The 288,358-nt window shown below is 42.4% G+C and overlaps 2 protein-coding genes and 2 long non-coding RNA genes across 12 annotated transcripts; 2 read left to right on the top strand and 2 right to left on the bottom strand.

Annotated features, from left to right (window-relative positions):
- Nucleotides 1-41,763: 41,763 nt before the first annotated feature.
- Nucleotides 41,764-64,223, bottom strand: PRRC1 (proline rich coiled-coil 1). 6 transcript variants are annotated; one of them, XM_053297532.1, is made up of 9 exons: nucleotides 63,905-64,223; nucleotides 57,861-57,980; nucleotides 53,210-53,647; nucleotides 52,001-52,164; nucleotides 49,125-49,227; nucleotides 48,185-48,348; nucleotides 45,972-46,075; nucleotides 44,685-44,787; nucleotides 41,764-43,450 (listed from the first exon to the last, which is right to left on the bottom strand). In XM_053297532.1, the coding sequence occupies exons 2-9, from the start codon at nucleotides 57,958-57,960 to the stop codon at nucleotides 43,241-43,243; spliced, it is 1,386 nt and encodes a 461-aa protein (XP_053153507.1). In that variant the 5' UTR covers nucleotides 57,961-57,980; nucleotides 63,905-64,223; the 3' UTR covers nucleotides 41,764-43,240. The 6 variants fall into 6 exon arrangements, with proteins under 6 accessions (XP_053153507.1, XP_053153512.1, XP_053153508.1 ...); XM_053297537.1 differs by having other exon boundaries at nucleotides 53,210-53,530; XM_053297533.1 differs by lacking the exon at nucleotides 63,905-64,223 and adding an exon at nucleotides 63,593-63,689.
- A 4,663-nt stretch (nucleotides 64,224-68,886) lies between these two features.
- On the top strand, nucleotides 68,887-78,505 carry LOC128345508 (uncharacterized). Its single transcript, XR_008316500.1, has 2 exons — nucleotides 68,887-76,392; nucleotides 76,481-78,505. It is a non-coding gene; the product is annotated as an uncharacterized LOC128345508 (long non-coding RNA).
- A 1,386-nt stretch (nucleotides 78,506-79,891) lies between these two features.
- Nucleotides 79,892-98,861, top strand: LOC128346620 (uncharacterized). 2 transcript variants are annotated; one of them, XR_008317089.1, is made up of 4 exons: nucleotides 79,892-79,993; nucleotides 85,663-85,838; nucleotides 89,572-89,645; nucleotides 98,729-98,861. It is a non-coding gene; the product is annotated as an uncharacterized LOC128346620 (long non-coding RNA). The 2 variants fall into 2 exon arrangements; XR_008317090.1 differs by lacking the exons at nucleotides 79,892-79,993; nucleotides 98,729-98,861 and adding an exon at nucleotides 92,040-92,172 and having other exon boundaries at nucleotides 84,561-85,838.
- On the bottom strand, nucleotides 89,861-285,533 carry MEGF10 (multiple EGF like domains 10). 3 transcript variants are annotated; one of them, XM_053300098.1, is made up of 25 exons: nucleotides 284,826-285,530; nucleotides 217,648-217,782; nucleotides 213,492-213,593; nucleotides 212,247-212,347; nucleotides 203,778-203,870; nucleotides 176,869-177,115; nucleotides 175,164-175,284; nucleotides 172,193-172,329; nucleotides 166,879-167,091; nucleotides 157,623-157,797; nucleotides 153,586-153,706; nucleotides 149,986-150,149; nucleotides 143,946-144,048; nucleotides 122,175-122,321; nucleotides 114,019-114,153; nucleotides 112,146-112,274; nucleotides 107,293-107,421; nucleotides 106,269-106,397; nucleotides 101,097-101,225; nucleotides 98,623-98,859; nucleotides 97,203-97,330; nucleotides 96,943-97,066; nucleotides 96,563-96,607; nucleotides 94,330-94,536; nucleotides 89,861-92,301 (listed from the first exon to the last, which is right to left on the bottom strand). In XM_053300098.1, the coding sequence occupies exons 2-25, from the start codon at nucleotides 217,761-217,763 to the stop codon at nucleotides 92,093-92,095; spliced, it is 3,441 nt and encodes a 1,146-aa protein (XP_053156073.1). In that variant the 5' UTR covers nucleotides 217,764-217,782; nucleotides 284,826-285,530; the 3' UTR covers nucleotides 89,861-92,092. The 3 variants fall into 3 exon arrangements, with proteins under 3 accessions (XP_053156073.1, XP_053156074.1, XP_053156075.1); XM_053300099.1 differs by lacking the exon at nucleotides 101,097-101,225 and having other exon boundaries at nucleotides 284,826-285,533; XM_053300100.1 differs by lacking the exons at nucleotides 217,648-217,782; nucleotides 284,826-285,530 and adding an exon at nucleotides 216,644-216,774.
- Between the last annotated feature and the right edge of the window lie 2,825 nt (nucleotides 285,534-288,358).

The following is a 288,358-nucleotide window of genomic DNA, read 5'->3' as shown; positions in this document are numbered from 1 at the left end:
TGGTTATTGGTTTTTTTTTTTTAATTTAAAGTATGTCCCACCTTTATTAATGAAAATCATCACACATCTTATTAATTAAAAATGATCCTTCAGATGCTTCTTAAATGAATGACAATTAGCAAATATTGAATTAATTGATGACTGAATAGCAGTTAGTACAAAAAATAAAAATAAAATTTAACATAAGAAATACATATGCTTTAGGTAAGCCCGGGAAGCACCTGGGAAGTGGATTCTTTTATCGGGGCACCCAGAGAAGGGCCTCCAAAGGGCACCTAAGAGTCTGAATTTCCTGTTCTATATTGGGATGAATAGTAGCTGCGGCAGAGGAAAAGGATTAATGCTTCCCTCCACCCTCACTACGGTCTCCATCCTGATTCCCCCTCCCCTATTTAACAAACAACCCAAAACCAAGCACTATCAGCCAAACAACATGATTAAGAACATATCTAGTTTGACCCTTAAACCTTTATATCCAAAACTGAGCCACACTTACAGATTTAAAAATGTGGCACCCATGCTGCACAGCAAACCATTTGAATCCGAGCAATAGATGCACTCACTGCTTCTGAGGCACTGTAAAGCACGCCCACACTGCTTTGGATGGCAGGGCTAATGCTTGCCTACTAAAGCGTATGTAAATACAGTAGTGATGGTACTACTGCCATTGGGAATGATGGGAGTACTGTTGCTGCTTAGTAGGCACGCAGGAGCCCTGTCCATGGAAAGTGCGCAGGAGTGCTTTAAGTGCCTTAAAAACAGTGAGTGCACCTGTCACTTGGATTTGTGGCTCACTGCATCATATGGGTGTGGGACCCTTTTATTTACTCTAAGTCCTCTAGCACTGTACGGCCCAACAACAAGGCAGCCCCAGGAAAACGGACACAGACACCAGCTGGTTTTAGTCAGTCAATGATTCATGTTTATTATAGTCAGTTAAACAGCAAGCTAGCTCCTAATTCACACACACACACACACACACACACACACACACACACACTCTCACCATTCCCACTCCAAAGATGATCAGTCTTTGAAAGGGGTGTTGGAAGAAGCGTGGAGGCCTCACTCTGGGTGGTGATGCTTCTCAGGGATCTTCTGGTTTCCTGCCTGACTTTTAAAGGGATGTTTCTACTCCGGCTGGTACATCTGCAGTCCACTTCCATTTCCATGATCACAAGATGAACTCATCTTATCTTTTTGTTCTATTCCCAGTTCTTTCTCCTTTACAATATCTTTGGCAGTTCTCCCCGGTTTTCACCGATTCTTTAGGCCTTTGGCATCTTTCCCAACATTGTTCGTGTTCGAGAGAGAGTGGGGCTGAGGCACACTTGATGTTGCTCACTCATGCATTCTTCCGTACATACTGTTTGCAAGTACTACCTAAGTTTCTTAATTTGTCAAAATCACATGGCTCATAGGGTTACAGAAATGAGCTATTACAAATTAGTATATTGTTTCTTATCTCTAGATCATTATAAACTTGCGAGTTAGCCAAGTATTTTATGCATCACTACTAGGCTAGCACAATTCTACATGGGGGGACGGGCTGAATGTGTAAAATACTATCTATTTATTTGATTTAAGAGGATTACATTGCTTTATAAATCCTGACATTCCAAGTCAGTAAGCACATTGGCTGACGTCCAGACTAAGTTACTCAATATTACTACTCAGGAGTTTCTCTAAAAGACTATTTAATTTCAATAGGACTTCCATCGAGTAATTTGGCCAGGATGTCAGTCATTGTACTAGACTAGTATTTCAAGTTACTGGAGTATGTTGTATAGATAGAGAGAGAGAGACAGATGATAGATAGATAATGTTGTTTTTTAATGTGTTTTTAATAGCTGCTTGTTCTTATAGGCCATTCCAGTAGAAAAGCATTTCTGGATGATTCCTCTCCCATACACACACTGCGCTAAAAATGACAAGGCCTTAAGTGCATGAACTTCGCTGACAGATTTGTTTTATAAATTTGGATGTGCATCAAGAACTTATCTGATCCAGTTTGTTATTAAAATATCAAGGGGTGTTGTTTTTTAAGTTGTCCATGAGAAAAGCTTCTATAGGGGATAAGATAATACCCCAATGCACAAATCTTGTTCAGTGTACTGAAGAGAGAAATGAGAGACATATTATTTCTTTGGTGGACCATGCCTGGAATTTTGATTTAGTTCACATTCAAGAGCTGTTGTTTTAATCTGGAGATCAGTAAGGGGAGACTGCATAAATTCAATAAAACCAGCAACTCGGGTTTTATTTATTTTAAAAAAATCATCACCTCATTACTATTGGGACAAATATCAATGCTTTGTCTTGGAAATACATTCAATTCTATGTAGTTAAGTGATTTTAATATTGTTCTTCTATTTACATTTGTATGTTATATGTTACAAAAATTGGCATGTCTATACTAGGCAATTCCTCACTGTATCTTGGTACACTGAATTCAACCTGAGGGTCTACATTATAATACCCATAGTGGTCTTGTCCAGAATAGGTGGGAGTGTGGTCCCCATGCTGGGTTATATCATGCCAAATTATGTATAGTTAAACAAGAGCATATTAAGGTAAGAACTTACATATTTACATACCTGCAGTTGTGCACATTCAAAATAACACTTATTCTAAATCATACATATAAGCACATTGGCTGACATGATGCGGATGATTACTCAAAGTAGTCCCACTGAAATTAAAAGGACATTGCCTAACATACCAATGTGAATGCTCTCACCATGCAGTGAGTTTGCCACATGAAGTATTTTCCAACTTGGTATAAAAAGGATTTTTTAGTAGCAACAAATAATAGAGCTTCTCTGCAGTGATCTATCACAGCACCACACAGGGACAGGATTGTGGTATAGCATAAAATTATTTCTGTTAGGAGGTAAAAAGAAGGTAGTTCTTGGGAGAAATTGCTGATCAAATAGAGAAATGCACTGTTGTCCTGTGTTGCCAAATATTATCTCAGCTTCTTTTTAATATCCATATGAAGCCACAGGGAGAAATCTATCCAAGTTAGGGGTGTGCATGAACCTTGTGCTGCCACCTCGAACTGGGCTGGTTCAGCAGCTTGACTGTGAACCCAACTGGGGGTGGTTTGGTCTGTGATCAAACTGAACCAGGCCCATTTCAAGCAAACCGGTTCAGCAGTGAACAGGCAGCCAGGCGGGATTGGTGAGAGAAGTAGTAAGGTTCTTACTTGGCCAGTATGACTGATAGCACGCCCTCCCCCAAGCCCCAAGCACGTGCAATGCCTTCTTATCAAGCCAACCATATGACAGCACAGTTCTGGCCTCCGCGAATGCGTGGAGCTGTAACTAGCCATTTTTGCACCAGTCCTGGACCAAGACAACCACTCCTCTGCTGATGGTGTAACTTGGATTCTAACTTACACCATCAACAGAGGAGTGGTTGTCTTGGTCCTGGACTGGTGCAAAAATGGCTAGTTACAGTTCTGGCCACTGGGAAGGAGAAGGAGCCACTAACCAAATTGCCCTCAGCTGTGGAGTGCAAACAAAATCACAGAGCAGCTCAAATCACTAGTAGCAGTACTGGTAGGAAGTGTGGAAGAAAGGAAAGAAATTAGGGCTGCTATCAGCCCTCTGAGCTCTTAGCATTGCCAGCTAAGCTGTTCATTTCCCCTTATCTAGTCTCCTTTTATGGACTTTGCTAAGTATGTAAGAGGAGAGTAGGCAAGGGAAAATGAACAGCTTAGATGGCTTTTAAAAAGGAACTAGACAAATTCATGGAAAAATGTCATGATAGCTAAATAGAACCTCCATATCTCAAGCAGTATTCCTGTGAACTGTAGGTGCAAGATGCAAATGACATAGACATGTCACATACCTGCCAACATGTCCCTATTTTCCCATTCACCTGAATGGGAAAATAGGGACACGTTGGCAGGTATAATATCATCACCTATATGCTCTGCCTGTGAGCATCCAAAAGCATCTGGCTGCTATTCAAAATACAGATTGATCTGATCCAGCAAAGCAATTCTTAAGTTCGTACTTGGCTTTTAGTCCATGTACCAGAATGTATCAGCCTCCCTAATTTCATAGTGTTCTTGAGTTTCTCCTTGTTTCATATCTGAGCTCATTGGAGTATTTTCAGTATTCTATGCAGTGACTGGGAAATATTTGCCGGATCCCAGGGACTGGATTGTTGCAGGTATTTGGTTCATGGATTTGGTGTCTGTTACCTAGCTCTTTCATGTCTCTCTACAGTAGGAGTGGACATTAGGAACTCAGGCTCAGGAACTGCTGGTAGGCTTTTGAGCTTGCTTCTCCTTTCCTTACCTTGCAGGCAAACTGGATTGGCTGGCTGAGGCCATGGCAGCACCATTTTTAATCTCTCTCTCTGGTCATCTTTGAATGTAATGCAAAAAAAAAACACCCAAAATGGAGTTCAATGAACCCACAATTTCCACTCCCTCCTGTGTGCCTCCCAGACGAGCAAAATCTCAGTCTGGAAGACTGCAGAGAAGAGGAGGAACTGGCTGTGCCAGGCTTTCTTCAGGCATGAAGGGCAGCCCCAGCAGCCAATCAGAGAAGGAGAGAGGGAGGAGTTTCCTTCCCTCAACTCCGGTTTCAGCAAGTGCAGCCTTCAATTAGGCCTTCGGATGACATGCTGCCACCTTCAAACTTCAGGTAGGAGCAGTGAATCTGACTACAAACCAAAAGTCTAAACTGGAGTTTGGGGAGGGAAACTTTGGGTCATTTTTGAGATGGAACTATGGTTGCACACATTTGGGTGACCATGAAATCCAACCTGTGCCCTGTTCAGTTTTGCGTTACGTGTGAAGACAGCATCTGTCTCTGAGTGATCAGGGTTGCTTTCACTTTCTGCCCAACTCCTTCTCCCACAAAGAAGCCTCTCTTAAAATACTCATAGAATTCAGGGGTCTTGATGTTAAGATCCCTTAGCCTACCCACTCCTCCACAGCATGAAGTCCTCTATCCTTTCAGTGCTCTCCTTCATGCGTGTGAATGAATATACCAAGTTGCCCTTTCCCAAAATGCCTTACAAAACACTGTCTTAGGCAACCTCAGGGTCATGTGATGTAAGGCCAGCCTTTCATCAGAACTAATGCTGAAGGCTGCTGGAGCAACTTGCTTTGGCCAGTATAGTTGCCAAAGGGCACCAATAAGAGCAACAGCCTCAGCTCTTGCCACATATGGCAAGTTACCCATTTCTATCCAATACAATAGAGGTGACCAATCAGAGACAAAATTTGACATCTGGTCAATGCTCCCTACTTTAACAGGATTGCTACTGCTTATATTGCAGGGGAGGACAATCCAAGGCTCTCCAGCTATTGTTGGACTACAAGACCCATCATCCCTAACCACAATTTATTATATTTGGAGTGATGGTAGTTGTAGTCCCACAATAGCTGGAGAGCCTTGGATTGTCCTCCCCTGCAATATAAGCAGTAGCAATCCTGTTAAAGTAGGGAGCATTGACCAGATGTCAAATTTTGTTACATAAGGCCTATCCAGGGCAGCATCCTGTTTTACACAGTGGCTTACCAGATGCCTCTTAGATGCCCACAGGCAAGAGGTGAGGCATGCCTCTCTCTTGCTGTTGCTCCCCTGCAATTGGTATTTAGAGGCATCTTGCCTCTGAGGCTGGAGGTGGCCCATAGCCTCCAGACTAGTAGCCATTGATAGACCTGACCTCTGTGAATTTGTCTAAGCCCCTTTTAAAGCTATCCAAGCTAGTGGCCATCACCACATGCCATCGCAGAGAATTTCATAGGTTAATAATGTGCTGTGTGAAAAAGTACTTCCTTTTGTCAGCCCTAAATTCCTAGCCTTCAGTTTCCCTGGTTCTAGTGTTGTGAGAGAGATAATTTATCTCTGTCCACTATCTCTACTCCACACATAATTTTTTACACCTCTATCATGTCTCCCCATAGTCTCCTCTTTTCCAGACTAAAAAGCCCCAGATGATGATGATGATGAATTCGATTTCTATACCGCCATTCCAAAAATGGCTCAGGGTGGTTTACACAGAGAAATAATAAATAAATAAGATGGCTCCCTGTCCCCAAAGGGCTCACATTCTTTAAAAAATCCACAAGATACACACCAGCAACAGTCACTGGAGGTACTGTGCTGGGGGTGGATAGGGCCAGTTATTCTCCCCCTGCTAAATAAAGAGAATCACCACGGTAAAAGGTGCCTCTTTGCCCAGTTAGCAGGGGATGCCCAGTTACAGCAGATGCTGAATCCTTGCCTCATAAGGAAGGTACTTTAGGTCCCTGATCATCTTGGTTGCCTTGTTCTGCACCTTTTCCAGTTCTACAATGTCCTTATTAAGATATGGTGACCAGAACTGCACGCAGTGTTCCAAATGTGGCAGCACCATAGATTTGTATAAGGGCATTATAATATTAGCATTTTTATTTTCAACCCCCTTCCTAATGACTCCTAGCATGGAATTAGCCTTTTTCACAGCTGCGGCACACTGGCACTTTCAATGAGCTGTCCACCATGATCCCAAGATCTCTCACCTGGTCTGTCACTGACAGCTTAGATCTGATCAGCATATATGTGAAGTTGGGTTTTTTTGCCCCAATATGCATCACTTTGCACTTGCTTACATTGAACTGCATTTGCCATTAGGGGTGTGCACGGAACCGCGGAGTTGCGGTTCGGCACTGGGGTGGGGGGTTCCATTAAGGGCGGGGGGGCTTTACTTACCCCTCCCGCCCTTTCCAGTTTTTGCGCCGTAAGTACCATAAAAAATGCGGGCTGCAGGATCCCTCTCCGCCCGCTTCTATTCTCTTCGATGGCTCCGCGCTCGGGCGGGCAGCAAATGCCGCCACTGAAGCCCCCTCGAGAAGCCCCCTCGAAGCTCTTTCGGTACCTTAAATCTCGCCCGGACCGAGTCTGACCGCACTCGGGCGGGCGGCAGCGAGATGTCCTTCCGCCCGCCCGCTCCCTTCCCTGCCATCTGCAAAGTGCAGGAAGCCTTCTGCGCGCGTGCGCAGAAGGCTTCCTGCACTCAGCCTTCTGCGCGCGCACGCAGAAGGCTTCCTGCACTTTGCAGACAGCAGGGAAGGGAGCGGGCGGGCGGGCGTAAGGACATCTCGCTGCCGCCCGCCCGAGCGCGGTCAGACTCGGTCCGGGCGAGATTTAAGGTACCGAAAGAGCTTCGAGGGGGCTTCTCGAGGGGGCTTCAGTGGCGGCATTTGCTGCCCGCCCGAGCGCGGAGCCATCGAAGAGAATAGAAGCGGGCGGAGAGGGATCCTGCAGCCCGCATTGTAGCACAATCCCTCAGAAACATTTGAAACCTCCCCTGTGCAAGTCCTGCTGAAATTATAAATTACACTAAATGCATGCATTTTTTAATTAATAGAAGGCAAACTGGAAAGTTACAGGCTGTAAGGGGTTGTTTTATAGAGAGGCAGACCATTGACCTTCCTGCTCTCCTGTGACTGGCAGCTGCTTTTCAAGGTCTCAGGCAGTGGTGTAGTGATGCTGAGGGCACTCCTGGGGTGTGATCCAAGGCACCCCACTGCCACTGTCATCCCTCACCTTCACCTCACTGCTGTTTGCCTTTGCAGCCTCCCCCCATTCGCCTGCTACTCACACCCTGCTCATGTACCACCTGGCCAACCTTTGCTGCTGAGATGAGGTCTAATGAAGTCACTGCACGGCTGTGAGTATGCTGTCCAATCCTAGTGTGATAATGATGTCACTGGCAAGTGGGCAGCCAGCCGGCTGATCAGGGTCTCAAAAGCAGGCAGGCCCCATGGCCATGAAAGGGGTAGGGCATTGGAGGGTGCAGTCCCTACCCATTGACACCCTTTGTGTCACTGCATCTCCTGCATCCCCTATTGCTATGCATCTAGTATCAGGAAGAGGAATTGTATTTTGTACTAATTTTTTGCTTGTGTTTTAATTTGTTTTTTTAAAAAATCAGATTTGTTTTTATATTTTTTAGCTCAATGTTTTAATGTGTCTTTTTTATAATCTTGTTTTTAAATTTTACTGTGAGCCACCTTGGGATTTTCTTAATGAAAGGCGGCGTATAAATTTAACAATAAATAATTTTCTTAAAAAAAATAAAAATCCCAGCCCTGCATCAGAACTCAAGTACCCAGAATGTCTTGAAGTGTGGGCTAGAGTGGTGCCATATTACATATGTCTGCATTATGCATTTATTTCATGATTTATACCCCACATGTTAACCCTTTCAAAGCAGTTCACAAGAAGCAAAAAATAAAATATGAAAATCATGTTAAAACAACAGAATTCAACCAAAATCACAGCATTAAATTGGAAGGGGGGGAGGATCCAAACCTTCCTTTGCCTATCCACTTCCTTCTTACCTATAGGAAATAGCACCCTTTAAATGAGCATTTCCAGACAAGTGGTTATTCCATCTCAAAATGGAAGTGTTTATCTATGCTCTTTCCAGATGACATAGCCTCCTTTCGTGCCCAATCTTTGCAATTATAAATGGAGAGGTGAGGCAACGATATGCAATTATGCAACTCCACCTGCTGGCCATTTACTGGAAATCCATGATGAAAGTCAATGTACTTTTAAAGCAGTCTCAAAATACTCAACTTCCGTCATGGATTTTTGAAAAATGGCCAGCAGGTGGCGATGCATAGTGGTGCACTGCCATCTGACTTCGCCATTTGTAATCACAAAGATTGGGAGTGAAAGGGGGCTATGTTATCTGGAAAGAGTGTAGATAAACATTAACAGCTTCTGTTTTCATGTGGAATAACCCCTCATATGGAAATGCCCTGTGTGAAGATTTGGCCCACTGCTACTTATTTCTTAGCTCTTTCTTCAGTTCTGTGTAGGGATGTGCCCGAAAGTTCTTCGGCGCTGGTGGTTCTTTAAGGGCGGGGGAGGGTGCACTCACCCCTCCCGCCGCATTTCCCCTGCTGGTGCTCCATTATTTTCAATCCCCTCGAGGCAGCAGCATCCCTCCCTGCCGCCCCATTGCCCTCATTGGCCAGAAGTAGCCAGAAGTACCGATCGTGCATGTGCCCATTGTGTGCGCATGCACACCCATCTGCCATGCACGCACGTGCAGTTGGTACTTCCGGCCACTTCCGGCTGATGAGGGCAACTGGGCAGCAGGGACGAATGCTGCCACCCTGAGAGGATTGAAAATAACGGAGCGGCGGTGGGGGAATGCGGCGGGAGGAGTGAGTGCACCCTCCCACACCCTTAAAGAACCACCCCTGCCAGCGCCGAAATAGCAAAACGGCTCCCGGAACGGAAACATTTCAGAGGCCTTTATAATGGCCGCCAAAACGTTTCGGGCTCAAGCCTAGTTCTGTCACACCTTTTGGGCAGAATATAGGCCCTCCTGATTTTAAGCAAAGTGCTTCTTCAGAGCCCAATTTTGCTTCATTTGCCAGCCACCTTCTTTCCTTTTCTTCTAGCTTCCCTTTCATCTGGTTTCAGCTGATCAGTGCATTGCTTAATCTGCATTTGTCTTTCAGTCACTCTGCCCCTTAGCATCCCAGTGTTCTGAGACCTATTCCCAGTCCTCAGCTTGCCTCACAAAACTACTCCTTTCCTTAGCCAAACCAACAATTTCTCTGCTCACAGAAGCTGTACTGCAAGCGTTCTTACAGCTTGGTTTTCTAAGCAACCAGCATGTTCATAAATATTCAGTGACATCCTAATAGTTCCTGACTGGCTTCAATACCACAATTACAAGGCAACATGGATGGTAAAACTAGGACAAATAATTTCCTATACATGGTACCAATTTTCAAATTTTAAAAAAACCGTAGGAGAAAATGTTAAAATCTTATTTGTTCAGCCATCTGCAGTTCATTATACCTAAAAAGAAACTTTAAAAACTGAATGCATATCCAGTTCAAATTATTATATTAAAAGAGAGATGAAGTAGTACAAGAGTACTGTGCTTAACTGAAGCAAGATGCATTTTCCCCATCCTTTTTCTCATATATGTAAGTGCACTGAGCCATTCTTGAAGCACTTCGCTTGTATGCCTCCTCCATGAGAAACCCGATGTCTCATTCAGCATGCTCCTACATCAGGACTCCCACCAACTATATGTACTTGGCATCCCATCTGTCTTGGCAACCATGGTGTCATGGGCACCTTCCCTACCCGCTTCTTTCACTTCATCATTCAAAGCAGAAAAATCACTCTCCTTTGTTGACAATCCTAACAGCAATAAGAAGAAAAAGCACACTAAGAAAGCTGCCTAAGAAGAGTTTAAACATATTTAGATATTGTCGCATGCATGTCCCTGAGTGGCAAGAAGTTCCAAGGCAACACAACTTAGATTAGGGCTTCATTTGATCACTGGAGGCGTATGGAGTCCTTGTAATAATTTATAGGCTGAGCATCAGGTGGAAGTATGCACCATGTACACTCCTATAAGTCAAGAACAGATCACATTAGGTTCCCAGAGAGTGGTTCTTTGTTCCCAGGTACATCAGCGCTCACACCTCTCTCTCTCTCTCTCTCTCTCTCTCTCTCTCTCTCTCTCTCTCTCTCTCATTCCACTTTCTCCTTTCAGCATGTTTCTCTGGCCTTGTTCAGACATTGTAAAAACAGAACACTGCACACATGTACAGCCTCCCCAAGAGCACACTCTGCAGCTATGCCCCATGAACTGGTGGATAGATTCTTTTGATGTTGCAGAGAGGTGCCATGGTGTTTTGATTACAGGAAGCATAAGTCAAAAAGTACAGCATTTGTCTCTTCAGAAAAACACTGTAACTGTTAATAGCATGGGGTGAGGCTTCTGAGTTCATCATCATGGGTCATGGCTTCAGAGTGTGCTCTCAGGGACACTGTACACCAGCACAGTGGCTGTTATCCTGATCAATTTACTTGAGAGAGTCCCATTGAAATTAAAAGGACGTTAGCCTAATTTGTCCTTTTAATTCCAATGGGATTTCATTGAGCAAGTTTAGTCCAGATGTCGGTCAGCATCCTGTTTTTGTGACATTTGAACAGGGCTTCTTTCTCTCTCTCTCTCAGAAACACCCTTGGTTGGTGGGGAGAAATGCTGAGCTACTTTCTATGGCTCCTTCACCTTCCAGGGAAGTTTCTACTCAGGAGACATCCTGGACCTTTAGGGAATTAAAGCTCTTTTGTCAAATCCCAGATTCTGAACCAGCACTGCCTTCGGTCAAATAGTAAGCGGCCACTTACAGCAATATAAGTGCTGTACCACCCGTTTGTCTGGTGGCGACTCAGAGGCGGGCCTTCTCTGTAGCTGCTCCTGGGCTGTGGAAGGCACTCCTGGCAGAAATCTGTAATTTGAGTTCATTACTATCTTTCAGGAGAGCCCTTAAAACCTATCAGTTTGGCCTGGCCTTCCAGGGTTTTTAAACTACTGTAAACTGTTTTAAATTGTTTTAAATGGTTGCCCTGGTTTTCCAGGGTTTTTAGCTGTTTGAATGTTTAATTGATTTTATTCTGTTTTTATAGTTTTGATTTTAATTGTTAACTGGTTTTAATTGTTTTTATTCTGTTGTAAACCGCCCTGAGCCATTTTGGAAGGGCAGTATATAAATCAAATAAAGGAAGGAAGGAAGGAAGTTGAACATGAAAAGCATGAAAATTTTAAAATGTTGAGTTGGGCGGGAGAGATCTCCAGGCTGTAGCACCTTAAAAGGGGGAGCAACATATTCCACAGATCACTGGGACTGGCTGACAAGTCATTCATTCATTCATTCATTCATACATTTGATTTTTATACCGCCCTTCCAAAAAATGGCTCAGGGTGGTTTACACGGAAAAATAACAAACAAATAAGATGGAACCCTGTCCCCGAAGGGCTCACAATCTAAAAAGAAAAATAAGATAGACACCAGCAACAGTCACTGGAGACACTCTGCTGGGGGTAGACAGGGCCAGTTACTCTCCCCCGCTAAATAAAGAGAATCACCAGGTTAAAAGGTGCCTCTTTGCCAAGTTAAATTCAGAGATCTTTGAAGAGAGTGGATGGGAGGCTTCTTTAGGCTGCTGAGAAGTTAATTGGCACTCTTTGTCAGGTAGCTTTGGAAGTCCTACTTCCCTAAAAAACCACACAAAAAACCTGGACCAATTCTAGCAACCTTCACAGAACTGTAGCAGTCTTGCAAAAGCCCAGTAATTGCTGGCATCTCATTCTTCTACCTTGTGTTGATGAAATTGCCTTGAGGGTGTGATTGGTCTGCTGCCCCAGTTTGGGCAAATGTGGGGAATTTAGTTCAAAAGGGAAAACAGCTCCAATCAGCCTTCATTTGTGCAAGCGTATCAACTCAAAAAAATCTGCTTGAGAGAGAGGTTTTAATTAATAAAAAGGAGTTTATTGAAAAAAATAAAATTTACTAGGTGGACCTAACATATATATATAAGCAAACACACACACACGCAAATATGTTTAAAAATAGACTATTGTAAGACACATCTAGCTTAAAGTTCCAAATTAGGTGTAAATTCCCAGGCAGGCTAGAGAGGTACTTTAAGACAGAGGGGCAAGGTTTCAGAAATAAGAGAAAGGGATAGGTTCAGCCCTGAAGAAGCCGGGCAAGAGGCTATATCACCTGTCTTGAAGAGGGGAACACCAAGGTGGCCTGCTGGAGTTTCTTGTTGCAGTTCTGATGGGGTCCTGAGTGAGAGGCACTGAGATGTTTCGCATCTCATGGTCATGGAGTTGGAGATACTTATATCCCAAAATGTGCCTTGAGAGCACTTTTCTTTTGTTATACTTTGCTGAATAGGATAACCTATACTGGCTTCTTCGGAATACATGGTGTCTGATCATCCTGAGTAAGAATGTTTGTAAATTGCCTATTGTATTTAAGGCTGATTGTGAAGACAATTGGAGTATGAAGGTGCATCCAGAGCATCCAATGCTGGGAAGGGCTTCCTAGTAGGTCCATCAAGAGTTTCGATGGGCACCTCTTCAAAGCTACATCACTGACTCATCCCTATTGTACTGGAATCTGCTGTCTTATCTGCCTTCACTTCCTCGCCTGAGTGCTTTGTTCACAACAGGTGTTATCTCTCTTGCGAGAGGAAGAGGGGAGTTTAGATTTCATTCCAAGTCAGAAATGATCTTGAATGCCAGACACTTGCAAAGGCTAGTTCTGGAGTCTGCTTAGCCAGGGCCCCCTCACAGAAAGAGGGAGTGTGGATCTAATCCCTTTTCCAATTTATGGGGCTTGCAGCCAAATCTAGGGGCAACCAGTCTACTGCCAACTAAGCAACTTGCCCCCATGTATAACATCGACTGGGAGCTCACATTGCGGCACAGCTCTTGAGCATAGCAAAAGTGCAATCTCCGAGCCTTAGAGATGCAGGTGCAACGTCTTTTCTGCCTGTATTGCCTCTGCAAGTTCATGTCCAGTGGAGTTGTTCAGAGTTGTGAGGGAACTAGCATCTGCCCCTCCTCCTTTGAACCAGAATTTGGAGTCATCAGCTACCTGCTGCGATATGTTTAAAGAGTTTTTCACAGATAAAATCACTCGGATTCGGGCCAACTTAGATGGAGACTCCACAATTAATTTGATGTCTGAACTGGAGGTGTCCAACAACTCCTCTTTTGCAATTTGACTGGATCGGTTTCAGTTTGTGACTCCTGAGGATGTGGACAAGCTGCTTGGAGCGATGAGGCCTACCACTTGTTCTCTTGACCCTTGTCCAACATGGCTTGTTCTATCTAGCATGAAGGCTGTTGTAGGAGGCCTGGTGGAAATAATAAATGCTTCTCTGAGGGAGGGCAGGATGCCTCCTTGTCTTAAGGAGGCAATTATTAGACTTCTTCTAAAGAAGCCTGCATTAGATCCCTCAGAGTTGAGCAATTATAGGCCTGTCTCCAACCTCCCATGGCTGGGCAAGGTAATTGAGAGGGTGGTGGCCTCTCAGCTCGAGGCGGTCTTGGAGGAAACTGATTATCTAGGCCCATTTCAAACTGGCTTCCGGGCAGGATATGGGGTGGAGACTGCCTTGGTCGGCCTGATGGATGATCTCCAATTGGCAATTGACAGAGGAAGTGTGACTTTCTTGGTCCTTTTGGCTATCTCAGCAGCTTTCAATATTATCAACCATAGTATCCTTCTGGAACATCTGAGGGTGTTGGGGGTGGGAGGCACTGTTTTACAGTGGTTCCGCTCCTACCTCTCAGACAGATTCCAGATGGTGTCGATTGGAGATTGTTGCTCTTTGAAATCTGAGCTTAAGTATGGTGCCCTCAAGGCTCCATACGCTCTCCAATGCTTTTTAACATCTACATGAAATCGCTGGGAGAGATCATCAGGGGATTTGGAGCTAGGTGTTATCAGTACACTGATGATACCCAGATCTACTTCTCCAGGTCAACTTCTTCAGGAGCTGGCATATCCTCCCTAAATGCCTGCCTGGAAGCAGTAATGGGCTGGATGAGGGAGAATAAACTGAAGCTGAATCCAGATAAGACAGAGGTACTTATTGTGCGGGGTTAGAAATCCAGAGATGATTTTGATCTAACTGTTCTAGATGGGGTCACACTTCCCCAAAAGGAACGGGTTCGCAGTCTGGGAGTACTTCTAGATCCACACCTCTCCCTGGTTTCTCAGGTTGAGGCGGTGGTCGGGATGCTTTCTATCAGCTTCAGCTGATACGCCAGCTGCACTCATTTCTCGAGATCAATGACCTCAAAACTGTGGTACATCTGTTGGTAACCTCCAGACTTGACTTCTGTAATGTGCTCTACATGGGGCTGCCTTTGTGTGTAGTCCAGAAACTTTTGTTGGTTCAGAATGCGGCAGCCAGGTTGGTCTGTGGGTCATCTCGGAGAGACCACATTACTTCTTTGCTGATGGAGTTACAATGGCTGCCAATAGGTTTCTGGGCAAAATACAAAGTGCTAGTAATAACTTATAAAGCCCTAAATGGCTTAGGCCGTGGGTATTTAAGAGAGCGTCTTCTTCCCTATGAGCCCCACTGCCCACTGAGGTCATCTGAGGAGGTCCATCTCCAGTTACCGCCAACCCGTCTGATGGCTACACAGAGATGTCCCTTCTCAGTTGCTGCCCCGAGATAGTGGAATGCGCTCCCTACTAAGATACGATCCTCCCCATCTCTGGCATTTTAAAAAAAAACATTTGAAAACCCATCTTTTTAACCAAGCTTTCTCAGCCTTTTAAAATGTGTTGGTTTTAATTTTGTGATTGATTTTAAATTGTTGAATTATTTTAACTATTTATATGTGTTTTAATTGTTTTATGTTAACTGCCCAGAGACGAAAGTTTGGGCGATAGATAAATGTGATAAACAAACAAACCAGGGACACATCTGGGAGCGGGCAGAATAAGCTCAGCTGGTAACACCTGAAAAAACACTCTTTGTATTCTAGGTGCTCCTTATCTCACCTCTATTCTGATCCAGTCTTCTAAATTCTGTTTTCCATTTCCTGTGGTTAAGACCACACTTCTGTTCCTGACTCCATGGTAGATTCCCCTACAAAACTGGTCTTCCTGTGATTTTGCTCCCTGGTTGCTGCAGCATTCTCCCCATACTGAGGTCTAGTCAGACATGTTAATATCTAGCACAAGCTGGCCCAATTTGTGATCCATCAAGGAAAGTCAAACACCAATTATGTAGCCTAAAGCAGGCTTTTTGCTTTAGACTACATGGTTGGTGGGCTGTGGTTCATTTGGTTGGTCACAAGTTTTGCAGGCTGATCTAGAAATAGCCTTATAATTGCATATCAAAGAATTTTATTTTTACTTTTAAAATGACAGAATTGTGGACAATTTAGCTTTGATATATTTTGAGTATATAAAACATTAATGTTGCAAAGCAGCAAGAAACTTTTTCCAGAAAGTTAAGGCACCAAACTCTTTGTCACCAAACTCTTTATCAATGAAACATTTCAAATCACATGGATTCAATGACATTTTTAAATGAATACATTTCACAGCAGAAAATCCACTGTGGTTTTGCAGCATATGGAACTGTAGAAGTCAGAATGAGCCTCAGGAAAGCAAACCATTAACATGACTTTGATCATAATCCAAATGTTCTACTCTGGGCATACTATGACTAATATAGTACCAGTAACTATTACAACTGTTGACCTATGTTTAGCCTTGCTGCTATAGCTGAAATGTGTTGTTGTTTTTTAATGTATGTTTCTTCCATTCAACATCAGACCAAAAATGGTGGCTATAGAATTTTTATTTTTAAATTTTAGCAACAGGAGAAACTGATGAATGCAAAAGTCTTAGCTTGAGACATAGAATCTTTGGTTTATGCAATCTGTTTGATATTACTTAATATCAGAAAGAAATGACTGTTACTTTCCCAAAGTTATTAGCCTGTCATACAAATGTTTCCTGGAATAATAAAGAGTAAAATTTAACTGGTCTCCTGGTTATGTTATTCACTTTAATAAGAAACATGAATGTTGTATCAGTTATGGAAATATTTACTATAAATTTAATTTAGGAAATGTATTTCCCACTTCTTCCCTAAAATAATGTTTAAGGCAATTTACAAAAATTTAGATCAATGACACAAATACTATAAACTGACATCCTTTTCAATAGCTGCTCCTGAATTCTGGAATGCACTCCCCATGAGATACAAGAGCCACATCCACATTTATCCACTAACTGAGCAAAAAGGCACTTTTAGAAAGTACATTTAAAAGCTGTGATTCTCTTTATTTAGCAGGGGGAGAGCAACTGGCCCTGTCCATCCCCAGCACCGCATCCCTGTTTGTCTTATGTTTCTTTTTTAGATTGTGAGCCCTTTGGGGACAAGGAGCCATTTTTATGTATGTATGTATGTGTGTGTATTTATTTATTTATTTATGAACTGCTTTGAGAACTTTTTTGAAAAGTGGTAGATAAATATTTGTTGTATTAGTTGTACATAACACAAAAACAGCGGCTGTGTCACCTCTGGTTTTTCAAACTGTACATCTGAATGCAGGTAACCACAATTACAGCAAAAAATGGATTTCCCCCCAATTATTTCTATTTTTCATGGCCTCCACCTCTAGTTTGGCAGCGCCAGTGTTATGTCCAAACCCTGGCATAGCTGTTAGTCTTTTTCCAATTTGGAGTTGAGGGAGGAAGCTCCTCCCTGAATCTGGCTGCTATTGGCTGTGCGGGCTGTTCTTCATGAAAGAAGGAAGCCTGTATAGCCAGATCCCATGCCACTCTGCAATCTCACTGAGTGCAGAGAGGATGCTCTCCAGTACATCTGAATGTGGACGGGAGACTCGGGGGTGGGGGGTGTAGTACCCACGGTTCCATGTTAAGTCTGAAAGCAGCCAAGGTATGAATTCTTTGTCAGTCTCTAAAAGGTCCTTGAAAATTGATTGATTGATTGATTGATTGATTGATCAAAATTTTCTTATATAACACCTCCTCCAAAGGCTCTAAGTGGGGAACAACAACAATACCAAAAGCAATTATTATTATTATTATTATTAACAACAACACTTATTATTAATAAAGGGCAAATGCCTGGTGAAACAGGTGGATCTTAAGAATGGCCTTAAAAGCAGCCAGGGAGGGGGCTGAATGAATTGGGGGAGGAGAGAAGAGAGTTCCAAAGAAGAAGGGCGGCCACAGAGAAGGCCCTCCTATGGACTCAGGCACCACACACTACACCAGGGCCTGAGACACTAAGGAGGGCCAGCTGAGAAGAGCTCACAGGCTTGGATACAACTGACTGAGAGAGGTTATCCCAGAGATATACAGGTGCTAAGCCCATAAGGCTTTTGTAGATGAGAACCAGCACTTTGAATTGGACCCAGAAGTAAACAGGCAAGCAGTGCAGCAACCGTAAAAGAGGTGTGACACTATTAAATCTACAGCCACCCATGTGTATAGTTTTTTATGTTTGTGTTTTATATATTTTAAATCAGACTTGTTTCATATTTTTAGCTTAATATTTTTAATTGTTCACATCTTTATTGCATGTTTTTTAACTTTTGTAAACCACCTTGAGATTGTTTTTAATGAAAGGCGGTATATAAATTTAACAATCAATCAAGCAATCAATCAATAAGGAGGCGGGCTGCTGCATTCTGGACTAGTTGAAGCTTCTGAATCATTTTCAAAGGCAACCCTAGGTAGAGCGCATTGCAGTAATCCAGACGAGAGGCAACAAAGGCATGAGTTACCGTTGCCAGGGCCTTCTTTGAAAATGCACTTCTTTGCTCAAGCATTTGGCTGTATAGAATTATTTGTTTCAACTGTGAAATTTGTTTTAACTGTTTTTTTTTTACTGTTTTAAATTTTTAACATTATTTTAACCATCTGTACTCCACCTACAGACATGTATGGGGTGGTATAAAAATGTAGCCAATCAAGCAATCAAGGCTAATTCACTTATGCCTCCCTCTCCCATGCATATACGAAATTCAGGGAGGGGAAAGCAATGGGCCCTGCCTCCAGTGTGTCACAGCGACTGAAATGGGTGCCCATGGTGCACAAAATGCCCACAGACCTCTGCACAGTATGTGAGCCAGTATTGCTCACCTCCACACACCCAGGACTCCATGGCTGACCTAGCGTTTTCATCATGGCTGTTAGCTCTGGCTTTGCGATGTCTTCAAAATTGTAATGATAAAGGCTTACTAGTGATGAAGTATGTAAATTGCTAATAGTGGGTGGGATACAAACAGCTGTGTAGGCTCAAGAGGCCTTGTTGTTGTTGTTGTTGTTGTTGTTGTTGTTGTTCTTCTTCTTCTTCTTCTTCTTCTTCTTCTTCTTCTTCTTCTTCTTCCTATTCCTATTCCTATTCCTATTCCTCCTCCTCCTCCTCCTCCTTTGAACAGCAGCATACCTGCCAACATGTCCCTATTTTCCCATTCAGGTGAATGGGAAAATAGGGACCTGTTGGCAGGTATGCAGCTGAGCTGATTCCCATGTCATATCATAAACACTGTGATACAGTACAAGGTGCTTGTGATGGTGAGGAGTGTGCTGCTGGAATAAAGGAGGTCTAAATTTTCCTTGAAGCCACCTACAGTGAGGGAAATAAGTATTTGATCCCCTGCTGATTTTGTCCGTTTGCCCTCTGACATAGAAATGTCCAGGCTATAATTGGAATGGTAGGTTTATTGTAGCTGTGAGAGACAGAATAACAACAAACAAACCCTCAAAAGCCCAGTGCCCAAAAGTCAGCAATGGATTTGCATTGTAGTGAGGGAAATAAGTATTCGATCCCCTATCAACCAGCAAGATTTCAGGCTCCCAGGTGTCTTTTCACTATATGCAGGTAACGAGCTGAGATGAGGAACACCCTCTGTAAGGGAGTGCTCCTAATCCCAGCTTGTTACAGTACCTGTATAAAAGACACCTGTGCATAGAAGCAAGCAATCACTCAGCTTCCAAACTCACCACCATGCCCAAGACCAAAGAGCTGTCGAAGGATGTCAGGGACAAGGTTGTAGACCTGCACAAGGCTGGACTGGGCTACAAGACTATCGCCAAGCAGCTTGGTGAGAAGGTGACTACAGCTGGCACGATAACTCGCAAATGGAAGAAACACAAAATAACTGTCAATCTCCCTCGGTCTGGGGCTCCATGCAAGATCTCACCTCGTGGAGTTGCAATGATCATGAGAACGGTGACAAAGCAGCCCAGAACTACACGGGGGGAACTTGTCAATGATCTCAGGGCAGCTGGAACCATAGTCACCAAGAAAACAATTGGTAACACACTACGCCGTGAAGGACTGAAATCTTGCAGTGCCCGCAAGGTCCCCCTGCTCAAGGCAGCACATGTACAGGCCCGTCTGCAGTTTGCCAATGCACATCTGAATGATCCAGAGGAGAACTGGGCGAAAGTGTTGTGGTCAGATGAGACCAAAATTGAGCTCTTTGGCATCAACTCAACTCGCCGTGTGTGGAGGAGGAGGAATGCTGCCTATGAGCCCAAGAACACCATCCCCACCGTCAAACATGGAGGTGGACACATTATGCTTTGGGGGTGTTTTTCTGCTAAGGGGACAGGACACCTTCACCGCATCGAAGGGACGATGGACGGGACCATGTACCGTCAGATCTTGGGTGAGCACCTCCTTCCCTCAGCCAGGGCATTGAGAATGGGTCGTGGATGGGTATTCCAGCATGACAATGACCCAAAACACACAGCCAAGGCAACAAAGGAGTGGCTCAAGAAGAAGCAAATGAAGGTCCTGGAGTGGCCCAGCCAGTCTCCAGACCTTAATCCTATAGAAAATCTGTGGAGGGAGCTGAAGGTTCGGGTTATCAAACATCAGCCTCGAAACCTTTCTGACTTGGAGAGGATCTGCAAAGAGGAGTGGGACAACATCCCTCCCCTAGGTTGTGTGCAAACCTGGTGGCCAACTACAAGAAATGTCTGACCTCTGTGATTGCCAACAAGGGTTTTGCCACCAAGTACTAAGACATCTTTTGTGAAGGGATCGAATACTTATTTCCCTCACTACAATGCAAATCCATTTCTGACTTTTGGGTACTGGGCTTTTGAGGGTTTGTTTGTTGTTATTCTGTCTCTCACAGCTACAATAAACCTACCAATTATAGCCTGGTCATTTCTGTGTCAGAGGGCAAACGGACAAAATCAGCAGGGGATCAAATACTTATTTCCCTCACTGTAGTGGCGCAGTGGGGAAATGACTTGCCTGTTGAGCAAGGGGTTGCTGGTTTGAATCCCTGCTGGTATGTTTCCCGGATGATTCGAAACACTTCTATTGGGCAGCAGCGATATAGGAAGATGCTGAAAGGCATCATCTCATACTGCGTGGGAGGAGGCAATGGCAAACCCCTCCTGTATTCTACCAAAGAAAATGACATGGCTCTGTGGGCACCAGGAGTTCAACATCAACTCGACAGCACACCTGTACCTTTAAATTTTCCTTGGGCTCATGAACTAATTCCACAGTTCTTTGGATCCTGGTCAGTACTGTACTGTGGAACTGACCAGGAGAGCTAGTCTTGTGCTAACAAGCATGACATGTCCCTTTAGCTAAGCAGGGTCCACCCTGATTGCATGTGAATGGGAGACTAGAAGTGTGAGCACTGTAAGATATCCTCCTTAGGGGATGGAGCCACTCTGGGAAAAGCAGAAGGTTCCAAGTTCCCTCCCAGGCTTCTCCAAGATAGGGCTGAGAGAAACTCCTGCCTGCAACCTTGGAGAAGCCGCTGCCAGTCTGTGAAGACAATACTGAGCTAGATAGACCAATGCTCTGACTCAGTATATGGCAACTTCCTATGTTCCTGTGTACCCAGAGCACTTCCTGTATCTTTTTTCTTTCAAAATTTAAAATCCTGTTGACAAATAGGACACATCATATTGACACATGCCTGCCCACTTGGGCTGAAACAAATGTCTCTGGCCTTAGATATTTGATGTATTAAATAATTGAGAGGAAATGCATTTGATTCACACTAGATTTGATAGGCACACAATTGTTTGAGATGGGCCCAATGTTCCCTCTAATTTTTATCATCAGTGAGTAGAAAGAGTTTTGTTCTGAGCGGCAGCATCAAGGCAGTGTGCACACATAACAGTCACACACAGAGAGGAAGAATTAACGCATCACACAAAGCGCAGCATGCGGATTTCATATATATATATATATTATACATTTCATAATTTTTAATAAATTATATAATTTTTAGAATAATTTTAATAAACAGTTTCCAACGTTTTTGTTGGAAACAAAACACCTTGAGATGTTACAGTTTGGTGGTAAATAAATAATGCGAGTAGGCAGTGCTTCAGAGAAGTGCTTAGGGCCAAGTTAAGGACTTTAAATGTCAAAACCAGTGCCTGAGAGATCTTTGCACAACCTGCAGGCTTCTTTTAGTGCGCACAGAATCCGAACAATTTTCTAGGCTTCAAAATTATATATGTACATATAAAAATGTGAAAGGCTTAGAACCAAAGTAGTTTAAGAGAGACATAATTCCATGTGTTTAAGCTATTTCTACAGAACCCACACACAAGAGTACGCTGACAAACTTTGATCACATCCAAAACATTTACTTGCAGCAGGGGAGAGAAACAACAAAGCCCTTGCAGTCACTTGAGAGGAGCGGGGGGGTGGTGGCTTGCTGCCCACCATCCCACTGCACTGCATAGTGGAGGGCTTTCAGAGTTTAAAAAAGTGGGCAAAGCCCTCTGTGCCTGGCCAGGGAGGGAGGAAGGGAGGAGGAGGAGGAGGAGGATGTGGCAATGGCGCTGGCCCGGCCAGGGAGAGGAGGAAATGAGGTGCCAGGCAGTTTAGCAGCAGTGGCGGGTGCAGCAGAGACTGCACGCCCGCCAGAAACTGCTGTGCGGGGGCCTGGGGGTTTGTGTGTGCATGCACATACCTTAGAGGGAACAGTAGGCCCTACCCATCATGCATGATAGATTCTGCTCTTGGCATGCCTTTCCCTTTCTCCTAATCATGGGGGCGGGGGTATTCATTTGACTTGCCCCCTCACACAATTAAGGGAAGGGAGCAGGCACACCGAAAGGGGGATGGGGCATGCTCATGTACAGGCCTGACTGTGTGGTTAGCAGGCTGGCTCAGACACATAGGTGGCATTTGCACGTAACATGGAGCCACAGTTGAAGGGGACAGAGGTTCCACAAGCATTACATCTGAATGTGTGCAACTGAGGTCCCGTGTGACAACGTACCCAAAGTTACAATCTTCTGCCTCTGATCTCAACCATTGGATTGTAGTGAGTTTCTTTGCTGCTTGAGGTTTAACGCAGCCTGCATTTTGTCAAGTTCAGAACTTCAGGCTGTGTTCTCTGCAACTGGAGTTGAGGGAGGAAGCAGCTCCTTCAGCTGCAGCTGCGATTGGCTGTGAGGGCTGACCTTTATGGAAGAAGGAAGCCCACACAGCCAGTTTCCCCTCGTCTCTGCAGTCTCACTTATTACAGAGATGGAGCTCTTTGTTATGTCCGAATTTGGATGGGAGAGTGGTGGGGAGTGGGGAGAGGAACTGCAGGTCCATGGGACCCACAGTTCTTCATTACATACAAATGTGGGCATGGTCTGAACTGGCCAACTGTTGATCAGGGAATAGGTTGCAGAAGCTAGTAAACTGACTTGCTTGCTGAATAAGGAAGCACTGAATCTCCTAACATTGCCACCTTCTCCCTTTGTTTGAAAAGGCATTGGGCTTAGATGAAACACACCTACATGCAAATGGGCACAGAGCTTGACTACTACTGAACACAACAGCAAGCCTCCAGTAGTGTGTAAGCCGTGGGATGGTGAGTGCCCTGTTCCCCACAGTGGGCATCACTTCACCTGCCTGCTGCTAGTTGGCTACTGTGGCCCCTCCACCTCTCCATTGCCACCATTCTCTTCCCTGCTCTTTTGCTTCACAGGTCCAGTCCCTTGGACTGGAGTCTGCTGATGCCACCCACCTCACCTCTTGCTCCCTCTCCTAGGGTGCTTCTGCCTGCCTGCCTGCCTGCCTGCCCTCCAACCTTGCTCTTGCTGGAGCAGCAGCCATCTGGCTTCACCTGCCCAGGCTCTGTCTATCATCACTAATGGTAGCAATGACTGAGTCTTGCTCATCCAGCCATCTGTCACTTGCTGCTGGTTGTCTCCCCAACACTTCACTTCTTCTTCTTGTCTCCTCCTTTTCCAGTTCTGGGAAGGGAGCTTCTTAGGCATTTCAAAGAAAGGACTTCTCTGTGGGATTCTTGAATAGAGGGCACAATGAGGAGAAGTGCAGTGTTGGGGAGACAAGCAATGAGTGAGCAAGTGAGCCAGTCACTGCTTCTGGCAATGACAACCGTCAGAACCCAGGCAGGTAAAGCCAGATGCTCACTGCTCTAGAAACAGCAGTGGCAGTGGGCAGGCATGAAGAGTATGGAGTCCGGGTCTACCAGTTCACTTGAGCTGAGCTGACCAGCTGTAGACTTATCTTCTAGCATTGTTTTGGCCAAAGATGCACCTCACTCCACCCATCCACTGGCTGCTGGAGTGACAGAGACCACCAGGTCTATCCAGGGTCTCCCATGTGCAATAGGTAGACATGGCCTTCTGTGCCAGGGTAGCCTTGAGCATTTGTGTAAAGGTGGCCAGGTCTATCTGCCACTTTTCTTTCTCGATCTGGTAGCCTTGGTCTCAAGGAACCCATAGACCTGGCTGCAGGCTTGAAGGAGACCAGGTCTATCAGGCAGCTCACACATGCAGGTGGGCAAATAATGGACAGCTTGCCTTTCCTCAAGGACATTTCTGTTTTTCATGGGAATGAGGACATATGGTAGCCTTAAGGGAGCAGGACTGGCAATGCAAATGCTTAGGGAAGATGGTGGTGGCAACAGGCTCTGACCCAGGGGCTGACACTTTTCATCTTGTCTCAAGTAGTGAAATGGATTGAGCCACCACTGCTACTGAGAGCCAGATCACAGAAAGCTAAGAGTGCCAAACTCAGACTGGGGAGACCAGTGCTATGGAGCCATAACACTGCACATCAAGTGGACAAATATTTTGATTCTTGAATTACGCCATAACCAATGCAATCCAGTTCCATTAAAACCATTGCAAGGTCGTCATTTATTTCAGTACGTTGGCCGACATCCAGACTAAATTACTTGAATAGTACTACTCAGGTGGTAGTCTAAAGAACCATTTGATTCCAATAGGACTACTCAGGAGTAACTTAGTGTGGATGTCAGCCACTGTCTAGTGATGTTGACAAGCATTCATGTTTTTATAATGCAGATACATTGGTAGACAGAACAACATGTCAATCATCATAATCGGGTACTGTCTGACTTTCCCATGCGTAGCTTTTGATAACTAATGCATATACAATTGCTCTCTTTTCAACAAATATAATTACCTTTCTGTCAAAAATCTTTCAGATGAAAATTGAGTGGAGGCCAGTTAGTAATGAGGGAGCATCTTGTCAGGGAACAAATTGGCTGGCACGTGCCCCTTTATGAACAAGGCCAAAAGAAGTGGAACGGCAGCCTCCCCACTTGGAGTACTGTGTCCTGGTATAGGATTGAGAACCTCTTTCACAGGTGTATTTACTGTATCTAATTTTAAGTCCACCCCAGGCTAAAAACTCAGAGCTCTAAGACTATTTCCCCCCTCTTAAAATGGTCTGCCCTCAAACATTTTTTTCATTGTAGAGCTTATTGTGTTGCTGGTGCAAATTGGGTTGCTGGTGAACATTGACTGTTAAGCTCAGATTCTACACAGGTGTAGGTAACTTAACTGAATTATTTACAAGGCTTTATACAGCTCCCTGACAGGGTTCCTGATGGAGTCTTGCACAGGGTTGCTCTTAGTCCAAGAGTAGGAGAAAGTGTGAAAATTAAGTTGCCTTCATGGGCCAATACCAGGGGTGTAATTATAATAGGGCAAGGGGAGACAGTTGTCTCAGGGTCCACTGCCTTGGGCGGAGGGCCCAGAGGCAAGTCACATGACTGACTCCCCCAGCTGTGCACCCGCCCGGGCTTCTTTCAGTTATATCCATCCTCCGAAATTGATGTGAGTGTTCAGACCTGGAGCTACCAGAACAGCATGTCGTTCTCTAGTACCATTAACTGACTTGCATCGTCCACAATTTACAAAACCTTTAAAAAAATAATTTAGGAGGATGTTCTATTGTGGCACATAGGTTATATATCTATATATAAATTTTACTTCAGTGAGGGTGGGGGCATTTTAAAATCTTGTCTCTGGGCCCACTCCAACCTTGCTATGCCTCTGGCCAATAGACAGTTAATTCACTGTATCTGAATACAGCCCAGTAGTGAAATTGTTAGTGGGACTGTCCACATGTAAAGTGCCTGCCCCTCACCATGGAGTAATTTGGCATGCTTAGAACATATGGTTTCCAGGAAAGCTTGAACACTAATCTCTATCTTCGTAGAAATTCACAACTGCATTAAAAATGTTAAGAAGTAAAATACAGAGCATCATGGTGATTTCCTGTTTATTTCCACTCCTTCAGCAACTTACCATGGAAAAATGATAATCAATGCAGCTATTGGGCAGCTTCACATGAACAGCAGCAAAGGAGGTTGGCACAAACCACCAGTTCCCAGCAAGCAGGGAACATGCTCCAGCATGAGCTGGAAGTTCCACCCCTTTCGAGTTGTGTAACTCCAGTAATAGAAGTTTTTCAGTACTACTATTCCAATAGTTGTATTGGGAAAGTAGTAGTCTTTCAACCATTGGAAATGGCTGCAATATTACTGAATTGACCAATAATACAGTTGTCATATTTATGTTTCTATGTTAGCGTTTCACAGCTATTAAAGAAAGACTTCAGGGAAGGCAATTGGTGCTCAGCAATTGGAAGGAAATTGGAAAATTGCTTTCCAATTTCCAACTGCCCGGAGCCATTTTTGGAAGGGCAGTATATAAATCAAATAAATACATAAAGTTAAATTGGACTCTTACAAGGTCATTCCTGCTACAAACATTTATATACCGCTTTTCAACAAAAATGTTCTCAACATGGTTTACATAGAAAAAATTAAAAAGATGGTTTTGTGTCTACAAAGGGCTCACAGTCTAAAAATAAAGCAACCACCACCGCCGCTGGAGGGGTGCAGTGCTGGGGTTGGACAGGGATATTTGCTCTTTCCCTGCTAAATATGTGCCACCACTTTAAAAGGCGACTCTTTGCTCAGTTAGGAAGACTAACTGCTAATTGCTGTTGAAATGTATGAACTTTAAGTTGAGAGAGGTGTGTAGAATTATGCTAGCTTTGTGATAGTAGTGATGCATAAAGTACTTGGCTAACTTGCAAGTTTATAAAGATCCAGAAATAAGAAACAATATATTAATTTGTAACAGTGAAATACTTGGCTGAATCGCAAGCTTATAATGATCTAGAGATAAGAAACAATATACTAATTTGTAATAGCTCATTTCTGTAACCCTATGAGCCATGTGATCTTGACAAATTAAGAAACTTAGGTAGTGCTTACAAACAGTATGTATGGAGGAATGCATGAGTGAACAACATCAAGTGTGCCCCAGCCCCACTCTCTCTCGAACACGAACAATGTTGGGAAAGATGCCAAAGGCCTGAAGAATCGGTGAAAACCGGGGAGAACTGCCAAAGATATTGTAAAGGAGAAAGAACTGGGAATAGAACAAAGAGATAGGATGAGTACGTCTTGTGATCATGGAAATGGAAGTGGACTGCAGATGTACCAGCCGGAGTGGAAACATCCCTTTATAAGTCAGGCAGGAAACCAGAAGATCCCTGAGAAGCACCACCACCCAGAGTGAGGCCTCCACGCTTCTTCCAACACCCCTTCCAAAGACTGATCATCTTTGGAGTGGGAATGGTGAGTATGAGAGAGAGAGAGAGAGAGAGAGAGAGAGAGAGAGAGAGAGAGAGTGTGTGTGTGTGTGTGTGTGTGAGAGAGAGAGAGAGAGAGAGAGAGAGAGAGAGAGAGAGAGAGAGAGAGAGAGAGAGAGAATTAGGAGCTAGCTTGCTGTTTAACTGACTATAATAAACATGAATCATTGACTGACTAAAACCAGCTGGTGTCTGTGTCCGTTTCCTGGGGCTACCTTGTTGTTGGGCCGTGCAGTGCTAAAGGACTTAGAGTAAAATAAAGAGGTCCCACAGGTGGAAAAGACAGCAGAAAACTAATTAACAAGTCATTTGAATGTGTTTAAATCTGTTCAGGTAATGAACAAAGTTTTGACGCTTCTGTCAGTCACTGAGGAAAAAGAGTGATTGATTTGACAAGTCCAGAGTTTCTAGGGATTCTGCTACTTCAGTAGCGACAAATTCCAGCTTCCCAAGAGTCTCTATTATAAAATCCCTAAGGATCACACTAATCACAGTAGCTTGTCCTATGTGCAACATTCTTGTGAGAACAAAATGTGATAACAATGCTCAGCTGCCAACTGGTTTCCTTGTGAAATCACTTAAAAAAGAAAGAAAAAGCTGTCACATCTCAAACAGTGACAAATGGAAGCATTTTGAGGAAAACTTCATCTCCTCATATCCTGGCTAATTCCCTTATAGTCAAGTGTCCATCCTTGATCTTTATTTGCGATGTTGTCTTCCTCAATAAAATGTACTTCTATAAAACAAAATATTACAATACAGTGTAAATCTGAACTGGAGCAACTTCCCTTGCTGCCTTTCAAATGATTAGAAACTATATCAGTTCACATTGATGAATGTTTCCTAATGTGTGAAAGAAGTGTATTTTCTCTTTGCCCCCATGAAAAAATATCTATACCCTAAAATTGCTCTAAATGAGGAGCAAAACCACCTTGAAATGACAAATGATAATTCTGTCTAATGACTTATTTGCAACCATTTCAAAGCATTGCAGTGACACCATGCATTGCACACAGATAATAATTAAAATAATTTAATTTCTGTTGTGTAGGTTCAGGGGAACCCACTCTTGCCAAAGTCTTAGGAACAGGGTCCATGACAGAAATGGCTGGAGAAGATGGTAGGCTGAATGGTGTAGGGGGGAAATGGCAGTTCAGTCCCCAAATAGCAGAGCAAAACCAGTTTGGTGAGAAAGCAGCAAAGCAAGAGCTCTTGAGACAGTTCTTTAGTATTGATGAACTACAAGGGTTTATTTAAAGAAAAGGTTACAAATAAATGTGAAAAAGCCTGCAGCTTATTTCAGCTTTAGCTCATGGATGAACAGAGAGACCAAAACAAACAGCCATCTCTGGAGAATAAAAAATGGAGGCTAACACTGGAAGAACAAAGAGGGGAGGAGTCCAGCACTTTTATCCATGACCCTACCCCCCCGCCAGTGGTCACTATGAGACATTGCAGCTGAGAAATGATGCTGCCAGGGTCTTAGCTCCAACAAATGGGACTGGGATATCCCTGCTAACTGGTCACAGAGGCTCCTAAACATGGAGGCTCCCCTACATTTAGCTGTGGGAGAGGCTGTATATACAAAATGTGGGTATATCATATAAAGAGTAAAAGCCAGGGGAGGCCAAGGAAACATGTATGCTTTGACTCTCTTGATCAGGGAGGAATCCAATTGCTTAGGAAGGCAAGAAATGCAGTGTGAGTAACCCCATCCCTTTGGCTGAGGCCAAAGTGGTCCCAAGTCTTGTCTCGCTACATTTTTTCAGGTCTCTATAGTCCTTCTAATCCTGTCTCCTTCAGACATTTCTGGAGAAGCACAGCCGCCACCAAAACTAGGAACCATATAGTGACTTGATAATTTGAATAGCAGTTATGTAGGCTCATATGAACCACCAGCCAGATCTGAGAGAGCACTTGAGAAAGGATCCAAGAGTCCCTACAGGTACACATGGCAGAAGAAAATAGGAATAGTGGGCATGCTGTCTTTCAAGGGACTTTGCCCACCATTACTGATCTTCTCACAGAGGAATCCGTGACAAATTTCCAGGGGACACAGCTCTCTAAAGCATAGTTGGAAACCATTAGTTTACTGTAATATTAATTTCAGTCACTTGGTTAATTTACAGGTTACAAACTATACTGGCTTTAAAAAAATCTCTTATTTATTTATTTAGCACATTTATATACCGCCCCATTCAAAAAGGTCCCTGGGCGGTTCTTACCTAATAGCCTGCTCTGTTCTACTCCCTAGTACTATGTATTAATACTACAAACAAGCTCCACTTCTCCTACTCTAGAATATAAATAGTAAAAATAGTATATTTTTAAAAAATCAAACCTTGTATGATAGCATCCATATGTAGGACATTCCAGAAACTCTAAAATCACTCAATAATATTGCTGCTGTTATTTATATTGCTTATGTTACAGGTTTGAAATCAGCAGTAAAATAAATAGCAAATTGCACGTCTCTGTAAAATGATTAACCACCTAATCCTAATCATGTTTATGCAGAAACAAGCCCCACCAAATTCAATGGGATTTGCTCCCAGATAGGTGTGTATAGGATGTAGCCCTACTCTGTCAAAAATGGAAAGCGCTTTGATTCCCACCCCCACCAGCCCGAAAGATGTTTTAACAAGAAAAGTCATCTAAAGTAAGATCACTTCTGCAGTTTATATATTTTTGCCTACCACAATTAATTGCAATACCACTGCCCTCTTCTGGATGACAGGGCAGATGACACAGGCCTAATATAGTTCTGTACAATTGATGTTGGAATATTTTTTTAATCCAAGTTCCACAGTACGTACATGGGAATATATGTCAGATATTAGAAGGAGGATAAAACTTGTGGGAAGGAGTATCTCGGTTTCTGTAGATTCGTAAAAGAATGACTGGCTTTGTTTAAGGTATTTCCAAGGCTGTGGGAATGAACTGTATTTGGTGGATTTTCATAGGAGAGGAGAGCTGGTCTTGTGGTAGAAAGCATGACTTGTCCCCTTAGCTAAGCAGCATCTGCCCTGGTTGCATATGAATGGGATACTTGATGTGTAAGCACTGTAAGTTATTTCCCTTAGGGGATGGAGCTGCTATGAGAAGAGCAGAAGGTTCCGAGTTCCCTCCCTGGCATCTCCAAGATAGGGCTGAGAGAGATTCCTGCCTGCAACCTTGGAGAAGCTGCTGCCAGTCTGTGTAGACAATACTGAGCTAGAAGGACCAATGGTCTGCCTTGGTATATGGCAGCTTCCTATGTTCCTATAGCTTGGACAACTTAATTTGTTCTTACCAAACTAATATATAGGGTGGTAAACAATGTAGAGGGAGCATTTCTGAGGGGAAAATTGATTTCAGCTTGAATATAGTTAATGTGATTTAATGCACGCAAAGGGAAGCAAGTCAACTGTGTCAAAGGCCTGCCCCTGTCTCCATACTCCGTGTGAGACCCACAGCTGGGTTCTCAGCTGAGCTGTGCTTCAGAGCTGCGGTTGGAATTACTGAGCTCATTGCACGTAGTTCTTTGAAGAAGGGCTTTTTGTAAACTGGCACTTTCGTTTTATAGAGTGAAAAATTGACATTTTCCACTGTAAAACATTGTGTTAGATTTAGGTATCAGTATTTTAAAAACTGGAAATATGTTCCTGTAACTCCCATCACTTTGCTGCCCAGCACCTGAGGTTTGGAAAGCATTTTCAAAGGCATACTATACTCATTGTAAAAGAAGAGTTCCAGACTTGGATGCCAAATTACAAAATCCAGACAAAGTTTGCTTTTACATTTAAATAAAGAAGGAATGGTGTGGAATGGCACAAAAATTCAGCCCCCTTATGGTTGGAGCCAAAGAACTGTGAGTGAAAGGGAAACAATTGCGGGCCTGCACTGCAGCTCTTCCAGAAACGCTTGCACAAGACTTCACTCAGTGGGCTGGTTTGGATCATACTTTGTCAGCTGGTCCTGCCACACACCCTAAGGACATAGCTGTGCCATGAGTGAATGTGCATTAGGATGGGATGGGGCATGTGCCTTTCCCCATCCTTGTGCATTAGGATCCATTTCTCTTATTGCATGGGAGGGGGCCCCTTCATTGGGCGGTGGTGACGAGTAATGCTTTTTGTGACACAAGCACTTTCTGACCTCCTCAAGGGCTGCACTTGTCTTCAATCCTGTGCCAGCTGCTCTCTGGTAGAATCGACATGATCTGATGATGTCACCAAGCCAGTGTGGCCACACTGGCTTGGTGAGGCAGAGCTGCCCAATACTAGAGATAACAGGCCTGTACTCACTGGGATTGGGGCAGTTCTGCTGGTGATATTGATGTGAATTTGGTTCGTTCCTGGGTCTGCCTTTTAGCCAATCAAACAGACTCAGTGGGAATCATTTAGAGGCTATTTATTGCAACTGCAGTTAGCAAGGTATTCAACGGGCTGATTGCTCTACATTGAATACGAATTGGTTATAGCTGAGGTTCTCTTTTATACAATCAACAAAATGGGTGCTGACACCCTAGACATAGTATACGTGGCAATAAAATGGTGGACTAAGTATCTAGTACGCATGCAAATGATTCATTGTTCATCTGGTGATTACTCCTTATTTGGTTAAATCCTGTTTTCTTAACTGTCAGCAAAGAACAGTGAGAACCTTGTGAGAACCAAGTTTCTTGGATACAATTTAGTGGAGAGAGATAATGACGTTGATCATGAGAGGCCATGATGTCCCTGAGCTGGGCTGGGGTTACTTTAAGTTAGAATGAGGTATTCTGGGCAAACATGGAGTTTCTTTGGTTTTCTAAATACATCAATATCATCAGGCCATGTTGGCCCAGCCAGACAGGGGCCAGCACAGAATTGGGGCTGAGTGCAGCCACTGAGGTGGCTAGAAGCATTCATGTCTCAACAGGTATTGTGAATGGTGGTGCCCGATGCAGGGGTGCAAGAATCCCCCACTCTAGGGCAGGGAGGTGGTCGGCAGTCTTTGGATACCAGCAAACCCCCTCCCCCCAGCTCAGTGGTAGCTACTTCCCTGCATAGGATGAAAAACCAATGTACACTGCAAAAATGTACATGAGAAAACACAGTGATCTGTAGTCTGACAAAATTGCACCATCAGATTCCAATTAAGCAGCAAATGCAGTAAAAAGGCTGCTTCATTTGATGCTTCAACTGCAGAATCAGGCTGCAGAGGGTGGGTTATTCTAAACAAATGTTAATACATGTAAGAGAGAAATCTGAATCGATTAAAAAAATAATGAGTAGAAATCAGCAAAAATGTACAAACTACTGTATGTTTTAGATTAATGTAGATCAGCATGTGGAATGAGTCAATAAATGTCTAATACCCCTGCTAACTGGGCAAAGAGTCACCTTTTACCGTGGTGATTCTCTTTATTTAGCAGGGGGAGAGTAACTGGCCCTATCCACCCCCAGCACAGTACTTCCAGTGACTGTTGCTGGTGTGTGTCTTATGTTTCTTTTAAGAATGTGAGCCCTTTGGGGACAGGGAGCCATCTTATTTGTTTGTTATTTCTCTTTGTAAACCGCCCTGAGCCATTTTTGGAAGGGCGGTATAGAAATTGAATTATTAATAATAATAATAATAATAATAATAATAATAATCGCTATATGCTTAACATCCCAAAAGCCTCCATCTGGAAGAGCCATAACAGTTTCACACATTACATATTTTAAAATATCTAATGTTATTTCACATGTACATATAAAAATGTAATATGTTTCTTTATCAAGATACAGTATGTGGCTTAATATGGGTGCAACATATTGGGAGTCACAAGATTAGACGTGGTTCGTACTCCAATGTATATTCAGTGGTTTTCTTCCACATATTTTGTGACACAGCCCTCAGGGACATATTTTCAGGTGGCACAGAGAACTTCCTGAGGAAGGAGAGGTCATCAAAACTGCTGCTTCCCTGCTGCAGTTTGCTGGGAGACTGCTTTCTCACTGCACCACTGCATCCTTGCTCTGTATGCCAGTACTCTGTGAATATACAGCACATATATGTCGCCAGGATACATCTATAATATGTACCAAAATAATTTAACTCTAGACATATGGCCAAACAAAAATTTGGAGCCTGATCTTTTAATGAAGATTTGGAAGCATTGACCTGCATTGCTTTGTAAGGGGGTAAATGTGAAGGCTAGGAGTCATAATCATTGTATGAAAGTGAAATTTTATTTCCTGATCAGCATGGGGCTAAGCACACTGCTGAGCTCAACTTCTGAAGCATTCTCCGTGTGTGATTCTTTAGGAAGAATATTGAAAACATAACAAACAAATGTTGCTCTGTGACACACTCGAAATAGCTATGTCTGCACCAAAGATTTAATCATCTTTAGTAACTGCAGCAAACACAAAAGACCTCCTCCTGGGTGTGAAGAGCCAAGGCCGCAGGCAAAGATACCACACCACATGCCTGCTTTCCTGAATCTTATCCCTCCTGCTTGTTTCCCATCCTCAGGCTCAGGGGACATTGTAGAGCAGGGTTTCTTAACCTTGGGCCCCCAGATGTTGTTGGACTACAACTCCCATCATCCCCAGACATGGCCTTTGTGGCTGAAGATGATGGGAGTTGTAGTCCAACAACATCTGGGGGCCCAAGGTTAAGAAACCCTGTTGTAGAGGGTTCTTTTTTTGAGTCTGTTTTTTTTATATATATATAAATCAATTTTCCAGCCTGCACTCTTGCCATCTCCACCTACGTCTTTCCTGCTGGGTTTATTTCATTTATGACTGTTTGTAATGGAATTGTATCTTATAAATGGTGTGAGCCATTTCAGGGGCATTGGTCAAACACAGGAAACAAATCAAAGAAATAAAAAGTACCAAATATTAACATCACTTCTAAGACTGTAGGATTTGAGGTGGAGAGGAAAGGAAGGATATGAAATTTAAACTGGTGGGGATTGGTAAAGTTACTTTTTTAATCTAGACAGTTAAGTAAAGGTAAAGGTAAAGTGTGCTGTCAAGTCGATTTTGACTCCTGGCGCCCACAGAGCCCTGTGGTTTTCTTTGGTATAATACAGGAGAGGTTTACCATTGCCTCCTCCCGTGCAGTATGAGATTATGCCTTTCAGCATCTTCCTATATCGCTGCTGCCCGATATAGTACCAGCGGGGATTCAAACCGGCAACCTTCTGCTTGTTAGTCAAGCATTTCCCCACTGCACAACTTAAGGTGACTGACAATTAAGTACCTGACATTACAAAATGAAAGAAAGAAAAGTGGTTGTGAAGTTGGTACATATATGATTGGTTTGAGAAACATTTGCCTGTCTTTTGCTCGGATGTCTTGCTATCCACCTAGAATGGTTTCAAGAGCCCCAACACAAGGATTAATAAAATACAGGACAAACAATAATTGTTGCGAGGAGCGGGTAAGAAAGAATCCATAGCCAGGATAATCCTGAGTGGGATGAAGAACTCAGGACGATGGGGAGCGGTGTAGGGCTCCAGAAAGATGCGGAAGTAGTGCAGAGATGCGGGGTCCCAGTGAGAAGTGGTAGTGGCACCGAAATGCCTGCTTGGAATCTGCCTTTTCCCACTGCCACCAGCCCCCAAAGCATGGTTCCCACTCACCCCAGCAGGCCCACAGCTGTCGTCCAACCCAGCTGAGCTCCACGGCATGCTCTGCTTGGCTGCATGCAGTGGTGCTTCTGGCTGGGCTGCACTTCTCTCTAGTTTGCCCAGCGGGGATGCAGCCCAGCCAGAGCTGCCGTTGCGCACAGCCAAGCAGAGAGCGCTGTGGGGTCTGGCTGCATTGAAAGGCACCTGCTGGCCTGTTCTGGCAAGCGGGAGCTGCCAGGCTTTGGTCAAGAGCCACCCATGGAGCTTACATTCAGTTATACACAGTAGGTTCAGTTGGAAGCAAATACACTGATGCTATAACCAGGTATGACTTTCCACTATTACTAAGGAAGTTGTGAAAAAATGTGTGTGTGTGTTGTAATTTCCACTAGACACCTGGTTGTGTAGATTCATACCCCCATGGTTTTTGTTGCAAATTTAAAGCCCTATCCCTCGAAACAAACTAATAATGGAAGTGGCTAAATGTCAAATTTATGTCTAGCAGGAGAAAAGTGTTTTGTTTTGTAGAATGAGAAGAGCTAACACATATGACTAGGCATTTTAAAAAGCTTAAGAGATTAAGACTCACATGTTACAATTGCTAAAGATCAGCATAGCTATATTGACGTCAAAGCAGCAACATGATCTCAAAAAGTACTATGGAGGAGGACAGACTGGAATTTTTCAAATGCCATCTTAAACAGGACAGATAGTTTGCCCTTCTGGATAATTACACAAGCTGGCCAGCTAAACTCAGAACCATTATAGGAAAGGCAACAAAGGAACAGCACTTTGGGGAAGAACATGGTTAAGACTACTTAGAGGCTGCTATCAAAAAGCAGAGAACAAATCTAAATTAATGGCTGACATCCTAATACACCACTTGTGGAAGAACGCCTTACTAGAACAAAGCTGTTGCTGCAGCAGCCTGGAGTCTGCATTCTACGGCACATCTCACTTCTTTTAAAAGGAACGTTTCTGCTATTCACCATTGCACAGCTGTGCAAATCCATTTTCGGCGTAACTATGCCATATGCATGTGCTAGTGCAACTTTGCTCCTTGCACAAGCACTTTGTTAATGAGGATGTCAGCTACTAATTATTATAAGGCTTGAAGCAACATTTATAAAAGAAGCAGTTGGGAGCTTATTCCAAGGCTAATTCCTGCCTTGCAGGGCTTTAAGAAACACAAGCATGCTGTCTTTTCAGTGAGTACTTTGATAATTATGTGTGATGTTCCCATCCTATATCCACCAATTTTGTGTGCCTCCATTCTGGTTCACTAGGGAAAGAAGAGAGAGAAATTGCCAGATATTTCGTACTACTGATATTAGGATGATTTGGGGCCACTATGCTTCTTGTCCTGTGAAGGCTCCATTAAAGCTATTGTGGCAGCAATAATCTGATAGAACAAATCCCAAAACTTGGTTGTATATTGTTGCACAATTGATATTTGGTACAGTCAGAATGAAAGTGATAGTTGCATCATTACATAACTATGAAAAAAGTTGCCACAGATTTGTGCCAGTGTATCTACATCCTAACACAGGAACCACAGGAACCTATCTTCATGCCTGCTGTGAGTGTCAGGAGAATACCAGCTATCCCACATGTTTTATAGTAACTGCTTGGCTGATGTGATCTGCTTATAGCAATTTCTCTTATGTATTTGCAACAGGGAAGAGCTGTAGTTCATTGGCAGCATTCATGTATAAAGTCCCCAGCTTCTCCAATTAAAACAAAAAACGCAGACACACAAAAGCCTCCTATAGCTAGGAAAGCCCATTGCCTAAACACTTGGAGGCGAGTCTCACAATCAGTGAGACTCGCCGGGAGGGGGTTTGTGGGGAGAGTGGGCTGCAGACGATCATTCCTGCAGCCTTGGGCAGCCGGATCAGCTGCCCACACGACTGCTGGGTCCGTCACGGAGCCAACAGGGGCTGTAGGGATCGAGGGCTGTGTGGCCCCTGGAAGTTCAAGGATGCCCCACGGGGCATCCTGGAGAGACCCCTGAGCTCGGGAGGCTGTTTGGGGGTCTCCTCGTGTGTTGCAACGGCATGGAGCCACGCTGCAGCAATACATGATCAAATAAATGGGTTTAGCTGAGTGCTCGCTCTACTAACCTTGTTTAACAGGAGGAGTACTTTAGTGGGTTACCCGCTTTGGAACCACCGGGCTCGCTTGCAAGCCCAGTGGTTCCCACGAGGAATGGAAAGCGAGCTGCACTTCCTTAGCCCTCTTTCCAGTGATTGTGAGAATACCCTCTTGGTGTATAAGTACTCAACCTACACACTACTAAGAATAGATGAACTAACCATCTGACTTGGTATAAGGCTGTTGCATTTGTGAAGGACTGCATTGCACATATTTGAACACTGTTTTAAATGAGGAATCCTTTTGGCCCCACAAGTAATGCCCAAGGGGAAAGATAACACAAACCATAAATTTGGCTTAAGATGCATTACCATCCAGCTACAATATTAAAAATGGCTGCTTCTTGCCAAGAGAACAGATAAGACTGCTGCACTAGCAGATTGTTAAGGTTCCAAGTATAGCTCAGGGTGCTGTTATCAATACCCCATATAATCTGAGCCAAGTATAGATTAGTTGCTGTCAGTTGTCCTTGGAAAATGGAGCCATAGTTGCATTGTACAGCACATATTTTGCATGCAGATGGCCCCAGATTCAATTCAGAATGAAATGATCAACAGCTCATTTCTCAATTGCCAGGAGACTTGCATAGAGGAGGATACCTTAACAACTGCTTCCCAGAGACAGCTGCTGCCCTGTGGTGAGAGCCTGTGTAGCTGCTGTCTGCTGTTGTCAGCCCCCTAACGTGTGGGGCTGTGGCTGATGCCCTGTGGGTGAGTCTGTGCAGGATCGGGGCCAAAGGGAGTGAGTCAGCAGTTCTTGAGGACCAGCTACCCAGATTAGCCATCTTTCTGGGCTTATAAAAGGGCTGCTGCCTTGTGGTGGCTGGGTCACCACCAAAGGGGCGACAACAAAGGAGGTCACCTCTTTGGGGGAACCACTTCGTGGGGTGGGGTGGGGTGGGGTGGGGTGGGGTGGGGTGAGGGCCAGACAGTATTTTTGTTGCTTCTGTTGTTTTTTTAGGTCCTAGTTGTGGGGTAGCTATTCTGGTGGTGGTGGGAAATAGAAGAAGTAAAGTTGGCAGGTCAGCAAGTCATTACAGGGGAAGGGAAGTCAGAAATCTATTAGCTGTTTCCTTTTCTGGCTGTCCTGCCAGCTCTTTCATCTTGGGGAACAGTGCCAACCTCCCACGGACCCTCACCTTGTTCCTCTGTAATGCCAGTTCTGTCCAAAATAAGTCAGAAACCACTCATGATTTGATTCTGGATGAAGGGGCAGACCTGGTGTGTATTACAGAGACTTGGTCGGGGGAGGCTGGTGGCCCAGTCTGGTCCCAGCTTCTTCCTCCAGGGTATTCTGTTGAGGAGCGGGTGCGGGGACGTGGGTGGGGAGGTGGAGTAGCTGTGGTCTATAAGAATAACTTCTCCCTGACCAGGATCCCTGTGGAAGTGTCTGACTATATTGAATGTGTGTACCTAAGTTTGGGGACCAGGGGTAGACTGGGACTTCTCTTGGTGTACCAATTGCCCTGCTGCCCAATGGAGTTCCTAACTGAGCTGATGGACTTGGCCTCAGGTTTGGCGTTGGAGTCCCCCAGGCTTGTGGTGCTGGAGGACTTCAAGGTCCACTTTGGGACCAATTTGTCTGAGCAGCTCAGGACTTCATAGTGGCTATGACAACTGGGTCTCAGGACGGACACATATTGCAGGTCACACGCTTGATATGGTCTTTCACTCTGATCAGGATGTGTTCCGTGGGTGGGACTCCTGTGATTTCCCCATTGTCATGGACGGATCACCATCTGGTTAAGGTTGGACTCACAGTCACACCCCACCTTCGCAGGGGTGAGGGGCCCATTAGAATGGTCCACCTGAGAAGGTAATTGGATCCAATAGGGTTCCAAGAAGCCTTGGAGGGATTTAGTGTTGGCTCTGCCAGTGATCCTGTTGATGCCCTGGTGGAGAACTGGAATAGCAAGCTCACCAGGGCAGTAGACATGATCGCACCTAAGCATCCTCTCCGAGCTACTTCAAAATTTGCCCCTTGGTATACAGAAGAACTACTTGGGCTGAAGCAGCAAGGTAGACAACTGGAGTGCAAGTGGAGGAAGTCTTGACTCGAATCCGACAGATTACAATATAGAGCACATTTGAAGATCTATGCTCTGGCAATACGGGTGGCAAAGAAGCTATTCTTTTCAGCCCGTATTGTGTCCACAAGTTCACTTCCAGCGGAGTTGTTCAGGGTTGTGAGAGGGCTAGTAAGTGCCCCTCCTCCCTTTAATTGGAATTTGGAACCATCTATCAACCCAAATCTTTTCCTCCATGTCAACATCATCAGGAGAAGGCATAACCTCCCTAAATGCCTGCCCGGAAGCTAGATTGATTGATTGATTGATCGCCTGCCTGGTGGCAGTGATGGGCTGGATGAGAGGTAACAAGCTGAGGCTGAATCCAGATAAGGAGGAGGTACTTATTGTGTGGGATTGGAATTTAGGAGCTGATTTTGATCTGCTAGTTCTGGATGGGGTCACACTTCCCCAGAAGGAACAGGTACACAGTCTGGGGGTGCTTCTAGACACAAAACTTTCCCTGGTGTCCCAGATTGAGGCAATGGCCAGAGGTGCCTTTTATCAGCTTCAGCTGGTACTCCAGCTGTGTCCATTTCTTGAGATAAATGACCTCAGAACAGTAGTACATTTGTTGGACATCTCAGACTTGACTACTGCAATGAGCTCTATGTGGGGCTGCCTTTGTATGTAGTCCAGAAACTGCAATTGGTCCAAAATGTGGCAGACAGGTTGGTCTCGGAGACCATATCACTCCTATCTTAAAAGATACACTGGTTGCTGATAAGTTTCCAGGCAAAATACAAGGGTCTAGTTATAACTTATAAAGCCCTAAACAGCTCAGGCCCTGGGTATTTAAGAGATCATCTTCACTATGAACCACATCGCCCACTGAGACCATCTGGAGTGGGTCGCAGAGAACTTGTGTTTTGGGTGGTATACAAATATGTTAAATAAATAAACAAACAGCTGGGAACAATCACTCTCATAGATAGATAGATAGATAGATACACATACATTCATACATACACCAATGTGTTTTGAAAAGAATTTCTCTCAAGGAATGTTTTCTACTTGATTGCCTGAAAGAGTGGTCTTAGACAGTCAAGTAGAAACATTCCTTGAGATTCTTTTCAAAACGCATTGGAATAAATATAGTTTGTCAGCTGCTTTTGCACAGGTTCACTCCCTCCCATCTCCAGGTAGGGCTTGGAAAGGACCAGTCTGAAACCCTGAGAGCAGTGGGTCACATATTGCACAGAAATCCAGAGGGCTGGGAGAGGCACATGCACTACATGTGAGCCTCTCTAGTCTACGCTGCTTGCATGTGTGTCAAGTGTGTCATCACAGTTGTAACACTACTCCCATCATTCCCGCCAGGCACTGCAGCTTTGTTATGCTTTTCCAAAGGAAGCCTGCTTGATTCTGATCCTGCAGTCTTCACAAGACAGCTGAAGACCTTTTTAATCATTCAGGCATTTGGTAATTAACACATTGGGTCACCGTCATCTTGACTTCAGCCGATTTACTTTGTACTCATAGTTTTAAGCTGTTTCATATTACATCTACATTTTATTTTACTGAACTTTGACCACTGTGTTTATTGTTGTAGGGAAGAAAGGGAGTTAATAAAATCAACATATTTAACTGTAATTCTCTTGAGTGAACATTAAAGAACATTTTAAAAATGTGGAAGAGGCTACAAGAAGATGGGAAGGAAAAGTTCAAGAATCCACTTTCTCCTCCCACCTCCAACACCCCCAAAACCCAAAACAAAACACAGGACAACTTTTGATCTGGGGAAAAATATATATTCATACCAGGGTGCATCGGGAATCAGTTACAAAAATGCCTCTTTCCTCTAGTGTGAAAAGTAGAGACATTTTGAATGAAAGACATTCCTTTATTGTACCCATCTCTATGGTGCCTTTCTGATAGTTCCAGTTAGACTGCAATGTGATTGATTAGGTCTTAAGGATATTCTGCCTTGCAGATACTTCTATAAAAGGAGCCATTACCTGCTTTTGTAAATCCCTCACATATAGTATTTCCAATGCATGCTGAGAGAGAATGTGATGGTTTTTGTTTAGGAGGTTATAGGGAAATGCAAGGTTTTCTCTCTCCCCCGCATCAAATAAATAAACCTCTTTTGAGAACAATGAAGTTGTACACATGATCTCTTTTCTTGGAACCCAAGAATGCTGGCAGGGGGCAGACATTTACTCCTGCGCCCTCCCTCTCCCCGATTGCAGCTGAAGCCCTGCCCGCCATGCTGTGCTCACAGATGAGTGCCGCTGTGGCAAGTAGGGTAGCAGCATGGAGGCTGGGGGAAGGACATCTAGCCTCCAGAAAGCCCATAATGCACTGTGCTGCTTGTGTGGTGCATTGAAGGTATTGCATTGGTGCACTGAAGGTATCTAGAGGCCGGGGTGCTCCTTCGCCAGCCTCTGTGTTAGCTGCCAGATGACCGGGGAGTGATGTAAGAGGGTGCACACGCCTGAGGAAAATTTCTGGGCTACTTGGCACCAGGATTGGCCTTGATCCAGGCACTTCACATGAGCAGCCCTATCCCGCTATGGCTGTGCAAGCCTGGGTAAGGCTGCTCGTGTGAACAGCCATCTGTGGCCAAACTCATATACTTTTAAAAAACTATATTTTTAAATATCCAAAAAGGAAAGAGCCAATAAACTTCACAGGGGAAAAACACAAAGATTATAGGCCAATAAGGAGCAAGATCTATTTAATTCTGATTTACAAGATACGTCAAGAATGGAAAAATATATTACTTGGGAAAATGAAAGACTACACTGGATAGAAATATAAGAGACTAACTAGAATATTCCATATAAAAAGTGTCTTTGAAAGCATCTACAAAAGAGAAAGGCTAAGTAGTATAAATTGAGACGCTTGTGTTTAAGGCAGAAAGAGAGCTTTAAAAAAAGAGGCAAGGTTATCAAAATAGTTTTTTCTATAAGCAGTTTTACAAATATGGACAGATGGTGTTCAAACATAGAATAAAGGGAAGTATTTGCAATGAAGGAAAAACTGACAAGGTCTACACACTAAGCAGAAAACAGTAACACACAATAGGCATGGATCAGTTAGATTTTGGAAAAAAACATTTGCCATATTAATTTGCTGTCAATTTTCTCATGCCAGTGAGAGCCTGTAACAGTCCCTGAATCTATACAGCAAACATCCATTGATTTCATTGCATGGCCGAGATGTTTTCATGTATTTCTGATATCATCTACTGAAATCCCATTTCCCGCACCACCCCCATCAATTTAAAAGTGAATTCACCTACAATTATAGTCCAGATTTTTTAAAAAATTGTATGTTGCATCATATGCTTTAGATAGACGAAGCAGTTGACATCAAAACTCATTTACTTATGAGTAGTCACACTGAAACTAACTTTTTCCATTAATTTCAAAGGGATGACTCATGAGTAATTTGGTCTAGATGTCAGCCAGCATAGTATGTTTGTGACTTTTAATATGGATTTTGAACTATTCAATATAAGTTAATGCCCTGTATTTTGAGATGCATGCACAGGTAATAAGAATGTTTATAATGGAGTATGTCTATTTTATTGAAGAGATATGCATTCAGCTAATTTCTGGAATTTATCTTGAAAACAAATAACCATTAGACCATTTTAAATTATTTTTGTATATATCTTAACACACTGTTAAAGTGGGTGTCTGTCTGCAAAGATGAAATCCAGAAGAACTTTTACATTGGAAGCCCAGCTATGTCTCGCCTCCCATCCAGGCTAACATGCAACACCTAGACGCCATTACTCTGACCTCTGATTACTACAGCAATAATTAAACACTGATATGCCTATTAAACCAATTATTATGAGAGTCTGTCCAAAATCTATTTAGTGTTTGAAATAAAAATGCAACCCATTAAATACATTTTATGCTTTTTGATTCTGCTATAAATATGCCTCCTTATACTTTTAGAAGTTATGTGATTATAAAAAGTGACTTGAGAATTGATCATTTCAATTATCCAAAGGATGCCTTCACTTTTTAAAACAAAGTTACCGTTTATATGCAGTTACAAAAACTGAGGTGCCATCAGTAGAGGACCATCAATATAGTTGATGCATCAATGAAGATGCAATCATTGTGTTCATTCCCAGCCTAAAAGAATGAGTTGTCTTCAGTGTCCAGAGTTAGTTTCTTCTCAAATGGTCCTTGGTGGTAAACGCTGCTTGTACATTCCTGCAATAGCTTTGGCTGCACTGTAGATCATCTGTCGGCGTGACATGCCGGTAAATACAACATGCCAGTCTGTTCTGTTGACATGCAGTAAGTTCTTTTCAATCACTTCACCCACTGTCACTAACAAACCTGACCATCTTAGGTTATAATCCTGAGGAGTTAGACTTTGAGCCTGTAAAATAATTAAAGCAGTGTGAAGCAAAATAATATGCCAAGAAAACAGAAGCACCAATGCAACCTATTTAGAGTTCTATTACCTTGAATGGCTCATTTGTGCAGTGTTAGGAGTGGGGAGCCAATCTACCTGCACTGCTGCAGGCTCTCAGTGGATTCAACAAGACAGTCAAACAAGGGGTTTCTGATCTAACTAGAACTTCCAGCGCCTCAGTGGGCTATTTTGTGTTCCTGTGCAAATACCCTGGATTGACAGGGCTTTAATGCAAACCCACAGCAGTGTGGGCGAATCCATCAGGAGCTCCCACCCTCCTAGCATTGTGCAGGACGTGATCCACTATGTTAAAAAATATAATTTCTTACACATCCATTTTAAAAAGTTATTGTTTTGATACTATTTTTATTTTAAAATATTTTGATAGTTTTAACTATTTTGAAATTCTGGTATGATTAATATCAGAAGGTCCACATTTTATTGAATATAGTGGTTTCTTTTTCTTCTGGGTGTACTAAAATGTGCAAAATAAAATTCTATATATTTCCCCCCTGATATCTTGGCCTTCAAATATTGTGTGAAGATTTGCTACCAGCCTGCAAACAGACTTTATCCACATTTTTTAAAAAGTATGTAATGGAAGAAGGGTAACATCAGTCAGTGGGCGGGGGGGATTAGGAGTACAATAGAACCTCATTATTAGTGGGTTTGCATATCTGCGGTTGGGAAAAAGACACTCAACCTCAGCATACATGGAGGAAAAAGGGGAGGAGGGAACCACACGTTGACCTCATGTATCTGTGGGTCGAAGGTGGCCGGAAATGACCACAGAGGTCATTTCCAGCCACCATTTTGTTTGCTGGAGCCGCAAAATGGATCCCATCTTAAAACAAAAACCACTGGGTTTTGGCCAATTTTAGGGCATTCTATGGACACAGCGCTACTCGAGGGGGCGGGCAGCAAAGCACAGCATGGAACTCTCCCCCCCCACACACACGTTAAATTCAGTCAATTTTGGGCAATTGTAAAGTATTTTTGGCTGACTGGGAACCTAACCCCCGCAAATACATTGACTTTAATGCCTTGATATTCGTGGTTTCCATATCCACGGTACATCTGCGGAATGGAAACCCCATGAATATCGAGGTCCTCCTGAATTATAAAACTCCAAAGGTGGTCTTCTGGAGTTCTTGATTCTTAGCCCTTAGAAAATCCACTCCTTGAAGGTGAAACTTACCTGTTGAACATATTCCAGAGGCAATGGTGTTGCTTGGGTAAATGTCTCAAGATGAATGCCATGGATTGGATCCTCCACAATTAGGCAACCAATGTCAAACCACCTGCAGTGACAAAAGAGAAGCTAGCAAATCATACTGAAGTGTAATTCTAGGCATTAACTGACTAGACCAGGACAAACTGATAGCTTTGAAAGACAAAGCAAGGAACTCCATGGCTGAATTCCAAACTAATGACATTCCAGTGGAACTGTGTTTTACATTACATAAGAGGGGAGGGATAATTCTTGGCAACCACACACACACCCCTTCCCCTGCAGCTGCTTGTGCCTCCTGAAAACATGTCCCTGGGGGTCTCCCAAACCTCAGGGACATATTTTTAGTAAGCACAAGAGGTTGCAAAAGCAAGGGGAGGTCAGTGGAAACTGCTCCCCTCCACCCACCTTTTGCAACACAAATGCTCTTCTGCTGGCACATCATTAGACTGGATATCAGCCAGTATTCCTTGCAAACAATTTATAGTTTCCCAACATTATGCAATGAAAGACTAAGAAGGAAAAACTTGTGCCAACAAGGGGCCTAAAAGATACTCGCCCACATGATGAGCAAGGCAACACCAGTATTCTTGGTTGTCCAGTACTGTTGTGTAACTACTTAAAACAGTGCATCTGCACTTGCTCAGTGCTTCTTACACTGAAAACAATATAAGTACTACTGCACAAGTGTGCTGTTTTAAGTAGACACACAACTGTGCTCTTGCACAACACTGCTGGGGCTAGCTTCCACATGCACAGCAGTGCTGGCTGACTGGGAAGCCCACTGTTGTCTGTGCATCAGGTGTGCCATGGTCAGCAGGCACAAATTCAGGAAAAAGGCGGTAATTACATGTGTTGTTAGTACTATTGGCTCTTTAAACAACTTTGTCATAATTGCATTTTGGGTAATTTAGATTTCATTGTAGAACTGAACTTAAGATAAGATTGTATTATGAACTTTCAAACAATCCCAACAATAAATTCTAGTGTTTACACAGAAGTCTTATTATGTCATGGTGTTTAATTATGGGTTGTGCACACTGACAGGTTTTAAACACTAAACTGTTTCAGTTCAAGAGAATGAAAATCTATTGAAGCTAAACCATGAAGCAACTGTTGTAGGCAGACAACAACTCTCCCCCCACCCTCCACCATCTCCAGTGTAGAATGCTGAGAAGTAGCAGCTCTTTATAAATCTCAGGGATGCAATACAAAATGGACTGTGATTTTGAGGAAAAAATTAAAGTGTCTTACTTGTCAGGAAGCAGTTCTGCAATAAAATTTTCAACAGACACAGCAGGCTGTTTCTCATGTATCACTCCTGTTCTGCGCAAACTGTCAATCCTTTCTTGGGCTCCCTAAATGAAAACAAAAGAAGCCATTAGAAAGTATTAGACACAACACAGCACAGAAAGGATGGACTAATATATCTGTCTTCATTTAATATAAATCAGAAGCAAACCAAAGCCATCTGAAAACAAAATCAGTAACTTGAAATAAAAGGTTCTAACCAATGTTCTTAAAAGTTTACAGAAGGGTTACGGGACATTCTGCTGTCCTTTCAGTAGTCAACATCCAGACTAATATCACATGTGTCAATTAATGTTGTATGTGTGCAGCAAGGTATGAGCAAGTTTTGCCAATCTCTCTGTCCTCCTTCAATCATCTAGGAGTACAGTAGAGTACATCTATGCATCCTGAAAACATATTCCTCAGGGTTGCACGACAGCCTAGAGCAGGGATTCTCAACATTAGGTACCCAGATGTTATTGGACTTCAACTCCCATAATCCCCACTGGGGCTGGGGATTATGGGATCTGAAGTCCAGTAACATCTGAGGATTGAGAATCCCTGGCCTAGAGAGTCAACGTTGAGAATCCCTGGTCTAGGGTTGGAAGGCACAGCAGGTTGCAGAAGAAAAGGAAGATCAGTGAAAATGATCTCTTCCCTGTTGTGAAAAATTATTTGGTGTGCATGACGTTAGTATGGGATCAGCCAGGGTTTCTTTATATCATTAGCAACCAGGCTTCAGATTTGCACTGGTATTTTATTTTATTGTTCAGTTTTTAATACTGCCTTTCATAAGCCATTGCAAGCTGGTTAACAAAAGTTAAAATACAATAAAATGCCATAAAAATCACATTCACATTTAAAACTTTAAAAACAGTTAAACAAAAACCATATGATAAGAGAATAGGTTACTTCTGATGATGTTTTATTGCATCTATTAATATATTGCTGACTACTAACAGAGACTATGGATAGGTCATAGCTTCTGCAAGCTCCTGTTAAAGGTGGGGGGCATTTGGGGATGTTCAGGGGACCATAAGGCTTGTTCAAAAATGTTTTTTGGGGGGAGCCCATAATCCAACCCCGCTTCAGAAGCAATGCTCCGCAAGAGGGTTCTTCTCCTCCTGTCAATGAAGAGGGCACAGCCAATAACACTGGAATTCTATAAGAACAGCCCTGCTGGATCAGGCACCAGGCCCATCTAGTCCAGCATCCTATTTCACACAGTGGCCCACCACATGCCTCTGGGGAGCCCATAGGCAAGAGGTATGTGCATGACCTCTCTCCTGCTGTTGCTCCACTGCAACTGGTATTGAGAGGCATTGCGCCTCTGAGGCTGGAGGTGGCCCACAGCCACCAGACTAGTAGCCAATGATAGACCTGTCTACCATGAATCTGACTAAGCCTCTTTTAAAGCCATCCAAGCTGGTGGCCATCACCACATCCCATGGCAAAGAATTCCATAGATTAATTATGCACTGTTTGAAGAAGTACTTCCTTTTGTCGGTCCTAAATTTCCCAACCTTCTGTTTCATGGGGTGATTCTTTGTTCTAGTGTTGAGAGAGAGGGAGAAAAATTTCTCTGTCCACCCTCTCCACTCCATGCATAATTTTATACACCTCGATCATGTCTCCCCTAAGTTGCCTCTTTTCCAAGGTAAAGAGACCCAGATGCTGTAGCCTAGCTTCATAAAGAAGGTGCTCCAGGCTCCTGATCATTTTGGTTGCCCTCTTCTTCACCTTTCCTAGTTCTATAATATCCTTATCTCCTGAAGAAAGGAAGATAAGAGAAAGGTCTTGCATTCTGACAAGACCCTCCCAGTCCTACATTTCCCTTTCCTGCTTCCCTATTTTGTCCCTTCCTCAGCATTATAACACATGAGATTTCAGATATGACACATTTTTGTTCCAATTTTATAGAATGTTGTCATGCCACAAAAGAACATCTTCTCTAAAAGCTGCAGGAAGCTATGATGTTGAGGATCTAACCAAGATACAGTACACTTTCAGAAATGACTTTTTATATAACCTTAAGTAACCCTCGCTGATGTAGTGCACTGTAAATGGAAATTCCTTCTGCTCACAGAAAGACTTTCCGATGATAGTGCACCACACTATGTTCAGAAAACGTTCTAAGAAATCTTCTCCACCAGTCTTTCCAAATGAGAGCCACTCACTTTCAATCCAGCTGCATAGCCAACAGGCTGCGGTGCAATGTTGGACTGCCCAGCTTCTCCTGTAACTGTGGCCATTCCAAAAACTTCCTGAAATGCTTCTCTTATGGCAGCAACTTTGACATCTTTAGTAGAAGTGACTACGATGTCCAACTCTCCTCCGGATTCTATAAAACAACAAACACATTTAAACATAATACCAGAAATGCAGAGACACATTAGCTTTGAAAAAAAAATTGCTTTTTGCAGATAAGCTGGGATTCCTGCCCTTTACTTGGCAGAGCAATTTCCAAGAGAAGGAGAGTGATTACTTCATGTAATCATCACCAGCTTCATGTTGCAGATTGCCTCTATCAAAGTTACTCAGCAGCCATTTGAAAGGATACAGTGCAGCGTGCAATCCTCCACTTGGGTTTCCATATGAAAAAAGAGAACAGGTCTTCTATACAGCTTATTATACAAGGGAAAGAAAAGCTGCTGTACATCTCCTGTACATCTACTAAAGGTACAGGAGGCCTGTCCTCTTTTCCATATGGCAACCCTATCCTTCACTTCTCTGTGCTATGACGGAGAGGATCACTTTAGAGGAAAAGACTCCTGTTTGGCCCCTGAAAAAGGAGCAGCTCTTTCCACGAAGTGTAAACTGATGCTCAGCCCTCAATACCACTACCATCAAATTAGCCACTGTTCTGTCTTCTCTCATAAATTCAGTCTCCAACAGTATTACTACTGTTTGTATTGCTATGAAGGCTGCATCCAGGAAAGCTGCAAAATTGGGTTTTGTCCTGGCTTTGTAAGCAATGCCACCACAGAAGGAGCTGCTGAGACCCAGTCTTTTCAAACATAATACAATCTTCACCAAAAGAGGACTCCTATGAAGAGGTTACAACACAGTCCACATTTACAAATACAATGATAATTATTTCTGCTAGCCCTCACTTACTGATATATGGAGCCATGCCAGGATCCAGTGTTGTGATCATAGTCTCTACAGAGTGTTTGGTTTTATCAAGCACTGTCTTCACCATAGGATTTCCAGCTACACCCTGCAGCACAAATACACAAGTTGTGTTTATCTTGCTGTCACACTAAATGGTTGCATTTGTATATACAGGTGAAACTCGAAAAATTAGAATATCGTGCAAAAGTTTATTAATTTCAGTAATGCAAATTAAAAGGTGAAACTGATATATGAGACAGACGCATTACATGCAAAGCGAGATAAGTCAAGCCTTAATTTGTTATCATTGTGATGATCATGGCGTACAGCTCATGAGAACCCCAAATCCACAATCCCAGAAAATCAGAATATTACATGAAACCAATAAAACAAGGATTGTAAATAGAACAATATCGGACCTCTGAAAAGTATAAGCATGCATATGTATTCAGTACTTGGTTTGGGCCCCTTTTGCAGCAATTACTGCCTCAATGTGGCATGGCATGGATGCTATCAGCCTGTGGCACTGCTGAGGTGTTATGGAAGACCAGGATGCTTCAATAGCGGCCTTCAGCTCTTCTGCATTGTTTGGTCTCATGTCTCTCATCCTTCTCTTGGCAATGCCCCATAGATTCTCTATGGGGTTCAGGTCAGGCGAGTTTGCTGGCCAATCAAGCACAGTAATCCCATGGTCATTGAACCAGGTTTTGGTACTTTTGGCAGTGTGGGCAGGTGCCAAGTCCTGCTGGAAAATAAAGTCAGCATCCCCATACAGCTTGTCTGCGGAAGGAAGCATGAAGTGCTCCAAAATCTCCTGATAGACAGCTGCGTTGACCCTGGACTTAATGAAGCACAGTGGACCAACACCAGCAGATGACATGGCTCCCCAAATCAACAGACTGTGGAAACTTCACACTGGACTTAAAGCATCTTGCATTGTGTGCCTCTCCATTCTTCCTCCAGACTCTGGGTCCTTGGTTTCCAAATGAGATGCAAAAGTTGCTCTCATCAGAAAAGAGGACTTTGGACCACTGAGCAACAGACCGGTTCTTTTTTTCTTGAGCCCAGGTAAGACGCTTCTGACGTTGTTTGTTGTTCAGGAGCGGCTTGACAAGAGGAATACGACATTTGAAGCCCATGTCCAGGATCCGTCTGTGTGTGGTGGCTCTTGATGCACTAACTCAAGCCTCAGTCTACTCCTTGTGAAAGTCCCCAACACGTTTGAATGGCCTTTTCCTGACAATCCTCTCCAGGCTGCGGTCATCCCTGCTGCTTGTGCACCTTTTTCTTCCACACTTTTCCCTTCCACATAACTTTCTATTGATGTACTTTGATACAGCACTTTGGGAACATCCAACTTCTTTTGCAAATTACCTTTTGAGGCTTTCCCTCCTTATGGAGGGTGTCAATGATGGTTTTCTGCACAACTGTCAAGTCAGCAGTCTTTCCCATGATTGTGATTCCTAATGAACCAGACTGAGAGACCATTTAAAGGCTCAGGAACCCTTTGCAGGTGTTATGGATTGATTAGCTGATTGGAGTGGGACACCTGGAGCCTAGACTGTTGAACCTTTTCACAATGTTCTAATTTTCTGGGATTGTGGATTTGGGGTTCTCATGAGCTGTACGCCATGATCATCACAATGATAACAAATTAAGGCTTGACTTATCTCGCTTTGCATGTAATGCGTCTATCTCATATATCAGTTTCACCTTTTAATTTGCATTACTGAAATTAATGAACTTTTGCACGATATTCTAATTTTTCGAGTTTCACCTGTACTTTCACACACGCACCCACTCCAGTGGACTCCACATTTCATTTACCATGTAACTCCATTGATTTCCTATCACTCTTTGCGGCGGAAGATAACTAAATCATGAATAATTGTTCTAAGAATGTAAATAATCTCGCAGTGACATATTTATCTTGAGAAAGAAGAATATAATATAATTAGCTTTCCATGGACTGTTAAGTGAAAGCAAATACTCGGTACAGAAGCTTTTTACTCACTGAGAGCTTCTTGACTGCTGCACCATAATCAGAACACACAAATACCCACAACTAACTATTAAACATGTGGAAGGTAGCATCAAAGACATATTCTGTATTTGATTATTCTCTGGTCTCTCAACCCAACCTAATAGTTGGGAAGACAAAAATGGGATAGATCTATGTACATTCCCAAGAGTTGTATGGAAGAAAAGCAGGATACAAATGAATTGATTTGCATAATCAGTAAATAATCCACACCTTGCAAAAGCTTTCACTTCCAAATTCATACACTGACAGATGCAGGTGGTCTATGAAGTGCTAGCTGCAATAGGCTTGAAAAAAACCTAAAGTTAACTCCACCACGCACTTCTGCATCCAAAGAGGACAAAGAGTGATAAGAAAGGAGCTCTCCTATCCCAGCCCCCACTTTCAACAAGCCCCCCCATGTGACTTCTCCAATTGGGAGGTTGGAGGCGAACAAAAGCCATAGATCATGGTCCCAAGAATCGTGGATGATATCTTCTGTGTCCATTTCTAGCCATTCTTTCAGGTAATCTATCCATCCCTTCCTCCTCCTTCCTCTTGATCTTTTTCCTGCTAGCTTTCCTTCTAGCGTTGTGGTATTTGATATTTTACTCCTCTGAGGATATGTCCACAATAAGCCTAAATGAACCTTAGACGTTCCTTCAAATGTGGGAAAGGGTTGCAAACAATTGGTATTTGGAAGTCCTCTAGGAGGATGCAATTAGACAGGGAAGGGACCACAATTATCCTATGGACTTTACACTGTGCAAGCCTGTTCCAGTTGGATACCGAGACTACCTCACTTGTTTCAGCCTGTTTAATCAGACTTTGATATAATTGACCAGAAAGTGATCCTCACTTTGATAAAGCCCCATAGTCCTCCAGCAGACGCTTCATTCTGTATGCCAACTACTCTGGGATCATCACGTTCCTCTGGGAAAGTAATTGTAGAGCCACTTCCAATGCCAGGTGCTAATGATGGTGGCACAGGAGTCTGCTGCATCACAGAGGTTGACAAGACACCTGAAGACCAGCAGCAAACAAAAACATTGTCACTCCATTCCATATTTTAGAAATTACAATTCTCCACTTTTCCAGAAAACAGGGTGTGTTAAAACACTTATTAGTTAAATTGTGAATAGTAATCCATTTATACTGCAGTAGACTAACTGTAAGGGAAACTGGAAACTCAGTGAATAATGCCTGACTAATAATGTCTGAATAATATCAGACACTAGAAGATTAGGCGAGACAGATTTTCCAAAGTTGGGGAGTAGGGATTTAATGTCCTATGTAGTTCTTTTAGTCTCCCTGCGACTGGCCAGAGCAAAATGATGCAAGGCTGTATAATTCACATGACACAGAATCCAATTTTTCTTGGCACAAAACTTGTATTTATCAAAGTGCAGAGCATATATATCTTTGTATATTGTTTCTGCTCAAATAGGAAATAATGTTTTTAATATATATATATTTCTAGTACTGATATATAATTAAGGCAGCTTACAATGATTGTCCATCAATGTACAATAATATACTAAAATAAAAGTCACTAAAATGAAGGACAAGCCAAAAATCAAAAAGAACAGCAGCAGTAAAATAATAATAATAAGAGCATCCAGCAAAAGCCTGCTGAAACAAAATATCTGCTGTTGCCTGCCAGATCTCTGGTTTCATAAGTACTGGGGTTCAGGACTGAGTCTTGAGCTCACATATCACCTCCCCACCACCACCACCTGTGGAACCTCAATGTGAACTGGGACCTTTGCATGTAAATACCTTTAGGCCCCACAAACTCAATCTGCCCATTGCAACAAAGGAAGAGCAGACAACTGAAGCAGGGCCTACTGATATATGCACATGGGTATGGCGGCAAAGGAAACATAAGCTCAAGGTTTCTCCTGTACCTTACCACATGTAAAACTTGCATGCTGGGACCCTGTGCAAACTAGACCCTAGAAATGAATTAAATTTGGTAAAACGTAGAATTAATAATTAACCAGTATTTCTGGTAGAGGTTTGGCACTTAAAAAACAACAAGACAAAAAACAAATTACAACACTGTTACCTGTGACTGAAGGTGCAGAAAATGATGGCATCAGCGGTGTCTGTGGTGCTCGCCCGGCATGGCCTTTTGTAATGTCGTGGGTGGAAGCAATAGAAAATCCTGAAGTAGGGGGACCAGTTGGAGGTGTAGAAAGCATAGGGCCAGAAGCAGAACTTAGTGGAGGAGGGGGCAAGAAGTGAGAAGTGGAGCTACTGAGTGCTGACGTAATTGGAGGGGTGACAGACGGTAGAGTAGTTGTTCCAGGGGGTGCACCAGTTGAAGTCATTGCAGAAGGCACAAAAGCCAAAGACGCTGGAGAGGTCATCAGTGGAAAGGAGGATGCTGGTGGGGGTAAAGGTGAGGCGAATATTTGAGTAGGACCAGTATTCGTACTGGATGGAGGAATGTGGGGAGCAAAAGGTGGGGGAGCAGATATAGTCGGAGGAGGGAGGGGACGAGCTAAGGGGGGGGGAGAGAAGGCACGTTTTACTAGGTTGCAGTAAACTTTTAAACATCAGCAACAATGCATCTGAAGACTACATCTGAAATCTATAGCAGATTGGTAAATGACTCATTCCAATGATCACTTTGTGGTAAATGACTCACTCCAAGGATCACTTTGAGAAAGAAACAGATTGCTGAAAAAGTCAGAGGTTAACCACCACCTCTGACTTAATACTGGGTCAATTCACCAGGAACATGGCAAGCAAAACTGTACTACAAGTAGATGTTCATTAATGAGCTTTCAAGACTTGCTGCAAAAATTATTGCTGCAAAATATTTCCAAAATCTATAATTTAGACTATACAAATTTAAATGCAGTTGAAGTCAGTCTTCTGGTTTCAAGTGTTTGATCACTGGATTAATTAACTATATCCCAAACCATAAATTAAAACCCTGCATGATAAATAAGTGAAACTGAGAAAAAGCAAGGTCTCCAAATCTTGAAAAGTACATTGCAGTGCAGGCCAAATCTCCCTGAATTCCCCTCCACCTTCCTTCTGGAAACCTTTCCCTTCTATAAAGTATACAACAACTATTTGCTAGTAATATTTCAATAAGAAATGAACTGGGAAGACATTGGGGCATCCAGCAAAGACATAAGGACACACATGTTCTTGGCACATCCCACTTTTTAACAGTGTGGGCTGGTTTATAGGAGGGAGCATTGTCCGCACTGGCCCCTTGCATTTAAAAAGAGGAGGCAGTATTGCCAGTTCAGAGAATATGCCCTCATATAAACTGGCCCATGTTATTAAAAAGCGGGATGTGCCAAGAGTGTGTGTCTTTGCCACATGTCCTCCCAGTGCCCAATTACTTTAACTACTAGTATTTTGACTTTGTGTACAATGGTGGTTTGGATCAACTCACTCAAACACTCACAAATGGAGAATGCACCAGGAGGAAAGCAGGACATCCAGGAAAGACATAAGGCACGTCTTGGCAACTTTTAGTTGCAAAGGCAAAATATTTGTCCAAATAAGCCCTGTATATGTGATCCAGTGTTCAATATAGGGTGTGTATAGGCTCTGTGGGCACCAGGAGTCCAAATTGGCACACACTATTTTACAGGCTGGAAATATCTTTGACTAATTCCAAAGGGATAGATGTCCATATTTTATTTTTTAAAATCACAAATGCCTATTGAGGCTCTACATACGATCCATGTGTAGAGCCTTACTGGCTAAGCCCGCTCTCCCCGCAGATGATCCCCAGACCAGCCCTGGGCGGCCAGGTTGGCTGCCCACACGACTACTGGCTCCGTCACAGAGCCCGCAGGGGTGGTGGGGATCGGGGGCTGCTTGGCCCCCAGAAGTCCTAGGATGCCATGCTTGTTGTAGCCTCCCGGTCAGGGGTCTACTTGTATGTCACTGTGGTGTGGAGCCGCATCGGCACATGGTCAACTAAACAGGTTTAGCGGAGCACTCACTCTGCTAACCTTGGTTTTTTTGGGGGGGGGGTGTGTTTTGTGGGCTTTGCTGCCGGGAGCTGCATGGCTCCCGGGGCAGCATACAACCAGGAGGAATCAGGCTAGACTCCCTTAGCCTGGTTCCGCCTGGTCGTGAGAATAGCCTCATTGTTATATAACAAAGGTGTTGGTGAAAGGAGGTCTGGTTGACTTAGAAGGATATGGACTGAATATTCTTGGGGGCGGGGGGGTGTCCCTAAAAGCTTCCCTAACACTTTAGACAGTGACTGGCTTTACCAGAGGATTACAATGAGACTGAAATTCCATGTGATTAACCACGGCCGCTACTTCCACCTCCAGTTTCCATCACCACAGCTGTTGCTCCCTTCATAGCCCTCTTTTAGTAATCTTTGTAGCAAGGCTGGTCTCTCTCAGGTGGCCGCATTTGACCCAGAGGCTGCTAATAGGTTAATTCCAACCACCCCATTGCACTTCAGTCTACCTAACTGAGCTGACGAGGGTAGTGTCTGAAGTAGCACTGAGTTGGGGAATTCAAATAGCATTGAATCCAAGTAGAATTCAAGTAGCATTGAGTTGGAGAATTCAATGTCCATGCTGAGGCTCCCCCTAGCAGGGGCTGTTCAGGACTTCATGGCTGCCAGGGCAACCATGGACCTTTCTCAATTGGAATCGGGCCCTACCCGCATGGCAGGACATACTCTGGATTTGGTTTTTGCTGACCAGGGAATAAATGATCTGGAGGTGGGGGAGTTTGAGACAACTCCCTTGTCATGGACAGATCATCATCTAGTGGGGTTTAGTTTGACTGCTCCATTGCATCTGCTCAGTGTAGGCCAGCAAAGCCATTTCACGTAGCAAAGTTATTGCTTCACATTGTAATGGAGGATGAACCACCTACAGCCCATTATGACTAGTTTCGAGGAACATCTACAGTTCCAACACATGCACCTCAGGTACCATCTGGTCCCATTGTGTTGGCTTTTTTTCCAGTTAGTCCAGCCTAAAAATGTGGACAAGATCCTGGGCAGTGCACAGGCAACATCATGCACTCTAGACCCTTGCCCTTCATGGCTAATAAAATCTGTCAGGGTGGGTACAGGCAAGTGGTTGGATGCTATAATCAATGCTTCAATAAGGGAGGCAGGATGCTATCATGCATCAAGGATGTGGTGGTAAGACCACTTATTTTAAAAGCCCTCCCTTGACCCCTCCAACCTGAACAACTACAGACCTGGTTCTAACCTTCCCTTTTATGGGCAAGCTGATGGAGCATGTGGTGCCATCTCAGCTGCAGAGGGTCTTGGATAATATGGATTATTTAGATCCCTTTCTATCTGGCTTCCATCTGAGTTTGGGACTGAAACTGCCTTGGTCACCCTAGTGGACCACTACACCAGGAGCCTGATCGGTGGAGTACATCCCTGTTGGTTCTGCTGGTTCTTGCCCACATTCTTGGACAACAATTAAACTAAATTAAATGAACTATTTATTTATTTATTTAACATATTTTTATACAAAAAACCACCAAAACAACATTAAAACATTAGTTAAAAACAAAAACAAGAAATTTAAAACACAACTTTAAAATACAACAACACAATACTCTAAAACAACATTGAAAACAATCAGAACAGTATCAGTTAAAAGCCTGGGTGAACAAATGTGTCTTTAAAGACTTTTTAAAAATTGTCAGAGATGGGGAGGCCCTTATTTCACTAGGGAGCGCATTCCAAAGCCTCAGGGCAGCAATGGAGAAGGCCTGTCCCTGAGCAGCCACCAGACAAGCCAGTGGCAAATGCAGATGGACCTCTCTTGATTATCTCAATGGGCAGTGGGGTTCATAATGAAGAAGACATTCTCTTAAATACCCAGGACCCAAGCTGTTTAAGGCTTTATAGGTTATAACTAACACCTTATATTTTGCCCAGAAACATATCGGCAGCCAGTGCAACTCCTTCAATACAGGAGTAATATGGTCTCTCCTAGATGACCCAGAGACCAGCCTGGCTGCTGCATTCTGAACCAACTGTAGTTTCCGGACTACATACAAGGGCAGCCCCACATAGAGCGCATTACAGTAATCCAGTCTGGAGGTTACCAGCAGATGTACCACTGTTTTGAGGTCATCTGTCTCAAGAAACGGACGCAACTGGCGTATCAGCCAAAGCTGATAGAACGCACCTCTGGCCACTGCCTCAACCTGGGACACCAGGGAGAGACTTGGATCCAGAAGCACCCCCAGAGTGCGTTTAATTTAACACAAATCATTACTGTGTCCCATCTTGTGTTTGTTATCATGAGAGGAAAGGCCTTGTCTCAGGAGGAGGTGATTTTGACTGGGGAAACGTAAGGGGAAGGAGTAACATTTCCACAGCACTTCTTCTCTGACCAAATTAGCCCCTTGCAGCTGCTCTGAGGTAAGGAAAGAAACATCAGGAGATCTGATCCCAGATAGCTTATCTTACTTGTTGTTTTGCCCCAAGATGCATGGTCCACCATTTCAAATCCTGCAACATCATTTTATATGAAGCAAGTTTATCCCTAGCATCTGCTCAAACAACTTATGTCAGCTAGAAATCATATTGATGCAACTCAGAAACAAATTAAATACTTCAAAATTAGTCTGGGAAAGTGTACAGTAATTATACTGATTGCAACACTCATTTTTTACTGCCTTAGACAAATTGCTAAGCTTCAAAACACATGAACAAACAAGGCCAGTCACTCATGGAGCACTTGTACCTAGTGAGATTGGGGTGGTGGTGGTGGCGGCGGCAGCCCCTGCTGTGCTTGGTGGGGGTGTTCCAGGTGGAGTTGTCTCTATGCCACTCTCTTCCATCATTTTCTTTCAACAACACCGAGCTGAAAAGAAGGAAGGAAAGGGGTTTCCCCCAAACAAACCATCAATGCATTGTATTTCTCTAGTAGTAGTAGCTTAAAATGGCCTATATTCCTAGCAGTAGTGCAAATTCACCCAGTACTTAAAAGATTTTAATTGAATAATCAATTGTTCCAAACACTGTGGATTAATACAGACATAGCTACCTACAGACGCACTTTTTTCTGCTGTGGAGAGAACTGCCTCTCTCCATCTTTGCTCCTGTAACCTGGCTCTAAATCACATGTACCTGGCTCTGAATCAGTGCTGATTCAGGCAGGCCTTGGGCTTACTCAATTCTTTTGTTCAGGCACTTGGCCTGTTTATTTGGCACCTTTAAGAAAGGTGCCAATTTATTCCCCCCACCCTGAATCTGAAACATTGCTCTGGACAGCAAAGGTGGAAGTGGCTTCATGACTGTCACAAGGACCAACCATACACCACTCTGCACTGAAGAGGTGGCTTCACGATTGGCTGGTGGCTGGACCATGTGACAATCAGCACCCTGGCAGCCAACTTCTGCTGCAGAAGAAGAATTGAAGAGCTTGATTCACAGAGGAAAGCTGTACAGTTCAACAAAAAGGGATGACTGTTGATCCATAATGGCTGCATGTACTGTATTCCTCTACATACCATTTGTTTTCAACAGGTACAACTACACTAGGACTTTAAGCATGACCGCACTGAGCCAAGAAAACCACTTATTTACATCTGTAAGAGAAGTTACATACGAATGCACTGAGTCCTAAAATGACTGCATGAGTGTTCCCTCTATTTTTTTCCATTTGTGGGCAGAATGAGTTTTGTTCTGGATGGCAGTATCAAGGCAGTGTGCGCTCATGTGCACTCAGAGTGGGATCCTCCTGGTTCAACCTGAGTGGGATCAGAAGTTAACTGAGCAGACATCAAAAACCAGGTGTGTGCGCACATCTTAAGAGGAAACACTGGAGTGCAAGACTGCATGAAATTATGGCATGACTGTACCAAGTCAGGAAGCCTCATTTATTTACATTTGTAGCAGCAGTCAGTTTCCAACTTTCTCTCTCGCTCCTTGTTTTAAAAGCCCAAGACGCCATCATACTCTAGTTTTACACCTAAAAACTGAACCTGAAGTGGAGTGGAGCTATTCAGTTAAGGCCTGGTTCAGTTCTCAATGACTCTGACTGAATTCTAGGGGACAAAATAAAAAGGATTTCCCCAGTGCCGCCCCCCCCCCCCACGTCACTGTTTTGTCATTTTGAATTCTACTTCAAAATGTTAACTGATTATAACCATAGGTTCTCCAAACATGATTCATCCCAAAAGAAAATAATTGTTGTAAATTAGCACAATTGTACCCTGAAAGAAGACAAAACTAAAACTATATGGGGAAAACCAGATTTTAATGGCATTGCTGCAACAGATAATTCTAATTTTAGAAGTATTTTTTCTTCCCACCTGAGCATAATTATGCTCTCACTGACTGGTGAGATTTTTATTCTAAGGTCCTACAGATCAGGGAAAAAAAATTCTTATGTTACTTTTCTAAACAAAACCACCACCACCACCAAGTATTTGTTGTAAAGAAATACAAATTTGGAAGAATCACAGATCCCAACATTTGTTTTGCTTCAATAAGCATTTCAGGTAAAGTTGAACAACCAGATCCAAAGAGGAACTCAGCATAGAACTCCATTTGCATCCTTAGTTGTATTCTGGGTTACCACTGAGAGCAAGGGATCACCTCATCTCAAACACTGGGCTCAGAAACAGGGGAGGCCAATTTATGCCTGCCCCAATGTTGTCCTTACGTTTCTCGCGTATGAATTACTGGCTGACATTCATCCCCATGGGAAACGCTGAACAACTAACCTTGGAGACAAAGAGGCGAGTCTCACGATGAAGGAGACCCGCCTCCATAGGGTTTTCTGGGCTTAGCCCGCTCTCCTCGCTGTGGGCGGCTCTGTGATGGAGCCGGTGGGGACTGGGAGGATTGGGGGCCATGTGGCCCCTGGAAGCTCCAGTATGCCCTGCGCAAGCACGCAGGGCATACTGGAGAGACCCCCAAGTCGGGAGGCTGCTTTTAAGCCTCCCGTCTGGGAGGCTACTCATGATTTTAAAAAATGGGTTTATTATTCTCTCTGCAAACCCGGTTTAGGGGGTGGGCTGCAGAAGCGGGTGACCCGCTTTGACGGAATCGGGCTTGGCTGCGAACCCGGTGGGTCTGACGATCGGTGGGGAGCAGGCTAAGCACCCTTAGCCCGCTTTCCACTGATCGCCAGAATAGCTTCAAAGTATTTCTCTCTATTCCTGACAGTCGGTGACCTGGCTTCCACTGACACAGACCCTCAGAGGATAGGTGGTAGCCAGCCTGCAAGCCCTTACAATGGACAGGTTTACTTAACATCAGTTAAGAGATCAGGAATGTTCTCTTTCCCTGAAAGCCTCCCCGCTCCACAAAGCAAACTTCTCCCTTAGCTGGGGCTAACCACTCACTGGCACTAATGTTAACCACAGGTTAATGAAAGCTAGCTGGGTTAGTTCAGTGTTAAAACAAGAAGAGCTAATTCACCCCAGCAGGTGAGGTGTGTGATGAAAAGGTGCAGGATTACTTTTTTGCAAATTGGCGTAAATCTGTTGGAAGTTGACAATATTAAGAGGCAGTTAGAGAGTGACAGAACTTAGAAGTGAAGTTCAGGGAGAAAGAGGACTTGGGTCTGGGTAGGAACAGTATCAAAGGAGGGTTCTGAGATTCAAAGGATAAGACAGTCTAAAAAATAAAAGGACCAGATTATTAGGATAGTCTGTAATAAAGACTGGGTTGTGAAGTACAGTTCTGGGAAGGAATTGGGTTCAAAGGTGAAAAGCCTTATATACTGTGAGTAAAGTAAGTGCTGTGAGAAGTTCAAAACATCAACTTTGTATCCAAGCAAGATTTCAGCCCACTAATCAGTAGTGTAACAAACAAGCCTCAGATAACATATTTTAATAAATATTATTGTGTGTGTGTTTTAAGTATGTCACCTTAAGTGGCACAGTGGGGAAATGCTTGACTAAAAAGCAGAAGGTTGCCAGTTCAAATCCCTACACCTATATCGGTTGTCAGCGATATAGGAAGATGCTGAAAGGCACCATCTTATACTGCCTGGGAGGAAGCAATAGTAAACCCCTCCTGTATTCTACCAAAGAAAAACCACAGGGCTCTGTGGGGACCAGGAGTCAAAATTGACTTGACAGCACACTTTACCTTTACCTTTTTTAAGTACATCCGACAGTGATCTCTGTAACAAACCCTCCTCACATCTGCAAAGCCATGTTATCGGGGTAACATGAAACCAACACAGTTACAGAGGCTTCATTGTATAATTGGTGGCAGAGGAAATACAAGTACACTTATACAAGCCAAAGTAAAATGTAAGGTGAAAAATACCTGAAAATAAACTTTACACACATCCCTGACTCAGACCAAACACCACAGGGAGTCAGGAAGAAATTGCCCTTGATTTCTTGAAGTGAATTAACTGAGTCTTGACATTATATCTATACCAGCTCTAGCTAGCTGAAATATGAATAAACTAGCTGATCTGGTGCAGAGCATCTGCACCCCTAGTTTGCCTCCGCCACCTTCTCCCTGCCACCGCTGCTTTTTTGCCTGCCTGTCCCCCCGTCTTCTCCCCCGCCGCTACCACCTTCTTCTTCTTGTTCCCCGCTCGCTGCGGGGAACATCTTCTTTTGAGACACTCGCCTGCTTGCTTTCTGGCTGCCGGCTGGCCAGCCAACTGCCAGTCATGGCCACTTAGCTCTTGCCTGCTGCCATTTTCTTCAGCCATCTTGCCTCTGAGGCTGGAGGTGACCTATAGCCCTCGGTAGCCATTGATAGACCTAGTAGCCACTGATAGACCTGTTCTCCATGAATTTATCACCACATCTTGTGGCAGAGAATTCCGTAAGGAGGAGATGGCCTGTCTAGGTTTATGAGGTAACTCCTGAGGAGAAAAGATTTTTTTCTTTTACTTAGGAGGCTTTCTGTGACAAAGTGATGGACAAAGCTTTACTTTGGTTAAGTAATTACTTTGGTTAAGTAATGCCTTAACCAAAGGCATTACTTTCTCCCTGGACCTGTCTCCTCAGGTGTATAAATTCTTCCCACCTTGGGGAAGAATTTGTCCTCAACCATGGTTGTAATAATTCATAACATGTTTAAAGAACTTTCAAGGTTCAAAGGGCTTTATGTTAATTATATCATCGTAATCCTTAAATCAACCCTGTAAGGAAGTAAATATTATTAATTCCATATTGCAGCTAAGAAGCTGAGGCTGAGAGGGAGTGGCCACCTAATGTGTTTATGGCAGAGACAAAATTAAAACTGTAGAAGTTCTCATTCATAGCTCAGCCTCTTATCCATATAGGTCTGCAGTTATTCATTTCTGAAGCTGATGTGGATTGCTCAACTTTGGATATTTGGGGCTGAATAATGTATAGGCTTATTTAGTCATGTATCATTATTATGTGCACAGACCTATATCATGTATTGTTATGATGTCTGCCGTGATATTAACCAGGGTGATATTAACCAGTTTGAAACCCTGGTTTCAATTAAACTAGGAGTTCACTGTGCTTAGCATCACTATTCACTCTGGTTAGCATGTCTAAGAATAGGATAGAAAGAATGACAAACCACTGTCAAGGGTGGCAATGGAAAACTTGCACGATACGGGCAGGAGGCATAGAAGCACATCATCTTGTGATATAGTCACAATCCCTTAGCCACATTTAAGGGATGGGCAGCTGTACTGTGGCCAAAATGCAAGAACCCATGTACCAAAAAAATAGAACAATTTTTGAACTTTAAACATAGACAGGATTTGTAATTAATCAGTGAAATTCTTTCTGGAAAGAATTCAATATAGACAGCATATAGGAATTAGAATGGACAGTTTATTATTTTAAATTATTGTAGAAAATCCATTATATGGATTATTCTATTGCCATCAGTAGAATAGGGCTAATGTATCTACCACCTATATGAAGTTTCCTCTACCCTGTTTTTTAGACTTCTCCCAATCTAAGAATGCATAAATATTTTTTCACAGCCTCCAAACACATTTTATGCAATGTGGACTCCTGCTGTTTACTCTGTAGTACAGCTGTACAATTATAGCTTTGGAACAGAAAGCTCTATGACAAAAGGAAAGAAGGGAAAATAAAACAAACTCCAAAATCACCAGCCAGGTTATTGGAGCTAGAGAAAAAATGTCTCTCTTTACATAAATACGACTTTCAAAGAGCAAATAAATCCCATCAAAGCAGGAGACGTTTGTAGCAAGTTAGCACCATCTGTTCCGTGGCCAAGGCAACCCCAGTTATCCGTTCACTCTTTGAATGGTGCAAAGGGATGGGGAAGATGAGGGGCAGAAGTCATGCAGCTTTTCAAAATAATAAAAGGTGCACCCACAACGCTAAAGAACAGCTTAGTTAGCTTCTGACATCACACCAGTTTCTTCTCCACCGGAACCTTCCCCCACCTCTATTACATCACCCCCGAGTCATCCAACCACCAATAAAATCTGACCCCTACTCTGCAACCAATCTCTTGAAGGGAGGGAGCCATAGTTACCAGCGAAACGTGCTACCTCGACGATGGACCGGAGGCCCGCGCCCGTTACTCTTCAGTTTCGCACGGGGAGTGGCGGGGGGGGGGAGACTACGCTTCCCATAATGCACAGCGGGCGCGTACTGCGCAGGCGTGGATCCTTATGCCACGTCTCTGAACCCACGTATCTTGAGGCTTTGCCCCGAAAGTCTACTTCCTGAAGAAGCTGCCAGCGAGCGACCCTTGAGACGACCTCCCAGAGAGACAATAAAGGGGTTGCTTATGGAAGGCGGCGGCAAAACCTGAGTCCCTTCCCACGCCGGTTTCCCGCCTTACCTCAATGAAACGTCGATGGCGGTGGGGAGCCGTTCTGGGGTCGTGACGGAGTCGGCGGCGGGCAGCGGCGTTTCCCGGCGGGTGGCTGCCCGCCTCAGTCTGGAGCCCTGCTCGTCTCGCTGGTTGCAGGCTCCAGAATCTAAAATGGCGGGGGGCGGGATGGATCGGGAAGCGCCTGCGGTAGTCGCTTTCTCTCAGCTTGCCACGTTCGCTGAAGTGGGGAGGAGCCGCTGCTGGACGGGAAGGGCTCCCTTCTCCTGGTCTCTCCGCCCCCAGGCAGGGCTGCTTCTAGGTTTGGACGAGCCCTAGGGAAACCTCCCCCATGCTCAGCTTTGCAGCCTAATCCCAACAATGACTGGGAGGCTCGGAAATGGCACAGGTGGGCAAGTGAGCGGCGGCAGCTGCTCGCAATACCGTCGCTTGCCCAAGCCAGCAAGTGTCAGTCAGAAGCCCTGCTTCCACTCCCTCACCTGTGGCTTTGGGGTAGGGGTCAGGGCCGTAGCAAGGTTGGAGTGGGCCTGGGGACAGAGAGTGAAGATGGCCCCCACTGGCTCCCCGTTTTCTTTGTTCCTCCCCTCCCCCTTTGCAGCAGAAAAGCTAAATATCCTCAGTCAGCATGCCTTTTCTTTCGCTCCTATGCATAGAATATCATACCCTCCGTGTATGCCTACACTTTCACTCTCTCACACACATACACTTGCGCACACATATTCCCCTTGTTCGGAAACATTTGTAACATACAGAGGCTATTCTCACTGCCTGCAAAAATGGGCTCATGCAGCCAGACCTCTTAAATGCCACACACACAGCGTTAAACAAGGTTAGTGGAGCATGCACTCTGCTAACCCCTTTTTGTTGTTGTGTGTCTCTGCAGCGCAGTGACTCACAAGTAGACCCCTGACAGGGAGGCTACAACAAGCTGCCTGACATGGGGGGGTGTGCTCTCCAGAATGCCCCATGCACTCATGAGGGGCGCTCAGGGGCTAGAAGGCCCCCAATCCCCACCTCCCGTGACAGAGCCAGTAATTGTGTGGGCAGCCAATTTGGTTGCCCAGGGCAAGCTGGCTGCTCATGTGTGGGGAGAGCGGGTCAGGTCCGCTGTTCCTGCAACCCCTCTGCAGGCTGTCCACACTGCTTGTTTGGAGAGCCTCAGGATATAATATGTCTACTACCATGGCTTCACTTCATATAGGAGAGCTGGTCTTGTGGTAGCAAGCATGACTTGTCCCCATAGCTAAGCAGGGTCTGCCCTGGTTGCATATGAATGGGAGACTTGATGTGCGAGCACTGCAAGATAGTCCCCTCAGGGGATGGAGCCGCTCTGGGAAGAGCAGAAGGTTTCAAGTTCCCTCTCTGGCTTCTCCAAGATAGGGCTGAAAGAGATTCCTGCCTGCAACCTTGGAGGAGCCACTGCCAGTCTGTGAAGACAATACTGAGCTAGATAGACCAATGGTCTGACTCAGTATATGGCAGTTTCCTATGTTCCTAACCCTAACAATGCTTCTATCCTTATTTGCCCCTTCTCGCGTGCTCTCTATCTGTTTCTCTCACACACATACACAAACAGTTTTTTTTTCCAAGGGTTCAGTCTTGGGAGTTATAGTTTAGAGCTATCATACCTCAGAAAGGGGGTCTAAAACCTACCAAAGTTGCTCCAAGGACTGGATCAACATGAGGAGAAGTAAGAAAGGACTTGACTTTTGAGGGTTGGCCAGCTATGTACACTAAGGACAACAGAATGAGCCATGGTCAGAGGTAGTCCTGTGCTTCCAGACGTATGAAATGAGAAGCACTGAAAATAACTCAGTGCATACTTCTGCGAGGTTTCTCACATGTTTTCACATGGCAGGGGTTTAAAGTTTAAATTGGTAATTTTGAAAGTGCGTGCTACATGATTTCATAGTGAATGTATATGAAGGTGCTAGATTGCTGAATTGCTAAGTTATTGCTTACCACAAATATACTAACTTTAATACCTTGGGAAAGATTAATATGACCTCAGGCCTCAGAAACCATGACAACATTTTATATAGAGTTCCTGACAGCTTTTAAGCCAATGTTGCAGAATGTTGGGCTCAGGATTTTGAATATTTAGAGCTAGCAATTGTAAAGCTCTCTTTTCTGGGGAAGCCTATCTACATGTCACAGGAACATAGAAAGCTGCCATATACTGAGTCAGACCATTGGTCCTTTTGGCTCAGTATTGTCTACATAGACTGGCAGCAGCTTCTCCAAGGTTGCAGGCAAGAATTTCTCTCAGCCCTATCTTGGAGATACCAGGGAGGAAACTTGAAACCTCCTGCATGCTCTTCCTCGGGTGGCCCCTTTCCCTAAGGGGAATATCTTACAGTGCTCACACATGTAGTCTCCAGGGCATGTAACCAGGGCAGACCCTGTTTAGCAAAGGGGACAGTTCATGCTTGCTACCACAAGACCAGCTCTCTTCTGCCTGTCCTGCTTGTTCTTATCCAGCTTGTTTTTGTGCTCTCCAAAAGTCACACCATGTCCCTTTCTATCATAAAATCCGTGACTATCAGTCTCTTGCTATCACAAAATCAGTGACTGGGAATATGAAGGGACAGGCTCTCCTGAGCTTGATTGAGTTCAGCTATATGCCTGTTCTAAAAGGAACTGAGCACAGATCCAGAGAAGGCTTACTTTTTCATTTTCAGCTATATATCTCTGCCTGCACTCTTAGTGAACCGCAAGTCATCTTAAGTTTTCCTGCAAATGCCCAACATTCTAGTTACAGTAACAAACACTCAGTGAAGTTGTGAAATACCCTGGAAAAGACCTGCTTGAAATTAACAAACCCATTTTTAAAAATTCATGTGCAAATGATGGGGTCCAAATATGCTATATAATCAAACATACAGCAAGATCTTTTTCAATGACCTTCTTTAATGTGCAATACAAGTTTTAAAAGTTTAACTTTTAAACTTTTAACACTTATTGCATATTAAAGAAGGTCATTGAAAAAGCTTTACAGTGTGGAAATGCATATTTCATTGCCCTTATACCATCTTACAGCAAGATCTACATACAGCATTTTGGTTTTATCAGCATACAAGTTGTTACACTGTGATAAGTGCATGTGCAAACTGAGTATTCAAAAGCAAAACAATTAGCCACTGAGCAATAATACAAGAGAGTATCACCTCACACCCAACATCTCTTCATGGGATCCTGCTGATGGGTAGCTCTCGTTGCTCACGTTAGAATAGGCCAGGGGTCTAGGCTGGCCTGTGGATCTGGCCAAGTGGCAGCTGTTATAGGAAAAATTACTGTCCTGAGTCACACAGACAGTGGAGGCTTGCTCCCCCATACACCTGCTGCCTGCTTGCCAGGTGCCTGTGATGCCAACGTCATGTGCTGCTGTTGCCTGCTCACTCTTCGTACACAGGCACACTGCCTGCAATGACGGGGGGGGGGGCAATTTGGGCTGCTCCGCCTCCCCTGCCCCCGGCAGGTGGCGGCTGCAGCAGCCCAAGTACAAAAAGGACATCGGGCGCCAGGACGGCCAACAAAGAGACCCGAGAGAAGCTGGAAGGAACACAGCAGCTGGTCAGCATTTAATTGAAATTAACACTGACTGAGGAAGAGAAGGGTGTGCCTTGTGCTCCCAGCCAGCGAGTGCTATCCTTCTGGTTTGGTGTGGGAGGGGGCAAGGGGGACTGGCTGAGGGGCCTTGGGGGCCTCCCAGATACTGTGGGCCTGGGGACAATTGTCTTCCCTTGCTCTGTTATCTTTATGCCTCTGGTAGGGGTCCAACAGCTGAGCAAGGCTTCCTGTCCTTCTCTCATACCTGTGGTGCCCTAGAAGGAGCAGCATAACCTGCAGGCTCACTTGTTGACTTGCACATTCCTCTGAGTGGCACAGTGGTTTGGATGGGGTGCAGCATAGGGATGTGCACAAACACTAATTTTTTTAAAAAAAAAAAAAAACTTTCCTCAAAACCCCCATAGGATCCTATGGGGGAAAGATTAAAAATTGCCCACTTGCCCATTTCTTCTGTGTGTTGGTTAGGTGGTAGGTAGCACCCATCATGACCTACCAAACAACCCACTTTGGTGTCCCTAGGAGCTACCTGTAGGGAACAATTGGGTCTTTCATGTTTCCCCATTGTTCCCTATGGCCGGAACAAACTGAACTCTTGAGTGCACTGCACACAAGTTTTGCATTGCAAATTGCAATTTTGCAACCCTGCCTTGAAAAACACAACAGAAGCACACAGTAAATGGGAATCTGTCCCTCCCAACGCAGAACACAGATTTCAAACACAGTCCAAAAATGGCCAAAACAGAATCCCTGACACAGAATCCACTGCCAGCCACAGTGCCTGTGCTGCAGTAATCTTTGGCACAAGTTGCTCTTTCACAAACAGTTATGACTCCTTAAGTTACTTTCTAGCATAGCAACAGCAACCTTACTTAGCAGCATGCATACCCATAAGCTCCTCTTGAGCTACTTCAGCCACATTTTGACTGAGCACACCTTGCAGTGCAGATTGCAGAGCAGACCACAGCAGTGAGTGAAGCACAAGCTATGCCAGACATGGAGGCCATTACAGCAATCACCAAGATACATTACACACTGTCAATTTCTTGCCACAACACTATCTCACAAACCAAACCACAACTCAGGGAAGGCAGGCACCTATGTTCTGCCTTTATCAATCTGAAATCCGGCAAAACCAGAGAGCTATAGCAGCAGTAGCACAGCATATTATATTCAGTGCTGAGAAAAGAAAACCACAAAATCAAACCTTCCTCCTGGTGTATCCTCTTCTTCAAGAGAGGCACGGTATAAGAGTTCTCTCTTTGCCTCCCAGTCCCTTTGAATACATTTTTCATTTGAAATTTTCTCCTTTTGTTGCCCTCTTCCTCCCCCCGCCCAGTCAATGGGGGCACAGTTGCCAATGACAACAGATGATTTGTATCATGATAAGCCAACCAAGAAGCAAGGAGAGAGATAAGGTAAGAGATAAGATAAGTTTATTTGGTCATTGACCAGCCAACATTTACAATATACCAGTACGTATTTTACAAATAATATAACAGAACCTGGCCATAACAGAGATAATATCAGTGTCCACATTAGTTAAAAGATAATTTAAATAAAATTCATCAGACCGGCCAGGCAAATTATCTAACATAGGAGATATACGTCTTAAATGGGGTTCACTATAAAAATCACAATAAAGAATAACATGCGAGGTGGATTCTATAACCCCTTTGCCACATGGGCAAAGTCGTAAAAATAGCAGAACTCCCTTAAACCTGCCTTCCTATACTGCTGTAGGAAGAACATTTAAACGTGCTAAAGTGAGGGCTTGTCTAAATTTAGGGACAAGCACCACATCAAAGTACTTAGCTGGTTTAAGATTAATAGCTTGACTCCTGAAGTATAAATCCTGCTTGATCCATGCACCTTCTTGTTGAACTTCTATATCCAAAACATGTTTCTTAACTAGCTTCCTGGCTTGCTCAAATCCTACAGTATGCAAATCGTCTACGGAGAGGCCAAAACCCGAAAATTTTCTCAACACAGCTCGTTTCCAGCTTGAATTAAAACCATCATTCATAGCCAAAGAGGCTAAGCCGGCCTGTCCAAAACTCAGTTTTAACCTAAACTGAAAAATACAGCACCAGTATAAAGATTCCAGCCTAATAAGCCCAACTTCTCTTCTGATGAAAGCATTAGGAGCACAACACAGTACCTGCAAAATGCATCTAATAAACTTAGTCTGGATAGCCTCAAGTAGGGCAAAATTACTTGCAGGTCCCAGTTGGGCTCCATAGGTACTGCAAAGGCAGTACTTTGGCTGTATAAAGTCTCACTGTAGCAGGTATAAAAGCAGCACCATGTATAAAATGGTAAGATTTAATCTTATTTATGACCAATTGAGCATACTGCCTGATGGAGTTAAAATGGGCATTTCTAGAGCCAACAGAGTGAAACGTAATTCCTAGATATTTAAAGGAATTAGCCTGCTCAATCTTGTGTCCTTGTATGGACCAATTATAACGTCTAGCTCGCTTAGCAAACACTAAGACTTTAGTTTTACTATAGTTTATTTCAATAGACTCTTGGTTACAAAACGATGAAAACAGTCTAAGGCATGCTTAAGGCCTACAGGTGTCTGCGACATAATAGCCATGTCATCCGCATATAATAATATGAAGACATGCCTATCGGCTAGCTTAGGTGGATGAATAGAAAGGGTGGACAAACAAGAGATCACCGAATTAACATAGATGTTAAACAGAACAGGAGCAAGTATACAGCCCTGATGTACTTCTCTAAAAGATGGAATTTCTGATGTTAACTGTCCAGTTGGGCCATAACGAACTTTCAAATAAGTATGCTTATGCAAACTAACAATAAGTTTGTGTAATCTTTTGTCTATGCTAAGAGCTTCCAGTTTAGACCACAGTCTCTCTCTAGAAACTGAAACAAATGCAGCTTTAAGATCAATGAATGCTACATAAAGTGCTGAACCTGGGAACCTAGAGTACTTCTCTGCCAGAAATTGAAGGGTAAAAGCACGTTCTGTGGTGGAACGACCCTCCCGAAAGCCTGCCTGCTCGATAGCTAAAATGTTATTTGCCTCAGACCAGTCTAGAAGTTTTATCAAAAGATGCCTCACATAAATTTTACTAATAACATTGTAAGCTAATAGGACAATAGTTGGCTGTGTCCTAACGCCTACCTTTTTTATAAAGAGGAATTATTACAGCAAGGCCCCAATCGCTGGGTATGTTAGCAGTAGTATCTGTATAGGTAAATCCAAGAAGCAAGGAGATGAGAAGCCAATCGGAAGCCAGTGCAAGAATATGAATCAGCAAGGGAAAAACAGACCTCTAAAATAGTGCTAAGAACATCACATTTTGCCCAAAACAGGGTTCTTCTGCTCCGAGCTTGAAATGGGCCCTTTGTTTAAAGCTTCTCTCAAAGCAGCCTGTTTCAAGTCGAACATTTTGCTGCTGAACCATCTGCACATCCCTAATCGAGCAGACTCACTTCAGCACAGTCCACAGGGTGAGGGTGCTGCCTTGCCAGTTTCCCACCAATTCTGGTCCTGGAAGACATGCTACCTTGGCCTATCTATCCTCCAGTCATTTGATTAGTACTTAAGACTTTGGCTGCCTTCATTTTAGCTGCTCAAATGACTGGAGGATAGGAGCAAGGTAGCATGTCACTTTGCACAATTGTCAGATATTCACACACTGAAATCAAATGCTGAAAACACTCCAACAAAGTTTATTGCAAACATCCACAATTTTGACAGAAGTAATAGGGTTGCAGTTTCAGTACTGATTTTATTGTGTATATATGTTTGAATGAGGTAAACTAGCTCATTATTATTTTATTTTAAAAAATATATTTTAGCCACAGAGTGATAGTTGAGCAAAGATGTATGTAACTCATTGAGGCGATTCTCACAATTGCCAAAAAGTGGGCTAAGGTACCCTAGCCCGCTTTCTGGTGAGAGTGAGAACCACCAGGTTCGCAGGCAAGCCTGGTGTCCTCAAAGTGGGTAACTCGCTTACGGAGCCCTCCCCTTAGACAAGGGCTTAAATACCACTCCCCTTAAATACCCGCCTAAATACCCCTCCTCTCAGCCCAGGTTAGCAGAGTGAATGCTCCGCTAACCCGGGTTTTCTGATCGTGTATTGTCGCAGTACAGCTCTGCGGTGTGGCAACACATGAGGAGACACCCGTCGGGAGGCTACAAGCAGCCTTCCGGGCTTGGGGGTCTCTACAACATGCCCTGCGCGCTCATGTGGGGCACCCTGGAACTTCTGGGGGCTGCACAGCCCCTGATCCCCACAGCCCCGGCCTGCTCTGTGACGGAGCTGGCTGTCATGTGGGCGGCCAATTTGGCTACCCAGGGCTGTATCCCTAACCCTGTGTGATTAGTTTCTGTACCATCTAGCAGATGATACAGTAAAAGGCCCTTGACTTGACTTGACTTGACTTGAAATGAAAAGTAACTGGATCATTGTACTGTACAAAGAGGTTTTACAAAGAGAACAGAATAGCAGAAATCTAATCCAAGTCATTCAGGCAAAGTTTGGAGCATGTCTTATTATTACTAAACTAATTATGTGAACATAGTATGGTTTAATAATTAGAATGGTTTAATAATTATAACTAGCTGGGCCGGGCGCAGAGCATTTGCACTTCTAGTTTGCCGCAGCCATTCTCTCTCCCCCTCCCCACCCCCCGCCTCTCCGGTGCTTATTTTCCTGGCTGGCCGGCCCGCTACCTCACACCACCTCCTGCCAGCAGCCGCGTCCTCCAACCCACCTTCTCTTGCCTTCCGGCCAGCTGGCCCACCACTTCCTCCCGCCAGCTGGCCTGCCTTTCTCCAGCCCGCCGCAGTTTATTAAAATAAATTGATAGCCTACACATGACCAATTTTATTTTACCCACACAGCCTTTAGGAAAGGCTGTATTATTATTATTTCTTGTTTACACAGTCAGACAGGTGTTATTGACTGGTTTGTTTTATCCAGACATCGAGTCCTTCCCAAGGACCTAGAATGGCTGAATTTTATTGTCAATGTTGTTGTTGTAGATATCGTTGCAGAATATAGGCTGTTCCCAGTAAAGCTGCTTTTTGTAATTGGCTGATGGTAATTTCTGTGACCCCTATGGTGTTGAGGTGCTCTTCAAGGTCTTTTGGAACTGCACCCAGGGCGCCAATGACCACTGGGATTATTTTGGTCTTTTTCTGCCACAGCCTTTCAATTTCAATTTGTAGATCTTTGTATTTGGTGATTTTTTCTATTTCTTTTTCTTCTATTCTGCTATCCCTTGGTATTGCTATGTCGATTATTTTAAATAATCGATTATAGTCAATTATTTTAACCCATAATATTTCTACATCTTCATTTTCTTCAACTTTTTCAGTTTTATGGTCCCACCAATTTTTGGCTACAGGTAGCTTGTACTTTTTGCAGATGTTCCAGTGTATCATCCCTGCTACCTTGTCATGCCTTTGTTTGTAGTCAGTCTGTGCGATCTTTTGACAACAGCTGATTAGGTGGTCCACTGTTTCATCTGCTTCTTTACAAAGGCTGTTTGTGGTGGATTTTTCTACTTTTGCTCTTATTGCATTTGTTCTTAGTGCCTGTTCTTTTGCAGCCAGTATTAAACCCTCTGTTTCTTTCTTCAAGTTGCCATTCTTAAGCCATTGCCAGGTCTTGGTGATGTCTAATTTTCCACTTATGTTGTGCAAATATTGACCATGCAGGGGCTTATTTCTCCATTTTATATATTATTATTACATTTATATCCCGCTCTTCCTCCAAGGAGCCCAGAGCGGTGTACTACATACTTGAATTTCTCTTTCACAACAACCCTGTGAAGTAGGTTAGGCTGAGAGAGAAGTAACTGGCCCAGAGTTACCCAGCTAGTCTCATGGCTGAATGGGGATTTGAACCTGGGTCTCCACGGTCCTAGTCCAGCACTCTAACCACTACACCACGCTGGCTCTACTACTATTACTACACATATTTATATAATGATTTTCAACAAAACTGTTCAAAGCAGCTTATATAGAAAAATTAAAACATAAATAAGATGGTTCCATGTCCCAAAAGGGCTCACATTCTAAAAAAGGGATAAGAGAGAGACATATTGCACGAGCTGAATCTTCCAACATAATTGAAGGTCAATGAATGCATACTACTAAAGATCTCTTAACAGTCAGAATTTTTTTAATTTTGTTTACAAGAAAATGAGACTCTGCATTCTCATATGATTGAGAATCACCTATGTTCCCCTCTTCCATTTATGCCTAATATACATTGTCTCTATAAGTGTTGCTGGTTTGGGCCATTATTTGTTTGTTTATTACATTTATATCCTGCTCTTCCTCTTGAGCAGTGTACATGGTTATTTTGATCCTCACAACAACCCTGTGAGGTAGGTTAGGCTGAGAGATACATGACTGGCCCGGTGAGTTTCATGGTTGAATGGGGATTTGAACTTGGGTCTTCCTGGTCTTCCTGGTTCTAGTCCAACACTAACCACTATGCTATGCTGGCTGATTTCGTGCCTACACCGGTATAAAGCTTTCAATATTAGGATATATTTGTACAAGTTGATCAGGACTCTAAAACTTAAACAGCATTTTGGAGACAGCAATAGGGGAGAGATTATAGATCCTTTCAAAAGGAAATCCTCATTTGTGCCTAATATAGATAATCCAAATATCACAGTCTTTTCAGAGCAGGTGGAGAAGGATTTGCAACTTATTGTAAAAGAGTATAGAGATAAATCTAGGTTTTACTCTAATTTTTTGAGGAAACGATGGGAAATCTTACAGAGACTGAGTAAAGACCCCACAATTACCATTAAAAAGGCAGATAAAGGTGGAGGAATAGTAATCATTAACACTAGTGATTATAATGCGGAAGTTGTAAGACAATTACAGGACATAGTGAATTATAAACCACTTGCATGTGATCCCACTGTGAAGGTTTATGGCCTGATTAAAATGGTTTTGAATGAGGCAAATATTATGGGCTATATTTCAGATTCCACTATGGAATTCTTGTTGAATAAAACATCGAGGGTCCCCATCTTTTATGTGCTACCCAAGATACATAAGCCACAAAGACCACCAGTGGGTAGACCTATTATAAGTGCTTGTAATTCCTTATTGGAACCCCTATCGGTCTATATAGATCATTATATAAAGCCGTTTGTGATGAAATTGCCCTCATATCTGAGGGATACATAAGATCTTATCGCCCAAATGGAAGGGATGACTGTAGAAGAGGGTGTCATTATAGCCACATTGGATTTTAAATCCCTGTATACGAACATTCTACTACAGGAATTGAGACAGGTTATTGAGCAACATTTAGAACAAAGGGAAAGTTGGGACCCACCCACTTTTTTCATTATGGAATTGGTGGATATTGTCTTGGAGAATAATTTCTTTAGATATAAGGACCAATTCTTTATTCAGACATGTGGTGTATCCATGGGTTCAGCATTTGCCCCTAGTGGAGCTAATTTGTTTATGGGACATTTAGAGACAAGATTCATTTTGAATCCTACTGTAAATCCATTTTTTGTGAATATTGTGTACTATAAAAGGTACATAGATGATTTACTGATTCTCTTTAAACCAGGAAACAAAATGAGTGAATTTGTAGATTGGCTTAATGGAATACACCCTAGAATTCAATATACATACCAACATCGTAAGGAACAGGTACTTTATCTGCATACCATAGTAAAAATAACACAAAAGAGAAAGGTAGCATTTGAAGCATATGAAAAACCTAGTGATAAGAATACATTGCTACACTTCCATTCATTCCATCCAAGCCATTTGAAGCGTAATTTACCATATGGCCAGTTTCTAAGGTTAGAGGAATTCCACAGTAGCAAGACAATATGAAAAAGAAGCAGCTTCTTTGGTTAGACAGCTGCAAGAGCGGGGGTATCCCGAGGATGTCATATGTGAGGCACGCCAGAAAGCTAAATATAGAAGAAGACAGGATTTATTGAATAATAAGATAAGAGAAAAGAAAAACAGAGTAATATGGACCACAGAGTTCACTCCTCTCTCTTATCAGATACAGCGCATGATCCTAAAACATTGGCATCTAGTTTCGGGGATAGAAGGTTGCAGTAATCCCCCCCCCACTTTGCTTATAGGAGGACTAGGAATTTAGGTAGCTTTTTGACAAGGGCGGACTCCCTGGAGAAAGGAGATCAGAACTCGGGATTAAGAGGCTTTTATCCATGTGGGAGATGTTCAGTTTGTGCGCAAGCGGAACGCATGATTAGTGTGATAGATCCTAACACAGGGAGTAAAAGGAACTTGGACTTTTTTGCCATGTGTGATACCAAGGGAGTAGTATATGCGCTTAAATGTGCATGCCCCAAACTGTATATAGGTAAGAGTATACGTAAAGTGAGATCTAGAATCTTGGAACATAAATCTAGAGTGAGGACATGTCATAGCGAGTCACCCATAGTATCCCATTTTTTAGAAAAGGGACATACATGTGATGAATTCAAATTTTTTGTCCTGTTTAAATACACACCGCGAAGATTCAGCTATGAAGATATGAATACTACATTATTAAGGAAAGAGGCATTCTTCATACACCTGCTTAAGACTTATGTTGGAGGTCTTAATACCAATCAAGATCTTTCATGTTTTTTGGGAGAACATTAGGAAAGAGGAATGCACACAGTTACTTTGGAATAGCTATGGATGCTGTTATCATGAGTTTTACAGAATCAGGAGAGAAAGAAGAAGCTACCTGATTAATTTGGTAAAAGGACGCAGCTGTGGGTCATTAAAACTTAGCGTGCTTAATTGGGGATCAGTTTAAAAAGGAGGGGTGAGCGCAGAGATTCTAAGCATGTCTCCACAGGCGTATTAGTCTAAACACTGTGGTAAGATAAGGCCGGTAACAGAATGTAAGCATACATTGCTTATACTTAAAATGGTGAGTGTTTAGAGTTGGATCTGTATGTGGGAGAAACAGTATTTGGCAGGAAAGCTTCTATGATGTGATGCATTGTTTTCTTGTTTAGGTTTATCTGAAGAAGTAACAATTAGTTATGAAACAGATTACTATCCGGAAAATCTGTAATATTGCATATCGTTTGCTGTACTGCACATGGATTTGGCTTTGAAAGCATAAGATTAAATTACGCAGATTGTCTCCACTTGGAATATATGGAGAAGGAGACGTATCATCATATTCCTGAATTAAGAAGAGAAACATCCTCCCCACTGGATTCCACGGGATTTGCACTTCTACTGTGAACTAATACATCTACAGGATAAGAACTGTTTATCCCTATATGGGCAGTTGTAACATACATCTGGGGGAATACTTCTTGTTATATATGTTTATGCACTTTGTCATATACAGTGTGTAAGCCACTTTGGCTCTGATATGTTTATCAGATAAATTTATTGTGGAAGTTAAGTTGGCGGTCTGAGTACTCCTCTTCAGATTGTTTAGTCACTGTGGGTTGTTTGGTTATTTTTGTTACTATCGCGTGACTCCTGTTGGTTTAGCAACACGATGAGCATGTGAGGACATTTGTATCCAGTTGTAGGCAAATGTAAAGAAGAAGCTGTTTAAAAATGGCATGCTAGCTTTACAGTGAAAAGTAGCTCTTGTCTTGAAGTTTGATGAATGGTTGCTGGGAATAATACTTGGGGGAAATAAAAAGTACAAGACGTGCTTATGCCAGGCAAAAGTACAAAGGTTTGTAGTCTGCTAAGTTCTTTTCCCAAAGCACAGAATTAGTGATGTTGCCAAGTTACACCTGAAGCCGATAGCTTTGACTCCCACTTCAAATATCAACAGCAGAGGGCTCTGGAAAATGAAACAAAGTTTTAGAATGTCTGTTTTAAAGAAAAATAAAATAAAGTTATTCTAGGCAACATATGTCCAAGTTTGCTCTGCCAGCCCCGCTTTACAGCTTATTTCTATGTATATTAATACTACATCTCTTTCAGGAAAACAGACCAGCAAGATACAGGTAAACCACTAGTTGCACTTTCTGATAGTGGTTTTGGGTCATGCCACAGATGGATTTCAACTGCCATTTTTCCAGCTTGTAAGCTAAGAAAAACAGGGCTGCTGTGATTTACTTGGAACTAAAGGCCGTACTGTGTATCTTCCCCTCCTTAGATGAAAAATCATCTTGGGCATGATTAATATGACTGGAGGAGAAAGTAGTAGCCCCTCCTTTCCCACTTCTCCTCTGCTCAGACTGTCAGCCTGGGAAAGCACAAAAAAACTACTATTAATCTACTTTTATGGCCATTCTGTCCCAGAGTCTGTGGCCAATCTTCATTTACATGTATAATTTTTAGCCCACTTAAGGCAAAACAATGGTCTGGTTCACACAATGGTTTGAATCTAGGTTTAATGTGGGTTACCAACATTAGCATGATTGAATGAGCCCATGCCAAAGAGGGAATATAAGAATAATCTCAGGCAGGGGCGTAACTACTATTAGGCAAGGGGAGACGGCTGCCTGGGGGCCCCCACGCCTCGAGGGGCCCCCCAGAGGCAAGTCACATGACTATATATTGTAAAGTGTGTGTGCTTGTATCAGCGAGGGGCCCATTTTAAAATTTTGTCTCTGGGCCCACTCCAGCATTGTTACGCCCCTGATCTCAGGCCATAAAACACCTTGGTGAGTTCACAAAATCATGCTAATATCAGTAACCCTCATTAAACCTAAATTTGAACAATTGTATGAACCAGATCAGTTTGAACCTTAGTTTGATGCTTTTTTGTTGTTGTTCCCCTCCTGGAGGAACTAGCAGCCACAGGGGCCTTGAACCAAACTGGGACCACAGTAAGGGGAATGCACTTCATTGTGGTCTGTCAGTCACACCAGTGGGTTTTGCATCTGTGAGGAAGCTCAGTCAGGAACCTTCCAGTATTCTTAATCCCTCCTGCTTTATGGCGGGAGCCCCCCCCCCTTTGTGGTTTGTCTTCCCTTGGTTCTTCATTGTCCACATTGATCAACAGCTCTATCTGTGAGATGCTTTTCTTTGCTCACTAAAAAATAAAAAATCTTGCTGCTTAATCTTTTTAATCCTGTTTTTAACTCTTTCTACTTTTCCAGAGTATGTTCTTTCTGTCAGTTTTGCATATTCATTTTTACTGGGCCCCCTTTCCCCTCTCCCTTCCTGAGGGAGACAAAAAAAAAAAGGTGGGTCTTTCCCTTGTTTTCTCCTGTTTGAACAGCTTTTTGTTGTATGGCCAGCAAAGTTATATTCAAAAGCTGCTTTGTTTGCTGGGCCAATTGGGCAAAGAGGCACCTTTTAAATGTGATTCTCTTTATTTAACGGGGTGAGTAACTGGCCCTTTCATCCCCCAGCAAAATACCTCCAAGTGACTGTTGCTGGTATCTATCTGCTGTTTATTTTTTGATTGTGAGCCCTTTGGGGACAGGGAGCCATCTTATGTATGTATATATGTATTTATTTATTTCTCTATGTGAATCGCTTTAGAAACTTTTGTTTAAAAGTGGTTTATAAATATTTGTTCTTAATTTATGGAATTCTCTGCCACAAGATGTGACTTGAAGAAGGGCTTAGTTAAATTAATTATTAATTATTTATTTATTTGATTTGTATACCGCCCTTCCAAAATGGCTCAGGGAAGTTTACAATTAAAACACACCACTAAAACAGTAAAGAGCTAAAACAAATTAAAAAAAACAATATAACCATTAAAAAACAGTTTAAAACAACAATTAAAAATTACAGTGATTAAAAACCCTGAAATTGGGTTTTGAATTTTAAAATAAACCAAAAATTAAATTTATAGAGGACAAGTCCTAGTCCTATATAGGACAAGAAACTTTTGTTTAAAAGTGGTTTATAAATATTTGTTCTTAATTTATGGAATTCTCTGCCACAAGATGTGACTTGAAGAAGGGCTTAGTTAAATTAATTATTAATTATTTATTTATTTGATTTGTATACCGCCCTTCCAAAATGGCTCAGGGAGGTTTACAAATAAAACACACCACTAAAACAGTAAAGAGCTAAAACAAATTACAAAAAACAATATAACCATTAACCATTAAAAAACAGTTTAAAACAACAATTAAACAATTACAGTGATTAAAAACCCTGAAATCGGGTTTTGAATTTTAAAATAAACCAAAAATTAAATTTATAGAGGACAAGTCTATCAATGACTACTATGGCTATAGGCCACCTCCAGCCTGAGAGTCAATATGCCTATAAATACCAGTTTCGGGGAGCAGCAGCAACAGAGGGCATGCCCTCAGCTCTTGCCTGTGGCTTCCTGAAGGCATCTGGTGGGCCAGTGTGTGAAGCAGGATGCTGGACTAGATAGGCCCTGGACCTGCTCCAGGAAAGTTATTCTTATGTTATGTTCAAACATTCCAGGGACTGCCTTCAGCCAAGGTCACAGCCACAACCGCTTCTGTGGGAGGACTGGCAGAGGCCACAAACGTTTTGGATAAACCTGAAGGGGACAGAGTAGAACCAGGAGTAATGCAAGGAAACACATGACAGTTGGTCAAAAAGGTCAAGTGATGGTAAGGGAGATAACACACGCCAACACCAGGTAAAAGACTCAGTGTATAGCTGTCTATATACCAATGCCATAGGCCTCCGAGCCAAGATGGGTGGAGTGCTTGGTGTTGATGAAACTGCCTCGAGGGTGTTTGGTCAGCACCCCCAGTTTGAGCGAATGTGGGGAATTTAGTTCAAAAGGGGAGACAGTTCAAATCAGCCTTCATTTGTGCAAGCGTATGAACTCAAGAAAATTGCCTTGAGAGAGGTTTTAATTAACAAAAAGGAGTTTATTGAAAGAAATATAATTTACTAGGTGATCCTAATGTAAAAGCAATGCACATATATTTAAAAATAGACTATTGTAAGACACATTTAGCTTAAAGTTCCAAATTATGTGTAAATTCCCAGGTGGACTAGAGAGGTACTTTTAAGACAGAGGGGAAAGATTTCAGAAATAAGAGAAAGGGATAGGTTCAGCCCTGCAGAAGCCAGGCAAGAGGCTGTACCACCTGTCCTGAAGAGGGGAACACCAAGGTGGTCTGCTGGAGTTTCTTATTGCAGTCTGATGGGGTCCGTAGTGAGAGGCACAAGGGAACACTAAGATATTTCGCAGTGGGAGTCTCGGGTGTAATTAATACACAAGGAAGCACACTGGGTCACAGAGTTAGGGATACCTATACCCCAAAACGTGCCTTGAGGGAACATTTCTTTGGTCCTGCTCTGCTGAATAGGGGAGCGCAGACATTTTTTTTGGAATGCATTGTGTCTTAGTCCTTCCTGGGTAGGAATGTGTGTGAATCGCATATGGCATTCAAGGCTGATTGTGAGGACAATTGGAGTGTGCAGGTGTGTTTAAAGAATATCCTGTGCTGGGAAGGGCTTCCCAATAATTCTATCAAGAGTTTTGATGGGCACCTCTTCAAAGTTACTACCGACTCATCCCTATTGTAATGGAGTCTGTTGTCTTATCTTCCTGGCCTGAGTGCTTCTTTAACAACAGGTGCTAGCTCTCTTGCAAGAGGAAGAAGGGCTATTTCATTCCAAGGCTGAAATGATCTTGAATGCCAGACACTTGCAGTAGCTAGTCCTGGGGTCTGCTTAGTCAGGTCCCCTCACACAAAGAGGGAATGTGGATCTAACCCCCTTTCCAATTTGTGGAGCCTGTAGCCCTACAATCTAGGGGTGACCAGTCCACTGCCAACTAAGCTACTTGTCCCCATGTATAACATAAACTGGGAGCTCACATTGTGGTGCAGCTCCTGATCATAGCAAAAGTGCAATCTCCAAGCCTGGAGATGCAGTTGCAACCAGGGAGGCTTCTGGGAGTGGGCAGAATAAGCTCAGCTGGCAACATTGGTTACTAATGAAAACATAGCCATAGTGGGCATAACAGAACCTGGTGGAACAGTGAGAACCAGTGGGACATTGTTATTCCAAGATTTAAACTCAAACTCAAGCAAATCGGAAAGGAGTCAGAGACAGACACCAGCTCATCTGGTGGCTACTTGGGGACAGGCTTTCATTGCTGCCCCGAAGCTTTGGAACTCATTTCCTGCCGAAATAAGAGCCTCCCCATCTCTTACAACTTTTAAAAGGGCAGTCAAGACGCATTTGTTCACCAAGGCTTTTAATTAGATACTGTTTTAATTGTGTTTTAATAGTTTTAACTTTTTAATTTTAGTTGTTGAAATGTTTTCATCTTTTATTGGCTGTTTTAATTGTTTTGTAAACCGCCCAGAGAACTTGCTTTTTGGGCAGTATAGAAATGTATTAGATAGATAGATAGATAGATAGATAGATATTAAAGAAGGGATAGATTCCAACAAGCTAGAAAACCTAGGAGAACTGGAGTCCTCCAAAGAATCATTATGGGTGACAATATGAGAACTGAAAGGAAATGTGTTACTAGGGACGTGCTAATGCCCTCCTGACCAAAATGATGAGATTAACCTGGAGTTGGAGAAGGAAATCAGAGAGGAGTCAGAGACAGAGCAGCAATAAAGGAGGAAAGGTGTGACTTCAACTACACACGTTGCACACATAGACTGGGTAAATTCACATTCAGGTAATGAGAGAGGTCACATTTCTAGACATGCTAAATGACTGTGCCTTAGAACAGTTGGTCATGGAACCAACCAGAGAGAAGGTGACCTTGGATTTAATCCTGAGTGGTGCCCAGGATCTGGTGTGAGATGTCAGAGTTACAGAACCACTGGAGATGGATAACAGTGACCATAGTGTGATCCAATTGAGCTTATATGCGAGTGGAGAATTGTCAAGGAAGTACAACACAGATGTTTGGGTTTCAGAAGGGGTTTCTCAAAAATGAGGAAGAAAAATGAAGGGAGGGGGAAGGAAGCTGAAAGGGAAATCCAGGAGTGTAAAATCACTCCAGAAAGCATGGGACTTATTTAAAACCACACTAAAAGTTCAGTTGGAATTTTTACCAAGAAGGAGGAAAGTCCAGGAGGACGTCAGCATGGCTAACAAGCAGAGTCAGCTAAGTTATAAAAACTTCCCTTATAAAAGGAAAGAATACCTCCTTCAGAAACAATTTGAGGTGACACTGGAAGATACTCTACAATGTCTTGAAAAATTAAAAATTAACAAATCACCATGGCCAGATGGCATCCACCAAGAATTCTAAAGGAACTCAAATGTGAAAATGCTGATCTCCTAGCAAAAATATTTTTCTCCCTCTCTCACAACACTAAAGCCAGGGGTCATCCCATGAAACTGAAGGTCGGGAAATTTAGGACTGACAAGAGGAAGTACTTTTTCACACAGTGCATAATTAATCTATGAAATTCTTTGCCATGGGATGTGGTGATGGCCACTAGTTTGGATGACTTTAAAGGAGGCTTAGATAAATTCACGGAGGACAGGTCTATCAATGGCTACTAGCTGTCTATAGACGACCTCCAGCCTCAGAGGCATGATGTCTTTCAATACCAGTTGCAGGAGAGCAACAACAAGAGAGAGGGCATACTCTCACCTCATGCTTGTGGGCTCCTGGTGGGCCACTGTGTGAAACAGGATGCTGGACTAGATAGGCCTTAGGCCTGATCCAGTAGGGCTGTTCTTTTGTTCTTATGAGTACACTCAGGAGACTGAGATCCAGTGTGGATCGCTACAATCTGGATGACAGAGACAGGTCAAGAGACACTCACTCCTATGGAAGAGGTCAAACAAGGCATCATTCTTCTCATGATAGGACCTGGGAGGATAGGTATATAATCTGCTCCAGATCCCCATCAACTTATTATAGATAGATCTTTGCACAAAACTGTTACTTGCCTTCCTGGAGCTGCTATTTCAGCTACGGATGTTCTCCCCGCTACTTTTACAGAAGATCCAGGTTTGCTTCATGAGCTCAGGGTAAATCGAGATCTCACTCTCGGATTCAAGTTCAAAACCAAACTCCTCGCAACCATGGATGGAGCCGTAGTAGACAGTGCTACAAAAGCAGATTGCGCTCTGTCCCACAGAAAAACCGATCCTGAGGTGAGCACTCTCCTAAGATGACCCAACCAGTGAGAAGTTCACAACAAAAGCAGCACTCAGTGCCTGCAGTGGCACCTGCATAACTTCTTGCACCCCCTGTACCTGTGTTGTCTATAACATCACTGCCACCTGGAGGCACGCTGATGCTTCCTGCTCTTCCTAAGAAGGACTGGATGGGAGAGGCGGGTCTGTAGGTAGACAGGCGCCAAGCCCTGCAATGCTTAGAAGGTCAAAACCAGGACCTTAAATTAAATTCGGAAACGAATAGGCAACCAGTGCAAAGACTGCAGGAGAGGTGTTACCCTGTCATATTTTCTGGCACTCATGAGTAGGTGAGCTGCTGCATTCTGGACCCATTGTAGCTTCCCGATCGTCCTCAAAGGTAACCCTAGAGAGAGAGCATTACAATAAGTGGGAGATAACACTGTCATTAATGCCAGCCGATCAAGGTAAGGGCGTAATTGGCGAACAAGATGAAGCTGGGCAAAAGCACTTCTGGCCGCAGCCTCCACCTGCTGTTCAAGCAGGAGGCGCGAGTCCAAAAGGACCCCCAAATCACAAACAAGCTCTTTTGAGAGCAGCGCCACCCCATCTAAAACAAGGTTCACATCCAGCTGTTGGCCGTTACGAGGGCTGAATAAAAGTAATTCAGTCTTAGTGGGATTCAGTCTGAGCTTGTTTTGATTCATCCAGATCTTAACAGCTTCCAGGCATCAAGTAAGCACAGAAACAGCATCCCCAGAATGGTCTGGGATGGCAATATACACCTAAGGATCATCAGCGTATTGATGAAATCTCACCCCAGAATGGGAGATGACCTGACCCAGTGGCTTCATATAGATTTTTAAAAGGACGGGGGCAAGAACTGAACCCTGGGGAACTCCATAAAGAAGTGGCCATGGGTCAGAGCATCTGTCCTCAATGCATACCGACTGGACACGCCTGCTAAGGTAAGAACGGAACCACTGTAAGATAATGCCCCCGATACCCAACCCACGCAGGCGGTCAAGGAGGATAGCATGATCAATAATGTCAAAAGCCACTGAGAGATCTAAAAGGACCAGGAGAGGGAGACTACCCTCATCAAGGTCCCGAAGAAGGTCATCTGCCAGAGTGACCAGTGCTGTCTCTGTGCTATGCCAAGGCCTGAAACCCGACTGATAAGAATTATGATAGCTAGTTTCTTCTAGCATTAGCCTTCTTTGTCAAGTGCACGACAGAGATTTGAAAGGACAAATGTCTATTTCCTATGGACAAAATACATTAGGGACCCGTCCATCATCCCAAACTTTATCTAGACTGTGGATTGTGAATACTATCACACTTGCCTATCAGCTGGCAGGAAAGCCACTGAAGCATCTTATTCACATCCACTCTTCTACAGCACTATCAGCCTCCTGCCTTCTCAAAATCACCCCCCCCCACTCTACCCCACTCTCCGTCTCCTTCTCCTAACTGAAAGCTAGATGGCTAAAACAGGCAGAGGCCAGAACAGAGAGAAGAATCAGGGAGATTTTAAAAAGATTTTAAGTTGTGCCTTTTTAGAACCTGCTGGCACATTAACAGATTGGACTTGAGTTTTAAAACCTGTTGACACAGATAAACTGAACTTAAAAGCTAACTGCAAAAGCATGCTGACACAGAGTGAGCAAGTAGCCTTGAAAGGGTCTGATCCCTGAAAGGCCTTGCCTATTTGAGAAGCAAGCTCAAACCCACTGCCTAGCCGTGCCCCTGATAATATCAGCAGCCTGCCCAAGGAGCAAGCTCAAACCAGTTCCTGTTCCAGCCGTGCCACCTGATTGACACCTGCTCCTTGATGACATCGGCTCTGGATTGCATCTGTTCCTGACTGATTTCTCCGCCTGTCAAGTATCTGTGAAGGTTCCCAGACATCAGAAGCACCCACCCCCTTTATCCTATCACAATCTACCTCATTCATTCATCATTATGCATTGGATGTCAGGGTGCACCAGGATGCTATTTTTGGCTGATTGGTGCCGCAATCTATCTTCCAGTGATTGCCTTCCCTCCATTAGGTAAGTGAAATTCAGCATGTGATATGCCCATCTTCATGATCAACAGAGACCACAACAAAGAACAACAGGTTGCATGTGTAGGAGGTGCTTCTAGTGGTTATTTGTTGATTAACACACCCACCCTTCCTTCCTGCTGCTGTCTCTTTCAGATTGGTGGACACTCGAACTGAGGGAGCCCTGCTACATCATGAAGGGGGTGGGGCTCCTGCCAAAAAGCAGCAGGAATTATTAAGAGCTTTGAAAGGTTCCCAATCGAGCTTCCATGCAGGCGTGAAACCCACTGCTGTAAAGTGACAGATGACCACTAGAAGAAAATCAGATACAGGTAATCAACCCGTTGTTTTTCTCTACTCAATCTGGAGTGGCAGATCTTTAGCAAAAATTGATTGACCATTTTCTAACAAGAAGCATGCAAGGGCAAAACTACTTGTTTAATGCAATGTGTAAGTTGACTCTTAGAAACCAGCTGGAGAAAAAGAGAACTTAAGCTCTGCTGGATCAGGCCAAAAGTCCATCTAGTCCAGCATCTATAGTGGCCAGCCAGATGCCCCTAGGAAGCCCACAAACAGGAGATGTAAATGAATGCCCCTCTGCTGTTCTTGTTTCTCAGCAGTGGGTATTCAGAGGTATACCACATCTGAGCCTGGGGGTATAGTAGACCTCTCCTCCATGGATTTTTCTAATCCTCTTGCAAAGCCATCTATGGTAGTAGCATAGCCAAAAGCATAACTTATGGTCATGGCAGCAAAAGCCATACATTTATTATGTGCTGTGTGGGAAAGTGCTGCCTTTTCTCTCTCCTGAATCTCTTGCCAATCAGTGGCTGACATCCTGACTAATGAAGTGTGCATGCTTTGATGAATTGCAGGGGTGTACTGGGAGCCCTCATGCAACTCCCCCATTCCCCCTCCATGCACACTGTTGAGCAAGAGCCATTAGAGTTCCAAGCATTCCCCATGCTCCAGAAGGGCTCTTCAAAATCAGAAGCACGTTGTGGAGGCTCTCTCCAATAGTCTTTCAAAGCATGCACACATTGATAGGATGTCAGCCAATTTCATTAGATTACCTGAGTTCTAGTGTGATGGAAGGGTGGGGGGAACAGGTTTAAAGACCTCTATAATGTCCTTCCCTGGTTGCTTTTTTCATGAACTAAAAAGCCCAAAACATTGCACTCTTTCCATAAGAAAGGCGTACCACCCCCTGGTCATTTTGGTTGCCCTCTTCTCTCTCCTTTCCAGCATTATGATATCCTTTTTTAAATGGGGTGATCAGAATTGTCTTTAGTATCTCAAATCTGGCCACCTTTGTATATTTGTGAACCACCTACAGCCTTCTGGGTGAGGTGGTATAAAAATAAAATAGATTAGATTAAATTAATTAATATGATACAGTGATTTGGGTTTCAATCTCCTTCCTAATATTCCTAGTCAATCTCCTTCCTAACAGTCCTTCACAACTGCCACACCCTGGGTTGAAGTTTTATTGAACATCATGACCCCAAATTCTCCTCCTGGTCAACTGCAAGCAGTGAGCAGCATAGAGATTATTGCTTTTATTCACACCTGAATGTTTGTGGGATCATTCTTCTGTATCCAGATGAAATATTGTAGTGTTCCTTAATATCTTAAAAACAGTGGTCGCCATTCAGAGCAATGAACCACATGCGGGAGGACACTGCACTAGTACAAAGCTGTTGTGCTAGCTTATTGTGCTAAGTCTGGAGTCTCCATTACAGATGTGCTGTCCAACCACAAGCCTGCAGTTGTGCAACTGCAGCAACCGTATTTCTTTTCATGGGAACTTTGAGCAAGAGTGCTATAGTGCTCTTATGCAAATCCCCATCTTTAGCACAGCTATGATATCCTCTTGTACGGGCACAACAGGGCTAACTCTGCACTGGATGTTGCTCTGGATGTTGACAAGTGTAAACAGCCAACAAAAAAATTAGGGTGGTGACCTAATAAATGTGGAAATAGAAGCGACTGTGGCTGACATCCAGACTAGCACTGGGCAGACCTCAGGGACATATTTTCAGGTAGTACAGTGAGCTTCAGAGGAAAGGGGTGATCATTGAAAATCACCCCCAACCCCCGTCCCATGCAACAGCACGGTGTTAGTTTGGCTATGAGGCACTGATGCACCAGCGCAGTGCTAGTATGGACGTCAGCCAAGGACTGTTACTGAGATAGTCACTTATACACCAGACTTCTTCCAAAGCAAAAGATCATATGCATCACATGCAGTATTCAGTGCATTTCTAATGAGGAAGATAATCATGCCTAGTCGAAACTCATACAGTATGGATCTTTCTTTTGAAAACGGTATTATTTTGCAATGTACATGAAGGGCAATATTTTATTTATTTTTCCATTTATATCCCGCTCTTCCTCAAAAAGCCCAGAGTGGTATACATAGTTATGTAATATGCAATGCTTAATATGTATTGTATATATACAAAGTATATGTAATACTGTGGTAGAATTGAGAAGTTATCAATATTTCACCAATAATTTTTTTGTTATGAGTTCACATTTTGAATATCTCAGACCTTCTCTATGGGCTGGGAGAGGAATCTCTGAAGAGGTAAGCAGAAAGTGGATCCCTGAGATGACATGCTGCTCACATATTGCTTTAAAGGCCATTTTGTACATCTGCGCATACACTTTTAAATATTTTAAGTGATGCATCATCCATGGTGGATAGAAAATCCAGGCACAAGCACTTCTCTCTCGTGTCTATAGCAGACATGTCAATTATTCAAATTATTTTGGTATGTTATGTTTGTCTAATAAGAGTGAAAGCAAAAGGAGGTAAAAGGAACATGAGTGAGTGATTTGCTTTCACATATTTTGACACCATGCCCCAAAACACAGCTCCCAATGAATTCCTCATGACTTTGTTCCATTTCATATTTGCACGTAAATCTGATGTTTCATTTGCCATCAAAAAGCAAACATTTCACTAAATAAGAGAAGGTGGCCTCAGGGCATAACCCCAGCAGGAGATTTCAACCTCAGTGTGCTGTTTCCATTTTAGGAAATGCTTGTCCCAGAATATTAATCTGTAGAAATAGTTTAGTAGTTCAGAACTACTCTGATGTATTCTTGATCAATGGGGTATGTGGTGATCAGGACTCTGTTGTCCACAGGTAGTGGGCTTAGCTCTGTTGCCAGATTTGGCTTTTTAAAAGCCAAATTTTGGGTTACGGCCCATAGGACTCATGAGTGTACCCCTTAGGTTCTGGCCACCCGCCGGGCTATCTTCTCCTAAAGAATATTAGATATTACTCAGCCTCTCTATTCACAGAGTTCATTCTGCAGGCATGCATGTCTTCTTCCAGTCCAGCAGGGTATGGGTTTTCTTTGCTCAAAAGGGGTGCACATTTGTTTTCAGTATTAATGGGAACTGAAAATCTATTTAGGTTGGTTCCTATTCATTCTGAAATGAATGTGCTCCAGAGACCAAATAGCTACACATGGGTTCTCCAAGCTGCATTTGAACCCATTCATTTTCATTTAATTTTTTAAAATTTTACAAGCAGTTTTTCCCACTGTGTTGGAATTTGTACCCATTCATTTTCTTTTTCTTTTTTTTTAAATTTTACAAGCAGTTTTTCCCACTGTCTGTGTTGGTGGAAACAGGAATTCCACTATGGATCTGGGGTCTTTTGGGTTGTTGTTTTTTTTAAACCCATATAGTTATTAAAAATGTCTGCCACCAGGAGGCAGCTGCACAATGGAGTGCCTACCACCTCTGAAAAAAGCAGGCAGCAAAAACTGCTTGTAAGAGTAAGGATTTGTTTTCATGAAGATGAATGGGATTTAATGAATTAGAACCCTCAAAACTGGTTCTGAAATGAATAGTGGAGAAGCATATATGGGCAGAAATAAATACAGCAGGAGCCCTGAAAATGGAAGGTCCTGAAAATGTTGAGTGTGCACACCTCTGTTGCTCGTATCTGTTGTAATTCTCTGCTACCATTTTTCTGGCCTCCCTGATGTTATCAGATTCAGTCTTTGTCATCTCTGTTTGTTTGTTTGTTTGTTGTTTTAATGAAGAACCTGGGCTTGGGGAGTCAAAGAAAAGCCACAGCTGTCAGACCACACTGCACAATGGTCTAATTTAGCATAAGGTGAGTTCATATATTGTATGCTATACTGTATTCCCTTTTCCTGGAATATGGGATAGTTCTGCATTCTGTATTCTCTTTTTGTGTGTGATATACATTGGAGTGATCTGTCTATTCCCATCCAAGTTTGGGAGTTCAAAATTCTTTATAGGTAGAGGGGCCGACTACACCATGCAATTCTGGAATGCAATTGCTGGAAATCACAACTGTAATCACAATTTCAAAAAAAGATAGCCTTTATTTGTGAGTTTGTATAACACAGTACAAAAGAGTGTATAGCTATTATTTCTAAACACCATTCCAAACCCATTACACAGCAGGATATTGGTGCTGCTTAAGTTCTGAAACTCCATATTTTTGTTCTTCATGTGTGCATGTCCCAAGCAGATTATGCATCTTTTTATGTGTAAAGACACAGGTTGCCAAGTGCTAAATTGAGCTATGGCAATGACTTCTGATGGCAAATACCTTCAATGGCATCAAATAAAGCAAAGTAGAGATAATTGTACTTCAGTCTCAGGGTGTCTTCCTGAATACCTAGAAAAGTGTTTCATTTCCAACACTACATGCAGATTTTTTCAATTTCATTTGTTCACTTGCATTCACAAGAGTTCTTTGAATTTAACAACTCTGCCTCCTGGAATCCCTTCATACTGGTATTTATATTAGAGTTCAGTTTATAAAGGTAGGAAGCTATATCTGTACACAGGTTGAGGCTAGCAGGGAAATACTTTGCTAGCATGCTCAACTATGTCAACCTTAACAGTCCTGACATATGACTTATCAACTTTATGATTTAAATATAACATGGCAATGAGATGGAAGGTCATAAACTAAAGAGAACATTAACAATTACACTCAATTCATAGTTTAGGGAATTCTCTGTTGCTGTTAGGGCTAGAAATAATCTTATAGTGGAAAGCTGAATTGTGCAGAACAACTCTACAATGAGATATAAATTCCTTGACAATTCTTACTTCTAAACAATAATTCAGCTACAAATTGATTCATTGGAACACAAAGAAAATGCCTTTGGAACAAAGAGATGGCACTTCTAGAGTCAAAGAAATTAGTTGAAACTCAGGATGGGAAATAATCAGATTTCTTTTCTACTGAATAGTTTTTCTCGTTATAAAATAATCCCTCGCATTAATATTAAATCAGTGTGTTTTCATCCTTACTAATTTCAACGGTTTGCATACCGGTTTAAGTGACCATTCTAGCCTATCTCTGGTAGGGAAACTGACATTAGCTATATATGTTTTTTTCTTTTCTTCATCACTGTTCCTAAATCAGACAAAATTGCAGGGAGGGAATTGACAAAAATACAAGGGACATAAAATATATTTTTGCACTGTTATTCTAAGAACTAGAAAACATAGCTACATTATTTTAAAACAGAGATACAAGTTAATTAAATGTGGGATATATTGTGCCAGGTTATCAGCAATGCAAAAGACCAGCTTAAGCATATTTCCCTAAATCAATTATAAAAAGAAAAAGTTGCCTTTTTAACAAGTATGCACAAAGATTGCTCAGTTGATTTCAGGCGAATAATTAAACATTGTTCTATTGATTATTCAGGTGAATAATCAAACATTGTACTATTATTCCATATTTCAACAATAGCACTTACTTGTTTATAAAACTTAAACCTTTCTTGCATTGAACATGTACAACATACACTACAATTTGTCCTTCTCTTGCATACTCATTCAGTCCTTCTTGACAAAAAATAAACCACTTTACTTACATGTTTTTGAAACAATTGCTGATATGTTATGAACTATTACTTGAGTAAAACAGAAATGGTAGTCAGAACTGCTCATTGTGAGCCTCAGCTGTGCCGATGATTTGGCAAGAACTGGGGGCAAAGCGGGTTTCACAACAAAGCTCTTCAGGCATATTCATCCAAGACTTCCCCTGCAATTCCTGTATTATATTTCCATCACCAGCAATGGAGTAAATATCTTATCTTGGCTTTCCCAAATCACTCTAGTGCTGCAGTTAATTATGCTCTAGCAGACTGTATCTCCTTATATGCCTTGGGCAAGGGGCATTTAGTGACTTGAGGAAAAGGTGATAGAACATTAGTTTCTTTTCAAAGCACCTAGTAATTCAGATGACTTGGCTAAGGGTAATATTTGGTAGGTCATTCAGTCTTGCTTGCATGTCAACTATGCAAGTTGAGCTAGTGGAAAAATGGCCATCTCTTTTGCAGTTGGCCCCAGAACTGCTCTGCAAGCTTGTGCCTTCGAGCCAGTACATTGCAACATGAATGTTTGGCATTTCTTTCTCTAAAAAGATTTATTGCAATGGAAAATCTGGTAGGGTCTTTTCTTGGTATCTATCCATCTGCCATGTATGTATATACCATTGTTTGATACTCCTGTACAGCAAACTTCTACTGAACGGAGATGACAACATAGAGCAAGGAAGATAACTAGGCTTCAGTTCTCCATAAGAGTTCCACTGTGTTCCAGAGCATTCATCGGGTGCCTTTCACTGACATCATCTTTGTCTGAAGACGGAGGGCTATCCCGAACAGGCAGCAGGTCATAATGGCAAGGAATGTGGCTGTTTTTCGGTAGATCATAAAGATCTTGGCTGAAAAGTCCATTGTTATTAAATGTTCCTTGGACAACACTAACTGTAGGTTCTGTGATTAAAAAAGAAACACACACATTAGTGATCTGATACTGGTAACTAGTAAAGAATCACAACGTTTAATAAAATGAACAAATTAGTTTTGCTATGTTCCCTTGTGCTTTAAAACAAAGGCCCCCTCAGCCCACATAGTTCAAAATAATACTAAAGAACTTGTCAAAGCAGATGATAACATCTGTAGGATAGTTACATAACAGGACCTGTCTTCAATATGATGAAAAGGGGTACTTGATTATGATATGGTGACTGTCACAAATACGTCCTAATTAAGTTGCATCTTAGAACACTTTCCAAGAATCCTGACCCATAATTTGTAAATTTGTTGTGCTACTGCACTATAATTCCTTCTACTGATTTCTTTTATCCCACTGAAAAATAGGGAAGCTGTTGGAGATGAACTTCCAGTGCATCGACCTTTTGCACCAACTGCATTGGGAGTAGAGACAGTGAGTAAGGGTCTCCCTATCTGTCCCTACTCTATGACCCCTGAACTGACTCTGCAGCACTTCCTGTGCTCAGTCACAATCCTTCCTTCTTCCTAGAGAGCAGATGGAAACATCTCTCTCTCTCTCTCCTTACCTATCCATTATGTAGTCCTTTAGATTAGAGATAGGTCTTTCCTATCTAAGTGCATTTAACCAATAAATATTTAGTGTTTAGTCATACAATGATCTCCATGTGTTTTCTCTAAATAGCTGCAATATCCAAACCATCCTCTGCTACCTACTCTGTAACTGGAGTGTGTGCTCATTCCTTAGTGCTCTGCTGTTTTACCTATTGTGGGTAAAAATCAACAACCTCTAACAGCCGGAGATTAAGAAAGAGGCTCTTTTCAGAGGTGTGATAAATGACACATGTCAGAAAATTCAAGAACATAATTATTTACATCCCTTCCTTATATTTCTACAGTGGGTTCCATTTCTGGATCCTGTCCAAGCTTCTTGTTTTTCGTTTCCAAACCTCTATGACTTTGCTCCCTGTGTCAGGATATAAGAGCAGATATATACGACACATTCCTGCTAGTGACCTTCATTCAATGACCTCCACCACCCTAAGCTATCCAAAGGTGTCCTGCTCCTTTCCCCCTTTCTCTCATACTGCCCTTTATGCCAGGAACTGCCTCCCAGAATGCTTCTGTGCTGCCTTCTCCCTTCCTTCAGATCCCTGCTCAAAACCCACCACCTCTTTGATCCAACCTTCCTGGTCCCTAGACTCTACTGTAGCCAAGCCTAAATAAATGTACATGAAATAATTGCATACTCTGCACATTCCAGTCTATCCTGGCTTCTTCTTCTCTTCCCTTCCTCTATTGCAGGCCTGCTCAACTTTGCCCCTCCTGTTGGCCTACAACTCCATAATCCATGGCTACTGGCCACTGTGGCTGGGGATTGTGGGAATTGTAGTCCAAAAACAGCTGGGGGCCTAAGTTGAGCAGGCCTGATCTATTGTCTCCCATGTGACTACTTTTAGACTGTGATCCCCTTGGGGCAGGAACCTGCCATTTCATTCTTTGTGCAGTGCCAAGCACAAGGATAGCACTGCATAAATAATATAACAATAACAACATTCTGATATCTGTAAGTTTCAGCACTTATTTGCCTATACTCATTTATCTATCGTTATACCGTATTTTATGGACTATAAGACTCACTTTTTTCCTCGAAAAATATCTGCCAAAATTCAGGTGCGTCTTATATGTTTTAACAGTTTAATATGTTAAAACTCTGAAAAACTGGATTAAAATTAAGGTGCGTCTTATAGACCGTAGCGTCTTATAGTCCATAAAATACAGTATATCTTGTTTTACTTTCAGTTCAGCTGCCTCTTTGAACCCTTTTTTTAAACTCGAGGGTGTTCTCAAGAGTGTATTTGTGTGTATGTGTAGCGGTGTTGGTGGATGGACTGCTGAAATCAAAGCAATCTTCACCTTACCCAACCACTGGGTGTAGTGCTGGAGACTATGACCAATATCTCTACCATATACATGGTAAAACACTCAATACACTCAATTAGAACTTACCAACTTCATAGACGTTCTTGTTGGTTGAAGCAGAATTACTAATTTCCGCATACGCTGAATCCCTGCGTGCTGGTGACTTCATTTCAACATATCCACATTCTGAATTTTTTGGTGTGAGTGCTGGTGGGTCTTTAATAGTAGCATATGGATTTTCAGAACTACTTAAGGAACAGTTACTTAAATTGTATTCAGAAGTTTTCACTAGATCTGGGGGAAAAAACACATTACAGACTATTTTTGAAGGTACTGAAAAATGGACACTATATATTTTAAAATTATTCTGAATAGTGCTATTGAAATTAAATAGTCCTTTAGAGTAACTCTTGAGTAGTACTTATGAACAACTTACTGATCAGCCAGTAAAATTAAATGGTCCTTGTTCTCTTCCCAATCTTATTGCTATTTGACAAGTTTCTTTTTATTTTGAAGACTGCAAATTTTAATTTATACAACAGTACACAATAAAAGAAGCCAACAAACACAATAATATACACAGTTCTCCTTTCATGAGTGTCTATCGTGTGCGTTAGGTATGCCCTGGGTGTGATGCCCAAAGTATGTGTACTGAAACAAGGAAGATCTTACACAATCTTTTTTTTGATGGAAAAAGTCAGCACATAGTGGATTTACTTCTGGTGATTTTGTAATTATGCTTTCTGTTGAACATGATCAGATAAATATTTGGCCATGTGGTCAGATTTATACTACATCATGTTTTGAGCTACATTCAAATATAAGGTTTTTGTTTTTTTAATGGTGAAACATAAATCCAGCCACTCAGGAACCACCTTCACAAGAAAGCTTAACAGGAGAGTGCCCAGGGAAAGTAATAACATGGTGACCTTTTCCCTGTCAAAAACCACTGTGAATCTGCAGAAATTTGTATGTCATCGGAGCCCAGAAATGGTAATTCAGGGTGGTTTTTGGATGACATCTGTGCCCTTCTTTTCTAACAGTTCAGAAGTAAGGGATAATGAAATAAATACATAATCACTGAAGAGAAAATACACTTTTGATAAGTCTAAATTTATTTGATATATTTAATTTTTAGATTTATGGTGTAATGCTTACAAACCCAATCCTACTTGGGACTTCCTCTGCGGGACTGACCAGGCCTACACCTGCTAAACTTCAGCAATGTTATAATAAGAGGTTACTAGCAGACCCAGCGCAGAGCATCTGCACCACTTTGTAGATGCAGCTGCTTTCTTTCCCCCAGTTCATTGCCTCATTGCTCCCCACCTTGGAGCCCTGAGCCGCCTCCTGGCCTCTCTCTCTGTCCTCAGTCCTCTCTCTCTCTCTCTCTCTCTCTCTCCCCCCCTCAGTCTTTTTCTCTCTCTCCAGCTGTTTTCAGTCTTGCCTCCTCCTCTCAGTCCGTCTCCATGTTTGCCTTTCAGCCTCCCCTGCCTCCCCTCCCCCCATCCCAGCATCAGGCTCCCTATGCAGCCTTCCGCTACAGCCATTTCGCTTCCCTTGGTGATGCTTCCTTTTCCTCCCGAGCAGGCAGTGCACCGGCCCTCACCGCCGCGCTTGATTCCCCACGTGGCTCCTCCATGTTAGGCCATTTGCAGCCATCTCCCAGGGCCCATTCTGTCCAGTGTGGTGGTTAGCTACCCGCCTCCTGGCGTGCGCTCCTCCCTCCCACCCTTGTGCGTGTCTCCCCCTCTGGGCCTGCCAGTTGCATGGGCAAGCCTCCGCCGGCCAGCCAATCCACTTCTCCCCCCCGCCGCCTCTTTGCCGCCACCTTCTCCCAGCAGCTGTTCACCATCCAGCCCCGGAACCTCTCTCATCCTTTCCCGCTTCCCCTCTCCCCGCCTCTTTGTCGCCACCGCATCAGCCAATCGTCTGCTTGCTGTCTCTGCCGCCCAGCCAATCAGCTTCCGCTCTGCCAAACATCCCCATGCATCCCCACATCCCTACACATCCTAACGCATTTCCAGCCCCACATTTCCACCCACCACACACTGGCTTAGTGAAATAATTATATAGATACCCAGAGGTGCACCTAGGTGATTTTGGAACCTGGATCTAAAAGCCTTTGGAGGCCCCTCACCCCACTCCCCTGCAAATTAAGCATTATCATGTATGGCCAGGCAATTTACGGACTAAAGAGGATTTGGAGGCCCTGTGGAGGCTCTGGACTTCGGTTTGGAGGTCCAGAGCGCCTCTGGTTATACCAGACAATTGACTGGGCACCAATATGTTTAACATTTGTGAGAAAATACAAACGTACCTTTCAGAGATTTCCCCGTACAACCTCTGTCAATTCCAAATGCCCCTGTTAATATAGAGGACAAAAACAATAAACGGGAGAAAAACATTAAAAATTTGGAACAGCAATCTCTTGCAAATTTGGCATGTTTTTGAAGATTTTACTTCATACCAAGATTTTAACACAGTGACATATTGGCTCATGGTGGTCACCCTGAGCCCATGTAACTGCACATATTAAGAATTTGTGTTAATTTGTATATTGTAGTCAAATTCTCAGTGACCTTGCACTGAGGAGAGCACTGTTTTCACCTTGTAAAGAGAGTTCAAGATATGACTTTTGTCCTCTCTCCCCCTAAAATTTACAATTTTGTACAGAACTGGTTATTTTTATTTCTATACCGAGCTCATTGAGGTAGCCGCCATGCTTCCAGTCAGCAGGTAGAGTTCCTGTGTAGTCCATGACAGGGCCTCGCTTCCCGGGATCCACATTCTTAACATTCACAAAGAGCTGGTTGTTGTTTGACTGTTTCAAAGATAGGTGGCATGTTATGAAGATGGTAATTGATTGGTAATAGTTGTATAATACAAATAAAAGTAGAATATCTTACAAATATAAAATATCCAAAGTATCAAAATTATACCCTCTCCCTTTTTGTTACCTTTGCCAATGTCATCCTGTCCATGTTGTTGGCATTTGCTGGGTTTGAACACTGTGTTAGAGTGTGATAGCTTGGATTGGAGAAGTAGTGACTATTGGCATTTCCACCATTATTGTGAGGAATAGTTTCTGAAGAGAAAGGGAATGAAAAAGGAGTGCTTAATTATCGCCCAACTTTGGCCTTATGCCATGGACCTCAAGAATTGGCCAAGAGCTTCTCCTTCTGGAATTTCTAGAGCCCTGACCAGATATTATTAGTAAGCTACTCTACATGAATACAGCATATATAGTGGGGCCAGAAGTCCAGCCCCAGCCCCATCAATCATCTGTCAGTGCGCCGTTCATGGTTACAGTACAGTGGCATTGGTCTGAAGAGGTGAATGCCGCATCCATGATGGCAGGCGTTTCTGTGATCAGGAGGCTTCAGCACCTAAGCCTCCCAATCGTGGAAGCAGCCACCATAACAGGCACCTGAGCCTCCTGATCATGGAAGCACCCACCATCACAGAAGCAGCATGCACCTCTTCAGATAAATGCCACTTTTCAGATGAACATTAGTGGCATGCTGACAAGGATGACTGACAGGGCTGGGGCGGGAGTTCTGTCCCTGCTTTACATTCAGTACTTGCATACAACATTTAACTAATAAAGCCTGAATGGGGCTTATATGCTCTACTCCTTCTCTTTCTCCTCCAGTCATTTTTAATGTTACTGATAGTCTCAGTAATTTAATTCCTGTGTGGACATTTCAGCAATGCCTTCAGCTTTATTTAGACAAAAGCAAAAGTATTGTTTTCCCTCCTCAAACTCTCTGTTTCTAAGAGCAAAAGAAGATGTAACATTGGCTCCTTTTTAACACTGCAGATTAATTCCTGGTTAGCACATAGGGAGCCTTCGATGGGAATATACACTCTTTCTCTATAGCCCCTTGCAAATTTCTCTCTTCTCCTGGTTAAGCAATTGGTCAGGATGAATGTTAACCACAGTTAAGGCTAAACTGGGAAAACCAGTTTAGGCTAATCCAGAACCAGAAACAGCAGTCTTATGTGATTATCTGTCTGCCATCCTGATGGTGACAAGGAGCCTACTAGGTAGGTGCTAATATAGGTGCATTATGGAGAAAGTTGGTAGTTTACAGACAGATGGTGGTGCTGTATAAATATTTCAATGAGGCTGAATTGATGGAAATAGGGAGTGTTCTGGGTATTTAGATAGCAATTATCTGAACTGATAGGCAGCAAAAGCCTTTTTGTCACCATGGAATTTCTTAATACAATGAAGTGTCATTAACCACCTGTAAGTACATGCATAGCTTATGCACCTGAAAAAGCTAAAAGAAGACAAATTGATGTGAAAGTCAAGGGGAACTTTGCTAGAGTTGTGCTTGACACTGATTAAGGTTCACTCTACTGTGTTCCTACCTGAAATGGAGTAATCTGCATTGATGACCCTCATGGCAGGTGTATAGGTAACCGCTGGCATATTTGTTTCTTTCCCCTTCTGCTTCTGTCTATAAATGATGAATAGTGCTAACAGGAAGAGGACAACTAGGACAAGAATAATGATCCCAGCAATCGCCCCAATCTGGTAAGAATCAGCAGGCATGGCAGCGCTAGTGCGGCTTAAGCTGTTCAAATTTCCCACTATGATTACTCCAGCTGGAAAACAAGAATAGAGGAAAAATCCATTTCAAAAATGCACTCAAGGAATGCCATATGCATGAAAGACAGAGCTGTAATGTTGGTTTTCAAAATGTGGCTATATGTGTTGATTTAAGTATAGTTTATTACATTTGAACATATGCTAGAAGCATCAGATGGCCAACATTCTCTGGAAATCTATGCTTTAAAAATAAAATAAACAAATTCATGTAAATATGACATATTGATATAATTTATTCTGAGTTACAAGTCTCTTATGATTATATACTTGTTTAAGCTGGATGCTTTTTAAAGCTTGCATTCAAAGACAGCTCCACAATTTTTTAATTTGAGATATTTTCTGGCTGATTTTGAAATTTTGTATTCAATATTTTTGCAAGGCACTAGGAAAGAAGGGTTGGGACAGCATTTTCTGTATTAAGTAAAAAATTAGTGTCAGTGGCCAATATTTGGCAGTGTTAGATACCCAACAGGGCTGCTGTACATACACCAGGTAACCCTGATGGTGTTATGCAACAGGGTAGTTGGACAATGACTAAAACCAGTGTCTGTGCAGTTGTGTAGTGCTACCTCAGTTGGAAATTATGGAAGGAGCACCAAATAACTTCATGGCCACTGCTTCAGATCACTACGCATCTGCCCTGTTGTACAATCCATCAGGGCTGCCTACCATGTGCACAGCAGCTCTGACAGATTACCAACACAGCGGGGCGCTTCTCACGATCAGCAAAAATCGGGCTAGCAGAGGCTAGCCCAATTTTTGGTGACTGTAAGAACCACCGGGCTCGCAGCCGAGCCCGGTGGTTCTTGAGCGGGTAACCCGCTCGAGAACCCCTGGTAAAAAGCAGGTTTGCAGAGTGAACACTCCAGCAAATCTGCTTTTCACGATCATGAGTAGCCACGGCGTGCCTTTGCACCACAACTACTCATGAGTAGACCTCTGGCCCGGAGGCGTAAAAGCAGCCTCCCGGCTCGGGGGTCTCCCCAGTATGCCCTGCGCAGTCACACAGGGCATACTGGGGCTTGCGGGGGCTGCGCAGCCCCTGCTCCCCCCACCACCACCCCGCCGGCTCCATCTCGGAGCAGGCCATCGTGTGGGTGGCCAATCTGGCCGCCCAGTGCACCCTGCCCGCTCATGAGCGGGGAGAGCGGGCTTAGCCCGCTCTTCCCGCTCACCAGGAGAAACCGGGTCTCACTGATCGTGAGATCCGGTCCAGCATGTTGGCCAGGGTGTATTCTCTGCAGCAATGTTTTAAATAAACCAAAAGGTATGTTTTAATGATTCAGTTTAATCGTCAGAATTCCTGAAAAGTTAATATATGAATTGCACCATCTTGGTTATGCAGTTTTCCGAAGTCAACGACATTATGCAGATATTTTCTTTTGCACAACAGCCTTTTTAATATTTAAAATATGTTATATAACTAAATACTGCATTCTGTCCTATTGGTAGAGTATGCAAGGCTAAGTAAAATATAGGAATTTTTCATAACCTGTAGAAGAGTTACAGTGGAGAAGAGCAGGCAAACTATAAAATGCTGTATAAGTGTGAAGAACCTGGGAAGCATGTCTCTCTAAATTTGGGTTTGGGGCACAAGTTCCACTCAACTTGCTTTCCAAGATGCTTATTTGTTCCCCACCATTTTCCAAAATACTCTGGGAACTGCTTAGGGCAGGTTCCCAAGGGCAGGCAGAGTCAGACCACACTCTCTTTAGGGGACTGCAGTAGCAGAGGCAGCCCTCAAGGATCTCTATATATAATTTTCTAAGGCGTACCGGTGGCTAATCCCGAGTGTGGCAGCTCTCGCGAGAGCTCACGAGCAGAAGTACCGTGGTGATTGGGCAGTGGGGATTCCATATATAGACAGGGAGGAGGAGCCTATGAGAGCTGAAACACCATGGCGATTTGGCAGTGGGGGTTCCATATGCAGATAGGGAGGAGGTGCCTGAGATGGTTAAGGTCAATTGGAATGCAACTGTTACTGGTCGGAAGATGTTCTTGATTGTAGAGGAGAGGAGAGTGAGTGAGTGTGTGTGTGTGTGTGTGTGTGTGTGTGTGTGTGTGTATAGATAGATAGATAGATAGATAGATAGATAGATAGATAGATAGATATAGGATACTGGGCAGGGGACTGTGAAGAAAGGGAGAGGGAGCCACAGGGCTTGCTGTGCCCTGTCTACGTGTTAGCATTTAAAAGCTCATGTTTATTTTGGGCATTGTGGGAATATTTTACCTTGGTCACATCTTGCTCCTTTCCAGCCAGGGCTGCAATAGCAGGTGCCTGTAATGTGGTCACAAGTTGAGTTGTTCAGACAGTCACATATCTGCCGGCAACCATAGCCATATGTTCCTGGGGGGCACTCTGTACAGAACAACAAAGATCAATTGCAGAGTTTTGCCTTTTAGGCTATTCCAGCATGCATTCAGTTAATTGAAATTTCCAGTTATTACACACAGCGACCATGATCTGGTAGCAACTGGGAGTATTTATATGTCCCCTATTGAATATGATGGCACACCACACCATACGTTCACAAAGCTTTGCTGTTTACACACCTAACAATGGGAATCCCAAGTACCCTTTCCGGATCAAATTTTTGAACAGGTCCCCAAGTTATAATGGGATGCTAACAAGGTTTTAGAGATCAAGGAAGCAAATTGCCTTGTATAGCACTTTGGATTTATGTGTTATTTTATCTATCATATTTTTATACCGCCTGATATGCATATCTCTAGGTGGTGTACAAAATTTAAAATATTTAAAAGTCACAAATTAAAATACGTGGCAATAAAAACAATATAATAAAATTATTAAAACAAGTTTTTAAAATTATTAAAATTAATTCTAATTAAAAGTCTGAGAGAACAGGAGGTCTTGAGGTTCTTCCTGAAAATAAACAGAGAAGGAGATGCTCTTATTTCAGCAGGAAGCTTATTCCAAAGCCCTGGGGCAGCCACAGAGAAAGCTTGGTCTTGGGTCGCCACTAAACGAGCCGGTAGCAACCCTAACCAGACCTCTCCAGAAGATTGTAACAGGCGGCAGGGATTATGGCAAAGGAGGCACTCTCTCAAAAATAGCCTGTTAAAGGCTTTATAGGTAATAAGCAGCACTTTATATTTCAAGCCATTAAAGGCTTTATAGGTAATAAGCAGCACTTTATATTTCACCCAGAAACATATTGGCAGCCAGTACAATTCTTTTAGAACTGGTGTTATGTAGTCCCTTCGTGTCATCCCAGAGACCAATCTGGCTGCCGCATTCTGTACCAATTGTAGTTTCTGCACTACGTACAAAGGCAGCCCCACATAGAGCGCATTACAGTAGTCAAGTGTGGAGGTTACCAGCATATATACCACTGTTTTAAGGTCATTCACCTCTAGAAATGGACTTAGCTGATGCATCAGCCAAAGCAGATAAAAAGTGCTCCTGGCCCCCGCCTCAACCTGAGAAACCAGGGAGAGCTTTGGGTCCAGGAGCACTCCCAAGCTACATACCTGATATTTCAGAGGGAGTGTAACTCCATCCAGAACAGGCAGATCTAAACCATCTCTCGGGTCTTGGTCCTGCATAGTCAGTACCTCCATCTTGTTTGGATTCAACTTTAGTTTGTTATCCCTCATCCAACCCATTACTTCCTCCAGGCAGGGATTTAGTGAAGATATGCCATTTCCTGATGAGGTTGGCATGGAGAAGTAAATCTGAGTGCCATCAACATATTGATAACACTCAGCACCAAACCTCCTGATGATCTCTCCCAGCGGTTTCATGTACATGTTGAAAAGCATTGGAGACAGTATGAAACCTTGTGGGACTCCAGTTCTTGCTTAGGGGAACAACTGTCTACAAGAATCTGGAATATGCCAGAGAGGTAGGAGCAGAACCACTATAAAACAGTGCCACCCAATCCCACCTCCCTCAGGCTGTCCAGAAGGATACCATGGTCGATGGTATTGAAAGCCACAGAGAGATCCAAGAGTATCAGCCGAGTCACACTCCCTCTGTCGATAGCCAGTTGGAGATCATCCATCAAGCTGACCAAGGCAGACTCGACCCCATAGCCCACACGAAAGCCAGTTTGAAATGGGTCTAGATAATCTGCATCATCCAAAACTGCCTGGAGCTGAGAGACCACCACCCGCTCAGCCACCTTGCCCACCATGAAAGATTAGAAAGAGGTCTGTAATTAGCTAACTCTGAGGGACCAACATAGCTTTCTTCAAAAGTGGTCTAATAATAGCCTCCTTAAGACAAGGAGGCATCCTGCCCTCCCTCAGAAAAGCATTTATAATATTAATCAGACTCTCTCTGATAATATGATCAGATGCGATAAGCCAAGTTGGGCAAGGGTTAAGGGAACAGGTTGTAGGACGCACAGTCCGAAGCAGTTTGTCCACTTCCTCAGGAGTCACAAACTGAGAATGATCCAATCTAATCTCATAAGAGGAGTTGCTGGACACCTCCACAATAGACTCTGCAGTAACTGTGGAATCCAGTTCAGCCCAAATCTGAGAGATTTTTTTCCACAAAAAAGTTGTTAAAGACATCACAGCGAGTGACCTATGGTTTCAAGTTTAAAATCAAGGGGGAGGGAGTACATACAATAATATTTATTTATTACATTTTTACCCAACCAAAAACAAGGGTCTCATGGTGGTTGACATCGCTCCTTTGAAAGTGAGTTATGTGTAATATTGAAAACTCTATAATAGGCCACTATCCAATCTTTACACTTTATATATGTTGTATATACTAAGAAGCTACAATATGCTATATCACCAACAGAAATCTTGCAGATTTTATGCATCACCACTAGGTGGCAATGTTTCACTGAGCCATTTCTATAGAAAATCAACCTAGAAATTGATGCACTTAAAACATCTTTACAAATGCAGATAAAACATTATCTAAGCACATAGGCTTGTAAGAGGTACTGTCTCTACCCAGTACCAGGTAAGCTGGCACTACTTTACTTTAGTAACCTCTACTAAAATCCAGGGCTAGATGGTAAACTCAAAATAATTTCTCTTATTTCCCTTGTTATATCAGAATACTACAAAAACTCCTCTGAGTTGATATGTTGTACTCAGATTGAGGTTCCGCTTCCAGCTATTAACGTTAAGTATTTTGTACTGATAATAGACAGTGGCGGACATCCTGAGTTACGAAGCATTAGTGCTGCTGCTGCTGCATTCTATTAACTCAGCTTTGGGAATTGTGCAGCGGGAGCAGGACTGTTCTTCGAGAGTCCTGGCAGGGTGTGGGGCCTGAGGCACATCAACCAGTGTGGGGGCCCTCTTCCAGTTAATTTTAATGGGGGAGAAAAGAGCAGGGCCTGGGGCGATCGCCCTGCTTGCTCTGCCCTAAGGACTGCCCTGGGGGGAGAGGCTATTTTAAAGGACCTCTTCTTCCTGGAGTACTCTGTGCTACATGCAAGTGCAGCCCTCAGGGACATATTATCATGTGTCATAGCGCACTTCTGGGGGAAGAGGAGATAATAAAAAAATCTAAATACAGACACATGGTATATGCAGTTCAATTCATTTGTTAATCAATTCACAATGAATTGGGGGCAGTTTATAGATTTGACTGTGAATTGAATTGGCCCTTAATTGAAGGGCCTGATTCGAGGTCGAATAGAATCAGCCCTGATTTGTGCAATTTGAGTGGCCATTTTCGTGGGCTTTCCCCCTTTCCTGATTGGCTTGAGGTCTCCTTGCTTCTTGGTTGGCGTGTTATCATAGAAATCAAGAGTTTGCATCGGCAACTGTACCCCCATTGGCTGGGGAGAGGGAGGAGGAAGACTTTTGGGGGGAATTTCAAAATGTGTATTCAAAGGGACTTGGAGGCGGGGGGGGCGGGGAGAGAGGAGAGAGAAACAGCCCTTATGAAGAAGAGGATACATCAGGAGTTAGATAGGAGGGAGGGTCTGATTTTGTGGTTTTCTTTTCTTAGCACGGAGTATTTGCTGTGCTACTTATTGCTTCTATAACTGGTTTACTGGATCTCAGATTGTCAAAGGGTGGGGGGAAAGGAGGGAATTTCAAAAATTATTCAGAGGGACTGGGAGGCAGAGAGAGCCCTTACATCAGGAGAGGGGGAAGGAATCAAGGAAGGTTTGGTTCTTCTTTTCTCAGCACTGAGTATAATGCTGTGCTATTGATTGCATCTATAACTGTTTTTGCTGGATCTCAGATTGCCAAAGTCAGAATTTTATTTATTTATTTATTTATGCGATTTCTATACCGCCCTTCCAAAATTGGCTCAGGGCGGTTTACATAGAGAAATAATAAATAAATAAGATGGACCCCTGTCCCCAAAGGGCTCACAATCTAAAAAGAAACACAAGAAAGACATCAGCAACAGTCACTGGAGGTACTGTGCTGGGGGTGGATAGGGCCAGTTACTCTCCCCCTGATAAATAAAGAGAATCACCACGTTAAAAGGTGCCTCTTTGCCAAGTTAGCAGGGGATATGGGTGCCTGCCTGCCTTCCTTGAGTTGTGGTTTTGGTTTGTTCTGTTTTTGAGATGGTGTTGTGAGAAACAGGCAGAGGCAGCTCAGCTCTGTGTGAGTGTGATACTTCTTGGTGATTGCTGTGATGAGCTCCATGTCTGGCCTTGAGAGTAACTTGTGTTTCACTCACTGTTCTGGTCTGCTGAACTCCGCAATCTGCATTCAGCATTGCAAGGTGTACTCACTCAGTCAAAATGTGGCTGCAGAGAGACATTGCCATAGTTGAACTTATGGCTATGCTTGCTGGCTGCTAAGGGTGCTACTGTGCTGTGGCAGTTGTTGCAAGTAGGATGGAGTCATAGTTGTGTGTGAGAAAGCAACTTGTGCCAATGATTTTACTGCAGCACAGGACTGTGCTTAGATGAAGATCATTCTGACGGCAGCATGCAGGAGGTAGTAGCTTCAGGACGAGCCAGAAAAAGGTCAGAACCTCCAGGCTCTGAGGACACCACTCAAACACAACAGCTGAGCAGTGGGTTGGGGAGGTAAGCAGAGATGAGGACAGGGAGTTGGAAGGCATTGCTAGAGAGGCTGGGGATGGACAGCAAGACTGGAAGCCAATCAGCAGGGTGTGAAGAATGTTTGGGGCTATTTAAACAGGATGGTGCCAAGTATAAGAATGGATGAAGGGCAACTGAAGACCTGGAGCTTCTGGTGAGGGACCAGGTCCATAAGCAGACTACTCCGCAGGAGGAGGAAAAGAGTGCCTGTAACCCCCTCCCCTGAACTCCGAGGTGCCTGGGGCAGGCCAGTAAAAGGAAAGTCACCAGAGGAACCTGACATGCCCTAGTAAGATTTGACCCACTTATGCATTTCCTCTTGTATTTTTTTTTTTAATGTACAATAAAAAAATTATATATTTTTATGAATAAAAAACTAGTTTCTAGCTTACTCTGTTCACAGTGTTTTCCCATGAATCCTGTGCGGCATGTACACTGCCCAGATATGTGATCACAATCAGCTCCATTCTGACACTGGCAGATTAATGCACAATCCTTTCCATAAAACCCCAAAGGGCATCCTGCAGGAAAAAAAGAATAAAGGGGTAAGAATAAAGCAGCTTGTTCCTAAAAGGATTGGTTTAATGGTACATTGAATCGTATCATAATACTGAAATAAAGGATTAAAGTATTTCCCAGTCTGAACCACTGATCCAAACAAATATAAAGTTTGATGACATCTGAAATAAATTATGTGGGAAATATATTAGTGAGTGATATGTTAGAAAGACTAATGAAAGGAGTGAGATTTTTAAGAGTATTTCAAGCAGGAAGAGAAGCTTCTGAATAATGAATGGATCCTTGGACATATAGAAGCACAGAAAATCCTGATGCATAAACCAGTGGAAAAAACCACACATTGTGGCTCAGCTCCACACAAGGATTCCACATTAGTATAAAGACGACTTATTACATGTAAAGAGATCATCATTCAAAACTAGGAAGCAAAAGAACCATGAGCACTGGTGGTTCAGGCAGCACAGAAGAGCCATATGGCCCTGTAATCTATGGACTTCCTAATATTCTGACATTTTGGCTCTTTGAAAAAGAAAAGCCTCTGCCTATGCCATAACAATGTTGTTATTGTAAGTACAGTTAAAAGGCAGTAGTGGCAGAGATCTTTTTGAAGGCATGCAAAACATCTTCATTCTCAACAGAAGGAGCTTTTCTGTAATCAGCAACTGGACCAAAGGCAAGCGGCCTTTGCTAAAGGACTGCAATAATGACATGCATGTGTTTCAGCACAAGCTTGCCATTACTGGCCTGCCCATTACAGTTGCTGGATGCTTGATAATTTTGATTATACCCAAAGACAGGTTAATAGTACAAATATACTTTTCTCTTTTGGCTACCAGCAGTAGGTCTGCATTATCATTTCTATCCTGCTAAATACTTTTGAGACCTAGCTGTACTCACTCTGGGTACAGTAGAGACCAGTCCACCCTGGTGTACATTTACATTCCCCATCATAGGCACTACAGCGAGCTCCATTATGGCAATTGCAGGTATGGATACAATTTGGGCCCCAGTGGGAGGGAGGGCAAGCTGAAACAATAGAAATAAATCAGTCAGTCTCGTAGGACAAAACACAGTTTTGTAGCACTGAACCACTTCCTACAGGTCACCATAGGAGTTTGCGAATCTTCTTCATCGTACAAATTCAGAAGAGCATGACATATAAATAGTATTTATCAGCTAGTTTAAACTGGGATTATTACCATTTTAAAATATTCATGCTTCAACTGCCTTTGCTATTTGAACATTAGCTATATTTAACTTTATCTCTGTTACGGAACATGGCCTCAATTATAAATGATGCTACACTGATTTTCCATGCCTGAAAATTGTATTCATGTTAGGTTCTTCTCATAAAGATATAAAATTGGGTTTACTAATTTTGGAATAGGGAAAAAACCAGGTAAATGTTGACAACTTTTCTTTCTTCTTGTTATTATCACCTAAAGTGCATTGGACAAAGCATAGTGCTTGGTTCATCTTCATACATCTAAATATGACATTAAAAGAACCTTTGTGCTGCTTTCTACAACTATGTGTAGATATTGTTAAAGATTTTGCATTTGAATCATGACCATGGAGAATGCAAATAGCATGCTGTGTGGAAATGTTATTTTGGAATGATCCAGAAAATTCTCTCTCTACATATTACCAGTCCCTCTGAAATGCTTTGAATTCACAGGGGATGTACATGGTAGATTATTATGCTCATGAATAGTACTATGTGACTAGAGAACAAAAACAAAGGTCATCAATAAGGATATTTTTGAGAAAACAAACCTACAGAGACACTGGCTGACATGCAGCAGCAGCTTGAAGCCAGAGGCTTCCCGAGTAGCAGAGCATATGCAGAGCCCTCGGGGACATATTTCTAAAAGGGAAAAAGCACTTCTAAAGACCTGTTAAATCAGCAAAAATCACTCCCCTGCCCCTTGCTCTGCTGCTCAGAAGCCTCTAGCTGCATCAACAGCAGTTTCTCTCTGCGAAGATGCAGCTCCTCCTACATCCTTGGATGGTTGCTCTGGCTCTTTACCATTGTTCTCATGACTATGCATTTAGCACTTCCTGTGATAGAAAATTGAGACTATCATGTTGCTAAACAGCTTCAGATGTTTGAACATAAGCACAGTAGGTTGTATGCTAAGAAAGATAGGATTCCAAAGTCATGTCTAACTTTATCTCAGTAATTTCAACTGTGCTTAGTCATGACAAACTTTCATAGATACCATCAGAGTGGACTGCAGCAGTTCGATAAATGCTGGACATATTGTACAACTGTACAACTGATTTATGAAAAACTGCCCAGGCAGATGTGCCATAAGTGTGAATTTGATCCCACTGTAGAAGAGGGATGGCACTACACTTTCCAATTCTAACAGGCTGGGATATAATCAGTGTCAAACTATGTAAATTATCTAACAGAGACACTGAGGTTTTTCAGATGGCAACTTTACCATGACTTTACTTTGGGAGGGTGTGTGTGTATTCACATATCGGTTAGATTTACTGTGAAGTCCTTGCAATATTTCAGAGAGCACTTCACACACAATTTGGGTATTCCCCTCTGTATTGGAACCTAGCCCAATTTATGACCGGGATCCAAAAAATCCTCTTTTTGTGTCAGAGTATCCATTATACCCCAAACTCGCAGTAAAGCCTTGTGGTAAACCCACAGCAAGCCTGCTGTCTGAAAAGCCTTCATGTTGCCTAATCAAACAATGACTGCGCTTGTCCAAAACACAGTGATTATAGAGTCTATTGCACTGTGAAACAAACCAGTTTTCACAGGTTCCACTATAAAAGAGACAATATAGCACAATGGTAAAAAGATTTGTCATCTCAATATCTAGACCCACTGAAATTACCACACCAAAGTATGTATTCACAGTGCATGACAGCCTTCATCAGAACCTACTAATGAGGCTAGGATCATAGATCTTGCCTGAGGACTCATTTTTGTTTTTATCAGTTCACCAATCAATAACACTTTCCATGTCATAACTCATTATTTATAGAACAATGAAGTAAACAAGTTCCAGCATGTTTTCAGAGCTGATTTGAGAGGTTAATAATGTAAAACAGGAGAGGATTTATTTAGAGCAAATATAATTTGCTTATGTGTTAGTTTGAGGGAAGTGGCTATGGGTCAAAGGCTAATTTTTAAGAACCAATGGCTCAAAAACGTTTCTAAATGTAAAAACCAGAAGGGATGCAATCAAGAATTTGTTAATTTGGGTCTAATTCTTTTTTAAAAAAAAATTCAATTATTATTTATAATACAGAATGTTTATAACTGGTGATATAGACTATCAGGGACTGTCAAATACACAGTACTCTTTAAGAGGCTTCATGAAAGTCAAGCGGGAGTCATTTCAAAGTATGGGATCACTATTTTCCACAAGAACTAAAGGCACAAGTCAGTGACACATGTCAAATAAAGCTCTTTTTCATGGTTTAAAGGTCAGATTTAGTAGACATCCTCTTTCTTCTACTAGCATTCCCCCCCCCCGCTATTGGTCCATATTAATTGTTCATAATGAGAGAGCAACAGAAGAATTCAATTAATGACTTCTGCAGATACAAAAAGAGAGGCAAGCTTCAAGCTGATACTAAAATGAAATAGACATCCCAAAGCATTTCAAGAATCCCTGATAACTGGGCAAGAATCAACTGTTAAAGTGGTGGCTCTTATATTTAGCCACAGAATAGCAAGTGTCCTATTCATCCCAGCATAGTGGCCCTCTCAGTGCTGCTGCTGGTGTCTCCCTGTGTTTCTTTTTTAGACTGAGAGTCTTTATGGCAGGGAACCATTTTCGTCTTATTAATGACATGTTGCATAATTAGCAGGAAGGCATTCTTTTCATCTATACAACAAACACCTAGTTCAGATGTCATGCAGAATCATGGTTTAATCTTGGTTCTGTGCAGCATCCCTTAGGCTAAAGCAGGCCTGCTCAACTTCGACCCTCCTGCAGATGTTGGCCTACAACTCCCATAATCCTTGGCTATTGGCTGCTGTGGCTGGGGATTATGGGAGGTGTAGTCCAAAAACATCTGGGGGGCGTAAGTTGAGCAGGCCTGGCCTAAAGCATGAGTACTCCCTACCCAACATATTCTGCATTCTGATTCTGGGATTCTGATCCTGGTTTAGAACAAACAAAAAACAAACAACAAATATTTATATACCGCTTTTCAACAAGAGTTTCCAAAGCAGTTTACATAGAGAATAAATAAATAAATAAAGATGGCTCCCTGTCCCCAAAGGTCTCACAATCTAAAAAGAAACATAAGATAGACACCAGCGACAGTCACTGGAGGTACAACCGCTGTGCTGGGGCTGGAAAGGGCCAGTTACTCTCCCTCTGCTAAATAAAGAGAATCACCATGGGGCTATTCTGACGATCAGCAAAAATCGGGCTAGCCTGCGCTAGCCCGATTTTTGCTGATTGTCAGAACCACCGGGCTTGCAGCTGAGCCCGGTGGTTCTGGAGCGGCTAACCCGCTCTGGAACCCCTGCTAAAAAGCAGGTTTGCAGAGTGAGCACTCCGCAAACCTGCTTTTTACAATCGTGAGTAGCCGCGGCGTGACCCCTGGCCAGGAGGCGAAAAGCCACGTCCCAGCTCCGGGGGTCTCCCCAGTATGCCCTGCGTGCTTGCGCAGGGCATACTGGGGCTTGCGGGGGCCACACGGCTCCCGCTCCCCCACCCCCCGCTGGCTCCGTCATGGAGTCGGCAATCCGGCCGCCCAGGGCTCCCTGCCCGCTCGTCTGCAGGGAGTGGGCTTATCCCGCTCTCCCCGCAGTTTCTAAAAAAGTGGGTCTCACGGATCGTGAGACCTGCCTCCATGTTTAAAAGGTGCCTCTTTGCCCAGGTATGATTGAGAAACAGGCAAATTCTGGCTTGTTCCAAACAGGCTTGTTCCAAACAGAGAGCAGTTTCAGACACAACACAAATCCTTGGTTGAATTTGGGATTCCCCTTTGTGTTGTTCTGTCTAAATGTGTCTCTCAAATTCACCCAAGGTTCAATTTGGCCAAACAAACTGAACCAAGGTGTGTAGTTGGGTTGTTTATTTTTAAGTGTGGTTGAATTTTCCTTTGCATTGCGTCTGAATTGACCCCTGGTTTTTTTTTTCTTGGCTTGTTGCAAGAGGCTAGGCACAGAGCAGCAGAGAAACAGCTGTGGATTGGGCGAACGGCGGAGGAAGGGGCCAAATAAACCACTGACTGCAAAACAAACCACGCTGCTGTCGAGTCATCTATGGAGGGAATTCTTTGCTTGTTTTTGGAAGCTTGGTTAGAATTTCCGTGGCTCCACATTTGTCTGACAGGGCTCTAAACAAGCCAGGATCTGAAGTTGGGATACAATCTTGCCCAAAGGGGAGGGGTGAGTGAACACACCTAAGGCTAGCCAATGTTGCATGAAATAAGGTTTAAGCCATGCTTTTATGTGATGTCTAAACGTCATGAGAGGCTACTTAAACTTTAGAGAACAGTTTAATATTTCATGCAGATTAGCTACATTATGGGTTGTATTATAAGCTCTAAAAATTTCAGTAGCAAAATTGCTATGCAAAACCCATACAGCAAATATCTTGATGAGTTGTTTGAAATGTAAATAGGTTAAGATCTATTAGCCATGTCCTCAGTTAGTTAAGAAGCATGTCTTTTCTGCCCAGTAGAAAACTATAAGAGAGTTGAACTGTGGTTTAATTACTTCAACAAGACCTCTGAACAAAGAAAATACTGGTACTTACACTGAGAACAGTCACTACCAATCCAGCCAGGATAACATTGACAAGACCTGTCAATTGGATTACAGGTTCCATTGTTGGTGCATGTGCAAATTCCTGCACAGTTCTTCCCAAATCTGCCACTGGGACAGACTGTGAAAAGCAATTATTGAAATCATGAGTAATCTGCACTCTTAGAGCTTGTTTAGCAGAGTGTTATATTTCTTCATGTTTGAAAAACACTGCTTTTACTAGGCAGATCCCTACCAAATGAGGGGAACACATTCATAAGGCTATCGCTGATTTGGTAGGTAGATGGGAAATCCCTTAACAGGTCCCAGCTGACTTTGCTCAACCACCCTTACCTTATTTTATCCATCACTCTCTCTTAGCCCTCTTGCCTTCCCACAGCTTCAAAAGTTGCCTTCCCTCAGGCCTGCCTTTATTTGCCTCCTGCTTCCTCTTCCTTTTCTGTGCCTTTTCAGCTAATCCTACCCCAGATTGTTTCTTTGGTGCCAGTTTCCTTCTGTGATAGGCTTCCTGCATTCCTCTTTACCTTGATTTCCATTCCCTTTGTCCCCTTACAACTTATCTCTTCCTGTTTTCCCCAGTCTCACTCATCTTATGCACATTTCTATTGACCTTGGGGGATGTGAACATCATTATATGTCCACCTGACCTACAACTGTAGAATTAGCAGATTATTTATAATGAATGGACTTGTTCCTCCTCTATTTTTAAACAAAATTCCTGGAGAATGTATCCTTCCACTGTGTCTCAGTTGTACATTCAGGTAAAAGTCTCTCTGTGCAAAGTCAATCCTGTTTCCCCATATTTGGTATATATGGGAGAGACGGAACCTTATCCAAGACCATCCAAGCACAGTTACCCCTGTTCTTCTCACTCACCTCCCAGCACACTAGTTTGTTACATAGGTCCATGAGCACCACAGAGTGCCCAAACACTGGGGAGGAGAGGAAGGTGACACCAGGAAGCCTGGGTAAAGAGGAAGGAAGGCTCCTCCTGTGAATTTCACATCAGATAATCTTTTTTTCTTCAAATGCATAACCCATTAATATATGGGGCAGTTTTTAAAAATACATATTTGGCTACAGCAGCATTGTCACTGCTAGCAGACAAAATGATGCAAAGGGAGAGAGAGAGAGAGAGAGAGAGAGAGAGAGAGAGAGAGAGAGAGAGAGAGAGAGAGAGAGAATAGGATTGGTGTGCTGCCATAAAGACCCTGAAAATGGAATATCTAGACAGTCTTCTTACGGTTTTGTCCTTCATTTGAGTTAGGGGGGTGGCAGTGTTCTCAGAAATGGCAATTACTATCCTCTTCATCTGAGCTTTCTGACAAGATCTCTCTTACCCAAGTTAGCAAAGTGGTTCAAGAGAAGGTTACAGACAGATAAACATGCTCATGGACAAGTGAAAAATTATATAGGTAGATTATTTTGGACAGTACAGTATCCAAATGTATGTTAATTTTTTAAGGTACATGAGGGGGGAGGATTAAACCACATATTTAAATAAAGTAAAGCTACAGGTTAGTGTTTGATGCCCCGGGCTCTTATTCCATTAAGTAAAATTCATATCATATATGACTAACTACCCAAATGTGCATTCTCAACCAACAACACTTCCTTAACAGCTTCAGTCACAAGGGTAAAAGGTGACCTTAAAAAAAGTACCCCAAAGGAATATTTTATCAAAGCTTGTTAAAATCAGTTTTAACTGTACAATAGCTTTAACTGTACAATAGATTCTATACATAATAGGAAAAAAACAATGTTTCAAAAAAATAAAAAGTCACAATCTGAAAATTTTTCCCAATTTGCAATTGGGAAAAATGTGGGGGTGGGGGCTTGATATGGGATTGTATTATGATTTGTACCTTCATTGCAGAGAGCTCCTGTGAAACCAGGTAAGCAGTCACACAGTCCAGTCACATGGTGGCATGGGCCACTGCTGTGGACACACTGGGGGCATGCCTGGCTACAGCGATGGCCATAAAATCCGGGAGAGCAAACTGAAGATAGACACATTACAATATTATTAATCCTCTGTTCATAAACAACCAAATCTAATCTAGTACAATTACTTTATATACCCTTGGAGAGCCTTTACCCATTTTCATGATTTAGAGAGGCTTGCTTTGGAAGCATTCAGAACACAGATCTGCATGTGAACACTCTGTGCACTGATTGTATATAGCCCTATTATTCACATGTTATGTTTAACACTTGTATGATGAATGCACAATGTACACAGGTACAGTTCTGTACAGATGTTATGTTGAACACAGGTACAGCAGTACACTTCCTATCTGTACCATGCATTACTATTTTATTTATTTATTTTATTAATCATATTTTTATGCCACCTGATAGGTACATCTCTAGGCGGTGTACAAAATTTAAAATAATATTTAAAAATCAACACAGATTAAAATAGACAAAACAATGAAAACAGCAGCATAAAACAATAATTAAAACAAATTATTAAAATTAATTCTAATTAAAAGCCTGTGAGAACAGGAGAGTCTTGAGGTTCTTCCTGAAAACAAACAGAGAAGGAGATGCTCTTATTTCAGCAGGGAGCATATTCTAAAGCCCCAGGGTGGGGGCACAGAGAAAGCCCAGTTCTGGGTCACCACCAAATGAGCCGGTGGCAACCGTAACTGGACCTCTCCAGAAGACCGTAACAAGCGGCAGGGTTCATGACAAAGGAGGCACTCTTTTAAATACCCTGGACCTATGCCGTTAAGGGCTTTATAGGTAATAACCAGCACTTTGTATTTTACCTGGAAACATATCGACAACTAGTGCAGTTCTTTTAAAACTGGTGTTATGTGGTCCCTTGGTGTTGTCCCAGAGACCAATCGGGCTGCCACATTCTGTACCAATTGTAATTTCTGGACTGCGTACAAAGGCATTTGAGGGGTCTGTACCAGTGTTCCTAGATGTTGTTGACTACTACTTCCATACACAGTAGAAACCAAATCCGTAGCCAAATTTTGTTATATTGCTTTTAAGGTGTATAATGAGAACCTATAGAGTTTTCTATAAATTGTTCTGCTGTTTGCATGCATGGATTGTTTGGTCTAGGACCGTAAATAAAACTTGACTTGACTTGACTACATCCATAATCCCCAGGCAAAGGCCATTGTAGCCAAGGATGCTGGGATTTGTAGTCAACAGCATCTGGAAGTCCCTGTTACAGGGAACACTGGCCTGTACCCAGGTTGACTGTTTAAATGAATTCAGGTACAGTAATTCACAGAAAAACATGTACAAGTGTACAGATATCTGTACACCCATACAGCATAACATCTGAATAGGGCTTATATGATGAACATAATGTGTGAAAAGGACTAAATATACCACAGATGTACTACTTGAGAAGAAGTTTAAAGGACCCGCTGAATAAATATTGAAATTATATTTGCAAAAATTACCTAAAATAATTGTTGACATTGTGCCATTGTTGTATACTGTATCATCATTATCATTCCATCATTTGCTATGATTACCAGAAATATAATTTTTCTCCCTCACTAGCTGGACAGGTCTGAATCACTGCAACTTGGCAGTTCCTGACAGAATACAAGTATAAAGTACTTTTCCTAATAGCAGGGCAATCAAAGTGCAGACAGCTACACACTACGGCTTGTTTTTATTCAACTCATGCCTTAAAAAACAAAGCACTCCAATTCATTTTTATGCCAAGTACACTAACCCCCCTCTTCTTTACAGATTCATCACGATGTGGACTGATCGAGGAAGAAAGAGGCCGTTGGGTACAATTTCTTTCTTTACATCTCTAACCTCGCTGGCATTTCTTTCATGACAAATTAGTATATTAAGCAAAGCTTCAAGTTAAGTGCCTGTTGTTAAGCGGCAATTAACATTTACAAAGCTAACTTTTTGCCTTTAAATTATATGAAGTCGTTTAGAAGTCAGCCAGCCTAACTAGATGCTTGAAGCAAGCTGCCTGATCAAAAAAGGATTCCAGAGAGTCTCATGGTTTTCCAGTAAAGCTGTGGTTATTTCCTCCCCCTCTCATAATCCAGGCTGTTCCTAGTTGTACAGCCATTGATTTGGGCAACCTCTTGACTTCTTAGGTGCTACACTGTCTTAAGAGCCTGGTTCTTTCAAGAGGCGTTATGGGGGATGAGGAGCCACTGCCTCATGTTATACTCATAATTCAAGATCAGTACAAGATGTACTGGTTGCATTACCTCATCTTTGTTTACAGTGCCTTTGCATTAACTGAATGATTAGTTCGAAAACCATTATAGGTGGTGACAATAGTTGCCAGCCTTGGCATCAAGGACTTCTGCTGAGTAGCACCAATTTACCTCGATGGGACTTGGGTGGGAGAAATGCTTGTGGGGCTGCATGTAACTTCAAAGTCAATATTTAACATGAGCCACTCAGATGTTTCATTTAATGAAGACACATCAGCTTTTGCATTTCATGGCACAAGAGGGAGCGATATGTCTAGCTCCAGATCTGACCACCACTGTCAACTCCCACGTCATGGATCAGGTTCCAGTTTACAGTAAATGGCATGTAATGCTTGAAAGAATTAAAATGATGTTATATACACTCATTACTTTCCCAGCCTTAGGAACCAGGATATAAGTGGTCTTGGCAGCATCAGGACTTACTGTAAGGTTATAATACATCACAGGCAATACTTAGGAACCAGAAAACCACTCTATGGTCAAGTTTCAGGAATACAACCCACAGGCATAAGAACAAAAATCGAGATGGGAAGCAGCATAGGGTTCTAGCAAGAAACGGTCCAACTAACAGTAAGCAGATTAAAAGGCTAAAAGCCTATTCTAGGATCATAGTCTGTAGGTAAAGGGACCAACTGGTTACTGAAGCAGGAAACGGCAAGGAGCTAGAAGAGGTTGAAAAGCAAAGGTGTAGAAAGCTGGGCGGTGGCCTGGGGACAGGTTGCCACCACATTCCCCCTCTGGCCACTGTGCTCCCCTCCTCTACATCATCACAAAGATGCAGGGGGTATGGCTGGTGCTGGAAAGGAATGCTCAATGGCCCCCTCACTTCTCCAGCTGGTGAAAAGTAGGGATGTGCGAAACGTTTTGGGTACAGAACGATCTGTACCTGAAACAGCGAATTTCGGGTGATTCGGAGCCGAACCGAATCACCCCCTAAGAAATCCGAATAATTTCGGATCCGAAATGAATCACCCCTGTTTCGGATCTGAAATATTCGGATGTTTCGGAGCTCAATTTAGTGGCCTTCTCCCCCCTCCCTCCATTTTGAGCAATGACGTCTATTTGAATTTCCCGCCTTTTTGCATCCCATTGACTTTAATGCAAAAAGGTCTGATGTGATGTGTGCTCAAATTTCGGGTCCCGGGGCAAAATAGTGGGGTGGGGTGGTAGTGCCTAATGGGTGGAGGCTACCACCCCAATTGCAGAGGGATTGGCCAAAGGGCTGATTTTTAGTGAATTTTTGAAGTTTTAGTGTCTTTGGGGCAGATTGGGGGCATAACGTGGGATCTGGGCCAAAAGAGTGGGATGGGATGGTAGTGCCTAATGGGTGGAGGCTACCACCCCAATTGCAGAGTGATTGGGCAGAGGGCTGATTTTTGGTGAATTTCTGAAGTTTACGCGTCTTTAAGGTTTCCCCCCTTTAGGTATAATTGAGGGTGTATTGCTTCACGTCAGGGGGAAAGGGGTGGCCTAGAGCGGTGTGGGGTTGGTGGTAGTGCCGGGTAGGGGAAAGGAAGCTGCCTGAATTTTTTCTAAGGATTTGGGCACAGGGCTGATTTTTGGTGAATTGTTGAAGTTTACGCGTCTTTAAGGTTTTTCCTCATAATGTATAATGAAGCTTTCAGCAGCCCCATAAGTGCACTTGGGGGGTGCTGGGGTGGCCCAGAGCGAGTGGTGGTGTAGTGCACATAGGGTGCCAACCACCCCCATGGGTTTCTAACCCATGGGGTACAGGGTTCTGTTGTTTCTGAGGTATTCTGAGTGTGGATTCTATGATAGCAAATGATTTTCAATGAGACACCATGAATCCACTCAAAATCAGCCCTCTGCCCAATTACTCTGCAATTGGGGTGGTAGCCTCCACCCATTAGGCACTACCACCCCACCCCACTCTTTTGGCCCAGATCCCACATTATGCCCCCAATCTGCCCCAAATACACTAAAATTTCAAAAATTCACCAAAAATCACCCTTTGGCCAATCCCTCTGCAATTGGGGTGGTAGCCTCCACCCATTAGGCACTACCATCCCACCCCACTCTTTTGGTACCAGGACCCTTTTTTAAATCCGAATCGATTTGGATTTGGATTTGGATTAATTCAGATCCAAATCGAATCGGGTGCTTTGGATGGGCATTATTCGGATACAGAACAGAACAGGGGTGTTTCGGTTCGGATACGAATCGAAACACCGAAAATCTGAATTGCACACCCCTAAAGCTCCAGATCCTAGCCCCTGTCATGGAGGTCATTTTGGAGACCACCATGCATGCACAATGGGCCCCTGCGTGGCCTGGTTCAGGCCATGCAGGGGCCCATTGTGCATGTGCAGCAGCCTCCGAAATGGCCACAGAGATGGGGGCAACCCGGAAAGGGTCGAAGATTGCCCGAGCCAGGTCCTTTTATACATAAGGAAGGGTGGGGAGAGGGGAAACCTCTGCGGACCCCCCTCCCTGTGGCCTTGGAGAAGCCCCCCAGAGGGGCTAAGTACAAAAAACTATCTATATCTATATCTATATAATATATTCCCAAACCTCCCACCCTCGAACCAAACTGAACCAGGCGGGGTTCGTGGGGGGCAAAACGAAACTGGGCCAGCCAGTTTTGTGCACACCCTAGGTAGGAGTATACTGGGGAGTGAGGGGGCACCTTGGCAGCCCCACGGCTCATGAATATTTGTTCCACCCTTGCTCCACTGTCCCTAAACATGTGCTGAAAGCCAGGATGACAGTGAGAGCAGAAAGCTGGCTAAAGGCAGAAAGGGAAGCATGTGCCTGATTAAAGATCAAGGCAGCAGGCAGCTTCAGATGTAGCATGGAACCATGGTTGTCTGGTTCTGAGTGGCATCTTAACCATAACCTTTTAATGACCAGGCTTAACCATGGTTCTGTGTAACAACTGGACCAGCTCAAAATCTTGTTCGGTGCAACTTATTGTACAAAGAAATTATGTAGATCTGCCATATTTATATGGAGAACAAACAATGAAAGGGTTCTTATTAGTATAAAGTTAGGTTCCTGTGTGAGATGGAACATTATAAAAGTATACAAGTCAGCAATAGACAAGAGCACTGGCATCCTGTTCAGATCACCTAGGTGAATCCTAATTTGACATTGCTTCTTGTGAATGACTAAGAATCTGTTCCAAGCAGAGGCCAAGTCAAACATTATGACTCCACACAAATGGCTCCAAAAACCACTTCCACTTGGATCAGCCAGTTGTCTGGAAGTCTTTCCATGCCAGTTACGGAAGCCAGCAGGAACGTGAAATATTGGTGTGGTTATTTCTAACCAGATTGAAATACATATGGCTGATCCATGCAGTTATCAGCATAAAAGTGTTATTGCCTCAGCATGGAACTGCTACCACTGAGAATCAGATTTATTTTCAACAGCGTCCATAGATTTATTCAGTCATTCTGTTCCTGGGTACAGGAAATGCATTGGGGGTGGGGGGAGGCAGCAGAAGTATTCTGTAAATTCATAGCCCACACCAACCTACTACCTGGGCATACTCCCATCTGCAGAAGCAAGTTCTGAATATGGGGACAGTTTCTCCCCATGATTCAGAACCTTGGGCATATGGCTAGCCAGTGCACTTCCACTGCCCCCAAACACATGGGCATAGAACTCTTGACTAGTGCTTCAGTGGGGGTGCTATAATGTGTAGATCACTCTGGATTCATTTATCACGTCCAATTAATTGTGACAGCTGATGATATTTTCTAAAAGTTTATGCATTTGTTAACATAATAGGACGCAAGTGTTGTTGACCACTGAGAGATCTTGATATACATATTAATAGAGTTATGAGCTGGATGAGGGATAACAAACTGCAGCTGAATCCAAATAAGATGGAGGTGCTCATTGTAGAAAGCTGTAATTCAGGAGATGGAATAGATCTGTCTGTTCTAGATGGGCTTAGGAACATAGGGAGCTGCCACATACCAAGTCAGACCATTGGTCCATCTAGCTCAGTATTGTCTACACAGACTGGCAATGGTTTCTCCAAGTATAGAAAACAGTTTCAATTATTTTCACTTTTTTTGGGGGGGGGCTATTATTTCATGGGTTTTTTCACCTTTTTGGTCCATTCTGGAACCTAACCCCCACTTTCCCATAAGCATAATGCCTCGTTCCTTGCAGAAACAGTGGTGCATATGCTGGTAAGCTCCAGGCTTGACTACTGCAATGAGCTCTATGTTGGCGTGCCATTGTACATAGTCTGGAAACAGTAATTGGTGTAGAATGATGTTGCCAGGTTGGTCTCCAGGACGTCCCAAAGAAACCATATGACTTCTGTTCTGAAAGAACTGCACTGGCTGCCAATAGATTTCTGAGCAAAATACAAAGTGCTGATTACTACCTATACAGCCCTTAACGGCTTGTGCCCAGGGTATTTAAGGGAACACCTTCATTATGAACCCCATCACCTAAGATTGTCAAAGGAGGTTCATCTAAGGGTGCCACCAGTTTACCTGGTGGTGACTCAAAGATTAGCCTTCTCTGTAGTTGCCCCAGGGCTGTATAATGCACATCCTGTTGAGAATAGAGCTGTTCTATTCCTGATGGCTTTTAGGAAAAAACTGAAGACACATCTCTTCAGCCAGGCTTTGGATTGAATTTTACTGATTTGTTGTTTTTAATTTGAATGCTATATATGTTTTAATGTTGTTTTTAAATTTTTGGTTGTTTTATTTTTTATAAACTGCCTTCAGACTTCTGTAATAGGCAGTATATAAGTGCTTTAAATAGACAAACAAACACACACAGATAAAACGCTATGCTGTCTGGGGGTGCTTCTGAACACAAAACTCTCCCTGGTGTCCCAGGTTGAGGCAGTGGCCAGAGGTGCTTTTTATCAGCTTCGGCTGATCTGCCAGCTGTGTCTGTTTCTTGAGATAAATTACCTCAGAACAGTAGTACATCTGCTGGTCACCTCCAGACTTGACTACAGCAATGCATTCTATGTGGGGTTGCCTTTTTACATAGTCCAGAAACTGCAATTAGGCCAGAATGTGGCAACCAGGTTGGTCTCTGGGTCATCTCGGAGGTACCATATCACTCCTATCTTAAAAGATCTACACTGGTTGCCAATAAGTTTTCGGGCAAAATACAAGGTCCCAATTGGTTATAACCTATAAAGCCCTAAACAGCTTGGGCCCTGGGTATTTAAGAGAATGTCTTCTTTGCTATGAACCACACCACCCATTGAGTTCATCAGAAAAGGTTCATCTGCAGTTGCCACTGACTTATCTCGTGGCTATTCAGGGATGGGCCTTCTCCATTGATGCCCTGAGGCTTTGGAACGTGTCCCTGCTGAAAGAAGAGCCTCCCCATCGCTTACAATTTTTAAAAAGGCAGTCAAGACACATTTGTTCACCCTGGCTTTTAATTAGGTACTGTTTAATAGTTTGGTGATTTTTAATGGTTTTATCATTGTTTTAAGTTTTAAATTGTTGTAATGTTTTAACCTTTTTACTTGTTGTTTTTATTGTTTTTTTGTAAACCACCCAGAGACTTGCATTTTGGGCAGTATGCAAATATATTAAATAAATTATAAATAAATAAATAAATAAATAAATAAATAAATAAAACGAATTAAACGAATAATAGTAGCAAGGAGGAGAAAGAAAATTGTTTTTCTTAGGAAGCATTTTATTAGTGAGCTGTAAATTGCACATTGTACAAATTAGAGTGGGGAAAAAATAAAGGTCCTATCTAAGTTTGCTTTTTTGTACTGTAATTTAGCTTTATAGTATAACCATACTCAAGAAAGGAACAGAATAATTCATAAAACTTACTTCTTTGACAAGTAGTGCCTCTGTAGCCAGGTGCACATTCACAGATCCCTTCATCTGGAGAGCATGATGCTCCATTTTTGCAATAGCAGGACAATGAACAATTTGGACCCCAATGTCCTTCAGCACATACACTGTCACAACGCATACCTGAAAGTATTAACATACAAAGCTGTCATTAACAGAGAGGGAACAAACTTCACAAATGACAAGCAGGAGACTGTTCATTGGTGCATAACAGTGTTCTTCATCATAAGGCCCAGAGGCCAGTGGCTGCCCCCAACAACCCTATGTACGGCCCCCTGAGTTGTTGCTTAATAGGCCTGTGTGAAGCTTCAACCAAACCCAAATACTCTGCACTGTCCCCCTGTATTGTGCCCCCACCACTGTGCCGAGGGGACCATTCTCACCATGCAGTGCTGTGCTTTGCCTAGCACAGGGTGTGTGTGTGTGCTCTCAAGGGAAATGGAGCTCTCTTGAGCCCCTGTACCATCTTGGAAGGCATGCACATAGTGCTGGGAGGTGCAGCCCTTCCCAGTGGCTTTCCTCACAGAGCTTTTAAAAGAGGGCTCTGTCTCTCTTAAAGGGCCCTCCCGCATTGAGAAAAACACAGCTCTGTGCAAAAGTCTGCACAATGGGAAATGACTCTCATACTGAAAGCCTGTTTCCTACTGTAAGTGGCCCCACCACTTGTAAAAAAGCCAAGTTCACTGGTGTATAACAAAGGAAATGGAGGACGGTGTAATGGAAATCATTATTATACATTAAGTTAAAGTTTCACATGCTCCCCAAATCTTTTTGCTGATGTGACTAAGGACCAAATTATACTTGACTATATCAGCAATATACCCACTTGTTTGCAAAACCTGAGAACAGATGAAATTTCAGAGTTAAAGGGGAGTATGGGTCTGTGTATGTGAGTGCTAATCCCTCCCCACTTGTCGTTCACCCATACACTGTCTGCCCCGCCAGGTGCTCTCCTCTTCACTGAAGGAAGATAGGGCAAGAGAACTTTGAGGGAGAAGATATGAAGACACATACAACAGACACAAAGAGGGTCTAACTTTCTTTACTAGTGGTTTTAAAAAAAGGTTTAAAAATTGAATTTTATGTACTTTATATGTGATTGGGTCAGATCAATATCTAAACAAACAGAAATTCTGCTCTCATGTCTAGTTTTGGCCCCAAGTTATACCCCGAAACTCAGTTACATGCTCTCCAACTGCATGATATTCCCTAAAAAAATTAGACAACTCAGTTACCTGTGAATGGATTTGGGAGGCTGTTTTTATGAGACTGAAATTAAAATAAAGCAAACTTCAAAGTGGGATAGTTTAACCTTTGAAACAAATAAATATTGATTTTTTAAAAAATAATTGGGATACTGTACTATACCATCATGACATCAAGAATAGTTATCAGAATAATATGTTATGTTTGGGGTTTTTTTTTCTTTGTACAGCCAAAGTGGCTGACATCCTGACTAAGCAAGCAGCTGCACTAGGAAGAAGCATACCCCCTACAGAGAGCTTCCTTAGCACCACAGCGCCTATTGCACAAGGGGGGTGGTTTTTGTTGATCTCTGTACCACCTGGAAATATGTTCCTGAGGGCTGGAACATATTTTCAGCTAGTTCAGGGCACTTCTGGGAAAGGGATCAGCAAAAATCTGTGCCAGTGCAGACAGGTGTTGCAGAACTAAAGAAGCTTTCCGTAGTAGGTATGCTTCTTCCTGGTGCAACCACACACTTAAGCCCTCTTCAGATGTTATGAGTGCCCTGAGTGCTCATGGTTACAATGGGCAAAAGTGGGGAGGAATTCCCACTGCCCCACTGTCAATCACTCCCTTGTGCAGATGATCACGGTTATGACACTGTACATCTGAAGGTGGTAGCGCTGTAAGAATGATTGCAGCGAATCCATGAGCTGCAACCTGGTCTGCCAGTTTTCATGAATTTGCTGCAATCACACTTACCATGGTGTCCCTTCACATGAATGGTGCCATAATGGTGCTGAAGCACCTGCAACAGCGTTATCTGGAGTTTGGCAGGAAATGGCCTGGTTTCCCTAGATTAGCAGCAAGGTGCCTGCTCCTGCTCCCAAGCAGGAAAAGCTGCCTGCCACGTGGGTGCAGTTGGTGGGCAAGCCGTCTAATCGCCCAGAGCTTCATCTCATCACCTGGGCCATTGCTGAGATGATTGCTTTGGACAGCCAGCCATTTCAGGTGGTGGAGAATGCCAGCTGCTCTTTCTGCCAGCTGCTCCTACTGCTTGACCCCAACTATAAATCCCCTCATGCACCACCTTCAGCAGGAGGGTGGTGCCCTCCCTGGACCAGGCATGCAGGGAGGCCATGTTGGGGCTGCTGCATACAGCAGTGCCTGACACCAGAGTGCCCTTTACTGCGGATCTGTGGAGCAGTCCCAGTGGGGAGAACTCTGCTTTCCTGTCCCTCATGGCACTGGTGGGAGCTGGAGAATGAGAGGACAGCTGGTGCTGGTGGCATGGCCAGCCCCTCCCATTCAATGAGGCAAAGGTGGGTTGTGCTGCATGTGGAGTTGCTGGACACTGAGCACATGGCAGCTGAGCTGTCAACGATTATGAGTCATCAGGTGGAGGAATGGGTGGCCAGGCAGCCAAACTTTCTCTGAGGGTTCATGGCCATCAATGCTGCCAACATCACAGAGGCAACTGAGCAGAGTCAGTTTGTGTCCATCCATTCTGTGGGGCACACTCAGAACTTGGTTGTGCAGGATGCACTTGGCCCTTCTGGGGCTGTGACTAGGTGAGACATTCCCGTTGAAGGCACTGAGCGCCAGTCTGCTGCTACCATGGCTCCTCTTGTGGTCAGGTGCTGCAGTATAGCAGCTAACTATCTAGAGCAAAAAAAAAGGGAGAGAGGCAGCTTGAGCTGGGCCTATCTGAATACCTGATCCCTAAGAATGTTCCAACCCAGTGGAACTCTACTTTTCTTTTGCTCCAGGGCCTACAGGAGCAAGAGCTGGCCATCCATAGTCTGGCAAGGAGATATAGCTTGGAAGCACGCAACCTAACCACCCAGGACTGGGTGCACATAAGAACAGCCCTGCTGGATAAGGCCGAAGGCTCATCTAGTCCAGCATCCTGTTTCAAACAGTGGCCCACCAGATGCTGCTGGAAGCCTACAGCAGGAGGTGAGGGCATGCCCTCCCTCCTACTGTTACTCCCCTGCAACTGGTACTCAGAGGAATTCTGCCTTTGAGGCTGGAAGTGGCCTACATACCTCCAACTAGTAGCAGATGATAGACCTCTCCTCCATGAAGTTATACAAACCCTTCTTAAAACCATCCAGGTTGTTGACTGTCACCACATCTTGTGGCAGAAAATTCCACAAGTTGATTATGCGTTGTGTGAAAAAGTACTTCTGTTTGTTGGTCCTAGATTTCCTGGCATCCATTTCATGGGATGACCCCTGGTTCTAGTGTTATGTGAGAGGGAGAAGAATTGCTCTCTATCCACTTTCTCCACACCATGCATGATTTTATAGACCTCTATCATGTCTCCCCGTAGTCGTCTTTTTTCTAAACTAAATAGCCCCAGATGTTGTAGCCTTGCCTCATAAGAAAGGCGCTCTAGCCCCTGATCATCTTGGTTGCACTCTTTTGCACCTTTTCCTGTTCTGCAATGTCCTTTTTTAGATGTGGTGACCAGAATTGTACACAGCACTCCAGGTGTGGCCGCAACATAGTTTTGTATAAGGGCATTATAATATTAGCAGTTTTATTTTCAATCCCCTTCCTAATGATCCCTAGTATGGAATTGGCCTTTTTCACAGCTGCCGCACAATGAGTGGACACTTTCAACAAAACATCCAACACGACCCCAAGATCCCTCTCCTGGTCAGTCACCAACAGCTCATATCCCATCAGCATATACTTGAAGTTGGGATTTTTTGTCCCAGTGTGCATAACTTTACAATTGCCAACATTAAAGTGCATTTGCCATTTTGTCACCCACTGACCCAGTTTGGAAGATCCTTTTGGAGCTCCTCACAGTCCATTTGGATTTCACTACCTGAAAGACTTTGGTATCATCTGCAAATCTGGCCACCTTGCTGCTTACCCCTACTTCTAGATCATTTATGAATAAATTAAAAAGCACCAGTCCCAGTACAGATCTCTGGGGGACCTTGCATCCCTCCATTGTGAAAACTCTCAATTTATACCTACCCTCTGTTTCCTGTCTTTCAACCAGTTAGCAATCCACACATGTATTTGTCCCCTTATCCCATGACTGCTATGTTTCCTCAGGAGTCTTTGATGAAGAATGTTGAAAGCTTTTTGGAAGTCCAGGTATACTATGTCAACTGGATCACCATGATCCACACACTTGCTGACACTCTCAAAGAACTCCAAAAGGTTTGTGAGGCAAGATTTGCCTTTGCAGAAGCCATGCTGGTTCTTTCCCAGCAGGGCCTGTTCTTCTATGTGCTTTACAATTTTATCCTTGAGGATTATTTCCATCAATTTGCCTGGAACGGACGTTAAGCTAACCGGCCTGTCATTTCCCAGATCGCCCCTGGATCTCTTTTTGAAAACTGGTGTTACATTGGCTACTTTCCAGTCCTTTGGTACAGAGCCTGATTGCAGGGATAAGTTATATATTTTGGCAAAGAGGTCAGCAATTTCACATTTGAGTTCTTTGAGGACTGTTGGATGGATGCCATCCTGCCCTGGTGATCTGTTAGTTTTCAGTTTTTCCAGACAGTTTAGAACATCATCTCTTCTCACTTCTATCTGTCTCCGTTCTTTAGCCTCCATCCCTAAAAAGCCTGGTTCAGGAACAGGTATATGCTCAGTATCCTCTGCTGTGAAGACGGACGCAAAGAACTCATTTAGCTTCTCTGCAACCTCCATATCCTCCTTAATAATCCCTTTCACTCTCTCATTATCCAACGGTCCAACCGCCTCCCTGGCAGGTTTCCTGCTCCTGATGTATTGAAAGAAGTTTTTGTTATTCCCCTTGATGCTTTTAGCTAAATGCTCCTCAAACTCTCTTTTTGCCTCCCTTATTGTCACCTTGCATTTCTTTTGCCAGAGTTTGTGTTCTTTTCTGTTATCTTCATTTGGACAGGCCTTCCAATTTTGGAAGGAAGTCTTCTTCCCTTTTATGGCTTCCTTGACGGTACCTGTTAGCCATGCTGGCATCCTCCTGGACATAGTGGTACCTTTCCTCCTTGTGGATATACAATCTAACTGGGCTTCTAGTATTGTGGTTTTGAGTAAACTCCATGCACTCTGGAGTGAAGTGACTTTCCTGATTTTCCCTTTCAGTTTTCTTTTCACCATACTCCTCATTTGGGAGAAGTTTCCTCTTCTGAAATTCAAAATGTCTGTGTTAGTCTTCCTTGGTGATTCTCTCCCTGCATGTATGCTGAATTTGATGGCACTATGGTCACTGTTCCCTAAAGGGTTGATGACATCACGCACCAGGTCATGGGTGCCACTCAGGATTAAGCTATGCTCTCAGGCCTTCATCTCTTAAGTAGTGAGTAGTCTTCAAACTGACACACAGGATGTTGGTCAAAGGAATGTCAAAGGAATGTGTGGCCTCCCCCAGCCCTGGCTGACTCCACCCTCCCAGGCAGGGACAAACTAAAACACTGGAGTTTGCTAGCCCTGGCAAATAAAACACACACAGAGAGAGACTAGGACTTATCCCTTAAAGAGAAACCAGCCCCTCAAAATCTCTCCTCCTCCTGTTAGTTTGAAGGGGGGGGGGGAGACAACCATTCAAGGTTGTCTTGACACTTGAGCCATTGTTTGTTGCCACAAACAACTAGTGTGCCCAGACAGAAATGCTGAGCCAGGCTTTGCCCATTGCTCTTCTCCTTGAGAAGATGATGGATGAGCTCCAGTACATGCTGAACACTGAGGAAGCAATTACCTTGTCAGGTTTGTTTGTTTGTTTGTTTGTTTATACTTATTTATAAGTATGTATGCTGAATTTGATCGCACTTGATCGCACAGTATTTATACTGTGTGATTGCACAGTATTTATATATACTTATTTGATCGCACAGTATTTATATATACTTATTTATAAATACTTATTTATTTTCCAGGTTGGCTGAAAACTGGACTGGTGGAGCAACTCAGGACACCCTTGGGTGCATCAGCAGAGCATGTTTTGTCCTGCCTCTATGACCCAAGGATGAAAGGAAAGCTGTCACCTCTGACCAGCTGCCTGGGTGGTTGAAGAGGTTAGGTAAGCCTAGGAGAGGAGGCTGGGGTGCAACCAGGAGGAGGGTGCTGGAGTGCCTACTGTTAGTATGTGCTGGTGGATCCGTAGCACAGCATCACCACCGCTTCCCAGTCCAGCGGCGTGGCATCCCTGACAGTACCAGGAAAGCACTGGTAGTTCTGCCTAAGCATGCCCCTCACTGGTTCACAGAGGTCTTCCTTGGCACCTTGGCGGGGTATGGGAGGAGCCCACCAAGCCCCTCAGCAGTGCTGAGCAGTGTGTTCTGCACTGTGTTCTGTGATCCTATGTGGGTTTGGGGGAAAGGTTAAAAATGTGTTTAAAACCACTCGCTTGCCCATTTCATTTGTGGGTTGGGTGGCAGGTAGCCCTACCACCATGCCCTACCACCAAAGGCGTATCTAGGGAAAATAGCGCCCAGGACAAGTACTGAAATTGCGCCCCCCCCCAAGAAAAAACATCTGACACTCATCTTTCAGATAGCTTTACCACAATATCAGCTCAAAAATACAAGTCAAGCTCGTTAATTAACAAATCTTTTAATTAACAAATTATGGCACTACCTGAAAATTATAACTGCACCTCCCTTGCTTGTCACTTCTCTCTCAGCCTAACCTACTTCACAGGGTTGTTGTGAGGAGAAACTTAAGTATGTAGAACAAGGAGCTCTGGGCTCCTTGGAGGAAGAGTGGGATATAAATGTAAAAATAAAATAAAATAAAATAATAATACGAAGAAAAACATTTTCTCTGAGTGTTAGAAGTCCAGCACAGAGGAGGTGAAACACTGAAGCCTAAAGGGAACATTAAAGCATAGCCTATCTTTATTCTCACCAATATTTATGACAACAGTATCAATTTTCCGTATGATTAAAAATTTAGGCAAAATCCCTAGCATTGCTTGATTAGAATTAGCCCTCAGGCGAGGTGAGAATTATGGGTCCCTGATACTACAACATCAGACTTTCAGTACTGTCTCCATTTAGTTAATCTCTGAAAGCACAGAGAACATGAACTCTGTAGTGTAGAATACTAGGCTACTAGCAGATAAGCTATTAGAAGTATCAGTATGATAAAAAGTGTGTTGAAGAGGAAATCAGATATGCTTCCTTTATAGCTATACATTGACACTTTTGTATGTAACACAGAAGATGAAGCCAGAACACAACTAGCACATGTCACTTTTTCTGCACTAGCAATTCCCAGTTCACATTTACTGTCTTTTAAACTCTCTGCTCACCCTTGCAGCTGACCTAGGGCTGCAACTCCTCAGAGCGGTGTATCTTTCAAACTGCTGAATTACAGAAGTAAGCAACCCAGCACAAGCAAATTTGTAGTCTGGAGAGTGGTACACATTCATGGCTAGAACACTGTAAAATGTAGATCAGCTGGACTGCCCGACAGAGATGTCAGGCTAGCTGACTTCTGGTGGAGGGGGGGACGCGTTGCCAGATTGTAACACTCCAAAATAGCTAGAACTGAGAAGGGAGGGAGGAGGAGGAGGGGGGAGTGGCGGCTAGAAGAATAAACGGAGGAAGGCTGGACTACTATACTATCTTCTTAGTTTAGTCTCTTTCCAAGTAAGCCACCATTCGCTCCCTCAAAAAAAACCCAACAACAACAAAACACACCACCACTCTCTCTGGTTGAGATGTCTGGAATCATGCTTGGAAGGGGCCAAAGCTCAGAAGAGGCTACTAGCGGGCAGCATGGCAGCTAACGCTTGTTCCTAACCCAACGGCAGGCAGGCAGGAGGGAAAGAAGTGAACAAGGGCTCCTCCTTCACATAGGGGGAAAGCTGAAAGAAAGCGCCAGCCTGCCCTGCTGCAGTGCAATCCTGCCTGCTCCTCGGAAGAGCCCCGCAGGGAGGGCTTGCTTCCCCTGCGTCTCCCTCTGAGCCAGAGATTGGGGAGCTGGGGAGGAGGGCCAGGCGGGAGGGAAAGCAGCAAGCAAGGGCTCCTCACCTTGGCCCCGGGGAAAGTGGAAAGAAAGTGCCAGCCTGCAGTGCCTGCTCAGAAGAGCCCTACAGGAAGGGCTTGCTTGCTGCCTCACCTGAGCCTGCTGCCTCGTTATTGTATTTATTTCAAAGGTGGTTTTTTTACACTTAAACAGCCGCAAAAGCCTCTCTGAGCAGCAGAGCAGCTAATGATTAACAATCCAATGGCGAGCAGATATGCTCAGCCAGCCAGTAGCTGCAGCGTCCCTAGACAAAGACCAAGCAAACCCTGGTGGGACTACCCTGCCTGCAAACAATGCGCACACACAGAAAGTTTCCCATTCCACCCCACACACTGACCATCCAAGGAGAACTTTACATTGGCTTGGGGGAGCGGGAGAGAGGAGGACGGAAGATCATTCAACGAAGCAGGCAGCAGGAGGGCACGCGGGCGACACACACAGAGCTTGTGAGCTTGTTTATTTTTACTTACTTTGGAAATGGGGAGGGATCAATTAAGAATGCAGCGAGCAAAATAAAAATGGGTCGAAGTGACAAAGGATTAGGCAGCAGCAAACACAACAGCAGCACACGAGGATTAGCAAACAGCATGAGATTCCGAAATGCCCAGCAGCTGCTGCAGTTTCTCTCTTCAGCAACCCACGTGGACGCAGGCACATGCACTGATTGAATCGGCGGGGGGGGGGGGGGGAGTGCCGCACGCACTCTCTGCCAGGTCACCAATGGGAGCGTTCAGTGCCTGCCTGTCCCCACTCGCCCGGACTGGGTCAGAGATTCTCGCAACTCATGTGAGTGAGTCGAGTGCGCTGTGCCTGCACGAGTGGGGGTGGGTGCGGGCGCCACCCAAAGACAGCAGATGGTGATGGTGAGCAGCGGCGGGGGGCTTCCCAGCACAGTGCCGGTGCCCCTGCTGGCTGATCAGATAATTTTTAAAAAAACAATTTTTTAAAAAAATTCTTTTTTAAATTTTGTGCATAGCGGAGGGGAATTCCGCGCCCCCTTCAACAGTGGCGCCCAGGGCACGTGCCCTGCCTGCCCCCCCCCTAGTTACGCGTCTGCCTACCACATAGCCTACTTTGGTGGCCCTAGGAGCTACTCATAGGTAACAATGGGATGTTTCGAGTTCTCCATTGGGAACTTGAATTATGGCCAAAACACTCAAAACATTTTGAGGTTTGTTCTGTCAAAACAACTGGGTTGACTGCTTTTTTGATGAAACGTTTCAGCTATCTGCATTTTGTTTTGAGCTCAAAACAAAATGCAAAATCTATTTTGTGCACATCCCATTATTCACACTCATTTACATTACATCACAGTGCTATAAATGCTTGCAGAAACTGATAGAAATAAAGTTTAAAGAGTAGAAAATAAGTGAAACAACTTAATGATTGTGGGCACATTATGGATCATGTGGAACCATAATTAACTCTTAGTTCTATGCAACAACTCTGAGCCTCAGGAAGGATCACTTTCCATTCTGCCCACATGAGTCTCAGCAAAATTCTATTTCCAACTGAGCTTAAAAACAAACTAATATTGGTTGTGACATTTGTACTGATTGGTCTTGGTTTCTTCTAAACAGCTTCTCTAAAATAAACCTAAATCTGAAATCCTCTTCAAAATTGGGAAAAGATCTTAGGGTCATGATTTGTAGCTCACCAAAACATCAATTCAGTATGGTATGGAAATGAAAAGGGAAATTCAATTTTAGGGATATAAGGCAAGGGGCTCAAACATAAAGGCTGACATCCAGATTAAATTACTCCTGAGCAGTCCTGTTGAAATTAAATATTCCTTTCAAATAACTCCTGAATAGTACTATTTAGTGACTTGGTGTTATCCAATGTATTTTATACTCTGGATATTATTCAATGTATAGATTATATAAATCTATAATACAACATTTTTTACTGTGCACAGTTTTGGTTGTCCCATCACAATTGGATAACAGTGTGGATATCAACAGAAAAAGGCAACTATAATGGTCAAACTGTTGGCACACCATCCTTGAAAGGCACAGAAGTGTCTGGGGCATTTTAGCTGAGAAAGGAAAGATGATGAAGGAAAGACCTGATATGAATTTATAAAACTAAAGGTGGTGTGAAGAGTGAACTCTTCTCCTAAGTAGCAGAACTTGGGGTCACTAACGAAACTAAATGACAGCAGGAATGACTGAAGGAATAATTCACTACAACAAAATGTAGTGATGGTGATCACTTAGTATAAAAAAGGAGTACATATACATTTAGATGTCTTTTCACATCTGTTAGCCATGGTATCTAAATAGAGCATCCTTATCCTGATGCAGTATACCTCTGAGTATCAGATGCAGGTACAACCATGTCCTGCATGAGCTCCCAGAGGCATGTGGTTGGCTGCTATTGGCAAAAGAAAGCTTTATTCTTTATCTAGAAGGACAGTTTTTATATTCATGTGTCAGGTTGTCTAGCCATTTCAGAAAAAAAGAAAAATTATAGTTTAGATTTATTTTCATCTTTTAAAAAATGTGCAAGGCAAAAGCTACTGAAGAAACCAATTTCTCTTCTTATTAGTCATAAGTTGATTATTACTAAGCTTCATACCAAATTTTTAAAAGTACAACACAAAAAGAATTCCAAAATGAACCATGAGAGCATTCCAAAATGCTCAGCTGTGCTAAGGATATTTGTCAGTCAATATCTTGTCTCATTCCTCATTGCAAAAGAAAATACACCATGGGCAGAACTCCAGGATATAAACACACAAAAAATGCAACTGTGTAGCTTCTCATGAGAACCATGCTTTTTTCCTTTTCTTTTGCAGCTAGTAAAATGAACTTTCTTGGTTTTTTGTTGTTTTTCCCCCTCACTTCTTAAAAAGTCTCCTTTCGTGTCAAATGCCAGTAGGCCTCCACTGTAGTGCTCAGACCTTATTGTGTCTGTATATCAATTGACTATTATTGGAGTGCAGCTACTGAATGAATCATTTGGCTAAAGAAAAGTCCAGAAGAAGAATGACTTGCTTTGTATGTATTTTAGGCAAAATACATTTCCAGTTCACTTTCTATCTGACTTCTCAAAGGAGCAAAACAGACTCTAGATTTTTTTGCAGGGGGGAAACACCCCAAAGAGAATAATTTGTAGTGTGTGTGAAGAGGCAGTCAACATTGAAAATTAATTGCTCTGCATATCCATACAATAAGCAAGCAGTGCACCCCCTCTACAGGGAGTGAATCCTATTCAGGAAATATATCCTCATAACTAGGGGGGTGGAAAGGTGAATGAATGTTAAAACATTTTAGGTTTTTCTACTGCCAGAGAAATGATCCCAGAGCCAACTGTAGTGGAAAATATCACATTGGAATTTGACAAAAACTCAGTGACTAATTTTACACAGAATACTGAACAACCATAAAGGGACTACTTTTCCTTAGTGAATGCAAATCTCAATGGAATTTGAATTGATTGCCAAGACACAAAAGACTCGTTATACCATCAACATGTTACAAGCTGATTTTTGTCTGCCTAGCTAACCAAGTTTTCTGAATCAAGACACAAAGTAACTTATTTCTCAACAGCTTGCAACAATCTTTTCAACTTGAAACTTAAACGGAGGCACTGAAATTTGCATTTGAATAAGGTTCCAGAGTGAGAGGCACTGAACCCCCTTTTTAGATGCAGGAAAGTTGTGTAAGCATCACACCTTAAGAATTGTGAGCAGGCTACTAACTATGTAAATATGGGCTTAGATTTAGAAATTCAAGTGCACAAGTTTGAAGGAAAGGATTTTTATAGAAGCTGATGAAGATAGTTGGCAATAAATCTGGTTCCAGCAGAGCCCACACAAAGAAAAACTGAGGGAAGCTGGAGAGATTTCTTCTTTACTATTTTCCACCTTATTCTCCAAAGGTCATGTGTGAAAGCATGCTTAATAAAAGCAAATTTATTATGTTGAAAACTGAAAAGGTTCTGGAGTTTCAGTGTAGTATATTGCAATGAATTTTAAGTAAAGATGGGTTAATGGATGTATATCTTAACATAATGAATGTTATACTTTCTCAGAGTAAGTGAGCCTGGATTCTATGTGTCAGAGAGAGAGAGAGAGAGAGAGAGAGAGAGAGAGAGAGAGAGAGAGAGAGAGAGATTGTGCATGTCGGGATTACTGTAACACACTTTATATGGGGCTGCCTCTGCAAAGTATTCGGATACAGCAGCTGGTGCAAAATGTGCTATTTGGCTTCCATTTTTTTCCTGGGTCCAATTCAAGATGCTAGTATTCTGGTATCTTAGCAAACTGGACCTCGACCAAGGCAGCAATCCAGGAGGAGGACGAACCTTAGACTAGTACAAGGGAAAAGGGGTCAGGACCTCAGATAGCTCTAAGTAGGAAAGCGAGAGAACTGAGCACAGTGGCATACAATGGAGGACTGCTTGGATCTGCCAGCCAGTTTTAAAAACTCTTGCCCAAGCAGAGTGAATTGGCCCCTCCCCTTCCCTGGGGAAGGCTCTACTGTTTAAAGGGAACTTGCCTTATTTTCTAATCACTGGCTCTGGCTGTGCTGGGGGACCTCTACTTGGATTGGCAGGTCCTTAAGGGACTCTTCCAGTCAGAGGGTGATTGCAGGGCCATGTCCTCAGGTTGTAGTGAGCGTGCTCTATTCCTGGTTTTCCTGGTGGTGTGTTTGAGTGGGGGGTCCCAGCAGCATGGGGTCACTTGAGATCTAGGTCATATTGTCTTCCTGCACTTTCTCATCCACTGAGTTGTCCTTCTTGTTACCTAATGGGGAGGTTCCAGATCCAGGGTTACAACACTTGGCCATTATCTTTAAAGTCCTAAATGGCTTGGGCCCAGGGTAGCTAGCAAATCACCTGTTCCCATATGAATCTACTGCCAGCTAAGATTTTCTGGAGAGGCTCTATTCTGTGTGCTGGCACACGGTGAGGGCCTGTCAGCAAGTGTATGGGACAGGGCCTCCTTGGTAGTCATGCCCATCCTCTCAAGCTCTCTGCCCCAGGAGGCCTACACTGCCTTATCTATTATGACTTTTGGGGGACTGGAAAAGACCTCACCCTTTTGTTGGGTGGACTGATGCTGCCAAGCATTTAAATTGGCTGTTTTTCTTCCTTTGATTTTATCTGTGGTTGTTTTATTGTACGTTTTAAAAATTCTATTTCTCTTACCTTGTGCACCTCTTTGTGGCTTGCAAGTAAAGGGTAGCTTGGAAATAACATAGAAAGCGAAGTATTTATATTCACATTTGCAGCAAAACTTGCATATGTTTTCCAGTGAATTTATGTTCTTACACATAAAAGAAATGCAAGTAATTCATATTTTTGTTTGTAACTTAAACAGACTTACATGTGGCATAAAGAAAAACTTTTCTAGAAAAAAAATTAATAAGAGCAGACTTGAGCATGCATTTCAAATGTCATCAACAAGGTCTGCCTTATTTGCTGAGTGATTTACGTCTACAAACAGCAATACTGTGTTGGTAATTTGCATGCAAGGCTTTTGACACAATTCTAACTAAAAGCAATACGATTAGTGTAGCAGCATGTAAACTTTGGACGTTTAAATGTGTCTTATGAAACAAAAGAATTATTAATATGTTTGCACGTTAATTTCATTCTTGATAAGCAGATTGGTAAGGAGATGTTTTTGTCAGGAGAATGGACAAAGACCTCTTTGATGGCTTCCACAAGTTGCTAGGCAATAGCTAAATGGTCATGATAAACTTCAGCTAAGCAGCTCTTAAGAAATCCTCATGAATTTACTGCTCAAAGCACTACTCCAAGGGTCTCACATCCAAATCAGCATTCTTGTAGCATCTGTAATCGTGTGAATGAAGTAAATAATCTTTGGGGGTGGGTATCAGTGTTTCTATAGGCAATTATAATGTTCATATACCTACTAACATACTTTTGCAGCACAATCCTAAGCAGGTTTACTAAGCAGTAAGTCACACTTAGCTCCATGGGACTGGTAAATATAGCAATGGCACATAAGCATCCAGCATAGCAGTCTCAACAATGACTAACCTTAGCACTGCAATTTGACTCTGTATTCTACCATTGCTGCTATTGCAATAGTATATTTTCCAAGTTCCTTCACAGCACAATTGCAACCAGTAGCAGACTGTAACCTATGCAAAAGGCCAGAGTGAGACTGGTCCCCTAGCATCAGTGTAAAGATCACAAACAATTTCACAATTCACAAGGTAAGGGATTTGGGAACTGTCAGTGAACTGTAAATGGTATATGGGGCAGAACTGCATCAGTTTTGTCCTTCTTGTCCACAACAGTGTGACACTTTAGTGGCACCTTAGCATAAGCCAACCTCTCTTTAAATGGCATATAGGAAGCAATATGATGAAACAACTGAATAAATGTTTTTGCTTTTAAAAAGCTAATTCTTAGCCCATAAATGTGAAGACAGGCAATGCTTGGTGAAATCTCCCTAGCCAAAACTGTGCTCAGCAATATCTCCAGCAGTCAGCTTTAGTGTCTTATACAGCCCCTTGCCACTTTCTACAGTTAGAGTAAATTATGCAAAAATAAATATGTATATATTTGCTTAATGAGCATATTGTACAGGAGGCATAATTCAGCTTTCATTGATGCTGCATTTCAATTAGCTTAGAACTGGATTTTGGTTTTTCTTTTTAATGAAGAGTACACACAGCCCTGCTCATTACATTGGTTTACCTGAGTAATTTATTTGATCCAATAAGCTGGGAAGATCCAGAAAATTTCCTATAATGACAGCTCACGGAATGCATATATGAACTGATACAGGAGACATATGGCATATATTATTATTTCTGGATTACTGTAACACGCTCTATGTGGGGCTGCCCTTGAAGAATATACGGAAACTGCAGCTAGTGCAAAACGCGGCAGCGAGGGTTTTATCCAGAGCTGCCCATTGGGAGCACATCACCCCCATTCTGAAAGAGTTGCACTGGCTGCCAATTCCTTTCCAGGTCCGATTCACGGTGCTGGTTTTGACCTTTAAAGCCCTTAATGGTTTATTTGAGGGACCGCCTGCTCCCAAGGGTTGCTGCCCGCTTGACAAGGACATCTGAGGGGGCCCTGCTCCGGGTGCCGACAATGAGAGAGGCCCAGCTGTCGTGCACTCAGGACAGGGCCTTCTCTGTTGCTGCCCCCAGACTTTGGAATGCTCTCCCAGTGGCCATTCGCTCCTCTGACTCCATCACGGCTTTTAGAAAGCTTGTTAAAACTTGGCTTTTTATCCAGGCTTTTATATAATCGTTTTTACTGCTGCTTCTGTGTGTTTTTACCTGTTGTATTGTTTTTATGCTAGTATTTTATAGATTTTAAATTTGGTCTGTTTATATATATATATTTTAGCTTAATATTTTTATTGTCTTTTATTGTATGTTTTAACTTTTGTAAACCGCCTTGGGGTTGTCTTTTAACGAAAGGCAGTATATAAATGCAACAATAAATAAATAAAATTTCTCACTTGTGGTAAAGGCAGAGGGCACATTAAAGACCTTCTCTTCACACCCAACAAATACATCATAGTGCCCTTTTATTTACCAATCTGGGGAAAGGACAGTACTACAATGGAAATAAAAAGCTGCTATTTTTTTCCTGTGATTTGTTCCCTCCACAATATTTATATTATTGGTGCTATGTGGAACCATATGCTATATAACTACAGAACTGTTTCATAGTGCTCAAACTCCTGATAACAATCAGTCTCCACGTCTATACATTAAGGCAATAAAAATATTTCAAAAGTTCTTGCAACTTCATAAAATTATTTTACTTTTAAAGTAGGATAAACTTCTCAAGGAACCAGAGGAGCATCACATTCTCAGGCAGAGAAAGTGCAGTAATCCCTCGACCTACGAACTACTCGACATCCGATGTTTTCGAGTTACGAGCGACAAAAAAGACCGGAAGTAGTTGCCGGTTTAGATTCAGCTTACTCGACCTACGAATTTTTAGATGCGGTTTCCTCGACTTACGAATGTTTCCAGACTTCCGTGGTGCACTCTTCGACTTACGAAAATTTTGACCTCCGAACTTGCGTTCGGAATGGATTAAATACGTAAGTCGAGGGACCACTGTGTATGTATGTGAAAGAGAGAATGACTCAGTGGAAGTACCACAGGTAGAGGGCACCATGGAAGCAGATAAAGGCTTAAAGTAGTAAAAGAAAAGGAATTTGGTAACAAACAGGAATGAACAAGCACACACACACATATATATATCACAATCTTGTTTGACATGTTTCCATCAGAGGAACAATTCTCAGTGGTTTTCTTTTCAGATGTTGTATTAACAGCACATACCACAACTCCCTTATGCCTTCTTCACATTCTTGACAACTACTACAGAGAATATAATGTTGTTTTTTTTAAATTGTTCCATTTCTTATGTCAGAGATTTAATCTCAAATGAACAATTTTCTGATTAACTGAAAGCAACGTTTTTGAGGGAGTACATGTTGTACTTGGTCCCCCAAACAAAAGACATGTAAAAAGAACAGACTATGAGCATGTGAAAGCGGGAGATAGGAGTGGAGTGCAGTCCAGCAACTTGCTGCTGGTCTTGTACTTCAGAGATCATGCATGGGGAAGATGCCCCTTACAAGGTCTTTGAATTGGGGTTGCATAACAGTGCTTCATCACCACCACCACAATAAATTAAAAAGTAAACAGTTACTTTTAAAAGTAGTTTAAAAACAACCTACATTTAAGCTTACATGCGGGTTTTAAAAGGACAGGAGAATCCATAAACTAGTATTATGGCCTAGTATTTTATTGGTATTTATAATCCTTCATCATACACTAGTAGTATTTCATAACTGGAAACTTAACAGAAGTTTTAAAGTGCTTTTACAACTGCACTGAAGTTATCAGTAAGCCATGACATTTCCCATAAAATGTCACAGCACAGAAAAGAAATAATGTGCTATGACCTGTAACATTCTTCAAATCATTCCAGAAAAACCTGTGCTTTTCATGACAGTTTAATGGAAAATCCTTGTCAACCACAGTCCAGATTAGCTGATTTTTTAGAGGCATATTTCTAAGCACACAATTAACAGGACTTTGGGAAGAGGTGAAACTGTCCATTCAGGACATAAATATATGTGATTGCAAGGTATTATATTTGTTACTAATAAGGAGCAGCATCCAGATACTCAATGAACAGGAGTATAGGGTCCTCATTTGAAATGAAAGAGGCAAAGGAGAAATAAGGCAGGCTAGAGCTATTACATGCAAATTTTATTGGGACTTCTATGATTTCCCAATGTCACTTAACAAATTGCTAAAGGTAATCTTAGGTGTACACTTAATATTTTTAAAATGCTCAAATGAAAATATAAAGTGTCAGCAAGACAACTTGTATTGAGCCAGCCATTGGCCCATCTACTTCAGTATTGGACCAATGGTCCTACCAGTATTGGCTGCTGATTGAGAGGCACCTTTTAATGTGGTGATTCTCTTTATTTAGTAGCGGGAGAGCAACTGGCCCTATCCACCTCCAGCACAGTATCCCTCCAGTGACTGTTGCTAGTGTCTATCTTATGTTTCTTTTTAGATTGTGAACCCATTGGGGACAGGGAGCTTATCTATCTATCTATCTATCTATCTAAACCACTTTGTAAACTTTTGTTGAAAAGCAGTATATAAATATTTGTAGTAGTAGTAGTAGTGGTAGTGGTAGTAATGGTGGTGATTGGCAGCAGCTTTCCAGGGCTTCAGAAAGGGGTCTTTCCCATAAATATAAATTGGTATAGGTGAGAAAAAGAATAAAGAAGATCTAGCAGTGCTTGAATTACAAAGAGGTCGGGCCCTCAGATAGCTTTAGTCACCTTGCAGAATGCTATCTGGGGCCATGATTAGCTAAAATGGTGAGGAGTTAGGGGCTGGGGCTTATGGATTTAATTAAGCCCCACTTCTACATTTCTCCCCAGAATCCAGGCACTGTGGTCTAGTAGGTCTACCCATAAGACTCAAGAGGAAGAGGAAGCTTTTCAAGAATAATACAGGTAACTGTATATTAAATAAAATTGTCATTATTTTGATTAGTATACTAGCTGTAATGATTATTGTAGAAATAGATTAATTTTTGTTGCCATATTACAGCTCAAAAATATGGTTAATATTAAAACATACATGCTAGGTAGAAAATTAAAGAGCTTGACATTACATGGCTAATTTGCAGAATTCACAGATTACAATCCTACTCCAACGAAGTACTGGAAGAAGCGGGTGGGGCGGGAGGGTAAGGAATAATCCAAGGTCTTGTCTTACTATCTGATTCTGCTAGAAGATAGTGATTTCTTTTCATCAGGAATCCATACAGTTCATTTCATGGCAATATGGGCATCCCCCGAACTAGAATCCTGGCTCGGATCAAATTCAAGCCGGTTCAGGGTTGTAAAAGTTTTCTTTTTTAAAAATGTTAACTTACCACTGGTTCCGGCAACCTCCGGGGGGTCACTTCTGTGGCAGGGGGGTGTCTCTGGAGGTTCCCCCTCCCCCCACAGGCCTCCCTGGTCTTCTTCAGGTCATTCTTGCCCTTTCTGAGGTGGTGGTGGCTATTTTGGAGGCTGCCGCGCATATGCCCTGGCCATTTGTGTCGCCTGGGTCATGACCCAGGCCACACAAATGACCAGGGAGCATGCACAGTAAGTGAGGTGCTTTGGGTTGTTTTTTTTTTTGTTTTTTTTTAACTTTTAGAACCCTGAGCTGGGCCCAGTCCAGCTCAAGGGCTAGTTGATGGCGAACTGGCTCAACCTCAAAACATAATATTGCTGGAGTAACACCAAGCAGAAATGGAAAGGAACGGGAAAGAAAAGTCTGTGGCTGCAGTCTTGCTCCAGTTCATTACAAAAGATTCTAAATTTAATTTTGTTGTGTTCAGCAATATCCCTGCTGTCCATTAAAAAACTAAAAAGAGCCCAGGTTGCTCAGACAGCTTCATAACAACTATTATTGTGTTCTATCCTTTACGATGAACTTTCCATAGTCTACTGTTCTTGCCCTCTAATTCACTGGTTTCTATCTCTTTTTTTAAAAAAAAGCACTGTTTCTTTTTTTGTATTTCTTGAAGTGCAATCCCAAGCATGTTTTCTTAGAGACCCACTGAGTTCAACAGGACCTCTCTGGTAAGTGTGCTTTAGGACTGAAGCCATAGTATTCTATGTGGGTGCTTAAACATGCACCACTACAGTTTTACTACTTCAGTACACAGTTTTGCCCAATTGGATTACTTATGTTCGTGACTAATCTGGACAACATGATTTGAATATTTGTCAAATGCCTATGAAACTGAATCCAAACAAGATGGAAGAGCTGCAAACTCAGGAGATGCTAGATCTTCCTGCCCTGCACAGGGTTGCACTCCTCTAGAAGAACTAAGTTCACTATTTGGGAATATTTCTGGACTCAAGCCCTCTCTAGTTTCTTAGATAGAGGCTACGGCCAGAAAGTGCCTCTTATCAGCTTCAGATTATTCACCAACTGCACCCATTTCTGGATGAGAAACAGTAGTGTACCTGCTAGTAACTTCTGGGCTTGAGTACTGCAAAGCATTCTACATAGATCTGCCTCTGAATGTTGTCCAGAAACTTCAATTAGTACAAAATTTATCAGCAAAGTTGGTCTCAAGAACAACTTGTACATACCATATCACTCCAGTTTTAAAAACATCACAGAAGTTGCCAATAAATTTCCAGACAAAATACAAAGTGCTTGTGATTATCTACAAAGCCCTAAATGACTTAGGCCTGGGTTATTCATGAGAATGCCACCTTCTGTATAGACCACATCATTTATTAATGTAATCAGGAGAGGTTTGCCTACTGCTTCCACCAATCTGGCTGCCACCAATCTGGCAGCCACTTAGACTGACTCAACAGCGTGAACTTCTTGATAGCCACTCCTGAGCTTTGGAACACACTGTCCACTGAGATACAGGGTCTGACGGTTGTCTGCCTTTAAGAGAGCTCTGAAAACGCATCTGTTTATTCAGGCATTTGGCTGAATTTAATTTGTTTTAATTGTAATTTGTTTCATTTTCTAATTGTAGTTTTAATTTTGTACACCACCTAGAGACTGAGGTGATATAAAAATGTAAGAATAAATTGAATGAATGAATGAATGAATACATGTGTACCCCTGAAGATAAAAGCATGTGTTTCTCTGACTGCTGGCAGCAGGAGGCAGCACTATTCTTGAAACTGAAAATATCATCTTAGCAATTTTTCTTTGATTTACATTTTTTCTTTCATTTCTCTGATAAAAAAACATTTAATAGTTAAAATATCTTGTTCAAATACTGTTCATTGGTCACCTTAATTTCTTTGGATATTGCATTCCACTCATTTACTGCTATTTCTTTCAGCTTTTCTAATTAAGTTACGTGCTCATTACCAACAGCCAACGAATTCTACACTCTAAATATTATCACAAAGTGGTAAATCTGTGATCCAGCTATTTTAGAGCACACCCTTAAATATTATCTTCTTTCATAGTTCACATTCACAAACAACAGTGGGTGTATCATGGGGGACAATACTACTATTTGTGTGTGGGTGGGGATTTTTCCACAGATACTCAATACCAGAAAGCTATCTTGTTTATGACATATGATATGTCTAGACATCACTGACATGTTTCCCTCTTCTTCAGTACTGGTTTTGAATAGGGTTAGCTATTTCTCTGTAAGCCTTTTCTTAGTGTTACAATGTAATTTAGATTATCCACCCTTGCGCCAATGGCTGAAACTACATTGTTTTTGGGATCTTCCAGTCACATAGTTTGATGACATTTAAGAGAGAACCAATCTATTTATTGACAGTGCTGCTATATGGAGTAAACAAGATTTCCCTTGCATAATCCCTACTGATCACTTGAAACAATTTTCAGCATTTCAAACATACTAGCGCCACAGGAGTTAAGAACGTAAGAACAGCCCTGCTGGATCAGGCCCAGGGCCCATCTAGTCCAGCATCCTGTTCCACACAGTGGCCCACCAGATACCTCTGGAAGCCACAGGCAGGAGTTGAGGGCATGCACCCTCTCCTGCTGTTACTCCCCTGCAACTGGGACTGAGTTGCTTTTTCATAGTTTATCCCACAGTGTTAGTGTAATGTTTAAAGGTCCATAACCTTCTGATGGGAGTGAATGTGTGGATCTTTTCCACAGAATTTGTACCTTCCTTTATGCAGAACCCAGAGCAAAGACATATGTTATCATCCTTGCGCATGTGGGTGAAGGCCTTTAAACATTACAGCACCCACAAAAAAGCACCTCCCAGTGCACTAATGTAATACATTTTTGCAATCTCGCCTGTCCTTTAATAGCCTACTAACCTATTAAATCAGAATATGGTACACACATTTTGTATATGTCACTATGAAAAACAAAAGATTGTTCACACAATCTCCCTAAAGCATTTGTAGCTACAACTCATAAAGATCTGACTTTCATTTACTGAATACAATCAAGGAATACTTGCTACTTTCTGAATCTTTCACACACTGATCTAGGTCTTAACTGTTTATAGAAGCAGAATGGAGAGTTAAACTCTATCACACACTGAGTTCTAATTTACCTGACCATCCTGGGAGGCAGCGACAGTAGCCAGTAGTTGGGTGGCAGCCATCTGCATGGCTGCAGTCGCAGCGCTCTGCACAGTCCAACCCATATGTGCCATCCTTTTAGAAAACAAAAGATGAAATAGTAATGAGAGCAAACATTACATTTTAGATACAGCTAAGCTAACATGCATGAGGCTTGAAGTTTCAAATTATTGGCCAATTTTTGACAGCAATGATCTCTGATTGTGGAGGACAGCAATTTCACATATTAAAATTATTAAGTAAATTGAACTACCACACAAATAAGCTAATGTGTGTGTATCCCAAAGAAGCCAAAAATGAATGACGGAAACAATCACCACCCTGGATGATTGTTAGGATGGTTCAGTATAAGAGATAGCAACCTCTGTCTTACTGTGAACCAGAAGTAGTTCAATTCCCACTGGTGGCAATGTGTGAGAATGGGAGTAGATATGAGCGTATGTTGTTTTTACCATGCCAGATAAAAAAGTTTCCACTAGTTTAAGGCATTTAAAAATAATAGTTAATTATTAAAGGTAACATGCACACCTTTTGTTGTTGTTTATAAAGTAGGCTGTTGCCTACAAAAGCTCATGCCATTATAAGTCATTTTTAGCAGATTCCCATATACCCATATATTTTTCCTAACTGGGCAAATAGCAGCATAGAAGGGCTGAATTTGAGCAGGAAAAATGGCAGGGAATAAAATTCTCAACCACCCTTCCATCTATACCTTGTCCAGATCCAGATCTTCTTCCCCTTCCAAAAAAATCTGCTTTTAAAAGAGATCAGATACCCGTAATCAGGTCATCTAGTCTGATCCTGGGATCAGTTCTAACTAAGCTCTAACCTATCTTTGGAATCCAAGATCACCATTAGAACTGTTGTCTTATAACAAGGAACAGCCACAGTTTAAACCGAAGGAAGGGAAATTAACATCTAAATTCCATAACTAAGCATGGTCACAGTTACGCCACAACCTGAAATGTATCCCAGAATAGGAATTGCTGCTACATGATACCCACACCTATATTTTTGTAGCATAGCTAAGAGATTAGCCAGTTTACACTATCCTTCAATTCTAAAACAGATTGATTATTAGTTTATTTTTGCCCCCAACCCCAAAGACTGTGGTCTTGTATTAGGGAGTTTTGGATAGGATTTGAGGCTTAAATTATCAAACACCTAGCTACCTTCCCTAAATCCCCTGTTATCAATGGCACAGATTTTAACACCAGGTTGGGCCCCAATGATGCCTCCCTGTATGCAGCCTACCAGAAATGGACTCCTGAAATGGACTGTTGTTCTCCCTTGAAGACGTGCCAGTCCAAAGACTATGAGGCTGTTCTCATGCCCAGGCAAGACTGGGCTAAGAAAGCCAAGGCCAGTATTGGCTGTGTGTGGGAACCACTGGGGTCGCGCCCAATCCTGGTCGTGCTTTGGCAGAAAACCTGCCTGCAGAGCCAGCCTCTTAAATGAGGTGAAGGGAGCGAGCGCTCCCTTAGCCCCATTTCCCTGATCATGTGCAGCACTGAGTGTGTTTAGTGGTGCTGTAACACTGACAGGCACTCGGCCATCACTGGAGGAATCCTCACAATAAACCATGCACTTTGTGCAATGCACACACACATTGCACTTCTTGCAATGCACACATGCACATGGTGCATTGCGGGGTTTCCAGGGGCCAGGACGATGCATCCCAGCCCCGCACCTTCGCGCAGCCAAAGCCAGCAACTGGGTGCATGATTCGCACATCTAGCAATGCAGCACTGATCATCTGTGGGGGAGGTAAACCTTCCTAGCCTTCCTCCTCGCACGCCCTGAAGCCCTTCTCATTAATCACGAGAAAGAGCTCAAAGTATATAACTTTGCTGTTTTTTGTTTAGCCTCAACAATGTATGAATTGGACTTCTTTATATTAAATTGAGCAGCTGAAGTCATTGCCAGGGGGGAGTTTACCACTGGCTGGGGTGGGGGAAGAGCATTATTGACTATGTTATTGTGTCACACAATTTACTTAATCTGGTTGGTGAATTAAGGGCAGATTGTCGCTTGGATAGTAATCACTTACCTGTGGTGCTCTATTTCAAGCCATTTGTACAAAAACCTATATATGGAGGAGAGGTTTCAACCAAATAGCTTAGCTGATAATAGGTCTATCAGACTTCAGTGGTCCCCATGGGTGGATAAGATGATTAGAGAAATTCTCAGCTCAGAGCAAAACTCCGTGCCTCTATGTTGACAGTTTCAAATTACCACCCAAATGGTACAGGGGACCCTCACCCATAACAATCTGGGTGTAACCCACATCCACGCACTCAGATCTAAATGCTGGTTTAACAAAACTGTATTGCTCCTAAAAAATATTTCACACACTAACAACATCACAATCTATATTAATGCAGAAAAGGCAATATAAGGCATTGCTAAGGGGAGGGGAGGGCAGCTTTAAGAGAAGCTTGGCATCGTTTAATTCTTACTTGTAGGAGCAACGACACATTTGATTTTTAGAGAATTGTGACAAATTATCTTCCTGGCAATGTGTCTCAATTGGATTGCTATATTTTAGCTGAGGTTGGGAGGCACGTTTCTGATCTTTGGATTCTGCAGATGATGATTCTGTGTCCTCACCAACACCTAATTTGTCCTCCCTTCCAGAATGCCCTCGTCACTACTACAGATGTAATTAAGTTGGTAAAGGTAAAGTAGTGCCCTTGAGTTGGTGTCGACTCCTGGCGACCACAGAGCCATGTGGTTTTGTTTTGGTAGACTACAGGAGGGGTTTACCATTGCCTCTTTCCAAGCAGTGTGAGATGATGCCTTTCAGCACCTTCCTATATCGCTGCTGCTCGATATAGGTGTTTCCCATAGTCTGGGAAACATACCAGCGGGGATTTGAACCAGCAACCTCTTGCTCGCTAGGCAAGTCATTTCCCCGCTGTGCCATTAAGTTGGTAACCCATCTTAAACCTGGAAAGGCCCCTGGAGGCGATTGCATACCCCTTGAATTGATAAAATCTAATTTTGATTGGTGAGCTTGCAAACCTTTTCACTTTTATAGATAGAACTGTCTGCATTCCCAGAGAATGGGGTAGAGTACTTGTGGTTCCAATCTTTAAAAAAAAGACAGTTGCTCTGACCCAGCTAACTAGCAACCAATCAGCATGCTGTGCATTATCAGCAAGCTGTATGCTTGGCACCTTCATGGGATACTAGTAGATTGGTTGGAGCAAAACAATATACTGAGGGAGGAACAGGCAGGATTTAGAGCAGGCCGGTCCACCTCCGATCAGGGGTTGGTATTGCAGCACCTGGCTGAGAAATATTCAAGTAGTGCCAAGTCATCCCTTTATGCAGCTTTCATTGACTTTAAATCTTCATTTGATTTGATCTCTAGGGACCAGCTCTGGAGGAAGCTTGAGGCTTCCTCCACTGAGTGGTGCCTACTATACTTATTCGTATGCTTCACAATAACACCACATTAAGGAGTAATATTTAATCAACAAAGCCAGCTGTCTAATGCTGTAATGACACAGAGGGAGGTGAAGCAGGGATGCATCCTTGCTCTCCTTTTGTTTAGTTTCTATATAAACCCCCTGGTAAATTGCCTTTATAATCCTGATCTCCATTCCCCTAAACTTGTTAACAAACCAATATCAATTTTGCTGTACGCTGATAAATTCTGCTGTACCCTGAGCCAGCATGGTGTAGTGGTTAGAGTGCTGGACTAGGACCGGGGAGACCCGAGTTCAAATCCCCATTCAGCCATGAAATTAGCTGGGTGACTCTGGGCCAGTTACTTCTCTCTCAGCCTAACCTACTTCACAGGGTTGTTGTGAAAGAGAAGTATGTAGTACACCGCTCTAGGCTCCTTGGAGGAAAAGCGGGATATAAATGTAATAATGATGATGATGATGATGATGCAGTTATTCTCTTGCGAACACCCATTGGCTCACTATTGCAAAGAAGAACTCTTGAACATAAATTTCAACAAGACCAAGATATTAGTGTTTGCCAAATTTATTTATTTATTTGATTGATTTAAATACTGCCCTTCCAAAAATGGCTCAGTACAGTTGGCTAACTAAACAGAAATGGCAGATTAGAGGGAATCCAATAGAGCAGGTGATGAGCTACAAATATTTGGAGGTTGTCTTCCAGGCCATTGGATCCTGGAAGGCCCAGCTTGAGCAGATAACAGCTAATGACCAAAGGAGATCCCTTGCTATCCTACATTTTTTTCATTCTAGAAGGCATAATTTCATTCTGGCTGATATTAAAGTATTTGAGGCCAAGGCCCTAACTCAGCTGTTATACGATGCTCAGTTCTGTACATATCACAATTTTACTCTGCTAGAAATGATGCAATCTAAATTTCTACAGCCTGCGTCCTCAGTGGCAAAATGTGTACCCAATGCTGTATTGCAATTAGAAGCAGGCCTGAATAAGGTTCTGGTTAAAATTAATATTCTTCCCAGCTGGCCAGGCATCACTCACATTGATTGACAGTTTTCAATCTACTTGGAGCAGGCTTTTGCAGGATAAACTTGCAACATACAGGTTTTCTCCTAATTTCTTAATCTCCTTTGGATATGACAGTGCTAAACATATTCTTAAGCAACGTATCCAAGATAGTCTAATGACAGAAGGATTTAAGCTGGGCCACTAGAAGTAACAGTCCAAGTGGGTTCTTGAACTATCTTAAGCCATCTCACTAGTCTGACAATCTTGAACCAGCAAAGAGCATTTTCGATGGCACACTTTAATATGTTGCCATCTGTGGTTCTTGAGCGCAGATATCAAAAAAATCCACTTATTGACTGAAAATGCCCATGTCACACAGAGGAAATTGAAACTATGAGTCATGTGCTTTTATACTGTCCATTCTATCAGGATATTCACAGCATTTTTATTGCCCCTCTTTTATTGAATATGCCAGAGAGATTGGCTGAATTTTATACCTCCTTCCTTCTTGCAGATTGGAATCCATCAACATTTAGTGTGGCCAAATTCTGCGAAGTCAGGCAAGAGTTGATTCAAGATATTAATTATAATTAACATTTTAAGGAGTATAGCATTTCTACTTAGATTAAGTATTTTGATGATTACTACGTAGTATATAGATGTTTACGATGATGAGCAATATATATATTCTGTCTTAATTTGTTAAAATGCTAATTTTGCTGCTGATAGCTATCGGCTTGTTGGTTCTGGTCAATGACCGTAATCTATCTAAACAGTAGGTCATGGCATATGACCAAAGAATATCAGTCTTCAATATATCACAGTAATCAATTTTAATGTAAAAGAGGTGAGATTAAAAGTATAATAGATAGGTTTAGACTGGGAATGGAATCAAAGCATTTTTAAATAGCTACATGTGGCAAAAAAAACCAAATATCCTTAAAGTCTTCAAGAGATTTTTAAAAAAATCTTCTCAAATCTCTGACACACTTTATATAATTGTGCAAAAGTTATGCAAGATGAGTCAAATTTTCATGTGCAAAATGTGTTGGTGTGTATATGTGCATGCACATACACATTAAATTGAGTTCTGTGGGGCAAAAGGGATATAGTTTGAGGAAGGGAAGTAAATTCTGGCCCCAGTCCTAGCTGTGGGGTCGCCACAAGGTAAGAGATAGTTTATCCCTCATACCATCGATGTTTCCGAAAATGTACTGCTTTATTTTCAAATAAAATGCTTTATTTGAGGACTTGTAAACTGCCCAGAGACGTAAGTTTTGGGCGGTATAAAAATATGTTAAATAATAAGAAGAAATAAAATAATAAAAGAGGAATTTCCTGTGCATGTAATCAGATTTGAGAAGATATTCCCTCAAATATGCTGGGAAAGGTAATTTGAAGACAAGTCAATTAATGTGCTACCAAAACACAACCAACTCTACACACCGTTATACTGGTGATAAAAATGTATTCCAGGCTTCATTAAAAACAATAAAACATGCTAACATTTCTATGAACAACACTATTAAAACCCCATACTCCCCCTCCTAGTGAATGATGCTTAATTACCTGGCAAGGGTGTTCACATTTTTCTCCTCTCCATCCTGGAGCGCAAGTGCAAGTTCCATCCAGAGTATTGCATGCCCCTCCATTAAGGCACTGGCAAGTTAAGTTACAGCCAAGGCCCCATGTCCCACTAGGGCAGTTTATAGAACAATCTACACCATGCCAACCTGCCACAATAAAAGCAAAATGTCCACTTTCAGTACTGAATTCTGATTCTGAAATCCCTCCTGGATCAAAAGGAGCAACAGCAGAACTTTGTGATTAGAGTGGGACTAGGACCAGGAAGACCCAAGTTCAAATCCCCAAATCAGCTATGTAACTCACTGTGTGACTCTGGACCAGTCACTTATCTCTCAGCCTAACCTAAGTCACAGAGTTGTTGTGAGGATAAACATAACCATATACACCGCTCTGCGCTCCTTGGAGGAAGAGGGATATAAATGTAAAAATAAGTACGTACGTACGTAAATGTCAGCAAAAGTCCTGGATAGAAGGACTTTTTTACATTCCAAATGAAACTGGTTAACCAGATTTCACCATGGAAGCTAATTTCAATAGCTATCACACCTTTGGTCCTTTCTTTACGCCCAGGCATCCTAAGGATCTATAGACAATCAGGAGTATCTAACACAAGCCTATTCAAACTTTTCTTATTTAATTCAGAAGGCTTTGATGCTTTTTTCTCCTCTGCATTGCATCAAGAGTAACATAGTTTAAGCATTGGCTAGTCTAGGATTTGTGTATTGATTAATATTAGAATAATCCAGGGCAGATCTTACAGATAGCATAGAACAGTCAGTGTCTCAGTCTCCTAGAAAACTCTACTTCTAGTCTGAATGGCATGATTTTACATTAAAGTTAAATTTATTTATTAATTATTATTTTTGTTTGCACAGTCAAACAGGTGTTATTGACTGGTTTGTTTCATCCAGACATCAAGTCCTTCCCAAAGTCCTGGGATGCCAGAATTTTGTTATCAATATTGTTGTTATTATAGGTATTGCCACAAAATATAGGCTGTTCCCAGTAAAGCTGTTTTTTGTAGTTGGCTGATGGTGATTTCTGTAGCCCCTGTGGTGTTGAGTTGCTCTTCAAGATGTTTTGGAATTGCACCTAGGGTGCCAATTACTACTGGGATTATTTTGGTCTTCATCTGCCACAGCCTTTCAATTTCGATTTGTAGATCTTTGTACTTTGTTATTTTTTCTGTTTCTTTTTCTTCTATTCTGCTGTCACCTGGTATTGCTATGTCAATTATTTTGACTTGTTTTTCTTTTTCTTCTTGACTAAAGTTATAGCTGGTGTATTGTGTGGCAGATGTTTGTCTGTTTGTAGTCAGAAGCCCCATAATATTTTTGCATCTTCATTTTCTACAACATTTTCAATTTTGTGGTCCCATCAATTTTTGGCTGCAGCTAGCTTGTATTTTTTGCAGATGTTCCAGTGTACCATCCCTGCTACCTTGTCATGCCTTTGTTTGTAGTCAGTCTGTGTGATCTTTTTACAACAGCTGATTAGGTGGTCCACGGTTTCATCTGCTTCTTTACAAAGGTGGCACTTGCTGTTTGTTGTTGACTTTTCTACTTTTGCTCTTATTGCATTTGTTCTTAGTGCCTGTTCTTGTGCAGGCAGTATTAAACCCTCTGTTTCTTTCTTCAAGTTGCCATTCTTAAGCCATTGCCAGGTCTTGGTGATGTTTGATTTTCCACTTATATTATGCAAATATTGACCAAGCAGTGGCTTGTTTTTCCTTTTTTTCTGCTGGGTTCTTTATTTGTTCTTTCTTGTAGGCCTGCTTTGTTTCATTGGTGTTTAATAATTTCTCATTGTTGAGCATTTTAAGTGCATCTTCTTCACTGTCCTTTATATATTCTTCAAGGCCTCTTTTCTCCTCCTCTACTATTTGATGGACTTGCAGCATTCCTCTTCCACCTGAGCTGTGAGGGAGATATAGCCTATCTACATCACTGCAAGGGTGGAGAGCATGATTGATAGTCATTATTTTCCTGGTCTTACAATCTAGCATCTCTGGTTCTGTCTGGGTCCAGTCTATTATTCCTGCAATGTTACTAATGATGGGTATAGCCCAGGTATTTATTATTACTTATTATTATTAATTCGCTTTCTATACTGCCCTTCCAAAAATGGCTCAGGGCAGTTTACACAAAGCAATAACACACAAATAAGATGGAACCCTGTCCCCAAAGGGCTCATATTCTAAAAAGAAACATTAGATAGACATCAGCAACAGTCACTGGAAGTACTGTGCTGGGGGTGGATAGGGCCAGTTACTCTCCCCCTGCTAAATAAAGAGAATCACCATGGTAAAAGGTGCCTCTTTGCCCAGTTAGCAGGGGTAACCATACAGTTTATGGCTTTATGGTTTATGGCCACCATACAAGTTTATGGCTTGTATGGTGTTCCCACCATTTAGCTTGGACTTAAGAATTTTTCTAACTCTCCTGATGTACTGTATTCACTTCCAATTTTTCTTTTAACTTCAGTGTGTGCGATGTTATCAGCCTGAATAATGCCCAAGTATTTGTAATGTTCTTTCTTTTCCAAGTTCTTGATGTTGCATCCATTGGGCAGTTCTATTCCTTCTGTTTTTATTTTCCCTCTGTTCATTATTGTGCTAGCACAAACATGTGGTGCTAGCACAAGGATGTTTCAAAAGCTAGTTCTGCAAAGCCGGGAGCCTGCATTCCAGACTAGTGTTGCAGTAGTGTAAGGCCCTAGTGCACAGACATTACACAAAGAAAAGAACATATGTTCCAGACTAGATCTTGCTTGAAAAGTTTATGGTGACAAGCTGCACAACTTGTTGTGCAACCTTGTATGTGTCCTGAAGGTCTTCCGCTAGCTGAACTTCCAGTGCTGCACTTGCACAACATCATGGAGCACCACAACTTCCACAGAGCTTCCAAACTTAAGAGTGCGCAGTGTCTCTTGCTGTGCTAGCGCAACACTAGACTGGATGCCAGCCCCTATTTCCGGATCCTTGTTGCACAAGCACAAAAATAGCACAATAATAATGCACAACTTAGAGCATCCCCATTACTTCACACAGAACCATAACCTTGTTGTGTGTGTATGCACAACTTTGTTCATTGTGCTAGTACTACATTAGTCTGGATATCAGCCACCTGCTGGATCCTCCCCCACCCTGCCCCGCCACAATATCCCATTCATGATATTTTGTGAAATGTAGGTATCATCTGAGATAAAGATAAAAATTACATTCCTCAGCTATTCATGAATAAATCCTACATGTTTATCTCTGCTCCATTTTCCTGTCTCATACATTAGTACTGTAATTATACTGAATGATAAGATAAAAGTTATTGAGGTTTTGAAAGAGCTTGGGCAGAAGGGCAATGCATGGATGCAAAGAGAGATATATAAATCTGCCCCCCCCCCCTTTTTATTTCCTTTTTAAAATTTAACACATTGCAAACAATAAAAGAGAACAGCAGTACTGTGACATTAATATCTAGCTAGCCATTAGCCTAAATCCATGTCCACTCTTTCAGAGGTCCATTCTGATTTCAAAAAATGTTTCATTTGACTTCCATATTACAAGAAGTAAATTATTTATCTTACCAGCTTTACAGGTACAAGAGCCATCCACTGGGGAACAGATGGCCTCATTTTTGCAGTTGCATGTAGAGGAACATTTTACTCCATATGTTCCAAGAGGGCAAGGAATAGAACAATCAGAACCCTAGAACACATTTGACAAAAGATAAGCAAAAGTGAAGAGATAGAAGAAAAGTAATTTTATTAAAACTTCTTTTTTGTTTCTTAATTTCAGTGATTGTCAAGCAGTCTTTGAATGATTGTCATTATTTAATTATTAAAGCACAACTGATTTCTAAGGGCAGCTTTATATGCTACATTATTCTCACAAGAAGATAATCTCTCAGTAGAAGATAATCTCTCAGTAGATTATCTGCACCTACTGGCTACTTAATCACAGTATACTTACAATTAAAAAAGCACAGTATTGCTTCATAAACTTGTTTTCCTACAGAATGTAACTGTACCAGCTTATCTGGTGAGCAGACTCCTTGCCTCAGCCTCTTGAATGAGGCACAAGGTAATGGATGGCCCCTAACTGGCTCTTGGGCAAGTGGGGGTGGGGTTAGCACAGCCATTGAGAAGCAACCCTCCCATCCATTCCTGGACATAGTGCGGGCTTCAGCTGGTTGTCCTTTGGGGAGCTGGGTAGGAATTTTTTGGCTCCTGGCAGATTGGCTTGGCTGGGGGTCTTTTTCGCCTACCTCACACTATGGTTTCCCGGTCACAAAGGCAGGTACAGTATGGTTTATGAGGGGTAGTGTAGAGTTGGTGAGCACCTTTAGGCATGTGTTTGGAATATGGGAGAGTCTTTGCCAGTCCCTAGAGGCATTGCAACTGAGGGCTCACTGACTTAGGACTTACTCCTACCTGCTCTGGAAATCCAGCTTAAAGGCTTGGTGGCTTGGGGATGGTGATCCCCAAGGCAGTTGCCTTGACATTAGGTTGGTTGAGACGGGCAGCATCAGCCATAGGGTTGATGCTGTCTGGAGCCAAAGTGTGTCATCCTATACATTAGGTTTGACTCGTGCCGCAGCAGCAAATCTGAGCTTCTGCACTGTAGGGGGTGGAGCGCCAATCCTCCTTTGTTAATCAGATTGTTATTTAATAAAGTTGTGGTCCATTTTACTCCATTACTATAGTCTTGTGTCTTCATTGGGTCTAGGTGCAAATTATCTTTGTGCAAGAAAAAAATGTACTGCATGAAAGCCCATTAGAATAACCCAGTGAAAATCTAGAATATTCTGGAATTATATGGATATAGAAATGATAGGTTTAATAGCCTTTATGATCAATTATGATCTGCAAGATATGTTATTTTATTTGTTGCTTATGTAAAGTTTTTTGCAATACTGGACACCCAAATAAACTCTACAGTGTGCCTTAGCTATCAGGGATGTGCATGAAACGGACTTTGCTTTCTGTTTCAAGCTTGAAATGAAATGCAAAACAGCCAAAAGGTTCCATAGAAACAGTGGTTAATCCAGCTGTTTCAATGGAACAAACTCAAAACATTTCAAGTGTTTCAGCCACAGGGAACAAAGGGGAACAAAAAACAACAACACCCCATTGTTCCCCAAGGGTAGCTCCTAGGAACACCAAAGTGAGTTGTGTAGTAGAGCATGATGGGTGCTACCTACCACCCAACCCATACAAGAAATGGGTAAGTGGGCAATTTTTAAACTTTCCCCCAAACACCCATTGGATCCTATGGAGGTTTGGGGGGAAAGTTTAAAAAAATGTTTAAAATCACCTGCTTGCCCATTTCTTTTGTATTTGTATGGAGTATTTCATGTTTCCCCATTGTTCCCTATGGCCGGGTCAAGCTGCACTCACAGAGTGTACTGCACAAAGGTCTTGCATTGCAATTAGCAATGCATTTTTCAACCCTCCCTTGGAAAACCCTGCAGAAGCACACAGTAAAAAGGAATCTGTCCCTCCCAACATAGAAAACACATTTCAAACCCAGTCCAAAAATGGTCAAAAAAGGATCACTGACCCAGAATCCACTGCCAGTCACTGTGCCTGCGCTGCAGTAAGCAGTGGTGGTGCATTGCTCTCTCTCACACAATTATGACTCCTTACGTAACATCTGAAAATTACAACAGCTGCCACAGCAGCACTCTTTCTTAGTAGCAAGCACATCCATAAGCTCCACTCAAGCAACCTCAGCCACATTTTGACTGAGTACACCTTGCAATGCAGATCACAGAGCAGATGCACAAGTTGCTCTCAAGCCCAGACATGGAGTTCATCACATAAATCACCAAGAAATATTATGGGGGTTGGGGAGAAAACGCTGCTACTGTCCATTTCTCACCACAACACTATTTCACAAACAAAACAAACCACAACTCAAGGCAGGCACATGTTCTGCCTTTGTCAATGTGAGATCCAGAAAAACCAGATAGTAATAGCAGCAATCGAACCACATATTATGCTCAGTGCTGAGAAAAGAAAACCACAAAATCAAACTTTCCTTCCTCCTGTCCTGATGTATCCTCTTCTTCAAGAGAGGCAAATTATAAGGGCTCTCTCTGTGCCTCCCAGTCCTTTGGAATACATTGTGAATTTGAAATTCCCTCATTTTGTGTTGCCTCTCCCTCCCCCCAGCTGATGGAGGCACAGTTGCCCATGACAACACCCAATTTTTATAACTAGCCAATCAAGAAGCAAGGAGATCACAAGCCAATGGGAAACCAGTGCCAGAAAACCAATCAGCAAGGGAAAAACAGACCTCTGAAATGGTGTTCCAAATGTCAAAATGTTTTGATCAAAACAGGGTTGTTCTACTCTGAGCTTGTAGCCCTTTATTTAAAGGGTGCTCTGTTTCAAGCTTGAAACATGCAAAATAGCCCATTTTAAGTCAAAAAGTTTCATTATCAAAACGTTCTGCACTTCCCCATTAGTTATCCTTGCTCTTAAGAATGTTTTAATTTTTTTATTGCTGTTTAAATATTTTAATTGCTGTAATATTTGAAAGTTTTTACATTTTAATTGTTTAATAGTTGGTTTTATTCTGTTTCTATTGTGTTTATTTTTGTGAACTGCCTAGAGCCTTTGGAGTCAGGCAATATATAAGTAAAGTAAAATAAAATAAAATAAAATAAAATAAAACACAAGGCATAGATTGGATTTTTCCTTTCTTAAGCCTCAGCAAGTTAGCATAGGAATATGCATAACCAGATATGAGTTTGTTCCCCTGCTGGGAAGCAAATTACATAGAATCAGAGAGAAGGTGGGTTTGGATTAATTGTCCATACCAATGTGAACAATTATCCAACTACAATAACTATGTGAGAAATGGAACCTGCCATTATTACTGCATCATTCCTTATAATAATGATTTGTTTTATATTACTGGCTATGAGAGATCATGTACCTCTTTATACCCCTTATTAACTTTAGTAGAAGAAAGGAGTATACAAAGGGATGCATGGTGCCTCATAGTAACTACATACAATTCATATTTATTATTAGGGGAGATTTAATGCAATACATTGTAGTATATAATTGTAATTTAAGAAGAAATGACAGGCAAAGAATAGCGAAAATTATAATTCTATAGATCTTTTAAACAAATATCTATAAAAATGACAATGCAGTATCTGGGTAAATGAACCACAACTTTCAAGGTTAGGTTATTAGCAGAAATGTTTTATGCGAACACAAATGTCTGATAGATTGGTGAATTAGATGTTGGGGTCTACAGTAATTCTATTTATAATAATATTCAACACTATCACTTAAACCTCTGGATCAGTACTGCATATATTGTTCCAACAGTACTTTATACTACTTTTCCACTCGACAATCAATAATTAGCAGCTTCCTTTTCTTTTCACGCTCATCTACCAGGCAGATGATTCTAGCAGATCTTCATATTAAATTCCATAATTTGTAGATGTGAGCTTAAAATTATCTCCTCCTTGTTTAAATTTACCTGATTATTCAAAATGTGTGTTTCATTTGCGTCACATTAGTATCCATACAGAGCTTACTCTGTGGCCAAAGGACTGATTATACTGATGAAATCATAATTGAGAATTGGAATAATGTACCTTAAATCCTGGAGCACAGATGCATTTTCCAGTCACACTATCACAGTCAGCGCCATTTTGGCAACTGCAGATCTGTTGACAAGATTCACCATAGAATCCTGGGGAACAGGTCTCATTACAGTAGAGTCCAGACCAGCCCGGCTTGCAGGAGCATTCTCCAGACATAGGATGACAGCTGCCACAAAGGGATGAAAGGAATAAAACATTTGGAGCTAAATATGACACCAAGAGCCCAATACAGCAAATTATTGTTGTAGACATGTTATAAAGGGATTGTGCATAGAAAACCTATTTTTAAATGCATGTTTGGGAGGTTTAGAAACACATACTATAATGCTACACAGCTGCTTAATAAAACCATCTAGGGGCATGTATTCTGTCTCTATTTATTTTATGTCTTAAATAATTGAAAATAGTTTTTTTTTTCCTCAGTCTGTATTGTGGAAAAATATAACACGGGCATGTTATATGAACATGATTATAATTAACCATTAATCATTATAATAAGATTACTCAACTATTAAATGACTAAATCCTGTATTTTATTTTTGCTCCCTTTTCTGATCCTAGGCCTCAATATTTTCGGGAGAGATTGTCACAAAAATAATCCAAATAAACAGATACAATAATATCCTTACAAATGCTGAAAAACCCCTGTGTTTCACTTACGGTTCATTACAGTGCAACTAACAAAAAATTATGACGGCTGTTGAGATCAGAATTATCATTTGCATCCTAAAAGATCCTATTGAAATATGGCTTCTTTGTGATACAGTCATGAGCTTCTTTGGCAACTGACACAACACTCAATGAGAAAGTTATATGCTCTTTAACTGACACTGTGTTTAAGACTACAACTGATTCTTTCCTAGAAGTGATGCCAAAACATTTTCACAGTGAAGAGGTCAGAGGCTCTCTTATAACCTTGGAGAATGTGGATGGCCTGTAGTTTTCCTACCTGGTGACAGACCAGCTGTCTTACCTGAAAACAGCAGTTCCATTCAATGGCTGGCAACACAGCTGTTGTCATATAACAAATGGACACCATCAGCTGTGCTAAGATATATGTGAGGAGAAAGTGGACACAAAGGGGTACTCTGTGGTGCTCTGGCAGACGAAGCACTTAGCGTAACTCTCACCAAAGAGAAGCCTTAATATCCAGATCAATTATGTTTACAATAGGCAGCCTGTTTAAAGATGGGCTCTGATCACTGACGGAAGTAATATTCCCTAAGGCATTCTGGAAAAAAATGTGCCCAAGTCCAGATACATTAAATGAACTATGACAGAAGATTTCCGCCTTTCAGTGATTAAACATTAAAAAATCCCTTTGTGCAAGACTCCTTTTTCATTTTATGTAAATTTATTTCTTCAGTGTTTGCTGTTCTGTATTGCTATTATTAATGCAATCACTCACAAAGAATTATCAGTTCTCTCACAACAGTTAGAACATTTTAAACACTCACATACATGTATAATACATGTGTTAATATCAATTTTAGTATGTGGATTTGACAGTAGATCCGATTTGGAGGCTATGGGCTGTGTAAACTGGATAGGATCATACCATCATCTGATAAAAGGAATGTGGACTCACAGATCCTTCAGCTGGAAGTGTGCTGGTTAGATTACAGCAATGCATGCAATCGGAAGATGGAATTTATTCTGAAGATGGTTTGGAAGCTTCTGCTAGCAGAGATTCCCTAGCATGAGCACATTTCACACAAGTGGCCAACAGCACTCCCTGGTATATATGCGAATAGGGATCCTGTCAGCAACTCCAGAATGGAACATGAATCAACCTTTTATTTTAGGCAATGTACATCAAATTATTTAAAAATACAGCAGAAGTAAAACAATTAAAAGAGTTTAAAAACTATTTTCTCAAAACCAATGAAATGGTTCACTTCTCAGCTTGCCTTTCCCTTATCCCAACTACAAAATATTGTCTCTTGCTTCACCCTGGAGAGAAGCAGAACCAGGAATTCCTTAAACACTCAGTATTCCTGAGGTACGCCCCCAAAAAGAAAATCTTAACATGCTCCAGCGTCTGAGCTAATTATACAATCCAAGGGTTAACCAGCAATCTGCATTCCTTGTTGGTAACAGGGTGTTCCAATCTGGGTGGTGAGGGGGACAACAATGTGCAATTTCACTTTTCAGTTTTTAGTTAGGCTTGACATCTTAAGGCCCTATGAATCCCTACTATAAATGAATCAGAACAGAAGCAGAGTCATGCTAGGTGTTCTCTATATCTAATTACTTTTTATTTTACCTTTTAAAATACTTTAAACACAGTCCTCCACATTATTTACCACATAGGAATGTTTGTGCTGTACTAGGCACACTGGTGACGCTTTATAAATAAATAATACATTGGTGCCATAGAAATATTTTTCTATTCCAATCACAGGTATCATTGTACAAATAAATAAAGCCAATAAAAATTTAAAGTACTCTTTTCAAGGAAGAAGCAGCACCTGCATCCTGGCTCACTTTTTCCCCTATTCTCAAAGAGAGTAAGTGCACACAACACAAGAAAAGTGGAATAGAAGCTAAACAGTGACATTGATATTCTGTACCCTTGTTCCCTTGCCACAGTGAATGTTAGGAAACCATATGCACATATACTGATTGACACCAAAATTAGTATTCTGTAATTTGTAATTAAATACAGGAAGCAGAAACACTTTGGGAGCTTTTGATGATTCTTGTGTAGTTAGTTTAATTGGCAATGCATAGCTAACACAAATATCAAGAAATGATGCACATACTGATATTTTTTAAAGTTCACATTTTGTGGAATAAAGGAGAAGCTCGTCATCCATGGACTCAACATCTGCAGTTTCGTGTATCCATGGTTGGGTAATGGACACCCAACCTTGATATATGTGAAAAAAATCTGACCAAAATGGGGCTAATTTCTCATATCCATGGGTCAGGAGTGGCTGGAAATGACCTTGGAGGTCATTTCCATCTATCATTTAGAGCGTGGGAGCCATTTTATGGCTCATCTGTGTTTCTAGGGGGGAAACCCTATAATTTTAATTTGGGTGACTTTGGGGAGACTTTTGCACTTGTGGGGCCATACTTGGACTCCTGATGGCCCATGGCAGAGCATTTTATTTTGCCAATTTTCACATTCTGGGGGCGATTTGGGGTAGTTGTTTTAAATCTGGGAACCTAACCCCCACAATCCCTTAGACTCAGTGATTCATTATCTGCAGTTTTGTTACCCACGATAACCTGTAGGAATGGAAGTCCTGTAGATAATTCAGTTCTCATGTACAATTGCATGCAGGACATCAAATTAGTTTCTAAATCTGCAATTAATCAAACATTGACCAACTAGCAACAAATTATGCAGAGGCATTAAGTGCTTGTAAATGTGGTAGAAGTGTGAGGTAGACATCCAGTCAAAAATCCAAGACTACCTAGATGTTGGATATTTTCAAACCAAGCGGGGGTGCAAGGGGCTACAGTAAAGTGCTGAAACTCTTACAGAATTTCTAAGATAAATAGAATGAAGAGCAATAATGATATGTGCAAGGTTCTGCACTTGTCATTGTTATATTTCATCTTCTTTATCTCAAAGATAAATAGGTTCTGCACGTGGGTAAAACAACCAAAGACACAATTCTTTCTTGGAAATGTCTGTCTGAGGTTGACCAGAAAGTAGCTTTTGTATCTTGTTCCTGGTAATAAGGATGCAACACCACCGTGAACATGAACATGCTGTTTCTTTATGGTCAGACCCTGTTCCCACCTTCACTTCCTTCATTTTCACTTTTTCATTCTGAGTCCTGCTCCTCTTGCTCCCCTCCCTCTCCCCCAGCTTGTAGGACCCTTGTAGCAGCACCATTTACAGAGGCATTTCCGTTCTTCATATAATAGTTTCAAATATTCCCAATAAAGCATTGCATATGGGAAAGCATTGAACCTGGCCCTGGGGAAGGCCCATCTGAATTTACTCAAAGTGCTCGTAAATAAATATGTTGCCGGGGCAAGATCCGTCTTAGCATATACTTGTTTGTAAAAAGGTGGTAAACAAGCCTTCTCTTCCTGAATGTCTATATCAAACAAACTCTGTCGTACTAAACTGTGGGCTGTATTCTCACCGCTCTCTAGTAATAGACCAGGTGATAGGCCACATTGGCAAAGTTTGTCTTTTGTTTTGCGAGACCAAGATGCCTGAGGCTCAGCCGCAATAAGCTTTGGAATTAGCCCTAACGGATGCAGATGAAGTTTAATCCAATAAAATATCCTTAGAAGCCAAGCCCTGGTTTCCAGTTTAAGTATGCCCGCCTCCATGCGGATCACCGAATTGGAAACACGGTTAGTTACACCAAATATAGTTCTTTAAAAAACGGTTTGAATTTTTTCCAAATCCTTAAAGTTGGTATATGGTCCCAATTGTATCCCGTAAAGGAGCTGGGGAATCACTTTAGCCTTATAAAATTTAATGGCTGCACGAATGTAATTCCCTCCCTGGGACCAAAATAATTCCAAAATGGCTATAATACTACATTTAGCCATGTCTACTACCGATCTAATATGGGCTGTTTTGTGGCCGTTAAATTGAAACACTATCCCAAGATATTTAATTTGCTTTTCTTGGTCTACTTTATGACCTTCAGCTGACCAGCTGAAAGATCGATGTTTAGCACTGAAACGGAGAATTTTTGTCTTAGAGTAATTTATTACTAATTGATCCTTCTTACAGTAGCTTGCTAGAACACCCAAAGCGCTTTTAAAACCTATTCTGGTTTGTGATAGGAGTACAGCGTCATTGGCATACATGAGCATAGGCAGACATTTGTCTGACAATTTAGGTGCATGTATGTCCAAACCTTGTAACTGCTGGATTAACCCATTTGCATAAAAATTGAATAGGAAGGGTGCTAAGATGCAGCCCTGTCTGACTCCTTTATTTATGGGTGTCTTCTTTGACAGCTGGCCTGCAGAGTTAAAACATACACAAAGGATTGAGTTTTCATATAATTTATAAATTAATAACAATAATCTTTTGTCAACTGAGGTTTTAGATAACTTGGCCCAGAGAATTCCTCTAGATATAGAATCAAAAGCCATTCGGAAGTCAATAAAGGCTGCATAGAGGGCTGTTTTCCTCTCATATACGTATCTTTCTATTAAGTGTTGCAGTACAACACAGTGATCCATTACCGAACTACCTGCAGTAAACCCCACCTGTTCCAGTTCTATAATACCTTCTTGGTCCATCCACTCACACAGCTTAATACATAAGTGCTTTGCATACAGTTTACTTATTATGCTAAGCAAGCTTATTGGTCTATAATTGCCCAGGTCATCCCATGTTCCTTTTTTATGTATTGGGATGACAATGGCTAGACCCCAATCATCAGGGATGTGGGCCGTTCAATCTATATATGTGAATAATGATGCCAAAATAGGGGCCCACCATTCTATATTAGATAACAAGAGATCTGAGGGGATATAATCATAGCCAGGAGATTTCCCTCTCTTCCACTGTGCAATTAAACATTTTATTTCATGGATTGTGATCGGGGGCCAAAGAGGTAAGGATGTCGGTGAAATCTCGAACAATGGGAGTGGTAATGGTTCATTATAAAGTGCCATAAAATAGGTCTCCCATTGTACAGCTGAGACTGGAGTTTGTATATAGGGACGTATCGATTGAAAGCATGGCCCACATACTTTTAAAGTGTTCAATATATCAAAATTTGAGGCCTCAACTAATTAGTCCACTGATAAAAGATATGACGGGACAAGCTGAGGATCTTGTAGCATATTTATTAGCAGATAAAGATGCAACTATTTCATATGTAGTAGCTAAATTTTGTTACATGGCCACCAGATTACGAGTTTCAAAAGAACAGAATTCATACAGTTTTGGGTTTCTTAGTGTTAACTTTAAACTATGTATACACACTTATGCTTTTCCAAAGCTGTTATTTTTTATGTGTAATTATACAAAAGTCGTTATTCTCTTCCTTGCTCCTGTCTCCACCCGCTACCAGTCTCCAGATCCTGCTGCTGCCACCCACTATCTGCCTTCACCAGTAGTCCTGCTTGAATCTCCACTTTGCTCTGAGACCTCTGAGACCTCCACTCTGCTCTGAGACCTACGCTTGGGAGGTTTTGCTAATGCGCCAGGACAGTGTGACCCTCAGGAACATATTTCTGAAGCCAAAAGGTATATTTAGAGGGATAAGGATGCAGTGAAAACCAAACCCTCCTCTCCTTGCATGTGCATTTGGCTGCTCAGCAACTCAACAGCTGAGCTCTGAGACAGCATTTTTGAAGGCATGCTGCTCTCTTCCACCCAACTAATTCTGCACAGAATGTGAGACAATAAATTAAAACAAGTCATACTAATCATTACAGAGGGAACAGGGGACCTCATACTGTCATGGACTCGCCCTGACCCATATTTTTCAACCCCCACAAGTGAACAGAACTGCTCAAAGCTCTATTTGCTAGAGGCATGGATTTGGGGGGGATTGTGGGAAATCAATGTGTGAAGTCAAGATAACTGCTTGCTTGGAGACATAGCAGTAAATATCTCTGCAACTGCCTAATTGCCTCTAAACCATCTGGCCGGTTTCTCCTTTTTGATATATTTATTGCTCTAAGAAGTGTATCGGAATAGCCCGGACCAAGCTCCATCCTTTGGCTGGAATTCACACTCTCATTTTCTTCCTGCTTACCTCCCTTCCTTCCCTGTTCTGCCTTAATTGAAAAAAGACCACTCACCGGGGACTTTTGTTCTGCTCAAGAACAAAGGGTGTTTTTTTGGTGGCATGCTGGAACTAGCAGAGGAAAGACATCTGTGTGGTGATAGACTATGATATACAACAAAGAAGAGGGGCACAATAAAGGAGAGTGCTGGAAAAGTAGAGGACCAGAGAGAGAGAACCCCTGAATGAAGCAAAAGGGAAGCCGAGCCTTCTACCTTTGCCAAGCTGTGGGTTCCAAAGCCCACCCACCCCTTTGGAAGCTGTGTACCCCAAAGCATCGACAGCCCAGTAGTTGCCCTGGTATGATATGCAAAAAGGACTCTGTCTTAAACTAGCCTCATCCTTCCCCCCTCTCCATTTTTAATTTTCCCAATCCTGGTTCTGGGTAGTTGGACTGTGAGCAGACTAATCTTAATCATCATCAAAATTGCTTTTTATTATACACTTTTCTCTATTTCTTCTAAATAAATGCATAAAGGAATTTGGTGTGTTTCTCTTCACAATAGCCAACACAAATATGAACCCAAGTGAGGCTGTGCCAGACTCCTAGTGCTTATGCAGTGCATGTGTAGACTGCCCTAGGAGACCTGGAGCACAACAGTACATGACTGCTGCTATTGGCAACAGCCCCATGTATCTTGTGTAAAACTTAGTTTCACTCCAAGAGCAGCTATACCCAATTTGGTTCAAATAGGTTAGGCAGTCCACAAATTAGTCTGCTTGTGCCTCAGAAGTTCACGCAGCCGCCATCTTGGATCAGGGTGGATGACATCATCACAAACTATGCCGTTGAGGTGTCCCTACATGTCCCTACAACTGTTCCTGATTTGGTTCATATTGGTCCAGGTGTTGCGAAGTTGATTGCGGGGGGAGGGAGACACACAGAATGCCGGGTGATCTCATAAGCCTACTGAAAAGTAGGCTAAAAACATTTGCCAACTGTCAACAGCATACTACGCTTAATTCAGCTAAAAAAAAAAAAAGGTCAAACTTGCAACTTCATCTGCACCATCCAGTCTGTTCATTTAAAAGAATTCTTGAAATATACCATATCAGGGCACTTTTAGACTTGAGATGCTTTCATATTCTTCTTCTTAAAGGAATCTTCTTGCAGATGTACACACACACACACTTCTATATGCTGAAATTTTGTATGGTTGCAGTTGCCAAAACTTGGAAGGAAAGGTATTTGCCCCACTCCCCAGACCCCTGTTCTCACTCCATTAACTTGTGTGAGACAAGGGGAAAGGCCTCAGAGGCCACATTTGAGAAACTGGGGCAGAGTACTGCAACCTACACCTTAACTTCAATTCTTCATATGGCTGTAAGCATTCTCCCTAATATTTGCTTGCTGTTTTCAGTGCAAGACATAGTTGAGTGGAGGAGGAGTTGAACAAAGAGAAGACAAAACTGAATACAGATGTTAATGTGAAATAGTAGTTGTGGTTTCAGGAGAAAGATGTGAATACATTTCAGAGATGGTCAGGCATCTGATGTGCTTTTATTTTGCTTACAAAATGATTTGCTTTCCTGCTGAAACAAACTGTTTGCTCTTCTGAACTAAACTCTAGAGCTAACAAACAGAGATGCTCCCACGCCTACATCATTACTAAGCCTATTCAATTTGTCACAGAGAGGGCCAAATGTTGAAAACATATTCAAAAATAGACATATGCTTCTGTTTACATCTGAATGTTTGCAATTTGACTTGACCACAAGCTGTTTTCCAGTGGTATAAAATGAAGGAACAGCTGTGTTGAACATGAATCCAATGTAATCCTTGAAATATCAGAAATGCTATACAGTATTCTGCCATACATTCTTGTCAATGTAAAATGTTTACAGCAGAATTTAGTTAATTTTATAAAAGATTAACTAATCATAACTCCTGCAGACAAATTTTAATAGAAACAAGGTGAAAGGGATTGTTAAAACTGTGGCTTGTTTATCCATAATTCCAACTCAGTCCCATCACTTATCAAGTTTTATATATTGCACATTATATATTTCAACAGCAGTGCATGGAAAACAGCAAGTGCATCAGTGAAAAGCATGTTAATGGAATGCAGCTGACTACCAAGCCAATAGCTAAACACAAGCAAGTGGAACTTTTATGAATATAACCCTTCCTAAAAATGAAACCCTGGAAAGGTGGAGGTATTTCCATTGAAGCTTTTCTGTGCCACTTTTTTAACCATACAGAGACATGAAATAGAAATTATTGGACCTTACATCAGTACAAGAAATGCATTACAAAATGGCATCCCCTCCCTTGCCAGGTACCAGAACCTTCAGAACAATCCAAGACCTGGGTGCAACAGCTACTACCACTATCATCTCAGGACATACAAGAAGCAACAGACTTTTCAGGTTCTTTATTAGTTCCTGGTCTAGTTTTCTGATTGGCCAAATAGTCCCACATACAGCTTCTCTACTTCCACTGACAACAGTCTGTCAACATGTTGGTTAAATCCATTACAGCAAATCAAAGAAGTTGCCAAACAATGGAAGCTTACCTTTGAGTATTTGGCAAGTGACAGGGACACCTTTTGTCACATTTGATACCATAGACACCTTCAGTGCACAGCCTTGTTTCACAGTGCTCTCCTGTATATCCTGGCTCACAAAGACATGCGCCACTAATGTGATAGCATTTCCCACCATTCATGCATTGGCAGGTCTCTGAACATTGTACTCCAAAAGTACCCACTGGACATTCATCTTGACACCTGATGAGAAAGCAGGAAAATAATTAGTCTTACTTTTCTCCTATTAAATGCTAAAATTCAATTTGGAATTTCCACTCTTAATATATTAAGTACAAGGCCTTGCTTTGAAAAATGCTGCCATGCTAGTACAAGGCCTCATTTGTCCTGCCATTTTCTTCTAGTGTTTCTACTGCTGCTACTCATTCTGATTCTTCTACCTTTCCATTTCCCCCATCATATTTAGTATGGAGTGGCACAAACTGATCCTAAATAAAATGTTCAGTATCAGAAACTTATCACCTGAAAGGTCGCATTCAATATTCACACTCCAAATGCAAATCTGAGTCCATTTCTTAATTATTAGTCAACTTGCTAATTAAAAGAGACACAGCATCAGTGACAAAAATATAGGCTATACAAATAATCTTTATTATATTAAAGTGGGGCCACTCTGGCCAAACAAAAAACAAAAAACAACCCTTCACCATGAGAGTCATTCCTCACTGCACTGATCTCTGCACAGTACTGTGCTTTTCTCAGTGCTGAGAGAGCCCTTTAAGAGAGATGAAGCCCTCTCTTAAGAGCTTTAGAAGGAAAGCATTGGGAAGGGCTGCACTTCCTAGCACTGTGCACAACTTCCAGGATGGTTCAGGGGCTTAGGAGGGCTCCATTTCCCTTAAAGGAGCCCCCCTGGCACTGGACACAGCACAGCGGCAACAGTCACCTCCACATGGCATCAGGGAGATTCTGCAGAGTCTTTGGCCAATGTTTCACACAGTCCCAAAAAGTGAATCAGGGAGCCACACTTAGGTTTGACGGAGGCTGCCGATGGCTCCTGGGCCTTACAATGAAGAACACTGGGCTGTAGCAATAATTCTTAGGATGTCCTATAAGGCATCATAATTGGTCCTTATTCTTCCCCACCTCACTAGAGATGTCCCATGAAGATTTAAAGAAGCACTGCTGCTGCAGGGCTGAAGACCTAAAGTTGGCCGTGGAAAAAGACAAGGATTTCTGTCCTCATGCCATGAGTTACTGGCTCATCATATTATCTATGTTATCATATGGATGTATCATGGGCACTATAAGAGCCCCTGGTGGCGCAGTGGTAAAACTGCCGCCCTGTAACCAGAAGGTTACAAGTTCGATCCTGACCAGGGGCTCAAGGTTGACTCAGCCTTCCATCCTTCCGAGGTCGGTAAAATGAGTACCCAGAATGTTGGGGGCAATATGCTAAATCATTGTAAACCGCTTAGAGAGCTCCGGCTATAAAGCGGTATATAAATGTAAGTGCTATTGCTATTGCTATTGCTATAATGTAAAGGACCAGGCTACTATTGTGGTGAAAACTGAGAATCTATGCTTAACAGATGCAGGCATTTTTCTTTGAAAGAAGTGAGCAGATCAAAACAAATTCCAGGTCAGGTTTTCTCCGACACATTAAAGCCAGCTGTAAAGGCACAACTGTGTACATTTCTACAAGATAATGATTGCTAAAGAAATACAAGAGAGGTTTCTCTAGTGTAGATCTTAAGATAACTGCTACATGAACCATGAAGGAGTGAAGCAGTTCTCCTTGTGAGATGTAAAATTACTTTAAGATAATTTAGGTCAACGATTCCATGAAATATTGTGAATACAAGAAGGGAGGTAAAATTCATAGTTTATCAAGGGAGACAGTTAAATAACTGTATTCTGCCAAACAGTCAAGAAGAAGAAAGTAAATCTCTGTAAAAAGATGTTTAATAATAGAACAGTATAAATGTTAAGAGATTCTTGTTTCTATTTAAATCAACCTGTTAAGCTTTTAAAGCCCATTTGTAGTTATCCTGCTACCGCAGAATCTCTTCCACTCAGACACCAGCTAGCATTTTTTGAATGGCTGTGTATTGACTAGGCTAGATTATGCGCTTCCTTCTAGGTTTGGGATCCCACCCATCCCCCATGTATATGAAGAAAAGCTTAACAGGAGAAGTGTCCAATCTGCAATTTCAGCACAGATAAAAGGTTTATATGTGTTTCTCTCTGGAGGCCCGACAGAGCACTTTGAAGATTGTGATCACATTCTAATATTATTCAAATGTTGCTTCCATTCTGCCTCCCATCTTCCCATTCACAGTATTTCATAGAAACATATGAATGGAAGGAGTCTAAATGCCATCAAGAATGACCCCTTTCTCTACTTTGAAGCAATATTGTCTCCATAGATCATCTTAATATGGTCCAGTTCACAACTCGATGTGTGCAACCACAAAAGGCTAAGTGAATTTTCCTCCTACCTTCAAATGACAGATCCTGAGCACACAGTATGGATCAAACCTATTCAGTTATTCTTTCCAATGGCATTTGAGAAAAAATACTCCATCCTAATGTTCTCTCCTTGATCCTTCAGCGGGAGGGTGAATTTTGAGGATTGTGGTTGCTTAGAAACTAAGACAATTTTCTAAAGTAGGACTCTAAAATTCTATCATAATTCTGATATATGAATGTCATTTTGACACAACTCAGCCAAATGCTTCTCCTGCAGAGCACCATAGGATCCATCAGGAGCCATTTACTTGCTTACAAAAGTGCCTTCACTTCACTTCAGGATCAAATCCAAGATGAATAAACCTGCATAATGTGATATTTCCTGTGACAGTTGAAACAAGAATACATCAGAAACGTCTGTGCCAATGGTCTGTGCTCTTTATAACATAAAAAATGGTTATGCAGAGATAATTGAGGGTTAGAAAAAGAGGCCAGGGTTAAGGCCAGCTGCTACACATTCTTTTCAAACAACACAGACAGTATGCAAGATTTGATAAAATATAAATGGAGACTACAGACTATTCTTACTATCCAGAATACACTGGGAAGTTCTCCTGCACAAGCCTACTGAAATGAAATGAAAGAGAGTTCTGTTGCTGGTGAGCATAAAATGAAACCCACTTTAAACACTGTCAAACTGGTTGAAATGTTTCCTATTCTCCCTTCCCAAGAATTTCTGGCATCATGCCAGGAAGAATAGAAGATAATAAGAGTGTAAGGCAAGAGGATGCAGAAGTCCAAAAAGTATGCTTAAGTTTGAAGCAGGAAGTCGAACCAAACCTGAACTCAAAAACTAGTTTAGATAAGTCCCCCCCGAGAACTAGAATTGAACTTGAACCTAAAATCTCTTGGTTACTTGAACCTGAAACAAAATCCTTTCACAAAAAGTGGTAATTGGTTCAATAATCATGGATGCAATAAGAAGATTCTTTTGCGGGGTGGTGATGACAGGTACTCTCTGCTTCAGCTACATGTGGATAAATTATATTATCCAGTGAGCCATTTGCAAAGGAGAGGAGAAGAAAGAGGACTGGTAGTGAAGGGAATCCTTTTGAGAAAATATCTACAAATCCACTTGCCAGTTCGCTAATGACAATTTCCCCCAGACCTCTGGCAAGCAGGACACCCAGCACCACACAGATCTCCTTACCAGAGGTCTCATTTCCACTGCCATTTTTGAAAAGGTAAGAAATAGCAAGAATCCTTTCCAAGCAGTAGGGGAAAGCTCCCACTGTTTTGTACCATCGCCATATCCCCGTGCAAATGACAGAAGACCTGCTTTTTTCCTAAGAAATCTGCCTGTTATTCAGAAAAGGATCTGAGGGAACAGAAAGGATTGACAGCAGCCACAAATAATGGCTGGCTAGTGAGATACGCCTAAATTTGTGGACCCCTGCTCTTAAATATAGGTCTGCCCACTCACAGGTGGTGGTTCAGCAACAAGGCCTCAGTATGGAGACATTTTAAACAGAAGCTGAAAGCTTCTTTTGTTCCCTTGCTTCCTTTCTACCATTAATTCTAAACAGGCATTTTTCTGTATTTTATCCTGTTATTTTGTTTCTTTTTAAAAAAATTAAACAGTTTAAATTTTGATCCTCGATGAAACAATTATTATATTCATTTTATAGAGTTGTACTGTAAGCAAAAGAGTTCTATATTATTCTGTATTAAACATATCTAAATTGGTTTAAAACTAATACAAAGTGTCTGAACTGGTTATTTGGCTACTTATTAAATTTAACATGATGGGCAGCCCTCCATCAACATTAGGGACCTGGCGGGGCTGCCATGCAACTTAAATGCACCAATGGTGTACCAACAGTGTAGCACAATGGGGCTGCTGAGGAATAACTTAAAAATCACTTCCAGGCAGGCATGAAGCCTTACTTCTATTGGAAACATCCACTGGCGTGGATGATGCTCTCTCCTACTTCCTGCCTAGGGAGCGTGAGATCACATTTCTCTCCGATACTCACCAACCATGTCTGCCTTACCTCCAGACATTCATGAGTGAGTGTGACATTTTAACAGGGTTAAATGCATGATCTCTAATATGCATACTCCCAAAGCATGTGGTTGATTTCCTCTCAGAAGTTCACCAATTGGCAAATTAATCTGGGCCTACATGTATTCAATTTTATGCACACCTGCATAGATATCCAGAGGTGTCAGAAATGGAAGAGGTGTGCCTTTGTGGGTGGAGCAAGAAGGCACAATCTGACTACCATTGCACTTGGTAGGAAGGAATTGTCTGAATGAGTATAAAAGTGATGTGCAGGAAAGAATTATTGACATGTTGATTCCAAAGTTCTCAATGGTTTTTGAATATAAATGTACTACCTCATGACAAAGGTACTATAAATGTACTACCTCACTCAGCATCTACATTTTGAAAAATGAATACTGAAGAAGATCATTGGTCTTCTTCAGTTATTCTGGAGTTAATGGTCAGGTTTACTAGCCAAATGTAAAGAGAGCAGCATCTCTGTGACAAGTAAATTTGATCCTGTCATTTTTGCCCTTCTCATCACTCTACAGTGTAATATGGCCCTCTTTTTAGCTGCAGCAGTGAACTCAAGCGTTGGGCATTAGTGTCCAGAGCAGCTTTTGCTCTTCCCATAGTGACACACAACACAAACAATTATACCCCCCACAAAAACCCCATATATGTAAATGAGTATACTGTACACAAATCACAGAATTCAGTCTTTCTTGACACAGAACTGGTTTTACATTCCCAATTACATCTTTCTTCATTTTCCCTTTTGTCACAATAGCCTTGGTACAATCTGGTGAAGTGATGTCTCCTTACCGTTCCCCTGTATAACCTGGGCTGCAGTGACATTGACCTGTTGCAGAATCACATGTCCCTCCATTGTGACACTGACATTCTTGGGAGCAGTTCTTTCCATGACGCCCTTCAGGACAAGGCTGACCACAGACTGTGCCCTGTTTGGAAACAGAATCTCAGTATTATGCATGGCAGTATGGTTGGGGCGGGGGAGGGGGCAAGAAGAAGTGGATTTGAAGGAAGCAAGAAGATTAACAGATACTTATCTCAAGCAGCTTGCACACAACTTTAAAAATGCCAGATTTTTTTTAGCTTGCTATGCAATTTATGTTTTGCCATAAGTGCTAGTCTGTTAATTTGTTGGAATTTTCATCCTGTAAAATAAATCTAATCCTAGATTTCTTTTGTAAGCATCAGTAAACATGTACATATTTAAATCTATTTCTTCATTTTTTGCACAGACCAGAAAAAGCAAGTATTTTAGAGTTCAAATGGCTGAAGTAAATATATTAAACTTAATCTAATGTTAAATTAATTTGCTCTATGTTATAAAATCCTTAGGGGATTACGTTTAGGAACACAGAAAGCTGCTTTATACCAAGTCAGACCATTGGTCCATCTAGCTCAGTACTGTTTACACTGACTGGCAGCAGCTCTCCAAAGTTTCATGGAGAATTCTTTCCCAGCCCTACTTGGAGATGCCAGGGAGTGAACCTGGGACTTCTGAATGCAAACATACAAATCCTCTTCCACTGAGCTATGGCCTCATCCCCTAAGGGGAATAGCTCACAGTGCTCACATGTACTCACTAGGAATGTGCAAATCAATTCAAATATGAAACAATTTGACTTGAGTCTGGGTGATTTGAGTTCAAATTGAATCACCCCTTAAAAGGGCAATTCAATCCAAATCCAAATTGAATTTTCAAAATTTGGTTCAAATTCGATTCAAGAGCCTTTGGGCCCCCTTAAAGAACCATTCAGGCTGCCTGATTGGTTAAAAAAGTGACAAAACAGAGTCAATTTAATTTATATTCAAATTGAATTTTCAGACCAAATTGAAATTTGATTCAAATTCAAAATGAAATTTTGGATTTTGAAACAATTCAGAAAATTCATTTCATGCACACCTCTAGTAGTCACCCACCCAAATGCAAACCAGGGAAGAGCCTGCTTAGCAAAGGGGACAGTTCATGCTCGCTACCACAAGACCAGCAATCACCCCCTAAGTTTCTAATAAAAGACCTATAGTATAGATTCTGCTCAGGCTTCTTGCTTAATATAAAAGGAGTTCCAGAATGTGCTGATTAAGCAAAGAAAACTGGCATAATAAAATGGCAGACCTGAGGCTTAGATAGCAGCTCAAGTAGAGACAAGATATTACAAAGCTACAGTCCGAAATAAGAGTTGAATATCTAAGTGATTAAATTGTACAGTCTAGATCATGCCCTTCATACATCAGATATTAAACAGAAGAGATTAAGGATAGACATTCCCTAATTTCAGAACAACTCCCTCTATGTGGATGTCTTCCTAAGAACATAGGAAGCTGCATTCTATGACCATTGGTCCATCTAGCTCAGTACTGTCTACACAAACTGGCAGCAGCATTTCCAAGGTTGCAGGCCGGAATCACTCTTAGCCCTATTTTGGAGATGGTACAGGGAGGTACTTGGAACTTTCTGTATGCAAGCATGCAGGGGCTCTTCCAAGAGCTGTCCCATCCCCTAGGGAAATATCTTACAGTGCTCACACATGTAGAGGCTATTCACACTATTGTAGAAAATCAGGCTAGCCTCCGCAACCGTGAGAACCACTGGGCTCGGCTGCGAGCCCAGTGGTTCTTAAGCGGGTTACCGCTTCTGTAGGCCAGTGCTTAAATTGGGTTTGCAGAGCAAGCACTCCACAAACCCGGATTTTGAAATCATGAGTTGCCACAGCGTGGCTCTGTGCCGTGGCTACTCATGAGGAGACCCCCGACTGGGAGGCTTAAAAGCTGCCTCCTGGTTCGGGGGTCTCTCTAGTATGCCCTGTGCACTCGCACAGGGCATACTGGAGCTTCCAGGGGCCACACAGCCCCAATCCTCCCAGCCCCCGCCAGCTCCGTAATGGAGCCAGCAGTTGTGTGGGCAGCCGATCCGGCCGCTCAGGGCTGCATCCCTGGTCGTCTGCAGGGAGAGCGGGCTTAGCCTGCTCTCCCCGCAAACCCTATGGAGGTGGGTCTCCTTGATCGTGAGACCCACCTCGTAGTCTTCCATTCAAATGTAAAGCAGGGCAGACCCTGCTTACCAAAGAGGAAAATTCATGTTTGTTACCACAAGACCTACAATTCCCAGCTACTCCCTATCATTGCTGTAAGTTACTGGGGTACTTCAAATGCAATGTCAAACCATGGTTTGAAATCCTGGTTTACTTTACAGGCTCAGAAGGATAGAATTGCAGCATGCAGGGGAAGAGTACACCGTCTCAAACCACCTTCTCTTCTCGATCATGTAATGTGAAGCTATGGTTTAGTATTACATCTTAATCACTGAATTGCCTGAGATGTGTTAATGGAATATTTAGCCCCCTGCCCCCAAATCAAAACTGTAAATTGTAAATATTTGTGTAAACAGTCCACAACCTGAGGAAAAGAACAGAATAGAAATCCAACACACATATGAACCATATATGTCTGGGAAGGCAGGACAAAAATGTAAATAAATCCATAGCAGGCCATGACTTTGTAGCATTGTTATTAATTCATTCTGCGTGGGACAGAAAGCATACATTTTCTTTTCCTGTTCACTAAAAAGCTGTCTAGGCTTCTCTAAACTAAGGGATGTGGTATACCATATGTTTTTGTAGTGGTTTGGTTTTGATCCCTTGTGATGATACTGTATGCTAAAACACATTTCCTCTTTTTTTGCCTGATGTCAGACTGTTATTCCAATTACATTTTCTCCAGAGGCTTACAATGGTAGAAATTTATACTACTTTAGAGGTATATTTACCAGCCAGCCAGGAGGACAGGCACATTCCCCAGTTACATGATGACACACTCCTCCATTCTGGCACGGACATCTTTCTTCACACTGTGGCCCATGTTTACCAGGGGGACAAAGATCCTCACAGCTAAGAGGTGGGGGGGAAGTGCACATTAAAACATTTTTTATGAGCATAATTGAGCATATTTTCTTTGTTTTCAATATATCACATATTTTTCTAGGCTATGAATGCAAAGCAGCAAGCTCTCCAAAACTATAATACAGACAATGAGAAAGATGACTAATCTGTATAAACAAAGGAAGCATTACAACAAGAATTCCTATGCTTAAGCTGCACGACTCTCATTACTTATAATGGAGCATGTAAACAAAGTTCTTGATAAAGAACCGCAAAGGTATGTGTCCAGACATTTGAACCCAATCCAATTTATAACTGAGCAAAATGTATGATAAAAACTTTAACTCCTGCCCACCCCCCGCTATGTATATGCATAATTTTGTAGAATCTGGACCACATATTGTGGAATCTGCAAACTTAATATTCAATAATTTGAATTAAGACTTGCTGCTGCAGAGATTTATGTTGCTGCCATTTGTGCACCAGGAGTAACCAACTTCCCACTACCTTAACTTTTATATTTCAGTACATGTATAGCAAATGGAGGATGTATGCCTGGGGCAATCAGATTTATTTAGTTCTCTGGCTGAGCCCCCCTGAAGGTACTACTAAATCAGCATACGCTCCAACTATCTGTATTTACCAGCGACATATTCTCACTGTCCCTATTTTATCCCTTTTTTACTCTCTGAGGATAATTTGTTTAAAATGTTGTTAGTATGCACTGCTGCTGTCATTCTTCAGGTTTCCATCATTCTTCAGATCGCAGTTTTCCCAGTAATATATATTTCACCCATTTTGTACCTCTATTCCAGGAAACTTAAAATTTCCTCCCCTTGTAACAAAATTAAGCTGGTGACTGGTCCTAGCTCATCTATTAAGCCAGTGAATATAAGAATTCAGCCACAGAAGATGAGCTCCCAGGGAGGGGGAGAATCCACCCCTGCAAGAGTCTCTAACACCAATATCTGCAGCCTTTGAGCCACTCCTATGGGTGTTTCTCTTGAGAAGCCAGACATCTCAGGGGATCTCACAATCCCACCACAACCATCTGAACCCCTGGCCCCAATCTAGCCCCTCTGATGCCCTCAGAACCCCAAAAGCAGCAGAGACACCAGATCAAGGCCAAGATCCAGAACTGGTCAAGGAGCACCCACCTAGCCATATGAGGTGTACCATCCCATGGACCTACTCAGGAGTAAGAGAAAGCAAGCCCCAATGCAGGCCATAGTTTGCGATTAGGAAATTCCAGGAAGGGGTACATCTTTCTGCTTTCATTACAAGCTCTTCATCAGCTAGGCACTTGCTGGTGCAACAGCTCTACACTGGGAACCACTCTGGAGCCAGCTCCCAGATATCTGTCTCAACCCCTTGTTTTTGCTTCCCTCTCCTGCCCTTTGCTTTTGCCTTCCTGTTCTCCAGTTCCATCTTGTCACCTGTCCTAAACCTTTGGAAAAGAAAGCATTATTAATATGAAAACAACAACAATAATATTGTTGTTATTATTATTAAGACAAATAAAATGGTTATTAAATACTTGATCTGGGAAACACTACTGCTGATCACTACATGACAGATACAATTATTACATACAAAGCTCCGGTGTATCCAGGAGGGCATCTGCATTCTCCAGTCACATGATCACAGGTGGCTCCATTCTGACACTGACATTTTTGATGGCAATCATTTCCATATGTCCCTTGATCACAGTGTTCCTCACAGCGCCATCCCTTGAATCCGGCAGCACAGTGGCAGGCTCCAGTGATGGGGTTACACAAGGCTCCATTTTTGCACTGGCATCGACTACTACAGTGGGGTCCCCAGTGGTAACTATCACATGCTGAGGAAAAACAGAAAGCACGGGTTACAGGTGCCTCCTTTGCGACTTATTCTCAAATACCTAAGGGTGATATGACAATGGCATAGGAAAAATACAAATTGCTTAGTTTTTATGCAAACCGTTTTTTTAGAAGGAAGTCAGGCATTGTCTTTTATAGGATTAACTAAGGCCCAAAATGGAAACACTAAGGAAACACTTATATTTTCTTCAGGCAAACTTGTTCAGAGAAAAACACGTAAGAAATAGAGAAGATTAATAAATGTTTTTGGAAGACACCATCAACCTAGTGTTAACTCACTGACACTGGCCATTCATTAAGGTCATTGACACGACAGTTTACCTGGGCTTGGGGAGGCAGGCTCTTGCATGCCTCCCTGCAGATGAGCAGGATGTTTCTCAAAACTCCGCCACTTGTGCACCGACATGAGTGCCAGGGTGGCAAACAGCAGAGCACCAACAGGAGGGGGGAAACTCACATGGTGTCCTCCAAGAGCCTATGGTTCAAACTGCAAACAGTGGAGTGGTTGCTTGTATTTGCAGCCTCTCCACTCTGCACAGTCGCTCCTTCTCCCTGGCTTGTTGCCTAAAATGGTGGCGGGCCAATAGGGAGACCAGCTACCTGAGGCAATTGCATGCACTATCATCTACCGAGGTAGAACAAATGCTTGGTTCATTCTACCTCAGTAAAGATCTAGGTACAGGAGCTGAGCTAACCAGGTCTGGAGCAGCCAGGACCAGAGGGTTCACAGTGCTCCAGATGACCTGAGCTGCCAGGGTTACCACAGAGGGAGGTTGGTGCTGTGATTAGGTTAAGAGAACTACACAGCAGAGTTAGCAACTTGAGAGTCCCTCCTTGGATGTAAGACTTATTGACTGGTGTTTGTAATACATTTTGGGTTTATTTCATATTGAAGATGTTATATTGGTTATGAGGTTCTCTTTGAACTTTTGTTCTGCTAGCATCCTAATGGATATTGTGAATGGTTCTCCATTATGGTTTTTATTCTGGACTGATGACACTGAAGAAGTCTGGAATAGGCCAAAACGTGTCTGGCAATCAAATACCATGGTGATGCAGAAAACGTAGGACTATGATGCTCAAGAACTGTGGCAATGAATACAGGATTTACTTGGAGGGCATTTATTTGTGTTAGTCCCTACAGAACGTTCTGTTTGGGAATCAACAGTTAATATCATTCCTTATGTGTTTTATATTAGCACTTCTGAATTATTGTGATTTTTGGATACAAATCCATTTTTCTGAATAAGGTTTGTTGTAGCTAGTGGGCACATTAATATTTATGACTGTAGTTATTGACTGCTTTTATTGTGTTATTTGTAACTAGCCGACCCCGCACAGAGCATCTGTGTGCTCTTGGGGGCCAGCGGTTACCTCTCTCCCCCCACCTTCTGCCCCAGTCTCTGCTTCTGGGCCCAGCCGCCTCTCCTCCCCACTGCCACTTCTGTAGCCTCCACTTTCTTTTCCCCCTCGTGGGGCTTGCTGGGCCCGCCGCCGCTGGCTTACACGCGGCTAGGCCAGGCCAGGCCAGGCCGGGCCTGCCACCACCACCACAGTGACCAATCCTCCTGGGTGCACCTCAGCCAATCAGGCGCCTCCGCTGCCCAGCCAATCAGCTGGGTGCCGGGACGCACATTCTAAGGCTCACCCAGGAGAATTAAATATATAGATATTTTATTCATCTTAACATAAATTTGTAATTACATAAATCTGAGTTCTTTTGGACTTTGTTTTGATTATGAGTTAACCTAGACATAGGTCTTTCTGTTTCATTCATAAATGTAACATCTCTAAATTTCATAACAGCAGAAAAGGACTACTGAAGTTACTGCAGGAAAAAACTAAGGGACTGTGGGAAGAAAAATCCAGTGAGAAAATACAAAAAAGGTAGATGCAGGCTAAAAAGCAGTTTCTTTGTAGTTGCTTGCTAGACTGCCTCCCTATACCTAGCTAAAATGGTCATGATCAAACCAAACTGAAGCACAAGTCCCACTAACTTAAATAAGTGAGATTTAGTATGCACACTGGAATCTATGGGAGATTTAAAAACATTACTACTTGGGTGGAAATTTAACTTTCAGCAAGGCTTTAGGCAATCTGTAAAACAATTCAAACAATAACTCCTGTTCACACCATCCTATTTCTTGTTTACTCAGAATCTATTCTGCTTCTTCTACTCAGTTAACAAATGAGATCATGTCCTTTGAAAAAGCAGAGGAGGGAGACTGGGCAGAATATGGGAGATGTGCATAAGTTTCTTATTCCCTATAACATGCCTGCACATGTTAGCCACTCATGCTGAGGGAAGGGGCAACAGAATTCCATTATGCCGTATGATGTGCCCTACGAGTATTATCCATTCAGGACAAACAACAAACAAAATTGGATCTATTTGGTGAATGGAGATCCAAATGACACTTATGGCCATTTGTTTAGTCAGTAACACCAATCATTTTGGTTAAGGTAGGGAGGGTTTTTTGTTGTAGTATGGCAGAAGTGGTGGGCTTTCTTCTTCTTTTAAAAATACTTTTGTTGCATGCATTGTTGCACTGAAACAAGCAGTCATTAAACAGACCATGCCAGTGGTAGAGTTCATCCCCACCCCCACCCGCCTACAGTACCATGGGTATGTTGTATCCGTTCAGGGAATGGGGGATGGAGAAATGGTGGCTGCCACAAAACCATGGTGACTCCACTGTTTTTCCCACAGTACTAATGGTGCAGTGGGGAATGACTTGACTAGCAAGACAGAGGTTGCCGATTCAAATCCCCACTGGTATGTTTCCCAGACTATGGGAAACACCTATACCAGGCAGCAGTGATATAGGAAGATGCTGAAAGGCATCATATCATACTGGTAATGGTAAACCCCTCCTGTATTCTTCAAAAGACAATCACAGGGCTCTGTGGTTGCCAGGAGTCGACACCGACACTGACTTAGCACAACTTTACATTTACCCCAGACCAACAATATGCAGGGCATTTAGGGGAGAAATTGCCAGGAGCTGTCAGGAAAGGAGTTCTGCTGCCAGAAACACCCATTTATATTACAACAAAAGTTACCCCCCCCCCTTTTAAGGGTAAAAGCTTGCTGCTGCTGCACAATAAAGATGTCCCCCTTAATGAAAAACAAACGAAACAACAAAACCCAACATTTTTGCAAACAATATATGATGAAATTGATGTAAAGTGATTTAATATAAATGGATAAGATAATGACAAAACCAGTAAGGAGTTTAATAACAAAAATGAAAGAAGTAATGATTTCCCTCCCCTGCTTATCACTAGTGATCCCTGCAGACGTGGACTGTATAAAAAAAAATTACTGTACCTATTTATATATGTGAATAATCAAAGCTTGGTAAATAAGCTGCTTCCAAAACCTCCTGTTTGCTCACTTTCAAGAGAAAATACAAAGCACTGTTTTTCAAAGCAAGAACTGTAAGTAACCCATAAAAAAGGTCATTTGGAGTTCACCAGGAATTTGCTAAACACAGTCTCAGAGCATCTGCTTTTTATTTTCATGTTGTACTGATGGTAATAGTGTCGTGGCAAAATTCCAGAGTAACTACTTGCTGATCATACACTCTCAGTCTCTTTAGTGACTGACAGCTATTGTTCTGATATAGCCTTCTCCCGAGGCAGAGCAGTCAGGCAGAGAACAGACCTACTTTCTTAAAGGAGACAAAAAAGAACTCAAGACATATCCTCAGGGTGAAAATTACTCTGGCACAAGACTAGATCATTCAAACTACACAAATAAAAGGTCTAGGCTCTTTTAAGGATCATTTCCCATGTGTATGATTGGTAACCTACATATATCATAATTACTTTGATACGACAGTTACTTCTTAAACAGGATTTTTCTCTAATGGCATTATTTGTAAAGTGCAATACAAATGTCATTGTGTGCATATATACTATAGTAATTTTTTTTTTTAAAGAAGCCACTCCATTAGATAGAATTTTATTGAATACAAGTTTTTGCAATGCCTCCTTTCAGTCTGGCCAGTCGAACATTCATTTCTGTATTCTAAATTGTATCTAAACACACAATACTAAATACACAACATCATGTTGCTATCCAAAAGTTTTATAATTATTATAACTATACTCATATAGATTCAAGACTGATGTAAAAAAGTTTTGAATGTATCTGGGTAGAAGAAAATATGTTTTGCTTATGTTTAATCAGACCATACCTTCTTCTCAGAAAGCACAATTTTATGAGACATATGTACACTTGCATTAAATTTGTAAGACAGACTCCTGTTCCCTAAAGACTGAACAAAGACCACCAGACTAATTTTGCTTAACACCTTCTAGTGTATTCAGATTACAATCCTCTTTCAAGTGGAACAAGTCTGTTCCAGCCAATCCCCATGGAGAGATTAAAAATGAACTTGAATATCTTGGAATGTCTGAACAAACCACCATGGAGAATTGAAAAATGTAGAAGTGGCTATGAGAGAGCAGTTCTATTAAATAAAATAGACTGTGTTCATCTCTGGTGTGGAATTGCACTAGGGATGAACTTCGCCCAATAACATTATGGTCAAAATACTACTCGTAGGAAAAGAATTCTCTTGGCTCACAGAATCCAGCTCATATTGTTTTAGCAATGGCTGGAAGTAGGATATTTGATGCAAGCCACCAATGGTCATGCAACTTGAAGAGACAGCTTAGACATTCTCAAAGTTACCACAGTAAGTTTATGCTACAGCACACTTGCCATGGGTTTAATGCAGGCCAGACAGCAAATACATTGGCTTACACTAAGTCTGTTCTGCTTGTGAAACATTGCAGGCCTTGAGTCCATGACACTTTTCAAAAGCCAGACCTTCCTCTGGACATACTGCTGTCTTTTGGCCATGGAAGTTAAAGTGAGCTGCACATAGATCTCTCTCTCTGTGTCTGAAATGAAACAACTTCAGTTGTAAGATACACTTTCCGAATAAAGGCCAATAATTTGTTAGTACCCTGATGCCCTCACCTCATTCTGCCTCTGCATAATCTATTTAAAATATAAAGCAGATACCTAATTACAAGGTTGTCAGCTTCATGGATGTTGTGGCTATAAGTGAATCAGGGCCACTTCACACGAAGTTTTTCCAGCACAGAGATAATCTCAAGTGCATCATGGATTTTATTTTGCTATGAATACATAGGTAAGGAAATGGTGCGAAATTTCACTTACTGATCATTAACAGTAATACTTAGCATGTATATAATGCTTTAGTTCAATGAATTTCCCAGAACTTATTTTAACAGTTCTCACAACACACCAACCCTGTAAGGCAGGGGTTCTCAAATGTAGTTCCCCAGATGTCATTGGACTACAACTTCCATCATCCCCAGCCAAAATGGCCTGCCATTGTGGTGAACCACAATGGTTCACTGTGAATGGTATGCTGTGAAACACGTGGGCTGATATTCTTAAACAGTATACAATATATTCTAGGAAAAGATGAAAGTTTGGGGCGGAAAGTTTCCAGAGATGAATGTTTGGGGCGGTGTACAAATTTGATAGATAGATAGATAGATAGATAGATAGATAGATAGATAGATAGATAGATAAAAATATTTAAAACTTCTATTTGTAATTTTTTCTTGAATATTCAGATCATTTGGGAGCAATATTGCTTTAGTGCTCTGTAGTACATAATCAGCAGATCATGCAAAATATAAGGCAGCAAACCTTTAACCTACAACATCTCAAGTGAAAGTTTGCCTTTGGGAATAAAAACTATATAATATATAAAGTATGTAACATAAATATATTATATAAACACTATTAAAATGTATAGAACTCTAAAACAATGCAAGTTTTCTATAAGCTGCCAAAAAAAAAACCAAAAAAAAAAAACCACCCCACCAAAAATGCAAATTATAAATGTCCTCTGCCAAATGGTAACTTTATGCAGAGAAACAATCCCAGGCTACACAATCTTTCTTCAAGGGACAAATGGCCGGGGGTGGGGATGGTCGGCAAGTTGTAATATCAATGGGCATCATTCTACTTTTGTACACTTGAAGATATAAGTCAGTGCAATTGAATTTCAATGGACATTATTACTATGCTACTTGAGATTCAGTTTCATGAACGTGTACTGCTTTGCAAACTGAGAAAGAAATAACTCATATTTTATACAGTGTAAAATACAAAACGAGTCATGTTTCCTGCCTATCTGCATGGATTTCTGATAGTTTTAAAAGACTTCTTGAGTTCAATTAAAAATAATGTGCCAGTTGAATACTAACATGACATGATCACTCTAGGGTTCCCCCCTCCTTTTCCCTTTTTTGTTCACATTTCCTCACAAGGTAGCAAAAAATAGAAGCATGAATGAATCCAAGAATATTCCTGATGGCTCCACCATGATTACATGTAGTTCTGTGCTCGTTCAAAGAATAGCATTTAATGAGAACAGAATAAGGCTATCAGAGGGACATTTCAGATAAAAATGTATCAGAAAGACAATAATTTATAGCTACCTTCTGGTTTCTTCTATAACATTTTTGAGTAATCTCAGGTGTTTTAGGGATTATACAGAATTGAATGTGTGCTCCCAACTATATTTTTTTCTTTTGCATTGCAACATCATTTCTGTCCTGCACCTAAGGCCTTATACCAAATACACAACATAATCAAAGTGTTGTCTCTGCTCATATGGAGGGATCTGGATTAAAATCCCTGTTCAATCACAAAAGTCATTAGCGGCTTCGAATCTCTTAGCCAAACCTGCCTCACAAGGGTAAGGATAAAGAGGGTGTTGTACTGACCTTTGGAGGAAAAGTCAGTAAAAATGTAATAAATGCAATAGGCTTGTTCACACAATCATCAAAATCAGAGTAGGAGGCATTCTATCTTGGTTTGCAAGGTTAGTTTGCAAATCTTCCAACCCATGTTGTTCAAAGCCGGGTAGACCAGCTTTTGTACCCTGCTCTTAACCAAGGTAGGAGGAGAGGCGTTCTAACTTGATCTTCTAGTCATATGGATGCATTAGCCTTTTCTAAGCAATCAGGACTGGAAACAATAGAGAGCTTTGACTACAGGGGCTACTATCATGGACGTGCCACTCTGCAAAGAACACTCTGAGGTACTCCACAAGGTCGGTGTGAAGCTCCTGAGGCGGTTCTGCGAGGAGAGGGGGCTTAGCCTGCTCTCTCTGCAGACGAGCAGCTACTCGTAGCTGGGCAGCCGGATTGTCCGCCCACATGACTGCTGGTTCCATCATGGAGCCGACAGGGGCAGGGGGGATCAGGGGCTGCACAGCCTGCGTAAGTTCCAGGATGCTCCACGTGAGCGCACAGGGCATCCTGGAGAGACCTCCCAACCTGGGAGGCTGTTTGCAGCCTCCTGGCGGGGGTCTCCTTGTGTGTCATCATGATGTGGAGCTGCACCGTGGCGGCACACAATCAGAAAACCTGGGTTAGTGGAGTGCTCGCTCTGCTAACCTGGGCTAAGAGGGCTACTTTGGCTGGCTAGACTCCAGAGAACCACCGGGCTCACCTGCAAGCCCGCTGGTTCTCACGATGGAGAAAAACCAGGCTGGGCTCCTTTAGCCCTGTTTTCCCCCATCGTGAGAATAGCCTCACTATGATCCTATAGCTGGAGCAGCTTCAGCAGGGCTACATCCACTTTGCTCCTCTGTGGCCAGTCAAAGGATAGCAGCTGATGTAATGAGGCTTTCCAATCTACTGGCAGTGTAAAGTATACTGGGAAGGCCTGTGAGACCTTTGGAGGACTTTCCATGCTTGCAACTCTGGATTTCTACAATGAACGCCTTGTTTGGCTTACTCCTGTGTTTCCTGGGTTTGCTGACACAAACAGGGGTTCTCATTATCTATTCCTACTGAGGTAACAGCTCTCTAAAACTCCAACCCACCTCCAAATGGTCTTGTAGAAAGGCCAGTTAGCTAGGATCCAAAGAGCTACTTTAGACATGCCCAATGCAATTCCATTGGGATTTTTTAACCACACTATAAAAAACTGCTCTTTAAACTACTCTTAGTTTTAAAAACAGTTTGCCAGTGGCAGATAGCTACTGCTTAAGAAACACAAGCCTAAGGCCCTGTTATTTGGCTGGATTCTAGCAAACAGCAAAATCTCAATCCATAGGTTATTAACTGGGCACAGGGGAAGGGAATTTTTGCTAAGGGAAAAATATATATTGCTGTTCACCCCTTTTTAGGCTGAGTTCCAACTCTGGAAACATACAGAAAATAATTTTTTGCATCATTGCAAAAGATGGTAGCCTTGTTTATATCTGATACTTTTAAAAAAATCAACACAAGCATCATTTGCTACTGTTTGTAATTCTGTTCTACAGGTTTCGACCATAATGATTTTGTGTGTAATATTATTATTTACAATGAATAATTTTCAGGGAGAGACTTATTCTCTCCTATAGATTCCAGAACTAGATAGCACATTTTGGTAGAGTGTTTCCTTTCACATCAAGGTTCTTTCTGGAATTTTTTGTTTCTATCTTATTTGTTACAATGCAGGCTTTTTACCCTCAGGCATATTTGTCATTTTTCCTCATTGTTGTGTGTAAATAAAGGATTTTTTTAAAAAAAGAATAAAGGCTTGTTTCTATTATAAAAGCTTTTTGATCCATGAAATGGAAGAACAGCAAAAGCATAATGCTCAGTGATATAAATGAAGGTATAAAGAACTGTATGCCTTTCATACACTGTATATTTCACAAGACCCTTCAACATACTGTGTTTAGGAAGAGTACAGATGGTTCTTCTTGTTAATCATATTACTGAAAAACAGGAAATCCTGAGAGGGGAAAAATCATAATTATAGGAAACCTTAAAAACACAAATATGAATTTGGTTTATACCAGGATGCAAGTTGGGTTTCCCCCAACTTAACTTTATTATCTTGTAGTTGTTGTAAAGATCATTTGATGTGGTTCTCATGTAACGCTCAGCATTTGTATGGATTTTTAATATTGATATAAAATACTTATTTTAATGACACCTAAGGATGGTAACACATATGCATGAGTGTGCACATGCACGCACACACACACACACGGAAAAAGTGAAAAACAGTAAAAGCTTCCTTGAACTTCCAAGACTGGAGGGGAAGTCATCCACCCCAATTGAAGATGGCAGCTGCATGAACATCAGAGATGTAAGTGGGCTAATTTGCGGACTGTCTGACCAATTTCAACCAAATTAGGTACAGTTGTAATGAGTGACAAACAGAGACACCTCAGTGGTGTAGTTTGTGATGATTTCATCCATCCCAATTCAAGATGGTGGATGCTTAAATGTTTGAGGTGTATTGGACTAACTTGTGAACCACCTAACCGATCTGAACCAAATTTGCTACAGCTGTAGGGGAACATGGGGAAAACCACAATGGCATAGTCTGTGATGATGTCACCCACCCCAGTTCAAGATGGTGGATGTGTAAACTTTTGAGGCGCAACTGGACTAACTTGTGAACCGCTAAATCAGTTTGAACCAAATTTGCTATAGCTGTAGGGACACCACAATGGTGTAATTTATGATGATGTCATCCACCCCGATTCAAAATGGCAGACACATAAACTTTTAAGGGGCAAGTGTACTAACTTGAGGACTGTCTAACCAATTTGAACCAAATTTGGAACAGTTGTAGTGAGTGACACACCCCAATTCAAGGTTGTGGGCATATAAACTTTTGAAGCACAAGTGGCCTAACTTGTGAACTGCCTAACTGATTTGAACCAAATTTGCTACAGCTGTATGGACACATAGGGATGCCCCAATGGTGTAGTTTGTGATGATGTCATCCATCCTGATCCAAGATGGTGGATGCGTAGACATTTGTGGTGCAAATTATCTAAATTGTAGACCTCAATTTCATCCAAATTTAGTCCAGTTGTAGAGATAGTGAAAGGAAAGTAGGCAGATTTATTCTTACTAGAACAACTTGTTTGACTGTGTGTCAGCTGTGGCTGGCACACTCGGGGCGGAGGGGTGAGGGGGATCCCAATAATGCCCACCTTCCCCACAGACTGCCTGGAGCTCTTCTCACTCATCATAAGAAGAGCTCCATTATCATTTGAGGTGAGAGGGAGGTATTATTTTTCACTGGCAGATTTTGTCATAGGTGTTAAGTAACTTCCTAACCAGGGAAAGATGCACCTTTTAAAGTGGTTGTTCTCATACCTATGATGTGACTTTTTTCAGTCTCTCTTCTTGGTGGGGAGAGTAGATGAAGACTCTCTTTTGCTATTGTCAAAACCACAGAATCAGACCAGTTCAGGAGGACCAACACAAGTGAGGAAACTGACTGAGAGTTGAGATGGGGGGGGGGGAAGCTTGAGTAAACATTTTGTACAAATGTTTTCTTCATTCTCACTAGCCATTATTTTTCAAATTGGGGGAGGAGCATGTGGTTTGCAGCAGTGCAACAGAGCTAAAGTCCCAAGGGTAGATATAATTTGACCAACATTAAGGTGAAAAATTAACATCTTAAACAAAAATCTTGCAAATAATTGGCTTAGTCAATGTTCTTATTTCATAAAAGAAAGTAAATCAGTAATTGTTTGATACATGGAAGCCTTTAAGATGTCCTTTTGATCTCGTGATATTCTAGATGTTATGCATTAATTGCTTAAATAATGTATTTGAAACACATGCCGAAAAACGCCTGCAAATGGTGTATCTGTAGTGATTTTTATTTATAAAATCCTTTGTAGTGAGAAGGGTATAGAGTTTTCAGAGCTTCCTGCAGGTCAAATTATGCTTAATATTGACCTAACCCATAACATCTTTCCCATGACATCTACAGGCTGGAAAATCATGAAAAAAGAGAAATTACTGAACATTTATAATAGGAATGGCAGTCAGTAACAGGGTTCTCTCTAAGATGTGCGTGTATGTGCACAAATAATTTTTTTAATATCCGCTCAGTTGATTTTAGATCTTTCTCAGATTGAATCAGAATTCAAGTTCAGTTGGTGTTTGGGCCCTCAAGAACTCATGTGTTAAAAATACTGTGTGTGTGTGTGTGTGTGTGTGTGTGTGTGTGTGTGTGTGTGTAAGGGGACAGTGCTTATCTTGCAAGGAGGGGCCAAAAGGACATTAGGTCCAGCCTCCACAATTACCTAGCTGCATCTCTGTTGTAAATACCCCAATATCTGTATCAGCAAAAACTGCTATTTAAGCAATATAATGAGGAGATGGTGGATGAAACAATACAGAATCTCCTAAAGGGTTGTAAGATGTCCACAAACAGAGGGCTGTAGATGGTAGGAGAGCAAAGATTGTTTGACATTGTTTGTGAAACAATGTATGGAATGTTCAGAACTGTCTTAAAAATGGAAAGAAGGGAATGTTGTTTAGACAGGGACTGGTAGGGAAAGAAGAAAAAGCCCAATGTTATAACTATGTATAAGCAAGGGAGAGTTGTTCAGTGTGTTTTATAGGAAATCTTGGGGATTTGTTGATCAGAGTTTGTGGTTGACCAGTGGTGAACTGGGGACAGTACTCTGGGTTTGGGAAGTCTGTGTTTCAGCACCAAGTTTCACAAACAGGGCAATATGCACCTGTCCTTGACCATTTAGCAAACTGAATGATTATATGTGACAAGTATATGATGCTCAGAATTGTACTTCACAACCAAACAAAATAGCAACATTGTAATGAAGTTTATGTGCCCTACTTTGCAGAGATTCTGTTTTAAACCAATACTAATCTTGTTCTTTGGTGTTTTATAATTCATACTTTGTTTCTTCATATATGCTGCATATTTATCTCTATCCTGCACTCACAAGGCTATGTCACTAAGAGGATATATTCAATTAGGGCAGGGTAACAAACCGTTTCAAATGGTGATAAAGTCCAAACAAAAAGAGGTAGGTGGGAACCACCTAAAACTTACTGTGAACATGGTAATTCAACCGGTGAAAACAAAACAAAACAAAGCACACTCTTTAATTTGGGGTGGGATCAGGTGGAGACCTGACCTACAACATGGAGTTGCTAAACACTGAACACAAAATTTTATTATTTATTTCCTTCTCAAATGTTATAATTATTATTTTTATTATTATTTATTCAATTTCTATACTGCCCTTCCAAAAATGGCTCAGGGTGGTTTAAACAGAGAAATAAAAAATAAATAAGATGGATCCCTGTCCCCAAAGGGCTCACAATCTAAAAAGAAACATAAGATAGACACCAGCAACAGTCACTGGAGGTACTGTGCTGGGGGTGGATAGGGCCTCCCCAACTTCTACCAATGGTTAAAAAAGAGGAATGGTGGTTTCCCCTATTCAACTGGTGTTTAATTGATTCTGCTACTAGTTTTGACAAGGTTTTCGCTGACTGGACTAATAAGCCTTAGTAAGCTTTTACTGATTTACATATGCTGTTTTAATGTTTTGTATCATTTTGTTTTATACTATAGTTCGTATTTTTATGTTTTTATAATTTTAATTGTAACAAGTTGTTCTAGTAAGAACTAATCAGCCTACTTTCCTTTCACTGTCTCTACATCTGGACTAAATTTGGTGCAAATCAAGGTCCACAAGTTAGATCTCTTGCTCCTCAAATGTTCATGTGTCCACCATCTTGTATCAGGGTGGATGTCATCATTGCAATCTGCACCATTGCAGTATCCCTGTGTGTCACTCAATACAGCTGTTCCAAATTTGGTTAGGCTGTCCTCAAGTTAGTGCACTTGCGCCTCAAAAGCTTATTCATCTGCCATCCTAGATCGGTGTGGATGACATCATCACAAACGATGCCATTGAGTTATCCCTGTGTGTTACTCACTGTAGCTGTACCCAATTTGGTTCAAACAGGTTAGGCAGTCAACAAATTAGCCCACTTGCACCTCAGATGCAGAAGGGCACACTTCTCGGGACAGCACGAATACTACGACTCTATCTTTAATTTTTCTTTAGTTATCCTAGACCCTTGGAAAGGGCCTGATAATTAAAGTACCAAATCCATTCAATAACATCTGGTAGACTGTGTGTAAATAGCATTAATAATAATAATAATAATAATAATAATACCAAAATAATCCCAGTGGTAATTGGAGCCCTAGATGCAATTCCAAAACAACTTGAAGAGCACCTCAACACCATAGGGGCCACAGAAATCATCAGCCAATTACAAAAAGCAGCTTCACTCGGAACAGCCTATATTCTGCGACGATATCTATAACAACAGCAACAAAATTGACAATAAAATTCAGCCATCCCAGGTCCTTGGGAAGGACTCGATGTCTGGATAAAACAAACCAGTCAATAATGCCTGTCTGACTGTGTAAACAACAACAATAATAATCTTAAAGGACTGAAGGGTTTGATTAGTTAGGCTGGGTGTTGTCCTTATTCCTACCAATACCCTTTCTAGATTCCTTTTCTCCACTCCAATAGCACTCACTCACTGGAGGCATCTGAAGACGCAACCCTCAAAATGACCCTTTTTCCTTCACCAGCCTCTGATTACTCTTGAGGCAGGTAGCTTTAGAATTTTGGCCCCCAAGAGTTCTGCTGCTGCTACTGCCCAATTGCTTTCCTGGGTCTTTGCCGTGTCTGCTGTCTCAGACATGAAGTCTTCAGTCTGGTCCTCCACTACATTGCTGGCCAGTTAACCACTTAACTGCCAAGCTACCAGAAGAGGAGGTATTTTTGCTAGCCAGCTGTTCCCTCAGTTACTAGGTTTCCTGAAAGTGCAGAAGCAAAGTTCCATAGGCAAGGTGCTCAGGACAATAAGCTCTTTCGAAAGTATTTTCGTCAGATCCAACCTTCCTGCACTCCCTCAACCTTCCTAGTGAACAGGTATGAGCCTGTTTGGTCTCTCTTTATTTATATTTTACCCTCAGAATGTTCACATAGGTCCAACCAAACCTAGCCCAGTTGTCATCCTTTAAAATGAATGGCCAAAGCCTCTACCTGGAGAGTTCCTTCTGCTTTAATTTGATTTGTCAGGACCTTTAACTTTAAGATAAGGATTCTCATTGAACATTTTAGGATGGCTTCCAAACCTCTAAGCTTTGGGAAAACTACTTCCTGTAAATAGACAAAGGTAGGACCAGTCAGCCAAGTAGACCCTTCTCTAGTTACAATGCAACTGCCTCAGTACACGTAGTTGCATCTTATTGCAAACAAACACCAATATTACTATAAAAACCAAACTAATACAGATGAATTCTTCACATGCTACATAAGTAAATAACCAAGAAAAATAATCCAATTTGGCTTTTCACAGTAAAAATCTAAGCACTTTTCTAAGAATCTGGCAGTGTTTGCACCTCATATGCATATTCTACAGATATTATGCCAAGGAATAGTGTTTTCTGTTCTCTTTTCTAACTGCCAGCCTGATCCTGTGAGAAAAATAGTTACAAGTATAGAACTTGCAAACTTTGCAGACATTCCTTGTGGTAAATGGCACTGCAGGGTAGCATGATTATTGTGTTTACAAATTTCCATAATAAATGTGCACAGTATTTAAAAGTAAAAAGAAATGAGATTTTGTTTTTTGTTTTCAGTCTGTCAAGCCTGCAGACTCAACATGAAACACCAGCTCAAATTGGGGTTTTCTTCTCTCTTTATCAAACACTTCCACTAATAATAAAGACTAGGGGAGTAATGGTATGCCTTTAATTGCAGCTGTACTCTTTAAAATCCTCTTGTCACTGAAGTTCTGCAGTTGCAAAATCATACAATGAAACTTGGTTTCGTACCTGCATTGACCCTGAATGGCCTCTATAGACTATCAGGAATACAACTGATGAAAGCAAGGTGTTTTCAAATAGAAGATTAACAGGACAACGAGTTGCTTTTCTAGTGTGGGCCAGTGTTCTCTCTAATGTTTTTCAACTGTGTGTGGAATGAGTTTTTTCCTGGCGGCAGTATCAAGGCAGTGTGTGCACACGTGGGACCTTCCTGATTCAACCTGAGTGGGATCTAAAATTAACAGAGCGGACATCAAAAACTGTGAGCACATGCTCATGTGCATGCTTTAGAGGGATCACTGGTGTGGCCTTGAGTAATTGCATGTTTTTCTTGACAGAGTGCAGGGCGAATAACTCAAACCCACTCTCTATTGGGTTTATTAAACAAAATAAAAAACAGAGGGGTAAGTAAATGTTACATGCACATATGTGAACATGGCTCAGATAACACTTTCAAAAGATGAAGAGACAGAGCCTTTCCCAGATAGCAGGCTTTACTGCAAGATTAAGAGGGGTGAATTACTGTGAGTTATGAGGCATATCAGATATTCTGAATTTGTCCAAAAACCCAACACAAAAAGTGGAATATTTTACCCCAGATATAAACCGGTCAATGAAAAATGAAAAATGTGAAAATGAAAAAAAAAAAAAGCAATGAAAAACCCGAATCATATATGGAGTGCTTCCCAATAGCTCGCAGGGACTTCAATGTAAATCTGGATGATATGTGGATGCACACCAGCCCTCCCAAAGTACAATCTCCATCTGGCAGGGCTCCAAGTAGACAACTGGAAAAGGAAGGAAGGTGGGAAGGAGCAAAAAGGGTGCTTAACCTGTACTTGGAACCTCACACCAGAAAGTATCTTTGGGGCAATCTGGAGTGGAGAACAAGTGGGCAAAGAAACAGAAAAACAGCTCCTCACCCCAATATCTTCTTGCATTCCAATTGCACCTCCAGAAGTGGCCCTTCCTGTTATGTTACATCTGCATGTAATGTCTAATTTGGTGCTGAGATATGACCAAGTCAATAATTTAAGATACTGCAATTAATTAGGTCTGCCTATTTGATCAAATTTAATTCAAATAGATGCTCTATCCGTGAATCAATGAACTTCAGCATCCTTAGGTCTACTGGGTTTTATTTTAATTTAAAAAACAACATTTTTTTTATTTTCCTTCATGATTATCAATAAAGGGTTTCCAAAGTCAGTTTTATTAAGATTGAGAGGCACAGAATTGCTTTTAGTGTGGATGCAACTACCCCCACCCCCACTCCCTATTTGCTTCATAAACTCTGAAGCAAACATAGCAATCAATATTTTTACAGCTTTGTGAACAATTTTTTTCACTGTGATCCTGACAAGGTGGTATGTTGATTCCCTTGCTGCAAGGGACAGCTTCAACTTGTTTTCTGTCTGCTCAAATGACATTGATCTGTCTACTATGTTCACTCGATAAACCCTTAATAACATAATTTAGTTCATCAGCTCTTTTGCTGAAAACAGAATATCCTGAATGTGTGTATTTTGTTACCATCATGTAATGTGCATTTTCAGTTGCATTTATTTTCCTTCATTTGTTTCCTCCAAAATTTACTTCAGGCAATACCAACACCTAATACATAATGATACATTTGCCAGAGAGAGAGAGAGACAGAGAGAGACAGACAGAGAGACAGAGCACCCAAACTATCATTTTTGGGAGCGAGATAAGGCATGACAAGTCCTGATGCCTCTGCTTAATTTTCAAAATATCTCAAATTTTGTCAGTATGAATTTCTAAAGTAAAGATAACAACCATTCACTGCTGCCTAAGCATAACTGTGTCAAAATAAAAACATACTAGCCAACCCCGCACAGAGCACCTGTGTGCTCTTTGGGGCCGGCTACCTCTTCCCCCCCACCTTCTGTCCCCATCTCTGGCCAGCCTGTGCCAGGCTCAGGCTGCCAGGCCAAGTGCCGCCGCCTTGCCTCCACGGCCAGGCCCACCGCAGCGGCCAATCCTCCGGGGTGCGCCTCAGCCAATCAGGTGTGTCCACCGCCCAGCCAATCAGCTGGGCTCTGGGACGCACATTCCAAGGCACACCCAGGAGAATTAATAAAATAGATAGTCAAAGCCACTATAACAGCAAATTGGATCCTTGGAGTTGATGACAATAGGTACAAGCAGACAGTTAATTCCATGGTTCTCCCAAGGGCTTCAGACCCAAACTAGACCCAAACATCCAGACTAGCAAAGCACTAGTTTGTAGCAAACTTGCAACATGCACTATGGAGGAACATAAGAACAGCCCTGCTGGATAAGGCCAAAGTCCTATCTAGTCCAGCATCCTGTTTCATACAGTGGCCCATCAAATGCCTCTGAGAAGCTCACAAGAGGTAAGCCCTTTTTTCTAAGCCACTTTTAAAGCCATCCAAGCTAGTAGCCTTCACCACATACCATGGAAGAAAATTCCATAGATTAACTATGTGCTGTGTGAGAAAGTACTTTCTATTGTTGGTCCTAAATTTCCTGGCCGTCAATTTTATGGGATGACCCCTGGTTCTAGTGTTGTGAAAGAGGGAATAAATTTTCTGTCCACCCTCTCTACTCCATGCATAATTTTATACACCTCTATCATGTATCCCTGTAGTCGCCTCGTAGGAAGAGGTGGTCATCAATCTCACCTTCCTTCTGAAGCCCACTGTGAATCCCGAAAATATTCTCTGAGGACAACCCTTCCACATAACACGTGCTGTGCATTTGCTGCACCAGAACTTTGTTAGGCTGGCTGTCAGCAAATGAAGCTATTCTGATGACCACTGAAAACCAGGCTAAGGGAGACGAGCCCAGTTTTCAGTGATCAGCAGAACCACTGGGCTCAAAGGCAGGCCCAGTGGTTCCATGTGCCTAGCCCACCTGACAACCCCTCCTCTTTAATGAGGTTAACAGAGCGAGAGCTCCATTAACCTTGTTTTTCTGCTCGCGTGTTACCCACGGCTGGTTGCAGTCATGGCCAGCACACTCGGGGTGGGGGGAGAGAGGGGAGGCGGGACCCCGGGAAGGCACCACATACTCACATGGTGTCTTCCTGAGGTTTGGGGGGCTGGGGCCCTCCATGCCAGTTTTCTTAATTAAATCAGTCCCCTCTCCCAATTGTTAGATGTAGAGATGAAAACAATTTCTATACATTTTCCTATTGTAGCTAATAGCTACTATAGCTAGTAGCCTGTTTCCCTCAGTTTGAAGCCTACTCTGATCATAGGAGAAGCCACCTAAGAAGGTAGCAAGCTTTTCTAAAAACAACCACAAAAAACAATGTTTTCTTCTTCAAACAAACAAACAAACAAACAAACAGGAGGAGGGTGTAGATCTTGAGAGGCTAGTATATCTTTAGGGAAGAAGTCCCAGAATGTATGTGTCTGTGTTTGTTTTTGCCATGGCTGCTTTTTTCCCAGGGCTGGTTTTGGGGATGTGTAGTTTTCATTTTTAATTTTTCTCTTGTCTGGAGAGAGACAATGGGAGGTGCCAGCTAGGGCTGAGATCAGTCACACCTGGTGGGAGGGACCACATTCCTGTTGAGCCTGTTTGCCTCAGTTTGAAGCCTACTCTCTACATAAGTGGCAATGAGCAAGGAGATTAGAGAATAGGAATTAGTAAACACGGTCATAGGAATTTTGTGGGGAGTTTAGTGGGGAAGTGTGCATGGGAACTTGAAAGTAGGCCCCTTGATCACAGGGAACCCAGCAGGAAGAGAAGGTAAGTACTATTCCCTCTTTCATATTCTCAGGAAATAAAGTTTGAACTGTTTAATAGCTGACAACTTCAGCTAAGACCTAATTTTCACACACAAGCAGATTCAGGAGGTAAGCAAGCTTTTCTAAACAAAACAACAAGAAGTCTTTTTCCTTCAAACAAACTAATAGGCGGAGGAGAGAGTTTGAGGTGCTGGCTTCTCTTTAAGGGAGAAGTCCGTGTGTGTGTGTGTGTGTGTGTGTTTCTTGCCAGGGTTAGCATTTGCAGGGGCTTGCATTAGGGGCTCTGTGGCATTTAGTTATTGTTTCTCCCTGCCTGGAGGGGAATAAAGGGAGGAGTCAGCTAAGGCTGTAGTGAGTCACACCTGGAGGGAGGGGCTACATTCCTATAAGCCACATTCCTGTGTCTCAGTTTGAAGCCTATGCTCTATATAAGAGGTGAAGGCCCGAGAACTTAGCGAACAGAGATTAGTGAACAGGGATAGCAAATGGAGCATTGGAGTTCTGCATGGAGTTTAGAGGGGGGGGGAGCCCAAAGCGAGTCCCCTTGATCACAAGGAGCCCCCTGGGAATAGAAGGTAAGTACTACTCTCTCCTCCATATTCTTGAGCAAGGAAGTTTGAACAGTTAAATAGCTGACCAATACAGCTAAGACTTAACTTTCGAAGGAGGGGACCTTGTCGGTGGAATAGCACTGTATGTTAAAGAAGGGAAAGACTCTAACAAGGTAGAAAACCTAGGAGGACTGGAGTGCTCCACAGAAACCCTGTAGGTGACAATATAAAGCCTGAAAGGAAATGTGCTACAGGGGACATGCTATTGCCTTCCTGATCAAAACACTCACAGTGACTGGGAGTTGCAGAAGGAAATCAGGGAGACGTCAAGGAGAGGCAGGGCAGTAATAATGGGTGACTTCAATTACCTACACATAGACTGGGTAAACTCACAGTCAGGTAATGACAAAGAGGTCAGATTTCTAGATACACTGAATGACTGTGCCCGAGAACAGTTGGTCATGGAACCAACCAGAGAGAAGGCAACCTTGGAATTAATCCTGAGTGGCACCCAGGACCTGGTGCATGATGTCAGTGTCATTGACCCTTTAGGGAACAGTGACCATAGTGCAATCAAATTCAGCATACATGCAGGGAGAGAATCACCAAGGAAGTCTAACATAGACACTTTGAATTTCAGAAGAGGAAACTTCTCCAAAATGAGGAGTTTGGTGAAAAGAAAACTGAAAGGGAAAATCAGGAGAGTCACTTCGCTCCACAATGCATGGAGTTTACTCAAAACCACAATACTAGAAGCCCAGTTAGATTGTATACCCAAAAGGAGGAAAGGTACCACTAAGTCCAGGAGGATGCCAGCATGACTAACAGGTAATGTCAAGGAAGCCATAAAAGGGAAGAAGACTTCCTTCCAAAATTGGAAGGCCTGTCCAAATGAAGAGAACAGAAAGGAACATAAACTCTGGCAAAAGAAATGCAAAGTGACAATAAGGGAGGAAAAAGAGAGTTTGAGGAACATTTAGCTAAAAGCATCAAGGGGGATAACAAAAACTTCTTTCAATACATCAGGAGCAGGAAACCTGCTGGGGAGGTGGTTGGTCAGTTGATGAGGGAATGAAAGGGATTATCAAGGAGGATATGGAGATTGCAGAGAAGCTAAACAAGTCCTTTGCATCTGTCTTCACGGCAGAGAATACTGAGCGTATACCTGTGCCTGAACTGGAATTCTCAGGGACAGAAGCTAAAGAACAAAGTCAGATAGAGATGACAATAGAGGATGTTCTAAACTGTCTGAAAAAAATAAAAATTAACAAATCGCCATAGCCAGATGGCATCCACCCAGAGTCCTTAAAGAACTCAAGTGTAACATAGTTGACCTTCTTACAAAAATATATAACTTATCCCTGCAATCAGGCTCTGTACCGGAGAACTGGAAAGTAGCCAATGTAACACCAATTTTCAAAAAAGGATCTTGGGGGGGGGGGAGTTGTCCAGGAAATTAGAAGCAAGTTAGCTTAACGTACGTCTGTTCTGAGAAAATTGATGGAAACATTCACAAGAATAAAATTATTAAGCATATAGGAGAACAGGGAGAACCAGCATGGCTTCTGCAAAGGTAAATCTTGCCTCATCAACTTTTGGAGCTCTTTGAGAGTGTCAACAAACATGTGGATAAAGGGGATCCAGTTGACATAGTATACCTGGACTTTCAAAAAGCTTTCAACAAAGTTCCTCATTAAAGACTCTTGAGAAAACTTAGCAGTCATGGGATAAGGAGGCAGGTTCATGTGTGGATTGTTAGCTAGTTGAAGTACAGGAAACTGAGGGTAAATACAAATGGAGAGTTATCTAAATGGAGGGAAGTAAGAAGTGGGGTCCCCCAGGGATCTGTACTGGGGTGGGTGCTTTTTAATTTATTTATAAATGATCTAAAAGTTGTGGTGAGCAGAGAGGTAGCCAAATTTGCAAATGACACCAAACTATTTAGGGTAGTGAAATCCCAGAGAGATTGTGAGGAGCTCCAGAAGGATCTCTCCAAACTGCGGGAGTAGGCAACAAAATGGCAAATGTGTTTCAATGTTAAGAAGTGTAAAGTGATGCATATTGGGGCAACCCACCCACCCCAACTTCACATATAAGCTGATGGGATCTGAGCTTTCAGTGACTGACCAGGAGAGGGATCTTGGGGTCTTGGTAGACATCTCATTGAAAGTGTCAACTCACTGTGCAGCAGATGTGAAAAAAGCCAATTCCATGTTTGGAATTATTAGGAAGGGAATTTGAAAAAAACAAAACACCTGCCAGTATTATAATGCCCTTATACAAAACTATGGTGCAGTCACATTTGGAGTACTGCATACGGTTCTGGTCATCGTCTCTTAAGAAGGGCACTGTAGTACTGGAGAAGGTGCAGAAGAGGGCAACCAAAATGATCAGGGGCCTAGAACACCTTCCTTATGAGGCAAGGCTACAACATCTGGGGCTTTTTAGTTTAGAAAAAAGATGATGGGAGACATGATAGAAGTGTATGAAATCATGCATGGTGTTGAGAATGCTGATAGAGAGAAGTTTCTCCCTCTTGCGTAACACTAGAACCAGAGGTTATCCCATGAAACTGATTGCCAAGAAATTTAGGACCAATAAAAGGAGGTACGTTTTCACACAATGCATAACTAAGCTATGGAATTCTCTGTCGCAAGATGAGATGACAGCCACTACTAGTTTGAGGGCTATAGGCCACCTCCATACTCAGAGACAAGAGGCCTCTAAATACCAATTGCAGGGGAGTAACAGCAGGAGAGAGGGCATGTCCTCAGCAATTTCCTGTGGGCTTCCCAGACAGAGGTGCTCTTACCCCAGGCCTTTAGGCTCCAGTCCCAAAGGGGCTTCCATTACACTCCACTCCCAAAGTCCCAAAGGGACTGGAGTGGGATGTGAGCCGAGCAGGCCTCCCACACCCCAGTATGGTGGCAATGGAGGTGGGTGGTGCAGAAGCAGCCACTGGACCTGATCATTCGACCCAGAAGCCCTTGAGAACTGTGAGGCGTTCCTACGCACCTGCGCTGTTAGAATGGAGTGTCGCAAGCCATGATTTCAACCAAACTTGTAGTGACAGATAGGAACGGCTCAATGACATAGTTTGTGATTATGTCATCCACCCCAATTCAAGATGGTGGATGGCTGAATGTTTGAGGCACAAGTGGACTAACTTGAGGACTGCTTAACAAATTTGAACCAAATTTGGCACAGTTGTAGTGAGTGACACATAGGGACACCTCAACGGTGCAGTTTGTGATAATGTCATTCAACTCAATTCAAGATGTCATATATGTGAATCTTTAAGGCTGAAGTGGGCTAACTTGTGAGGATGGTAATTCTTAATTAAAATTATAGTGAAAGGAAATTAGGAAGATTAGTTCTTACCAGAACAACTTGTTACAAGATTGGATAAACTTTTGGCACAGTAAAAAATTAAGTTGATGTCATCAGCCAGGCCTTTTGCCCTGACCACACCACACCAGTTCACTCAGCCTTTTTATGCTAATATCAGAGACAAATCAAGATGGAGGTGATGGGTGTTATTTCTCCAATTTACAGGTGTGCAGGATTCAAAACAGAATGGTAAGATATGTATTTGTGTCAAACTCACACAATGTAACAGATATGTTTGCAGTTAAGGCACATTTTTAAAGTCAGAGTCAGTAGGATGTGGAGACATTGGAAGGGACAGAAATCATTTGGCAATGTTTGTCCTCTAGTGTGAATGGAGAAAAAAATGAGCAAGAAAATAAACTTACAAGAACTGCCACATGTGCATACCAGATCTGGAAAGAGAATATTCCTCTTTTTTCGAGCAAGAAATTAATATATACTTCTGAAAATTGAGTTATAAGTTGAATATTAACTGAACTAGTTCATTTTTTTTAAATGAACTTTTAAAAAAAGCTTTAAAAAATCTTAACACATAAGGAACCTCCCCCCTCCACATAGCCCCCATTCTAACTTCCTCCCTTCCCCTGCAATACTTTGTTTTATTTTTAGATTTTGTATTTTTATATCCATCCCTGTTGGCTTTTAGGAAACAACTTAAGACATATCTTTTCAGCCAAGCTTTTTAGCTATTTGGTAGTTTTATGGGTATTATTTTAATTTGAACTTTTTATATGTTAACTCTTGAAATTTCTTGATTTATTTTATTGCTGTAACATGCCTAGAGACTTCAATAGTAGTAGCAGTCTGTATACAAATATGTTAAATAAATAAATAAAAATTGAAAATTAAAATTACAAATAATTTGTTTTATTTTTTAAAATTATGTGTGATCCTTCAACAATGACTCTAGAACAGGTTACAAAATGTTTTACTGCTTGATGAGGTACCTTAGCACTTGATGGATATACAAATTATACTTTGTAATAAAATATAGTAGAATTGTAAAATACACTTCTTTTCTTTCATATTCATGTTATGTGCGGTCATGTGTGTACGCGTGTGTTTGTGTACGATATCTATAGCAGAATATAATAAAACACATGTGCACACACTGCCTTGATACTGCCACCTGCACCCAGCACAAAACTCATTCCACTCACTGTTGAAAAAAATTAGAGGGAACATTGCTGCCAATGCTTCCTCATATGGCTCAGGAGCAATGGTTATTCAGATTCAACCAAGTGGTGAGAAGTGTCCAATTGCATTTATTTCTCAGTGTTTTAGCAACAGAAAATGGTGCTACACTTAGGTGAAGAAGGAAACATTGGCCACTACCTGGGCCTGTAAATGTCACTTGAGCCAGTGATGGACTTTCCAGGACCCCTGCCCCTCTAACACTGTCAAAGGAAGAACAAGCTTTGACAACAAAGGTGAAAGTCTATTAAGGTCATTCATATGACAAACCCTACCTCAGTAGGACAGGGCTAGCCCAGGTAGAACTGGCTGTGTGAAGTACCGGGATTGCTCCCGATGCTGCCATTCCTCCCCCAGGTAGCTCTGATTTCTAACTCAGTCTCAAAGTAAGGTAGGAGGACAAGCATGCACCACCTACTTCACCTGCTGGTCATTTGGGCTGCTGGGCTGCCAACAGCTGCTCCCAGGCTGCTGGCAGCCACCCTGATTATAGAGGCAGGAGGAAAGAGGGCCAGGCAGCACAGAGCATTCCCAGTGCATTGTGGGATACCTGGCTTCCTCCCCTCTCCCCAATCATTGCTTGCCGCACTACTGTGCTGTGTATGGGTACATGGAGCCCTGATTGAACTCTGGTCATCTGGGGGAAGGCAGGTAGACTCCTGCCTTTCCCACAGCCCACCCCCTTGGGGTCGTATGAAGCAAAGAGGATTTCAGTCACTTCCTCACAGTATTACTTGCTCATTTTTTGGTAAGAATTTCACTACTATTTGGCAGTGAGAAGCTCTGTTTGTCAACACATGGCTTATGGCACAGACAATAATAGTCAATATTGCTCAAATTATGCTGGCTAAAAGTGTTATTTCATTTTGGAATGACTATGGACAATTCGATTTTCAACAAGACAATCCAATAAACATAGCATCTCATTTCTCTTTTCTCTGCTAGGCAAACATGGATTTATGCCAGGCAATCTAGACCGCTTCTCCATACTCTGTCTCAGTAGCATGTGAACAAAATGCCCTTTTCTACCTTAATCTGTCCTTGAAGTATAACTGAACTGAAACAATTTTTAGCACCAAGTTAGATGCAATTAGTATGCAGAAACTTTTACAGGGGCTTACACTAACATCCCAGGGGATCATGCAATTCAAAGTACAGCAACAAGGGCTCTTTCATATGAATTCATTGTGCACAGACAAGCACACAGTATTTGCACTGTTGAACCTGATGACACTAGCAGCAAGTGGCAAATGAACAGAGGCAGTAACAGAAGAAAGAGCTTCAACACCAGCACAAATGAAAAGAGGAACATCATTACAGAAAACATGGCAACAAGACTCTCAGACTCTCCTATATGATCAGTTGACTACTGAATGTGATTAATTCATTGAGGGGTTTTTGTGTATTAGAGAAAAACCTACAGGATATTCTGCTGAACTTCCACTGTATTCAGCTTAGATCTGTTGAAATTGTTTACTAATATAAATATTTAAAGAAACACAGAACATATCTCCACATTGAGAACAATGTAAAGGAACGAATACACATTTTAAAAACCCACCTTTGTTTTTCTTCTAGGAACCTTCAGGCAGACAGTACATACCAAGTAACTGCTACACCAATGCCAAATATTTGGAAGTTAACAACATGTCTTGAGGTGCATTGCTGGCAGAACACTTATTATACCCTGTCCTAGGTATTTCTATGCTGACACAACATGGTTTAGGATTCATCCATTAATGGATTGTGCTCTATATTGCGAGATTTTATATATGCCAAATGTGGCTAGAGTAATTGTGTCTTAGTAAGGATGAAGTTAGCTCAATAGTTTGTATGCTGTGTGTGGCCAAGGGGCAGACACATTCCACCTGAGCTTAAACCTGAGCTTGTGTGCATTCCTCACCATTGTAACATTATATTGTTACATTCCAGGCAATATCAAGACTCAACGAATACTAAGAACAGAAATAATTGGATATCTAGTATATAAAATAAGCCACCTAATGGCCCAGTGGGGAAATGACTTGACTAGCAAGCCAGAGGTTGCCAGTTCGAAACCCTGCTAGTATATTTCCCAGACTATGGGAAACACCTATATCGGGCAGCAGTGATATAGGAAGATACTGAAAGGCATCGTCGCATACTGCATGGGAGAAGGCAATGGTAAACCCATCCTGTATTCTACCAAAGAAACCACGTGGCTCAGTGTCAACACTGACTCAATGGCACACTTAACTTTACCTTAGTATATAAAATAGAGTCTTAGGTGCTATTCTTATGACCCATGCAACCGTAGCTAAAGGATTAACTACAATAGCCGAGACAAACACACTCCTGCCCTGATTTGAGTACCTGCACTCTACTGGCTATCGCAGTCCAACCTCAGCAATTAACTAGAATTAAACTACAATCAGCAGCTACATCCAACCATATGTAGCTGCCAATTGTAGTTTAACCCTAGTTAAACTCAGCAGTGGAAATACAATCTCCAGTACACTACAAGTTCTCATGTCATGATTAGTTATCACAGAGTACCCTTTAACTACAATCATGCAGATCATAAGAACAGGTCCTTAAAAATAATTTAAAACACAGGTAAAAAATTTAAATATTATACAAGTGAACACTGTGGGATGTTAGGGTGCTCAGTCTGTATATCAAAAGTTCTCTCTTGCTTTTAGTGTTCCAGGACTGGAGGAAACCCCAAGTCTGTGGCTGTTCTTTTGTATTCGTTTGTTTTTGTCTTTTGCTGTGACTATGACTTTTCAAATTATCAATTCATATGAAATCTGTTAAAAATTGTGCTTTGTGTGTGAGGAAATTAATAAATGTGGGTATTTTTAAATGTGGGTTAAAGTGCAGACATTTGGCATCTCCTGTAATTTAATTAAGAGAGTCAAGCAAAACTGGATCACACACAGAGCGTTCCTATACTTTTGTGAAAACCAGAGCTGACTTCCCAGACAAGCACTAGGGAATCCAAGCACAAAATTTTCAAAATCTCCTCACAAAGACAGGCAATAGAATAGACAGAGCACCAGACAGACAGCAGCAGATGTAGACTTACCACTGGAGCAGTTGGGTCCACCCCAGCCAGGCTCACACTGACAGGTGTTTGGAGCAATACAACGGCCATGGACACATTTATCAGCACAGTGAGCTGTCAGAGAGAAAGAAAGAGAAATCACGAAGCATTTTTTAAAAGTTTGATGGGCGGGGTGGGGGTGGGGAAACCACCTAGATTTCCCCCAACCCAGCTGTTTTCTACTGTCTCCCATTTCTCTTAAAAACAAGGAACCTGTTAACATATTTAAAGTTTCATAACTTCTGCAGACTGACTAGGTCTTTAATAAATATAGATTGTTCTCTCCAGCTTCAGCATTTCAGAAGGAATCCCACCATGGCTGTTCCAATTATACACATATACAGTTAAAGAAAGGACATCTTAACTTTCAGATATCACAACTATGTGCAGAAACACAGTCTTTGTAAATGTCTTCTCTACTTCCATATTATGTCCTCTTAACACTCAACACACACTCAACTGATACACACCATTTATTTCTCTCTTTTTTTACTATTCTTTATTTATAATGTTTCTTCTTTCATATACTTTTAAGATATCAATAAAAGCACATGGTTTACCTTAATGAAAGAAATGGCCAGGTCACCCTGTCCTTTCTTGCTTTCAGAGACAGAAACCACAAACACAAAATAATGCTCCCCAAAAAGTGCTTCTGTTTTAGACTAGGGGTGTGCACGGAACCGGCTGGCCCGGTTCGGTTCGAGTCCAGACCGACTCAAACCATACTGGCCAAATCCGGTCGTGGACCCCATCGAACCCCACCCCCCCCAGTCAGGTCCGGGTCCAGACAGTTCATGGATTTATTTATTTTTTAAAAATTAAATAAATGTAAAAGTACCTTTAAAAAGTTTAAAGTTTAAAGTTACCTTTAAAAAGTACCTTCCTGCAGGCCGGGGGGGGGGGTCCACGAAGGTTCCCCATCCCCCTGCCAGCCTCTTAAATCACTACCACAGCCGGGTAAAATGATTCTTTTCGGCCCATTCGGGCCTCCATAAGTGCACGCGGTGGCCATTTTGGCCACAGCCGCGCACGCATAAATGGCCTCTGTGAGGCCCGGCATGGCCCACGGCCTTGCAGAAGTCATTTGTGCATGTGCGGCGGCCACCTTCTACATAATAAACCACTGCTATGTGAAACATGAAACAGTGGTATTGACTAAAACATGAAATAGTTGCATTTCTTATGGGCCCATGCACTGAACATTTTTTCTAACTTTAATCCCTATTAACATATTTAGTGTGCTTTTCTGCAGTTGTCCCATGATTTTGAGCCACATTTTGCAGATAAGAATCACAACTCCAAAAACTAAAATGTATTAAAGATTTAAAAAGTCTACTCTCCAGCTTTGTTATATTGCACAGCAAACCTAATGCATGTAATTAAGTACATGCTTGTAATTAATATACAGACTTCATTAGATGTCAAATGATACTTCTCCATTAAATAAGCTTGAATACATGGAAAAAGACAGGAGCAATATACAGACTAAAAAGCTGCCTTATACCAAGTCAGATCATTGGTCCATCTAGCTTGGTACTGTCTACACTGACTGGCAGCAGTTCTCCAGATTTCAGATCGGTATTTCTCAGCCCTGCCAGACATGCCAGGGACTAAACCTGGAACTTTCTACATGCAAAGCAGATAATCTCCACTGAGATATGTGCAAAGACCAGTGGGCATAACTACTCCTTGGTCTTCCTCTTCCCTGCTTCCTCCTCTTCCTACTGTCCTTTACGCTCTACGACAGCATTCTTTGCTTTTAGTTTAATTATTCAAATCTGCCTACTTTAGAATCTAATCATTTAGCCCTTGCATATCATCTAGAAAATGATGACCTAAGTATTACTTAGGTCATCATTTTCCAGATGATATTCAAGGGCTATATGAGTAGATCCTTTTACAACTTTCTAGGCTAATCTTAGTACTGACAATACATAGGGAAACATCTGTACATGTGTTAGGAAGCACAAACCAGCACAGCTGCTAGGGAGAAATGTAACACACCAGAAGCAGCTGTAAGGATATTTGTGTTTGGACTAAATTCAAAGACAGGGATAGTTTTAGGAAGGTACAAGGGGATGTGTCTGTGTCATGGTTTGCCAGCAAATTTTAAGGCTGGACGTAGGACGATGTTAAAGTACAAAGGCTGGTGTAATTTAAAGTCCAGTTTCCTACAAGGAATGTAAGGAGGTGCAATATCAGCTAGTCTTTTAAGAATTACCTGTAATAAGTAATGGCTTTCTCAAAGGCTCCTGAGAAACTACTACTGGGAGAGAAACAGCACTGAAAGCAGCATTATTTCAGCTACTGAATATATGGAGCTGATTTATTCTGAGTCAAGCCATTGGTGTATCTATCATACTATGGCTCCCAGTGTGGCTCAATGGCCAAGACACCTCTCCAAGCACCTGCAACTTGATCCTTTAACTAGAGATATTTGGGATTAAGCCTGGGACTTTTTCTTTTTGGCACACAAAACATGCACACCACTGCTGAGCTATGGCTCAACCCCACAAAGGGGTGTACTGTCCATTAGGCAAGGGGAGACAGTTGTCTTCTGGTCTGCTGCCTCAAAGGGCCCCCCAGAGGCAAGTCACATGGTCCATCCCAACTCCCCAGCACCCGCTCGATTGCAGCCCACTGCCCAGGCGGGCCAGCAGCCAGTACGTACGATAAGGATGGTGGGGGCCCTTTCCCTTGCTGCGCCTCCACACCCTCTCTTGTACGTGTGTTTGCCATGTCTACCCAGTTTATCAAGGTCATTGCTCCCGCCTTGCTGATGGTTACAGACACATCTAGGGTGTGTGCGTCTCGCTCCCTCTTTCTGGCAAGGGAGACGGGAGCTGAAGCAGCTGCCGCTGCTGAACCAAGTTTCCCTTTGGGGTTCCCCTCTCCCCTTTCTATATTTAAAATCTCCCGGCTGCTGTTGCTGCCGCTGTCCCTCCCCCCGTCTTTTGTGGCACTTTATTGTGGGGTCCTCCTCTCTCTCCTTCCTCCGATCTCTTGAGAGCACATGAAAAAAACATAAAACTCCCTGCGTGTGCCCCTTTGCCAAGAGGAAGAGCAGCCTAGGGACCTGCAGAGTCGGGGAAAGGCCCATGTGCGTCTGAAAAAGGAGGCAGCTTCTTCTGGCTCCTCTCTCTCTGTGGGAGGGAATCGATTTCTAGCCCAAAAGTGAAAGACGCACCACTATCCGAGGAAGGGATCTTGGCTGCATCACTCACTCTCCTGCCAACTGCACCAGGAGCCTCAATGGCAGAGAGTTACTTCGAGTTGCGGGGCAGAGAAGGTAAGTGGAGTTTTCCCTTTTGAATCCCATCCCATCCCTTGGCACTGGCAGAGAGTGAGTGAAGTTAGGGACCTTTCCCTTTAACCCTGCCCTTGTTGTCCTCCCAAGCAGAGCAGAATCCCACTTGAGGGCAGAGAGCCTAAATCAATCCCCCGGCCAACTCTTGTAAACGCCTACTCTTCCTTGCTTGCTTCTGCTCCCTGCTTGTTAATGAACTTGGGGCGGCGGGGGAGCGTTTCATTCTTGGTCATGTTTTGAGTTTGGCGCTTCCTCTCAGCACACGTCTGGCTCAGCTAGAGAGATGAGGACTCGCCACCTGTAAGTAACACTAGGGTCCTCCAGGAGGCAGTTCGTAGGCAGGGAGCTGTGTGCAGGATCAAGCCGCCAACACTATGAGGGCAGCTGGTGTATATGTGTTTGTGAGTAGAGACATGGAGCCTAACTCCTCAGTTAGTATGAGACCTCAGTTAATTAGTGGGGGGGGGACTATTCTGGTCATCAAACCTTTATTGGGCTATTGTAGGAATGTTAATGTCTGATTAAAAAGTGGTAGAGGCATTATAAAACCACATATGGGAGGTAACTAATGTAGGTTTTATGTTTGAACTGTAGGTGCAGAATGTGTCTTTACCTCAGTCTGTGAAAGCACACTGAGACAATCCTCTCCATTATTTCTATTTTATGGCAGGTATATTAAATACTAGTTTTTTAGTGTTCAGAAATAATGTCTTAAAAGACAGGAAATTATTTAGGAAAATATGTTTCTCAAACATTGCTAAAACAAAAAGCATGAGCTTGTAAAAATCAAGTACATCAATTTATTTCAGCTAATTGTTAAAGGCTTACTTTAACTTCTGTTGAAATTGATATGTAAAAGTGCTTAACATTGGCTGGATCATGCATAGACATCGGGCCGGGAGAAGGAGAGGAAGGCAGTGAGGGGCCCATTTTAAAATCTCGTCTCTGGGCCCACTCCAACCTTGGTATGCCCCTGACCCCACATAAATGCCTTACATACACATTGTCACATAGTTCTTGATCAAGGAGATTGCATCAACAGGGTTACATCATTAATGCAAAAAGTATGGTAAATTTAATCTATTTTCAGGTCATATTTACCATGTAGTGACTTGACATTAATGTGGCAATCATCATTATTCTGTTGATAACCCAGGGTTATGCCAGTTAATATGCCCTTTAGACAGAAGACAGAAAACCTAACCCTCTATATTACATACTCCTGCATTTAAAAAAAATCAAACTAGACATAAGGATAAATGTGTCATTTATCTTTATAAATACAAGCATTTATAAATATAAATGCATCATTTATCCCTATGAATCTTCTCCTTGTTGTTTTAAATAGAAGCTGCAGGATTTTATTCAGAAAAATAGTGAAACCTCATCCCCCCTTCACTACAACAAAACAATAGCAAAAGCAAAAGCAGTAAAAATATGAATTAAATAAAAAGAGCAAACACTAAAATGTCAAAACTATAAGTGTGAGAAAGACTGAGCTTTGAATATCATCCCTTTTGCCGTGTCCATCTCAAGGCCAACACTCATGGAATTCAAGACATTCATCTCCATCTCCTCCCCTGCAAGCAGAGGCCATAGTTTTGTTCTTCAGTGCCTGAGACAGCTACTGCCCACTTTAATCTTGCACACTAGAATCTTCCTGGCTGACTGACAGCTGAAGAAATAATCAGAGGCTCTTCTAATCCTGGCACCAGAGATGCTAGACAGGAACTTACAACTGCCAACTGGAGCTGTCGGTCAGAAATATTATGCATCCATCAGCATTGGCACTTCTAAGGAAGAAGAATTCAGGGAAAGTGCCTTAAACCACAGCATTTTTAAAATTACAGCCTAACCTGCTTGGTTATAAGAGGGCAGGCAGACACGGGAGCCCCAAAAACATCTGCAATGGAAGTTCTACTACGGATAGACATTTAGAATCCGGATTACAAAAAAATGAAGGTGTTGCTGCTTTAGGATGCATTTCTTTGGGATCTTACAAATATCTGGATAGAAGTTTATTTGCAATTCAAGCATAGTACCTGCAGTCCTGTCTCTTTACTTTCAGTCCTCAGTACCTTCAAGTCCTCTCTCTCTCTCTCATTCATTCACATACACACACCCCAAATTGTTATCAGGATTTCAGTCTAAGTGTTCAGACTAAAAAACATCCCAGTGTGGCAGTTTTAACTGCAAAACTAAACTTAACTGTCATTGTAAAACATATATACATACATACATACATACATACATACATACATACATACATACATAAAAACTTACACACGTACTTCAGAATTATTTCACTTCAAAAATGATCACTTTCAAACTGTGATAGGAAGGCATCTAAATATTGATGTTATTGCTGAAATGTTCAGGATAACTGCCATAAAAATGCTTCTATGTTATCCAAGGACTAAAACCGTTGTCATCTAGCATATTCTTAGAACCTCTAATCCAGACAGTAAATTGTTTCTTAATGGTCTATGTGTGGAAATTAGCATAAGTAATTGAAATAATGAATAAAATAATGAATAAAAAACACTTTCAGCTGTGGAAAGTTAATATGCTTTTCAGGTATCAGTGCTTACTGCAATCACCAACAAGATTATTCCTCATTTCAAACAACATACTGGATAAAAAGTCACAATGAAATACTTTTGCCTACTTCTCCCTCTCTTATTGGCATAATCAGTCCAGTCCAAAGCTTCATGAGAGTTCCCACCTAAGCTTGACATTTTCTTTCATGTTAAAAACAGTGGCCGACATCAGGAGCATAACCCCTGCTAACCTGGCAAAGATGCACCTCTTTAAAGTGGTGATTCTCTTTATTTAGCAGGGGGAGAGTAACTGGTCCTGTCTACTCCCAGCACAGTACCTCCAGTGACTATTGCTGGTGTCTATCTTACGTTTCTTTTTAGATTGTGAGCCCTTTCGGGGCAGGGATCTATCTTATTTATTTATTATTTCTCTGTGTCAACCACCCTGAGCCATTTTTAGAAGGGTGGTATAGAAAGCGAATAAATAAAAATAACTAAACTAGGTGAGAGGGGGCCTGTGTTCGCCCCTCTCCCTGGCAGCCCTTTGGAGTGAGGAAGATAATGAAGAAAATAGGGGGGGTGGAGCTGGGGGTCCCTCAGGAGCTGGGGGGCCAGGGTTCTTTGAACCTACTTGCTCAATTATAGTTACACCCCTGGTCGACATCCTGACTAATGAAATACTGGTGTTATGGCAGAAGCACCGGTGCTTCTAAAGAATTCAACTAACTCAGCTCCACTGCTGGCTCAGCAGTGGGGGCAAATTTCAATGATGGCCCCTTCTCCTGGAAGTGAAGGGACATGAACTTCAGGGTCTCATTTTCAACTGGCATAGTGGACTTCCAGAGGAAAAATTCAAACACACACACACACACACACACACACACACACACACGTGCTGGGTTATTCTGGAATTCTCAAAGAACACTGGTGCTACACTGATACTTCTCCCATTGCACTGCTGCTTTGTTAATCAGGATGTCAGCATGCATGCCTATCTCACGCCATACATGCAGTGAATCACATGGGAGAAATCAGCAAAAGTTCCGGGTTTGCTGGAGCTTCCAGTCATGTAAACTGCTGCTGAACTGGAAGGTGTGCATGTGTGAGAACAGCTAGATATGCCAGGATGCAGGGGCAGAGTCACCATTGTGCAGACAGATCCAAAGAACCCAGGCCTGAACTTCCCTGGAGCTGCCTCTGGTGCCCAAGCCACACCCTCTGTATCTGATGTCAGACACATGGGCATGGCCATATGCGGAAAAAGAGCCGCACAGCCCTGTTTGCAAGGCACTTCAGCCATCGCTGGATTTCCAGCCTAACCTTTCCCTGCCTGGAAAGGAAGACACACTTCCCAGCCAGGCTGGGAACCCAGGGCTGGCGGAAGCTTCTCACAAAAAGAGTTGTGCGGCTCCATTGTGAGAAGCTTCAACCAGCACTGGGTTCCCAGCCTGACTGTCAGTGTGTCTCTCTGCCTTTCCAGGGAGGGAAAGATGCTCCCAGCTATGCTGTAACTCCCACCCAGCAATGGCTGAAGCTTCTCAAAAATGGAGCTGAGCAGCCAGTGGGGTAGCAAGGATGCTGGCAGCTTCTGTCCAGGCTGCCAGTGGCAGCCCCTGCCACCCCAGCCACACCCCGTGCATCTGACATCAGACGCACCTGTGTCTGACATCAGACTCAGGGGTTGTGGCAATGCTAGCAAACGGGGGGAGGGCACCACGTTTGGAAATAGAATCCAGCCAGTGCTGTGCTCCTAGCATGGCTGAGATGACCTCTCTCTGCCTGCAAAGGCAGGAAGAGAAGTTCCCGGACAGGCTGGAAGCGCAGCACTGGCTGAAACCTCTCCAAAATGGAGCCCTGCATGCAGCTCCATTTCCGCATATGGCCACATCCCTGTGACTGATGTAAGACAGAGGGGGCATGGCTGGGGCTGCCACAGTGTTTCACCCAGGCCACTGGGTGGCTTTCTACATACCTGCCAGGATGGATGTCGTTTCAATAACAATATGTATCTGCAATCACTGAAGGCCTGCTTTCACTTTTGTAATTAAAACAAAATCAGTATTTTCTTTAGCTGGGAAAAAGGCTCTTATTACAAGCAAATGTACACCACCTTCCTTCAGCAGCAGTTGCTGAGGCAGGTCTCTGGTGGGCATTGATGGTCAGCTCTGAAGACTGATCAAGGAGAGAGAGGAAAGGCCATCCTTAACAGAAACCATGGGGAGGCACTGATGTGACATCTTAGTCAGCACTGTGCTAGCAATAAGCAACAGTACCCTTGCAGTGTGCAGATGTAAAGCACCCTTTACCTTTACCACTACCTCATGAGGGTTATCAGCATAACGTACTTTCCTCTCCGGACTAATTTTCTCTAAGTGACAGCCAGCAAATCCTGGCAGTGAACCATCTCACCAGCCACCACTGCCCTTTTTCAAAGATACATTTGAGTTCTCAGATAATGTTTCTTTTCCCTCCTGTTCTTGGTGATGATGCTCACCAATGAGCACATGCAAGTGGAGTTGCACCTAAACTGAAATCCTGTTTACTTAAATAGAGAGAAGAAAATCCAACAACTGATGTGATAGTAATGAAGATAAATTTACGTACGGATGCACATTTCTCTGCTTTCATAAAATCCAGGGCAACACTGGGATTTCCGTCTGTACATTGTTTTTTCTCCATGTCTGTAGGCAGTACGGTAACTAATTCTATGAAAACACATAAATGTAAAATGTTTAACTTGAAAATGGACTGATATTTAAGTCAAGATACAAAAATAAAACTAGTAGTCAAATATTAGTATTAGTGATTCCTATGTGAGTGCTCAGACATGTCCAAAACTAGTTTAGCCTTTGAGAGGTAAACAAAAATAAGGCAAAGATTATTCAGAACCAGGTGGGCTGAGATTAAGGTGAAGAGCGAACACAGAATTAATTCAGCATTTAGGTACACTTAATCCTTAGTCTAGAAAGGGGGTGCTCTCCTTAGGAATAATGAGTGCTTACTCCTGTTCCAGGTCTCCTGTTCCAGATGATGGTCTCCTCCTGTTCTGTACTAAGGACAATGGTGAATACTACTTGATTCAGTAATCTTAAGCATGTCTAATCTGGTGCTGCATTGTGACCTACATCTTTTTCCTCTCCCCACCATTAGTTGATAGAAATTCAAAACAACAGTTAACTTCCAGGTACTGTATACATAACTATTCTCAGTCATGAATTGGACAATCAGAACAAAACAGAATACAAAACTATGCAAAAAGTAACACAAGGTGCCCTTTTTTCTGCACTGATCAATAAGAAGCATAAAAGAGAAATGATCTAGAAGAATGATCTTTTGCTGAAGGCTGTATTCCCTAATCATGCCCTACACAACAAGCCCCACTGACATGTGAGGCAATTGTGCTAAAGAAATACTTGATAGATTTCTGTTCTTAGGTCATAAAAACAGAATACAGTCCTGCATCGATATTATACCGCTCTGCAGGTTTAGAGGACTTGAAAGGAAGATCTTTTCATACTGGTATGCATCACACAATGTTCTGCATTCAAATCTTCCTTTGAAAGATACACAGAGTGCATGTCAGAGGCTTAGAGATCTCAAGTTTTTTCTGAAAATAATGTATACACATGAGCACCCACATGTCCACATACAATGGTTTGCACCCATCCTGACCTCAATTTGCAGTGTAGGTTGGTTCAGTTAAAGAAAAATAGTTAAATGTAGAATAAAATTTAAAACATTTTAAAAAACCCAACATGGAAAAAAACAACCTTCAATATCTTTAATTTCTCACAAAGGCTCACTATAACAAAGCATTCTGAAAACAGTTTTTTAAAATAAAAAAATCACCTGTGTCGTGTGCATTTAAACCAGTTCAATATGTCTGTACAGCTGGTGTAGTAAATTTGATCAAAAGGATGTGGATAGGATTCTTGCACTGTAACAGAATAACTGAATAGAAACAAAAAGAAATTATTCAGTATGTACACTATTGAAGCCAGGATGGAGCTATAATAGGGTACACAGGTCCCAAGAACCCATGCTGGCCTGCCTCTAGGGCAGCTTCACTCATCTCAGGGGCCACCTTGCTCCCCTCCCCTCTCCCACTTGCCAACTACTCCTGGGGCTGCTGCACTCTTGCTGCCTGCTGCCATGCTGCTGACACCATTCTTCTCCTAGTGGTGCCACCTGCCACACTGCCCATGCCCAATGGTGCCCTCCTGCAGTCCACTGCCACTTCCTGCCCACCTCCAGTGGCATCCCACATGGCTGGTAGGAGCATGTCGTTGCTATGGGTGGGAGGTGGGGAGGCCGCCACTGCTGCCGCCACCAGGAGAGTGTGTGCACCACCTCAAGGAAGGGAGCGTGCCGCGCCCACATGAGAACACAGGCCGCCTATGCCCTCCCTATGCCCCGGTTTAAAGCTAAACTGAAAAAAATGGTGGAAGAGAAATGGAGATGTAAGGTTACCCAAGTGGAGATTGTAAGTGAATGCTAGCACTATTGTTGTGACCCACCCAGGTTTGTTATGGGGCAGCTAACAAAGTTTATTATTGTTATTATTCTGGTGGGGAAACATTAGGATACTTTTAATCACATGGATGTAGGTAACTGCCTTATACCGAGTCATATCATTGATCTTTCTAGCTCAATATTGTCTACACTGACCAGCGGCAGCTCTTCAGGGTTTTTTACAGCATCCTTTCCAGTCTCACATGAATATGCCAGGGACTGAACCTGAGACCTTCTACCACTCAGCCATGAACATATGAAGCTGCCTTGTGGTGAGTCAAGCTTTTAATTCATCTAGTTCAGTATTGTCTATTCTTACTGGCATCAGCTCTCAAGGATTACAGGCAAGAGTTCTTTCCATTACTACCTGCAGATGCCAAGGATTGAAACTGGGATTTTCTGAAAGCAAAGCATTTGCTCTACCAATGAGGGACAAACTGGATGTGACATTATGAGTATTTGCAAGTAACAACTGTATAAGGCCATGATTTGGACTGAGATAATGTCATGAAGTTAGGAACTGGTTAACCCTTTACCTCTATGCAATATCTCAAAAAATCCCACCCCTAAGCCTGAAAGTGTGATTTATGACAATGGCTACATGAGCACCATTTTTGGTGAAAAAATAGCAGAGGTTAAATGTCCTTGTCTCCACACCACGGTTTCAATCAAAATCTTGCTCTCACATGGCTTCTACTTGTGAGTAAATATAAAACCCTGTCTAGAAGATGATGTAGTTAATGTCTTGTCTAGTTTGGCCCTGACTGAAACTAGAGAAGCTTTCTTCATATAATAGGTAAGCCTCGGATTGTGTAAACATATTGTAAACTGTGCGAATGGTACACTTTCATATATTTGACATGATTAATCCTGTGAGGTCATTCTCACGACCTCATTGCTTCTGTGGGGGGTCTGCAGGGAAGGCAAGAGCTTGTCTGCCTTCCCCAGCAGATGAGCGTCATCTTCTTTGCCTTCACAAAGAACACGACGGGCCCACACAAGTGGTGGCATGGTGAAGGCAAAAGCTGGGAGCAGGAGGACTTCCCACTCTTGCATCCCAGAGTGCTCTGTGCCATGAGTGCAATGGCTGTTCTCATTAAAGCAGCCACTGCGCTCAGCATGGCCGCTCCACCCCCCCCCCCAGTTTGCTGCCGGAAAGGGTGGTAGGCCTGGTGGAAGCCTTTTTGCCTAGGGGTGCTCATTCACACGATCCCCTACCAAGGTAAAATGAACCACAGGTTCATTTTACCTTGGTAAAATGCCAGGTAAAAACATCAGGATACCCTATTCTGGAGCAGACGGGAGCCTATGAGCAGACAGCTTGTATTGTGAGAACAGCTTCTGTATGTTCTTGTTTACATTCTGCCAGCATCAACTGAGGAGATTTCCCACCTTCTCAGATAATGAGGCACTTCACGCAAATGGTGTGAAGCACCTCGTGGTGGTTTGCAGGGAGAATGGGCGTAGCTCTCCCAATGGGGTCTGTGGGGATCGGGGGCCACTTGGGCCCCGGAAGTCCCACGATGCCCCATGTAAACATGCGGAGCATTCTGGAGGGACCCCCAGAACCGGGAGGCTGCTTGTAGTCTCTTAGCCGGGGGTCTACTCGTGTGTCACCATGCACCGCAGTGGAACACTTGCTCCGTTAACCTCATTCAAGGGGAGGAGGATTGAGGCAGGCTAGCTGCCTTGGAGCCACTGGGTTCGCCCGTGAGCCCGGTGGTTCCAACAAGCACCAGAAAACGGGCTAGGCTCCCTTAGCCCACTTTCTGGTGATAGTCAGAATAGCCTCAAGGTGTTTTCTTTTGCTTTCATCAATATGTCAGTCTCCTAATAGCTCTAATCCAGTGGTGGGTAACCCTTATAAACAGTATAAATTTATCATGAGCTAGAGGGTCTCAGTTTATTTGCACAGTTGGCAGTTCACATGAATCTTAATTAGATTTTAATGTCCTTTTCCTTAACATGGCAACTGCAAAGCTATAGTGAGATGGCACACAAAACTTTATCTTAAAATATTCTTCCTCTGAAAACAGTGCCTTCAAATCTGAAAAAATCTGAGTTGTAAAAATAACATTGGTTCATAGATTTAAAATAGAATAATTGAAATATTTCATCTTTGTGAAGTGTCTAACGTTTTGTCCATTTCAAACTTATCTGGACGAACCTCAATAACCATGTTCTAAAATATAACAACTAGAATAATTCAAAGTCTAATAATAGCCTCCAGACAGCAAGTACAATCACATGCAATCACAACCCTGCTATCTATTCCAGCTGTTTTTGACTGCCCAAAGTAAGTGCAATTTACAATAACTAAAGTACAGCCTAAGCATATGACAATATGGGCAGTATATCCCAGTTCAATAGGATTTACTCCCAGTTAAATGTGGATAGGATTGCAGCAATGTTATCAGCAACTTTCTAAATTTATTCTATTATTTCCATTCTTTTGCAATTACTCTGTCATTAGTAGGCGAATATTTTACCTAAAACATGTAGGATTGCCAGTTATAGCAACAAGAAGATGATTCTGATTTACTTGAGTGTCCTACCATCTATTCCAGTAGAACTGCAAGTATTATGATAACTTTCCAGATGGTGGTTTTCTATGTTCTTCCTGCCACACCCTTGAATATGGGAGACAGATGAAAGATGACTATATTTAGAAGTAACCACTAAATAAATCTGTTGTTGTTTTATATGTTGGGGTAAAAATCCAGCAGATTTTTCTATTTATTTTTGTAAAGGATACTCTGGACTTATACTACTGACTACATTTCTGTCCTGCACAGCAAATTCCTCAAGGGGCTAAATTTTGTTTAAAAACCACAACCACATATATGAATGAAAATGAAACAAGAGTGATAATAGCTTCTGGTTTTGTGCTTTGCTACTGTGCTAAATAATTACTCCAGCCTTGCAAGCTTTTTGTATTCATGAGCACCTAAATGCCCTTCTAGTACTCCTGAAAGTTATTTCCCCATCAGGAATAGGGTAACTCATGCACACATGACGCTTTTGTATCCAAAGAACTGCCCACTCCATTAACATGAATGACATACTGCACTGAAATTATAGCTATACATGGTGCATTTCTGAATTCTCTACCTTGCCCCCTCAAATAAGAAAATAATTAAGCCAACAAGTTTTAATATAGATAAAAAAGCACCATAATTATACCTGGATGGCTTCCAATAGGGCTAATTATACGCTGAATATGTAGATTCCCCCCACTGAGTTAATTGGATTAAATGTATACTTCATGTTTAGTGTAGTTGTTATTTATAATGGCTTCTGTTTCCTAATCCAGAAATGAATCTATTTCAGCGTAGAATCAAGTATGTATATCAAGCTCAGTTTTGCACTTTCCCCATGTAGTGACATATAAATGTGGTTGCTAACTTGTTTTCACATATGCAATATATATTTTAAATAAAATTAATTAAAATAAACATAAACTACTAGCAAAATATTAAAATTAAAGTCTTACCTCTCCCAGTGGCTACACACATTTGGATCCTCAAGATTTAGGGATAAAGTTGTGTCCATCCAATGATACAAAAGTACAAGCAGGAAATGAACAAGCCAATCCAAATAAAGAACCATCTTTTCAACAGAAAAAAACCTGTAAGGAGAGAGAATACATTTACTATTTAACTGTAGATATCATGCAGCCTAGAAAGACACAGAAATTACCCTTGATACAACATTGTTGATATCCCAGAATACTGAAGGATGATCTTTCATATAAAGAAGATGGGGGGGAGGGCATGGTTATATGCACAATAATTGTGAGCAAAAATAACAATAATTGTTATTATTATAACAACAATAATTGTTGTCTGCAATTGGGGGATGAAGTAGACAGTTCTGGCGAGAAGACGGGGTGGGAAGAATCTAGGACTCAGAACATGTATGACCCTAGGCCACTGAGATTCTCCACTCCAGGAGAACAAGGGGAACACAAGCCATTATCTCCACCACAACTCAAAGACACAGTGTTGACTTTGCCCTCTAACTCAGAGAAGGCTCCCGAAGATCCATTAGTAGATGTTCCCCTGCAATACTAGACCCAGCACCTATGTAATCAAGCAAGGCCCCTTTAAGACACAGAGCCTTCCCGAGGGAAAGGAGGAACCAACAGGCAGAAGGAATTGGCTTCATCCAGTGGTTCCCTGAACCAACAGTCTGCTTCAGGTACAACATTCTGCTAGTGTTGTGTTACCCATTATCTTTCTTCTTGGTTCTAGCTGAGGTGCTGGCTCCCTGGACTTGGAGCTATCCAAGGTCTGTGATGCTCTAGCATGCCTTCCATCCTTGGTAAGACCCCAGCTCAGCTCATTCAGAACAGTATAATATGCAAGGGACAACTTTCCTGTTGTGGCTCCTGCTTCCACCAGCATAACCAATAAAGAATGCAATCCTCTGTGCAGCTCTGTCAGGAATACTGCGACAGCTCTGGATTCAACTGACTATACCTAGGCTACACAGTTTAACTTTGCATTTCATCATTCTGCACTCCACTAGCTATCCTGGGCATTCAGAATTAATAATTGTGTTCCAAGGGAAATTAATATTTTTTTTCTCCAAGGGAAATCATGAACAGATCTCAGAATTAGAGCTGATTATTATACCTTCAAGGGTGGCTGTACTGAAGGGAATGTCACTCAAAGATCTTTTGAATGAATTGGTTTCTGACTGACCATAGCTTCCTTGTACATGACTACCCTTCATAGTTTGTGTGTTTATTGCAAGAGACACCAATATAATACCAGTATAGCCACAGCAAACAGCATTGCTGCATAACGTGCCAATCAGTCATCTCTGTCATACAGTAAACACAATAATTTGTATCCAATGGTTTCCTTCCTTCGGAGAAAAAAGCTTCTTCTGTCAGAAGGAAACCTTAGGTGATAACCCAATATCTGAGGGCCAAACTAGTCATAACAACCCATAATCACACAGAAAGCAGGGAAGGGCCCTGATTTAAAGAGCAACACAGCTTCATGGATAAGGGATATAGAATGCTATCCTCACCTGCTCCTTATCTCCACACAGTTTCACACTCCAAATGTTTTGTCTTCCAGCCAGATTCATTTCTATTAGGATTCTGGCTGATGAAAAATTGATATCAGGGTGCCTAGTATCTGTGGGAAAGCAAGGTGCATGCAAGGGGAGGTTTCTACACTGCTCACCCTTGGAACTCTTTTGTTCATAAGCTTAGGGCCCTCCAACTGTTTTCTGAGTGATTGCAGCAATCAGGGTTATGGATCTGTTGCTGTTGTATTTAGTTTGGCCTAAAAGGACACTTGCTCCTCACATATTCCCTATGACAACATGTATTATTCAAGAACATAAGAACCTACCAAAATCATGCAGAACCATGGAATGACACATCTCAAAAAAATCAAATATATCATCTCTAAAACCTCTGGCAAGTGCTATACTGCTCTTTTAGCCTATTTGTAGTGATGCAAATAATTTTCCTTAAAACAAATTCAACATCTGCAATAAAAAAATTAAAATCATATTTTATTGGTTTCTAATTTCATAAGAAACCAATAAAAATGAATAAAAATAAATTAGAGCTGAAAACAAAATGGAATGATAACCATAAAGGGATGAATGAATAGCTTTAATCAGTACTTCATTCAATGATCAAGTAAATATACTGAGGATGATATTCTGAAAATGAAAGGGGGCGGTTGTGGACAATTAAAGCAAAAATCCTAAACCTGAACAGATTCTGAAAACTCCTTGATCAACAACTGCCATCTTAAAAGAACACATTATGGCAGTTAGTGAGTTGGGGTGTGCACGAACTGTGGTTCGAGCACCAGTTCAGCACCATGGAGAGGGGAGTGGGGAGTGGGAGCTTTAAGAAAGAAGAGAGCAGGTCCTTACAGCTTCCTGGTGGGGCGGCCCTCAGTTCAAGTGCCCCCATGTGGCACCAGCATGTGCATGGGGCAGCAGAGAGCTGGTAAGGACCTGCTCTCCTCTTTCTTAAAGCTCCCGCTCCCTGCTCCCTTCACTGTGGTGCCGAACTGGTGCTCAAACCATGGTTCATGCACACCCCTATAGTGAGTTACATTACATAGGAATAAAAGGTGGTGCAATTGCAATTTAATTTCCAACTGTTTATTTCCTTATTAAAATAGATTATGAAGGTAAATTGTATTTCCTTTTTTGAAATGTCAATAAATTTCCTTTTGAATGCATTTAACAAAAAAAATTAATATATTTTAAAAAACTAAACTATTTGCATGAACCCCCTAGTGTAAAACTTGATTGCATCCTAGATCTTTTGCGTAATTATTAAGGAAAATCAAAACAGAAAATCAGTACAACTGATTAGCATTGCTAAAGTGTTTATATTAGCAACAAAAATGTAGAAAGTTTATTTAACTCTTACTATCTACAATATGCAGAAATACATTTCTGAATCATATACAGGTATTAACACAAATGCTCAAGTATTCCCCAAACCTGGAAGTGCAGCACTGACAATGTACGGAACAAAAGATTTCTAAGTTTCATAATTCAGTATGTTCTTGGTATCTATAAAGTACAAAATACTAAAATTAAACATACCTAGTAACCACTCTATAGGTTTCAGGCCAAATTAACCCTCATCCAGATTTTGGGGTAAATTAGTACCTCCAGCTGCGTAAAGGAGTGTAAACAAGCAAACCACTGCACTCCCAGCTATGCTCTTATTGTCATAATCTTACCTGCAGTTTGGTACACAATATATCCACAAGTATGGCCCCTCACCAGTTATGATATTTATGTTATTAATAAATATATAACACAAGGTAGGAAACTACCCCAAAATGAATGGAACCCCATGGTGGTGTCGTTTCTATCCCATTCCCACGTTAAGTCAATTGGGACAGGAGAGAACACAGTTTTTCATTGGAAACTTCAGTTTTGTTTCCCTCTGCAAGCTCAATTGATCTTGAAAAATGATAGTGTCTGAAAAATAGTGAGAGGAACTGCATAGTTCTGTGCTCCCAAGTTAGAGGAGATGAAACCAACCCCTCCACAATGTCAGACCTAGTGTTTGAGGGAAGTACATCATTTAGAAGCACCTGACCTTGCAGAAGCAGGGATTTTAGCCATGAGAACATAACCAAAAGGATCATAACATCAGCAACCACATGTCAGCTCCAGTAAGCCTGGCATCAGTGGATCGACAATCCACAGTATATCTCTAGACACTTCTCATTTCCTCTAGTTGCATACTGCCCCCCAAAAGGGAGAGGTTGGAGTATGATTCCAGGTGGAGAGAGCAAGAAGATGTAGAGGTGGGATATATGGTACTGAGCTGTCTACTGAACCTCACTCACCTGCCAGTAAAGGTACCAAGATAATAGGTTACATGACAAGCAGAAATAGCAGAAGATAGTCCACAACACTACAACCAGTCCATCACTGGCCCAATGCAGACATCATACATGAATACACATGGGAACCATGTGAAATAATCAGAGACACCATCAGTCCCTCACACCACACCCTCTGCTTAACTTGCCCAGAAAAGGGAAAGCAACATTGGGAGAAATTAGAGTGGTGTGTGGTCCTGATGTCGCTCAGGCCCACCCTGTAGCAAGGCAAGGCTTGGCCAGAGTGAGTGGTGCTTGTTAAGCTAAGGGAGGAAGCTGGGTATCAGTGATGTGAACAACAGCAGTGAGGTGGGGATTCTGATGCCTGAGACGGCCCCAGAATATGAAGAGCTAGGCTCAGGGAACACCAAATGGTGGCTAAGCAAGGAGGTTCATCAGGTAAGGATGGGGGTGGAGACAGGAAATGGAGGAGGAAGTGGGAGGCCTTTGAAGGGATTTGTGGGCAAAATAAAGGTATTTAGGGTCGTGCAGGACAGTGATGAGGTGGATGGTACAGGCAGGGTTTAGGTGTTTCATTGAGAGGCTAGACCAAGGGGAGTATTGGTGCTGCCAGATGGCAGGAGGAGGCAGTGAGTGCCACAACTCCCTCCCCTGCAATCTGAGACCTCAAAAGAGAGGCAGGACCATCATGAACTCTGAGAGAGGAATCAAAATACTGCCCAAGGCCCTCAAGAGCCACAGCCAGTCAGAACAGACAGTGCTGCTCTGGCTATGGAACAACACTTGGGGCTGCTTCAGGTGAATTGTCCCCCTACATGCACTCCAAAACCTTGTGTAGAGGGTCAATTCAGATGAGTATCCCTCTCTTACAATTCAAGGATGTGCCAATAGCATGTCGGCACATTCAGTAGCAGTGACATCAAGGCAGGTGTGTTATTGTCCTCATCAGGCAGGTGCAGCCCTGATGTTAGCATGTGTGCAGGGCTGTGTCAATCTGAACCTGCCTTAAGAGGACTGTGGTGGGAAAACATTCTCAGTGTACAATTGGCAGAGGCTCTCCTGAACAAGAAACTTACCTATGTAGACAACAATGAGGCACCTTTTAATGTGGTGATTCTCTTTATTTAGCAGGGGGAGAGTAACTGGCCCTATCCACCCCAGCACAGTACCTCCAGTGACTGTTGCTGGTGTCTATCTTGCATTTCATTTTAGATTGTGAGCCCTTTAGAGACAGGGATCCATCTTATTTATTTATTATTTCTCTGTGTAAACAGCCCTAAGCCATTTTTGGAAAGGTGGTATAAAAAACAAACAAACAAACAAACAAGCCAGACATAACTCCAGAGGTGCAACCACATTAACAAAGGGAACCACAGTCAACTGTGTTTGGCTTGGATGGACAGAAGACATTGGTTTTATATGTATACAAGAAGTGTGTGCCCAAGGACAGCTGACAAGAAACTAAACAAATGATGTTATGATTGTGATAGAACGGCTTGTAAAAGCCACTTGACCAGTTCCCTGACCTGTGATGATTGCTTCTAGGTCAGTCACAGTTTGTCCTTTCAGCTGAAATGCTGAGAACTGAGATGTTGAATTATAGATCCACATTGCTGTAGGGTTTGAAATGCTTATTTTTCTTAGCCAACAACTTCTGAATGAGTCATGCAGACACAAAGGACATCATGGTTAGGGTGTGGAGGTCACCACTGCACTCCCCTAGAGCATAATATTAAATGATTGTAGGTTCTGTGGTCTGGAAAAGCTGAGGGGCATCCAATATAACCAGTGAGGCTACTTGAAGGTAGGAAGTCCTTCTCATGAGTAAAAAATCATGACTCAGGATGAGAGTTGTCATAACAACAGGCATATTCAGCTTCATTAATAAGGCAAATAAACTAGCAACCTTACCTCCTACCTTAATTACCTCTATAAGTATTTAATGTATAGCAAAATCCTTGGTCCCCATATAATGTTCTTTGCCACCCATTTGCTTCCCTTTACTCCTCGAAACTAGTTGTTTTAGTGTCATTCCTGAGAGGAAAGTTTATAAAAGCTATTGGTGGACTGATGAGGGCATTCTTAACTGGTGGGAAAGTAGCATAGTTTGGGAGACTGAGAAAATATTGTGGTAGCGATAAGCTAAAAACCTTGAGTGAGTGGTGGTTGTATGAGAGAATTGAGCATAGGACAGAATATGAAGGGAGAAGATTCTCTCTTGTATGAGGAACAGGAAAAGACACTGGATAGGAGAGCAATCAAAGACTCTCTTAAATTAAACCTAAATCTAAGGACACCAGCTTGAAATTTCCCCCCAGTCCCTTTCATGCAGAGATTTCTAGTCTCCGTAGTTTAGCCAAGACCTCGTACAGATGTAATGTTTACCATGGTTGAGAGTGAGCCATGGACATGATTGCTCCTTCACCCCTCTTGTGTGTCAATTCCCCCTTCCTTTCCTTCTCTTTCTGGAACCAACCATAATTCAGCATTACATCTACTTCATTGTCAACCATGGTCAGTTCCAAACAAACACCTAAAACCAGGGTCTAAAGTGGATTTGCAAATGCTAGATAATGCGAGGGTTAGCAGATGCAGACGTGGGAAGTGTGAATTCATGAATGGTGAAGATGGAACAGAATGAAGAGAAAGAAAAACAGCCTGTTCCTGATGTGCTTTAACTATCACATCTGGAATGAGAAGTGTCTAGGCGAGGTTTGGGACAGCTTTCACCAAGATGATTCAGTTGGATGCTGAATCATTGTACTATTTAATTCTACAGTTTAAAAAAAGACCCATGAAGGAAACCCTCAGAGAGATTGAACGATGCTTATCTTTAAGGCCTAGCAAAAGCTATTCCAATGCCTCCTCATACTAAGCTGATTGCAGGCTTTGCACGCTTTTTATTATTACAATTTTCCTGGAAATTGTACAGGAGCTCAGCTCGCTGGTCTAACAGATTCACCTAGTAAATAAAAGATTCCCACAGGCCTATCCCTTTATTTGCTCTCTGAGCCCAAGGTAGTACAGTCATGATTATCAGAGTCCTCTGCATTCTTTCTCTGTCACCTCTATTGTTAAGTACTGTAGTTACATACATACCAAGCCATGGGGGACTTCAAGTCGCTCTTGTATCTGCTTACTTTGTCTCATTTTTATATAGTATCTGTTGAATGAGTCTACCACCTCAACAGACTGACTTCTTTTCTTGCCTATACTAGCTGGAGCAGCTTGAAAAGCCATTACAACTTCCATGAACCTTCAGATTCTCTGTATACTTTGCAGCAAGCCTGACATTTTGTACAATATATTATTTGCACTGCCTGATGTTCAAGAACACAAACACTGAATACTATATATCTAAGTGCATTATGTAAAGACAAACAAAAACACCTTTGCTACATTAACTTGTAACACCAGCAAAAATAGGTCCACACCAATACCTCTCAGTGTAAGAATGTGTACATTGGCAGATTTATCTGCATATGTTGTTTAAAGTCCAGAAACAAATAGGAAAATTTCATTTTAATCCCCTCCCTGTTCATAAACTAGAACAAGTTGATGCCAACTTGATTAATTCAGCTGAGAAAACTGATTCAATGGCTGCAACCCCAACTGTACTTTACTTGGTAGACTGGATTCTACTAGAAGAAGAAGAAGAAGAAGAAGAAGAAGAAGAAGAAGAAGAAGAAGAAGAAGAAAGCCTGAAATAATGTAAAATGCTAGTAATGGATGTCCAAAACACACAGAAGTGTTTGGTGACTCCTGTCTAAATGAAAATGCTGCAAGCTTTAGACACACTATGGTTCAATTACTAACTTGAGACAATGGCTGGAGAGCAAAGGAACTGCTGACTTAGATTTTCCATTACTATGTCTGGAAAATAAAACATGCAAGAGTAAAGTATTAAAGTATTTTCATTTGGAAAGGAAGGATAGTAACATTTGCATGGGGCTTGCAAGAGATTGCACATCTCTTGAATAAATAAGGATCTTGTTTGCTTACAGTTATTGGGGGGGAAATTCTTTCCATTTATGATTCTAATTTCCTTGCATTTATACACATCCATTCTACTTTCCTGATAAAATGTGGTTTGTTACCATTCTTTTTGGTATATATTAATTTTCATGTTTCGTTTACAAATCATAAAATGGACTAAGCTGAAACCCCAGTACCATTTTAAAAGACTTTATTCACTGAAGTTAGTTGCATGATCCATAAAGCCTGACTATCATGTAAACAGCTGCACATCACATGACAGCTGCAAGTGTAGTAAGTTTAAAGTTTTTATCCACTTAGAATGGCAATTATTCTATTCACACAGCAGTCCACAAAATCAATGGAACTAAACTGGTTTATGAAAACCAATATGCAATGTTTTACTGCATACCAGCTATACAGATAATCTATCACTCCACTATATATATACAGCTTGTAGCCTGAGTGATCTGCTTTTCTCCATATACTCTTTTTTGAGTAGAGAAATTTTAAACCACATTCATATCAGAAGCATACATGCCTTTGCTGCATGCAAATAACTGATCAAAACTTTAGAGGAGTTCTTGAGGGAGAAAGCAACACATGTAAGGTAGCATCATGTGACAGACATAACAACAAAAATAATACTTGCTTTTGTTGCCAGGGCCAGATAGAAACATTAATTAAAACAACCAGTGCTGACCTTATCAAAACTTGTATCTGACCCAATATTGTCAGCAATGATTAGTCTCATGTTCATTTGTGGCTATGAATAAACTTGATTGCTTTTATTGATTGTGCTGCAGTGTTAATAGATAAAGAGTATGAAACACAGTGGATGTTACAATAGATTAGGAAACCATTTTCATGCTCACTCATAAAGTCTTGCTAGGAAAATGTACATGCTATGCATACATTTTCATGTACTTCTTCATGTTTATAATATGGATTAGGAAACAAAAATAAAGACATTGCCTGAATTCAGACACAGCACGAAACCAGAGTTAAATGTGGCAGTGGTTGGAACTCCATTACATCTGAATTCATTCAACTGTGTTTTCAAGTCGAAAGTGACCTACAGTTTGCCTTGCCAAACTCCAGTTTGAACCTTCAATTTGCACAAAGGTTCGCTGCCAAGTTTGGCTTCCAAAGCATTATGTCCGATCCCAGATGCCACCATAATTGTGGTTCCCTGCCGATTTCCAAACTGCAATCATAGAGATGGTGGTACAGACCCACCCAGGATCACGCACACTCCATGGCTGTGGAGATTCTAGCTGGCAGCCTCCCTGAGTAGCATCTCCACCCCTCCTGGCATCTATCCAGTTATGGAGTTGCCTGGCAACAGGGATGCTGACATGTCTTATGCCAAGCTTGTCAGACTGTCAAGTGGAACAGTCACACAGGGGTATGCCCTCTTCCCACTGTGTCCCTTGCTCCCCCCACCTAGGACAGAAGGAGGGGAAGGGGATGGAATGAAAGAATGACCACTAAGTGCTTTGCTATCCAAGAATGAAGTGACAAAGATGCATGTTCACAAGCACAAACACTCCAGGTAGCAACACAAGCAGGGCACCCCATCACAGCACTGGTAAGGGAACAAATGGCTGGGGTGGGTGTGTCCGGGGTCAGGTTTAAAAGGCAGCCCCAACTACGGATTCTTGAGCAGCCAAGTTCAATTTTTTCCACAGAAAGGTTGGGGAAGGGTGACCCAGCCTCTTCCCCTTGGGAGTTTGTGGCCCCTAGGCTTACTCATGAGCAGGGTCAGCCACCAGGGTCAGCATTGCTCCAGTCAGAGGAGCAATTCGACATATTTGATGACAATGGATGCCGATCTGAGATGGAATGTGCTCACTCAAGAGAGTGCCAGGCCATGGGGACACTCCCTCACAACTCATGATAAGAACCATCAGAGGGGAGGTGAGAGAATTGCTGAGTAAAATTGCTAATAATGCACAATGATAAAACAACCCCATCTCCCATGGACTGCTCTCTCACAAGAGTGTCAGGCCACTGAAGCTTTATATCAAACCAGGTTGATGAATGGAGGAAAGCCACAGAGACAGGTACCCGGGTGACTGCTCTCCCTGTCTTGGCAACTTCCACCAACTATTTATTTATTTATTTTATCAAATTTATACCCTGCCCAAGCTTACGTCTCTGGGCGGCTAACACTGTCAAGTAGCTGTCAAAACTTGCCCCCTGCCAGCCCATCCACCCACATGAGCATGTGTACCCTTGCTTGTGTCCCAAAATGGTGACCCCACTCTCCTGGGGCTACTAGAAATTAGGGCTCCCCTCTCCCATGATTCCCTGCACCAGCAGATCTGCATACGGTGCAATGCCGAGCTGGACCCAGAAATTTAAATGGGTTTAAAGATCTGTCCCCACACCCGGGGTTTCTCCCATCCACACATGCAGCCAAACTGACACACAGAGTGTCAAAATCTCCTTTTAGTGCATGCAAGGCATGACGGGGCAGGGGGGAGGTTTGCAGCACTTCTGTTCTATCTTTTACCATGGAGAGTTGGAGGCCCCACACAAGCAGGCACCTTGTTGTTGGGTTAGCTCAACTTGTGAGCATGCAATCTGATGAGAGGCCTGGAATGTCCTACCCCATGGTGCTCCCCAGTAGACTGGCCCTCCCATGAGAAGGATAGTCCACCGGCAGCAAGCTGCCAGTCGAGCAGGAGTGTACTTTGGTCTGCATGGACTGCTTTGCTGGGGTGATCCCTCACAAAAGCATCCTAGGTCATGGTGGGACAGCCCCAACCCCCACCTACCCAGATCCTTTGCTCTCCCTCATATACATATCCCCTCCTAGGAAGTCTTCATGTTCCCTTTCCTTTCCTGAGTATCAGGGAAATAGTGCCCCCCCCCCCAGTATCTGTGCTGAGATCACTGTGCCATCCCACAAAGGGGGAAGAGTGATTTTTTATGACCTTGTGTGACCCTCAAGGACATATTCTTGTGATGCACAGTGGTCTTCAGGGAAAGGGGGAGATCCTCAAAAATCACTTCTTCCCCTTCACACAACAGCACAGCATTAGACTGGAAATCAGCCAATGTTGAACCGTACAATGCTAGTCTGGATGTCAGCCAGTATATAGTTTGCATACCTGCAAAAAATTTCAAAAGATTTGAAATCATTTTCAAAATATGATAAACTACAGGGGATTCAGAATACACAAAATATTAAAGGCTGACAGTTAATACTTTATGGAGGAAGACCTAAAAGATACACAGAATGCCCTGATGCTTACAGAAATAAAATCAACATATTTATTTAAATGTTTGTTCATTTCAGAACCTGCATTTAGATCATATTTTGTATTCATGTAACATTAAAATTGGTTTACTGAATTTACTATTTTCTCAAATAGTTTTTATACAGAAAAGAGATTGTTTCTTTCTCAGAGATGAGCTTATTTTCTGCTACAACAAACATTTTAGAATAGGCCCAGACATTCATACACTTTTTGTGCATTAACCACTAAAGAAAGTCACAAGAGGCCATGGCCCTGTCGATACCATATTCTATGATCTGTTTCCACTCTTTCTTCCTGTTTAGTAGTGTACTTCCTGGTTTTCATATATGAGCATTTAATAACACATACAATGTCCCCACATTTGGTCTGAACCATTTCTCAAACTGTCCCTCTTTCTGGCTCTTATCCCACCTTTCCCCCTTTTTAAGTCCATGGGTTTTCACATAGTTCTTTTACTACTCCCTGTAGACCACTTATGATCTCTTCTGCTGCTTATTATGATTTCAAAGTGCTCAAAGCACTTCACATACATTTCTTCCATAATTGTTAGTCCCTGTAAACTAGGTCAGTGGGAGTGGCTTACCTACGATTATTTAGTGACTTGACGGCTGAGGTGACATTTGTGTCTGGAAGTTCCTGATTCCCATTTCACATTTTATTCTCTACTCTATAGATGTTCTCAAAATAAAGTAAAAATAAAACAAGATTGTGCAGATGTGTGAGTTAACCTGTAGAGCTAACTTGCCCTGAAGTAGGAGAGAGGGAGGGGTGACCTCTCTTTCCTACTCTGCATTCCGTTCAAAGTGCTTAAACTGGCAGAGCAGGGACATACAACTAAGGAGGGAAGAGGGAAGCCACAAAAAATAGTCACTCTGAGAACCCAAAGATGTAGATGAGTTCTGAGAAGATGCTTGCATGTCTTCCTGCTGCTTTTTGCATCTCTCATCAGAGCCCAAAGATCCATGAGCACGCCTACTACCCACAAGCAAGCTTCAGCATCTCAATGTGTGGTGTACTGGGTAGCATGTTAGACCAGAACTGGGGAAACCTAGGCTCCTTCAATGATGAAACTCATCTGTGAACTTGGGCCAGTCACTCTCTGGGACCATTCACATGACTAGGTGGGGTGGTGGGCAGGCAGGGGGGAAGGCTGGTTCAACTCACCTCCCCGCCAGATGAGCACCTGATTATTGCTGGGAGCACGGACTGTGCTCCAAGATGATCCATGCTGGATCGTGGTGCAGCATTGAGCTCCGGAGGCCAGGATGAAACATCCTGGCCTCCAGATATCCCACAATACACGTGGTGCATTGGGAGTTTCTTTCAGGAGACAGGCTCTGTGTCCGCTGGGGCTGAACATAGCTCCAGTGAACACATGGTCCCAGAGCCCGAGTTAAGGGCTCATTTGAGCCCCACAAGCTAAGACCCTCATTCCCAGCTAAGAGACGGGTTTCAAAGCTCGTCTAGGTGGCACTTCCTCACTGGGATCGGGCCCAGTCACAGCAGTTCTCATGTGCAACCTAACTAGACTGGGCTTCCCTAGTCTGGGGTAGGGTGCACATGAGAACCGCCTGTCCAGCTTTCTACACAGAGTTATTGTGAGGATAAAAGAGGGGGAATAAAAACCAATATTCCACTCGGTGCTCCTTGGGAATAAAAACCAATATTCCACTCGGTGCTCCTCGGTGCTCCTAAGGGCAGGATACAAATATAAAAAACATTGGTTGAGAAAATCAAGCACTACTTTCCACTTCCCCATGACTATAGCTCCAAGATCACAATCTCCAAAGACAAATGCATTTATTGCCATTTTTGTATCAGACTTTTTCTGTTTACTATCTCTTTATTTAACCTGTTAGATTTGCACGTTAACAACCAAATCTAATTAAACTGAGTTGCTAAAACCATATAACTTGTAGGACAATGTTATGCTAGCAATTTGCCCTCGTACAGTCTGCTATGCAATACAAAATTCCAAGTTCAAACAGATTTCTGAGGCACAGAAAGGAATTACTGTATGAATTAAGGTTCCTGGAGTCCCATTGTGCGAGATGTCACTGCCCCAACTGCAAGACGGCCAACACACTGCCAGATATTGCTCTCGACATCCACTTTTCCTGCAAGCAGCAAGGCTCAGACAGAGCTGGAAGCTTCATCAAAGCCTTTGCATGCAGCCAGCTGCATGAGAGTAGTTACAGAGGAGACTGAAGAGAGCATGGGTGGAAACAGGGGAATAATTGGGGAAGCATGGGAAGAATAGCTACTCACAAGACTACAGCATGGTTGGAGGAAGGAAGAAGGAAGAGAGATGTAGGCTGATAGAGGGTAACCAGAGACTGCTACTGGAGACTGGTGGTGTGCACGGAACTGGCACCTGCTGGTTCGAAGGTGTGGGGGAGAATCTCTTTAAAGATGGGGGAGGGTGCTCTTACCCCTCCCACTGCATTTCCCCCGCTGGCACTGCCTTTTAAAATGGTCCAGTGGGGTGGGAGCATACCTCCTTGCTGCCTTGGTGCCTCCTTGGACCCGAAGTGCCCGGAAGTTGCCACTGCGCATGTGCATCTTTGAACTGGCAAAACCGCCAGTCTTTCGAACCAGTTCGGAGGCCCATAAAAGGCCTCCAAACTGGTTCCATGTACATCCCTACTGGAGACAGCCCCATCAGTAGGAGGAGGATCAGGGGTGGAGAAAACATTTTCCCCACCAAACACTTTCCCTAAGCATGGGAAAGGGCTGATGGAAAGCACCACATCAATTCTACTATATGCACTAGCTTACTAGTGGTAAGCAACCCTATGCATTATGCATATAAATAGTTTTATAATTAAATACTCATTTATATCAAAGTTCCCAATAGTCATTCATATAACTGTAGCTTTATTTAGTGCCACTTTTTAAAAATAAGGTGTCCCATGTCATTAAATCTTCAAATTCATTTCCTTTAATGTGGAACAGAATCTGCTTTAGAGAGCGAGAGCCTGCTTCATCATTAAAGAGAACTAACAAAGGCAATGCCTTAGAAACCCTAACAATCAAAGACCTTTTTTGTTGTAATTAATATTTTTTCAAGATAATTTCTCCTATTAAAATATGTTAATTGACTCTGGTTTCAGGTTAACTGAATCCTTCTGAAAGTGAATTCAGAAGCTAATTCCTTGCTGTGAGCAGTAATTTGAAGCCAAATGAATGATGAGTGCATTTTTATTAGCATAAGCAAAAAAAGATTTCAGTCCTCAAACTATGTTCCTTATAGAATACTTATTACATGATTTAAATTTGACGGCACCCCTTTTGAAACTGGATGATATTGATAAAGGGCACCCAGCAACAAGGATACTACTTATGTTTTATTACAAAAATGGCTGTCATTTATAATGAAGCACCTAGAGTAACATACTGCATTCAGAAATTCAAGTTATACAGATATCAGAATGCTATTTTTAATGTTTTTAAATGCAACTGTGAGCTTAATGAAGCACTTTGTTAAAACTTATTCTCCATAGTAAAAATTAAAACAGAGAAAGAGAGAGGTGGCATTCTACAGACTTAATTGCAACATGAAGCACTTTACAATGATTGACTGGAGAGTGTGTCAAACTCTGTGCCAAAATTGACACATAAGGAGCCTTCATAGCCTAACTAGTATTAATGGTCTCTTTCACAACATCCACTGCTAGTTATTTAAAAGGTACACTGCTGTTATGCATTTGCTACCATGAAAGAATTATATACCCTATTTTGTATAAGGACCCAGGTTCCAGACGAAACAATCTCTTACTTCTTGAATACAAACATGCATTTTTATTGCTGGGCAGATCATACACTAACTCAGAAATGGAACAAGAAAGAAAAATCCAAGAGTAGAGTCTAACTATAATAATATAAGGTTCAAAGATTGCTGCCCCAAGACTCTGGAATGCACTCTCTGTTAAAATACGAGCCTCTCCATCTCTGACAACTTCTCAAAAGTCTCTAAAGACTTGTTTTTTCACCCAAACTTTAAACTGTACTCTGGTTTTAAATGGTTTTCATTTTAATCTGTTTTATGTTGTTGTAAACCACCCAGAGACAGAAATTTGGGACGGTCTACAAATCTGAAAAAAAAAAATTATAAATAATAATAAATATTTAACTTCTTGGTAATTTACTATATCCATTTCTTTTTAATTTACAACTTAAATGTGGTATTTCAAATCCTAGAGAGTTCTTCTTTCACCCATTGACGGGTTCCCGTCAGAGGTTGGATTCTCATATAGTGCAGGGAATATGTGCTCACCTCTGACTTCCTGGCATGGTGATCTAATGCTTTTACATGGACTGTAAGTAAATCTGGGCAGTCAACTTTTTCAGTCAGTAGCTCAGATATCGGCACACTGCTACATAAATGGGTGTGAGTGATCTTGATGTCGCCTGACCACAGAGCCATCAGTTCCCATCTGTTCTTTGATCCTATATGGAATCTAGATAGTTTGGCTGTTACTTAAGCTTTTGGTATTAATATAGTTCTGTAGATCCATGTCTACAAGGATATCCAGGGATGTGCAAAGCGATTCAAATTTAATCAATTTGACTCGAATCTGGGTGATTTGAATTCTAATTGAATCACCCCTTAAAAGGACAATTTGATTTGATTTTTAATAAAATTTTCCAAATTAGATTTGAATTTAATTCAAGAGCTGTTTGGCACCTTTTTAAAAACCATTCAGGCCCTGATTGGTTAAAAAAAAAAAGGCACAAAAACAGGGTCAAATTGATTCAAATTGGATTTGAATTCAATTCTAACTTTCAGATCAGATTCAAATTTGATTCCAAATTTTCAAAAAAAATCAGAATTCAATTCAAATTCAAAATGAATCAAAAAAATTGTTTCATGAACATCTCTCTCTCTCTCTGGCATGATCATTATGTCTGTGTTTTTGGAGGGCCTATTTCTTTTGCACTTTCTCCTCCATATTAAAACACATTAAGTCAGATGAGGCCTTCAGTTCAATAAGTAACCCCTCCCCCAAAACTGTTTGTAATGTGATTCTATATTTTGAAGAAATTGAACCAGATTTGTTTCCAAATCCCATCAATCTTTTGTTTTTTAATCCTCTTTGAACATTCTTACTGCTAGACCACTGGAAACTGGAAGGTATGCTGATGTCTGAATGTGTTTAATTCCACTTCTGTTCAGAAACTTTAAATTCCTGTCTGGTAAGCTTTAGTCCATTATCTGTAACCAGAACTATCGGCAGTCCATGGGTTGTAAATATCATGGGTTATCAAAGGTTCTCTCAAGTGGATACTGAGATTGTTTTGCTCATCTACTGTAACCAAAACTATCTTCCCCATGAAGGATTCTGCAAAGTCATGCATGCAGCTGAATCAATGGGTATCCTGGACACTTCAGGAGGATGAATAGTACCAGTGTTGATGCATCTAATATTGGAGACAGTTTTTAACTAGCTGACCAGTTGAAGCCAACAAACATAGCTGGTAAACTAAAGTCTTCATGCGTGAAAATTCCTGGATAGGCTTCATACAGCTTTACAATAGTTCTCATTCTTGTAGAATAACAACCTACGCACAACATATTGTGCATGCTCCACAATATGCAGCCATGCTCTATGCTTAGTTCTCTACTCCTGCTTCAAAATAGGTAGAGTTTTTCTCCTGGATTGTTTCTTTGGCCAGCCCTGTAACATGTACCACATCACTCCATTAGTACATGTAAAGTGACTATTCTTATCTAGGCAGCCTTCACTGAGGTCTGTTCCAGGTGTTCCATTAATAGTACAACTTCCTCTGGGACCCCCTCAGCTGGAGGTAATTCAGGCAGTGACAATCCTCCTAGGATATGAACATTGCCATCTTGGTTGCTTGCTTTGTACTTATGCGTTGTTAATGTCAAATACCTGATGCTGTAATCATGCTGCTATTTCACTGAGGGAGGGCAAGTTGCCTCCTTGTCTTAAGGAGGCAATTATTTGACCTCTTTTAAAGAAGCCTACATTGGACCCCTCACAGTTAGGCAAATTTAAAAGCATATTTCCAACTTCTATAACAATAACAACAACAACAACAACAAATATTTATATACTGTTTTTCAACAAAGGTTTCCAAAGTGGTTTACAAAGCGGGGGGGTGGGGGTGGAATGGATCCCTGTCCCCAAAGGGCTCACAGTCTAAAAAGTAACCATAAGAAAGACACCAGCAACAGTAACTGGAGCTACTGTGCTAGGGTGGATAAGGCCAGTTATTCTCCCACTGCTAAATAAAGAGAATCACCACATTAAAAGGTGCCTCTTTGCCCAGTTAGCAGGGGTTCTATAGTTGAGCAAAGTGATTAAAAGGGTGGTAACTTCTCAGCTCCAGGCAGTCTTGGATGACTGCCCATTACTTACCCATTTCAAACCAGCTTTTGGGAGAGCTGTGGTTGAAACTGCCTTGATCGGCCTCTGCAAATACTAATTAGGAATTGACAGAGCAAGTGTGACTCTGTTTGTCCTTTTGGGTCTCTTGGAGGCTGTTATGTCCAGAGAAAATGCCTCTGGTTTTTCTTAGGATACTATTCCAAGAGGGCAAGGAAGAGATGGACCCAGGATAACAGACTTAAGATAAAACATGTTTTATATAACTTTTATTAGATGTTTGCCTTTTACAACTAATAGTATTCTCAGATTCAGTATGGGTCACGATGACAGTATGACCAAAGGCCTCTGTTGCCAAGTCTATGATATCCTGTTATGAACCTCCTTGAGAAACAGAAATCTATTTCAAAGGGCAAATATATGTATAAGAAAAATACAACTTATTTTCTATTTCAGTTCTTAAGAATTTCTCAGCATTAGCACAGCCATTTTATATTTAAGCAGCCATTTTGAGAGAGGATAGGCAGGAACTAGCCTTCCTAGTATAACTTGGTTTTTGATACCATTGATCATGGTATCCTTGTGGATCACCTAAGAGGGCTGGGAGTGGAAGGCACTGCATTACAGTGGTTTTGCCTACATCTCAGGCAGATTCCAGAGACTGTTGCTTGGAGACTGTTGCTTTTCAAAGTGAGAGCTTTTATATGGAGTCCCATAAGGCACTGTTTTGTTTCCAATGCTTTTCAACATCTACATGAAACCATTAGGGGAGATAATCAGGAGATTTGGTGCCGGATGCTATCAGTACGCTAATGGCATCCAAATATATTTCTCCATGTCAATTTCATCAGGAAATGTTATAACTTCCCTAAATGCCTTTCTGAAGGTGGTAATGGTCTGGATGAGGGATAACAACCTGAAGTTGGTTCCAAATAAGATAGAGGTGCTTACTGTAGTGAGCTGCAACTCAGGAGATGAAATACATCTGCCTGTTCTGGATGGGGTTTCACTCCCTGAGAAGGAAAAGGGAAGCAGTGTGGGATTGCTCCTGGATCTAAACCCTTCTCCAATATTTCAGGTTGAGGCAGCAGTTTATCAGCTTCAGCTGATATGCCCAATGTATCCTTTTCTGGAAGAGGGCAAGCTTAAAGCAGTGGTGCACATGCTGATAACCTCCAGGCTTGACTAGTGCAATGCACTCTATTTTGGGCTGCCTTTGTATGTAGTCCAGAAACTACAATTGGTGCAAAGAGCAGCAGCCAGGTTGGTCTCTGAGATATTCTAAAGGGACCATATCATTCCTGTTTTGAAACAACTACATTGGCTGCCAACAGGGCAAAATCAAAGTGCTGGTTATTACCTATAAAGCCCTTAATGGCTTGGGCCCAGGATATTTAAGAGAATGACACCTTTCTCATGAACCCCATCATCTGTTAAGATTGTCAGAGGAGGTTCATCTGTGGCTGGCACCAGCATATCTGGAGACTCAGAGATGAGCTTTTCTATCATCTCCCTGAGGTTGTCGTACTACTTCTGATGGGCTTTACAAAATCACTGAAGGCACACCTATTCAGCCAGGCTGTTAGTTGAGTTTGAATCTGAAGGCTTTTAGTTGAGTTTAAATATGATTTTAAATTCAATTTGTTTTGAATATAAAACTGTTTTTAACAACTACTACTTGTTTTTAACGGTTTGATTTTAACTGTGGATGTTTTACTTTGTTGTAAACTGCCTTGAGATGTTGATTATAGGTGATATGGAAATACATTAAATTAGATAGACAGACAGATTGTAGGCACTGCTTTATTTTTACTGAAGAGACCAACTAATGGTTTGTGATCCTGCATGGGTAAAGGATTTCCATTATAGATATTGGTGGGACTTTTAAATGAGAAACATGGTGGTTTGGCTTTCTTTTTCCAGGAGAGAGCAACTCCCATTCAGCTTTCTTTATCATCCTTGAGGCACAGGGCCAGCCTGCCTACTAGGTGAACTAAGCAGCTGCTTAGGGCTCCAAGCGGGCAGGGGCAGCAATGGCCTGTGCCCTTTGTCCATGTAGGTGGGTGGTCTTGCGGGTGGGTGGAGGCACCTTGTCAGTGTGTGGGTGGGCGTGCAAGTGGGCCAGTGGATGCTTCCTGTTGCCCTCCGCCCCTTCCCCATGGCCTCCACCCTGCCCATGCTTTCAAAGTGAGCGATGATGATGTAAAAGCAGCGGTTACAGAGGCAGCAGCAAGGGGGCCAGGCAGGTGGGTGATGAGAAACACCTGGGTGCTTGCCCACCCTCCTACCTGCCATCACCACCTCCACCCGTCACTTTCGTGGTGAGCTTTAATGACATCATTACAGCTCGCAGCAAATGTAGCAGGTGGAGGCGGTGGCAGAGGAGGGCAGGCACATGATCACCTCCTGCCCACCCCCTCCACAGTTTTCAACCATGGCTTTTGGCAATTGGAGGTGGTAGAGGTGGTGGGCAGGCAAGCAACAGGGGCAGTGAGGGGCCCACAGGTGGGGGACACCCAGCCAAGCTTCTCGTGGGGCACCCCTGTGGGCCAGCCCTGTTGAAGCATATGCATTGTGCTGAGGGGTTTTTCTTCCCTGTTTTGTGAGACAAAACAATTACTTGTGAGAAAGCACTGCATAAATGTATTTGTTTTCTAGGAGCTTATTGAATCAGGAGCTCAAAGGAACTGAGTAAACTCTTAGATTCTTGGAATGCTTTCTATTTGTTTCTTTTTCCTGTTTCACACAGTCTTTTTTCCCAGAAGATAGTATAACAGTTCTAAGAGACCTGAGAGATTTGGGAGAAACCAATTATAATAATTTAGCATACCTACGTATGCTTTGAGCTCTGATGTGTTTTTGTAGAACAGGTTATTTTTTTCAATAGCTGTTTCTGCCATAGGACAAACAGCAATTGGATATGTGTGTGAGACTAGTAATCAATGCATCTGATGCAGACAGACAGTGTATCCTTCCATAGGAAATGCAGGATGATCGCCTGCCTTCCCAAAGCAATCACCAGAGAGCAAAGCACAAACAATTTGGCTTGTTTCTCAGGAGTTAATTATTTCACGTAGAGTTCAGGCATCAATTGATTTCTGAATAAAGTAGAATCAGACACAGGCCTTAATTTCACATGATTTTGAACAGGTAACTCCAGGTCCAATGAGGAAGCCAGGGTGGCCACAACATTGGCTATTTATTTATTTATTTATATTATTAAAACTTTTATACCGCCCTTCCAAAAGGCTCAGGGCAAGCCATGGAGGCTGTTTTCACACTCAGCCTAACCGAGGCTAGTGAAGCCTAGCCTGGGTAATGCTGAGCATAAGAACTGCCAAAATCGGGTCACCAGTTCCCGGGATCAGTGCCGCCTAGCCCCGCATTGTAGCCTGGCTGTTAGCCGAGGTTAAGTGCTCCTGTAACCCAGGCTACCAGATCATGTGTTTGCTGGGGCTATGTTTAGGCCCAGAGGACACAGAGACAGGCACCTAGAGCACCCATCTCTAGGGACAGGAAAAAAACAGTTAGAAATCAGATGGAGGACAGCTGGGTTAGGGTTAGGGTTAGGGTTAGGGTTAGGGTTAGGGATTCAGTGAGGATTCTATGATAGCAAATTAGAGTGGATTCATGGTGTCTCATTGAAAATCTCATTTGCTATCATAGAATCCACACTCAGAAAACCTCAGAAACAACAGAACCCTGTACCCCATGGGTTAGAAACCCATGGGGGTGGTTGGCACCCTATGTGCACTACACCACCACTTGCTCTGGGCCACCCCAGCACCCCCTAAGTGCACTTATGGGGCTGCTGAAAGCTCCATTATAACTTATTATGAGGAAAAACCTTAAGGACATGAAAACTTCAACAATTAACCAAAAATCAGCCCTCTGCCCAAATCCTTTGAAAAAATTCAGGTAGCTTCCTTGCCCCAACCTGGCACTACCACCAACCCCACCCCACTCTAGGACACCCCTTTCCCCCCGACGTGAAGCGATACACTCTTCACGGGGAAAACCTTAAAGATGCGTAAACTTCAGAAATTCACCAAAAATCAGCCCTCTGCCCAATCACTCTGCAATTGGGGTGGTAGCCTCCACCCATTAGGCACTACCACCCCACCCCACCCTTTTGGCACAGATCCCATGTTATGCCCCTATCTGCCCCTAAGACACTAAAACTTCAGAAATTCACCAAAAATCAGCCCTTAGCCCAATCCCTCTGCAATTGGGGTGGTAACGTCCACCCATTAGGCACTACCATCCCACCCCACTATTTTGCCCCTGGCACCCGAAATTCGAGCAGACGTCACATCCAACCTTTTTGCATTGAAGTCAATGGGATGCAAAAAGGCGGGAAATTCAAATAGAAATCATTGCTCAAAACGGAGGGGGGGGAAGGAGGCAAAAAAATGGAGGTCCAAATCACCCAAATTTTCGGGCCTGATATTCGGGTGATTCAGCTCGTGCCCAAAATTTCTCGGATCTTTTCATGGGTGATTCGGTTCGGCCCTGAATCACCCGAAATTCGCTGTTTCGGGCACAGATCGTTCTGTGCCCGAAACGTTTTGCACATCCCTACTCGTAACCATCATGCTTTTAAGAACTTGAGCTAAAACAATATAACTTATTATTTTTTACCATAATCAGGCTGGTGTGGATGCACAGACAAAATGGGACACCTCCCCTGCCCTTAAAGAGCCCCTGCCCCGGTGTCTGACCGCAGCTCCATGGTTCCGTGCACACCACTAGCTGACTGGTTACATAATGCACTGTTTGTAGCGTGAGGTTATGGGAGTGCTGAAAGCAGTAACAATGGTAATATCCTGACCCATGCATTATGCCTGATTAGCATCAGGTTCAGGGGAGGTGTCCCATTTTGGCTGTTCATCCACATCAGCCTGTGAGGGTCTCTCTGCTCAGGGTATCTTTGCTGCCACCATTCAGATCTGTTTTGACAGAATCTGATACAAAAACCACCTTCTCCCACTCTGGTTTCTTGTGTGGTAGTGTGGGGTATATCTTCTGGTGATGCAGGAGAGGAAATAAAACATTCTTATACCTTGATTATGGTAAAAAATAATAAGTTATATTGTTTTAGCTCAAGTTCTTAAAAGCATGATGGTTACGAGGTTTAGAGTGTAAAGAAGCAAACTGGTTTTAGGGTGTTGTCAACATTATTAATTTACAACAATAGCAGTGTTGCTATTTTTCATATAGTAAACAGTTGTTCTTTCCTTATTTCTTTCTCCACATTGGGCCTGGGATGCATCTCTTGGATATTTTGTTTCTGACCTCTTTTCTGTGGACTCTTAGGTCTTTACACAGGCAATGGCCACCATTGCTCCCCTCCCACCACTTTCCCCCAACCGGCGCTCCATTATTTGCCAAAATCCGTGTGACATGTGTGGTGAGCATGCGCGATAGTGGGCACACGTGCAGACTATACTTCTGCGCTTCCAGGGAACAATGGGGGAAGGGGTGGCAGGGAGGTATGCTGCCACTCCATGGATTTTGGCAAATAACAGAGTGCTGGCGGGGGAGAAATGGCGGGAGGGGTAAGTGCACCCTCCCCCACCCTTAAAGAGCTGCCACCCCCAGCGTCGGACCAGCGGAACCACCGGTTCTTTGAACTGGTTCAGAGGCCCATAAATGGCTTCTGGATCGGTTCTGTGCATATCCTACAATCAGCCCTCTGAGTGCCCTGGCATCTACCATCCCACAACATTCACCTGCAAATATTCCGATGATTGAATTCACATCCACACTGTTCATAGGAACATAGGAAGCTGCCATATACTGAGTCAGACCATAGGTCCATCTTGCTACACAGACTGGCTGGGGTCCATATTGTCTACTACTGGTCCATATTGTCTACACAGACTGGCTGGGGATTATGGGAGTTGTAGTCCAAAAACAGCTGGAGGACCACCATTTGACATCCCTGCCCTAAAGGGAATATCTTACAGTGCTCACACTTCTAATCTCCTTTTCATATGCAACCAGGGTGGACCCTGCTTAGCTTAAGGGGACAAGTCATTCTTGCTACCACAAGACCAGCTCTCTGCCAAAGTTGTGACAAACATCTACATAAAAGAGCCTGAGTCATTTTTGGAAGGGCGGAATAGAAATCGAAAACATAGTATAGTATAGTATAGTATAGTATAGTATAGTATAGTATAGTATAATGTAATTATAATATACCAAGATCAGGTCAGTCAAATCCAACCCAATTCCTGGTAATTAACCACAGAAAAACCAAATTGGACCAAGTCAAAACTAATCGGAATTAAACTGAGCAAATTAGACCCAATCCAAAGCCAAATAAAACCACATTGTCTGAATCAAATGAAATTGGGCCAAATCAAACCAAATTGGGTCTAAATCAAACCAAATCTATTTAAATAAGAACTGTACTTATACTATGCCCAATTCACATCTTCGCATCTTTTTCTCACCTAGAAGGTTGGCTGATTGATGTGAGTATATGAAGGTTAATGGAAGATTAATTACTTAAGACACTTGCAACCAATGGTAACCAGGTGAATGGTTAGGGATATGACTGATTTAAACTGAAGCACCAAAGTTTTCTGGATTGTACCCATAATATTTAGGCACCAGCACAGGGCAGAGGACAAAGATGTTCAAAATAAAACATTGCTGGGTGGCGGGAGTGGGGTATCTTTCCTCTTTATGCCTGTTCCTTTAAAAAAAAAAAAGTGCACATGGAACATAAATTTAAACTAAGCTCTCTATTCAAACATTGTATTCAATCTAACTGACAGGTACTCTTTGGAAACAGTTGTTATTTACAATATCTGTCTGAGGAAAAAAAAGATTAAAAGATCAAGTTTCCCTTGACTTCCCAACTAGTCAGGCCACAGCTGGTGCATCAGATTTTGAGCAACTGTTCCACATTGACACAACAAGGCTTCTGTCCTCCCACAGGGTTTGCTCAGGTCATCTGCATGTGGCATGGATTAAAGTAGCAATAAAGCTCTATTATAAAAGTAGGCTAAACACTGAGTTTATACACCAAACTCCTCCGACATTAGAAACTCTGCCATCTGACACTCTCTTCAGAGGGGTTTCCGTATCCTGTACACACAGAGAACTGTATAAAGATCCTCTTTTAAGCACCACTGAAAACAATCCAAAATGATGATTTATCCTGTGTATTGTCAGACTGCATATAAAGAGCACAAAGACAAGCAGAAAATTAAAGTGATGCATGTTGAAAAAATGTATTATGAGAAGTACCTTCCAAGTGTACCTTTTCAACTAGCACAGTTGTTCCCATTTTTGCACAGGTTCCAGCTAAACACTGAATTTGCCCATCATATTACTGAGATTTAATGTACCACAACACTGACTTGTCCGGCAAAATGCTACCTGTATGTCTTCTCCTGGAAATTACAGGTGGGTTAGCTTAAAGTCCGTTCCAGGCAAATTGATGGAAAGCATCCTCAAGGATAAAATTGTAAAGCACATAGAACTCCTGCAGGGAGAGAACCAGCATGGCTTCTGCAAAGGTAAATCCTGCCTCACAAACCTTTTGGAGTTCTATGAGAGTGTCAACAAGTATGTGGATCATGGTGATCCAGTTAATATAGTATACCTGGACTTCCAAAAAGCTTTCAACAAAGTTCCTCATCAAAGACTCCTGAGGAAACTTAGCAGCCATGGGATAAGGGGAGAAGTACATGTGTAGATTGCTAACTGGTTAAAATACAGGAAACAGAGGGTAGGTATAAATGGAGAGTTTTCACAATGGAGGGAAGGAAGAAGTGGGGTCCCCCAGGGATCTGTACTGGGACTGGTGCTTTTTAATTTATTCATAAATGATTTAGAAGTAGGGGTAAGCAGCGAGGTGGCCAAATTTGCAGATGATACAAAACTTTTTTGGGTAGTGAAATCCAAAACAGATTGTGAGGAGCTCCAAAAGGATCTCTCCAAACTGGGTCAGTGGGTGACAAAATGGCAAATGCAGTTCAATGTTGGCAAGTGTAAAGTGATGCACATTGGGATGAAAAACCCCAACTTCAAGTATATGTTGATGGGATCTGAGTTGTCAGTGACCAACCAGGAGAGGGATCTTGGGGTTGTGGTGGACAGCTTGTTGAAAGTGTTGACTCAATGTGCGGCAACTGTGAAAAAGGCCAATTCCATGCTAGGGATAATTAGGAAGGGGATTTAAAATAAAACGGCTAATATTATCATGCCCTTATACAAAACTATGGTGCGGCCACACCTGGAGTACTGCGTACAATTCTGGTCACCACATCTAAAATAGGATGTTGTAGAACTAGAAAAAGTACAGAAGAGGGCAACCAAGATGATCAGGGGCCTAGAGCACCTTTCTTATGAGGCAAGGCTACAACACCTGGGGCTTTTTAGTTTAGAAAAAAGACGACTGCAGGGAGACATGATAGAGGTCTATAAAATAATGCATGGTGTGGAGAAAGTTGATAGAGAGAAATTCTTCTCCCTCTCACATAACACTAGAACCGGTTCAGACTCAGGCTCTTTTATGTAGATGTTTGTCACAACTTTGGCAGAGAGCTGGTCTTGTGGATGAAACACTATTTCATCCCATGAAATAGATTGCCAGGAAATCTAGGACCAACAAACGGAAATACTTTTTCACACAACGCATAGTCAACTTGTGGGATTCTCTGCCACAAGATGTGGTGACAGCCAACAACCTGGATAGTTTTAAGAGGAGTTTGCATAACTTTATGAAGGAGAGGTCTATCATCGGATACTAGTTGGAGGGTTAAAGGCCACCTCCAGCCTCAAAGGCAGGATGCCTCTGAGTACCAATTGGAGGAGAGTAACAGCAGGAGAGAGGGCATGCCCTCAACTCCTTCCTGTAGGCTTCCAGAGGCATCTGGTGGGCCACTGTGTGAAACAGGATGCTGGACTAGATGGGCCTTGGGCCTGATCCAGCAGGGCTGTTCTTATGAGAATTGGATATCACAGTTTTGCTACTAAAGCTTGGAACTCTGTATTTGTACTGTATCTGTATCACATTGGAACTGTTATTGCTGGTCGATGACCAAAATAAACTTCTATAAACTGTTTCAGTATTTTGGAAGCGACAACAAAAATGTGCTTGTTTATTTCATCTAAAGGTGAAAATGTGCTTTCTGAGTAGTACGGAAATGCAAATGCTCAATTCATATTTCAAAAGACATTTGATAAAAACAATGGTGTCAGACTGCATGGAAGTAGCACTGTCCTATACTATGAGCCTTTGAGCACTTAACGAATAATGAATGCACGTATTTCCTCTGGTCAAATATATGTCAGATAGTATTACATAGTCAGGTAGTAAGATAATGGCAGAATTAGATAGAACAGTCATTGATAACATGCTCCAACATAGTTATTTTCTTCACAATTTTCTGTGTAGGTATGTTGATACATGTTTGTCTTCTTATCAGACACAGAAGTAGATGATGACCAAAAATGGGCTCTCTTCAAGGCATATGCTCACTTTAGTCCAGCTTGGAATATTTAGCTAGTTATGACCAAAAAAATCAGAGAGAATGATCCAGAAACATTAATCAAGTAGATTGGCTAACTGTCTTAAAACATTAAGGTCATTCTCACAATCAAATGTGAAGGGGATCAGAAGGGAAGGCAGGCTCCTACCTTCCTGCTCCCACATGACATGAGCCTCTGGGCTCTGTCACTCATGTACCCACACAAGCAGTGCAGCAGTGAGCTCCAGTGCTCAGATGGGAGGGGGGAAACTCACACTAGGTCCTCCAGGATCCCACAATGCACTGCATGAGCAGTGGAGCAGCTGCCCTCAGCATTGCAGCAACTCTGCTCTAGCTGGCCCCTCTTCCCCCCAACCTGGCTCTCTGATTAAAATGACCGCTGGCTGCCCAGGAGAAGTTTTGCAAGCAGCAGCTGTGCAGATGGCCACAGGAGGAGGTAGGAATGGGTTTGTTCTCCTCCTTCCTTACTTTTAACTGGGTAGCTGATCTGGGCTACCCAGGGTCGGAGCTTCTGGGTTGGGAGGGCTCCCAGTTCCCCAGATGAACAGAGCTACCTGGAATAACCCACTCCTATCCAGGTAGCTTGTGAAAATAGCTCAATTATCTGGAAGATTGTCTCCTGAGAACAAAGACTCAGGAAACCTTTTTCATTGGCTTTGGGTACTTAAACTATAAGGGTTCTAGAATGGATGTTCTGTTATATTATGGAATGACCCCTATAGACAAGCTGTTATAGGAGGTGGGGAGAAGAAAGGATTCTAAACTTGTTTGATTTTTATGATTTGTAAGAAATTAATGAAAAGCTTGCATGAGTTTCATTGAAAAAATGTATACTATTACTACTATTGAATACTAAAGGATTGTAAACAACAAAACTATGCTAGCAGCAGCAATATGCTGACATAGATATGGCTTGTAGTTAAACTTTCATTGATGTACATCTTAAGCAGCTGACACTTAAACATTGAACAATTCCATTTCTTATTTTATGCCTGATTAATTAGTATCCAAAGCTACATTATTAAACAAATCCTATATAATAAAAGGCTAAGTGAGTGGCCGTGGCTTTGGAATGTTGGGGATCTGCGTCCCTGCCTCCCTGGGCTGTTCTGGGCCTGCGCGAAGCACAGGCCCAGAAGAGCCCAAGGGACACAGGACCTCAGACACCAGTGTCCCACAGCCACGGGCGGCCATTAGCCGGTGTGTGGCGGCGGGGGAAAGTGGCCGAGGCGGCGGCGGAGCCGCCGCCTCAGCCATGAGCTGCGGCACGGCGAGAGGAGGCCGAGGCAACCAGAAGCGGCCGCCCTGAAAAAGGCGAGGGCAATGGCGGCGGGGGAAGACCGAGACGGGGGACAGGGAAGCTGGGCGAGGTGGCGGCGAAGCCGCCAACGAGGCCCCCGCCCGCTCACAGCCGTCGCCGCCGCCTGCTCACCCGCCCTCCCAGCTGCCCAAAATGAAGCTGGGCGAGGTGGCGGCGAAGCCGCCAACGAGGCCCCCGCCCGCTCACAGCCGCCGCCGCCGCCTGCTCACCCGCCCTCCCAGCTGCCCAAAATCACCTTCCCCACTCCCCCCCAAAAAAGATTAAGGGCCAAAATGGCCCATGAGAAGGTCGCCGCCCCCGCCTATCGCCCTCCCAGCTGTTGAAGACCACCTTACCCGCTCCAGCCCGAGGGAAAAGAGAGGAGCTCACGAGCAGAGCTCCTCTCTGTGCTAAGTCACTGCTCAAACTGCCGCTATGGACGCAAATTGCTATTTGCGTCCATTGCGACAGTATAGGCAGCAGCTTAACACAGAGAATAGCTCTGTTTCCGAGTTCCTCTCTTCTCCTTCGGGCTGGAGCGGGTAAGGTGGGCTCCGGCAGCTGGGTGCGCGGGAGGGCGATAGGCGGGGGCGGCCACCTTCTCATGGGCCATTTTGGCCGTTATTCATCCACCCCCCCAAAAAAAGTAAAAGCAAAATAAGGAAGAACAAAAACAGAGACAACAACAAAACAAAAAACAAAAAGAGAGGGGGGACAAGGGGGGGGAAGAGACAGAAAGAGAGAGAGAGAGACAGAAAAGACGGGAAAGAAAGCTAGCGCCCGTTATCATAACGGGCTTAAAAATACTAGTTCATAAATAATATAGTCAGATCAGATTAATGTTGCATAAGCTTTTAGTAGTACCTAGATATTACTGCCAATATAGGAAGATGCTGAAAGGCATCATCTCATACTGCACGGGAGGAGGCAATGGTAAACCCGTCCTGTATTCTACCAAAAGAAAACCACAGGGCACTCTGGGTGCCAGGAGTTGAAATCGACTTGATGGCACACTTTACTTTACCTTTAGATATTACAAACAGAATACCTTCCATATGCCAGAAAGCACCAAATGGAATCTATAGTTAAAACAGGCAGAGTGAAAATGTATACCCCCACTCAATACCAAAACAAAATGGCATGCAACAACCCAGCTCATTGAAACATTAATTTATTTGGTTATTACATTTAGATGCCACTTTTGTTCCATCATGGAACTCAAAGTGTTGATTTATTCATATGGTAAACCAAATCAGACAGTCCAATGAGTTAATCCACTTTTTGAACTTCAGACTTGTTCCCCATGAGAATCTGCCCTTACACACTGTGGCAGACATATTGTGCAAGAGTACATCAGTCTAGCAATGCTGTGTTTGTACAATTTGTGTAAGTTGTACAAAAGCAAAATTTGCATTAATTGTGTTTAATGCACAAATATTTCTCTTGATGCATGTGCGTGGGGGGGCGCAGTTATATAAAAAATCTTCTTTAGCCAGATAATTAATCAAATAGTTTTTATTAGCCATTACCCAGAAAAAAACTTGATACATAGTTTATTGTGTAATATATGTCATGAAAGAGATGCAGAACTATTTTTATAGTTTTTATTGCCAGACTCATCTACACAATTTAAACCTCAGTGTTAGACTTCACGTTAGCTTGAATAGAAACAAATACAATTTAAGGGGTAGTGATGCACTCACCCCATACAATCTTCTTTCCATTATCAAGCTTAGGGGAAAACATATTCTACCAGTTTGTGGCAGAAGCCAGACGTACAGAATACTGATTGGATGGCACCTGTGACATCACACACTCACATCTCTGCATTTCCTCCGGAACAGTTTTTTCAACTAAAAAACTAATGGTGGGGAGATAAGGCACTGACTCAACATTTAAATTAATAAAAATACAATGGTTTTAGTTATGTTTTTAGATATGTTTGCATGGTGTGCAAGTGAGGATAAGGTATAAAAATCATTGTTGGATCCAAAGTTGTTGCCTAAGTGGGCTGCCTGATGTTTGGCTATTCCCCCTTCCTGCCACCCTCCCTGGAACATATGACATGCTGTTCTGAAGTATCCCCCAACACTCAGGAACAGATTTTCAGAGGGCACAGGAAGCTTCAAGTTGAGGGGTGAAGCAGAAAACTACTCCATGGCACTTTCCAGATTACAAGCTTTTAATTTGCTTTTCATTAAAAAAGTGTTGTGAAGTGAGGCAGTTTGAAACTGCGAGTAAAGGGTGGCTTAAATGCTTCATGATAGAGTTGTGGCTGTTCATATTGCCGTCCACTGCAATGTGTTTTCCAGGCAGGGGGTGCCCTTATTCCTCTTGAAACGCATTCTCTGTTCCCTCTTGCTGTTCCATTTGTGGCCAATGGGGTTGCAGTGGGGGCAGGGGGCTGATGATGTAATGGGTTTTAAAAAAATGCTCGGTGGTTTTGCGCAAAGCCACCAGCAGGGGGGAAATGCCATTCCAAACAAAAATAAAATAAAATTCCATCATTGTACCATTGTGCAAGTGCTCCAGAAAAAAGAAAAGAAAAGAAAAAAACAGAGAGGACCCCTAGATATTCATGGGGAGAAACACATACAACATGAAGCTGAGCAAAATAGATCTAAGCAGAATTCAGTCAACATCAGGGAGAGGGGCAACAAGCAAATAAAAATTAAATAAATAAATAAAATTGAAGCATTGCACCATTGCGGAAGAACACAGGCAAAAGAAAATAATAATAATTTCAGAAGCGGGAAGGGATAATATCAACAAATCCCACCCCTCTCGCCAAATGAACTGTCCATACCACACCACTTACACCACCGAAACTGTGTTGCAACCCTCCTAAAATGGAAAAATACTGCTATTTTCCTGCAATGCAATGCAACGTTGTAGCACTGAAATGCAACAATAAAACCCAAAAGAGGGCATCGGAAATATGGACGGCACCTTGCTGAGAGCTAAGGGACTGTGATGTCGGAACACAGGCAGTACGGAAGCACACTTAATGGACACATAGCGAAACTGTTGCAGCATGCCATCTGGAAAGCGCCCATGAATGGAACAGCTCCATTCACAGCTGTTCATGCAAGAAAGTATGGATGAATTTTCTGGCACAACAATATATTAAATAACTGATATGAATTCCATATATTTAAGTGCTGTTTTATAGAAACACAGCATATTGAAATAAGAACCATCTTGAGCAGTTTGCAAATATATTTGCTCAACAATCCCACAACATCTTAGAAATATTAAAAACCCTATTTTATTACATTATTATTTTTAATAACTATTAAGAGCGACTATTTTAATGAAGGTGGCTTTTAGACATAGAAAAAAATACAGATATTAAAACCCACTAAAGTAATTAGTGGTACTCTGTAGCCTAGAATATTATTTAACAAAAGTTCATGTAATGCTCCCAGGCATCATTTACAAAGTACTTCTCCTATAGCATCCAAAGCCTTTTACATTTTCTTCTTCTCCACAGAGTCTGGCATGGCTTGAAAACAAGGTTGTTGTTTTTTTAAAATGGTTAAATAAAGCTCCTTCTCTTCAAAGCTGCCTGCCACAGAATAGAAACAGGCTGTCTAGCTCAGCCCCACACTTGTGAAGCCTTTATTCGCCCTAGCCCATTCAGCTGTGTTGTCACAGTGATCACTTTTCCTAGGAGGCTTCTTCTAGTCAATGGAAAGAATGTCTGGTGCTGATAGCCTAGACAGGCTCTGTTTTGGGTCCAGGCTCGGTGATGTGTCAACTGTCTACCGAACTTTTTTCTTAACCACTGAAAGGAATACTGTAATCAGAAATTCATGCTCAGACCTGTAAAACGTATTGTACATGTTTTGCAGGAAGAATTTTTTTACAATTGTTATTACAATCCCCAGTGATTCTCCTAAATCAGTAGCAACCTGCACTGTCTTGGTTTGGAAAAACAAACAAACCACTCATATGGTAGCAGTCTAAAATTGCTGCACTTCTGGAAGATATTGGCATGATATTTTCAGATTTACAAATTCATTATTTTGAACATCATGTTTTACAGTAGTTGTAATGAAACGGGATATATTTATATTGATGGTGCAGCCAGGTTTTAGTATTCCTATAACAATGCTTGATGCAGGAGTACAATAATATATTATCAGGTGCTGGAAGCCAGGTACTCCTCCCTCTCCTTAACCTTTTATTGATGTGGGTGCCCAGATTCTGATTCCAGCCTCACGCTGCCACCTGATGAAATCAGCCTCCAAGCTGATTTAACAATAGGGCTAGCACAGGGGAAGCAGCCACCAAGCCAGGCAAGAGGAGGAGGAACTCCATTACTCAAGTTATCAGGTCTTGGACCATAATATATATGACGAATATTTATATACCACTTTTCAACAAAGGTTCCGAAAGTAGTTTACATAGAAAAATATAAACAAATAAATTAAATGGCTCCCCTGTCACCAAAGGGCTCACAATTTAAAAAAGAAACATAAGATAGACACCAGCAACACCCACCAGAGGAATGCTGTGCTTGGGATGGATATGGCCAGTTGCTCTCCCCCTGCTAAATAAAGAGAATCGCCACTTTAAAGAGGTGCCTCTTTGCTCTGTTTGCAGGGGATACCCTAATAATAATAAACTTTAAAACATTGCTCAAGCAAGGAGGATGCTTCCCCTTTTATGGCAGGATCAGGATATCTTGTGGGAAGTGTTGGAGATGCAGCTCCTGATGGCATTGACTCTTAGCACAAGCAACCCTATTGACCAGGGGCATTTGCTTTTTCTACTCTGATTCCTCTTTGTTAGACTAATAGTCTCGGTTTCATTCTCTCACCTGAGAGAGAGAGACTTCCGTCTTCTCCCCTCTCCCCGTATGAAGCTAGCAAACAACCATGTAGGTCTTACTATCTCCCTGATGGATTTTCTAAATAAACTACTTTATTGGGAACTAACTTAATGTCTACAGACAACATTAACTAGGAGTGCTCCCTTACCTGTGCACTTCTGCTGTAGCTTGGGCAGGTAAAGAAATCTCCCCCACCCTCTGAGCTCTCTAACATCAACAAAAGGGCCAGCAAAGGAAAAGCAGTCATCAAGCCAGGCAAAGCAGGGCAGGAACTCCATTACTCAAGTTATCTGTTCCTGGACCTTCATAATAATGAATTTCAAGACATTGCTCAAGCAAGAAGGATGCTTCTCCTTTTATAGCAGATTAGGAAATCTTGTAAGAAGATGTCGAGGCTGGACTTTGCCAAGCCTGCTGGCAGACATTTAAAAGCCAGTCAGGTTAGGAGACAGGATTCCTCGAGCAGCACAGAGAGAAGCAAGAGAGCACAAAGGGAGGAAGAGGAAGAGGAAGGAGGAAGAAAGGGAGAAGGAGAAGGAGGAGAGACAATTACTGTACAATCTAGGGTGCTGCAGCCGCCTCCTATCTACATCTCAGGCCTCAGAGGGAGGCATAAACCAAACCAGGTGTGAAGGAATAACTCCTTCCATTTTATGTTTTGTAAATTGTTTTCTTGTTGTGTGTTCCTGCTATGCTCAGCAGGGATTAAAACATTGCAGCCTCTGATTGACAGCCGAGTCCGAAGGAAAAAGCTGTGCTGCTACAGAGTTTGGGAGGGAATGTAACTAAGTATTCTGATTGGTTGTCTCCAGGTGGAGACAGAAGGTTCTGGCTGCCTGAAGTAAGAATCTCCCTGATTGGTCGATATATACTAGTAGTGGTTATTCTACTACTTATACTTGGGCAAGGGGAGGAATTGGATAAGAGATTAACTAGCAAATCGCCAGGGCTGGATGGCTTCCATCCAAGAGTACTCAAACAACTCAAATATGAAATTGCAGACATCCTTGCCAAAATATATAACTTATCCCTGCAATCAGACTCTCTGTACCGGAGAACTGGAAAGCAGCAAATGTAGCACCGATTTTCAAAAAGGGATCTAGGGGTGATCCGGGAAATTACAGGCCGGCTAGATTAGCGTCCATTCCAGGCAAATTGTTGGAAAGCATCCTCAATGATAAAATTGAAAAGCACATAGAAGAACAGGCCCTGCTGGGAGAGAACAAGCATGGCTTCTGCAAAGGTAAATCTTGCCTCACAAACCTTTTGGAGTTCTTTGAGAGTGTCAACAAGTGTGTGGATCAAGGTGATCCAGTTAATATAGTATACCTGGACTTCCAAAAAGGTTTCAACAAAGTTCCTCATCAAAGACTCCTGAGGAAACTAAGCAGTCATGGGATAAGGGGAGAAGTACATGTGTGGATTCCTAACTGGTTGAAAGACAGGAAACAGAGTGTAGGTATAAATGGAGAGTTTTCACAAGGGAGGGAAGTAAGAAGTGGGGTCCCCCAGGGATCTGTACTGGGACTGGTGCTTTTTAATTCATTCATAAATGATCTAGAAGCAGGGGTAAGCAGCGAGATGGCCAAATTTGCAGATGATACCAAACTCTTTCAAATAGTGAAATCCAAAACAGATTGTGAGGAGCTCCAAAAGGATCTTTCAAAAATAGGGGAGTGGGCGACAAAATGGCAAATGCGGTTCAATGTTGGCAAGTGTAAAGTGATGCACATTGGGACGAAAAACCCCAACTTCAAGTATATGTTGATGGGATCTGAGCTTTTTGTGACTGATCAAGAGAGGGATCTTGGGGTCGTGGTAGACAGCTCGTTGAAAGTGTTGACTCAAGGTGCGGCAGCTGTGAAATATAGCAATTCCATTGTAGGGATCATTAGGAAGGGGATTGAAAATAAAATGGCTAATATTATAATGCCCGTATACAAAACTATGGTGCAGCTACACATGAAGTACTGTGTACAATTCTGGTGACCACATCTAAAAAAGGACATTGTAGAACTGGAAAAGGTGCAGAAGAGGACAACCAAGATGATCAGGGGCCTAGAGCACCCTTCTTATGAGGCAAGGCTACAACACCTGGGGCTATTTAGTTTAGAAAGAGGATGACTGCGGGGAGACATGATAGAGGTCTATAAAATAATGCATGGTGTGGAGAAAGTGGATAGAGAGAAATTCTTCTCCCTCTCACATAACACTAGAATCAGGGGTCATCTCATGAAATTGATTGCCAGGAAATTTAGGACAAGCAAATGGAAGTATTTTTTCACATAATGTATAATCAACTTGTGGAATTCTCTGCCACAAGATGTGGTGACAGCCAACAACCTAGATGACTTTAAGAAGGGCTTGAATAACTTCATTCATTAATTTATTATTATTTATTATTATTATTATTATTATTATTATTATTATTATTATTATTATTATTATTTCAATTTCTATACCGCCCTTCCAAAAATGGCTCACGGCAGTAAGCCATGGAGGAGAGGTCTATCAACAGCTACTAGCTGGAGGGCTATAGGCCACCTCCAGCCTCAAAGGCGGGATGCCTCTGAGTACCAGTTGCAGGGGAATAACAGCAGGAGAGAGGGCATGCCCTCAACTCCTTCCTGTAGGCTTCCAGCAGCATCTGGTGGGCCACTGTGTGAAACAGGATGCTGGACTAGATGGGCCTTGGGCCTGATCAAGCAGGGCTGTTCTAATGTTCTAACAAAGTTGAAGCGAAGAATACTCCCAGAAGACCATTGGCAATTGGTTAATAAGAAATTATCATTGTCTTAATTTTTTCAATTTTAGATATAAATGTACTTTAAGTTCTTTTAATCTTTTATTTAATGTACTGTTCATATTGTACTGGTCTGTGACTGTAACAATAAATGACTGACTGATTGACTGACTCCATGAAGAAGGCTGGGATTTGTACACTGTCTAGAGATTTACATATAAGGTGGTACAAAAATATGATAAAATTAATTAATTGATTGATTGATTGATTGATTGATTGATTGATTAAGGCACCGCTGAGAAGCAGAGTGCTGTGTGAGCTAGAAGGCTGGAACACTTGCAGAGTGTCGTGCCCTCTCTCACAGATAGCAAGGAGGAAGGGGATGCTGACAGCCCTTCAGCTGATGCAGGGGTGCCTGAGGGGCAGAGCCCGGCTGTCGGTTCCCAAGAGATGGCCGAGGCAGGTCCAGCTGATGTCTCAGAGCAAGCACGGCAGTCTGAGGCAGCAGAGACAGGGACTGATGAACCGGAGGATGAGCTGTGCAGGCAGCCCCCATTGACTCCACAGCAGAGATGGGTCACAAGACGGCAGGCACATCTGGAATCAATCAGGAGAAGTAAGCGCCTCTTGCAGAGGGCTGATAAGCCTTGAATCCCTGCCAGCTGAGAGTTATCAGCTTGAACTATAAAGCACGTCTACAGCTTGCAGTATAGCCTCCGGAAGGCAACGTATGTCATCCCTAGTGTCGACAGCTTTCAGCCTGAGCCAGAGGGAGAGAAACATTTCCAAGCCATGTTTTGCTTCTGCAACCCAGTTTGGTCTTTTGTGAACTATGATCCTAGACTTCCCTACCAGGTGGCCAGATTGCTGACACAGAGTAGGGTCAGGCTGAAGCTGCTGGAAAGATGGCAGTGAGGGAGCTGGGCCTACTTGAACCTGCTATGAGAAGGCTAGTAAGCTTGTTTGTTTATACTTTTGAATTGTACTCTTGCCTGATTTTTTTCTCTCTTTTGTTCCTGTTTTGTTTTTTTGATTTTTGAAGATTTTATTATAGTAACTTTGTTCTTGTTTTTCCACTATTTACCATTGTCTCTCTGTGAAATTTTGTTCCCACCTCATGTCTACTTGCCCTATTTATTTACCACACTACTGAGTTTTTGATATTTTTGAAAGACAGAGGGTTTAGCAGCAGCAGATATTTTGACTGAGGGCAACCTGAGGCCAAGCCTCACACCAGGCTAGGGCCTGGTGGTTAATCCCTGACTTACCACAGTGGGACTAGTTTAAGAAGGTGATCCACATATGAAACTGAACATTGACTGGGCAACTACTCTTTTTATAAATTCTCACTGCCATAAGGAGACAACTAAGGACAACAGCTAATATCCTAATGATGCACACATTCAGGAGCCATATTCCTGCTTCAACAGTGCAGGTGCTCATGCACAAGGGAGGCAAATTTTGCCCATCTCCCCTTCCCCCAGAAGCGCTCTATGCAATATGTCCCTGAGAATCGTGTGGAGAATATTTGCGGGTTGCATAGAGTGCTTCTGGGGAGACTGGAGATGGCAAAAACAATCCCCAGCACCCATACTGGTAAAGTGGGAATGTAGCTGCTTCCACACATGCTTCACACACAGCATTAAGCAGGATGTCAGACAACATTTTGCCCTTTGAATTTATTGGCAAATTAGCTATGGAAAACAGACATAATGATTATAATACTAATAATTACTAATAGTAATACATTGTCCTTAATTATAACCATTACATAAAAGAACCGCCAAAGAATTCTTTGCTGGGTTTATCTTCTTCTGATATCATTTATAACACAACTACAATAGCAAGCACAGCAAAACTTAGTCTCAAAATTCTCAGTGGATTCTCTGCTGATGTCACACATGAGAAATTTTGTTAGCACCCTCTCCCAAACGTATATAAATAAAGCAAAATAAAAACAGACTAGTGACAGCTGACTGAATAAACAAGATAAATAATTTAAACAATTGCATTACCAATTGCAAAAAAAAATGCTCTCATTTTCCTTTCTCCACTTCAAACACTTCTGTGAGTGCTACCATCAAATATTCAACTCAGTGTCATGTAAGATGGGGTTAATTACAATAACTTCATTAAATCTGAGCTAGTTTATTCAAATTCTGAAACAGACCTAGCATGACTTCTGATTTAAGCCAATAAATTGCTCAGATTTTAGTAAAGTTTCTTTAATTCCCCATAATCTATGATGCCAGAAAGTGAAACAAGAAATGCCCAGATTAAAATATTTGAACATGGTACTAGGGGAGAGGGGGCCTGTGTTCACTGCTCTCCCCTTGGAGAGAGGAACATAATGGAAAAAATAGGGGGGGATCTGGGGGCGGGTTCAGGAGCTGGGGGCCCTGGGGTCTTTGAACCCATCTGCTCAATTATAGCTACACCCCTGCATGGTACTATTATTACAAATATTAGTAGAATAACATTTCTGTCTGCTTCTTGAACACAGCAAAACACAGCATCACAGTGTAATGGCACATGCTGGTCCCTCACTAATCTGCGATGGACATGGAACCACATTAGATGGCATACTTTTCACCAATGATGCAACAGTGCACCATCAGCAGTAAAATGGGTGTTACTGCTGACCTACACTATTTTTTTTCCAAGGAAAGTTCTTTTGAGCTTTGCAAGCCTGGAAAACTGAAGACTCCCAAGCAAGAGCAAAATCCAGCTTCCTGCTCCCCACATCCACCCACCGGGGGATTTTGGTACTAGATCTCATCTCATCACACCTTTGCTGGGTGAGATTGTGTAGGTGTCAGGAACTACAAATACACGTGGCAGGAATATTTATTTAATTCATTACTTCTACACTGCCTGATCAGTCTCTAGGCAGTTCACATATACAAACAATAAAACCAGCAATTAGAACAAAACAAATACAAGTACTGAATGCCTAACTGAACAGAATTATCTTAAGGCCTTCTTAAAAGGCAGCAATGAGGTCACCCACTCCACGCATTTTGGCAGGGACTGTATTCAAGCTCAAGGGTAGCTACAAAGAAGGTCTAGCTCCAAGTCCAATCCAGTTCAGGCCCATAGTATGCAGAGAGGGAGGGTTTAACCCTTTCCCACCCAACCATTGTCCCAGACTGCCTTGTTCACTTCAGCTGCTATTTAGGGAAGCAGTAACAAACACAACCAAGAATATGCTTAGCATAACATGGGATCTGACCCAGAGATACAAGTTTCTAGTTGGAGTTAACTGGAACTGGGGTCATGCAAGTCTGAGATGGTCATGCAAGTTGCTATCTGGGGACCTGATCTCTGTTTTCAGGACCCTGCTTGCTTCTAATTTCCAATAGATTCTGCTTGTATATCTGTAAATAAAGCACATATTACAAAGATCCTGCAAGCCTCCTGTGCTCTCTCTCATGCAAAGGAAACGGAACCAAGTCGTGCTGCCCCTGAAACTTCTGACTGCCTGGTACTGGGGAGTGTGTAAAAATATGCACTTCTCAGTCTTGGCTCTGCCAAGTTTTGCCTGAATATAAGTTTGAGCAAGCTGCAACTCCAGCTAGCCATGCATAATGGCTTCTTTGTCTAGCTGTCACATGAACCGTGTTGTCTTGCCATGATTGTTACTCTGGGCTTAGAAATGGAAAGCATGCTTTCATACAGACTATCTACTTCTATGCTTCATGATCAATGCTGTTTCATTCCTTTTCAGTTCATTAGTTTTGCCGATTAACACAGCTCCAGAGAATTGTGAGACATATTTATCTAGTAATTCAGAAAATTTCCAAATTCATTCTGTCTAAAATTCAAAAAGGCATATGTTTAACCTGAATGTTAAACTATTAAGTGCTAAGAAACAATAAAGCTAAAATACGATCTACAGGAAAAACATTCAAAATTTCAGCTGGCCACTGCCCTAATTTCTTCCTCTGTGACTTCTTCCTCCTTATGACTACAACAGTACAATTTATGTGATGACAAATCCTCCCATTAGTTGGGCTTGCCTAAAAATATACATACAATTAAGTAGGGATATTAAAAAGAGAGCGGTTGAGTATCAATGTGATGTGGAGCACTGGTCTTCAACTGGTGGGTGGGGACCCACAAGTGGGTTTCACCCCAGTCCAAAGAGGGTCACAGCAAAGGCATCACCACCACTTGAAAGACCAAAAAAAAGACAAAAAGAGGGTGGTGCCAAGAAGAAGTAGCCTCCAGTACTTTTACTGGTTGTATGAAAGAAGGAAACTCAGCATGAGCAGTTTGTCACATCATAATGCTGTCAGAGTGAGGAAAACGACACCAGCTTAGCTTCCCTTTTCCATGCCATTATTAGTTGCATAGAATAAGGAGGTATGGAAGTCTGGGCCTTCCTGTCACCTAAACAGCCTAGACAAAATTAGAAGAATGAACATATATGGTTTTTTTAAAAAAAAATCAGATGTGTTTGCAGCTTATAATTAAAAGGTGGGTTCTGGATTTGAAAAGGCTGAAGACTACCTGTTTAAAGAATATATGTATATACGAATTTCAGTTAAAAGAGATAAAGGACTTTTTCAATTACTTCAAAAAGGTGAGGAGATTTTTGTTTGGCTTGAAAATGCGGAATTCCATCTTCTCAAGAAGAAATACATTACCTCTAATAACTCTCTGCCCAGAAAGTAAGGGATACTGTGATAAAGCATCATACATCACATAAAATTGTACAAGGGACAAACTGTACAACCTTCTCAGGTAGCTGAAACAACTGATACGACACATTACAGAAATGACACTAGATAACCCAAACTACTGACCAACAGACTATTGCATACTACCTAGTTTGTTCAAGAAAAAGCTACCTTTCAGATAAGAGGAGGACTTACAAATATTGCAAATGAAAAAAAAAATAATAGTCCAGGTTTCAAGGAGGTACAAGAAGCCAACAGAGAGAAATGATGGAATGCCAACATTACTGGGGTTGAATAAGACTGCATTTCTACTAGTATAACTGCATTGTGTATCACACTATAAAAAGTATGAGAGCTGTCATGCAAAGCATGCCCCAATTACATTTTTAGCCTACTTTCCAGTAGGCTTATGAGATCACCTGGCATTCTGTGTGTGTCCGTGTGTGTGTCTGTCCATGTGTGTGTCCCCACACCCCATCAACTTTGCAATGCCTGGGCCAATATGAACCAAAGCAGGTACAGTCATAGGAACACATAGGGACACCTCAACAGCATAGTTTGTGATTATGTTGCCTACCCTGATCCAAAATGGTGGATGTGTAAACTTTTGAGGCACAAGAGGGCTAACTTGTGAACCGCCTAACCGATTTGAACCAAATTAGCTATAGCTGTCAGGACACATAGGGATGCCCATATGGTGTGATGTGTGATGATGTTATCCACTGCAATTCAAGATGGTGGCCATGGGGACACCTGAGGCACAAGCAGGCTAATTTATGGACTGTCTAACCAAATTAAACCAAATTAGGTACAGTGGCAGTGAATGACAAACAGGGACACCTCAACGGCATAGTTTGTAATGATGTCATCCACATCAATTCAAGATGGCAGACATGTAAACTTTGGAGGTGCAAATGGGCTAACCGCTTAACTGATTTGAATCAAAATTGCTGCAGCTGTAGGGAGACATAGGGACACCTCAACAGCATAATTTGTGATGATGTCATCCACCCCAATACAAGATGGTGGTCTCATGAACATCTGAGGCACAAGCTGGCTAATTTGTGGACTATCAAACCCATATGAACCAAATTGGGTATTCAAATTGGGTGAATTTTTGAGGCAGTGAGTGATACACAGGGACACCTCAATGACATAGGCTGTGATGATGTCAAGCAAACCAATTCAAGATAGCAGGCATGTAAACCTTTGAGGCACAAGTGCACTAACTTGTGGACAGTCTAACCGATTTGAACAAAATTTGCTTCAGCTGTATGGACACATAGGGATGCCCCAGTGGAGTAGTTTATGATGATGTCATCCACCCTGATCCAAGATGGTGGACGTGTGAATTTTTGAGGCACAAGTGCACTAACTTGAGGACTGTCTAACCAATTTGAACCAAATTTGGTACAGTTGTAGTGAGTGACACAAAGGAACACCTCAATGGTGAAGTCAAGTCAAGTCAAGTCAAGTTTTATTTACGGTCCTAGACCAAACATGCAAAAAGCAAAACAAATTTGTAGGAGGAAATCCTTCAGGTAGGAGGAAAAGCTACCCAGGTTTCCTTCCTGCCTTGCTTCTACACAACCGAAAATTGGGAGCATGCACAGCTCCTGGATAGAACTGTTTTTCACTGTGTTAAGGTCTTCAATATCTTGGAGTGGTATATATTCCAAAACAGACTTGGTGAAAACTATTCAGGAAGCACTAGAGCCACACAACAAGGAAGCACTTTCATCATTTTTAGGACTCTGAATATTACTCTAAATCAATTAGCCAATTTGCCTCAAAAGTTGCTCCATTGTGTCTTATTTTAAGAAAGCATGTAGCATTTAACTGGGATGCATCCAGCAAGGCTAGTTTTCAGACTATCAAATCAGCCATTGCTGCAAGTCCTGCTCTCACTTCTTTTGACACCAACATGCACACCATTGTAACCACTGACGCTTCTGAATATGGTTTGGGTGCTGTCTTGACCCAGCAAAAGGGGAACAGGGAAGTTACAGTTGCCTTTGCTTCCATAGTGCTTACTGCATCAGATAAGATTTATTCTGTCATTGAAAAAGAAACTCTATCATGTTTCTGGGCACTGAGACACTTCTGGACTTACTTGTGCGGCAGAAAATTCACTTTATGGTCAGACCATAAACTCCTATCTGATTTATTTACTATTCAGAGATCAAGTCTAGCAACCTCAAGAATAGCCAAATGGATCACCAGACTTATGGACATTCATTTCCAGATGGAATATCTTCCAGGTATTCAGAATACAACTGCAGATTGTTTATCTCAATTTCCACTTCCAGGCCAAGAAGAGATCCCAGAAGACTAGGATGAAGGAGCAGTAATTGCACAAATAGCTTCATCCACTCATGGACTGATCATGTCTTCTGAATGGAAAGCGGCCCTCAGTGCTGATCAAGTGCTTACCTTACATAATGGTTGGCCATACAAAAACAAGGTACTTGTAAACCCACCACACTCAATGAGCCGTCCTTAATTTACAATGTAGCAGCAGGCGAAGAGATGTCTCTGATTACAATACTTCTTTCAGGCAGGCATGAGGTTTTCATTCAGCATCAGATTCCAGAGATCCTGGGTCCAAGGGTCCAAGGCGTCACAGAGGGAGGTATCAAGGCTGTCTGATGAGTTGTGTCCAGCAGTGGGGCAGAGTGAAGCTGCAGAATTTATAGCAGGTTACTAGCTGGAATCAATCAGTGCTCCGCCAGTCAGCTGCCTTCAATTAGTCTTGTGCATGCTGCAAGCAACTGCTGCGTCTCAACTCCCTGATTTGGTTACGCCACTTCTCGTGCCTGCATGCCCTGAATCATAACACCAGCAGCAAGAATTCCTCCTGGGATTCATCATTCTGCTCTGCCTCCTGCACCAAGCCCTCCTCAAATGCCTTCTCACTCCGATCACAAAGCTGGCCCTCGAGATCCTCAGGTAAATTCACTGCCTCCCACTTGTCTTCCGAGTCTTCGAACAAAGGCCTGACATTCCTGAACATCTTCAACCACACATGCACGTAGCAAGTGAGCTGTCCCTTCTCAATGAGCTGGTGCTGAGGACTGATCATTTGGTGCTGCCAACCTCCTTATAAGCAAAAGTGATCAAAATTGCCTCCTAAAGGTCACCTGGGCATGAGCTTGACTAAAAGACGAATCAGAGAATAATATGGTGGCCAAGTATGGACAAACACATTGAAGATGTGATCAGGCACAGTATGGCTTGTGCTGTATCTAATGAATCACAGAAGACTTTGACCAACCCCTTGATTCCAGTAGAGTATCTTTAGGGATATAATGGGCCTTTTGATAACCAAGCCACAAAACAAAGATTTGTTATAATGATGGTGGCCAGAAGTTTCATTTGCTAGCAACATTACTACAAACAAGGTGATCCAGTTCATGGCTGAGGTTCATTCCCTCAAGGGAATGGCTTAGTGTTTGTTTGTTTGTTTGTTTGTTTGTTATATTTACTGTTATTGACCAAAACATTACATACAATGACACACAAAATAAAATAAATTAACTGTTTAAGTAAATTAAAAAACTATTTGGTAAAATACAACTACACTACAATTATACAGCTAATTTTTTAAACAATCTCAACCTTCCTATTCACTAATCAAAGAGCTACGCAATATTGTTACCACATAACAAAATTTGGCTACTGCATAAGAAACCGCTGCATCTTTATCAGAGAGTTAAAATTTTACTAGAGTCTCATTGGGTTGACCTTTCAACCTGATCATAAACGGACAAATCAATCATTGTCTGATGTCCTGATAGACTCTACAGTTTAATAATACATGATCAATGGATTCAATGGATTTGCCACAAGGGCACTTCTGGGCCTCCAAGGGTAAGTTTTGATATCTAACATATATCAAGGATGATGGCAAAGCATTAAATCTGGCTCTCGAGAAGGCCCAACGAAATTTACTGAAAGTGATGGTAAACAGATATACTGCAAGAGAAAACTCCACCATGTTCTTTAAAGATTTATAGAACCTGGGCAAACAGGCCATCTCATTCTGTATTTCAATATCTTGCAAGCTCTGTCACACTATTCTCTTTGCATTTGCTAAGCCCAATTCCAATAAAAAATCAGGGGTTAACCCGATTTGAAGAAGTTTGTCCATTATCTTTAGAAACCAAGTCAGTTGTGGAACTACCAAAAGAAACTTGGTATAAGGCCAACTGGCCAAAGATGGAGTTTGATCCAAAAGGAGATAATTAATATCTGCACCCTGGCCTTTATCCTAAGTATGCCCACCTCCTGGCAAATCACCGAGTTAGAGATACATCTGGGTATGCCAAATAGAGCTCTCAAGAAGCGTGTCTGGATCCTTTCAAGCATAGTAAAATTACTATACAGCCCTAACTGAGCACCATATAGAAGCTGAGGCATAACTTTAGCCAAAAACAGTTTAATAGCCGCAGGTATATACAGTAATTACCCCCCTGCACTTGGTAGAATCTCAGAATTGCAGACATGCTATGTTTAGCCGCGTCCGTCATCATTCTAATGTGTGCAGTCTTACTGCCATTATATTGGAACACCATCCCCAGGTACCTAAACTGTTTCACCTGTTCTATTTGCTGACCCTCAATTGTCCATTTAAATTTCTTGATTTTTTTAAAATTAAAACAGACAATTTTTGTTTTAATATAGTTGATTTTTAGATGTTCCTCCTGGCAATAACAAGCCAAGGCCCCCAGGGCTCTCTTGAGTCCTGTCCTAGTCTGTGACAACAAAGCGGCGTCATCGGCGTACATAAGTATCGATAGCCTTCTGTCTGCCAATTTTGGTGCATGTAAATCTAGGTTCTGCAGCCTTTTAATTAAATCATTGACGTAAAAGTTAAATAGGAACGGTGCCAATATACAACACTGCCTAACACCTTTCAAGGTTGTAACTGTATTGGAAAGCTGACCTGCAGGGTTAAGCTGCACACAAAGGGTGGCGTTTTCGTGCAATTTATAAATCAATAATAAAAGTCTCTTATCGATTGTTGTGTTGGATAATTTTGTCTATAGGAGCCTCTTGAAATTGAGTCAAATGCCGTTTGAAAATCAACAAAAGCTGCATAAAGCGATCTTTTCCCATCACAGACATATTGGTCAATTAGATGTTGTAGAACTAGACAATGCTTCATAACTGATCAGTCCCCTCTAAATCCTGCTTGCTCTTGCTCCAATATGCCTTCTTGTTCCATCCAACAACATAGTTTAATACATAGATGCTTTGCGTATAATTTACTTATCACATTAAGGAGGCTTATTGGCCTATAATTAGCAGGTTCTTCCCTACTTCCTTTTTTATGGACTGGGATTATGATGGCCAGTCCCCAGAACTTGGGAATTTGGGCCGACTGGTCAATGTGTGTAAATAATGAGGCCAACACCGGTGCCCACCAATCAATATGTGATTTCAATAAATCTGGGGGAATAAAATCATTCCCTGGAGACTTTCCACTTTTTAGTTGTAGAATTAATTGCTTAATTTCATAGGTTGTGACAGAAGACCACTGCGGCAATGAGTGTAATGTTAAATCAAGCTGCAAATGCATATTCTGAGTGGCCATTATTATTATTATTATTATTATTATTATTATAGAATGCAGAGAAATAGGACTCCCAGATCTCAGCTGATATAGGAATTAATTTATGGCTATAAGCATGGACTGATGAAGCTGAGGTTATTCGCTAAAAAACTGCAGCGTTCTTGTTTTTAACAGCATTAATAAGAGATGATCAACATTCCTGCATAGCAGCTTTTTCCTTATATCTTAAGAGGGCCTTGTAGGCTCTCTTTCTCTGCATCAGTTCCAGCTTCAGTGGTATTGACAGGTTGTCTTTAAAATGAGCTGAAAATAAGACTAAATCTCTTTTAGCCAGCACACAGTCCTGATCAAACCATTTACTTTTACGTCTGTCCTTATAGCTGGGATCAGCCAGGCACAATCTAGATAAGAGAGGTTTTAAATGTTGTATAAGCGCTTCATAGTCACTAAGCATAGAAGAATTACTCACTTTTCCCCCTGTGTCATCCGTAAGCCTGGCACGCATCTCCACCCCTATCTCTGAATTGAGCCAGTCATTTACTGCCTGAGCAGAGTGCTGGCTCCATTTGATTTTATGCAGGCCTAAGCCAGCCTTCAAGTTTATAAAAGTATACAAAGATTTATTGGGGAGGAGGTCCACTAGATCACAGTTCAAGGAAAGGGGATGATGATCACTTTCAGGTCTTGTCACCACTTTAAAGTCCTTTACTCTCACTGAAAGATCTCAGGATACCAGCTGATTGTCCACCAGTAGATAAGCTATTGTCGAGGACTTATCCCCAGAGCAAAAGGTGTATTGTCCTGGGCAGTCACCTTGGGCTGCTCCCTTCAGGATAAATAAATCCAAATTATTGATGGTCTGTGCCAAATAAACCCCAGCAAGGTTACCAATCCTGTCTAGGAAAGTACATGTAGCAAAACAGGAATTTGTATCAGCTTCTGGGGGCCATAAAGAAAACCTATCAAACAGTAATAAATCATTTTGACTCATTCTAGCATTACAATCACCTCCCATTATTAATGAGGCGGTTGGATATGCAGAAACTAGTTGCGTTAGATACACCTCCAGGGCCTCCCATTGCGCTGCAACCTGAGCACGTAGTCTATGGGGAGGCAAATATAGATTAACACAGAGTAACTTAATCATATGATAATAATACTGCCAACACCCAATTTGCAAAGAAAGGTAATTTTTCAACTTGCATTTCTAAGTGAGTGGAGATAAATAATCCCAGGCCACCAGAGGGTCTACTGCACTTGGAGCTTGGAGTTGCCAGAGTCATAAACGAGCTGAAATTGTGAAGATCAAATTCATCCGTCATCCACATCTCTTATAGAAAAATAATATCAAATGTGGAAATAAAATAAAATCACAGTCCGTACTTTTCTGGAGCCACCCCCTTGTATTCCACAAGATCGAAGTTGTTTGCTTGTAAGGGTAATAATGTGATGATTGTCAGTTGTCATTATTGGCCTGTTCAGCTGTATCTAGAGCAGCAGCAGAAGCAGTGGTTGTAGCATTCCGCTCCGACAGTTTCAGACCAGCAATAGACTGAAACAGAGTTGAACTGCCCTGGAAGAATTCATCTAGTAAAGATTGTAAAAGCTCCGGAGAAACATTATCTGAAATACTGTAAGAAGGAGTGGGCACAAACGGGATTGATGACACAGCATTCACCCCTTGATGTAATGAGGAATAGCTTGGTGCAAACAGTGGGGCAATCTTATCAAAGTGCAGGTTGCACAATAGCGAGAACTTCGATGTAGTTCTTGATATATCCAAAAGCCTATTTTCACTATCAGTGTGAGCGCATATGTCCTTCGTCCCGATCGTCTGGGGTACTATATTGTCATTATTATCCAGTGCATGGAAAGAATAAACAGGAGCATCCTCCTTAACATGATCCCCTGTATCCATAATTTTGTCTCTTTTAATGATAATTCCCCCTCATCATTCTTTAGTGCTTTTCGCATGTCAAATAAGAAAGATGAGAGAGAGTATATGGAAGCAAATGTAATGGCTTAGTGGAAATAATGAACAGATTAGTGGAAGAAAGTTAACAACTGGCTACTATTTATTTATTTATTTATTTATTTAACTAACGTATTTATATACCGACCCAAACCAAGATCTTGGAGGTTCACAACAAAGCAATAAACAAAACATTAAAATCAATTACAATTCTACAAACAATTTAAAACAAAACAATAAACAGTCTAAATTTTATGATGTTAAAAAGCTTGGGTAAAAAGATGAGTCTTGAAACACTTATTAAAAGCCACTAGAGACGGGGAGACTCTTATTCCCACGGGAAGCACGTTCCAGAGTCTCGGGGTGACAACAGAGAAGGCCCATCCCTGGGTGGCCACCAGGTGATATGAAGGTAGCCACAGACGAGCCTCCCCTGATGTACGCAGTGGACGATGGAGTTCATGCAGAAGAAGATGCTCTCTTAAGTACCGTAGGCCTAAGCTGTTTAGGGCTTTATAGGTTATAACCAGCACTTTGTATTTTGCCTGGAAACTTATTGGCAGGCAGTGCAACTCCTGTAATACAGGAGTAATATGGTCTCTTCGAGATGACCCGGAGACCAACCTGTCTGCCACATTTTGTACTAATTGTAGTTTCCGGACTACATACAAAAGCAGCCCCACATAGAGCACATTGCAGTAATCAAGTCTGGAGGTTACCAGCAGGTGTACTACTGTTCTGAGATCATGAGCCTCAAGAAATGGACGCAGCTGGCATATCAACTGAAGCTGATAGAAAGCGCTTCTAGCCTCTGCCTCAACCTGGGGAACCAGGGAAAGGTGTGGATCCAGAAGCACTCCCAGACTGCGTACCTGTTCCTTCTGAGGAAGTGTGACCCCATCTAGAACAGGTAGCTCAATATTGCTTCCTGAGTGACAACCCCGCACAATAAGTACCTCCGTCTTGTCTGGATTCAGTCTCAGTTTGTTATGCCTCATCCAGCCCATTACTGCTTCCAAGCAGGCATTCAGGGAGGATATGCCTTCTCCTGATGAAGTTGACATGGAGAAATAGATTTGGGTGTCATCAGCGTACTGTTAGCACCCAGCACCAAATCTCCAGATAATCTCTCCCAACGGTTTCATGTAGATATTAAAAAGCATTGAAAACAGGATGGAGCCCTGAGGGACCCCATATAAAAGTTCAGATTTTGAAGAGCAACAGTCTCCAAGTGACACCATCTGGAATCTGCCAGAAAGGTAGGAGCAGAGAACCACTGCAAAGCAGTGCCTCCCACCCCCAACTCCCTCAGACATTCCAGAAGGATACTATGGTTGATAGTATCGAAAGCCGCTGAGAGATCCAAAAGAACCAAGAGTCACACTTCCTCTCTCAAGTCCTAATTGGATATCATCCATCAGGCCGACCAAGGCAGTCTCCACCCCATAGCCCATCCGAAAACCAGTTTGAAATGGGTCAAGGTAATCAGTTTCTTCCAAGACCGCCTGGAGCTGGGAGGTCACCACCCTCTCTATCACCTTGCCCAACCATGGGAGGTTGGAGACAGGCCTGTAGCTATTAAACTCTGAGGGGTCCAAGGCAGGCTTCTTAAGAATAAGTCTAATAATTGCCTCCTTTAAACAAGGAGGCACCCTGCCCTCCCTCAGAGAGGTATTTATAATTGCCACCAGGGTCTCCACAACAACCCCCTTGCCAGATAATATAAGCCATGTTGGGCAAAGATCAAGCAGACAGGTGGTAGGATGCACTGTTCCGAGCAGCTTGTCCACATCCTCAGGAGTCACAAGCTAAAATTGATCCAGTCTAACCACACAAGAGGAGTTGCTGGATACCTCTGCATCTGACACTGCGATAACTGTGGAGTCTAAATCTAGGCTGACCCAAATACAAGAGATTTTGTCCACCAAAAGCTCATTAAAAGCGTCACAGCAGGCAACCGATGGTTCCAAATTCTGATTCAAGTGAGTAGGGGGCCCTACTAGCCCCCTCACAACCCTGTATAGCTCCGCTGGACAAGAGCTTGCGGAATCAATACAGGCAGAAAAGAAACCCTACTTTACTGCACGTATAGCCAGAGCATAGATCTTTAAATGCACTCTATGTCATAATCTGTTGGATTCGAGTCAAGTCTTCCTCCACTTGCACTCCAGTCGTCTACCTTGCTGCTTCAGCTCCCGCAGATCTTCTGTATACCAAGGAGCGATCATGTCTACTGCCCTGATGAGTTGACTATTCCAGTTCTCCACCAGGGCATCAACAGGATCGCTGGCAGGGCCAACATTAAATCCTTCCAAGGCTTCTTGGAATCCTATTGGATCCAATAATCTTTTTGGACAGGCCATTCTAATAGGCCCCTCACCCCTGCAGAGGTGGGATGCGACTGGGAGTCCAACCTTAACCAGATGGTCGTCCGTCCATGACAATGGGGAAATCACAGGCATCCCCACCCACAGAACATCACCCTGATCAGAATGAAAGACCAGATCAAGCATGTGACCAGCAACATGCATTGGTCCAGAAACCACTTGGGACAGGCCCATAGTTGTCATGGCCACTATGAACTCCTGAGCTGCTCCAGACAACCTGTTCCCAAAGTGGATATTGAAGTCCTCCAGCACCATAAGCCTGGGGGGCTCCAATGCCAAACCCAAGACCAAGTCCACGAGCTCAGTTAGGGACTCTGTTGGGCAGTAGGGTGATCGGTACACCAATAGAAGTCCCAGTCTATCCCTGGTCCCAAAACATAAGTACGCACACTCAATATGATCAGACACTCTGATAGGGATCCTGGTAAGAGAGATATTATCCTTAAAGACCACAGCTACTCCAGCTCCCCTCCCATGCTCCATTACCGTCTCCTCTACAGAGTACCCTGGAGGGAGAAGCTGGGTCCAAACTGGGCCCCCAGCCTCCCCCAACCAAGCCTCTGTGATACTAGGCAACAATAACCCTGGAAAGAGGTAATCCAAACTCCATTTGCTTATTGAACTACTTCTCATTCCACTACAGAAAAATCACCATTTGAACTGCAGAGAAGACGCAAAGTCACCACCAAAATTACCCAGTGGCAACAACTGGTATTGCTTTCCATGCCATCTCACTCTGAAGATGCAGAGATTCGTGATCGGGTAAGGGAGAAGCAACAAAAATATAAATTGTGTGTGGATCAGAAATGGGGTGCAAAACAGGGAACATAGGAACATGGGAAGCTGCCATATACTGAGTCAGTCCATTGGTCTATCTAGCTCAGTATTGTCTTCACAGACTGGCAGCAGCTTCTCCAAGGTTGCAGGCAGGACTCTCTCTCTCAGCCCTATCTTGGAGAAGACAGGGAAGGAACTTGGAACCTTCTGCTCTTCCCAGAGAGGTTCCCTCCCCTGTGGGGAATATCGTACAGTGCTCACACTTCTAGTCTCCCATTCATATGCAACCAGGGTGGACCCTGCTTAGCTAAGGGGACAAGTCATGCTTGCTACCACAAGACCAGCTCTTTCAGGTGGAAGACTTTGTTCGAGTATGGCTGCTTATAAAGGGGGAAAGGGATGTTCCTGATATTTTGAACCAAAACAAATGATCAAAATCCAAGGAGATTCTGTCATACTGGATGATGGAAAGAAATGGAACAAAGACTTTCAATGAGAAAAGAAGGAAGGGAGTCTGATCTCCAAAGAGATACCAGAGAGGAATTTGATCTTGCCTCCTGTTTCAACCTCACAGAGGAGGCTGATGAAAGTGATCGACAATCCTCAGTACCAGGAAAAAAATCACTAACTTCTCCTGTGACAGAGAGCCGAAGAATTAGGAGAAGTGTGCAAGACAGGAGACCACCTAAAAGGACTACAAGACTGTCACTGGCTTTTAAATTAATTCAATTCTGTTTGTTATAAAGGGGAGGTGTATGTTGTATTCTACCTAGTAATCTTTTTTGTTTTGTTGTTGAGAAGTTTGTCCAAGTGGGATCCTGTAGGGAGTGCGGGTGGGGTGGAGTCAGAAAGGAAAAGGGATGGAAAGGAGGATAAAATGAAGTTGTTTCTGAATAAACTCTTAGTTGCTAAGTGTTTATAATAAAGACAAATAAACCCCTGCTAACTGAGTATAGAGACACCTTTTAAAGTAGTGATTCTCTTATACTTAGCATGGGGAAAGCAACTGGCCCTATCCAACCCCAGAACAGTATCCCTCCAGTGGCTGCTGCTGGTATCTGCCTTATGTTTCTTTTTAGATTGTGAGCCCTTTAGGGACAGGGGACCATCTTATTTATTATTTTTCTATGTAAACTGTTTTGAGAACTGTGGTTGAAGCGCAATATCTAAATATTCATAGTAATGGTAGTAGTTAAATCTACATAAGATTACTTTGTGTTTATGAAGTTATAAAGCAGTTATAAAACACTTACTTTGGATCCTGTTCCAGGCTGGGACAGAGCCTTGGTTGAGGCCAGGATCGCTGAAGGACACAGAACTCAATGAGCTACAAGGGAACAGGGTGCAGGGGTTCCGATTACTCCAAGCATCCAATCAAGAGAGCTGGGTAAAACATGTATGAACAGGATGTTGCTTCAAGGGCCCTTCATGAGCCCTTTGTTGGCCCTGGCTGCCATCCAACAAGGCCCAAGCTGGCTGACCCAGGGTGGCAGCCCAGCTGACAACAGTGGTGGTGGCTGTAAACAGTAATGGTTAACTATAAACATTACTACCATCCTATGCAAAAACTTGAAATAAATTTATATGGATTTCCACTTTCTCTGTGGATTACACAGCATTGGATGGCGGTGGCTATAATTTCCTTTCATAGCTTTTTTTTTTTTTTTAACACTCATCCCTTGCCAACCATGGGTCCCAATCACAGATTTGAATATCTGTGACTGGAAAACTGTGACCGGTCTTGTCAACCACGACCTGAATATCCACGGTTTAGTGAGATTTTTTGGAATTTCAGGGATCAGGGGGTGATTTCTGGAAGTCTGGGGGTCATTTTCAGAGGTCAGGGGGCAATGTTTTCTATTTTTTACTGTATTTTGTGGTTCTTTTGCGACTGTGATTCCCCTAACCCCCACTTTCAATGCATTTCTATTGCTTGCCAACCACATATTCGCCAACCACAAGGTTTTCCAGGAACAGAACTCTCACGGTTGGTGAAGGATGACTATATTTCCTTTAGGTCACAGTATTATTGCTCATTATGAACCCAGCACATTTTGTTATGCATCTCACAGCATCTGAGTTTCACACACATCAAAGACTGGGAAGAAGCAGCACTGGAAAGAGATAGCTGCACTTCTATCTCCCCCGTAGCTAGACTGTCTCTGCCAGCCTTTATTAAATGGACGAATACGTGATCTAAGCAGAAGCAAGGGACTTGGGAGAAATAAAATTTGCAACTCTGATGTTACCTAGAAGATAATTTCATTTACTACAGTACCACAAAAGCTGGAAAAGGCTTGTGTAGATTGGTGATATTTTCTACACATTTATTATGACTATTGTTTTTAGATTTCATGTTTCTTTTAAAGTTGCATTATTTGTTATTGTTATGCTTCATGGTTAAACAGTTAACATTGTTATTGCCCATGCCTGTGGAGAGCAAGGGCATCAACTCCAGCTGGCAGCCTGCAATGTGTGCCACCCCAGAAGGAAGCTGGAAGGGGCGGCATAGAGCAGGTAAGTATCTCCTTTCTCTTAACGTTCCCTTTTGCATTTTGCTACAAGTGCTCGAACCTTTTTGAACATGCTTCAAAACACAGTTCAAGCACATCCCTAGTTGAAGAGGTGCTTTTCCAGGTTGTAGCCTTGAGCCTTTTGTCAGTTTCATCTCCCATCTGCAACATGTCCCTCAGAATTCACAAGGCAAACTTTGAAGAACCCACTTTTCAGTTTAACTTCAAGGGGAGGTCTCGGGATAACTGATTGTGCAAGCAGACTGTGACATCTCTCAAGGGTAAGGAGTGATAGCAGTGCATTTGTCACATTGATGTTTCACAAAACAGTCTAATTGTGGCACATGGTTCTACTATGAGTATGTTTCAAAACACTTTCCATGCAATATAAAAACAACCTAATATCTTAAAGTGGTTGACAAATCAAAAGAAATGAAAAACAAATCAACCAACCAAAACCTCCAACCTCCACTGTAACATGTAACACCGACCGTCACACCACTCTAGCACTAGTAAAGGAAAGGTTGTGCTGTCGAGTGGGTGTCGACTCCTGGCGACCACAGAGCCATGTGGTTGTCTTTGGTAGAATACAGGAGGGGTTTACCATTGCCATCTCCCACACAGTATGAGAAGATGCCTTTCAGCATCTTCCTATATTGCTGCTGCCCAATCAGGGGCGTAACAAGGCTGGAGTGGGCCCAGAGACAAAATTTTAAAATGGGCCCCTCGCTGATACATACACACACACTTCACAATATACAGTCATGTGACTTGCCTCTGGGGGCCCCCTCGAGGCGTGGGGGCCCCCAGGCAGCCGCCTCCCCTTGCCTAATAGTAGTTATGCCCCTGTGCCTGATATAGGTGTTTTGCATAGTCTGGGAAACATACCAGCAGGGATTCGAACCAGCAAGCTCTTGCTCATTAGGGAAGTTTTCAGCAGTTTCCAGTGATGCAAGGAACATGTGATCTGGCTCTTAGTTCTCTCATCCCACACTATCAGGTAAACAGCAGCACTGTTGCTGGGTAAAGTTCACATTTCCAGAGAGAAACATTGTGACCTGTGAATGACCCAATATAGTAAGTAAGAGGATGACATGTAATATCCTCCTTGTTCATGAAGACTTGTTTCAGGGTGACCGCCCTAAAATTATAACCTCTGAAATATTGTGTAAAGAACCCCTAGCTCAAGTCAACTGTGCTGTCTGAGAGATAAAGTAAAAAGGTAAAGTGTGCCGTCAAGTCGATTTTGTCTCCTGGCGCCCAGAAAGCCCTGTGGTTTTCTTTGGTAGAATACGGGGTGGGGGGCGGGTTTTACCATTGCCTCCTCCTGCGTAGTATGGGCTGATGCCTTTCAGCATCTTCTTATATCACTGCTGCCCTATATAGTACCAGCAGGGATTCGAACCAGCAACCTTCTGCTTGTTAGTCAAGCATTTTCCAGCTGCACCACTTAAGGATAAAAGACTACCCTATACAATCTGGTTACACAAACCACATGCTTAGTATTCCAAAGGTTAGGAAGTCCTGCCTGTGGTCCTTAAAATAATCCTAAAGTAATACACTTTTAAATAATCCTAAAACAATAACCTTTCAAAATGAAACTATTTAAATTGATTTAAAATACTGCCTACAGCAAATGTTTATCAACAAGAACTAGTATCCCAATCTTATTCTAGCACTGTAGACATTGAAGCAGAAAATTGTAATGAGCGATGATAATTGTTTTTGTTGTGTTGCCCTGCCACTTCCACAGTACATAAGAGACTCCATGTTCTTTCTCTTATTGACCTTGTTGAAACAATCAACACCAAAATTAGTTCCTGTCATGTGATGTAGCCATTTGCTCGGTGAGAACAAGCTTGAGACGAATTGGTCATATTACACAGAATGGTGAATAAATAACAGCTGCTCGTTTTGGACATGGCTGGACAGATACAGGCTGGAGATGAAATTCCACTATGCTGGAGATGAAATGCATTAACACTCAGAGTACCTAGTCAGACAGACAGAGTTAGCCAATAAGGAAATGTTATTGGATCTCCCTGTACTTTAAAACACAGCCCCTGATTTTACTCTCTCTCTCTCTCTCTCACACACACACACACACACACACCCCTGTACTAGGGATGTCACAAACTGGCATTTGAGCCAGTTTGGGTGTCACACGCACAAATGCTTCGGCCACTTCCGGTAGCACGTTGACCAGGGCTGGAAGGAGGTATGCTGCAGCCCTGCAGCAGCAATTTTGGGGAGAGCAACGAAGGGGAAAATGTGGCAGGGGAGGTAAGAGCACCCTCCCTGCTCCTTAAAGGACCCCCCACCCAGCTTCCTGAATGTGTCCATGCACATCACTAACCAGTAGTAGTATTTAACATGTAATAATAAAATTAAATAAAGTTAGTTTTAAAACAGGCATGAGCAAACGAGAACACACACCAAAGGCCATACATAGTTCAAATCTGTACCTTAAGAAAATATGGTCTCTATGTTGCATATTCAGTATTCTCACAATCACAAAAATCCTAGTTAAAGAGTTATCCAAGATTGCTGAGCCTCATGAAGTTGGTTTGTGAGAATTCAGATTTCCCAGTCAGTTCTGGTCAACTGCTGTGGTTAAATCACATTTAACCAGGATAGATAATCAGAATCAGCTCCTGCTTAAATTTGGTTTAACCATCAATCGTAGCTTATTTTATTCAAAGTTACAAAATAAACCACAATCTGGTTTATTTTGAAGATGTGTTCAAATCTTGGTTTATTTTGCAATTTGGGATAAAATAAGTCAGGATTGGTCAGTTCAGATGTCATGACTGATCCTGGCTTGTTTCTAAATACATCTGGTAGTAGAATACTTCTAATTTGCACATGGGCAGGCAGAAAGGGCAGAGAGATAGCAAAACCAAGGTTTAATCTTCACTCCATGTGACTTGAACTGGCCCACAGCTAATTATGTATGCTGTCATCCTGAACTGTGATATAGGAAAATTTACAAGTAAAAATGAAATCTGAAGTCAGCTTTCAGTTTCAGTCTTGCACTAAATAAACTCATTCAATGGGCACATTTCTTTTAATGGAAGGATTTTTAATGCCAGCAGCCCAAGCTACCATAGTTGTTTGAGGAAGGCCCCCTCCAGCCTCTTAAATGCCTTCAGTGCAACATGTGAGCAACATGATGCATTGTGGGCTTTCTGGAGGCCGGGCACCCTCTCTCTTACCATGCTTCTTCCCTCAGCAGCACTCATCTAGGAGTGTGGCACAGCGAGCAGAGTGGGAGTGGGAGCAGCAATCATGTGGGCGAAGGCAGGAGCAATCCTGCTTTCTCCCTGGCCCTCCCTGGCCCTGGGAAAGGAAATTGTGTGTATGAGCTCAGCAAACATGTGGGCTGGAAGGCTTGCGGGTAAAGGCCTGCATTCCTGTGCAATAGTGCAGAAGCCCCACTTGAGTCAGTTGGGTTTACCTGAGTATGACCGATTGGACAATTGCTTGATTAGCAAGCCAGAGGTTGCTGGTTCGAATCCCTCCTGGTATTTATATGGGAAACACCTATACTAGGCAGCAGCAATACAGGAAGGTGCTGAAAGGCATCATCTCATACTATGCAGGAGATGGCAATGGAAAACCCCTCCTATATTCTACCAAAGATAACCACAGGGCTCTGTGGTCACCAGGAGTCAACACTGACTCGATGGCACAACTTTACAATTTCAACTAAGTATAGGGGTCATTTACAGCATTTAACCAAGGGAGGAGATAGCTCTAGATAACACAATAGATATTCCAACTCACACTAGTTTATGCTGGAAGTAATTTAAATGTGTTATTTATTAACTATAATTATTATTAATTCTTGTTTACACAGTCAGACAGGTGTTATTGACTGGTTTGTTTTATCCAGACATCGAGTCCTTCCCAAGGACCTAGGATGGCTGAATTTTATTGTCAATGTTGTTGTTATTGTTATAGATATTGTCGCAGAATATAGGCTGTTCCCAGTAAAGCTGCTTTTTGTAACTGGCAGATGGTGATTTCTGTGGCCCCTATGGTGTTGAGGTGCTCTTCAAGGTCTTTTGGAACGGCACCTAGGGCACCAATTACCACTGGGATTATTTTGGTCTTTTTCTGCCACAGCCTTTCAATTTCAATTTGTAGAACTTGTTATTTTGTGATTTTTTCTATTTCTTTTTCTTCTATTCTGCTATGCCCTGGTATTGCTATGTCGATTATTTTGACTTGTTTTTCTTTCTTTTTGACTATACTTATATCTGGTGTGTTGTGTGGCAGATGTTTGTCTGTTTGTAGTTGTAAGTCCCATAATATTTTTACACCTTCATTTGCTTCAACTTTTTCAATTTTATGATCCCACCAATTTTTGGCTACAGGTAGCTTGTATTTTTTGCAGATGTTCCAGTGTATCATCCCTGCCACCTTGACAGACCTTTGTTTGTAGTCAGTCTGTGCAATCTTTTTACAACAGCTGATTAGGTGGTCCACGGTTTCATCTGCTTCTTTACAAAGGCAGCACTTGCTGTTTGTTGTGGATTTTTCGACTTTTGCTCTTATTGCATTTGTTCTTAGTGCCTGTTCTTGTGCAGCCAGTATTAAAACCTCTGCTTCTTTCTTCAAGTTGCCATTCTTAAGCCATTGCCAGGTCTTGGTGATGTTTGATTTTCCACGTATATTGTGCAAATATTGACCATGCAGGGGCTTATTTTTCCACTTTTCTGCTCGGTTCTTGACTTGTTCTTTCTTGTAGGCCTGCTTTGTTTCATTGGTGTTGAATAGTTTCTCGTTATTGACCATTTGAAGTGCATCTTCTTCACTGTCCTTGATATATTCTTCAAGGCCTCTTTTCTCCTCTTCTGTTGTTTGATGGACTTGCAGCATTCCTCTTCCACCGGAGCTGCGAGTGAGGTATAGCCTATCGACATCACTGCGGGGGTGCAGAGCATGATTGATGGTCATGATTTTCCCGGTCTTACGATCTAGCGTCTCTAGCTCTGCCTGGGTCCAGTCTATTATTCCTGCAGTGTATCTGATAACAGGTATAGCCCAGGTGTTTATGGCTTGTATGGTGTTTCCGCCATTAAGTTTGGACTTTAAGATTTTTATAACTCTCCTGATGTGTTCACTTCCAATTTTTCTTTTAACTTCAGTGTGTGCGATGTTATCAGCCTGGAGAATGCCCAAGTATTTGTAATGCTCTTTCTCTCCCAGGTTCTTGATCTTGCTTCCACTGGGCAGTTCTATTCCTTCTGTTTTTCTTATTTTTCCTCTGTTCATTATTAATGCAGCACACTTGTCTAGTCCAAACTCCATTGCTATATCGCTACTGAATATATAGACAGTATTTAGCAGTGATTGGATTTCTGACTGGGACTTTCCATACAACTTCAGATCGTCCATGTACAGCAGATGGTTGATTTGACTTGATGTTTTAGATGTTTGGTATCCGAGGCCTGTTTTGTTTAGTATTTGTGAAAGTGGGGTCATGGCGATTACAAACAACAGAGGGGATAGTGAGTCCCCTTGGAAAATGCCTCTTCTAATGCTAACCTGTCCAAGTGTCTCACCATTGATTGTTAACTATGTACTCCACATGCTCATTGCTTTTTAAATAAATATCTGAATGTTTTTGCTGACACCAGTTGTTTCTAAACATTTTAGTATCCATGTGTGAGGCAAAGAATCGAAGGCTTTCTTGTAGTCAATCCATGCAACACTTAGATTGGTTTTTCTTCTCTTGCAGTTTTCTAAAATCATTTGGTCAATCAGCAGCTGGTCTTTTTTGCCTCTGGTGTTTGGGCAATTTCCTTTCTGTTCAACTGGAAGCTGTTTGTTAGTTAATAAGTGTTGCATCACTTCATCTGCTATTATTCCGGTTAATAATTTGGCTGGCAGGCAGGTTATCGGTCTATAATTACTTGGAACTGCACCTTTGGCTGGGTCTTTTATGATGAGAAGAGTTTTCCCAGTTGTTAGCTAGGATAGTTGTTTATGAAGGCTTGTTAGGTGTTTAAGCCAAAAGCCATGCAGTTCATCGTCGCCTGGCGCAGTCCAATTTTTAATTTTCTTTGCTCTTTCACTTATTATTTCCGGTGTTATTATTAGATCTTGCATTTGTTGGTTACATTTTTCGACCTCTTTCACCCAGCCTGCTTTTTTATTATTATCTATTGGATTGTCCCATAATTTCCCCCAGAATGGCACTGTTTTTTCTTTATTTGGTGTTTCTAGGTTTCTTGCAGTTTCTCCTTCTATGCTTTGGTAGAAACGTCTCTGATTCGACTGGAATTTGATTCTGCCTGTGTTGTGTGATTCTGGCTTCGTATCTGCTAATCTTCTTTGACACTGCTGTTATTTGCTGCTTTATTATTTCCAGGACTTCTCTAATTCTCCTTGAATCTAGGTGGTATTTTTGGATCAGATACTGTTTGGTGTTTTCATTCTTCAGCTTCTTGTCTTTCATATCTTTCAATTTACTAGCATCTGATCTAAGCCTGGAGATTTTATTTTCTAATCTAATCTTCCATTTAGGTGATGTACTGCTTTCTTTTTTGACAGGTCCACTGATCTTATATCCGAGCTCTTGTGTTGTTATTGTTGCTGCACTTTACATTAGTTGGTTTGTTTCTTGCAAATTCTTGGTTGTTATTTCTGCAAGTGCAGCATTGACATCTTTTAATGCCTGAGTAAGTTGTTTTTTGGCAACTGTTTTTAGAGCTGGAAGTCGAACCCTGGTGGTTGTTTGGTTCATGTGCTCAGTTATTTTTTTGCTTTAGTTCTTGTTGCTTTTCTGTTAAATGGCATTTGGGTTTTTGAGGTGAAGGCAAAGGGGAGGTTGCCTGGTTTTGATTTTGAAACAGTTCAGCAACATTGGCATCCTCGATTTCCAACACCTCCTCCACCTGCGCCTGAGCAACTGCTTCAGTTGGTGGTAATTCTTCTTCCATATCTTGAGCCTGTGTTGCTCTTTGCAGTTCTTCCAGCTCAACTCCTGTGAATACTTGATTTCTTATTATGAATCTTTTCTGGTCTGCTAGCCTTTGTTCTGTTATTTCTGTATCTGGATGCTTCTCTTTCCAAATTTGGTACATTCTTTTTAAATAACCTCTTCTAGTTGGACTAGACTTGTAATAGCAGATCATTATTTCCTTGTTGGCGTTTTTCGTATATTTTTTCCGGTTAAGTGACGTTTCTTCCAGTAACCTTGCAGTCTCCAGCCCTGGTTGCTCAACTGAAGATCCTGAGTCGTGTAGCCCACTTGCCACCAGATGTCTAGGGACTCCAGCACCTGTCACAGTCCTTGTTGACCCGGGCGATGACCGATCCGGTATAGATTTATTAAAGTTACGTCTCACCATATTGTTGATGGGAGAGGCACTCTTCATCTGACTCTTCTGGTGAGACCTGTCCGGTATGTTTGGACCTCTAGCATAGCTCTCACCTTCCTCAAAGCACGCAAGCCCCACAACCATGCCAAGGTAGTGCCTCACTAGGGGATTATTATTAATTAAATTTAATATTTAAATTTAAAATATTTAAATTTAAATTTATTAAATTATTATTATTTATTTACACAGTCAGACAGGAGTTATTGACTGGTTTCTTTTATTATTATTATTATTATTATTATTATTATTACTACTACTACTACTAAGCATTTACAGATTGATTTTCAGCCACAAAAAGACCCCACAAGGTGGCTTCTAATGGTTAAAATTTAAATACACATAAAGTGAAAATTAAAACAAGATAGAGCCAGAATAAGCACCAAAGCAACAGCCAGGCACTCTTTTAAAAAATGGATTAGAGTAATTCTCTGTTTATCAAAGAGAAGATTACTAGGATGATTTTGTTATGTCTGAAAGTATACTAAGAAAACAGAAGCAAGGAAAGAGTCCCATGCTGCAGGTGCCTTTCAATTCAAGGAACTGTTTAATCAAAGGAACATATTTAAAGGGAGTATCTGGTACATATGCTGAAAAAAAATACGCAATTGTGTGTCAGTTATTCCTTTGGGTCTGAAGGACAAGCGCTACCTAGATCTAGACAAGACATGACAAAAAAAGTTGGTAGGAATCAATGCTAAGAGGCTACCTCCTCTCATATGTCCCTTCACACAACTCAGTATGGCACCTTTCCACCATCTATGCAGCACATCAAGACAGGTAGAGTAAGTCAAGGGACATGCTTAACTGACATCTCACAACTATGGTCACCCTACAGACGTAGAAGTCCAGATCAAGAATATCACAGAAGGATTTCTACACATTCTTTCAATTAAGCTAAGTGGGTTAAACAGGTAGACGTTTGGAGGTTTAGCATTTGTCACATTTTAGGAGTTTTAATTGGATATTTTATATATGTTTTTCATTAAAGACAGTTATCTGCTTGAAGTCTCCAACTTGGGGTAGGTTATAAACTTAACTGACTAATAAAAACCACTTCCTAACCTTTGACTATCTGAAATCCTATCTTTTCTGAATTCGTTTTCAGAATGCGTTCCATACTTAGCTCCTTTTCACATAATTAGCATTCTGTTTATCCAGACTTCACATTCTCCATATGTGTTGAGTGGTCACCATACCATTCAAATTAAAGAAGTTGCTCCTCTGTCTCCAAATAAGAAAGACCGACACAATCAGTGTTACCAAAGCTGAAATATAATCTAGACAGCCAAGTGCCTAGGGAAAACTAGTTTCCAAGGCTTCCACAAATGAAGCCATTCCAGAAAAGAATTATACAAAGATCAATACAAACATGACAATTTGCTACTGACAGCCTCAGAAGTATTAAACAGCTGTGTGGCAATAAAAATCCCCCTTCAGGCTTTGAAGTCCAAATTAATTTTTTTCTTCTGCACACCACAGATTAAAGTGCTTTTTAAACCTTGAAAACAACGGTGCACAAGGTAGCCAGTGTTCTCTAACCGTGTTCCACAATTGTGGGATTCCCTTCTTCTAGATAGTTGTCAATACCCCAACTACTCACAAACAGAAAAAAGTTGGAACAAAGAGTCTGTTATCTTTCTCTGATCCATTCCCAGAGCCAGATCAATCACTGAACAAAAGGAACACTTTGTCAGTCTTTTGGAGGCACTGTGTAGCCGGCCATTGGAATAACCCTACTGCATTGGGCAGTCATTTTGTTAGCTAAAGGAGAACAAAAAGAGGGATGGCTTAAGACAATGATCTTCCCTGTGTTTTAAGAAGGAGCCACTGTGGCAAAAAAAATAAATTGTTGTAGTAAGAACTAATCAGTCTACTTTCCTTTCACGGTCTCTAAAACTGGACTACATTTGGTTCAAACTGAGGTCCACAAGTTAGATCTCTCGTGCCTCAAATGTTCATATGTCCACCATCTTGGATCGGGGTGGATTACATAATTAAAAACTACACAATTGTGGTGTTCCTGTGTTCCATTCACTACAACTGTACCGAATTTGGTTCAAATCGGTTATATAGTGCTCAGGTTAGTGCACTTGTGCCTCAAATGTTCACACATCCACCATCTTGGATTGGTGTGAATGACATCATAAACTACACCACTGGGGCATCCCTATGTGCCCATACAGCTGTAGCAAATTTGTTCAAATGGGTTAGGCAGTCCACAAGTTACTGCACTTGAACCTCAAAGGTTTATGTGTCCGCCATCTTGAACTGGGTTGGATGACATCATCACAATCTACGCCGTTGAGGTGTCCCTATGTGTCCCTACAGCTGTAGCAAATTTGGTTCAAATTGGTTAAACGGATCACAAATGAGCCCACTTGCACCTCAAAAGTTTGTGTCCACCATCTTGAATTGGAGTGGATAATATCATCACAAACTATGTTATTGAGGTGTCTTTGTGTGTCACTCACTGCAACTGTACTCAATTTGGCTCAAATGGGTTAGGAAGTCCACAAATTAGCTCACCTGAGCCTTAGATGTTCACGTGGCCACCATTTTGAATTGGAATGGATGACATCATCACACACCACGCCATTAGGGCATCCCTATGTGTCCCGACAGCTGTAGCAAATTTTGTTCAAATAAGTCATTTTGTTAGCCAGTACCACAGGTACCAGGGAAGTGCACCACTGCACGGCTGGAACAGTTGCCTTCATGTGGTTAAACAGTTCACAAGTCAGCCCACTTGCACCTCAAAAGTTCAAACGTCCACAATCTTTGATTGGGGTGGATGGCATCATCACAAACTATGCCATTGGATGTCCCTATATGTCCCTACAACTGTACCCGATTTGGTTCATATTTGTCCAGGCGTTGTGAAGTTGATGGGGGAGCACACGGACACACACACAAAAAGCCAGGTGATCTCATAAGCCTACTGGAAAGTAGGCTAAAAAAGGTTTTGTGTTTTTGCCATTTCCTCCTGTGCTGACCTCCCTGCAGTGCTGCACTCAACCCAGTGCCTGGAGCGAGGGGCAAGAGGGGAGGTAACTATAAGAGAAACAGAATCCTTGCAAGTCCCAGCACCATCTTGGAAGGTACGCACAAAGCACAGGAAGAGTAGTCCTTCCCATTGTTTTCCTCATAGAGCTCTACAGGGAAAGTGCTGGGAAGAAGGGCTACACTCCACAGCATTGCATGAACTCCATCCAAGATGGTGCTGGGGCTTGAGAGGGCTCTGTTAACCTTGAAGAAGCACCACTGGTAACATAGGAACATAGGAAACTGCCATATACTGAGTCAGACCATTGGTCTCTCTAGCTCAGTATTGTCTTCACAGACTGGCAGCGGCTTCTCCAAGGTTGCAGGCAGGAATCTCTCTCAGCCCTATCTTGGAGAAGCCAGGGAGGGAACTTGAAACCTTCTGCTCTTCCCAGAGCGGCTTCATCCCCTGGGGGGAATATCTTGCACTGCTCACACATCAAGTCTCCCATTCATATGCAACCAGGGCAGACCCTGCTTAGCTATGGGGACAAGTCATGCTTGCTACCACAAGACCAGCTCTCCTCCCACCTGACCTGGTACTGGGCAAGTGCACCACTGCACGGCTGGAACAGTTGCCTTCATGTGATGCTAGTATTCAGCTTCAGCCAAAGCTTCACAGAGGCCTAACAAACTATTCGTCAGGGAGCTGCACTTGGGGTCAGTGGGAGCCACCACTGCCTCCTGGTCCTTGCAGTGAAAAACCCTGACCCAAGATGTCTTTCCATAGCACCCAGTTCATTGGCCCCAAAATGGTTTGGTGTTCTGGACAAGTGCCTGAAGAACAAGGTAGGGGTTATTCCCCTATTCCCTCCACATGAACAGAGGCTGAACCTCTGGAGCAGAACAGACAGTGAAACATGCTTTTCTGGTCCTGTCTCCATATTGAGACACTACTCCTGCTGCCCAGAAGTCATTTTGGTTTTGATGGCCTGCTTTCTATTTTTGCATCTTTTTGGTGGGTTAGAATAAAGGGATTACCAGATTGTGGCTTCTGAAATTTTTTTTTCTGATGGGACCAACATGACATTTATTTTTACACAAATATGGAAATGGTTGTAAGTTTTCCTGAGACAACCAAGATAGGGTGAGGGAAATCCTACTGAATCAATCAATACTGAGCCAGTTTGGGGACAAAAGACCTTGCATCAATGGAGATAATCAGAACACAAAACATTCAGAGTTTTATTTCAGAGAGAGAGAGATGTTCTGCAGCTCAAATTAGTTTTGAATCCCTGCTATCCACCTTAGAAGCCAAGCTCCCTAATCCTTAGGGGGCAGGCTACTGTTACTTATTAATAAAAGAAAATAACTGCACATGTTCAGAGGGACTCTTCTTTATAAATATGCCATGGTTTGCTTCTGGCACTGGAAACAATGTCCAGTGCTGAACCATTGTAAAGCCCCTCACATTAAGCCTTTTCCCCCAGACACCTTTGACTAAAAGTCTGTGGATTACATGGTACCAAAATATGTTAAAACAGTTGTCAAAGGCACTCACTCTCGCTCTCTCTCACTCTCACTCTCTCTCTTCCCGCCCCCACCCCAGTTTAGAGTCAACAAGATGTTAAACTAGGGAGGTATTAAAAACAGAGTACTGAACCATTAGCAAAACAACTCAGACTGCTAGCCCATCCCTCTGGAAATGCAAAGAGCATGTTGAATGGAATAAATTCTTGCACGAACTTGGGAAAAGGAGGGATGAAAGGGGACAAGGAGTGTTCTTTCTCAAAACAAGTCTTTGTTGGAAGGCGCTCCATGTAAACAGAAAGCCACTAAGGATGGCAGGCAGAACAGAAGCCTAGGAACAAATTCCCAAAGAATAGCTGTGCTCATCTGCAGCAGCAGAAAATGTGCCACTTTGAAGTTAACTAGTGGTTCCTTAGGGCTTGAGCTTCTATAAGTCCACTTCATTCTATACCACTTTTAAATAGAAGTTCTCAAAGCAGTTTACACAGAAAAACACACAACAAATAAATAGGATGGCTTCCCTGTCCCAAAAGTACTTACAATCTAAAAATCTGTGTATGCTGTTGTTGGGTGTTTCATAACAAAAGCTCATGTCACAAGGCAACAACAGTTCACACCTATTGCTCTGCCACTTCTGTGTAGGGCAATCATGTACAGTACATCTCATATATGATGGCAGTATATACACTATTTTAGCAATGGCTGTGGCCTCCCATGATACATGTACAGGGCAAAATAAGCCTTACTCAGACAACCACTGAACGTGACTGGGACAGGGCTCAGGCTCATACCTGCTGCACCTGTACTCAGATTGTGCATATTGGGTAGAGGGGCCCTTAATGAAATTCACAAGTCCCATCCCTTGACTTTCCCCAAATTTAAGCACATTACATCCCCTCCCCATAGCCTCCTAAGGACAGTACCTAAGGGAGTGGGAACAAAAGGTAAGGGAGGCCAGCCCGAATGCCCCCTCCCAATTCATTGTCACCGCCCCATCTCTGCACGTCTATCTGAAGCTCCGGGTGTCTACAAGTTGTGTGGGCGCTTAGACCCTCGACGTGAACTCTGCACTTGGAAAAGTACCAGCAAGCTTGGAGAGAGTCCATGCAATATGGGACAGGTTCAGCCTGAGTCCAGCATCCTCTGGAAAGAAGATCAGGGGAACAGGCAGAGGTCAGAATGCGACCAACGGGAGCAAGCCCTCACCTCTGCCCCGCATTCAGCGGTCGTCTGGATAGGGCTATAGTGCTCTTTCTGACATGCAAGCAGTACCCGTGTGTAGCAAAAATACGGTGTAGCTTGGTTTCTGAGGTGCCACAGCAACTCCTTTTGCCTTTTGGCACCTCAGCCGCCTGGAAATGTCTGCAGGTAAACGGAGCAGGGATGTCAAGCTTAGTTTTGAGACGGGTGCGGGACAGACCCGGGACAGACCCAGTCCGCGCAGCCGCCTTCGGAACGCGCCCCTGAGCGGGCAGCACACTCAAGAGGCACCTGCCGCCGCCGTTTCCCGCCTTCGACGTCCCTCACCTGTTCAGTCGAGCCGCTAGGGCGGTCGGTAAGCGGCGTCTCCTTCGGAGGTGGGCTCCGCAAACAAACAAGCCTCTCAGCACGGCCGGGCAAGAGCGGAGCGGCTTTTGCCTACAGCCTGTGCGTGGGAGGCGCCATGGTGCGTCCTAGGCTGTCCGCGGGAGGAGGACAAACAAGCGGCCGCCCCCGCGCTCAAGACGCCTCAAGTTTGCCAGGGCTGGAAAGCGAGACAGCCGAGGTGCAGCTGAGGAAAACCGCTGGGACAACAGCTGAAGCGCTCCTTTCCCTCGAGCTCCGCGATCCCCTTCTCCTCCCGGGACTGGAGGAGGGTGCAGGCGAAAACAAAAAAGCCCACACACAAACAAAAAAAGCCCTCCAGCCAGCGCCTCCCGCCGTCTCTGCAGCCCCCAGAAACCGCTTGCTGTCAGCGCCTCTCCCGGCCACTCCACAGCGCGCCTTGGCCAATGATAAGTGGAGGTGGCCGGCGGCGGTAGCTGCCCCGCAGCAAACTTAAGGCTGTGAAGAAGACTTCCCACTCGCGGTCGGGAGAACGAACTGGGACGACGCGAAGCAAACGCGGGGCGGGCAAGGAATGCCTTCGCTTCCTAGCTTGCGGAACAGGTGCTCAGTAGCGCCCAAGGTCATGAAGGCGAAGGGGAGATTGCTTTCCCCGCCCCAACCAGGCACAGCTTGTTACAAGCGCGCGCGCACAGTGGGGACTCCCTTCTGCCGCAAACCCTCCGCGCGATAGCAGGCAGCCAGAAGCTTTTTGCACACAAAGAAAACTAGGGAAGAATTAGCAGCTTTCTACAAAAGAAAGCATGTTCCTCCCCCCACTTACATTGACACTAAAATGTCGTGGACATCAAGCAACGCTCCTCAATTTCACACATTCTGAAGGACAAGTCCTGTTAGTCAGTACACACGCGCACACTCTTACACTTACAGGACTCTTACTTGGGAATAAATCTCAGGTGCACTCAGTGAGACTTTCTTCTGAATAAACTATCATAGGGTTGCTCTATAGGGCTGATGATGTTAGATGATGTTTTATAGTTTTTAACATATAAGCACATACAAAGGCACTGTACAGTATACATGCGTTCCTAGATCTTGCTACACCAGCATTGTCTTCCACATACACCAGTTCAGTCAATGAAGAGGAGCTTCCATCTCATAAATAAGAACATATGTTCATGCTCACAATGGGCAACATTGTGCAAATGGACATGGAGCTTTTTGCACTGCAACGGGAAGTAAGATAGTAGAGGTACAACAGGACAGCCGTACATGATGGACAAGTGAGATGAAAATGTACAATTTGATATTCATCAAAGTAATGACCATATCCATTTTTTGGATTTGTTAGTTCAAAAAGATAATGGGGGATCTTATGACTTCATTGCACAAGAATCCCTATGGATAGGGCGCATACCTCAGGTACGATAATTAACATCTCCAAACTTTCAGCAGAATTTGCTCTGTGGACCGTTTTTTGAGGGACCATGATTTCTCTCAAGAGCCTAAGATATTAAGAGCATGTGACAGGCCAAATGCTGACAGCATCCAGTCACAGGCAAACATAGGCAAGAGCCCAGCTATGGTACACATGGCACCAGCTTGTGACAAGCAAACATGGGCAACAGTACATCATGGGCACACATGGAATCATCTCATCACATCATTTCAGAGTAGTGTCGCTTCCAGAATTCTCCTTATCCAAATAATTTGCCAGAAGCTGAGGTTCAGAATTATGAGGGCTTGTTTCCAAGAAATCAGTGCATTTGGGAATTCTCCATTGTTTACTTTTTAAATTTCTGAACTTTGTACAGAGCACAACTTTGCACCAGAGCTTTCAGTGCAGTTTATTCCTGTGTCTTCCACCCCGCTTCCATATTAAGAATAAAAAATCTAGATCTTTGCTGTATCAAGACTCTTTTTATGTGGTGTTTATGAGAGCACATTATTTATCAATAAAACACTGCACGAAAAGAATCTTGATGCAATTATAGATATGTGTCAGGATGCCGCTTTACCTGGTTGCCTGTGTGGCCCTGTGGAATCCAACAGAGATTATGGCATCCCTCCTTTGGGGCTTCTGTCTTCCCCCAAAGGGAATGGGGTGAAATGGTTTCAGGCTGATCATGTCCTGGTGGGAATTAAGCAGGCAAGGCAGGGAGATCTACAGGAAATGACTCCAGTGGGGTAGCCATGTTGGGTATGGCAGGAAGCAAGAAGTGAGACCACCGGGGAGAGAGCAGAGGTCATGGCTTGGAATAGGTTTTAAGCCCTATCAGCTCTGTACTGGGTCATTTAAAACCAAGGCAGCCGATGATGAGGGCTGCTCTTGAGCATGGGAGTCTGAAGTTCTCCTGGAGGGGGAACTGGTGGGATGCAGAAAGCCAGGAGGAGGACTGAAGTGATGAAATAACTTCCCTTTCCTGGTCTGCTCTGAGGCTGACCTTGTCTGTTCCCATCTTGTAATTCTGGGTTCAAGAAAGGCCAGGAACACCTCCTCCCCCTTGGAACCTTGCAATATGATCTCATCAAGGTTGCTCTTTTTTGCAGCATTTTATCATTTTGCAGTGTTTTATCAATATCTTGTCACAGTCAAATAGACAAACACACACAGAATTACATCACAGGCAAACCAGGGCAACAGCACATCATGGGCAAATATGCAGCAGCCCATGACACAAAAGCCCAGGCATTGACAAGGTAACTGGGCAAAAGATGCAAATGAACGGAAGGAGGAGAAAGCTGTGAAAAATTGCACATGCTCCAATTCTGGAATTAATTCTAGAAGTTCAGCTGGAATCCAAGAGGAGTAGAATGCATGTACAGAGTAAAACTACAGAATAAAAGGTATATGGGAAATCCTCCCCTTCCCTAGTCAGGGGCAGCAGCACAGCACAGGCAGCAACATGCCATGGACCAAATGGGGAGCAGCACATCATGGTCAAGGATGGGCAAGAACAGTTTACAGGCAACAGCATATTATGAACAAACACAGGCAAACACATTAGCAGGATGTCAGTGGACAAACATGGGCAGCAGTGCATCATGGCAAACACAGAAAAGATAGGTAAACATAGGCAAGAGCTTCCCATAGGAAACACAGATAGCAGCACATCATGGGTAAGCACAGAGAACAGCACTACAGACCAAACATGGGCAAAAGTGCCTTATGGGCAAAAGTGCCTTATGGGCAAAAGGCAACCAATACAGTATCAGGTCACAGTCAAAGTTACATCACAGAATTACATCACAGCTCAGTTGCCAGGACCCTTGCAGGGAGGAGGACACCTTAACATCTGTTTCCGAGAGACAGCTGCTGCCCAGTGGTGAGAGCCTGTGTAGCTGCTGTCTGCTGTTGTCAGCCTGTGTGCCCCCTAACGTGTGGGCTGTGGCTGCTGCCCTGTGGGTGAGTCTGTGTGGGATCGGGGCCAGAGGGAGTGAGTCAGTAGTTCTTGAGGCCCAGCTGCCCAGATTAGCCATCTTTCTGGGTTTATAAAAGGGCTGCTGCTGTGTGG

The sequence above is a fragment of the Hemicordylus capensis genome, chromosome 2 (assembly GCF_027244095.1).
Source record: "Hemicordylus capensis ecotype Gifberg chromosome 2, rHemCap1.1.pri, whole genome shotgun sequence".
NCBI classification, from domain to species: domain Eukaryota; kingdom Metazoa; phylum Chordata; class Lepidosauria; order Squamata; family Cordylidae; genus Hemicordylus; species Hemicordylus capensis.
The sequence above is the reverse complement of the archived record's forward strand: the minus strand, read 5'-3'. Positions and strand labels throughout refer to the sequence as shown.

Coding starts and splice junctions, on each gene's coding strand:
- PRRC1 (XM_053297532.1), bottom strand. CDS start 57,960: ATGATGGAAGAGAGTGGCATAGAGACAACTCCACCTGGAACACCCCCA. Junction 53,648..57,860: donor CACCACCCCAATCTCACTAG/GTACAAGTGCTC, acceptor CCCCCCCCTTAG/CTCGTCCCCTCCCTCCTCCG. Junction 43,451..44,684: donor CTCTGGAATATGTTCAACAG/GTAAGTTTCACC, acceptor ATTATTTTACAG/GCTCAAAGTCTAACTCCTCA.
- MEGF10 (XM_053300098.1), bottom strand. CDS start 217,763: ATGGTTCTTTATTTGGATTGGCTTGTTCATTTCCTGCTTGTACTTTTG. Junction 106,398..107,292: donor TGGTCTCTACTGTACCCAGA/GTGAGTACAGCT, acceptor TTTTTCCTGCAG/GATGCCCTTTGGGGTTTTAT. Junction 94,537..96,562: donor TACGGGGAAATCTCTGAAAG/GTACGTTTGTAT, acceptor TTTTTCCCCCAG/ATCTAGTGAAAACTTCTGAA.